At 36.3% G+C, this 288358-nt stretch overlaps 17 protein-coding genes and 2 long non-coding RNA genes across 27 annotated transcripts in view; 8 read left to right on the plus strand and 11 right to left on the minus strand.

Annotated features, from left to right (window-relative positions):
• The window catches only part of LOC118435168 (pyrroline-5-carboxylate reductase 1-like), a 2487-nt gene extending 1779 nt beyond the window's left edge, over positions 1–708 (plus strand). The window contains exon 2 of the mRNA XM_035850647.1: positions 1–708. This exon is cut by the window's left edge and continues 382 nt beyond it. Coding sequence (XP_035706540.1) covers positions 1–665 — 665 coding nt within the window. The 3' untranslated portion in view covers positions 666–708.
• A 625-nt stretch (positions 709–1333) lies between these two features.
• LOC110848206 (ropporin-1-like protein) lies at positions 1334–5120 on the plus strand. Its single transcript, XM_022095361.2, has 5 exons — positions 1334–1421; positions 1538–1772; positions 3469–3577; positions 3944–4120; positions 4742–5120. Exons 1-5 carry the CDS (start codon positions 1334–1336, stop codon positions 4982–4984), a joined length of 852 nt encoding a protein of 283 aa, XP_021951053.1. The 3' UTR covers positions 4985–5120.
• A 20347-nt stretch (positions 5121–25467) lies between these two features.
• LOC118435233 lies at positions 25468–27919 on the minus strand. Its single transcript, XM_035850920.1, has 4 exons — positions 27476–27919; positions 26793–27106; positions 26256–26506; positions 25468–25694 (listed from the first exon to the last, which is right to left on the minus strand). The coding sequence occupies exons 1-4, from the start codon at positions 27686–27688 to the stop codon at positions 25468–25470; spliced, it is 1005 nt and encodes a 334-aa protein (XP_035706813.1). The 5' UTR covers positions 27689–27919.
• On the minus strand, positions 27734–28227 carry LOC118435234 (probable serine/threonine-protein kinase fhkB). The gene is made up of 2 exons (XM_035850921.1): positions 28217–28227; positions 27734–28118 (listed from the first exon to the last, which is right to left on the minus strand). Exons 1-2 carry the CDS (start codon positions 28225–28227, stop codon positions 27734–27736), a joined length of 396 nt encoding a protein of 131 aa, XP_035706814.1.
• A 16506-nt stretch (positions 28228–44733) lies between these two features.
• LOC110848925 lies at positions 44734–45973 on the plus strand. Its single transcript, XM_022096288.2, has 2 exons — positions 44734–45102; positions 45572–45973. Exons 1-2 carry the CDS (start codon positions 44837–44839, stop codon positions 45906–45908), a joined length of 603 nt encoding a protein of 200 aa, XP_021951980.1. The 5' UTR covers positions 44734–44836; the 3' UTR covers positions 45909–45973.
• A 4092-nt stretch (positions 45974–50065) lies between these two features.
• Positions 50066–54008, minus strand: LOC118435316. Of its 2 annotated transcripts, none has more exons than XR_004834696.1 (3): positions 53914–54008; positions 53635–53794; positions 50066–50400 (listed from the first exon to the last, which is right to left on the minus strand). It is a non-coding gene; the product is annotated as an uncharacterized LOC118435316 (long non-coding RNA). The 2 variants fall into 2 exon arrangements; XR_004834697.1 differs by lacking the exon at positions 50066–50400 and adding an exon at positions 53537–53585 and having other exon boundaries at positions 53660–53794.
• Positions 54009–54792: 784 nt separating this feature from the next.
• Positions 54793–59895, minus strand: LOC110848867 (histone-lysine N-methyltransferase SUV39H2). Its single transcript, XM_022096204.2, has 10 exons — positions 59652–59895; positions 59295–59567; positions 58663–59106; positions 58232–58492; positions 57962–58157; positions 57546–57740; positions 56878–57134; positions 56628–56790; positions 55872–56162; positions 54793–55814 (listed from the first exon to the last, which is right to left on the minus strand). Exons 3-10 carry the CDS (start codon positions 59046–59048, stop codon positions 55611–55613), a joined length of 1953 nt encoding a protein of 650 aa, XP_021951896.1. The 5' UTR covers positions 59049–59106; positions 59295–59567; positions 59652–59895; the 3' UTR covers positions 54793–55610.
• A 1492-nt stretch (positions 59896–61387) lies between these two features.
• LOC110848912 (venom carboxylesterase-6) lies at positions 61388–66841 on the plus strand. Its single transcript, XM_022096264.2, has 10 exons — positions 61388–61717; positions 62417–62560; positions 62648–62786; positions 62880–62953; positions 63039–63150; positions 63584–63777; positions 64215–64401; positions 64926–65252; positions 65950–66082; positions 66501–66841. The coding sequence occupies exons 1-10, from the start codon at positions 61502–61504 to the stop codon at positions 66712–66714; spliced, it is 1740 nt and encodes a 579-aa protein (XP_021951956.1). The 5' UTR covers positions 61388–61501; the 3' UTR covers positions 66715–66841.
• Positions 66842–68461: 1620 nt separating this feature from the next.
• Positions 68462–71266, minus strand: LOC118435235 (caltractin-like). Its single transcript, XM_035850922.1, has 4 exons — positions 71146–71266; positions 69769–70033; positions 68676–68790; positions 68462–68593 (listed from the first exon to the last, which is right to left on the minus strand). The coding sequence occupies exons 1-4, from the start codon at positions 71264–71266 to the stop codon at positions 68462–68464; spliced, it is 633 nt and encodes a 210-aa protein (XP_035706815.1).
• Positions 71267–80859: 9593 nt separating this feature from the next.
• Positions 80860–83237, minus strand: LOC110848876 (nucleolin). The gene is made up of 2 exons (XM_022096214.2): positions 82728–83237; positions 80860–81295 (listed from the first exon to the last, which is right to left on the minus strand). Exons 1-2 carry the CDS (start codon positions 83142–83144, stop codon positions 80984–80986), a joined length of 729 nt encoding a protein of 242 aa, XP_021951906.1. The 5' UTR covers positions 83145–83237; the 3' UTR covers positions 80860–80983.
• A 5167-nt stretch (positions 83238–88404) lies between these two features.
• LOC118435236 (mediator of RNA polymerase II transcription subunit 15-like) lies at positions 88405–96333 on the minus strand. The gene is made up of 11 exons (XM_035850923.1): positions 96109–96333; positions 93463–96009; positions 92924–93086; positions 92512–92849; positions 91925–92219; positions 91362–91593; positions 90916–90999; positions 90737–90835; positions 90023–90333; positions 89409–89577; positions 88405–88740 (listed from the first exon to the last, which is right to left on the minus strand). The coding sequence occupies exons 1-10, from the start codon at positions 96331–96333 to the stop codon at positions 89486–89488; spliced, it is 4386 nt and encodes a 1461-aa protein (XP_035706816.1). The 3' UTR covers positions 88405–88740; positions 89409–89485.
• Positions 96334–105456: 9123 nt separating this feature from the next.
• On the plus strand, positions 105457–238652 carry LOC110848217 (probable G-protein coupled receptor CG31760). Its single transcript, XM_022095376.2, has 17 exons — positions 105457–106349; positions 129969–130606; positions 143010–143063; positions 192127–192531; positions 196755–196980; positions 200867–200916; positions 201290–201522; positions 203145–203537; positions 204884–205052; positions 206656–206773; positions 206851–206998; positions 212779–213042; positions 215226–215417; positions 237105–237254; positions 237340–237445; positions 237871–237981; positions 238091–238652. Exons 4-17 carry the CDS (start codon positions 192208–192210, stop codon positions 238238–238240), a joined length of 2634 nt encoding a protein of 877 aa, XP_021951068.1. The 5' UTR covers positions 105457–106349; positions 129969–130606; positions 143010–143063; positions 192127–192207; the 3' UTR covers positions 238241–238652.
• On the minus strand, positions 154122–155146 carry LOC110848641. The gene is made up of 2 exons (XR_002547759.2): positions 154890–155146; positions 154122–154480 (listed from the first exon to the last, which is right to left on the minus strand). It is a non-coding gene; the product is annotated as an uncharacterized LOC110848641 (long non-coding RNA).
• Positions 238653–248128: 9476 nt separating the features above from the next.
• LOC110848333 (inositol-3-phosphate synthase 1) lies at positions 248129–253888 on the minus strand. Its single transcript, XM_022095521.2, has 7 exons — positions 253590–253888; positions 252208–252313; positions 251974–252125; positions 251106–251546; positions 250367–250631; positions 249581–249850; positions 248129–249177 (listed from the first exon to the last, which is right to left on the minus strand). The coding sequence occupies exons 1-7, from the start codon at positions 253701–253703 to the stop codon at positions 248849–248851; spliced, it is 1677 nt and encodes a 558-aa protein (XP_021951213.1). The 5' UTR covers positions 253704–253888; the 3' UTR covers positions 248129–248848.
• Positions 253889–262058: 8170 nt separating this feature from the next.
• On the plus strand, positions 262059–265318 carry LOC118435354. The gene is made up of 2 exons (XM_035851336.1): positions 262059–265097; positions 265174–265318. The coding sequence occupies exon 1, from the start codon at positions 262712–262714 to the stop codon at positions 263888–263890; it is 1179 nt and encodes a 392-aa protein (XP_035707229.1). The 5' UTR covers positions 262059–262711; the 3' UTR covers positions 263891–265097; positions 265174–265318.
• A 30-nt stretch (positions 265319–265348) lies between these two features.
• On the plus strand, positions 265349–268246 carry LOC118435347. 2 transcript variants are annotated; one of them, XM_035851319.1, is made up of 7 exons: positions 265349–265481; positions 265561–265706; positions 265766–266019; positions 266113–266315; positions 266439–266598; positions 267047–267267; positions 267344–268246. In XM_035851319.1, exons 2-7 carry the CDS (start codon positions 265633–265635, stop codon positions 267656–267658), a joined length of 1227 nt encoding a protein of 408 aa, XP_035707212.1. In that variant the 5' UTR covers positions 265349–265481; positions 265561–265632; the 3' UTR covers positions 267659–268246. The 2 variants fall into 2 exon arrangements, with proteins under 2 accessions (XP_035707212.1, XP_035707211.1); XM_035851318.1 differs by lacking the exon at positions 265349–265481 and having other exon boundaries at positions 265491–265706.
• Positions 268247–272694: 4448 nt separating this feature from the next.
• On the minus strand, positions 272695–276167 carry LOC118435237. Its single transcript, XM_035850925.1, has 7 exons — positions 276129–276167; positions 275916–276063; positions 275772–275847; positions 275199–275409; positions 274395–274715; positions 274267–274334; positions 272695–272986 (listed from the first exon to the last, which is right to left on the minus strand). Exons 1-7 carry the CDS (start codon positions 276165–276167, stop codon positions 272695–272697), a joined length of 1155 nt encoding a protein of 384 aa, XP_035706818.1.
• Positions 276168–276851: 684 nt separating this feature from the next.
• Positions 276852–288358, minus strand: part of LOC110848585 — an 11970-nt gene continuing 463 nt past the window's right edge. Inside the window, exons 1-6 of one of the 6 annotated variants that reach the window (XR_002547755.2) lie at positions 288287–288358; positions 281817–283051; positions 280860–281446; positions 279794–279986; positions 277327–278785; positions 276852–276931 (exon numbers count right to left, since the gene is read on the minus strand). The exon at positions 288287–288358 is cut by the window's right edge and continues 463 nt beyond it. Coding sequence is in view for 4 of the 6 variants with exons in the window: in XM_022095830.2 (XP_021951522.2) it covers positions 278257–278785; positions 279794–279986; positions 280860–280971 (834 nt within the window). In the remaining 2 variants the exon portion in view is untranslated. Of the gene's footprint in view, positions 278786–279793; positions 279987–280859; positions 281460–281816; positions 283052–287259; positions 287430–287466; positions 287485–288286 lie in introns of those variants that run through there. The other 5 variants (XR_004834647.1, XM_022095830.2, XM_035851010.1 and 2 more) reach the window with 5 other exon arrangements.
• On the plus strand, positions 282859–287205 carry LOC110848222 (homer protein homolog 2). Of its 2 annotated transcripts, none has more exons than XM_035851009.1 (3): positions 282859–282956; positions 285006–285602; positions 285942–287205. In XM_035851009.1, exons 2-3 carry the CDS (start codon positions 285011–285013, stop codon positions 286493–286495), a joined length of 1146 nt encoding a protein of 381 aa, XP_035706902.1. In that variant the 5' UTR covers positions 282859–282956; positions 285006–285010; the 3' UTR covers positions 286496–287205. The 2 variants fall into 2 exon arrangements, with proteins under 2 accessions (XP_035706902.1, XP_021951077.2); XM_022095385.2 differs by lacking the exon at positions 282859–282956 and adding an exon at positions 283047–284531.

Genomic DNA, 288358 nt, shown 5'->3' on the forward strand with positions numbered 1-288358 from the left:
ATGAATACCACCGAAATTCGCACGAGCATCATGAGAATTCGCATGGAAATTTGCATGAACACTCTACGCATGAGTACTTCGAAAATTCGCATGAAAATTTACACAAAACCCATCGAAATTCGCATGAGCAGCATGAAAATTCACATGGAAATTTACATGACGTACACTACCGAAATTCGCACGAAAATATGGATGAACATCACCGAAATTCGCATGAACATCATGAAAACTTGCATGAAAATTTACACGAAGGCCACCGAAATTCGCATAATGAGGATCACAAAAATTCGCATGAAAATTTGCATGAACACCACCGAAATTCGCAAGAGCGCCAAGAAAATTCGCATCAATCCGGTCACAACTCCCACTCGGATGAAATCCTGCTCCCCATGAACCCATCTTCTCACCATAAATTCGAACAAGAGGTCTTTGTGGAAAATAATAATGCTAAAAAGCGATCCTCCTCCAAACCTGTCCCCCCACTTCGTGCCTCTTCCCTCCCCACAAACCCCCCGCAGCCCCAGCACCACCACCAGGCCTCCGTCCAGGAGGAAGTGTACGAACATTTCTACGGGACACATCCCAGTCCTGATTTGGAGGACGATTTTGAAGGAGTCAGGCTCGCCGAGCGGGGCTGGGACAAGGACAAAACGCACTGGGAGTAAAGGAAATTTCTGGTTTAAACAGAGTTCAAAATTACGATTAATAAATCAGTTTGTGTAATGCTATTTTCAGAAATTTTTCACAGTATCGTGATTTGCATATTTATACAAGTAAAGGGAAATATAGATAGGTGCACATGTACATACATTGTACATCGAATCGAATTTCTGGACTACATAGATTTCAAAAATACAATTATAAATCACCGTTTAATGCTAATTTTCATAGATTTTGCGCAGTATCGTCATTTGCACACACTTATAGCATCATCATTAGCATATTTATGCAAATAAAGTGCAATATAAATAGGTACGTACTTATGTACATACATCGAATTGAATTTCTGGCACACACAGAAAATTGCGATAGGATCATATTTATGCAAATTAAGGGAAATTAAATTTATGCAAATTAAGGGAAATTAAATACATGATCGTCTCTTTCTCTGCTGCACTTTCTCCTGCTCAAACTTTAATAAATAATAAATCAACATGTAATTCTCAATTTGCCTCATAATTTTCAAATTTTGCAGAGTATCATAATTTGCATGGCGTCATAATTTGCATATCATATATTTATGTAAATTAAGGGCAATCTCCTACTTAAATAGGTGCATACACACTGCATCGATCGTCCCTCTCTCTGCTGCTGCACTTTCTCCCCATAATCCATGCAAAATAATGATCCCGATATCTCCTTGGTGCTGTTGGAGCACAACACAACACAAAAACCGGAATGTGAGGATTCTCCGAAAAAAGGTAATAAATAAAATTTCGGCTAAAATAAATTTCGAAAAAACTTATTTTTGTAAAATTTCATATTTTGTATAACTACTTAAAAATGTCTTCCGTTGGGAAATTGGGTCGTCCCTCAGCCTCCACGCTGAAACCGCATTCTGCCCGAAAGAGCATGAAGGACCAGAAGAACCAGCCGGGCGGCAGTGGGGGCAGCAAAGTCCAGATCAAAACGCCCAACGAGTCCAAGACGAACTTGTGCGGAAAAGTGATCACGATCCCGCCAGAGCTTCCAGATATTTTGAAAATGTACGCGAAAGGCGCGATGAGAACGCAGCCGCCAGATTTGCTCCGGTGGAGTGGGGCTTACTTCCGGTAAGACAAAGGGTTTCGGTGTGGTTTGGTTTTAACCACTGTGCAAAATCGGTTTTAATCAGTTTTGGACATAGGATTTTGAATGTTCAAAAGTGTCCAAAATAGAAAGTTCTAATTTCTTCATATTTTTCTTAGGTGAAGGAAAAGTAACCATAAAGTGATCATGTTAAAAGATCACCATGGTTACGGCGAAGCCTAGGTATGCATTCAGCTGCAACTTTGAGAAACTCCCACTGAGATTTCTCCCCAACCGTTCGTTGTACGGAAAACATGTTGAAACAAAATAGTTAGAGAATTCGGTTTTACAGTGACATTTTTCTTATTTTTCCAAAATTCCAATTCCTTCAGGTGGAAAGTCCGATGCCTAAATTTTCAAATCTATTTCTTGGCACCAAGGAAATGTTTCCGACCGGGGGCTTGCCATTTTTACTATTCTCCTGGATAATACGCACATTTTAAGCCTTTGTTCGACTTAATCGGATGAAAACTCATGGATTTAGAGCGTTTTGAAATATTGTCATTAAGCAACCTATTTACGTGGTGTTAGGTTACTGGTTGCTAACGTATGCTAATAATGTCAGGTTTATTTTTTATTAGCATTACTATTTCAACATATGTAACATTCCTTAAAATTCTGAAAAATTAAGCATTGATCAAATTCCATGAAATACAATGTAACTAATCCACCCACTCGGGATTAAATTAGTATGCCACGCATCCACCCATAGGAAAGTTCACAACGTTTAAGAATTGATATTATGATTTTATACATTTAAGTTCACACTTCACTAAAAATAATTAAATAAATACATTTAAAAAAACAAACTTAGGTGAAGGACGCGCTTAAAATATTAAAACAAGAAGCATTACAAAATGTTACAATATCGTTTAATATTTAGTAACTTTTCTTCACCGTGGGCCCAACTAACAGAAAAAAATACTTTCAGGCATTTTGTGTAAACGAAATACGTAATTTTTATATAATAAACTTGCTAGATTTGAATTATTATCTTTCAATAAATAGTGACTTTGCACATTTGGTATAGAGAAAATTTGCCCACATTCTGACTAATTTTAATAACTATTCCTGAAACAGGTAGACTTATCGTTTTAATTGGTTAAACAAGTAGCTCTTTTAGTTGCATTTAGTGTTACGTATCGCTGTGAAAATGAAATAGGTAGTTGGGCCCACGGTGAAGTGAAAGTTACTAAATATTAAACGATATTGTAACATTTTGTAATGCTTCTTGTTTTAATATTTTAAGCGCGTCCTTCACCTAAGTTTGTTTTTTTAAATGTATTTATGATAATCCGTCGACGTCTCGCATTAATTTTGAGCATTTTGATTCATGGTTTAGAAAATGGCTTAATTTCTAAGAAAAAACATGTGGAAATAAAAGTTTTTCGAAATTTCATGGTATGACACATGCGCAAAAATAGTGAAATTTAATAGATTTAATATCTGTCTGTGTATCGATTTGCAAAAAATCTTTATTCAAGAACTTGTAACTTTTTGCTCTATTTTCCAATGTTAAACGCTTTTATTTTGGACATTCGGGTGTTCCAAATTATTTTGCACAATTTTGCACACTTTTGGACGGTGTCTATTTTAAACGTAGTTTTACATGCATGGGGAAAACGAAATACAGGTGAAAGATGCGAACTTAGTAAATTTTCTTCTGAATTCCTTTTCAAGAGCGATGGCGAATGGAGAGACGCTTCCAACGAAGGAGAAGGTGGAGTACCCCGTGCGACAAAGTAAGGATGGATTGTCGCCCGGAATTTTGAGGGTGATTGATAATCAGGTCGGCAAATAACAGGGGTGCCCAAAATACAGTATTTTTAGCTGTTTTCTTCCCAAGGTTTAGATTTCTGGGGCTGTTACATCCATAAAAAGACGAAAATCTACGTGGAGAAGGAAATATGCGTGCTAAAAATGTTTGTTTTGTGGGTAAAAACTAGTAAAAAGTTATTTTGTTCACAAAACCCGTATTTTCGTACGACTGTTGCCTTCTCCACGTAAATTCTCGTCTGTTTTTGGGTGTAACAGTCCCGGAAATCTAAACCCTTGGAACAAAGCAGCTCAAAATATCGTATTTTGGCCAATACATATTTAGTTAATTAATTAATTGTGATGCAAATCTTGACATGATTTTTGCACCTGTATGCAGCTGGGCTCCCAAAGCGGCATGCAAGCCGAGACTGCCATAGTTTTCAAACGTTGGCGTGGATTTGGCCTGAGTGTCGACTCGTTTAATGAAATTCTCGCCCGTGCTGGAATGTCTTCTGAGGCAAAAATGGTCGATTGGGACAAGTTGATTGCCGTAATGGCGTCCACAATTGGGCAGGTGGGTCACAAATAATTTGCATATTTTTTACCGAATTCCCAACACCAACATCGTCAAAATTGACACATTTTTTGATAATTTTTTGGCTATGGGAACTTACTTTAAAATTCTGGGCGACAAATTTGCCGTCAGTGAGTTGAATAATTGAATGGCGTTGAGTTTTTTGAACCAGTTTCGACGAGTTCCAATTTTTCTGAAGGTTTCTTCAACTTGAGATCTCCTCTTTCAAAAAGTGCCAAAATCTGGAGTGTATATTTTCAAAAAATTGGGAACGACCCGCTCTACAAATTTGTCGTCCAGAGAGTTTTGAAATAAATTCCCCAAAGCGGAGAAATCATTAAAAATGTGCTGATTTTGATGAGTTTTTGCTGATTTTGATGAACATCAAGACCTGCGTTAAATTTTGCATCCTCAATTTGCAATTTTATGCTACTTTTTCTCCTTCAAAAACTTCCAAAATCTGGAGTGAATATTTTTTTTTACAAATCCCTGCCGCACAAGTTTGTGTTCAGAATTTCAAAATAAATCCCCAGAGCGGAGAAATTCCTAAAAATTTGCAGATTTTAACGATGATTTACCCAGTTCTACATTAAAAATGGTGATAATTTTGTATTTATTCAGAATCTGACCGACACGATGGCCATTCTTTGCGAAATCTTGACCTCACAACCAGACGGGTCCGAACCCAGGATGAAGTATTCCGTGTGGCTGTCAATGTACAGCTTTTTGGGGACGCAGATTTTACGAGTCGTGACGACGGAGAGTTTCCAAGCCGTGGACACGTGTCTTTCCCCCATCGCGAAGGACAATGGGGGGCTCATTGGACCCAAGGACTGGACCTCGGCGGCATGTCGGCTCGAGTAACAGGAAGGCTGATGATTGATCATAATGATTCCAACTGAATTTGTGAAATTAATTAAATAGTGCTAAAAATATGTAGAACTTGCAAAATTATTGACTGACGAGCTGAATAAAAATGTGGTGGAAATGGTTTTAACAAGATTGTTATTAACGAATGTTTTTTTGGTGATAAGAGAAAAGTTTTCCCGTAATTTTAAAATATTTTGACTGTTTAAAAATGGGGTTCGAACTATGCACAGATTTTGCAATGTGACCACTTTGACCCCGATTAAATCTCCACAATGAGCTACGCATTTGTTTAATTTGGGAGGTTTAAGTGGACACTGAAATTGGAAGTTATGACTAACCGAAAGTGTCAATTCATGCTGGACACTAACGTTCCCTAGATACATACTAAATGTTGAGTAATCGTGATCTCGTACAAGTTTTTGAGCCGAATTTTGTCTAGGTTTGACTTGACTCAAATAATATCAAAACGTTACGTCAAAAATCAAGAGTCGAGAGACATCGGTATTTTAAGACACATATCCTGATCAAAATACGGTAGTCGAGATGGAAAAGTCCAAGAACAAGACGACCAGGAAGAAGGGTCAAAATGAAAGTGAGGCTAGTCTTGCTAATAATAAAGGGTACACATAAATGTCATAAAAAATTGGATTCCTCCGATATCAAACATGAATTCCGATGAATTTTAAAAGGCTCATTTTTAGGGGTCCCCAAAATGCTGACAAAAAAGAAGCCAGCCAAGCAGAATTACTATCTGTACCGGAAGAGCATAAACTTCCAAGTAATATATAATTTAAACCATATAAAAACAGTGTTTCGGATGTAAGTGGTAAGCGTAATCACTCGCAAGAAAGTGGTTTCTTGCAGCTACATAAATATTTTGACCTGGGAGAAATGCACGGTAAAAGAAACTACGCCCCGCCACTATATTTCATACGGCGCGTGGCTTGATGGCGCTTATTTTTTGCACTTTCTCCCAGTTTCTTGCACCCCGCATTTTTTGCGATGCAGCGCAAGTAATATGACAAACCCACCAGAAACGAAGCACTGTTTAAAAATGGATCAATTAGTGATGTCAATTTTTCCCCTAATCTCCAGGTAGTCCTAATTGTACGCCAATCCGTGGACCGTCCAGTACCAGTGCACAGCGACACAAGCACAAACTAACGGAAGAAGAAGAGCACGATATTGAGAAATTTTTCAGAAAAAAACCTCACAATACGGAAGAAGTGATGACGCCCAGTGAAAGCGATAATTCTGGTTCGTCTCATCTGTAGGAGAGAATACGTGGAATTTGGTGGTTGTACAAGAGAGTAATAGATGTGAAGAAGGGCGGTTAGCCTAGTGGTAAAGGTGTCCGTCCGGGAAACGGGAGACGCGGGGTTCGATTCCTCGCACCACTCTTCAAAACATATTTTTGCTCTCTTTCGCGTATTACAACTACCAAAAATCCCACACATCTTACTTATAGAAATGAATGTGTCCAAAAACGTCCAACATCAAAATGCTCAAACTTAATGGAAATTTACATATTTATACGTCAACGGATTATCAAAAGTTTCAGTAAATAAGAACTTGTACTATTTTGTCTCATTTTCAATTTTGGACACTTTTGGACATTTTTGACGTCCAAAAGTTGGGGTCCAAATCTGGTCAAAACCGGTTTTGGACGGACCATGGTTAAAACCACAGCGAAATCGTGAATTTTCTTGGAGTAAAGTTAAACGAATTTGAATTTTGGCCTTAATGATAGAAGCAGCTAAGGATTTGCCCATTAAGGAAGTACCCAACCCGAAGACGGAAACTGTCAAGAAACCGCCCAGAAAGAGTGCAGTGAAGCATAATTTCCCGAAATTCGATGACCAGGAACTTCACGACATTGAGAAATTCTTTGTTCACTCACCACGAAAATCGATTTCTAGGATAACAATTGATGAGACAGGTTTGTGTTATCTACCTTAATTGGGGACTGAATGACTTATCGTCAAAATCCATACATTTTTAAGTATTTCTCGCCTCTGGGAACTTATTTTAAAATTCTGGACCACAAATTTGTAGTCAGTGAGTTGCCTGATGGAATGATGAGTTTTTTGAACCAGTTTCGACGAGTTCCTATTTTTCTGAAGGCTTCTTAAACTTGAGATCTCTTCCCTCAAAAAGTGTCAAAATCTGGGGTGTATATTTCTGAAAGATTGCAGCTCACAAATTTGTCGTTCAGAATTTTAAAATAAATTCCCAGACCTGAGAAATGATTAAACATGTTCTGATTTTCATGAATTTGGCGATTAGTCTAAAACAGTAAACTCCAATATCAATAATTATCTAATTGCATGTGCCAAAATCACGCAACAGATTCGGAAGAAGAACACGTCGCAAGGAACAAACCTCAACAAATATCAACTTCTGCTAATAAAGCAGCCTATAAAGATAAGCTTACGGTGCAGGAAAATAATAATGCAGCTCATCCTGCACTAAAAACGGTCCCAATTCCAACCGTATTAGTGACAAAAGTTGAACGGGTTTCAAAAAAAGTAGTAAAGAAAGCAGATTCCTTATCAAGACCTGAATTAGCTGCTACAGAAATAGAGCAATTACAAATTAATAAAGCTGTACTTAAGGATGGGCAAGGTTCGGAAAAACAAGAGTCAGTCGTGGAGTCAGACTTGTCCAGCAGCACTTTGCCCACTTTCCCTTCTTCGGGTGAAAGTCGGTCCAGCGGAAAACCGGATATGACCTGGATAATCGAAAGCAGTGAGGGAGAGAGTGGTCCGTCATCGGTAACCACAGATATGCCGGAAACAGATAGCATATCTGTTTCCGGAACAGAAGAGTCGTCACTTAAGGAAATTGCCGGGTACATAATTATATATGGATAAAATTCTAACTAGACACATGTTTATCATTGGACTCGAGGACTAATCGTCAAAATCAGCACATTTTTAGTAATTTCTCACCTCTGGGAACTTATTTATAAAATTCTGGATGACAAATTTGTAGAGCAGGTCGTTGCCAATTTTTTTTAGAAATATACACTCTAGATTCTGACACTTTTTGAAGAAGGGGATCTCAAGTTTAGGAAGGCTTCAGAAAAATTGGAACTCGTCAAAGCTGGTTAAAAAAATTCAGCGCCATTCCATCAATCAACTCACCAACTACAAATTTGTGGTCCAGAAAATTAACATAAATTCCCAGAGCCGAGAAATGATATAAAATGTGCTGATTTTCCCGATTTTGGTGACGAGTCCTACATGTAAAATAAGGATTTTCATTACTCCCAGTGGAAATGAAGTCTTGAGTCTGAACCAAGAATTTTCTGGGATCAGTCGTCTCCTTTCACTCGTGACGATGTTGGGCCGTCTCCCGTTCGTCATTTATAAGGAGACCGACGCCTTCCGGTGCAAGAGAAAACCCCCGAAGGGACAATGGGACTTGTACTTGTTGACCTGCATTTTGGGCGTGGCACTCTTCATGGCCACCTTTTCCGTATTTCTTATCCTGTCCATAAAAGTAGAAGAAAATGCAGAGGATAGCTATTCTCAATACGCGTGTGTAATCTACAATTCGTTCCTTAATGGAAACCACATTTTAGATTTCTTTGATTTCCAGAAATTTTGAAAAGCTTCTCTTCCAAAAACATTGGCTCCACATAACCGTCTTTCTCCTAACCTTTATCGTGGCTTTGGTCGGAAACGTGAGCGTCATTCTGTACGGAAACCACATTTCGAAATATATCAACGACGTGGGCGAATCACTGGAGGATTTCCAGTACAAAAATGCCAGCAAAGGGGCGCGAACCATGAAATTTGTCCACTTATTCATCACCGCGCTCGACGTTGTCGTTCTGGTCGCGTTTTTCTTCACGAGCGACCTCGGATTTCAAGAGTCGGTCAAATTTGAGACGATTCTCTACCTTCGTTGGGGCTTAAAAGAAGCGTTTCTTCACACTTTTTGGATGAACATTGCGGTCTACGTGGTCCTCTTTTTCGAGATTTACGTCTATTTCGTGGCGAGAAACCATCTCCTGCTTATCATGGTGCTATGCCTCGCTATTACAAACACGGCGCATGGATGGAACTCCAAAACGACTTTTCTCTTAGGGACCAGTAAGCCTATAAACATTTCAACATTGAACACTGTTTCGGGTGGAAGTGACCACTTGCAAGAAATAATGGGGAGAAATTGGTTTCTTGCAGCTGAATATTTTGACCTGCAAGAAATGCGAGGCACAAGAAATGACGCCGATACTTCATATGGCGTGTGGCTAGATTTGCGCACATTTCTTGCACTTTCTCCCAGTTTCTTGCACCTCGCATTTCTTGCGTTGTTTACGTTGAGGTGCAAAAAATGTACCAAACCCCCCAAAAGAAACGAAACACTAATGAAAATATACATAACTTATTCTTATTTGATATGTATGCAGTTACACCACAAAATAGAGCGAAATCAATAAAGCAGTTTGATATGCCCTTATCCTACAAAACGTTGTTGGAACAGCATTTGAAGATAACAAAACTTATCGAAGGCATCTCGAGTTGTTCCACTGCCGTCCTGTTCTCCTATTTCTCTACCCGGGTATTCTTTTATCGGATTTCAACTATGCAAATAAAATTATTTTCAAGTCTTATTGCTTAATTCTTAAGGTGCTCTGCATTTGCTGTGAACTGTTTCGATCATCAACTGCTTTCCTTTTCGATCTCACTTTGAAGAAGGTTAATGGGTCGGAATACATTTCTGGAAATTCTGGTGTTCGTGTCAAAGTGAGCAAAATTTCATGTAGGACTCGATTACGCATCGTCAAAACCAGCACATTTTTAATCATTTCTCTGCTCTGGGAACTTATTTTGAAATTCTGAACAACGAATTTGTAGAGGAGGGAGTCGCTAATTTTTGGAAAATATACACTCCAGATTTTGACACTTTTTAAAGGAGGAGATCTCAAGGTTAAGAAGCCTTCAGAAAAATTGGGACTCGTCGAAACTGGCCCAAAAAACTCAACGCCATTCCATTAATCAACTCACTGACTACAAATTTGTCGTTCAGAAATTTAAAATAAGTTCCCAGAGCTGAGAAATTATTAAAAATGTGTGGATTTTGACGATTTTGAAGATGTGTCATCGAATCCTACTTTTAGATTTCGTTTGTAAATTGTGTTACTCATTTACATGAAAATTATATTCGAACAGTATGATCCCACGGAATTGGAGTCAATCGTGGAAATTGCTTATTTTCTGAGTACCACATTGATCAGTTTGTTTGTCGTGATATCCACAATTTCCGCGGTGGGCGTAACTGTAAGAGTTTTATTAAACCATTGAACACATTTTTAGCAAGGAATAAATGACAATATTTCCATCCCTCTCGAGGTCATGCACGGGTTTGAACCTGTCCGAAGATATGGGCTCTTACTCGCTGATTCGCTAAAAGGTCGCAAATTTGTAAGCTACGAAATAACAAATATTTAGGAGTAGGTAAATACAAATGATAACTCCGCTTATCATCGACTGGTTCTCCATCCCGCGTAGATAATGAGTCTTTACATGAGCTTCAACGCCAAGAAGCCGCACATTGTGAAACCTGGGTCGTGGTTCCTCGTAAATAAGAGCCTCTTCCTCAGCGTAAGTTCCGAATAACTTTCAGCTTTTGGTTTTTTTTTGCGGATTTGCAAAAATCATTTGCATTTTTTTTCGATGCAAGCAACGCAAGAAATGCGAGATGCACCATTTAGCTACGCTCTGTATGAAAAATAACGGCAGGGCGTAATTCTTTACGCCGTGCATTTCTTGCAGGGCAAAATATTTACCAGCAGGAAATGACTTTATTTCCATTATTTCTTGCAAGTGATTGCTTTCACCGGAAATACTGCGACCACATTCGATGAGTTTCTTACAAAATTATTTCACAGATTGTGGGCACTGCGCTGCTTCTATTTTCGATCATGATTCAATCGACGGTCGTCAACCTAGTGGAGACGCCAATCGTCCTGGCTTGTCCGCACGACAAGACGCAACTCTGCGTTAAAGAGTCCGTTCTAAAGTATGCATCCATATTTGTTTTTAATCAAAATAAATTTGTTATACTTCAAAATTATTCAATTTTAGCTCGAAAACGGAAGATATTCAGAAACACATCGACGACAATGCAGGAGCTACATTTGAAATCCCAAAGACTAGTCATATAATGCCGACGATGTCGGCACGACCCACGACAGAAACACCGTCTACAATGATGCCTACAATGATGCCCACTACAATCACATCCGCTACGATAAGAACTGATAACCCAACTATTACAACAACTGAAGCCCCCACTACAATCAGAACGACACAATCCACTCCGACCACAATCAGAACGACACAATCCACTCCGACTACAGTAAAAACCACACAATCCACTCCGACCACAATCAGAACTACACAATCCACTCCAACCACAATCAGAACTACACAATCCACTCCGACCACAATCAGAACTACACAATCCACCCCAACCACAATCAAAACAACCCATAAACCCACCCCCACCACAATCCCCCCAAAGCCTTGCCCCAAAGGAACGGAAACCGTCAAACCGACCGCATCGCTACAAGAGAAGACTAAACTCTGCGGAATTAACTGCCCCTTGTCGCGAGCTTATCGGATGGTCCCATTCGCCAAAAACGGCAAGGCTTCACTCTCAACTATGAAACAAGGTTGGACAGACACCAACGAAATTGTCGAGTGTTTGGCGAATCCGTACAAAAACTTTAAAACTATCACCGCTGTCTACGATTGCTTTGGAAATTGCTACAACGAGCGGGATCAGTTGGGTCGGTTTGCATTTTCTTTAAGCGGAAAGCAAAAACTGAGAAAGGTGAGTTTGGACTAGATGTCAAAATCGGGTCTGGGAACTTATTTTAAAATTCTGAACGACAAATTTGTAGTCAGTGAGTTGATTAATGGAATGACGCCGAGTTTTTTGAGCCAGTTTCGGCGAGTTCCAATTTTTCCGAGGGCTTCTTAAACTTGAGATATCCTCCTTCAAAAAGTGTCAAAATATGGAGTGTATATTTTTGAAAAATTGGGAACGACCTGCTCTACAAATTTGCCGTTCAGAATTTTAAAATATATTCCCAGAGGCAAGAATTGATTAAAAATGCGCTGATTTTTCTTACGTCTAGCACCAACTCAACGTCCCCGACTTCTCCTTCGAATTTGAATGTTTCTCCGAAAAAACCGATAGCGTGTACTTCAATCCTTTAGAAATCTGCGGAATCCCGTACGCCTACACGCACATGTTGTACGACTACTACACTTCAAACCACAACGCGCCCTTTGCAAAGGCCACGTTGATCAAGATGATCAAAGAGTTCCCGAATAATTACACTTTTCCCGTTATCAAGCCGAAATGTGACAAAAAGGACTTCTTCTCCGACCCGACGCAACATTCCCATTTGGCCGTAAAAGTCGACGTCACTCATAATCAAGTCAAGTACGCATGCCTGTTCACTTTCATTCATTTGACTGATTATGATTATGACTGAATGAAAATGAAATTCTTGTCATTCGAATGAAAATGACTGAAAGATTCCGTCATTTCTGATGAATGACTGTGAATGATAGAATTCTTCACTCATTTCATTTTTCACCCTATCCTTAATACATGGGGCGAAGGAAGAAATGAAGTCCGATGAAGTGAAATGAAGTGAATTTGAACCAAAATGACTGAAAAGCTTCAGTCAGAAATCGAAATGAGTGATTTTTGATTTGAATGAAAACTGAATTTTTGAACAGGTACTCTATTTGGCGTCTCATCCCCTACAGCTTTGTCTATGACGGGGCCGGGCTTCCAATCCCGTTTTGGTGGGAAGGTAAAATCTGGTTCAAGCCGGAGCATCATTTCCAAGACGAGCTACCGCATCAGCGACGTGACCGTCTTTTAGCGCACCCTTACTCCCACATGGACGCATTCTTTACTTCAAGAAAGTTTCCGAACGGAACCATGGACCCGTCGGCCATTTCCAGTTTCAAAATGCACGACTGCTTCGGAAACCAGCTGGATGAATACGACGACTGCGGCGGGCTTCCGTTTTGGCTTTTTGATGGCCAAATTTTGCGGAAACCGCGGAAAATTGAGGTGGGCAAGCACAAGTGTTGGGAGTCCTGGATTCCCGGGTATAAATGCGGAGTACCGGGAAATTCGACCGAATTAATTGGTCACGTGTGTGGCGCGTGGTTAACATATGTATCTATTCCTCGTTAATATGTAACAAATTTAATAAATATATGCAAATTTGTATTTATTGTAACAATTATTAAAAGATTTGAGATATTCAATGAGGTAGTTTGTCACTATAATTTCTTGGGAATTATGGTCCCATTTTTTTGCGATAGAGAAATTTAGACCTCAGCGTCCAAAATTATGGATTCGGAGACGCCACAAGTGCGAAATGATCGCGGGTCGCCGCGACGCCAAATCTAATTTCCTATTCCTACAACATTGACCGCGCCGCCGAATCCGCCGAAAAATCATGGCGCCACTGCCGCCAAATTAGCCAGCGTTGACATCTGCTTTTAAATATTTTAGTCTATCTAATAAAGTAATGTTTTTTTTACTGGTTTTTGAGTTGATATAAAAAACAATTCTATTTCTTGTCGGAAAAATGAAATTAACGTATGTAGGGCTCGATGACATCAAAATCGGCAAAATATGTTACCACATTTCTGAACCTTTTTGCATTTTCGGACACTTAACCTTTAGGATCCCATTTCAAAATTGTTGTCACGAAAAATCGTATCACTAAGTCCCTAATTAATCTTCAATTAAATGCCCTTTAAGGCCCAAATAATTGTCAGCTATCTGTCCTCACGCACCCAAGCTGCTGAATCTTTTTCGACCACACTGACCCGAATTTTATTTTCAAGAAAAAACCAACGGAATATATTTGTATTATCACATGCAATGATAATCCACAAAAACTACTTCCCATATACATATACTATTACCGTGGTGAAAAACCTATTAGTACAGCTTCGCATAGCCCGAACCAGAAATTTTTATCCCAGTGAGGCCTTATGTATTTGCCATGTCTGTCTTTCGGTCCACCGATACCATACACCCAAAACGGTTTGCCTTCAAATTTTGCAGGTGCCAAAAATAATCGAGTTCGCAAGTGAGCCAAATCTGTCGAGTGAGGTCATATAGATAGGTGGGTGGAATCGACACCAAACTTGAAAATATCGCTAGAAAGCTGAAATTCAGCACATTGAGTGCTAATGGCGTGTAATGAAAGACTCGGAGGGGAAATCTAAAAATATTTAACCAGAGGGACAATATGGGGTGGAGGAGGGAGATGACCCATACCGATTTTCAAAAATAGCCACAAACCTACATTGTCTGCAATTATACAATGTCCTTAGTCAAGGACGGACCGCTCCTAAATTTTTGTCCGAATTGACCGGACTGCGATTACCACACCCCGTGTTGGGAATGGTCGAATGTGTGCAGAATATTTGTTATTTTGTGGAGTATTTACAAATCCTTCCTTGACTACCAGCCCCTATCCCAAATTCCAGCTGAAAATAGCAACTTTTAAAACCAGTATGGGTCACCCTCTAGAGTCACTAAGGTTACACATTGACCACTTTGAACTTCATATACTTTCATGAGAACCCATTCAGTATCCCTATGCCGATTTTTATATTTTTACGACAATGTCTTAAAACCGGCATGGGTCACCCATAGGGTCCCCTCGGTAAGATTTTGCAATTTTACTTCATATTCTTTCAATAGAAGCCATTAGCAAGCTCTATACCAAATTTCAGCTTTCTATGACAATTTTGAAATTTTAGTGTATAGTACCCCATCCACTCAGACGACCCCCACCGGTCAACCACTTGACCAATTTCCCCCATCTGCGAACTCGTTTCTAACTTTGTCCAATTTGCATATACTAAAAATTTCATGTGAATCGGGTCAGTCGTTTTGGCTCTAGCCTGTTCACGGACAGACAGACAGACGGACAACCATCACGATTCCATAAGCCCTAACTCGGGCGCCATATCAAAACCTTCAATTTCATGCAACGTTCCCTGGATACGTACTAAATGCCAAGGCGTCGTCGGGATCTCATCGTCTCGGACAAGTTTGTCAGACGAATCTTGTCTGGGTTCAATTTGACTCAAATATTTCAAAACTCATACCCTGATTAATACTGTAATCGAGATGGAAAAGTCGAATAACAGCCAGAAGACCAAGGAGAAGGGTCCAAATCATGAACGTAAAGCTAGTCTTGCTAATAAAGGGTGTGCATATTTGCATAAATAAATATATTATGAAATTTCCATTCCGATACCCACCAGATATTTTTTACATGTCTCATTTTTTAGGGGTCCACAGAATCCTGATAAAAATGAAGGCACCCAAGCAAAATTACCACCGGAAGAGCATAAACTTGCAAGTAATGTCTAATTGAAACCATGTAAAAAAAGTGTTTCGAGTGCGAGTAAAGTGACCACTTGGAAGAAATAGGGGCAAGAAAGTGGTTTCTTGCAGGGAAATATTTTGACCTGCACGAAATTCAAAGCGCAAGAAATGACGCCCCGCCGCTGTAAATACTTCACACGGCGCGTGGCGAGATGGCGCCTATTTCTTGCAATTTCTTGCGGTGCAGTGCAAGAAATGTGGCACACCCGCAATAATAATCGGAACACTGTGTAAAAACCAATTATATTTTCCTGGAATTGTCATTTATGTCGGATTTTCGTAATTTCCAGGAAATCCAAGTCCTACCCCAAAATTTGAACCGGACAGTCTTGCTGCTCGTCGTCACAATCACGAAATAACGGAAGAAGAGGAGCACGATATCGAGAAATTTTTCAAAATAAAAGACCCCAGAAATACACCTCATAACACGGCAGAAGTGAAACCCAGTGAAAACGAGAACCCAGGTTGGTCTCACCTGTAATTGGAAATGAATGTCTCCCAAAGCGTCCAACTTTTGAAAATGGGGCAAAATTTTACAAGCTCTTTAGTAACGATTTTTTTTGGAAATCTACACATGCGCAGATGTAACCTCCCGTTAATTTTGGTTGGTCTGTAATAGGACGAAATTTTGAAAAAGTTTTTTCATGTTTTCTTCTAAGAAATTTAAAAATTTTCTAAACCCTGCCGTTAAGTCCTCAAAATTAATGGAAATTTACAGATTTATACGTTACCGGATTCTTTAAATGTGTACCGTTTTGTCCCATTTTCAAATTTTGGATACGTTTGGACATTTTGCGTGTCCAAATCTGGTTAAAATCGGTTTTGTTCGACCGAAAACTGGTTTAAACCTCAGTGAAACCCTGAATTTTCCTGGAATTGAGGATACAAATTTTTCTCACGATAGAACCAGTTAAGCAGAATGTATCCGTTAAGAAAGTATCCAACCCGAAGACGAAGAGTGTCAACCAACCCCCCGGAAACAGTGAAACGAAGCATAGTTTTTCGAAATTTGACGACCAGGAACTTCACGACATTGAGAAATTCTTTGTTCACTCACCACAACAATCGAGGTCTCGGGAACTGAATGCTGAGACAGGTTTCTTATCTAATTACAGGATTCAATGACTTTTCACTAGAATAAAATCATCAAAATCATCGAATTCTTTAGCATTTCTGGGAATTTATTTTAAAATTCTGAACGACAAATTTTTAGTCAGTTAGTTGATTAATAGAAAGCCGGCGAGTTTTTTCAACGACGAGTCCTAAATTTTTCTGAAGGCTTCTTAACCTTGAGATCTCCTCTCTTGAGGTCAAAATCTGGAGTGTATATTTCTGAAAAATTGGGAACAACCTGCTCAACAAATTTGGCGTCCAGAATTTTAAAATAAATTCCCAGAGGGGAGAATTGATTAAAAATTTGTGGATTTTGACAATTTTGGTATCCATCATCGAGTCCTACGTTAAACAATAAACTGTAATATTAATGCATCCATTGATGAAATCGTTTAACAGATTCGGAGGAAGAACATGTCGCAGGGAACAAACCTCAACAAACAATAACATCTTCTAAACCAGGACATAAAGATAAGCCTGCGGTCCAGGACAATAAAGGGAGCTTTAAACCAGAATCACAACGATTATCTGCAAGTGAAACAAAACAAATGAAGACAAAGAGCGTCTTCCAAGGTAAAAAAATAGAGTATTTCTCTGGGAATTTATTCAAAAATTCTGGACAATAAATTTTGTAGTCAGTGAATTGATTTTTTAAAAGCAAGTTTCGACCATTTTCAATTTTTCTGAAAGTTTCTTAAACTTAAGATCTCCTTCAACAGATTCGGAAGAAGAACATGTCACAGGGAACAAACCTCCACAAGCAACAACTTCTGCTAAACCAGCACATAAAGATAAGCCTATGATCCAGGACAATGGAGGGAAATTTAAACCAGAATCAGAACCATTACCTTCCAGTGATGAGAGACAAATGAAGACAAAGAGCGTCCTTCAAGGTAAAAAAAAATATATTTCTTCGCTCTGGAATTTTTGTTTTTTTAATTCTTGACGAAAAATTGAAATTGGTAATCAGTGAGTTGATTAATGGAATGATACTGAGTTTTTTAAGCTAGTTTCGACGAGTTCCAATTTTTCTGAAAGTTTATTAAACTTAAGATCTCTTCCTTCAACAGATTTGGAAGAAGAACATCTCGCAGGGAACAAAACTCAACAAACAATAACTTCTGCTAAACCAACGCATAAAGATAAGCCTGCGGTCCAGGACAATAAAGGGAGCTTTAAACCAGAATCACAACGATTATCTGCAAGTGAAGCAAAACAAATGAAGAGAAAGAGCGTCCTCCAAGGTCATAAAATTTTACATTGTTGACGCCACGTGCAGTATTTCGGGTGCGAGTAACCACGTGCAGCTGAATATTTTGACCTGCAAGAAATTCAAGGCGCAAAAAACTAAATCCTGATTATAATAGTTCAAACGGCGCGTGGCTAAATAGATGGCGCATATTTCTGGCACTTTCTCCCAGTTTCTTGCACCTCGCATTTCTTGCTTTGCAGTGCAAGAAACGAAAACCTGACGCCACGTTTATAGAAATTAATTCCCAAAATTGCCCATTTCCAATGCATACATATTATTTTAGGTGGACACACAGAACTGGAGGAGAAACCAGGTAAAAAGCAGAAGAATAATGCGGCTCATCCCGACTTAAAGACCGTCAATCTTTCCGTCCCAACTAATGACAGATTCTCTCTAAAAGTTGAAACGGTTCCAAAAAAATTTGTGAAGAAAGCAGATCCATTGTCAAAACCTGAATTAGGCCCGGGACCAAAAATAAGGCAATTACGAACCAAAAGTGATAAAGCTGTACTTAAGAATGGACAAGGAGAACAAGGACAAGGTTCGAAAGAACAAAAGCCTGCCGTGGAGTCAGACTTGTCCAGGAGCAGCAGCCACACTTTCACCTCATTCCATTCCTCGGGTGAAAGTGAGTCCCTCGGAAAACCGGATATGACCTGGATAATCGGCAGTGACGGGGAGAGTGATCAGTCATCCGTGGATTTAATGGAGGAGCCAGTTAAGGAAAACATGTAAAAATAGATCTAAAGTTCTAATTATCTTCAATTTATTAACTCGGTGACCTAAAATCAGACATTTTTAGTCATTTCTCCGCTCTGGGAATTTATTTTAAAATTCTGGACGACAAATTTGTAGCTAGTTGACAATTTTTTAAAAATTATACACTCCAAATTTTGACACTTTTTGAGGGAGGAGATCTCAAGTTGAAGAAGCCTTCAAAAAGATTGGAACTCGCCGAAACTGGCTCAAAAAACGCAACGTCATTCCATCAATCAACTCACTGACTGCAAATTTGTCGTCCAGAATTTTAAAATAAATTCCCAGAGCGATGAAATGACTTAAAAATGTGCTGATTTTGACGATTTTAGTGACTAGTAATTGAGCTCTACGTAATAAGAGGATTTTCATTATAGTACTTAATTTGCATGTATTTTTTCCAGTGGAAATGAACGCTTAAGCCTGAACCAAGAATTTTCTGGGATCAGTCGTCTCCTTTCACTCGTGACGATGTTGGGCCGTCTCCCGTTCGTCATTTATAAGGAGACCGACGCCTTTCGGTGCAAGAGGAAGCCATCCAAACGACAATGGGATTTGTACTTGTTAACCTGCATTTTGAGCGTCGCATTCATCATGAGCAGTTCTTCCGTGTTTAACATCGTCTCTGCAAAAGTAGAAATGAATGCGAACGATAGCTCTTCTCAATATGCGTATGTAATCTCGATACCGTTTTTTGATTGGAAAGTAACAACAGAGGTCTCCCAGCGTGTGCTCTCCGATTTTGAGGAAACTAGTCATCTCAATCGATCACAAATTTAATTAGGCTGAAATTTGCGAAAGACACGATCTCCCAATGGGCACGTTTGGCCGAGATATTTGCATCCCAAGAGGAGAAAACGCCCAGTAAATTCGGAAAGTGTAAAATTTGTCATCCTTACGGCGCGTTCGTTTCTCCTGTTCGGATGCAAATATCCTTGCCAAACGTGCCCATTGGGAGATCGTGTCGTTCGCAAATTTCATCCTAATTAAATTTGTAATCAATTGACACTAGTTTGCTCAAAATCAGGATGAAGAAGAAAATGTTTCTTTTTTATCACCAAAACTGAGTAACTTCAACGCCGGGTAACATGAATTTCACAAGATTTTCATAAGCAGGGATTCATTACAGATAAGTTGCAGTAGATTTTTGGTGACATTGAATATAGAAAAAAATGAAGAATTTTACAATATTTTTCCCTCACTTTGTCACGTTTGAGATATAGAAGTATAAAATTTGGAAAGCGATGCAAATTTCATATTGGGCCTCCTCTGACACACGAAAATATCGTCGCTTAGAATTTCGCTTCGTTTTTCGCTTACTTCCTGATAGGCGAGCTCTGGGGTAAGCCAACAGAAACTCAACTCAGAAGTGGGGTTAAGGTCGGTTAGCTGAAGTCGCAACAAAATTTTGCAATTTTCATAATTTTGGCCATGCTATCGATAAGCGAAATTCGAAGCGACGATTTTTTCGTGTGTCTGAGGAGGCCCATTAATTTAATTTGTCATCGATTGACATTAGTTTCGTCAAAATCGGGAGGAAACCTTGGGAGTCCTTCATTGTCAGTTATTCCTGATGATTATATTTCCTTAATTTTCAGAAATTTTGAAAAGCTTCTTTTCCAAAAACATTGGCTTCACATAACCGTCTTTCTTCTAACCTTTATCGTGGCGTTGGTCGGAAACGTGAGCGTGATCCTGTACGGAAACCACATTTCGAAATACATCAACGACGTTGGTGAATCACTGGAAGATTTCAAATACAAAAATGCCAGCAAAGGGACGCGAACCATGAAATTTGTCCACTTGTTTATCACCGCGCTCGACGTTGTCGTTCTGGTCGCGTTTTTCTTCACGAGTGACCTCGGATTTCAGGAATCGGTCAAATTTGAGACGATTCTCTACCTTCGTTGGGGCTTAAAAGAAGCGTTTCTCGACAATTTTTGGATGAACATTGCCGTCTACGTGGTCCCCTTTTTTGAGATTTACGTCTACTTCGTGGCAAGAAACCATCTCCTGCTTATCATGGTTTTATGTCTCGCTATTACAAACACGGCGCATGGATGGAACACGAGAACAGCGCATCTTTTGGAGTCAAGTTAGCAAATAAATATTATTATCAGAGGGTGGATATGTATTAATTTGAACTTTTTTATTTGATGACATCAGACGCTCAAACTTTATGGATGGGTTCCCTTGCTCGCATAGATGACTAAAATTTCAAAATATTTTTCCGTATATTTTTCGGAAATATAAATATTTATAAATAGTTCCGGTATTATTTGAAAAATTCGTAAATTTTGCACACATTTTTCACAAATATAGATTTGTAAAATAATTTGAACTTTCTTATTTGATAACGTCAGACTTTGTTTGTATGTTGCCTACCTGGCGTCAAAAAAATTTCGAAATATTTTCACATGCCGTTACATTTTCAGACTCAAAAATACAAATTTTTCGAAAATCCCTTTTATGGTTTGCTTCGTAAATATTTCGGAAACATTTTGACGTTTTTCTTTTAAATATATAAATTAACTACATACTTCAGCGATTTTTCGTAAATACATAGCCGCCCTCTGAACATTATTGTCAAATGTTGTTACATAGCTTAACGTATTCTCGTTTAACATGCAGTTGCACCAAAAAATGAGGAATCAGTGAAGCAGTTTGGAATGCCCTTGTCGTACAAAACGTTGCAAAAACAGCATCTCAAGATAACAAAACTTATCGAAGGAATCTCCAATTGTTCCACTCCCGTTCTTTTCTCCTATTTCGCTACCCGGGTAATTTTTTATCGGTTTTCAATTATGCAAATAAAATTATTTTCAAGTCTGATTACTTTATTTTTAAGGTGCTCTGTATTAGCTGTGAAATGTTTCGAGCGTCAACTGCTTTCCTTTTTGACCTTACTTTGAAGCACGTCAACGGCTCGGAAACTATTTCTGGAAATTCTGGCGTACATGTGAAAGTATGTATGAGCCAAATTTAACGTGGAACTCGGCGCCTACACGCCAAAATCGTCAAATTCAGCACATTTCTCTGGGAATTTGGGTTAAAATTCGTAAAATTTGTCGTCCAGAATTTTATTAAAATAAGTTCCCAGAGCGGAGAAATTACAAATGTGCTGATTTTGGCGATGTGTCGTCGAACCCTAAGTTATTGTAAAAACGCGTCAAGTTTGCAGCTCTGACGTCACTGTGCTCGTATCCTTACCATGTGAGCCAACACCGTAGGATAGGAGCACAGTGACGTCAGAGCTGCAAACTTGACGCGTTTTTACAATACATAGGTTTCCGCTCGTATAAAAATTTACATTTTTTATATCCGAATGAACAGTATGATCCCACGGAATTGGAGTCAATCGTGGAAATCTTTTATTTCCTAAGTACCACTTTGATAAGTTTGTTTGTCGTGATATCAACAATTTCCGCGGTGGGCGTGACTGTAAGGATTTTACTAAACAATTACATTTTTAGCAAGGAATAAGTAAAAATGTGATTTAAAATATCTCTTTATTTATATCTCGAGGTCATGCATGGGTTTAAACCTGTCCGAAGATATGGACTTTTACTCGCTGATTCGCTAAAAGGTCGCAAATTTGTAAGTTACGAAATAACAAATATTTACGAGTAGATATGCAAATGATGACTGTGCTTATCATCGACTAATTACAGATTATGAGTCTGTACATGAGCTTTAACACCAAGAGGCCGCACATTGTGAACCCTGGTTCGTGGTTCCTCGTAAATAAGAATCTCTTCCTCAGCGTAAGTAATGCATAAATTGTCCAGTACAAATTTTATGGGTTTATTTTGCAAAATCATATGATCATTTCTTCACAGATTGTGGGGACTGCGCTGCTCTTATTTTCGATCATGATTCAATGGAACGTCGTCAACCTAGTCGAGACCCAAATCGTCTTAGCCTGTCCGCACGACAGGACTAAACTCTGCGTCAAATCGTCAATTTTAAAGCAAGGAAAAAAATATTTATAGAAATCATCAAGTTATATAATTTCAATTTATGTAAATATATAATTTCATAAAATTTTCCAAAATTTTCCAGCTCAAAAACTAAAGACGTTAAGAAATATATCGACGAAAATGCGGGGGCCACATTTGAAATACCGCCGTCAATACGGACGACACGACCCACGTCAAAGGCTACTGGACTCACATCCGTTACGATAAGCACTGATAACCCCGGCATTATCACGACTAAAACCCCCACAACTATCAAAACCACCCCCACCACGACTACAAAACCCCCAAAGCCTTGCTCCAAAGGAACCGAAATTGTCGAACCGACCGCATCGCTACAAGAGAAGACTAAACTCTGCGGAATTAACTGCCCCTTATCGAGAGCTTTTCGGATGGTGCCATTCTCCGAAGGCGGCAAGGCGCTTATCTCAACTATGAAATTCGGTTGGACAAAGACCAACGAAATTGTCGAGTGTTTGGCGAATCCGTACGGAAATTTTGAAAAAGGTGACCCTGTCCATGATTGCTTCGGAAATTGCTACAGTGAGCGGGATGATTTAGGCCGGTTTGCATTTTCTTTAAGCGGAAAGGGAAATTTGAGCAAGGTAATAAAATAATAGATAAGACTGGATAAGGCTCGGATTTTTTAAGTATTTCTCTCTCCTCTGGGAATTTATTTTTAAATTCTGAACGACAAATTTGTAGGGAAGGGAGTTTCCAATTTAAAAAAAAACATCTATGTACTCCAGATTTTGACAGGTCTTTAAGGAGGAGATCTATGTAAAGTTTAAGAAACCTTCAGAAAAATGCGAGAATTTAACATAAAATTCGATGATTCATAGTCAAAATCAGAACATTTTTAATCATTTCTCCCCTCGGAATTTATTTTAAAATTCTGAACGACAAATTTATAGTCAGTGAGTTGATTAATGGAATGTTTTTAAGCCAGTTTCGACAAGTTCCAATTTTTCTTAAACTTAAGATCTCCTCCTTCAAACAATGTCAAAATATGGAGTGTACATTCTTAAAAAATTGGCAACTCCATGCTCTACAAATTAGTCGTCCAGAATTTTAAAATAAATTCTCAGAGCCGACAAATGATTAAAAATGTGTTAATCTTGACGATGTGTCATCGAACCCTACGTCAAGATTCTCAGATGATTTTTGCCGAAATTTACCGATTTTTCATTTTCTAGCTACAACTCAACGCCGGCGAATTCTCCTACAAATTTGAATGCTTCTCAGAAAATGTTGACAGCCCGTACTTCAACCCTTTAGAAGTCTGTGGAATCCCGTATGCCTACACGCACATGTTGTACGACTATTACAATTCAAACCACAATCCGCCCTTTGCAAAGGCCACGTTGATCAAGATGATGAAAGCGTTCCCGAATAATCACGTGTTTGACGTCAGCCAGCCGAAATGCGACAAAAAAGACGTCTCCCTCACCAACTCGACGGAACATCCCCATTTGGCCATCAAAGTCGAGGTTTCGCAAAGCCAAGCGGTTTGGCGCCTCGTGCCTTACAGCTTTGTCTACGGTGGGGTCGGGCTTCAAATACCGGTATTTAATTTAATTATATGCTCTCAAACGATAACCTCACTGAACGAAACGAGTTTTTCTCAATAAGGTTACTCAAAAATCCTACCTGTTCACATTCATTCATTTGATTGGTTATGATTATGATAGTGAATGAAAATGAAATTCCTGTCATTTGAATGAAAATGGCTGAATGATTCCGTCATTTCGGATGAATGACTGTGAATGAAAGGATTTTTCACTCTTTTCATTTTTCACCCTATTCTTAATACATGGTGCGAAATAAGAAATGAAGTTGGATGAAATGAAGTGAAATGAAATGAATTTTAAAGAAAATGATTGAATGCGAATGAAAATCTTCAGTCTGAAATCGAAATGACTGAGTTTGAATTATGAAAACTGACTTTTTGAACAGGTATGATTGTAAGCTGATCCCGTAAAATTTTACGATCGACTTAAAATTCAAAATTTGAGGGATTACAAAAAAAGCCCTAAAATTTTGAATTTTAAATCGATCCCAGAATTTTACTTTGGCATCAGCTTACCATCGAATTTTTGAGTAACCCTATTAAGAAAAATTCGTTCAGGGATGTTACACTTTGCGAGCATACGATTAAACAACGTGCTTCCAATCCAGTTTTGGTGGGGAGGTCAAATTTGGAACAAGGCTTCGCAAAGTTTCCAAGAGGAGACCCCACCTCAGCGAGGTGACCGCCATTTCGCATTCCCGTATTTCTACATGGACGCGCTCTTCACGTCGAAAAAGTTTCCGAACGGGACCATCGACAAGTCGGCCATATCCAGTTTTGGAATGCACGACTGCTTCGGAAACCAGCTGGATGAGTTCGACGACTGCGGCGCGCTTCCGTTTTGGATTTTTGATCGCGATGGGATTTTGAAGAAACCGAGAAAAACTTATTTCGGCCGGTACAGGTGTTGGGAATCTCCGATTCCTGATTATTCTTGCGGTGCACCGGAAGACAAGCCGGAATTAATTTTTAAATTGTGTGCCACGTGGTCAGAGTATTTATCTAAACCGCGTTAATATCTGTTAATATGTATAATTGTCGCCCAGAATTTAAAAATAAATTCCCAGAGGGGAGAAATCATTAAAAATGTGTGGATTTTGATAATTTAGGGGATAAGTCGTACATTAATTAAGTTTATTTCAGTTCGCATATTTCTTGCACTTTCTCCCAGTTTCGTGCATCTCGCATTTCTTGCGTTGCTTATTGCTTTCTATTGTAAGAAAAGTAGCAAATTTTACTGTAACAATGAATATAATTAAATGTCGTTTAATCATTCTCAGAATAAATATACCTATATAAATTTGCATATGTTTATTAAATTATATAGTTACATTACATATATGTACATATATTAACGACGTCTAGACACGAAAATTCTCCAAGTTTCACAAACATGCTCAATTAATTTGTCCTCCTTTGACGGGACGCCGCAAGTATACCCAGGAATCCAGGACTCCCAACACGTGTACTTGCCTTTGCCCGCAGCCACGCTAACTTTCTCCGGCTTCCGCAAAACTCGGTGATCAAAGAGCCAAAACGGAAGCCCACCGCAGTCGTCGAATTGATCCAATGGGTTACCTGCGAAAGTGTAAAGGGGACATTGAAGCACTTTATTTGTCAAATTTGGATAAGCCAGTCGTGACTTCACAATTCCAAAATAGCCCAACCCAAGACCGGTGCAATGTTTCGGGTTTCGGGTCGAAGGAAGTACAAGAAATAACGAGGAAAATGTGGTTTCTTTTGACCTGCAAGAAATGCACGGCACGAGAAACTAAATCCCGCCGGTATAAATAGTTCAAACGGCGCATGGCTAGATGGCGCACATTTCTTGCACCTCGCATTTTTTGCTGTACGAGACGGTCTATTGTAAAAATACAGGTTTCGAAACGAGTCGAAATCAGTATTTAATTTTGTAACGAGTGGAGTCGGATCCCCGTTTTCAGAAACCCGATCAGATAAATTTCTTGATTTTCAAAAATTTCCGATCCGATTCATTTCTTGGATTTTCAAAAATACCCGACCCGATCCATTTTTAGATTGAAAAAAAGCGATCCGATCCAATTGGATCGGGCCACGGATTATCAAAAAAACGGAAACCCGACTCAACTCTGGTCGAGACAGAAATTTTTGTTACCTTACCAAAACAATCATGCATTCCAAAACTGGAGATGGCCGACCTGTCGATTGTCTTGTTCTTGTGCTTTCTCGAGGTAAAGATTGGCTCCATGTAGGAGTAGGGGTATGCAAAAAGGCGGTCACTTCGCTCCTGGACTGGTTCCTGGTGGAAACCGGCAGATTCCCAAACTTCGCCTTCCCACCAAAACGGAACTGGGAGTCCGATCACCCCGCTATACACGAAACTGTAGGGGATGAGGCGCCAAATAGAGTACCTGTTCAAAATAAATTAGTCTTCATTCAAAATTCATTCATCCCGATTTCTGAATTTTCAGTAATTTGTGTTCAAATTCATTTCACTTCATCGGACTTCATTTCTTACTTCGCCCCATGTATAAAGCATAGGGTGAAAAATGAAATCCCTTCTTCACCTTCATTCATCAGAAATGACGGAATCTTAAGTCATTTTCATTCCATGATAGAAAAGGAATTTCATTTTCATTCACTATCACATTCACAGTCGAATGAATGAAGGTGAACAGGTAATGCCAAATAGCTTACTCGACTTGCTTATACGTAACGTTGACTTTGACCGCCAAATGGTCATGTTCCGTCGGGTTGGACAGGTGGAAGTCGTTCCTCCCGCATTCCGCCTTGCCGACGTCAAACTTGTGATTATTTGGGAACGCTGCGAACATTTTGCCCAGCGTTGTTATCGCAAAATTCCGGTTGTGATTTGAAATGTAGTAGTCGTACAACATGTGCGTGTACGCGTACGGGATTCCACAAACTTCTAAAGGATTGAAGTACGGGCTGTGCACGTTTTCGGAGAAGCATTCAAATTCGAAGGAGAATTCGCCGACGTTGTGTTGGTGCTAGATGAAAAATCGGTAAATTTTTAATCGTTTCTCCGCTCTGGGAATTTATTTTAAAATTCTGGACGACAAATATGTAGAGCAGGTGGTTCCCAATTTTTGAAAAATATACACTCCAGATTTTGACACTTTTCGTTCCAATTTTTCTGAAGGCATTGACTTATCTTAACGATAATACGCGTTTTATAATACGAAGGAAAAGGTTAACTTTGACTTATCTACTCCGTCAAAAAGTATCAAAATCCGGAGTGTATATTTTTCAAAAATTGGGAACGACCTGCTCTATATATTTGTCGTCCAGAATTTTAAGATAAATTCCTAGAGGAGAGAATTGATTAAATTTGTGCCGATTTTTGCGAAGAGTCATACCTTTCTTAATCTTCGTTTCCCATGTAATGAGAATGCAAACCGACCTAAAGCATCCCGCTCAATGTGACAATTTCCGAAGCAATCGTAGACCGGGGTGTCTATCGCAAAATTTCCGTACGGATTTGCCAAACATTCGACAAATTCGTTGGTGTCTGTCCAACCTCTTTTCATAGTTCCGGTTGACGCGACCCCGGTTTTGGAGAAGGGCACCATGCGATAGGGGGACCACGTGACATGGGGCAATTAATTCCGCAAAGTTTAGTCTTCTCTTGTATTGATGCGGCCGGTTTGACGACTCTCTTTCCATTGGGGCAAGGCGGCTTTGGGGTGATTGTAGTCGGAGTAGAGGATGTGGTTTTGATTGTAGTCGGAGTAGAGGGTGTGGTTCTGATTGTAGTTGGAGTAGAGGGTGTGGTTCTGATTGTAGTCGGAGTAGAGGGTGTGGTTCTGATTGTAGTCGGAGTAGAGGGTGTGGTTCTGATTGTAGTCGGAGTAGAGGATGTGGTTTTGATTGTAGTCGGTGTAGTAGGGGTGGTTTTGATTGTAGTCGGAGTGGATTGTGTGGTTCTGACTGTAGTGGGGGTTGATTGTGTCGTTTTGATTGTAGTTGGAGTGGATTGTGTAGTTCTGATTGTAGTGGGGGCTTCAGTTGTCATAATAGTTGGGTTATCAGTTCTTATCGTAACGGATGTGACTGTAGTAGGCATTTTTGTAGGGGTTATTGTGGACGGTGTTTCTGACGTTGTCGGCATTATCTGACTAGTCTTCGGGATTTCAAATGTAGCGCCTGCATTTGCGTCGATATGTTTCTGAACATCTTCCGTTTTTGTGCTAAAAAATTTGAATAATTTGAATAGTATCAAGTTTATTTTTATTTAAAAAATATGGCTGCCTACTTTAGAACGGACTCTTTAACGCAGAGTTGTGTCGTGTCGTGAGGGCAAGCTAGGACGATTGGCGTCTCCACCAGGTTGACGACGTTCCATTGAATCATAATCGAAAATAGGAGCAGCGCAGTGCCCACAATCTTAAAATTGAAGACGAAATAATTTTGAAAAAGAAACCCACCAAATTTGCATATTCAGGACTTACGCTAAGGAAGAGACTCTTATTTACGAGGAACCACGAACCAGGGTTCACAATGTGCGGCCTCTTGGCGTTAAAGCTCATGTACAGACTCATTATCTAATGCAAATGATAAGCACAGTCATCATTTGCATATCTACTCACTCATATTTCCTATTATACTACTTACAAATTTGCGACCTTTTAACGAATCAGCGAGTAAAAGTCCATATCTTCGGACAGGTTCAAACCCGTGCATGACCTCGAGAGATAAATATATTTTAGGTATTTTTCCTACTTGAAAATGTAATTTTTTAGTGCAATCCTTACAGTCTCACCCACCGCGGAAATTGTCGATATCACGACAAACACGCTTATCAAAGTGGTACTCAGAAAATAAAGGGTTTCCACGATTGACTCCAGTTCCGTGGGATCATACTGTTCAGATATAAAATGTGCATTCATGTAAATGAGTAATACAATACAAACTGAATCTTAACGTAGGACTCGACGACGCCTTGTTACCAACACTGTCAAAATATTTACATTTTTAATAATTTTTCGCCTCTTTTAAAATTAATTCCCAGGGGAGGGTGAACAATGAAATGAGTGAAAAATCCTTATTTCATTCACACTCATTCATCTGAAATGACGGAATATTTCAGTCTTTTCATTCAAATGACTGAAAGAATTTCATCTTCATTCACTATCATTCACTATTATAATCAGTCAAATGAATGAAGGTGAACAGGTATGAATTTAACATAAATTCATAGAGAAATTAAATTAGCTTATTATGGCGTTAAGGCGCCAAGTCCCACGTTAAATTTTGCTCATACATACTTTCACATGAACACCAGAATTTCCAGAAATGGTTTCCGAGCCATTGACGTGCTTCAAAGTAAGATCAAAAAAGAAAGCAGTTGACGCTCGAAACATTTCACAGCTAATACAGAGCACCTTAAAAATTATAATCAAGTACTTAAGACACATAAATAATTACTGTATAATTGAAAACCGATAAAATTACCCGGGTTAAAAAATACGAGAAAAGAACGGGAGTGGAACAATTGGAGATTCCTTCGATAAGTTTGGTTATCTTGTGATGCTGCTTCAACAACGTTTTGTAGGACAAGGGCTTATCAAACGGCTTCATTGATTTCGCTCGATTTTGAGGTGCAACTGTGCATGTCAATGGAGAATATCTAATTACAAGTTATGTACATACATTTTCATATCACTATCAATACCAAAGGGGGGCAAAATGCATTGTCAAACAAAAGCTACAGTATTTTGAGCTCGGTTCTTCTCAGGGTTTAGATTTCCGGGGCTGTTACACCCAGAAAAAGACGAAAATCTACATATAAAATGCAACAGTACAGTCGTACGAAAATACAGGTCTTGTGAAGAAATTAGGTTTTTATCGCGGTCAATATGCATTGTTTTCACGATTTTCTAAAAATGAGGTATTTTGAAAGCGATTAAAGGTCAATTTCTTTAATTTTGCAAACCATGTATTTTCGCATGATTGTTGTCTTCTTTACGTAGATTGTCGTCTTTTTGTGGGTGTAACAGCCCCGGAAACTTTTTTTTCAAACTCTTGGAAGAAAAGACTCCAAAATATTGTATTTTGACCACTTTTGGGAATGAATAATATTTGTGGGCTGACCAAATGTTCTCAAACTATGACAGGATCGAACAGATAAGCTTTATCGGCACGGACGGACAGAGCTTATCGGTCCCGTCCGATCTTATTTTAAGAAAACTAGACTGACCTGTCCCCAAAAGAACAGTCGTTCTCGAGTTCCATCCGTGCGCCGTGTTTGTGATTGAGCGGCATAAAACCATGATAAGCAGGAGATGGTTTCTCGCCACGAAGTAGACGTAAATCTCAAAAAAGAGGACCACGTAGACGGCAATGTTCATCCAAAAATTGTCAAGAAACGCTTCTTTTAAGCCCCAACGAAGATAGAGAATGGTCTCAAATTTGACCGACTCTTGAAATCCGAGGTCGCTCGTGAAGAAAAGCGCGACCAGAACGATAACGTCGAGCGTGGTGATAAATAAATGGACAAATTTCATGGTTCGAGTCCCTCTGCTGGCATTTTTGTACTGGAAATCTTCCAGAGATTCGCCAAGATCGTTAATATATTTCGAAATATGATTTCCGTACAGGATGACGCTCACGTTTCCGACCAGAGCCACGAACAGAGTTAGGAGAAAGACGGTTATGTGGAGCCAATGTTTTTGGAAGAGCAACTTTTCAAAAGTTCTGCAAATTAAATAAATATATTCTTAATCAAAGCATACCTGTTCACATTCATTCATTTCAAATGAATCATTTGAGGGATTATGGTGCTGAATGATAGTGAGTGAAAATGAATTTCCTGTGATTTGAATGAAAATGACTGAAGGATTCCGACATTTCAGATGAATAAATGAAGGATTTTTCACTCATTTGATTTTTCACTCTATACTTAATACATAAGGCGAAGTAAGAAACGAAGTCAGGTGAAGTGAAATGAAATGAATTTTAAAGAAAATGACTGAATGTGAATGAAAATCTTCAGCCAGAAATCGGGATGACTAATGTTTGAATGAAAATTGAATTTTTGAACAGGTATGCACTTTGCAATAAAATCCTATTTTGAGATCACATACGCATATTGAGAAGAGCTATCCGTCGCATTCGCGTCTACTTTTGCGGACAGAATGGCAAAGACGGAAAAGCTGCTGGTGAAAAGTGCCACGCCCAAAATGCAAGTCAACAAGTACAAATCCCATTGTCCTTTCGGCGGCTTTTTCTTGCAGCGAAAGGCGTCGGTCTCCTTGTAAATGACGAACGGGAGACGGCCCAACATCGTCACGAGTGAAAGGAGACGACTGATCCCAGAAAAGTCTTGGCTCAGGCTCAAGCCTTCGTTTCCACTGGAAAATATATAAATATTTAAATAGCAGCGACATAATTTACAAATTAATCTAGGACTTGATATTCAAAACGAAATGGCCAAAATCCACACATTTTAAATCAGTTCTCAGCTCTGGGAATTTATTTTAAAATTCTGGACGACAAATTTGTAACAAGAGTTGATTAATTGAATAACGATAAGTTTTTTTTCAGCCAGTTTCGATGAGGTCCAATTTTGCTGAAGACTTCTTAAACTAGAGAATCTCAAGTTGAGATCGCCTCATTCAAAAAGTGTCAAAATTGGAGTGTACATTAAAAAATTATCAACGACTTGCTCTAGAAATTTATCGTCTAAAATTTCAACATAGGGAGACATTGGAATTGTGAAAATCAAACAAAAATTTCACAACTATAGTTTCAGATTATGTAGAAATGTATCAGTCGTAAGTGGACAATTGCGATTTCAAAAAATATTAACACAAATTTCCAGAGGCAAGAAATGATTGAAAATGTGCTGATTTCGACGATTAATCAGCGAGTCCTACGTTAATAAATTAAGGACCATGAGAATTTTGTTGATAAATAAGTAAGTACCCTTGATTTTCCTTAACTGACTCCTCCATTAAATCCAAATCACTCTCACGGTCACTCCGGAGTATCCAAGTCATATCCGGTTTTCCGCTGGACCGACTTTCACCAGAAGAATGGAATGTGGGGAAAGTGCTGATGCTGCTGCTGGACAAGTCTGATTCCAGGACGGGCTCTAATTTTTCCGAACCTTGTCCAACCTCAAGTACCGATTTAGTTGGAAATTCACTTATTTCTGGTGCAGGGACTAATTCAGGTTTTAGCAATGAATCCGCTTTCTTTTCGACTAATTTTATTGGAACCGTTTCTACTTTTGCCACCAATTTATTTGGGACGGAAGGATTTAATTCAGGAGGAGCCGCATTATTTTTCGACTTTTTAACCGGTTTCTCCTCCAGCTCTTTGTGCCCATCTAAAAAATGTGTAGAAGTGATACATAAATTTGGGGAATAAATTTCTAAACGTGGGGGCAGGGTTTCGTTTCCTATGTTTCTTGCACGGCAAAGCAAAAAATGCGAGGTGCAAGAAACTGGGAGAAAGTGCAAGAAATATGCGCCATCTATGCATGAAGTATTTATAGCGGCGTGATTTAGTTTCTTACTCCTTGCATTTCTTGCAGGTCAAACAGCTGCACGAAACCACTTTCTTGCAATTGGTCAAAGGTAAGTAGATATTTTGATATTGAATGTGTTAAAGTTAGATTGAAAACCTGTCTCCACAATTGGTGGTTGTGATACCGATTTTCGCTGTGAATGAACAAAGAATTTCTCAATGTCGTGAAGTTCTTGGGCGTCAAATTTCGGAAAATTATGCTTCGCTTCACTCTTTCTTGGCGGTTTGTTGACAGTTTCCGTCTTCGGGTTGGATACTTTCTTAGCAGACAACTTCCTAGCTGCTGCTTCTATCATAGACGACCAAAATGCAAATTAATTTAGCTTTAATTACAGCAAAATTATGTTTTATTTCCAATTACAGGTGAAACCAACCTGGATTCTCGGCTTCACTAGTTTTCACTTCTGGCCTATTGTGAGGTTTTTTTCTGAAAAATTTCTCAATATCGTGCTCTTCTTCCTCCGTTATTTCGTGATTGTGGCGACGAGCAGAAATACTGGCACGTTTTGGAGTAGAAGCAGGATTTTCTGGCGATAAGCAAATAAATTTGATATAAATAATAGAAATATGGCAAAATGGGATAGGTTTTTGTGCATGTTTCAATTATTACTTGGAATTTTACGTTCTTCTGGTTGCAATTCAGCTTGGGTGCCTTTATTATTGCCGAGATTCTCGGGACCCCTGAAAATTTAGGTATTTACAAATTTATGGAATTCATTTTACGCTGTTCTAAACCCATCTGTGTTTTCGGAAAATTTCATAGCACAAATTTGCATACCCTTTATCAGCAAGACTAGCTTTACGTTCATTTGGACCCTTTTTCCTGCTCTTCTGGGTATTATTGGATTTTTCCATCTCGATTATTGATTAGGAGATGAGTTTTGAAATATTTAACGCAAGCCGAACCTCAGCAAAAATCGTTAAAGATAAAGTGTCAAATAATATTTCCAATCCAATCCCCAGTGCAAAAGTTTTGTAAGTTTGCACTTTTTTTGTCCCATTTCCATGAACAACCACAAGCCAAGAAATGGAATGGAATAAATCGCAATCTTTCAAATTCACAAAGACACCTGCAAACCATCTTACATGAACACCAGAATTTCCAGAAATGGTTTCCGAGCCATTAACGTGCTTCAAAGTAAGATCAAAAAAGAAAGCGGTTGACGCTCGAAACAGTTCACAGCAAATGCAGAGCACCTAAAAAATAAAGTAAAGTACTGAAAACACGCAAATCATTTTGAATAATTTGTTAAAAATAATGTCCATAACATAGCTCGTAATTGAAAACGGATTAAAGAATTACCCGGGTAGAGAAGTAGGAGAAAAGAAGTGGAGTGGCACAATTTGAGATTTCTTCGATAAGTTTCGTAATTTTGAGATGCTGTTTTAGCAACGTCTTGTACAGAAGGGTTGGGCACTTACGTGGATACGAATTCGACCTTGAATAACCCCGGAACGGTTTGTCGTAGCGGGTCAAAATTTTGAACAGAGGAGCATGTTATACTCAAATAGTTGTGTGCAAAAAACCAACTCTCTACTTTCAAAAATGCCTCCCCCACAGTCCCCAGAAGCTGAGACACCTCTAAAACCTCTTTCCAAACTTAAATACTCGTACAACAGAATTGCTAAACACTCTAAAAGTGAATGGAAAACAGTTTCGAAATCTACAATCAATAGGGTATTGAAAAATAACATGCTCCTCTGTTCAAAATTTTGACCCGCTACGACAAACCGTTCCGGGGTTATTCAAGGTCAAATTCGTATCCACGTACGTGCCAAACCCTGTAGGACAAAGGCATATCAAACTGCTTCATTGATTTTGCTCGATTTTGTGGTGCAACTGCACATCAGACGAAAATATTAAATATGCATATATATTTTCAGAACCAGCGTTTCGTTTCTAGCGGGTTTGCTACATTTTTTGCACTAAAAAACAAGCAATGCAAGAAATGGGAAGTGCAAGAAAGTGCGAGAAATATGCGCCATCTAGCCACGCGCTGTACGAAATAGCGACGGCGCGTAGTTTCTTGCGCCTCGTATTTCTTGCAGGTCAAAATATTCACCTGCAAAAAACCACTTTCCCCCCCTTATTTCTTGCAAGTGCACCCGAAACACTGTTCAATCTTGAAATGTTTATATGCTTACTGGTCCCCAAAAGAAAAGTCGTTTTGGAGTTCCATCCATGCGCCGTGTTTGTGATGGCGCGACATAAAACCATGATAAGCAAGAGATGATTTCTGGCCACGAAATAGACGTAAATCTCAAAAAAGAGGACCACGTAGACGGCAATGTTCATCCAGAAAATGTCAAGAAATGCTTCTTTTAAGCCCCAACGAAGGTAGAGAATCGTCTCAAATTTGACCGACTCTTGAAATCCGAGGTCGCTCGTGAAGAAAAACGCGACCAGAACGACAACGTCGAGCGCGGTGATGAATAAGTGAGCAAATTTCATGGTTCGAGTCCCTTTGCTGGCATTTTTGTACTGGAAATCCTCCAGTGATTCGCCCACGTCGTTGATATATTTCGAAATGTGGTTTCCGTACAGAATGACGCTCACGTTTCCGACCAAAGCCACGATAAAGGTTAGGAGAAAGACGGTTATGTGGAGCCAATGTTTTTGGAAGAGAAGCTTTTCAAAAATTCTGGAAATCAAGAAAATTTGTATGTATAATCATTACGAGTAACGTACAACGGAAGGCTCCCAACGTATTCACGTGTTCCCCTGCTCGTTTTCCCAACGTGCGATTTTGAGCAAACAGTATCAATAGGTGATAAATTTAATTAGTTTAAAATTTGCAAAGGACGCGATCTCTCAATGTGTACGTATGGTACAGGTATTTGCATCCGAAGAGGAGAAAACACCCAGTAAATTTAGAATGTGCAAAAAAGTTGTCGGCTTTACTACGCGTTTTCTCTGTTGGGATGCAAATCTCTCTGCGAAACGTGCCCATTGGGAGATCGTGTCTTTAGCAAATTGCATCCTAATTAAATTCCTGATCGATTGACACTAATTTCCTCGAAATCGGAGACCTCCGTTGCTAGTTAAAGAGATTTCGAGATTGCGTACGCATATTGAGAATTGCTATCCGTCGAATTTGCTTCCACTTTTATGGACAAGATGGCAAACACGGAAAAGGTGCTCATGAAGAGAGCCACTCCCAAAATGCAGGTCAACAAATACAAATCCCATTGTCCTTTCGGTGGCTTCTTCCTGCACCGAAAGGTGTCGGTCTCCTTGTAAATGACGAACGGGAGCCGGCCCAACATCGTCACGAGTGAAAGGAGACGACTTATCTCAGAAAATTCTTGGTTCGAGCTCAGGCTCCAGCGTTCATTTCCACTGGAAAAAATATGTAAGAGTAACGAAAATCCATATTTTACAGATTAATATGGAATATGAATAGGAATCGATAATCACCAAAATCGGGAAAATCAACATATTTTTAATCGTTTCTTGACTTTTAGGAATTTAATATTTTAAAATTCTGAATTTGTCTAGTATAACAGGCCATTACCAACTTTTTAAATGTATACACCCCAGATTTTAGCACTTTTTGAAGGAGGAGATCTCAAATTTAAGAAGCCTTCAGAAAAATTAGAACTCATCGAAAATGGTTCTAAAACTTCACCGTCACTCTGTTAATCAATTTACTGACTGCTGTCGCCCAGAATTTTAAAATAAATTCCCAGAGTCCAGAAATGATTTTAAAAATGTCCTGATTTTGGTTATGAGTCTTCGATCCCAACGTTAATAAATGGTTATAAAATAAGCATAGTAAATACCCTGCATTTTCTTTAACTGACTCCTCCATTAAATCCAAACCAGTCTCACAGTCACTTCGGAGTATCCAGGTCATATCCGGTTTTCCGCTGGACCGACTTTCACCCGAAGAATGGAATGTGGGGAAAGTGCTGTTGCTGCTGGACAAGTCTGACTCCACGACTAGCTCTTGTTCTTCCGAAACTTCTCCAACTTCAAGTACTGTTTTAGTTTCTAATTGATTTATTTTTGCTGCAGGGGCTAATTCAGGTTTTGGCAATGAATCCGCTTTCTTTACACTTTTTTCTGGAACCGTTTCAACTATTGTCACCAATTTGGTAGGACTTGGGACTGAAGGATTGGTGGTCTTTAATTTGCGGGGCGTAGTTTATTGCACCTTGCATTTTAAGCGATAAACTACGCCCTGCCGCGCATATTTCTGCGCGTTTCCGCGCATTTTCGCGCCTATTTCTAGCACTTTCTCCCAGTTTCTTGCACCTGGCATTTCTTGTGGGTCAAAATAGCTGCAAGAAACCGGTTTCTTGGCATTATTTCTTATTTCCACCCGAAACACCGTTTTTACATGGTTTCAATTATTTATTTTTTTATTTTTTTTTATTTTTTTTTTTTGCCTGAGAAACTCTAATGTTGCTTTTATTTACAGAGTCTTTTGTTAACAATGATTAATGGGTGTGTTTTATTTGCCATGGAATGAATGATTTTTGGATGGAATGGAACGAGAATGGAATGGAATGAGAATGGAATGATTTCACTCGCAAATAAAACGGATTTTTGGAATGGTGTGAAAAGTTGCCACGAGAAAACAATTTGCGTTTTATTTGACAGGGATTTTACAAAATAATTTGGTTAAATTAAATTTGTGTGTTTCGTAGTAGTTAACTAGTAGTTAACTACAATTTTTTGCAAAAAATAGTTATAGCTAAGATTTAACTACTTTGTTAAATTAGTTGAAAAATGTAGTTAAACAGTAAACTACTTTCTCCCATGGTATAGTTGACCAACTACATTTTAACACTTTTCAACTACTTTTAACTACATGTCATCTAATCTCAAATATCTTTTTAATGAAAAATTGGGTTTTTCAAAAGTTCTTAAATTCATGGTGTTCTAGTTGAAGCAGACTGCCTTAATTATTCTCAGGAAGTGATAAAACGCAAGATCAAATCCAGTAAAAATATCAACTACCTGAACGTAATTATGTTTTTTAAGGGAATTAATACAATGAATCTGTTGTGAATAATTTTTGTATTTCAATGATTTTAACAAGAGAAAGTAGGTAAAAGTTATTCTTCCATTCAACTACACCGTAAAAGGTGGTTAAATGAAAGTAATTAAAAAGTTGTTAGTGGTTAGATTTTAGAATGTAGTTAGAATAGAAATGTAGTAAAAATTAACTACATGAAGCCGAAGTACATAGTTGTAGTTGTAGTTCAACTACTTTTATGAGTAGTTAAACAACACTGAAATTAAATACTGTTTTACTGATTTTTCTAAAATCATTTTTAATTGCTCATTAGTAATTGATTTTTTAATTACTAATTAATTTTATGAGAATTAATTAATTAGTTCTCATAAAATTAATTAAATTCTACTTTTTAATAACTTTTTTTCTACCACAAATCCAGGAAAAAACTTTTGCAAGTACTGTGTATTTACAGTCTATCGTTATGATTTACAAACCATTTAAAATTGCTCGGAGGATCTTTACGCTAGATTTTGCAAAGAAATCGACATTAAAACAAAAGATGATTATCTTGAGTTATTCGGGAGAGGGAGACTTGTCGCATTTTATTCTAAGTATGCTCAATTAAGTAATTGATCAAAGTAATTGAGTATTCAATTACTATTTGGGCAAGTAATTAAGTAATTCAAATTTTAATTACTCACAGTTCTTCAAATACTTAATTACCTTGAAAAACACCGGAGTAATGGAAATCAATTACTAATTACTTTAATTTCGGTAATTAAGGGAGTAATTAAGTACAACGGCCATGTAAGATGTGCGCCAATGTTAAGTTGTTATTAGCACATCGGGCTGAATTTGCTACAGATTTAAAATATGTAAAATTTTTAATCAAGTTTGTAGATGCGCCCAAAATCTGCAGAAAAATAAATTGAAAATGTTATGTGCAGAAATTTTGCAAATATTTATGCATGTTTTTGTCCGATTTCCATGCACAACCACGAGATGCGATCAATAAATAAATATCAAATTGCAATATTTTGAAAACTTTCAAACTCACAAAGCCATCTGCAAATCGTGCAAAAAATCGCGTTCATTAATTAACACGCTAATTAATTAAAAGGACGCCACGCCAGAAAAGATGGGGATGCTCGTGAGACAATGGATCATTGAAAAGTTAGGTCTGCCCGTTCCCGAATATGAAGGTGGGTATATAGCGAATATTCAGTTTTTTGCGAATATTTATTGCGAATATTTATATTTCCGAAATTTCATCCTTAAACAGATTCCTCAAATTTCCGGCGAGGTTTATCCAACGGGTTTATCATTGCTGAAATTCTGCGAAAGTACTCCATCATCAGTGACGATCAACTGATCGCTCTCGGCCACAATTTTACGGAAGGGACCAAGCTCAAAAATATGAAGTACGTGCATCGCTGGATGCTCGGGGCGGGCATTGACTGCTGCGACCTTCCCGAACTTTTGGATGTCGCGGAGGTAAAGAGTTTATCATAAATTGACTCGTTGACTAATCGTCAAAATCAGCACAATTTTTAATAATTTCTGGCTGGGAATTTATTTTAAAATTCTGGACAAAAAATTTGTAGAGCAGGTCGTTGCCAATTTTTTATAGAAATACACACCCCAGATTTTGACACTTTTTAAAGAAGGGGATCTCAAGTTTAAGAAGTCTTCAGAAAAATTGGAACTCGACGAAACTGGCTTAAAAACCTCGACGCCATTCCATTAATCAACTCACTGACAGCAAATTTGTCGTTCAGAATTTTAAAATAAATTCCCAGAGAGGAGAAATGATTGAAGATGTGTTGATTTTGAAAATATTTCTACTATTTTTATTTAATTTTCTGCCAGGAAAAATCCGGCGCGGTCAATCGATTTTTGTACAAACTGTACTTTTCCTTGGAGGGAATAGCTCAACGGAGAGGAAGTTTGGACCCCTCGTCCAAAAATGTCCCCACTCCGGCCGATTTTCTGCCCGATTTTGACTACGGAATTGATATCGAGAGTGTGTCTGAGGTAAATTAATTATTTCGACGCCACGCTGACGATAAGTTATCATTGATAACTTTAATTATGCAGATGAGGTTACGCTTAGCCCAGGACGAAACGAATGCCCAATTGATCGGCGTCTTGGACGACGTCTTGCAAGATTTGGATGGCAGATCGCTCTCCAATTTGAATTTGAAGGGGGAAATAGGAGAAGGACAGGAGGATGTCGTCGCCCAAGGTCAAGTGTGCCCCTCCCCTCAAAAAGATCCCGACGAAATGGACGCCGCAGTGGGAAACTTGATGTACGAATGCCCTCTGGCGGTGGGGTCTGTCCCGCACAACGTTTCCGACACGAGGGACGTGGCGAATTTCTATTTCGCCAAGAATTCTAAGTTCCACGTGAAAAATGAAAAATTGAAGATAACCGTTGATGACGATGAGGAAGAAGATGGTGACGACGATGGTGGAGCAGCTTGGATGGACAGTCTGAAGAAAATCGACTTTTCCGGGATTGAAGAGACAGAACGAGTCAGATTGATGGGGTTGAAACGTAAATTTGTATATTTTATTATATTTTTCTAAAGATCTCGTTCAGTAGTAGCGTCTCCTCCTTTCCATGAAAAAATCTCCCCGACTAACTAACGTTTAGACAAGTTATAAATTAGAGAATGAAATCAGTCTCAATTTCTTTCTCGACAAAGTAGCTCGGCGTACGCTCTCCGACTTTGAGCAAATTAGTGTCAATCTGTCACAAATTTAATTAGCATGAAATTTGCAAACGATACGATCTCCCAATGGGCACGTTTGGCTGAGATATTTGCATCCCAAGAGGAGAAAACGCACAGGAAAGTCGACAAATTTTCCACTTTCCAAATTTACCGTGCTTTTTTTCCTCTTCGGATGCAAATATCTCTGCCAAACGTGCCCATTGGGAGAAAGTGTCGTTCGCAAATTTCATGCTAATTAAATTTGTAATCGATTCACACTAATGAGAGCATTCTCTGGGAGACCTCCATTATAAGAATTATAATTACGTAATTCTTTAGAAAAATTGGAGCGAGAAGCCCAAGCGGTTCGTGAAATGGGAGCATTTGACGCAAAACTGGACGAGGTTGTGGAAGCAGAAAAGTTGTCCGAACTGGAGAGAAAACAGCGCACCTTATTTTCCGATGGTCAACAATCATATCGCCCAATGTCGTCGTCAGAAAAGATGAAAATCCACCCGAGAAATGCAGAACCGGTTCGTGCAAGTCCGGTCGACATGCAGGTTTCTGTTACATATGGCTTAAAAATAAAGATGAATGAATTCAGTGGTTCGATTTTTCACGTGCAAAACTAATTTTGGTAAAAAAAACTGTCCAAAATGTCCAAAAACTTTCAAAATTGTAAAATGTAGCAAAATGTTACATGTTTTTATTAACAAATTTTTTTGCAAGTTTGGTTAGAAATCAGTAATTAATATCATAAAATTTGGAATTTTTTTTGTAACATGTGACCGGTAATGAGAAATTTGGAAATTTTCGAAATTCATAGTATTACACAGCAAAATTCTCAAAATGAATGGGAGATTACAAATACATACGTTAACGGATTATCGAAATATTAAATTACGCTAAGAACTTGTAAAATTTTGCCCCATTTTATATTTTTGACACTTTTTGACATTTTGAACGTCCAAAATTCGATGTCAAAAACTGGTTAAAACCGTTTTGGACCCCTGTTTTGCATAGTGGTTAAAATCACAAGGAAACCCTGCATAAATTTTGGCATTACAAAAAAAAATTATTTCCAGACACGTCTGAACCGCCTAAAATGTGACCGTAAAGAAGAACAAGTCGCTACCGAAGAGCGCGTCCGTTTCCGCAGGGCGCTCTGCTCCAAAATGATCAAACGGATACCCGCCCTCATTCATGAAGACTTGGTGTCCACCGCGCTCGCGAAAACGACCGCCATCTGCGGCAAGGAGATTGAACTGTCCGAATTTCTCATCAGTTCGTACCGCCCGCTGGACCTCTTCCTGGACCACGTGGTCCTTGAGGAGTCCGAGCTGCACGCGCTACGATGCAACCGAAGCGACCGTTTGGCGCAGGAGAAAGCGCGGAAAGAAAGTTTAGACCGGTTAACGAGCGGTCTGCTGGATAAGCGGAGTCAACGCGTGGAGGATGAACGGTCCGAAAAAGAGATGGCGCTACTTCTTAACATTATTAATCATCAGTTGAACATGATGATCCGTTTGGTCACGCGGATTGGGGATTACAGGTTAATTATTAATTGGTCAAGATAATTAATTAATTAATTAATTAAGATTATTTAATATGATAAGGGCAATGATAAGGTGTTTTTACGCTTCAAAATATGTATATTGTTGTGTTATAAAATAGGTCAAGATTTGCGTAATTTTTAGTATATATTTCTTAATAATATTGAGGCTGCTCTCCAGGAGTTTTTTGAAAAGATATTTACAATGCAAAATATGCGATTTTTTTTACAAATCCTTCTACATTTAATATTTGCATAGTCCAAAGTTTTGGTGGTTCAGTTCTTAAACTTATTGGTCCAAAATATCGAAATTTGGCGAATTGTAAAGTTTACACATTCAATGAAATTCAATCTTGAATATTCTGAATTTTTGTGCAGATCGGGGATTTTTTAGATTTGATAAACCTAAACTTATTTAGTAAATTTGGAAATGGAAATTTGTAGATTTTATAAATTTCGTGAATCTTATGAATAGTGATGGTAATCCGTAACCGATCCTATCCTAGGATCGTAAAAACTCGGATAGGATCGGATTTTCACACGGATCGGATAGAGGATCCGAGGATCAGACAATCCGATCCGATCCGAACCGATGAAATCCTAGGATCGCACAGGATCCTCGGATCATCCGATGTAAACTCGTTTCACATTTGGTGAGTTCATCACATGGCGTACATTATCCGAATGAGCCGAATTATCCTATTATTTAACACCAGTTATTTTTATTTCGGCCTTTAAATTATTCAATTTCGTATGATTTCAACGCCAAAATGAAAATAACTGGTGTAAAATAATAGAATAAATCGGCTCATTCGGGTAATGTACGCCATGTGATGAACTCACCAAAAACCGTTCCAATAAATAAAGAAAAGCAGCTGGTAAAGTATTTCCATAGTTAGACACAAGGTGTCTCACACATATCAAGCGAATCTTGGATCATCCGCGGATATCCTACGATCGATCCGATCCTAGGATCGGATCGCATCGGATTTCGAGTAGAACCGGGAGCCGATCCGATCCTGAAGCGAGCAAATCCGATCCGATCCGATCCTGTATTTATCCGATCCTATCCTACGGATCGGTTAATTTAGGATACGGATTACCATCCCTACTTATGAATTTTGCAGACTCTGAAAATTTCGCGAATGTTATAGATTTTTATAAATTTTATACATTTAATCTTTAATTTTTGTGAGTACTGTAAAAAGTATTAGGGATTTTGAAGATTTTCCTTTGCGAATTTCGGAATGTTGCAATTTAATGAATTTAGCAAAACAATTGCATCGCCAGTCCTATAGTTAACTGAAAAATTACTTAACTAACTGCCTAATTAATTCCCCCCAGACAAATGACCGGCGAGGACCCGTCCCCCGAGCAAATTGCCGAGTGGAAATCCTGGCTCTTACTCGGCCTCGAAACCCCACCCGAGCCCGTGAAGGAAGTCGTCTCCTCGGAAAGCGAAGAATTCGAGTTCAACCTCGCCGACATGAATTGTCGCATCGTCCTCAGCGAAAATCCCATCCCGACCGAACTCCGGCCACGCCAAAGTGTTCCAAAACCCACGCCCAGTCTGATTCCGCGCCCTTCCGAGCAAGACCCCAGATTCTCGCATGACCCGTCAAATACAAGACTCGGACAGCAAGAAACGACGACGCCACAAGAGGAAGTGAAGAAGTCGAGTTCCGTGTTGTCCATGAAAGCGGGGTCGTCACCGCAGACACGTGCTTCCAAAAAGGAACCGAGGAAAACCCCCTCGTCGCAGGAGAACAAGCAGCAAACGGCCTCCCCACAGGATAAAAAGGCTGCTTTAAGCAAGAGGAGAAAGTCGCGAGTGTTGTAAATTCTATGCAAATTTTTGCACATTTTATTCGTGAGTGCAATTTAATAACGAAAATTTTGCATAAGAATCCATAACATGCGAATTTGCATATTTATTCATCTGTAAATTAAAGAAGATGAGAAAGCTTAGAAATTTTGTAAACTTTTCGCATTTTATTCGCATATACATAATTCACGTTCAATTTTATGCAACTAGATTCTTGTACATACAATCGTTTTCTTCCATTTAATATGCAAATCAAGAATTTTTTACTGATCGGTCACACCTGCATTTTTGTCTGTGAATTTACTACCTCTTTTTCCACTTAATTAGCTCTTGTCTCACATTCGTCACGCTGTACATAAATACTTATTCAGTTGGCAGAGACGTGCCATGAATTTATTTTCTGAAGACTTCAACCACCACCAGTGGCCGCGGAAGCCGTGGGGACATCGGGGGACGTCAACATTGTAGGATGGGGGGGAAGGAGGGGTTTATATAACATGGGCAGATGATGCGGACTTCGAACAACCATGGGGGCATTATCCCTCTGTCCCCACCCACGCTTCCGCGGCCAGTGACCACCACACTGTCGATTGGATTGAATGCATGCGGTTAATAATAGCTACACAACAATTAATAAGGAGTAAAATAATAATGACTCATAAAGAGCAAAAGTCCAGTCGATTGTAAGTTTGCAGTTGCTGAGAAATGAAATCGTAGTCAGTCATCGTCATCATCCCGCAAATTCTATAGAATGCGAAATGGGTTATCGCGAAAACTAAAGAGTTATCTCATCCCTCGTAAAACAAAGAAGTGCAAATTATATAATGGCACACATCCTCTCGTCGTATTTGCATGCATACATCTACTCCTCCTGCTGCTGGACATTTTAGCAAATATTTGCCCACAGCAAACACTACCTCGTTATTTATTTTTCTTGCTAATTCATCATATTTACACCATGAGGATGCTAATCCTAAGAAAATGTGCAAAAATTATAGTGGTCATTTCTTTCAGTATTTAAGCCACCAGGGTACCATTCGAGTCGGGCAGTTGTTAAAATTCCGAGGTCAGAGCAGCACCAGCAGCAGAATTATTTGCACATTATATTATTGCAAAAATTATAAATAGTCATGCAAATTTTTGCCATTTTTCTCGTCGTGGTGGTGGTGGCGTCAAATTGTAACGCGGCCGGCGTTCTGGACAACTTTCTCCCCGCGATGTTGTACCCGGTCCAGGGAGGAACAAAGAACCCGAACGCCTGCGCGTTTAACGGACCCCAAGACACGCCCACCCTGAGGGGGCAGAATTTCCTGGAAAATTTCGGAACTCGGAGTTGCCTCACGTTCAGAAGAAGCCAACCCAAGCTTCCAGTTAATATGGGGGTCTGTTCTTGGAAGTAAGTTGAATTGCATAAATTAACGATTTTGCATTATTTATTATTCAATAATTAACATAGGACTTGATAACTCATCACCAATAACGGAAAAATTGACACATTTTTAATCATTTCTCTGCTCTGGGAACTTATTTTAAAATTCTGGACGACAAATTTGCCGTCAGTGAGTTGATTATTGGAATAGCGTTGAGTTTTTTGAGCCAGTTTCGACTAGTTCCAATTTTTCTGAAGGCTTCTTAAACTTGAGATCTCCTCCTTCAAAAAGGGTCAAAATCTGGAGTGTATATTTTCAAAAATTGGAAACTCCCTGCTCTACAAATTTGTCCGTCAGAATTTTAAAATAAATTCCCAGAGGCGAGAAATGACTAAAAATATGTGGATTTTGACAATTTTGGTATTAAATCTCATCACGTGATGAGTTACGTTAACGATTTTGCATTAATTTACATATTCAATCCTTCCTTCACAGCTCGTTACCCACGTCCAACCAACTGTTCAACTTTAACAATGGGAATGGTGGCTCAATCGTGAAGACCGTTGTTTCCGGCGTGTTTGGGGCGGACACGTGTCTCTCAGCGACCCAGTTTGGGGGTCAGTTGCAAGCCGAGCGGTGTTCCGTGACGGGGAAGGATTTCAGTCAGACGTGGCGATTCACCCGTGTCCGGCAGAACGTGTATCAGATGACGCACGTGGGGCAAAGCAAGTGTTTGCGGGTGGACAGCACGCGGGTGGGTGCGGTACCGAGTCTCGTGCGGTGCAATACCTTCGATAACTTCCAGTTGTGGAGGATTTGCACTTCAAAATAAAAAAATTGCGTGTAATATTTTGGCGAAAATAAAAACCTTGGTTGGATGGATTACCATTTCAAATATTTGCATATTTATATAATTTGAATTCAAAATTTAATACATAAAATTAAATCGGTATGAATAAAATATTTTTAAAAACCTGATAATAAGTAAATCAGTCCATATTATTAATCTAGATTAATTAATCCCTAATCTTTAATCCGCAGCTGTGTAGGTTGTGCACTTCACGATTAAAACTTAATATTTTTACGAAAATTAAAATTTGCTTGGATTACCAGTTCAAATATTTGCATATTTGAATAATTTGAATTTAAAACTCAAACCTAATTCGGTATTAATAAAATATTTTTTTTAAACTAGAAAAATTTAAATTATTCCAAATTAATCTTATTATATAATAATAATAATAATAATAATTTATTCATGACAATTCTTACAAGGCTCATGGCCCATAGAATTCCAGGTTAGATTACATCGTAAAGAATTAAATAACAAATCAATAATACTACAATGACAATTATTTCCTTGCAAAATTATCCTGGGGGTTCTCGCTTAATAACATTCTACTAAATAAGGTTTGTGTATCTTAAAATACAGATTCTTAAACATTTGCATTATAACAAGAATAAGACAACTTGATTAAAACACAGTGATAGGGTACGAAAAATTCAATTAAAAATTAAAGTCATTGTTTGCAGGATTCAAGCACTAAAATCAAATACATAACCATCAGACATAATTAAATATCAAATTTATAAACGAAGAATAAGAGCATTATTATTCACAATTCGATCTCAACTAATTAGGTCCATACGAACGAATTCAATTGATCAAATTAAATAACTCATAGTGGTGGATTACTAAAATCAAACCATTAAATACTACGGCATAATTTATAAACGTAAAAAGTAAACAGTATTCACTGCTCCATGAACGATACTATTTTCAAGTCAGTTATTTTCAAGTCTGTAGATCCTCAAAATTAAATTCATAATTCCAAATTAAATTGCAATATTATTCACAATATCTACCGATTATGCTAATTCGTATAACAATAACTGCAAAAAGCAAACCATTAAATACTACACATAGCAAATCTCCGTTTCTAGTCCTCATAAAAAAATCATAAAACTCCAATTCTGAAATTATCCATTTTCACTAGGCAAGCATCTATTTCCCTCGTCAGTGATTTCATGTTGGCATCCATAATTGAAAGTATGTAGGCTACGCCGTCATCCGAAATTGGTTGGGATAATTTTGGGCTTCGTTTAACGTCTTTGAGATGTGGTCCTTCCAAGTAATGTGTATCGGGTTGATCGTCTTTTTCGGGTTGAACGTCTTTTTCTACAGGGGGCTGTCCACACTTGGCGTTGTCCAATTTCTCTGTCTTCTCCGTAGGTTTAGTTTGGGCTGTGACTGAATGGCTGAGGTCAATATAGGGTGAAATTCTAATTTCTTCGATGACTTGATTCCCATTCACGAAAAGGTCGGCGCCTCGGAAGTAGACCTTGTTTCCAATTTTTTTTTGCTCAAGGAATTCTGGTATTTGTCGTCTCTTCTTTGCACGTTCCTCTTTACTTAGGTCCTCCACAATTGAGATTTTGGCAGGGATGGCTTTCAACTTGTGGCAGTTTCTAAACACCATACTTTTTTGCTTGGTTGATGCCAATTTCACCAGCACCGATTTACCATTGGACAACGGACGGACATCTTTAACAGTGACATCCACTTCCAAACAATTGGAAAGAAAATCTGTCGTCTCCTCCATTGCAGTTTTGGCAGAATAATATTCACATCCATGAATTATGATGTTGTATTGTCGATCACAATTTGCATTTGGTTTGGTTTCATAACGAAGAATCGTTTTTGCATTCTTCTTCACTTGCTGCTCCAATCCGATAAACTTATTTATGAATCTGTCCAGTTCACTCTTAAAGTTGAACATTTGCTTCTTTATGTGGCTCAATTCTTCTGCGTGATTAACAAAACTACTTGATAAGAACTCGAGTTTCTCTTTCGCTGATTGTGCAAATTCTTGTAGATCGAGTTGCACATTGTCAAGTAACTGAATTTTGTGGGCGTTTTTACTTATATTATTCGTTGTGGGCTTATGCACAAGTGAATATTTCTGATTTTCCCTATTTTTCGAAGTGTAATGAATTTACAGCAGAAATTCTTATGTGGGGGTAATCGCGATTAATTTAGCTTTATAATGATATAACTTGATAAGTATGGCTTGTACTTTTACGTAGTGAAAAACTCAATTTAATGAGAGCTCAGAATAAACACGTCTGCTCGCTTCAATAACTAAACGAGACCATAATTAATCTTATTAATCTTGATTAATTAATCTTTAATCCGCATCAAGCAGATTAGTTAATCTAATTAATAATTAATTAGATTAACAATAATAATAATTAAGTAATTTAATCTAATTTAATCCAGTGTATATATGTAGCTGAAAGATAATCGCGACGACTACTGTTCATGTATCTCAAACCTTAATTTTTAATGTCGAAAATTATTAATTTCCAAATTTGGCATGAAAGTACACCATGAAAATATACAATTACATTAATCACATTACATAATTCAATTAGGTACCTACGTTAATTAATGAACTATTTATTATAATGTTTTCAAATCGCACTTTTGCATAGTAAAATTAAAAAAAAAAAATTGCATATTTAATTTATTTCAAAATTTACAAATTTGTGTTAAAAACTGAGCCAACAAATCAACTAGATTTTTTTTAATAAGGAAAAGTAAGTAATTCTGAATATTTTTCTATAATAAATAAATAAACCCATTGCAAACGAATACATAGAAGCAGCGTCAGAACGATTCAAATTTCCTTTAAAATCACACCATATATGCATTTTTGGCCTGCGACCTCGTCCTCACGGTCATAACGCCAAAAATATTGAATTCACGGTTAAATTGCCTTTAAAATGACATTCCATATGAAAATTAAGTTAAATTTAATTTTACACCAGACCCCTCGCGCTGTAGGGGGTGGTTGGATTAGCCCCATTTTCTAACCCGACTGACAATGAGAACTAAAAATTAGAAGCACAATGGAGAAAACGGGATTTAATTATGTTCCAAAGATATCCTGCTTACGTACGTACGGACGGACGGACAAAACGATCACAATAAGCAGCTAATGCTACTTAAAAATTACATCTTATTTACAATAAATTGCGACGCCCAGAACGCGCTGAATTTTTCGCATCTGCGCAACTGCCGCGTTAAATGTTGTTTCTAAAGAGCTTCTCTTTCAAACTAACATGGTCAAAAAATAATCCGGATTGAACATGGTTTGCGTTCCCATTGACGTCGCCGTAATGTCGCCCCCGGCGTCCTAATTTATCTCATAAAAATATTGATAAGGTAACTATAATAACACATAAATTTCCCGAAATTTTAAGCCCTCGTCTCAGCCATTAAATTTCTCAACGTGTCACATATTGCTTTTAAAACGCTAAAAACGACCAGCCCCCACTTTTTACATACTTCTTCTTCTTGACGATTAGTTCCTCCATTTCGGAGTTCTATGAATATAAATATGAACACAATTGGTAACACTCATACGACAGAGACGTACTACCCGAAAGCCTTGGCCCGCTTCTGCACCAAGTCCGTGACCGCGCTCACCCTGAAATCGATGGCGATGGAGGCGTCGCTGAAAATGCTGTCGACATCCGTGCTGGGGTCGGGAAAAGTGCGGGATGCTCGGGGAAAGAAAAATTTCAGGAACGTGTTGGATGAAAGTCTGCCGAGAGAGTTGCAGGTCGGGTTATAATCGGTGTAAACAAATAATTTGACAAAGCTGGGCCAAAAATTTTGAGGCGAAATCAAAATAGTGCATTTTGGATCAAAATACTGTATTTTGAGCCGCGTTCTTCCAACGCTTTAGATTTCTGGGGCTGTTGCACCCATAAAAAGAGGAGAATTTGCATTAAGAATGCAACTGTCACATGGAAATACGTGTTTTTTAAGAAATTAACTTTATATCCCGGTCAAATTAGTTTTCGGGAATTTTTCGAAAACTATATATTTTTAGAGGGATAAGAAGTTGATTTTGTCTCAAAACCAGTATTTTGGTATGACTGATGTATTCTTGATATATAGATTTCCGTCTTTTTGTGGGAGTAACAGCCCAGGAAATCTAAACCCTGGGGCTCAAAATACCGTATTTTGCCTACCCGCGAAAATTGTGTACACGTTTTTACCTACATCTGTCGTATTATCTAGTTTGCCCTTGTACGCAAAGCTGTCGAAAAATTCTTTGGAGCTGACCGGATGTTAAATTTGCTCGATATCTTCGAACCGAAGCGAATCATTCTTGACGCTGTGGACATGATTGGCAGCTTTCGCTACGCGTATGGCTGCTACTTCTGTGAAAACAAGCTCTACTGGTCGAATGGAACGATTGAACGGTTAAATCTCTCCGTCTTGCAGTGCGACCGTCTCTACCAGTACATTTCTTGGAGTGACGCATTAAAAAAGTACATAAAATATACAAATTAGTGAATGATGCCAAGTGTTTAGGGTGAAAGTAACCACGTACAAGAAATAAGGGAGGAAAGTGGTTGCTCGCAGGTGAATATTTTGACCTGCAAGAAATGCACGGAGCATGAAACGATGCCCTGCTGCTATGAATACTTCAGATGGCGCCGCATATTTCTTGCAGTTTCTTGCACCTCACATTTCTCACGTTGCTTACTTTATAATGCAAGAAATGTAGTAAACCCCCAAGAAACGAAACACTGGGTGAAAGTCACTGCTGACCACGTGTTTCGTGCACGTGCAAGTGAACACGTGCAAGAAATAACGGAAAGAAAGTGGTTTTTGCAGCTATTTTGACCTGCAAGAAATGCACGGCACAAGAAACGATACTTCCCCCCGCTATCATTCATACTTCGCGTCACGTTGCTAGATGGCGCCTATTTCTTGCAGTTTCTGGCACTTGCTTGCAATTTCTTGCTTTCCAGTGCAAGAAATGCTTGTAGCAAACCCGCAGAAAACGAAGCACTACAAAATTAACGAATGCGCTAAAAACTTGCTAATTTTTCTAGCCAATGTCTCCACACCGTGATCATGTCTACGGAACGTGGCGCTTTACGGACATCCATTCTCCCCAGCATTTTTGCCCGATCACCCTCCTTGACGAGAGTGACCCTTCTGAACGGGGCGACGAATCACGTCCTCCGAATTTTGGGGAGGAGTTGCCCCTCCCTCAAAATTCTGGATGTCTCGCACTCCACCGCGGTCAGCGACGCGGGTCTTGCCGGGCTTTTGTTGGCGGGCAGACAACACTCCTTTCCGAACATGACGGTCGCTCAGGCGAGGCTGATTTCCCCCGAGGAAAAAAATCCGTGTGCCGTGACGCTTTGCAAACTCGTTTTAATTGGAACGGACGTGTCGTCGGATGCGTTTAACTTGTCGTGCGTGCTGATGCAGGGATGTTATTATGTCGCGTTTCTACCCGATTTGATGATAGTTCGACCGTATGGGGCTTGTGAAAGTGACCCAGACCACTTAAAGGTTAGTGTTGCCGATAAGTTGTAAATGAGGTGAAGACAGGTTGAGCTTAAGGTTCCATTGCATGCGGGGGTCGAATTTAAATTTTTGTGTCTCAACTTTCCCTTCTTCTATGTATTCAAATGCGATTATGAAGTATGTTAATTTCTGTAGGTTTTTTTACAAAGACGATTGTATTGCGTCTAAAAATCGATAATTTTTAGTTTAACAAAGTTAGGTTAGAATTTTGATTAAATATTTTCTCATGTAAGGGAAAAATCAAAACTATAACCTCGTAACTTTGTGAACCTCAAACAGTTTGAGGTTCATAATCATTATTCAAACTTATCGATTTTTTGGATGTAATAAAATCTTCATTTTGTTACAAACGCAGGGTGATGAACATGTTTCAAAAGATGAAATACAAATAGTCACTAACTTGTGCAAACTTGAATTTTTAAGCATTTTTCGACTCCAAGACTTTGTGATGAAATGTTAAAATTCCAAAACGAAATAGAAAAATTGTAAATTGATAATTTTTGGGTCCACGACTCATTTACAGCTTGGTCTCAAAATTTTTTAAAAAATTACAAAATTTTGCATTTATTTGAAACTTGTACTTACAGGGGACCCATGTTTCCACCCGGATAGAAAATGAGACCTCTCTCGTACCCGTGTTTGGCCAGAGGGAAGACATTCTTCGCCAGGTGGGGCGGGTCATGGGGCGATTCGCCGAGAGGAGACGGGGGACTGAAGGGACTGGGCAGGTTTTAGAGCATCACGTCCTCCCACGTTATAGCGCGGACAGGGTCGCCTTCAATTTTGTGCGGGGAGTGGACTCCTATCTTGCCGAAGCGATGCTCATGACCGAATACACGAGGAAAAATCAAATCATTATTACGCGTATGAGAAATGTTTTAAAAAAAATTGAGGGCAAAATAAGTCGTCAAAATATTTAGTATTTTGAGCTCTGTTCTTCCCAGGGATTGGATTTCCGGGGCTGTTACACCCACAAAAAAAGACAACAATCTGCGTGGAGAAGGAAATATTCATGTGAAAATACAGATTTTGCGAAGAACTTAACTTTTAATCGCGGTGTCAAAATACATTGTTGTCACAATTGTAAAAAATACGGTGTTTTGACAGCGATAAAATGCTAATTTCTGCACAAAACCTGTATTCCTGTATTTTCGTATGACTGTTACATTCTCCACGTAGATTTGCGTATTTTTGTGGGTGTAACAGTCCTGGAAATCCAAACCTGTGGAAGAACAGAGCTCGTAATTTTGACCCAGTATTTTGCCCACCTCTCGGAAAAATACATAAATTGACATAGTTTTTCACGGTATTTTTAGAGTTGATCTTGTTCTGGGACTCTTTCACCTGGTCGGTCACTGGTCTCCCGGATTTGGGCGAGTTGGGGGTATGGCTCCCAAACCTCGTCGTACTCAAGGCACGCCTCCAAGGCAGATGGGACCGGTCTGAACCACTCTTTCCGAACTTGAGGGAAACGTACATTTGGACTGTGACCGATAACACGGTGCTCTCCTTTTTGCGAAGCTCGCCTAAAATTGAGCTACTAAAGTTCAACTGTTTAGATCTCATGAGGTAAATATTTGGAAAAAGATGAAGTGTTTCGTTTCCTGTGGGGTTGTTACTTTTCTTGGACTACAAAGCAAGCAATTGAATGCATGAAACTGGAAGAAAGTGCAAGAAATATGCTTTATATATCTAGCCACGTGCCGTATGCATACCTGTTAAAAAATTGAGTTTTCATTCAAAATTCAGTCATCCCGATTTCTGACTGGCGATTTTTATATTTACATTCAGTCATTTTCATTCAAATTCATTTCATTTCACTTCATCGGACTTCATTTGTTACTTCGCCCCACAATGAAGGAGTAAAAAAACCTTTCATTCACAGTCATTCATCTGAAACGACGGGATCTTTCGGTCATTTGTATTTAATTGATAGGAAATTCATTCTCATTCACCATCACAATCACTCAAATGAATGAAAGTGAACAGGTATGAAGTATTTACAGCGACGGGCGTAGTTTATTGCACCTTGCATTTCTCACAGGTCAAAATATTACCCTGCACGAAACCACTTTCTTCCCGTTATTTCTTGCAACTGGTTACTTTCACCTGAAACATTTCATAATTTTATTTCATAATTTTCATAATAAAAATTTACTTCATTTTTTTCATGCAGAACGCACGATGGGCGGTCTGAACGCCTAGACGACACTTCTTTCGCTCGAGCCCTCATATCAAATCCGACTCTGCTCAGATCTCTGAACGAAGTTTGTATCCGCCCAGCATCAAATTTGCACATCTGTTCGGCACGTTTCATTCTGCGGAGGGCGAAGCGGTTAAGGAGGTTGGGCGACATGGAATCGTGGCGCGTTACGCCGGCAGAAATAAGGCAGCTTAACGAAGAATTGGATAAGATAAATTCAAAATGTATTCTTACCGTTTTGTCCTTTCCGCCCAAGGAGACGCATCAGTACCTCATTTGACATCTTATAAAAGAAGAATATCATCGTTAGAAATTTTGAAAAACAAGTTTTAGAAAAATTAGACTAAAAAGTAAGTCGTCGTATTTTGGTCATGTTCACAGATAGAATTTGTTATTTGGCCTTAACGTAACACATATCGTTAAAATTAGGACATTTTTGATCATTTTTCGCCTCTGGGAATTTATTTTAAAATTCTGAACCACAAATTTGTAGGGCGTAGGTAGTTCCCAATTAAAAAAAAATATACACTCCAGATTTTGACACTTTTTGAAGGAGGAGATCTCAAGGTTAAGAAGCCTTCAGAAAAATTGGAACTTGTCGAAACTGGGTTAAAAAACTCAGCGTCATTCCATTAATCAACTCACTGACGGCAAATTTGTTGTTCAGAATTTTAAAATAAGTTCCCAGCGGCGAAAAATGATTAAAAATGTGACAATTTTGGCGATGAGTCTGAAACCCAACGCCAAAAGCTGTCTTAAGGTCATCTCTCTAACTAAACATTTTAATGACTGGAAAACGGTTTTATTGACACTTCCACTCAATATCATTATCCGTTTTAACAGAACTTATCAATATTTCCATTAATAGATAAGCTTTCCAAGTGTACTGATAAAATTTGAAGACAAAATCCGTGAAAATGATCAAACTACGAAGACGCAACCTTTAACGGAGACAATGACGATCGAGAGAGATCTAATGATTACCTGCACTAGCGTAAATGTCATTAATCAATCAGAATTAAGTCTAGTCAAACGTATATTAATACTCAAAAAAAGTGATCGTGTTATAAACTGTGATGAAAAATAAAGATTTTCATATTTTTGAGAAACATGTGGCTCAAAAAGAGGGGTTTTAATTTGCAAAATTAATTTGGACATAATTAGAAAATAACAAGTGAAGTACTAGAGGTATGTACGAGTAATTAATTCATATTTGATAGTATAAATTCTAAATAAGTTGAATATTTCGTTGTATATAAATAATAATACATATCGTGTCGATTACTTTGAATTGATGGATTGAGAAGTTTTACAAGATTTTGAACACTTCTTTTCGGATAAGCGTATTTTCGTATCAACAGTTTTAACGGTATATAATTCATGTAGACTTGATAAGTTATCTCTCAAATCATCAAAATCAACACATTTCGCACCTCTGAGAACCTATTTTCAAATTCTGAATGACGTTGAGTTTTTTGAGCAAGTTTCGATAAGCTCCAATTTTTCTTAAGGCTTCTTAAATTTGAGATCTCCTCCTTCAAAAACTCAAAATTTGGAGTGTATATTTTAAAAAATAGGGAACTACCTGCTCTACAAGTTTATCGTCCAGAATTTTTTTACATAAATTCCCATGGCCGAGAAATGATTAAAAATGTGTGCTGATTTTGACGTCAAGGAGTCCTATTAAATATGTTAAACACATGCATTTTGTAAATGTATCAAATACTTTATCAAATATACGATTAATAGTTTTTATTAACCCGTATGCACCACCAGTGTCAGGTTTTAAATAGTATTATTATGCCCGAACGACGACTGGATTTAAAATCTAATATAATAAATAATTAATTACTTAACAAAATAATGATAATGAAGATAACTAATTCCTACAAGTGGACGATCGATTGTACTAAATATACTTATGTAGGCACTTAAACGTACAAAAACTGTCTGCAGTTGGCCGCACCACAGAGGCACCTTTGCGTTCTTTGTTTTCCAGATTTACTGGGAGATTGTGGGGATTTATCGCTGGATGAGGAGGTGGCCTTTTCCTCTTCGTCGTCGTCCTTTGTGGTATCTTCGTCCACTTCCTCGCGGGATGATTGATTTAAATAGTCAAAGCTTAGTTCTTCACCCTGAAATAGAAGTTAAATTTTAGGATTTGCTTGTCAAAAATATAAAAATAATCTAACCCTTTCAATTTTTCGAAGAGTAAACATTGCCAATTTGGGCATATGGATGTCCAAGCAGTCGACAAATACGGTGTAGACGCCTAAATTGGGGTCACAACTGTGGTTGATGAAATGAGATACGTTTCCCTTCCGTGAAGCGTCGACAGTGTAGACGGGTTTGTTCAGATTCACAAAGTCCAGGTCGAAAAGGTACGGTTGGATGTTGGGGTCTTCTTTTGATCGTCGTTCAGCTTCTTCGGATAAGATAAGTTCGCCGACATAGAGGCAAACGAAAGATCCCTTTTTGATTGACTGGAAAAGGGTGAAAGCGAAATTATTAGAGATGTGCAAAATTCTTTGTCAAACAAAATACAGTATTTTGAGCTCAGTTCTTTTCTTCCCAGGGTTTAGATTTCCAGGGGTGTTACACCCAGAAATTGACGAGAATCTACATACGTGGAGCAAGCAGCAGTCGTACGAAAATACAGGTTTTGTGAAGAAATTAACTTTTTGTCGCGGTCAAAATATATTATTTTCATGATTCTTTTAAATATAGTATTCTGAAAGCGATAAAAAGTTAATTTCTTCACAAAACATGTATTTAATTGTGACTGTTGCATTCTCCACTTGCAGATTTTGGTTTTTGTGGGTGTAACGCCCCTGAAAATCCAAACCATGGGAAGAACTGAGCTCAAAATACTGACAAAGTATTTTGTCATTTCCCGGAAACTAGTACAAACTCAGGAATTATTTAAATTTAGTCTTTATCTTTCCTACCTTTAAAGCCTTCACACCCCAACCACAGCCATTGTCTGTTCGAAATATACATAAGTTAACTTCATCAGTGCTCCCGTCTTGAACCACTCGATTGACACAGTCTGGGCCACAATTGCACTTTGAATTACATTCCCAAATTGGTGATCCGATTGGGAGATCAACTCTGTAAATGGCACAATTGTAAATATTTTCTAACAACAAAAAACAAAGGGATGGAAATATTTATCATTCCGACTTTTCTTTGACCTACTTTTTGAAGCGATTGTAAGCGAATCTGCCATTGGATAATTTGGCACAGCAACTCTTCTTGTTATCGTAACACGACGACCCTTCACCTGAACAGCATTCGCACCAAAGTGGAGGATCATCCGGAATTATTATCCCCTCTGCGGGAATGTAGCTCGATACATAGCTAAAATTCCCTGGTGGTCCTTCAAAATCAACGTCGTTTTCCACCTTGATCACAGGTTTGCGCTGAGTAACGTTATTAATAGTCTTCTCCCATGCCTGTAAAAAATAAAATAAAAAACGGTTGGAATTACAATTATTTAATTATTAAACCAGTAATTAATGATGCCAAAAATCGTAAAAACCAGCATATTTTAAATCATTTTTCTGCTCTGGGTGTTTATTTTAAAATTCTGGACGACAAATTTGCAGTTTCTAATTTTTTTAAATATACACTCCAGATTTTGACACTTTTTGAAGGAGATCTCAAGTTTAAGAAACCTTCAGAAAAATTGCAACTCGTCGAAACTGTCTGAAAAAACTCAGTGCCATTCCATTAATCATCTCACTGACTACAAATTCGTCCTTCAGAAATTTATAATAAATTTCCAGACCGGAGAAATTAATAAAAATGTGCTGATTTTGGCAATGAGTCATCGAGGTTAATATTTTTTTTGCAATTTTGCGCACCCCAAGCTTCTTATCCATTAATTCTCTGTGTTTCTCAGCCTCCACGTAGTAAAGTTCTTTTCTGAATTCTGCTTCATGTTTTTTGGACAGCTTGCCGTCCGCACCGTCCATCAAAAATTTGTTGACTTTGTGCTTTGACCACTTATTCCGCTTTGTGTTTGCTTTCCTGTTCTTGTTCCACCAGACATATTTTTCCTGTGGATTTATTAAATATAAATTTGGTAATTTTAATTAATTTGCAAGTTTTAGTGGAAAACTAGGAAACTTTTTGTACTGTCAAAATCTAGAATGCTATTCATTCAGTATCAAGATATGCGTAGAAAAAGATGGAAAATTGTCGTCAAATGTCGTAATTTTAATTAAACTTAATTGATCACTGAACTACTGAGGTCCTGATCCTCAAAACTTGAACTTACCAAAAGCTTTACATCGCAGAGTGGCTTCGTGGCGCTATAAAAGGAATCAAGACGTTCTTGAAGGGGTCTGGGATCGGGGGGAATTTTCCAAATTTCCGGACTTTTTGCGCTCTTTCGCCGCTTGCCATTCGGTAATTCAATATAAACTTGACTAGCAACTTGAGCCTCAACTTCCGCTTTGCGTTTAATGAAAAATCTGGCAAAACAATTACAATCAAATATCAACATTACAAATAAATGCATGTAAATTAATTATTATGGGTTATTTACCGGTAGAGCACATCAAAACAAGTAGTCACATTTTCCGCAGGTTCCCAAGTATTAAAATCTTCACTCCAATCTTTCCACTTGACGTAATACATTTCTCCGGCGCCGTGAGATTCATTAACGTAGTCCAAAATTTCCTCAATTTCGTACACGCCGTCTTCGCCCTCTTCTTCCGTCGTTCCCTCCTCTGTGGTTCCTTCCTCCGTTTCTTCGTCTTTTTCTCCTTTTCCATTTGATAGTGGACTTTCGCCAGCTTCTGGGGAACTGAAAAAAAAACGATTAAAAACTGACAATTTCTTCTAAAAAATTACTTTCACTCTATTCATTTCAAACTATTCATCTCAACTGTCAAGTTATGTTTCAATTTTTAACTTTTAAAATTATGAATTATGATTATGAATTGAAATTTTTAAAATTATAAATGAAAAACTTACGGGGACGATGGGTTCTTTTTCTTTTCTACGAAAAGGTCATCATCATGTTCCTCGTCTTCCTCGCCGTCGTCTTTGTCGTCACCTTTTTTGACCCCGTTTCCGTTGCTGCACGACTGTGACGATGAACCTTGACTATCAATTACCTCCGCGTCCACCTCCTCGTCATCTCGTCGTGGTGGTGGACAATCTTCTAAATCCACCACTTCCACGTCCCCTTCAACCGGAGGGGGTGAGGAAACCACTTTGAACAACTTTTTCTTCGACTTCGGCCCGGGTTTGTACCTCATCGTTGTCGTCGTCGTCGCCTTGCTACTTGATGGACCTTGACCTGACCGTGTGCGAGACTTGGCCTCACCACTACCGGAGGGGGGAGCTGCAGGTGACATGTCAAAGGTCACAGACGGGAAGGGAGAGTGGAGGGAGGAGACGTTTGACAGACGAAAACTGCAGAACAGAGATCAGCACCAATTTTTATTTACTATCGACCTGTGCAATTGTAGAACAATGTCGAATGTTAAAGGTCAAAGGTGAGGGGAGGGGACGTTCGAAAAACGAAAATTAAGGCGAGGAGGGGGAGGAGACGTCTGACAAACGAAAACTTCAGAACATAGATCACCACCAATTTTTATTACCTTGCAACTGCAGTGCCTGGAGAACAAGGTCAAAGGTCAAAAGTCGCCGGGGGAGGAGAGGACACGTTCGAAAAACGAAAATTTAAGAGCAGATAAGCCCCAATTTTTTTTATTTAGTGTCGTTTTATTTGCCTGACCGGAGAACAATGCAAGGCTGACTGGCTGATTTTTTGGTGGTGGTGGTGGTACGTGCTCCCGGCACTAAATCCTAAACCCGCTCTCACTTGTTGCATTGCCCTCTCAAAAAGTCAAGTCAACTGTGCAATCTAAAATCTAAAATAAACATTTTTTTAGGTTCAACTTTTATTTTTACTTTCAAAATCCGACAACAAAACAAGGACTTATTTATTTATTTACCTTTATTTAGTTGCGGTTACTAATGTATGACGATGGGGTGTCGTTTTTTTTATTTTTGTTTTTGCCGACCGACCGACCTTCCGTTATTTATGGAAATTTGACACCTTTTTTCTTCCATTTAAAAGTTAATGGCAGCTGGCCTGGCTCGTAAAATATGTAATGAATGAATCGTTAAGTTAAGTTAAATGTGATGCTGTAATTGTAATTGGAGACGGTATGTTGTGAAGGTTTGAAGTTGAAATGGACAAAGAAAGAGCGATGTATATGAGTCATATTTATGTATAGTTTTTGTATTTAACAAAGTTATTTATTGTGGCTGGAATTGGAATTTAGCTAGGAAATAAAATATGATGGATTGTAACTTTGTTAAAATGAAATGATTATAAATACAAGAGATAAGGGCACAATTTCATACATACATTCAACATTGTTTGAGTGGCATATTTTAATGGGTTCTGGACAGGAAGTCATTTAGCAGGAAAGAGAGAGAAATGTGAGACTTTATAATATGAAAATGTACATAATTTATATTTACAATTTGTGTGATAAATCTCATATGAAAATAAATATACCAAAATTCTGTATTCAATAAACAAAAATTTCGATTTTTTTTTACCTCGTCCAATTTCTTTTCGTAAATTATCAAGAAGAAGATTTTGTCACCGTGAAATCGAAGAATTTCCCTTTTCCTCAATTACAAAGGTAAAATTGATAATTTTACAATTCAAATTCGAGAATTTGTATTGTTTATGAGAAACATTCCGATCTATTTTATCAATTTCAAATATGATAAATCATTTTATTACACCAAAAGTCGGTTTAGTCATGCAAAAGTGATTTTCTCAATTTCCCGTCGCATACAAATACATACAGAAATTTTTGTTAAAAATGCATGAAAGACATGCTTACTTATTTCTCTGGTCGAGTACATTTTACATTAGCATTTTTTATATGTAAAACTTTATAGTGATGTTTACAGTGTAGTAAGAAGAAAAACGGGTTTGTAAATACATAATTCTGAATTATATAAATACACAAAACAGGGAACATTTCCAGTTTTGGATTCTTCTGTCCAGCAAAAAAGACGGAATAAATGGACAACTTTTTCAGGATGAGTATGCACAGTGGCCGCGGAAGCGTGTGGACAATGTCCCCACGGTTATTCGATGCTATCATCATATATAAACCCCTCCCTCCCCTATCCTACAATTTTAATGTCCCCAGATATCCCCACACGGCCCCTGATTATGTATGTATATGCATTTATTATGCACATGCCGGCTTATTTTATACTTGGACCACGATGATGATGACCTTGGTTAACTTTTACAAGAAGAAATTCACTTCCAGAAGAACATTATACGCTAGCAAATACATTGTATGTGTATGAATATGAATGTAACATGAAGATTGTACACACACTCTTCAGTTTATTGCTGGACTGGACTAATGACATTGATAAATCCTCAAGTTTGTAATGTACTGGATGGCTGGGTTGGATTCAGTGGCCGCGGAAGCCGGGGGGACATTAACATTGTAGGATGGGGGAATGGAGGGATTTGTATAAGATGGGCAGATGCTGGGGACATCGAACATCCGTGGGGACATTGTCCCTCTGTCCCCACCCACGCTTCCGCGGCCAGGCTGGATTATGTTATTATGCAAGTAAAAACATTTACATGTGAGACACACGCTTGCTGATAAATATGAGAAGAAGAGATCACAAAATCAGAAAGTTCGAGACTCCAGACTGGATTTAAACCACTCGGCAACAAGTCTCGTTCTCATTCAGTTCTCGAGATCACAGTTAAAAATTTAATTAAATCGAGAAGGGAGTTAACTAATTCGTCATGAAACTTTTCATATTTTTTGGACTATTGTTCTTACTTGGAAATTACTTCGAGACTGGAAGTTGTGACGATGGGGAGAGTGACGAAGAGGAAAATCTCGACACTGTGACCGTTGAGCAAGGAGGGCTGCAAGGGACGCGTTTCACGTCAAGGAGAAATAGGACGTATTATGGATTTCTGGGGGTGCCTTTTGGAAAAGTGGGGGAGAGATTTGCGGTAAGAGGGGTTTAACAAAGGGCGGATATGTATTTATGAAAATAGACGCTAATATAGACGAAATATGTTCCCAAAAAACATAAGATGAGTTTGTATTTCTGAATTTAATGCTCTGAATTTTTTGCAATCTTCTTTGTTCTTCAAACAAAATTTCGTCTCATATGTATCGTTCAAATATTTGTAAAATGATCGTATTTTTGAAAAAATATGCAAAAGATTCCCATGTTTTTCAAATAGTAGGGGAAATATTTATAAATATTTCTGAAAACCTAGAAATATGTTCCAATATGTAAAAATATTTGGAAATTTTTACCATCTTTTCAAGCTACGGAACACACCCACAAAGTTTGACAGTCGGTCGGCATCAAATTAAAAACTTTAATAGATGTACTTTTACGCTAATAAGTACAATTCCTACGTTAATTAAGAGGATTAATATAGAATATAAGGAAAAAGATGCAATATTTAGCCTTAAACTTGAAACCATGTCTAATTGAGTGTAATAAAATATCGATTTAGTTCATTTTATATAGTTTTACTCATCATTACTCGTATCGTTTGTTCATACATGTAAAACAGTATAATAAAACTTAATAACAATAATAATAGTAGAAATACATATCCGCCCTCTTTTAATTAACGATTAATTTAATTTTGAAGACAAGTTTAAATTAATTATAATTAATTAATTAATCACAGAACGCAGAAAAGGCGGATAGTTGGGATGGCGTAAAAGCGGTCAAAACCCTGCCACCCCCATGCTTCCAGTACTTCAGCTTCACCCATCAAATGGTCGGGGTGGAAGATTGTCTTCAACTCAATGTCTACTCGCCAAAGCCGAAGGTTAATTAAGTCGTCAATTAGTTAAGATTTATTTGCATATTAATTAAAATAATAATAATTAGTTAATTATTTATGTATGGATGACAGAGAGGAGAGCAAATGCCCGTTATGTTCTTCATTTCACCGGGGGGATTTCAAATGGGGGGAGCGTCACATTTTGAAGCGGAATACATCATGGATCAAGACGTGGTATTTGTTTCGATTAATTTTCGTATGGGGGCGTTAGGTAAGTTGGTTAATTGGCGTACTTATAATTAATTAATCAATTAATTAATGATTGATGTTGATGTAATTTAAAAATATTTTTTGATTGTTTTAGGTTTCTTAAATTCTGGGGACGGAACGGTGACCGGAAATATGGGGCTGAGGGATCAAGTCTTGGCGTTGGAATGGGTAGGAATTTTGACATTTTTAAGCAAATTAATGCAAATTAATACAAATTAGAGACTAAAAATAACACTGTCTGGTTCAACTACAGGTCAAGAAAAATATCAAAAACTTTGGAGGTGACTCGACCAAAGTGACAATTTGGGGGTTAAGTGCAGGTGGAGCTGCGGTCGATTATTTGACAATTTCTCCAATGGCGAAAGGTAATAATAATCTAATTACACTAATTACTTAAAGATTATCTTCGTGTGTATGTAACGGACAATGGAGGTCTCCCAACGTATGCGCTCCTATTTTGAGCAAATTAGTTTCAATCGATCATGAATTTAATTAGGATGGAAGTTGCGAAAGACGTGATCTCCAAATGGGGACGTTTGGCGCAGATATTTGCATCCGAAGAGGAGAAAACGCGCCATAAAGTTGACAAATTTTACATTTTCCAAATTTACTGGGCATTTTCTCCTCTTCGGATGCAAATATCTCTGTCAAACGTGTCCATTGGGAGGTCGTGTCTTTCGCAAATTTCACTCTAATTAAATTTGTGATCGATTAAGATTAATTTACTCAAAATCGGAGAGCATACGCTGGGAGACCTCCATTTTTAGTTCTAAAAAATTTTTTCCCTTAAAATTGAAGGTCTCTTCCATCGAGCCATCGCCATGAGTGGGTCGTCCCTCAATCCCTGGGCTTTCCAGCCACATGCGACCGAAATTGCGGAACAATTGGCAACCAATGCGGGATGCGGTGACCACCCAAATTGGCCAGAGAAGGTTAAGTGCCTCCGACAAAAGGTGCCAAGTGAGGTTGTGAACGCGCAGCTTAAACTGATGGTAAAAAAATACATATTAACGAATGTAGGACTTGTCGCCAAAATCGTCACATTTCTCGGCTATGGGAACTTATTTTAAAATTCTGGACGACAAATTTGTGGAACTGTAGTCGTTCCCAATTTTTAAAAAATATACACTCCAGATTTTGACACTTTTTGAAGGAGATCTCAAGTTTAAGAAGCCTTCAGAAAAATTGGAACTCGTCGAAACTGGCTGAAAAAACTCAACGCCATTCCATCGATCAACTCACTGACTACAAATTTGTCGTCCAGAATTATAAAATAAATTCCCAGAGAGAGAAATGACTAAAAATGTGCAGATTTTCGTTTAACTATTTTGGGGAAGAGTCACTGAGTCTCACAATTTGTTGGTCACAAAATTTTTGTGACAAAACGGATCAATCTAGGATAAAATAATTAAATATTTAATTTCTTCAGAAACATGGTTTCGACTTCGAATTCCTCCCAATGAAATTTGTCCCCTCCGTTGAATCCGACAAGGTGCAAGGGCCTCGATTCCTTTCCGATACTCCGTACAATCTCCTCTCCAAGGGTGAAATTGTCAGTAAGGTGCCATACATGACGGGTCACGTGGAAAATGAGGGGGCATTCTTCGTCGCCACAAGTAATTTTTTGAAATATGTATTTAAAATATACTGAATAATTACCAGATGGGGGATATATATTTATTTTCAACTTTTTCATTTGATCCCGACCAACGGTCAAACTTTGTGGGGTGTGTTCCATAACTCGTATAGATTACAAAAATTCTAAAATATTTTTAAATATTGGAACATATTTGTAGGTTTCAGAAATATAAATATTTCCGTTATTATTTGAAAAATACGGAAATCTTGTCCATATTTTTAAAAAATACGTACATATATTTTGTAAATATTTCAACGATATGAGACGAATTTTTTTGCTTAAGGAAATTGAACCACAAAAAATCCAAAATTTCTGAAAATGCTTATTTCAAGAGCTTTTTGTACATACATATGTCGTAAATATTTTTGACGTTTTTCAATAATATTTTGACATTTTTTTTTGCCAATATTAAATACATATTTCCACGATTTTTCATGAATTCATATCCGCCCTCTGACAATTAATTAAATAACTAACACTAACAAAATTTCGTCTATTTAGTCGTGAACAGCGAGAAACTCATGAAAGAATTGGACACCAAGTGGATCTCGATGACGCCGCCGCTCTTCTTTTTCGACGACTTGGTGACGCCCACCCTGCAAGGAGGCGTTTCGAAGGCGATCCGCGACTTTTACTTGGGGGGACGACCCTTCGATCAAGCAACGCGGAAAGGATTCACGGACATCTATTCGGACAGACTTTTCAACAACGGGATCGCCAAAGGGATCCAGCTAAGGGCCGATCATCAACCGGTCTACTCGTACTTGGTGGATTATCAAGGACAACATTCCCTTATCCAGTTTGACTTTGGGGTGAAGGACAGAGATGGTGAGTGAGAAAGACAAGAATTGCAAGTTTTTTGGCAAGGTTTTTTTTGCACTTGAGAGGTTTAATTGGGGAGTTGTTTCAGTATAAATAAGGGACTATTTAAAATCCCGGAATTTTACAAATCTTGTCAAAATTGGAAATATATTTTGTTGGGGAAATTTGTAGGTTGTGCTTAGAATGTGACTACTTTTGACTTCTATTGTTCTGATCTTAACTGGAAATTGCTTGAAATGTGACCAGGTTGACTGAAATGTGACCACTTTTGACTCCTATTGTACTGATTAGATCTTTGAAAAAAACTCCGAAACAATGTCACTAATTTTTTAATAAATAAGATTCAACTTACTGATATTCTTGCATGCAATTTTTCTTACTTTGCCTTCGTGCATATCATGTACAAGACCTGTAAATAATTTTTACCCATATTATTATCTTAACCACGTATCACATTTTTTGCGTTGAAACGAGACAATATTTTTTACGTTATTTGTAAAACTGGAAGTTTTGTAAAATTCTGAAATTTATATGTAAATTTAATTAATTATGCATAATTATGCATAATTAATTGACGCCCATGACACGTTTGTAGCTTACAAAGTTAGTCATTTCCTCTTCCCACGTGCAAAAATCTTGTTTCTTTAATTAGCAACAATTCTTAGCTAATTTTATAATTGACTATTTAATTTTAATTTGGCAGGTGTTGGACACGCCGACGATCTGATGTACCTCTTCAACAAGACTTTCGCCGGTCCTGACATCCTCTTGGGGACGAAGGATGGGGAATTCTCGGAGAAATTGTTGTCCCTTTTTGTCTCATTTGCAAAAGATGGGTAAGTCGAAGAATACACTTTTGTCTTATTTAATATCTGACTCAATAATGTCTCATCACTAAAATCGTCAAAATCTGCACATTTTAAAGCATTTCTCCGCTCTGGGAATTTATTTTAAAATTCTGGACGACAAATTTGTAGTCGGTGAGTTGATTAATGGAATGGCGTTGAGTTTTTTGAGCCAGTTTCGACGGGTTCCAATTTTTCTGAAGGCTTCTTAAACTTGAGATATCCTCCTTCAAAAAGTGTCAAAATCTGGAGTGTATATTTCTAAAAAAATTGGGAACGACCTGCTCTACGAATTTTAAAATAAATTCCCACAGGCGAGAAATGATTAAAAATGTGCAGATTTTGGTGATGAGGAATCGAGCCCCACGTTTGACGACAAATTAACAAATCTCTGTAATTTATCTACCAGGAAACCCACCTCCCTCTGGGGCAACCAACAAGAGTGGCCCACCCAAGAACACAACAAACCAGGAAAATTGAGTCCGGTCAAATTGTACAAACTGGATTTGGAACAGACCGAACTTTTGAGCGATCCTTGGGCACCGAGACGCAAATTTTGGGATACGCTGCCAATCAAGGAGCACGAAAAAGTGGGGATGGACGACCCCAAGGAAGAATTATAGATGACTGATTATCGACATTTACATACACGCATGTTTACCATCAGAATTATTAAATAATTAAATAAATTGTTATGTTTTTGTTTGAATCTGACAAATAAATACTAATTGGTACACAAATTACACTTAATTATCGTGATTAAACAAGTAATTTATTAAGATAAGTCTCACTTTTTGGGGCAGAAGGGGTCAAAAGGTCAAAACCGTTAACAGAGAAGGCACTGGAATGGTTCACTTTGAAAGTTAATTCCTATTTTGGGGGCAGAAAGGGTCAAAAGGTCAAAATCGAGAGAATTAGGACTGGCTACTGACTGCTCGAAAGCGTGAAAATTAAGGGAGAGGTCAATAACCTCTTAAAGTCGTCTCTCTACTCTCGCAGTCGTCATCTGGTGCGTATTTTAGACAGTCGTGTCATCTGTTCAGATAACCCAACGACAAGATAACCCAAAGTTCGGAAATTTTACCCCCTTCCCCCAAAATATTATGGAAATTTTGAAATGAAAAAAAATTAGACCCATTCTCATTCAATCCATATCTTACTTAGTATTTCCTGAATTCTACATCTTTTTTCATTTATAAACAAAGTCGTGTTGGTTATCTAACGTCCAGGGATGGGCAATCCCAACACTTTCGATGGATTACGGATTACAGATTAATTAATTTAAAAATTATCATGGGATTACGGGATTGGGATTACTTCGTCCTTGAAATAATGTGGATTACTTGTTGGATTACTGGGATAAATTAATGACGTGGATTACGGATTACGGATTATTATCTGGATTCCAAAAATATGTTAATGGGTCAAAAGAAGCGAAATCCCGTTATGGAAAAATGTTGTCCGCCGGTCTGTATCCACGATAACTTTAGAACTGTTTCGAATTTCAACATGCGGCTTTCGCCAACGGGTTTCTAATTTTTGAGGTACGGATGAGCTCGAAAATCGGAATTGTAGGTCATAAGGTCACGGCGCCACAGTGATGACGCCACGGGTCAAACGTGTGCAATTTTTTTTGTTTTGGCCGTTTTAGACGTAGTTTCGGGCGACGATTACAAAAATCTTAATAGTTTTGACGTGACATGACCGAGTGACCGTGTCGATGACGCAAAAGTCGAAAATGTCGAATTTTTGTCTTGATAGGTTTAGACGTAGTTTTGGGCGAGGATTTCAAAAATAAAATCTAGACATAGTTTTGACATGCCATGACAGCGTGACCGTCTCACTCCACCCCTTTGCTACATTTTATTTGCAACGGTTTATTTTGGATAGCGTCACACTAATATTTCATGATGATTAGTTCAAAAAACGAGAGCTTTAAATGATTCATCCGACAGTCGGTTTCTTAGGGCAGACAAAAATATGTTGTAGTAAATAAACCCCTCTTAATTGTCCCAAAATTCTCTAAACTTTGTACCTCTGCTTAAGAATCCAGAAAGTAGTTTAAGCACTCACGTTCAGCAAGTGACTCAGACTCTGGAGAAGTTGCAAGATGGAGCTGTAATGCCGTTTACAGGAGCAAAGTAATCCAACAAAGTAATCCATAATCTGATTACATTTTCCAATCTCGTAAACTTGGGATTACGGATTACACATGATTTCCAGACCTAGTTAGGATTACGGACTATGGATTACTTTAAAATGTGAATTTTTCGTGGATTACTGGATTACGGATTACATTCAATGTAATCTGATTACTTAATCTGATTAAAGTAATCCTGGGATTGCCCATCCCTGCTAACGTCTTAACAATTAAAAGAATCCTGCCCTTATCTGCTGAACCGTGCTCATCCATCGTATAAACATGACGTCATTGTTAACATTGATGAACGTTTTGGACAGTGGGGTTTCCGAGTGTAGAACTTCTTGTTGTTGGTAAAGAATCTGTGGAATGGAAAAAGAAGGTACAGAGTTTTCATTTTTTCATAATTCAATTTAAATAATTTTTTTCGGAAATTTTAAAAACCTGGACAAACTCTTCGAAATCGATGCTCCCCGTGCCATCCTCATCGCCCGAACATAACTGTGGTATCCTGTCATTCATGGAAGTCTTGTCGCCCAAATTGTCCAAGCCTACGCTCCTGTAAAAGAGTAAGAAAAAGACAAAAATTTAATGTTTTTTGAAGAAAATTGACTCATCTGATTTCATATTTTGTTCACATCAACTCATCCTTAACATAGCATTGGCATCGATAAGCTTGATTTTGAAACTTATTATTTAAGATTCAACGTTTATACAAATATTAATATTTAATAAGTTTGAAAATGTAAATGATGCATTCCAGAAATAAAAAACGATGAATAAATATATTTCTGAAAGTGTAAAAAGGTGGTTGGCATTTGGATAATCTAGGGTAAAAACAAAATTTGAAAAATTATTACTCAAAAGTGGAGCAAGGACAGGCTGTTAACATTTTTTGAAGTCGTAGAAATCTAAAAAAAATGGTCATATAGTACAAATACGAAAAACTTAAATAGTGAGTTTTCCTTAAAGTTTCCTAAAATTATGGTCCTATTTCATCTCCTTTTTTTACTAGAAAGTAGAAAATTAATTTTATGAAAAACTTGAAAATAGTGAATTTTCCAATCCCTAAAATTTGTCTCCCATCTTCTCTCTTTTTTTTTACTTAATTTTACGAAAAATTAAGATTCCACGTTTATACAAATATTAATATTTAATAAGTTTGAAAATGTAAATGATTCAGTCCAGAAATAAAAAATGTGGAATAAATATATTTCGTGAAGTCTCAAAAGATGGGTCGCAATCAAATAGTCTAGGGTAAGAAATATCTAAAAAATTATTATTCGAAAGTGGAGCAAGGACAGGCCGTTAACATTTTAGAAGTCGTAAAAGTCTAAAAAAAAGCATGGTAAAATAGTAAAAAAAGTATGGCTGGGTCATGAAAAACTTAAATAATGAACTTTCCTGAAAGTTTCCTAAAATTTCGGTCCTACTGCCTCTCCTGTTTCTAGCAATTAATGAATTTGACAAAAAACTTAAAAATAACGAATTTTTCTACGAAAGTTCCCTACAATTTCTTAAAAATTTACATATTTACATTTCCGCAATTTCGATCAGCCCATCCCCATCGACTTCGAAGGCTTGGAAGAGATCGTGAATCTGGAATATTTTGCGGTCATCCCAACCCGCATATTTCATCTTGAGGTGGTCCAAATTGCAGTTGGTATACTTCATGGATGCCTCCATGCGATCCATCCGCCGCTGGATGAGCGGCCACATGATGCGACGCGTATTCAAGTCGAGAAAGATCATGGAGTGAAGGGCTTTATTCCATTTGTCGTGCACTCCGTCGCGCAGTGATCCTATCGACAAAAAATATAAATCGATCGATAACAAGTTATCTGCAAAATACTTTTGTCAAAATTCAGTATTTTGAGATCCGTTCTTCCCAGGGTTTGGATTTCCGGGGTTGTTACACCCACAAAAAGACGAAAATCTACGGAGAGAAGGTAACAGTCATATGAAAATACGGGTTTTGTAAAGAAATTAACTTTTTATCGGGGTCAACATAGGTTTTGGTTTTTAAAAAAATTGTGAAAATAACGTATTTTGACTCCAATAAAAAGTTAATTTATTTACAAAACCTGTATTTTCCTGCAACTGTTGCCTTCTCTCCGTAGCTTCTCGTCTTTTTCGAATTCTTTTCGGAATTAATCATAACTATACAGAACTCGCTCGACTTTTATAGCGAGTTCTGTATAGATAAACTGAAAATGCCCATTATCAATGTAACAAAATGTTGCTGATGCTGAAAATGGTGATCAATTTTGTATAGAAAAGTTATGTATACTGGAGAAAGTATTGAGTGAATGAAACCTTGTAAATCGCTTCCTGATCCTACCCAATTTTCAATTTCTACTCTTCAGTTTACAAAGTTTATGCACGAGTAAATTACTAAATTGCATATGTACAGCTTCTCCCACGACGAAATGACAATAATCATGACGAGATTGGGTGGTGCAGGTATGAGAAAAATATCTACTGCGTAAATATCTACAGTGTTTTGAGCTCCGTTCATACCAGGGTTTGATTTCCGGGGCTGGTACACCCACAAAATGACGAAAATCTATGTGGAGAAGGAAAAAGTCGTACGAAAATACATGTTTTGTGAAGAAATTAACTTTTAATCGCTGTAAAATTACATTTTTTTCAGCATTTTTAAAAAATAAAGCATTAAAGTTAATTTCTTCAAAAAACTACGATTTTAGTGTGACTGTTGCCTGCTTCACATAGATTTTCGTCTTTTTGTGGGTGTAACACCCCTGGAAATCCAAACCCTGGAAAGAACGGAGCTCAAAATACGATACATTTTGACAAAGTATTTTGTACACGCCTAGAAATAAATAATCGATAACGCGTGTGTTATCCGTCGTGCCTGATTGATGGGCTAATTAGGGATAAAAGAAACACTTACCTGAAATGGAGTAATCTTCCGCTCTCACATAAGAAATTGGCACGGCTTCCATCGGTGTACCGGAAGTGTTGGAAAAAATGACGTGTCGTATACACGACAAGACGGAGAGGACGGAACCCATCGTTTTTTCCTTCAATCTGGAATAATTTCGTGATGAGACAGCTTTTTGAAGTCATTCTTTTCATGGAGAAATTGTCATGGGGAGCGTACTATAAAAGGTGCTGTTTTGGGTGTTCGAAAATTTAAGGTGATGGATTCCAGTGTTCAGGGTGGAGGAAACCACGTGCAACAAATACGGGGGAGAAAGTGGTTTCTTGCAGGTACTTGAACCTGCAAGAAATGCAAGGCACAAGAAACCATACCTGTTCAAAAATTCAGTTTTCATTCAAAAGTCAATCAACCCTATTTCTGACTGAAGATTTTCATTCACATTCAGTCATTTTCGTTAAAATTCATTTCATTTCACTTCATCCGACTTCATTTCTTACTTCATCCTATTATTAAGCACAGGGAGAAAAATTAAAAGACTGAAAAATCCTTCATTCACAGTCATTCATCTAAAATAACCGAAACTTTCAGTCATTTTCATTCAAATTATAGGAAATTCATTTTTACTCACTATCATAATCAGTCAAATGAATGAGAGTGAACAGGTATGCAAGAAACTATACGTCCCGTCACCATAAATTCCTTAGACGGCGCGTGGCTGGATGACGCATATTTCTTGCACTTTCTCCCAGTTTTTTGCACCTCACATTTCTTGCATGACCTGCTTTGCCCTGCAAGAAATGTGACAAACCCGCAAAAACCGAAACACTGGGATTGACCATGAATTTTTTGCCGTGTTGAATTTATTTTTGCTGACACCGACTTTCTTTCTTTCTCCTGCTGATAATCATAAAATGAAGCCATCCTCCTCAAAATTTGGGTGTCGTCTTCTTCCTCTTCTTCTTGTCTGTTCGTGATTAATGACATCGACTGAAGGGAAACCCAGCCAAGTGTGTGTACTGTGTGCATGGATGGATGGATAGATGAAAATTGTAACAAGTTTGTACATATACGTCGTATGAAGGCATCTTGTTAAATATCTCTCATCAGCAGAGGGCGGATATGTATTTATTTCAAAATTTTAAAATTTGAAGGCGACCGCTGGTCAAATTTTTAAAATTTGATGGCGACCGATGGTCAAATTTTTAAAATTTGATGGCGACCGATGGTCAAATTTTTAAAATTTGATGGCGACCGATGGTCAAATTTTGTGGGTTGTTTGTCCCCTAACTAGCATAAATAACAAAAATTGCCAAATATTCTTATATTCTGTTTCGTATTTCTAGTTTTTCAGAAGCATAAATGTTTCCGTTCAATTATTTGAAACATAAGCAAGTATTTTGCATATCCCTAAAATAAAATAAAATGCGTATACACATATATTTTCTAAATATTTCAACGATGTGAGACGAAATTTTTGTGCTTAAAGAAATTCGATCGAAAAAAATCCAGAATATTCTAAAACACAAATTTTGCAGTTTTTTTTATTTTTATGTATTTTCGTACATATTTCATAACTATGTATTCTGTTTTTTTTGCCTATATTAAATACATATTTCAACAATTTTTCGTAAATATATATATCCGCCCTCTGCTCATCATCGTACACGGGCTGCTCGTGGGACGTCTCTGTTCTCATAAAAATTGAATAGCTGATAGATTGCCTCCTGCTGATCACATATTTTTTCTCGCCGTCTCGCACAAATTACCCTCGGATCTATGGATTAATGATTAATCTCTCTCCAATCCAAGCCACGAAATTCGATCAGGAGGCATCCTGCAGAAAAAGCAGGGGCCGCGGAAGCGTGGGTGGGGACAGAGGGACAATGTCCCCAAGGTGGTTCGATGTCCCCGACATCTTCCCATCTTATATAAACCTCGCCTTCCCTCCTCTATCCTACAATGGCAATGTCCCCAGATGTCCCCTCAGCTTCTGCGGCCACTGATTACACGTGTATAACATAGTACTTTTATGCAGTGGCCGCGGAAGCGCGGGAATGTCCCCACGGTTATTCGATGTCCACATCATCTGCCCATATAAATATATGAACACCGCCCTCTCATGTCCTAAATATGACTGTCCCCAGATACCCCAACAGCTTCCGCGGCCACTGATTACGCGAGTATAACATACTTTTATTCAGTGGCCGCGGAAGCGTTGGTGAGTACAGAGGGACAATGTCCCCACAGTTGTTCGATGTCCGCATCATCTGCCCATCTTATTCAAACCCCTCCCTCCCCCCATCCTACAATGTTAACGTCCCCCAATATCCCCCCTGACAACATCCGCGGCCACTGCCGGAGAAAGTGCTGAGGATAACGGAAAACTGGTACCCACATCGCTCGCTCCTCGTCCTTAATTCGCTAACCTTGAACTTTGGTCAAACTTTTTTTTTGTTCCCGAGGATAAAAATTAATTTAATAGAAAAACTGGAATGGAATGATATTAGATTAGTCGACCCAGTGGAGCTTGTGGTGCAACGTGCTTTTGAGAATGGAGCAAACCAACGCTGCAAGATTTATGGATCCAATATCGCTTTTAACGGAACGCTGTGTGTGTTCAATTGCAGCTGTGACACGGTAAAATATACGACTCTATTCTCGATATTCGACCAGTGGCCGCGGAAGCCGTGGGGACATCTGGGGACGTTAACTTTGTAGGATGGGGGGAGGGAGGGGTTTATATAAGATGGGGAGATGATGCCGACATCGAACAACCGTGGGGACATTGTCCCTCTGTCCACACCAACGCTTCCGCGGCCAGTCCTTGAGCTTGCTTTTTATGGAGTTGGGAAAAGTCTAACTTTTAGTTTGCCAGCTTTTTCATAGAGTTTCGTCTAATTAAACGGGTTCGGGAGTCGGGAGAACGTGAAATGAAAAATATATTTTTTAAGGGAAGAATTAATTAAGTATGCATTGGACTTTGGGAAAGTGTATGTATTTTTGAACGTACGAATTTCCTCTATTTTTTGGAGTTGTTAGTTTAGTTGGAAATTCTACCTTTGAAGTTTTTGAAGGTTTTCGTGCAATTTTGTCCAATTCCAAAATATTCGCGGAAAAATATTGTTTTTTTTGACGAAATAAGTATGCAGTTTTTGAATTGAAATTCAAAAAAGCTTATATATTTTGTATTTAAATATATGGAAAATGTGCGAATTTATTGAAAGCCTTTACTTTTTATGGATCGAGTTCTTGGTTTAGTAACTTTTAATTTTTTGAGGGTATAGCTTTTTCATACAATTTTGTCTAATTAAATATATTCGCGAGGAAATGTAAACTATGTATACCTATATTTTTGTATCAAATAAGTTCCCTTTGTATGAATTGGATTTGGGAAAGTGTATAAAAGTACAAGTGCGAATTTTCTCTATTTTCGACGAGTCCCTCCTTACTTTTTATGTAGTTTTGAAAATTCTAACTTTTCGTTATCGGGCCTTTTCATAGAATTGTGTCCAATTAAACGTATTCGGGAGGACGTGAAATGAAAAATATGTATGTTTTTTTTACAGGAAATATGTAAGTTCCCATTGTTAAATTGGATTCGTTAAAATGTGTTTATTGAAAGAATTGCTTTTATGGAGCTCGTGGTTTTTCGGGGAAATCCTAACTTTTAGTTTCATACAATTTTGTCCAATTATTAAACGTATTCGAGAGGACACGAAAAATATATTTTTTCTACAGGAAATAAGTTCCCATTGTTGAATTGGATTTGGGAAAGTGTGTGTATCTTGCACAGGGAAAGTCGACGTACGAATTTTATTTGGAGCAAGAAGAAGTTAGTGCCAGGCCGAGCATGACTTTGCCAGCGTGTGGTTTTTAAATGGATCCGATTTTCTGCTCCAGTTCCGATAAATAGGTCTCCAACGAGGAAGCGAAAGTGAAAGTGAAAGTCAACCCGGCAACCGACAACAACCAAAGCAAACGCCACATTTATGCGACTTCCTCCTCCTCGATGTTCTCGATGAGATGAGGGGACACACTTGTGTGCACAATGATAAGTAAGCCTCTCTTCGTCTGTGTACATACACACACGTGCATAAGTTGATTCTATGCATTTATGTATGTAGTGTGTATATACAGGACAAAGAATAGGACAGGACAAACTGAAAAGTGAAACCATACATATAAAAAAGTAGAGTATAATTTTGACGGTTGCTTTCAAATTTCGGACCAACAAAAGGCAGGCACGTTGACGACACGTGGGCCACATATTAGTCGGTGTCAAAAGTGGTAGCAGGAGCAAATTCGACAGTAAAATAGGCACGAATAAGACATCTCTTGGTCGATGTACATACGTATGTACATACATACGTCGATTTTAAATAGATGTGTGTATATACGGGACAAACTGAAAACTGAAGCCATATAAAAAATAAAGTACATAATTTTGACGGTTGCTTTCAAATTTAGAACAAAAAGAGGAAAGTTTACGCGACACGTGGAACTGTACAGGCGGATAATAACCATGCCATATACATATTTTTCCCAGGTTTGATAAGTTTTAGTCGGTGTCAAAAGTGGTAGCAGGAGCAATTTCGACAGCTAGATAAATAGGCACGAATAAGGCATCTCTTCTTGGTCGATGTATATGTGCATGTGCATACGTTGATTTTAAATATGTGTGTATGTATACGGGATAAACTGAAACCTTCTAAAAAGTTATAATTTTGACGCTTGCTTTCAAATTTCCGACCAACAAAACCCACCACGTTGACGACATGTGGAAATCTACAGGCGGATAATGACAATGCCTCACAAGCCATATATTTTGTCCACTTTTGTTTGGTCTCAAACAAAAGTGGAGGAAGGAGGAACAAATTCGACAGCAAAAGATATACATTTCTTGGTCGATGTTGATACATATACGTCGATTCTATGCATGTATATGTACATATGTACCTATGTGTTTAAATAGGGGAAAAAGAGACACTTAAAACTGAAACCTTCTAAAAGTAATAATTTTGTATGTTAATTACTTCTAAATTTAGAACTAACAACAAATAGGCACGTTTACAGCATGTGGACATCTCTGCATATATGTATGTACATACGTATGTACGTAGGTGTTTTATTATTAATTTTCAAAAGGTATGTTCCGCACTGTTTCTGACCAAAATTTTGATGAAATAACAAACTTCAAATACATTTAGGAGGCTATGATTTTTTTCAACTCTGTGGGTTAACATAAACACTAGCAATAAATCGGCAAACTTTACCTCGACGGAAAAAATGCTAGATTTGCAAATTAAATATCGTAGTGTGATTTAATTTTTAATGCTGGATGGGCAATACGTGTCGCAGATTTATGGTTGAATGCTTAAAATGTACAATGAAAACTGCCCAACACAAAACACAAATTCAATTGGGTCAATAATTTTTAATGATGGCGAAACGAGGTCTCGGGCAAAAAGTCGCAAGGACGCTCAAAATCCGCTTCTTCCACAGAAAGGCTCCGGAAACTAGAAGAACCAATAATGAGAGATCCGCGATTGAAACTGTCCTATATAGCAGATGAGATGGGTGTTCCAAAACCAGCAATTTGTTCCATGTTAACTGAAGACTTAGGTATGAAAATGGTTTCCGTCCGTTGGGTACCAAAATTGCTTTCGGCATCTCAAAAACAAGACCTTTGCAATGCAAATTTTAACCTATTAAATGAAAACTGGAACCTGCTCAATATTTTATTAGCTGCATATGGTACTTGGGTTTACTATTATGACCCGGTGACCAAATAATAATTCCCTCAATGGAAGCACGAGGGGTTGCCACCGCCCGTGAATTGAAAAGTGCAAAAATCTGACAAAAAAATTGATGATGACCATTTTCAAGGATACCAAAGGTCCCCTCCTTATAAAATTTATTGCTGGAAATACTGCAATAAATGGGGCCGTGTATGCAGGAACCCCGAAGGAGCTGCGTCCTCCGGTTGAAAAGAAACGTGGGGTCAAAATAAAGAGTTGGCCTTTTTTTAGACGACAACGCGCCACCTAATACCTGGCTTTTTGCGAGGGTTAGTGCAGACGAAAATCGCTTTACCTGCACAAACCACGCCCCGTGCAGTCCAGACTTGTCCCTTAGTGATTATTATTCGTTTCGAAACTTAAAGAAAAACATCAGGGGAAAACGGTTTTCGGATGATAATGAAATCAAGTCGTAAATTTTGGCATATTTTCGAGGTAAATTTTAATGAGTTATTGCTAGTGTTAATGTTAACCTACAGAACAGAAAAAAATCACAGCATCCTAAAAGTATTTGAAGTTTGTTATTTCATCAAAAGTTTGGTCAGAAACAGTGCGGAACATACCTTTTGAAAATTAATAATAAAACACCCACGTATATCGTCAGTTCTAATCTCTATGTAGGTATGAATACACGGGAAAAAGGGACAAACTCGAAGCTGAAACCATATAAAAAAGTAGCGTACATAATTTTGACTCTAAATTTCAGACCACCAAAAACCAGGCAGGTTTACGACATGCCGGACGGATAATGACCATTGTATCGCAAACCACATGCTTTTCGACTTTTGTTCCGTGTCAAAGAACAAATTCGACAGCAAAATAGACACGAATAAGGACTCTCTCTTGGTCGATGTACAAATATACATCGATTCTAAACATGTATATGCATATGCGTGTATAATACGAGAAAAAGGGACAAACTGAAAACTGAAACCCTGTAAAAAGTAGAGTACATAATTTTGACGGTTGCTTTCAAATTTCTGATCAACAAACAGGAACGTTTACGCGACACGTGGAATAACTCACCGGGCGGGTAATGACAAATTTTTCCACTTTTGTTTGGTGTCAAAACTGATATCAGGAGCAAATTCGACAGCAAAATAAGCACATATAAATAAGGCCTCTCTTGATCAATGTGCATAATAATATGCACATACTGTGTGTATATACGGAAAATAGGATAAAATGGACAAGCTGAAAACGGAAACCGTCTAAAAAGCAGATTTATTTATAATTTTGACTCCAAACTTCGGACCCACAAAAAACCACCAAGGCGGATAATGACCGTCCCAACCCACATGTTTTTTCTACTTTTGTCCCCTGTCAAAAGTGGTGGGAGGAGCAAATTCGACAGCAAAATAGGTACACGGGAAGAAGGATTGGTTTCATTTCGGAATAAATTATTGGAATTCAAAGGAAAAAAAATGGATTTCTGCGAGGACGAGGAGAAGAGAAATATGGTGAAAGCAAAGCGGGGATGCATGTAAATAGCATACAAAATCCGGGTTCTTCCTTATTTTTCGGTTCGGTATTTTGCTCTGTATGGCGGATTTCTCTTTGTGTGCATGCCTGGTCGGCGGCTCACTCACAATCATAAAAGCAAATAATAAAAAGATTCTGTATCATTATTTGACTTTCTACTCAATGAAATGTTATATAGCGGTGGTGGGTTTGGGAGGTTTGGGAGGCAGAATTTCAAATATTTTGAAGATTCATATACATATCTACATACATATGAAAACCGAATTCGGATTTAGCCAGGATGGATGCCAGGATGGAATTTCATGGACGGTTTAATTAATTTAATCCCATGTCACGGGATTGGACTGGACTGAAATCATGTTTTATTATTCGGGTTGGTTTGTTGTCGGGTTTTCGGGAATTTCGTGCATTTTTTTGTGGAAAGTCACTGCACTAAAAAAAAAGAAATGACAAACAAAATTTGTTCATTTCATGCAAATTTTATTTTCTTGACTTTCACCAAAAACTGTTTCGTAAATTTTCAAGCACTTTTCTCTAAAAGCTCTCTACATATACTAAAATCGAAAGTGGCAAAAAATGTTGATAGGTGTTCACGTCAAAAAATATTAATTTTTTAAAAGTTTTGTTTAATATTATAATGTAGATTTTAAAAAAATATTCAATTTTGTTGACTTTCACTGAAAATTTCTACTAAAATCAGAAGCAGCAAGAAATGTGCATGTTCGTGTACAAAATTTATTTAAAAAAAATGTGTTCATTATTATCATAAAAAATAAATAAAATTTGATAGTTTTGTTGATTTCCTCCGAAAATTATTTCGTAAATATTAGAATTATTATTCCAGTTTGTTCTGGAAACTATTTACTAAAACCAGAAACACCAAGAGATGTGTAAGGGTTCACGTATATATATTGGTCATCATAATTTTGTTGACTTTTATCATCAAAAATTGTTTAGTAAATATTCGGACATTTTTTTCTGAAAGCTTTTAAAAAAAATAAAATCAGCATTAATAACAAAATGTTAAAGTTCATGTGAAAAAAAAATCCTAATTTTGTGTTGACTTTCACTTCACCCAGAATAATTGAATCTCATAATTTTCTCGGTGGCCAAAATGGATTAGATGCATTAGTTGTTGGTTGTCGGGTTGAAAAGCACTTACTCCTGCACAGACACGTTCACCGCGTAATTGAATGATTAAAGAGGTCAAATTAGTGTCAAAATAATTACGGGAAAAGTTACATGATTGACCTTTTCAAAAGTCCATTAGCAAAGAGAGCACTCCGTCCGTGTGATGACTCGTGATGTGTTTTTTTTTCAGGAAGCAGAAAAAAAACTTTGGGTACAAGCAAAGCCTAAAAATTTGCGAATCTCGTACTAATCTAGTTAGAGAATTTTTGTTAGTAATTTTGCAAATATTTGAATATTGGCAAATCTCTTTAACCAATTTAAAGTGCGATAGTTAGAGAATTTTTGTTAGTAATTTTGCAAATATTTGAATATTGGCAAATCTCTTTAACCAATTTAAAGTGCGATTTCAACGTAAGACTCGATGATTCATCTCCAAAATCATCAAAATCACCACATTTTTAATCATTGCTAGTCTCTGGGAATTTATTTTAGAATTCTGCAAGACAAATTTGTAGAGCTGGAATCGTTGCCATTTTTTAAAAGAAATATACACTCCAGATTTTGACCCTTTTTGAAAAAAGTTTAAGAAGCCTTCAGAAAAATTGGAACTCGTCGAAACTAGCTCAAAAAACTCAACGCTATTCCATCAATCAACTCACTGACTGTAAAGTCGTTATCCAGAATTTTAAAATAAGTTCCCAGAAGCAAGAATTAATTAAAAATGTTTAGAGTTTGACTCCTTGGGTGATGAGTTAGCGGATCCTATGGTATAAGTGATCCCAAAATCTGTAATTTTTATGGTTAAATAAAATTATTACCACATTTTTTTATGGCGTCGTACTCCACCAAGCTTACGGACAGAACGAAATGACCGCAGTAGATTGCGAGATAAGCTCGAAAGACGATTCGATCAGGATTGCGAATGGATTTATGGATATTCGGGTAAGATATTTAATTCAGGACTTGTTGGCTCATGACCAAAATACTAAAAATCGACGCATTTTTAATCATTTCGGACAAAATTCAGACACAAATTTAGAAGAGGACTGTGTCCCTGACTCGGGCTATATCAAGTCTGCACTGTAGGTTTTTAAGCCAGTTTCGATGAGTTCCAATTTTTCTGAAGGCTTCTTAACCTTAAGATCTCTTCCTCAATATGTGTCAAAATTTGGAGCGTATATTTTTAAAAAATTGAGAACGACCTTCCCAGCAAATTTGTCGTCCAGAATTTTAAAATAAGTTCCTACGGATGGGAAAGAAATCGTTAAAAATTTGATGATTTTGGGGATGAGTCATTGAGTCTTCGGTTAACTATGTTTTGAGGTAATTAAATTACATTTATTTTTTGTCCTTCGTAAAAAATGTATGTAAATGACACAATGCATTTCCCTGATTATTTTGGCATTATCTTTATAAATTAAAATTCCGGTATAGTTTTATGGTCGAGATCCGTACGACTTGACCCAAACTGGGCGATAATTCTGGTCTTCAGATCGCGGGGAATATCGCATCTTGGGAGAAAACCGGGTCAGAGGTAGTCGTGGTCCTTCCTCCGAGTCGTTATCGTCATCGTCCTCTAAATCACTGCGGGAATTCACTTTGGCATTAAGAACGCCGTACCAGGTCGCCTTTCCAACGGCTGGACCCCAGCCGACCGAGTGTACAGCAGTCGGCTTTTGTTTGTAGGTTTTGCGGTGGTGGGGGTGATGGTCATCGTCGCCGTGGCCGTGACCGTGGCCATGATCCCCCTGAAAAGTTAACAGCGTGCTAAATAAGTATTATTTCAATTCGCAGAAAAATTGCAAATTGAAGATACAAAATTGAACGCAGGACTCAATGACGAATCGCCAAAAGTGTCAAAATCAACACATTCGTAATCGTTTCTCGGCTCTGGAAATTTATTTTAAAATTCTGGACGACGAATTTGTACAACAGGAAGTAGTGTTTCTCACGGGTCGGGTTCTTGCAAATCCGAAACCCGAACCCGAACCCGGTACCACTGGTCCGAAACCCGAGGCCAACCCGAACCCGAAGAACCCGTACCCGTTTGCAGGGACCCGAACCCGAACTGGCGGTATAAATCCGAAACCCGAACCCGAAAACCCGAAAACCCGAAAATATTTTTAATTTTAAGGCATGGGCTGAATTTGTACTTTAAAATTATTTAAAAGCTTAAAAATCAACAATATTTATAATATTTCAAAAACTGCCCAGAGTGGCTTTCCGAGACCTTTAGAAATTTGAAAATCAGTCCAAAATTGGATAATTGTTTCCAGTTTGACGTTTCCAATTTTATTACTTATGTAATGTAATTAGGTATGATTCAGGTAATTGCATAGCAAAATTAGGATAAAAATTCGATATCGATAGTTCGCACCATAACACTAATTGAATCAGGCTCTTGTAAATCGTTTACCTTTTTGGAAACCATTGAAATTAAACGAATTTAAGACAACTAGAAATTGGAATTACTTACTTCAGTATTGCAACCGCTGAAGCACATGTAGTTCAACAATTTTTCTAATATCTTTTTGTGATATCGATCCAAAAAAGTTTGATTCGGGTTTCGGGTTCTTAATCCGTACCCGAACCCGACCCGAACCCGAAATTCTGACATGACAATTTTCGGACCCGAACCCGAACCCGAAAGTTTCGGGTTCTTAAATTTCGTATCCGAAGCAGAACCCGAACCCGAACCCGAAACCCGAAGTAAGGACCCGAACCCGTGAGAAACACTAAGGAAGTTTCCTATTTTTAAGAAATATACACTCCAGATTTTGCCACTTTTTGAAGGAGGAGATCTCAAGGTTCAGAAGCCTTCAGAAAAATCGGAACTCGTCGAACCTGGCTTCAAAAACTCGTACAAATTTGTCTTCCAGAATTTCAAAATAAATTCCCAGAGCGTAGAAATGATTAAAAATTTCTTGATGTTCATTTGATGCACTGAATTTTTAAAGCCAGTGTCGATGAAATCCAGTTTTCTTAAGTTGAGATCTCCTTCAAAATGTGTCAAAATCTGGAGTGTATATTTTTTAAAAATTGGGAACGATCTGCTCTACAAAGTTGTCGTCCAGAATTTTAAAATAAATTCCCAGAACGGAGAAATCGAAAAACGTGTTGATTTTGACGACTTTGTTGATGCAAATTAGGCAATTATTTTAAATATTATGAATTAATTACCGCATCGTCCTGCACTTCATCATCTTCATCGTCCTGTTCCTCATCACTATTATTCTCATCATCTTGCACCGCATTTTTCTGCCCTTCGACCGGCACGGCTTGCGGCCACCACGGCCATCTCGCCACGACGCCTTCCGCCTGCCCGAATCCCGGCCACTTGTAGAAGTACCAGGGGTCCTCCAAATACGGTTGGTACGGGACCAGCGGTGGCTGCTTCGCCGCGGCCGCGGCTGCGTCTTCTGCCTCCTTCTTTTTCTTGGCGGCGGCGGCGGCGACTTGCTCGTCGTTGTCGACGTCTTCGTTGGACTCGTCGTCTTCCTCCTCCTCAGAGGAATTTTCCGCCCCGTAAACGTGCTCGAGGAGGAGGAGGAGCGCGATGAAGAAGGCGACGAGGGATGGCAGGGCGAGAATCTTCATGGTTTATGAAGAATTTTTAAAAGTAAGAGAAACCAGTTTGTTCTCGGACGGACGAGACGTGAGAAGGAACTGAGGGTGGGTTTTGGCAGGAGTGAATAAGATGAAATGAAGGAATAATAAACAGGTGTGTGTGAAGGTGGAGGTTGGAGTGCTTGACCTGTGATGTGATCTGGTCGGACGGTGTATGTATGTAGAGGCAGAGATATGAAGCAAATCCGGATTTTTTAGTAAGCAGAGGGTGGATATGTATTTACCACTAATCGCTAAATATGTGATTAATATTTACAGAAAACGCTAAAATATTTATGAAAAACATACAAATCAGAGTTCTCGCAAAAATTTTATTTTTGAATTTAATGCTGTGGATTTTTTTGTGGTAAAATTTCTTGGAAAAAAATGGTCTCATATCGTTGAAATATTTACAAAATATGTATATTTTTGAAAAAAATATGTATATTTTTGAAAAAAATATGTAAATGCTTTACGTATTTTCCAAATGATAGCGGAAATATAAATATTTCTGAAAACCTCGAAAAAGTTTGCAACATGTAAAAATATTTTTAAATTTTGTGATCTATACGAGTTTTCTAAGACTGTTACACACAAAGTTTGACCGTCGGTCATCATCAAATAAAAAAGCTGAAAATAAATACATATCCACCCTCTGCTGATCACTGAATTGTCTTTATGCTTATGTACAAAGCTATTATTTTTATAAATTTGAATATAAATACGTATCTAATATGCAAATTTTTATCGTTTATTCGGCTTGTGTCTGACGTAACAGATGGCATTTCGGAAAGGATTTGTATTTGTGCATTTCGTTTCGTTCTTCTCGGAGAGTACGCAATTTCGACCTGAATTTACTTTCGGTCGGAGAGGAGGAAGAAGAAAAGCTCGTTATTATGCTAATGGAAAACAGAAGGGTTTCCAGAACGGGAAAATACACAGGGCAAAAGAGCTCATATTAATGCCTAATGCGAATTTAACTACCTGTGCAAAAAGTCATTACTTTCGCAGAAACGAGGCACGGAAAAGCCTGGCTTTAATCGAGATCACATTTCAATTCGATTTTCATTTCATTTCGTTTCACGGCGTGGTTGAAAAATGTGTGGAATTAGGAAGAAGTAAAATGCGAAATGTGTGGAATTTAAGTACTATCAGCAATATTAGTAAGATGCGAAATGTGTGTTTGTCGTGTGAATTACGTGAAAATAGGTTCGTAACTAACGGGTTTGCAAGACTTCAGTCAGTGAGTATGTATATGCAAATTACTATGTATGAACATTGCAAAACCGGTTCCGTTTCATATCTATACATCTGTAACAAAGGCTGTATTATGCCAAATCACAATCTGAGGTTTAAGTAAGCGCGTGTAAGTATGTGCATGCATATTATGTAAATTTTTGCAAGTTTTTGAAGGAGCCACCAAACACTCTAGTAGAAGTGGTGGGCGTAGGTGTGTAAGTAAGCATTTGGGTATGGATTTGGAGAAAATTATTGCAGAATGGATTCGCAAAAATTATATTGGGGATTGAAAATGATACCGGAGTGAAATCCACTTATTTGGACATGCGGGTATTGATTTTGATCTCCAAATTGGGTAAAAAATTCGTATTTTTAAAAATAATTTCTTAGAAAATGGTTTCTTATCTGAAGTAGAATTAATTTTGCATCATCTCCTTTGAAGAGTAATCCAGAATTGTATGAGTATGCGGAATCCCAGATTTGCAGAATTTTATGCAAAACAATTTTTTTGCAATGTCGCAATCATAATAATGCAACAATTTTCTGCACTCTGGGTTCCTCCTCCTTTGATTGAAGAGAATTCCAGAATTTTATGAATTCCATAAATTCCAGAAAATTGTATATAGAATAATTTTTTGCAATGTCGCCATTTTCTGCACTCCTATTTCCTCCAGATCGATTCATCAGAATGACGACAATCTGCATATCTCACTTACTTGCATACCTCCCGACCGACACGCGTAATCACATCACCTCGACAAAATCGAATCCATCCAATCTAACCATTGAATTGAATCTATTCTGATAAAACGTCTCCTTAAATTGCATTCTGTCAGATTTCTCCTCCTCCCAATTTTCATCTCAACACGAACGAAGCAGGCGTCTTGAATGAGATGAAATGTTGCTTACTTACTTAAATGAAGTTGAATGGAGCAGAGTGAAAGTAAACCAAACCACGAAACCAACCACCACCACTTTCACCAACCTGCCCGTCTCATCAGGAACATAAATAGAGATACAGTACATACTTGAGGAGAAGATTTCAAGTACTAAACAGAACAGAGACGTGATTATGCATATGATGCACAAATAAGCAGTGTTTCGGGTGCAAGTAAGTAACAAACTTGGAAGAAATAAGGGGGAGAAAGTGGTTTCTTGCAGGGGAATATTTTGACTGGGGAGAAATTCAAGGTGCAAGAAATTATGTCCCGCTATAAATACTTCATAAGGCGCGTGGCTAGATGGCGCTTATTTCTTGCACTTTCTCCCAGTTTCTTGCACCTCGCATTTCTTGCGTGGCTTAGTTTGAGTGCAAGAAAAGTGACAAGCCAGTAAGAAATGAGACACTGGGTGAAAGTAGTCACTGCCGACCACGTGTTTCGTGCGTGTGCAGGTGAGCACGTGCAAGAAATAGTGGGAGGAAAGTGGCTTTTGGCAGCAATTCTGACGTGCAAGAAATGCAAGGCGCCAGAAACTACAGTCTCTATACTTCATACGGGGCGTGGCTAGATGACACATATTTCTCCCACTTTCTCCCAGTTTCTTGCACCTCCCATTTCTTATTGATTTCCAGTGCAAGAAATGAACCAAACCAAACCACCCGCAAGTCGCGAAACACTGTATGCACACAGATAACGAAATATGGAGAGAGATAGAGAGCGAGAGAGATAGATTAAGTAGTCTTGGTCGTGGTTTAGTTGGGGTTTTGGTGGGCACGGGTTTGATGAGACAGGTACGTAGTCAAAGTGAAAGTTGAAGGCCAACCTCCAACTTTTCCCTGCTCACTCGCTCACTCACTTATTCATTTGCCAGGATCAGTATTAGCACTTTATTATGGACGAGGACGAAGAGAGATGGGCAAGCTGCGTTACTTGCATGCATGTTTTTCTCGGTGCGGTTGGACTTCTTCAGTGGCCGCGGAAGTGTGTGGGGGGGGACAGAGGGACAATGTCCCCAAGGTTATTCGCTGTCCCCATCATCTGTCCACGTGTATTAACCCTTTCCTCCCCTATCCTACAATCATACCTGTTCACCTTCATTCATTTTTCTGATTATGATTGTGAATGAAAATGAATTTCTTATCATTTGAATGAAAATGACTGAAGGATTCCGTCATTTCAGATGAATGACTGTGAATGAAAGGATTTCTCACTCATTTCATTTTTCACCCTATGCTTAATACATGGGGCGAAGTAAGAAATGAAGTCCGATGAAGTGAAGTGAAATGAAATGAATTTGAAAGAAAATGAGTGAATGTGAATGAAAATCTTCAGTCAGAAATGGAGATGATTGACTTTTGAATGAAAACTGAATTTTTGAACAGGTCAATGTTAATGTCCCCACAGCTTCCGCGGCCACTGATCATACATATGTCCCTCTCACGGGAGAGATTTCTCCATCCATCGTGCCGTGGTGAAAGTGAAACTAATTTGTTGCATATGTATGGACAATTGGGGGGCAAAGGGCAAACTGTTGGTTGGGCACAGTCATTGGGGAAATTAAGCCTTTTGTTGTCTCCTGGTTTGCTTTAGTTTGATTACATTAAGAGAGGAAAAGAAAGGCTTTTCAGTGGAGATGAGATGCGGATGTGGGGCATGCACGAGTGACCGTAGAGTTTCTTGGGGCGGAATTAAATCTACATTTGTGGAGAGGATTGAATTCAAATTGTAGTGTTTCGGGTGCAAGTAAGAAACCACGTGCAAGAAATAAGGGAAAGAAAGTGGTTTCTTGCAGGTAAATATTTTTACCTGCAAGAAATGCAAGGCGCAAGAAACTAAATCCCGCCGCTGTAAATACTTCATACGGCGCGTGGCTAGATGGCGCTTATTTCTTGCACTTTCTCCCGGTTTCTTGCACCTCGCGGTTCTTGAATTGCTTGTTTTGCAGTGCAAGAAATGTAGCAAATTCGCAAAAAGACGAAACTCTGGTGGTATTAATAAGTAGTTTATTAGAGCGAAATTATTTAAATCTACATTTTCGGAGAGGATTGAATTCAAGGATCGTTACCGAGTCGGTAATAAGTAAACAGTTTTGGTATGACGTTGAATCTTTCGGTGGATATTCTGTTCTTTGCAGAGTGTAGAGATGTTTTTGTTCCATCTTTATCACTAAACTATTCATACCAATTCAGTAAGCTTTTTGAGCTTTAAATTGTTACCTAGTCGGTGGTAGATAAACCAGTTTTGGTATGATGTTACTTCTCTACATTGGTTTCTGTCCCATCTCTATCACTCAAATAATCCATAAATTATTCATCATTCTTCAAGATTTTTGAGTTGAGGAGGATGAATTCGCATGAAAAAGTAATATGGAGAAGAAGCCAAACGAAGAGTATTCAGTATGGACACGTGTCGTGCTTAATTTTCATGCAAAAAAGCTAAAAGTTTCTTGAATTTGGCATTTGGCATAAAACGTATGAAAAAGTAAAGCGGATACGCATGAAGTCTCCTCGAAGAGAAAGATGGCCACGTGTCGTGCTTAATTTTCATGGAAGAAAAATGTATGCAAATATTTTTGCAAATGAGTTGAAACGTGATATTTAACATATTTATTTATATATGAATCTTACTTATTCATTTATATTTGCCACGAATGGACACGTGTCATGCATTATTTTCATGGAAAAAAATGGTAAAAGTTTCTTGAATTTGGCATAAAATGTCCACATGACAAAGTAAAGCGGACACGCATGAAGACTCCTAGAAGAGAAAGATGGCCACGTGTCGTGCTTAATTTTCATGGAAGAAAAATATATGCAAATATTTATGCAAATGAGTTGAAACGTGATCTTTGACCTATTTATATATACGTATTTACATATTTACTTACCCATTCATTTATATTTTCATGCAAAAAGGTAAAAGTTTCCTGAACTTGGTATAAAATGTCCATATGAAAAAGTAAAGCGGGCACGCATGAAGACTCCTCGAAGAGAAAGTTGGCCACGTGTCGTGCTTAATTTTCATGAAGAAAATATACGCAAATATTTATGCAAATGAGTTGAAACGTGATCTTTGCCATATTTATATATGTATATTTACTTATTCATTCATTTATACTTGACACGAATACATACATAATGTTTGTACCCTCACATAAAAGACATTTACTAGAGATACGACTCGGAGAAAACTAGTTATTTAATTTGTTTGTTGCTTTTTCCGAGCAAATATTATCGAGTGTTTTTGCGAGCGAGAGATTTCTAAGTAATTTCACTTTGACCCATTTGTTCCAAAGCCTATTGTTTTTTCCTTCGCCTCTTTAAAAAAAGTTGAAACTTGTAGAGTTTAGAGATGGATGAGAGGATGGGATGAGTTCTGGGTTGCTTGCTTACTGCGTTGTTTGTGTGCTGGAGAAAGTTTCAGAGTAAACAGAAATTTTGAGAGAAGTAAGGTTCAGGGGTGGGCAAAATACTGGTTCAAAATACAGCATTTTGAGCTCTGATGTTTACAGGGTTTGGATTTCTGGGGCTGTTGCCTGTTACATCCACAAAAAGACGAAAATCCACGTGGAGAAGGGGACGGTCGTACGAAAATACGGGTTTTGTGGAGAAATTAACTTTTCATCAAGGTCAAAATACGTTATTTTTTAAAAATCGTGAAATCAATGGATTTTTTTATACCAACAAAAAGTCAATTTATTTTTTTAAAAAACCTGTAATTTCGTAAGACTGTTGCAAATACGAAAATCTACGTAGAAAATGCAACAGTCTTTCAAAATTGCAGGTTTTTTTACGAAGAAATTGACTTATGGTCGGTACCAAAAAATGATTTGTTTTCATGATTTTCTAAAAATAATGTATTTTGACATAGGTAAAAAGTTAATTTCTCCACAAAACCTGTATTTTTGCTGCCTTCTCCACGTAGATTCTCGTCATTTTATGGGTGTAACAGCCCCGGAAACCCAAACCCTGAGAAGAACCGAGCTCAAAATACGATACATGTATTTTGCCCACCTCTGGTACATAAGTTTGTGAGCATTTTGTAGGTAAATATACTTATAAAGAGACGTACGTACGTAGATACATAAGAGGATTTGAGGATTACTTGGGACGCGACTTGTGATCTCGCTGTAAATAAATATTTTTACTACTTCTACTCTTCAACATAGCTGTACGACGGCTGCAGAACGACGGGGGCTGCAGGCTCGTTAAATTGAGACGAGGAACCGATTTCTTCCTCTTCGCCTGAAAGAAAAACGGAGAAAAGAAAAAAGATTGGAATTTAATTGATGATTGATTCGTAATTGAAGAAGTGAATAGAATCTCGGTGTTTCGGGGTTTGCTAGATTTCATGAACTGGAAGGCGAGAAACGCAAGAAATGCGAGGTGCAAGAAACTGGGAGAAAGTGTAAGAAATTTGCACTGTCAACTCCATGAAATATAACGGTGGGATGTAGTTTTTCTTGCACCGTGCATTTCTTGCAGGTCAAAATATGTAGGGACAAAAAACCACTTTCTTCCCGTTATTTCTTGCAAGTGGTTTACTTAATTGCAACCGAAAAACTCGTAAAAACGATCAAAATTCGAGAAAAACGAGGTCAAATTTACTAAAAGAAACTATTTCATTGTGGGAATTTTTCCAAGTGATTTCTTATTTGCACCCGAAACACTGGAATTTATTTTATTTTACCTTCTCCATCGGCATCAGGACCAGGTTTGTCGTTGATGGAGACCTTTTTACTGGAGGATTTTTTCTTGGCGAGCGGTACATCTTCTTCTTCGCCTTCATCCTCTTCAGCGCCCTCGTCTTCCTCTTCGTCGTCGTTGGGCAATCCGTACTCTTGAACTTGTTGGAGAAGTGTCATTTCCATGACGGATTCGTTCTCGTCCTCTTCGTTGATCTGTTCCAGGACGGAGTTGTACTCCTCGGTGGCGGAGGGAGGAGCAGGTGGCGGGTTTTGTTGGGTGGGGAGGGAGGTCCTCTGTGCCTTGGCGGAATTTCTGGGGAGAAGGGTTTTTAAATATGAGATAATTTGAATATAAATCGTCCGTTAAAATCAGCACATTTTTCACCTCTGGGAATTTATTTTTAAAAAATTCTGGACGACAATTTGTAGAGAAGGGAGTTGCCAATTTTTTAAAAATATGCACTCAAGATTTTTCCACTTTTTGTCGGAGGAGATCTCAAGTTTAAGAAGCCTTCAGAAAAATTGGAACTCGTCGAAACTGGCTCAAAAACTCACCGCCACTCTATTTATCAACTCACTGACAACTGAGTACAAATTAGTCGTCCAGAATTTTAAAATTAGTTCCCAGAGGGGAGAAATGGTTAAAAATGTGCAACTTTTTCCGATTTTTTTATGAGTCATCAAGTCCTTCGTTAATTACTAAATTAATTAATTACCGAGACGATCGCGCAGCTTTGACAAGTGCGGCGTTCGTAATTCCTGTATGACTTCCGCCTTGATACCGGTTTACGGAAGGTGGTGGTGCGTCCGATTGTCTGATTTTGAGTAAAGAATAATTTTTTAACATTAAAAAAATGAATGAGGGGATAAATAAATACAGCTTTATTTTGCTAACGTGTTCCATGTCCCGTCCGCATTGAGGACACCCACGGAGCGCATTTGTCTCTCCATGAGGAGCATGTCGCGACAGTCGTGGTCGCTGTGATGGACAGGAAATGTCATTAATTACACCTAACAATGAAGGTCTCCCAGCGTATATGCTCTCCGATTTTGAGCAAGTTAGTGTCAATCGATGACAAATTGATTAGGATGAAATTTGCGAAAGATACGATCTCCCAATGGACACGTTTGGCAAAGATATTTGCATCCGAAGAGGAGAATATGCTCTTTAAAGGCGACAAATTTTACACTTTGCGAATTTACTGCGTGTTTTCTCCTCTTCGGATGCAAATATCTCTGCCAAACGTGCCCATTGGGAGATCGCGTCTTTAGCAAATTTCACACTTATTAAATTTTTGATCGGTTGACATTAATTTGCTCAAAATAGGAAATTTATCTCACAATTTCTTCTTCATTCTCATCCTATGGAGGTCAAAAGCTCTTCGAGATGCGGTCGTGTGTCCGGCCAGAATGGGTCCAATTGTCGGAAGCGTGGGTCCGTTTGTAACGCCGGAAATGTTGCAATGTTTGTCGCACGAAATGCAGTTGAAATCTTTGAGCAATTTCTTCCTCGTTCCGGCCGGATCGGGTTCTTCGAGTTGTCTTTGAAGGCGACGAATCTTCTCGTCCAAGGCTGAAAAGAGGAATTTCAAATTTTGAAATTTAAACTTTCCAAATTATTTCAAAATTCTGGACGACGAATTTGTAGAGCAGGTCGTTCCCAATTTTTTAGAAATATCCACTCCAAATTTTGACACTTTTTGAAGGAGGAGATCTCAAGTTAAGCTTTCAGAAAAATTTGAACTCGTCGAAACTGGCTCAAAAAACTCGACGCCATTTCATTTATCAACTCACTGACTACAAATTTGTCGTCCAGAAATTTAAAATAAATTCCCAGAGCGGAGAAATGATTCAAAATGTGCTGATTTTGACGATTCGTCATGTTAAAATATGATCCGCTCCACCTTTAATATTCGATTTGAAGAAGGCCTTCACCGGAACGAGCTCGGATCGGTTCAATTTGTCCCGAACGTCGTGCACCAATTCGTCCGTGACTTGTTTCCAGTGTTCATTATTGTTCATTCCGGCCATCGCGAGGTCTCTGAGAGCGGTTTGGAGCTCCTCAATCGCCGTTCCAAACTCGTCGTAGGAAACTTTGGTGTTAATTTGACCCTTATCTGCTTTATCGTTTAGAGCGTCGATAAGCACTTGTTTTGTGACCATGCCGATCTCCACGGTGCGAAGTTGGTCCTGGATTCGCTGAAATTGAGAGAGAGGAAAAAAATTATGGCTTTTTTTCTGGGCTATTTTTTTGCGGGTGGTTTGCTACATTTGTTGAACTGCGAATCGAGAAATGCAAGAAATGCAATGTGCAAAAAACTGCAAGAAAGTGCGAAAAATGTGCGCCATGAAGCCACGCGTGGTATGAAGAATAATTGCGGGGCGTAGTTTCTCGCGCCATGCATTTCTTGCAGGTCAAAATATTTAACTGCACGATACCACTTTCTTGCAAGTGGTTACTTCCACCCGAAACACGGGATATTAAATTTACCGATAGCTTGTCTTGATGCTCCGTCGTCTGGGTCATCATATTGATCAAATTATTATAGAGATTTTGAATCTCTCCCTTTTCCACGGACGCTAAACCACTCGCGACGGAGACGGAGGTCGCCACCGCGGCCGCGTTGAGCGGATGAGTCGCCGTCACTCCGGCAGCAGGGCCGGGTTTAAGGACACCTGGTTGTTTCCCAGCCGCGGCGATGGGGGCGGGCTGGTTAAGAATATTTCGGGACGCGGTCTGACCAAGGTTGGCATTTTTTCCGGGCAGCATCATCGGTCTGTCCCAGCGCGCGGTGGCGATAGCGTCCAAATTTTCGGGGGGGATTTTGTCTAGAAAATTAATTTAAGATGTAAAGGAGGTGGAGGAAATTTGAAACATTTTTTTTAATATGCAAGAAGCGTACGAAGACGCTCGATCGTATCCATCGGAATTTTTTTGAGGATCGCGTCCTGCCTCAGGATCTTAATGGCGAGCGTTTCCTCGTTGTTTTTGATGATTTTAATCGCTTCCCAAATAGTGTTGAGACGTTCGAGGAAGTCCTGCTCGTCAAACTCGACGCCGTGAAGCTGTCCAAAAAGGAAAATTAGTTAGAATGGAGGTCTCCCAGCGTATGCTCTCCGATTTTGAGCAAATTAGTGTGAATCGATCGCAAATTTAATTAGGATGAAATTTGCGAAAGATACGATCTCCCAATGGGGACGTTTGGCAGAGATGTTTGCATCCGATCAGGAGAAAAACGCGTCCTAAAGTCGACAAACTTTACAGTTTCCAAATTTACTGCACGTTTTCTCCTCTTGGGATGCAAATCTCTCTGCCAAACGTGCCCATTTGGAGATGGCGTCTTTCACAAAATTTCATCCTAATTAAATTTGAGATCCATTATTTTAGTGAATCGAACTTAAAAATTCCTGCATAAACTATGCAAAAATGTCCCCCACTCACTCGCACGTTATTCCTAATCGCGTCCAAATCCAGCAAAATCAGAGAACGCATATCTCTCTGGAGCAGAATCTCTTCCGCATCGTGTCCATGCGGGGGCGGATAATTTGGGGGAAATCGCCCCATGAAGCTGGGTCTAGCATCATCTCCCTGATTCTGCTGTTGCTGCATGACCAGCCGCCCTGGTCCCGTCGGCGTTTTGGGGGAGTGACCCTGCACCGTTCGGGACTGGTCGGGCTGCTGGGTTCCCCCCGGTTGGTGGTGGGGCCCTGTCGGTCGTCCGGGCGAATGGCCATGGGTGGGGCGTTGCTGCGTGGGTGAGATGAGGGGACCAGATTTTGAGGGGACGGAGTGGACAGGTGGTCCTTGTGGGGGAGGAAGTTGACTGGTTTGAGGGTGCGGGGGACGAGCCGAAGAGTGCGCAGATGGAGGACCGGATGGTTGTTGGAGGGGGATAAAACCTTGACTTTGTGGGGGTGGGTAAGCTGCTTGACCTTGTTGACCTTGTTGTTGGGGTTGAGGAGGATAACCTTGTTGCTGGGGTTGAGGAGGAGGATAACCTTCACCCTGTTGAGGTGGATAACCTTGCTGTTGTTGTTGTGGAAGCAATTTTTGCCCTGCTGGCTTCGGCTTGGGAGGTCTTTGGCTTGGCTGTGGGGGAGGGTAACCTGGCTGGGCTTGACCTTGTTGCTGTGGAGGATAACCTGGCTGGGCTTGACCTTGTTGACCTTGTTGCTGTGGAGGATAACCTGGCTGGGCTTGACCTTGTTGACCTTGTTGCTGTGGAGGATAACCTGGCTGGGCTTGACCTTGTTGTTGTTGTGGAGGAGGATAACTTTGTTGCTGCTGCTGTGGAGGATAACTTGGTTGTTGCTGCTGCTGTGGAGGATAACCTTGACCTTGTTGTTGTGGTGGATAACCTTGACCTTGTTGTTGTGGAGGGTAACCTTGACCTTGTTGTTGAGGAGGGTAACCTTGACCTTGTTGTTGTGGAGGGTAACCTTGACCTTGTTGTTGAGGATAACCTTGGGTGCCTTGTTGTTGCACTTGTGGCTGTGGGGATGTTCCCTTATCTTGTCGCTGGACGATTTGTGTCTTAGGGCGGGGAATGGGGACACCATTTTCGTCAAGGGCAGGTTGAGGATCTTCGATGGAATTGTCATCCTCCGAAGGCGGGTGAGGTTCTTCCCCGGGTGTTTGCGTTTTCTGAGTTCTTTTCGCGGGAGGAGCGGCATCTGTTTGTGTCTGGCCTGGGGCAAAGTTGGGATGTGCTTGGGTTTCTTGGTCTTGAGTGGGGACGCCATAAGTAGAGGACTGGTCTTGTGGAAAAGTGCCCGGTTGACCAGGTTGACCTTGCATTTGGCCGGGTTGACCTTGCATTTGACCTGGTTGACCTTGCACTTGGCCTGGTTGACCTTGCACTTGGCCTGGTTGACCTTGCACTTGGCCTGGTTGACCTTGCACTTGGCCTGGTTGACCTTGCATTTGGCCGGGCTGACCTTGCATTACTTGACCGGGTTGACCTTGCATTACTTGACCTGGCTGTCCTTGACTTGGTCCCTGAATTTGCCCTGGTTGACCCTGCATTTGTCCCCCTGGTTGACCTTGCATTTGCCCTTGTGTTTGTCCTGGTGGACCTTGTAGTTGTCCAGGTTGTCCTTGTACTTGTCCTGGTTGACCTTGTATTTGGCCCTGTCCTTGCCCTCCTTGACCTTGCATTTGGCCCTGTCCTTGCCCTTGCATTTGGCCCTGTCCTTGCCCTCCTTGACCTTGCATTTGTCCTGGCTGACCTTGCACTTGTCCTGGTTGTCCTTGAACTTGTCCCGGTTGTCCTTGCATTTGCCCCTGTCCTTGACCCGGTTGACCTTGTATCATTTGACCTGGCTGTCCTTGCATTTGGCCTTGCTGCCCTTGGACTTGTCCCTGTGTTTGCCCAGGCTGACCTTGTGTTTGTCCTGGTTGTCCTTGCATTTGTCCTGGTGGACCTTGTAGTTGTCCAGGTTGTCCTTGTCCTGGTTGACCTGGAATCCGTTGTCCTAGCTGCCCTTGACCCGGTTGACCCTGTATCATTTGACCTTGTCCTGGCTGGCCTTGAACAAATTGTCCTTGACCTGGCTGTCCTTGAACAAATTGTCCTTGACCCGGCTGTCCTTGAACAAATTGCCCTTGTCCCGGCTGTCCTTGAACAAATTGCCCTTGTCCCGGCTGTCCTTGAACAAATTGCCCTTGTCCCGGCTGTCCTTGAACAAACTGTCCTTGTCCCGGTGGTCCTTGACCCGGTTGACCTTGAACGAATTGTCCCTGACCCGGCTGCCCTTGAATGATTTGTCCTTGTCCCGGCTGTCCTTGACCCGGCTGCCCTTGAACAAACTGTCCTTGTCCTTGTTGACCCTGTTGAAATAATGGAGTTTGTGCCTGTCCACGTGCCGAATTTGGAGCAGACGCCGACGTTCTGTGGGGTCGCATGACATCAATGTGTCCATTCGTAAACTGCATGACTCCCAGAAACGGAGCAACTTTCGAATGCCGGTCCAAATAATGTTGGAATTTCTGCAATTTCAAAAATTATGAGTAACATCACAAATAATTATGCAAAATTTCTGTAATTTCCGAAAATTATTGGCAATAATATAATTATGCAAATTTCACCTCAATCTGTTCCTGTTCATCGTCCCCCAAGGCGACTGGTAAGTTGTCGATGCCCAACTTGTCGCAGATGGAATGGAGCAAAATTCGCAAAATTTTGAAATTGACCGTTCCAATTTCCGGCGTCGCGAGGGCCAAGTCCACCAAATCTCCGATCGTCAAGGGTCCACCTTCTTCCCCTTCGCCCCCCACCTCCGGGGCAGCGGGTTCTTTCACGTCCGTCGCCATAATTATGGGTGAAAATATGCAAATCAAAAATCAGTCACGTTATCGTCGGGTGAAATGTGAGGAAAAACTTTGTCAGGATTATTTTAGTAGTTTTTTCGTAATTTTTTGTAAGAATGGGACGAAATTGTGGTTTTCTTTTTCGAAAATTTTTTTTTGGGGGAAATTGAATAAGTGAAACATTGGAAAATGTTGAATCGTCATGGTGTCAAAAGTTTTGACGACAAATCGATCCGTCGCAATTAAAAGGACGTGCAGTTTTTGGGATTATGTACCCGTCATGGTTGTCGGTCTGTCTGTCTGTCTATGGATTACGCTCATAAAATTTGTCCAATCAATGCAAAATTTTTTGGACACACGTAAAATATGCAAAATTAGGAATCTAATTCGAAAATTAAAGTCAAAATGTGCCCAAAAGTAATAAAAACTTGTAATGGTGGTACTCACGTCAATTATTAAGAACAATTTGACTCGGGCTAAATAAGCTGTACTACAGGTTTTTATCGTGGAAAAAAGGTGCAATTTTTGACCAACAAAGAAGTCATATTTCGAATTTCGAATTCGAAACCAAATTTTTTTTGCTGCATTATTTACAGATTGTTTTTATAAAATATGACATTTTTCCTCCACGCTCGCTTATTTTTCTGATTTTTGTCCCGATTTCTCGCTCAAAATTCAGTTCTCGTACATAATTTTGTTGATCGGTTTGCAAAATTTGTATGATTCTATTATTAAATGCGTAATTTTCTTGAAAAATGGGAATAATTGGCTTGACTAAATGGAAAAAATGCAGATTTTGCCTGAAAAGAAAATAATATTTAGGATTAGTTTGTATGTAACTTGCAAATTGTGATTGCATGTCATTTGCATCTCCTGATCCGGATCTCCGTCTGTGTATGACAACGCTGTAATTGATTCATGCATGTGTAGGCGTTCTTTGATGATGATGACATTACATTTCTTTCTCTGCGCAATTTTTTTTGCAATCTTTCGTGTTGTTGCACAAAATTCGCGAAAAAATTTCGCAAAGAAAACGAAACATATATTTACATACTTTTTGTCACTTTGTGATCATTTATGCTCTGCATGGATAAGTTTTTGCAATATTTCATATTTCTGCACAAATTGTTGTATTTCGCAAAGAATTGATATTTCGTTCTCTCCAATTTTTTGTAATCTTTCATATTTCTGCAAACTCCAAATTGTTATATTTCGCAAGAAATTTCGCAAAGAAAAAACGGACCACGTATTTATTTTTCTGTCACTTTGTCATCATGATGATGATGACATGATAAAGTCGGATTAAACTTAATCCAATCCTGACACGACACCCAGATTTACGCCAAGGTCAGAGAAAGCCTTGTTAGTTATAGGCGAACAAGGTCACCCGCCACGGATGACTGACGACCCCTCGTCGTTATTTCAATCATTTCTCATCTCTCACACCAAACACACACACGTCATGATGATCATTGCTGTACGAACCCGAATTGCAGAGAAATCCGGCACCTTCATCTCAACGAGGGAGAAAACCCGGGTAGTAGAGGAGCAGTGTTTCGGGTGAAAGTAACCACGTGTAAGAAATAACGGGAAGAATGTGTTTTTTATGCGGGTAAATATTTTGACCTGGGAAAAATGCAAGGCCCAGTCGCTATATTTCTTGCCATACCTGTTCAAAAATTAAGTTTTCATTCAAAAGTCAATCATCCCGATTTCTGAGTGAAGATTTTCATTCACATTCATTCACTCATTTTCTTTCAAACTCATTTCATTTCACTTCATCCGACTTCATTTCTTACTTCGCCCCATGTATTAAGCATAGGGTGAGAAATGAAATGAGTGAAGAATCTTTTCATTCATCTGAAATGACAGAATCCTTCAGTCCTTCATTTTCATTTAAATGAGAGGAAATTCATTCTCATTTACTATCATATTCAGTAAAATGAATGGAAGTGAACAGGTATGCTGCATGTGTTTCTTGCACTTCGTCCCAGTTTCGTGCACCTAGAATTTCTTGCGTTGCTTGCTTTGCGCTGCAAGAAATGTGACAAACTCGCGAGAAACGAAACATTGCATATTATTCGCGACTTATTAAGAAAATTTTGTGCTCGCTTATAGAATCCTTGATGCGGAAAATCTACATCTTAGGTTTTTTTATCTCTCTAAACATGCTAAATTTACAAAATTGACATCAAATCTATACAAAAATGGTGATACTATGATACTTAATTTTGAAAAGTTAGTATATTTAGAGAGCTAAAAAAACCTAAGATGTAGATTTGCTGGATATCAACATGATAAGCACAAACAAAAATTTTGATTTTTTGACATACGTAATATGTCAAAAAATTCATTTTGGTCCATAATCCACATAAAATCTTTTAACATTTACATCTCAAAATATCGTATTTTTCCACTGTTGACATCTAATCTAAACAGAAAATGTTATTCAAATAAAATCCGCACTTTAGAAATTTACTTCTTATTGAGTGAGAAATAACACATAAATATTTCGAAATTTCGAAAAATTCAAAACTTGGAAACCCTGTCGTGTAGTAGCAGAGGTATTTTTTAGCACCGATATGTAAGACGAGAGGCCCCTCTTTGCCTCCTTATTTCCTTTTTGACTTGTCCTTCCTGCAATCGGGGAGCAAAGAGACGTGACCTGGAACTGAATGAGATCTTTCTTTCCCCCTTACACAAAAGGATCACAAAAGAATGATCACTCTCCCAGCCAGCCAGCCATGGAAATAAGCTTCGTGTCATGTATGTGTCCAGTGGCCGCGGAAGCTGTGGGGACATTAACCTTGTGGATATAAGGGAGCGAGGGGTTTATATAACCTTACCTGTTCGAAAGAAACTGTTTTCATTCAAAGTTCAGTCATCCCGATTTGTAACTGAAGATTTTTATTCACATTCAGTCATTTTTGTTCAAATTTATTTCATTTTATTTCACTTCATCCGACTTCATTTCTTACTTCGCCATAGGGTGAACAATGAAATGAGTGAGAAATCCTTTCATTCACAGTCATTCATCTGAACTGACGGAATCCTTCATTCATTTTCATTCAAATGACAGGAAATTCATTTTCATTCAAATTATAGGGAATTCATTTTCATTCAAATTATAGGAAATTCATTTTCATTCTCCATCATAATCAGTCACATGAATGAGAGTGAACAGGTATGTATATAACATATATATATATGCTAGGTACATCGAACAACCGTGGGGAAATTGTCCCTCTGCCCCCACCCACGCTTCCGCGGCCACTGGTCTTCTCATCCGATCGCGATCTCTCTCCTTTCTGAGAGAAAAATTGAACCAATTTCTCCTTCTTCCCGATGTTTATAAAGTCCTGTCCACGTCCAGCAAGTTAACTTATTGTCATTTTAGGTGGACTGGAAATGTCATAATTTATCAAAGATTGGTGGGCATTGAACGAACCTGTTGTATTTTTCTGGCCGGCAGATTAATGGGGAAATCAGGGGTGCCGTAAAACTGGCTGGGGTTTGGTCCCACGAGTCCAATAATAAGAGAGTCCACGTCCAGTTCATGGGGTCAGTTCATTCATACAATCAGATAGACGATGAAAATCAGTGGCTGCGGAAGGTGTGGGGATATTGGGGGATGTTAACATTGTAGGATAGGGCAAACCTGTTCAAAAATTTAGTTTCCATTCAAAAGTCAGTCATCCCGATTTCAGACTGAAGATTTCAATTCACATTCAGTCATTTTCGTTCAAATTCATTTCATTTCATTTCACTTCATCTGACTTCATTTCTTACTTCGCCCCATGTATTAAGCATAGGGTGAAAAATGAAATGAGTGGAATTTTTTAATTCATAATCATTCATCTGAAATGAAGGAATCCTTCAGTCATTTTCATTCAAATCTCATGAAATTCATTTCCATTCACTATCATAAATCACTCAAATGAATGAATATGAACAGGTATGGGATAGGGGAGAACGGGGGTTTATGTAACATGAGGAAGCGATGGGGGCATCGAATTACCGTGCGGACATTGTCCCTCTGTCCCCACCCAAGCTTCCGCGGCCACTGATACGAATACAATAAAATCAGGTCTTTTGTACAAAAGTTGGTAGTAATTTCCGGGCCTTTATGGTGCACATATGTCGGTCAGTCAGTTCTCATCTTTATTAAAGGAGGAAGATGTCCAAATTGTGGATCTCGTGAGGTCAGAAATTGTAAAGAATAATAAAATCGATACGGTACGACGAGAGACGAGTTTCGTTCTTTGTTTTATTCGTGAAATGAAATGGAAACTTTGTGCGTTTTTTTATGTATTGCTTCGCGATTTTGTGTAATGAGGGTTTTTTCTGCCGTATTTTATTTTCTAATCCTAAGTCTCAGGACCGAGATGTGGGTACGTATCTAGATGATGGCAGTGTTTCGGGTGAAAGTAAATGTACCACGTGCAAGAAATAACTGCATGAAAGTGGTTTCTTGCAGGTAAACATTTTGACCTGTGAGAAATGCAAGACGCGAAAAATTACGCCCGCCGCTATAAATATTATTTTTCACAGTTTCTTGCACCTCCCATTTCTTGCTTTGCAATGTAAGAAACGTAGCAAAACTGCAAGAAATGACGTGTAAAAAATAAAATAATACCAAAATTGCTGATATTTTGACCTGCAAGGCGCAAAAAAAAGTACGTCTCGCTGCTATAATTCGTACACCACGTGAGACGTGACCACGTGGCGCATACATATTTCTTGCAGTTTCTTGCACCTCCCATTTCTTGCGTTGCTTCCTTCTCCCTGCAAGAAATGTAGCAAACCCGCAATAAACGAAACACTGCTTCCCGTATTTTCCAACTCCGAGACCGAGGATGTAACTTATTTTTTGTTCTCATCAATCTCATTCGATTCATTTTATCCACATTGTTGGCTGGAGGTGCATGCAATGTACGTAACGTATATCTTGTTCCATGGTACGTATGTATCTCTCTAGGCTGAGCAAATACATGATCATGATTCCTCGGCTCACACAGATTTACCCGATTTAACGCTGGATTTGATTTTGATTCCGCCCCATTTTACAACCGAAGAGAGGATTCGCACAGAAAGAGAAGACTCTACCGAATGGGAAATGAGATAAAAAAGATGAAAAAAGTTTGGATTTTATTTTCTCTTTAACACTAACATATTTTTTTACTTTTATTAGAAATCGTAACACTTTCAGTTGAAAGACTCGATCGAATTATGTGGAACTGTGCAAAATTCGGATTCTCGGAGAAATCGGGGGAATAAAATTGATCGCGAGAGAACGCAAAGTATAAGTAAACTTTGGCCAGGTAGGTGGAGATATGCAGTGGCCGCGGAAGCCGTGGGGACATTGGGGGGCATTAACATTGTGGGATGGGGGGAGGCAGGGGTTTATGATGATGGGGACATCGAACAACCGTGGGGACATTGCCCCTCTGTCCACACCCATGCTTCCGCGGCCACTGAATAAAACTATGCTATACTTGTGCAAGTAACCAGTGGCTGCGGAAGCTGTAGGGACATCGGGGGATGTTAACATTGCAGGATAGGGGAGGGACGGGTTTATATAACATGGGGAGATGATGGGGACATCGAACAACCGTGGGGACATTGCCCCTCTGTCCCCACCCACCCTTCCGCGGCCACTGTTTGAAGGTGTGTACGTTACTTGGACAAATCGGAGAATAGGAGAGATTTTTTTGTGTGAAAAGTCAACAGAAATTTTACATTTGAAAGGAATCCCGTAAGTGGAAGTAGTTTACTTAAGTGGGCGAAGGGAGAAGAAAAAGAGTGAGCAAATTTAATCGGAGGAATGAAATCTGGTGAAAGTAAGGAGCTAATAATATTGGAAAAAAGGTGGGTATGTAACAGTACTCGTTTCTTGGTGGTTTTGCACGGCAAAGTACAAAACGGGAGAAATGCGAGGCGCAAGAAACTGGGAGAAATATGCGCCATCTATCCATGTGCCGTAACAATGAAAACATTCAGAAATTTATTTTTTTGCTAAATTTGTAACAAAGAGTTGAATATCTATACTGCATATTTATCTTATGTAAAGTTTTGCTTGAAACCTAATTCTGAAATTATTGGGTAAACTTTCACTTTTTTCTGAGTTTGAGTATTTCACAAAACAAATTCTCATATTTATGAAGAACTTACTTTTATTTTGGAAAAATTAAATTTGTAAAAATGGCAATTAATACAATACCAACTTAATTACTCTGAATGAAGTCGTATCACACCATTAATCTATAAACATAAATTATATCGTTAATATTTATTAAAATGTAAATGACGCGAAAATATCGCTAAACTTCTGATTCAGAAATCTAACTCCTGCATTTTTTGCAGGTCAAAATATCTACGAAATCACTTGCCTGCCTTTATTTTTTGCAAGCGGTTATTTGCACCCAGTGTTTCGTTTGTTGCTGATTTGCTACATTTCTTATCCTGTAATGCAAGAAATGTAAGAAATATGCGCCGTTCGAAGTATATCGGCTTCATTTCTTGCACCTTACATTTCTCCCAGGTCAAAATATTCACCTGCAAGAAACCACTTTCTCCCCCTTATTTCTTGCACGTGGTTACTTTACTTTCACCCGAAACCCTTTTTTACATATCCTGCAACGCAAAATTTTCTCTAAATGCATCGACCATCTCGTCGCCCCACTTTGTTCCAAAAACTAAAAAAAAGGTGGACATGGATGGAAAATATAATATATAAAACGATATGATACGATACGATCTCGTAGGTGGAGTGGAGTGGACTTCCTTCTGCACATAAATCATGAATGTGTGTCTCGTCTGTAAGAGCATCATTTTAAGATGGGACAAAAATTTATAAATCTTGCCACGTTACTTAAATGCATCGCAGAGAAAGATTTGCAGAGGGAAAGAGAAAGCCGTTTTGCCCGGAGAAAGTTAATGGAAAGTGGTAAAAGCTGCCAGTGCCAGAAGCTGCAGCTTGCTTGCTAGCGGACCAGTGGCCGCGGAAGGTGTGGGGACATTGGGGGACGTTGACATTGTAGGATGGGGGGAGAGAGGGGTTTATATAAGATGGGGAGATGATGGGGACATCGAACAATCGTGGAGATATTGTCCCAATACCTGTTCACCTTCATTCATTTGAGTGATTATGATGGTGAGTGATAATGAATGAAAATGAATTTCCTCTGATTTGAATGAAAATGACTGAAGATCCCATCATTTCAGACGAATGAATGTGAATGAAAGGATTCTTCACTCCTTCATTTTTCACCCTATGCTTAAGGCATGGGGCGAAGTAAGAAATGAAGTCCGATGAAGTGAAATGAATCAATGACTCAATATGAATGAAAATCTACACTCAGAAAGCGGGATGACTGACTTTTGAATGAAAACTGAATTTTTGACCAGGTATGATTCTCCCTCTGTCCCCACCCACGCTTCCGCGGCCACCGTTCCGGACGTATGTAGACTCTGGTTCGAGAAAGTAGATCCGGGGAAAAGGTGGGGAAGAATAAAGCTGTATGAAAAAGTAGGTAATATGTAAGTCGTCCTTCCTCCGCAGGGTATCTGAAGAGAGAAAGTAACAGTTTTGCAGGCAGGGAAAGTGCGACTTTCTCTCCGACTGGCTGGCTGGCTGCCGGGTTCAGGGCCACTCACGCCAAGGTGTCGCATAAGATACGTGCAGTACGTACTTATTTTGACGACGACGACGACCTACATACTTTGTGAATATGGGTACCAATTCGCTCCAAGGGGTTTTTGCGGATGGCATATTACGTGTCAAAGTAGGGTCCTGAGAGTGGTAATTTTTCTGGTTTGAGATCTTCTATGTGTCGCTAATTATGTAGAGATTAGAATCACAGTTAATTTTTCTTGTAGGCTAGAAAACACACTGAATTTTTGTGCGGAAGTTGATGATTTTATGTATTTTTCCCTATGGGACTGTGGGGATTGCACTCTTTTGTAGGGGTAGGATTTATCCTTAGATAAGCCCAAATATGTATGTAAGTGAATGGCATTTGTACGTAACTTATTGTAGTAGTGCCGACGGCCTACATACTTTTTGAATATGTAACAATTCGCCCCTAAGCAGTTTTGTGGGTTACATATTTATTACGTGTCAAAGTATAGCCCCCGAGGGGGGGGGGTAATTTTTCCCTTTTTGATTCCTTCTCGGTGTCGCTAATTATGTCGAGATCAGAATCACGGTTAATTTTTTTCCTTCGTGAGAAAACTTTGTAGCAAAAAAAACAGAAGCCATACTTTGTACGGAAGTTGGTGATACCAATTTTTTCCATTGCGCCTGTAGGGAAAGCATTCTTTTTTTCACCCGTGTGGGATTTTTTGTTGAACGACATACATCACTTATTATAATAGCGACAACAATACACACTTTCTTAATATGTAAGGTATTTTTGTGGATATTATTACGTGTCAAAGGTCAAACTAGCCACCTGAAAGAGAGCGGTAATTTTTCCGTCGCCGCTAATTAAGTATGTCGAGATTAGAATCACAGTTAATTTTCTTTCGTGTGAAAAACTTGGAGGAATGAAAAAAACAGAGACCATACTTTGTGCGGAAGTTGGTGATACCATTTTTTCCACTGCGACTGTGGGGAAAGCATTCTTCTTTTTTTGTACGTATAGGATTTAAATCCACCCGAGTAAGTAGATAGATACGTGAATAACACACATATGTACTCTATTGTAGTAGTGACGACGCTACACATACGTAATTTGTCAATATATATCAATTCGCCCCAAGGTATTTTTATGAATTATTACGTGTCAAAGGTCAAACTACATATGTACATACTAGTACATAGCCCCTGAAGGAGAGTAATTTTTCCATTTCTTCTCACTCGCTAATTATATCGAGATTAGAATCACGGTTAATTTTCCTTCGTGAGAAAAACTCTGGAAAAACACGGAGACCATGCTTTTGTACGGAAGTTGGTATTTTTCCCACTGCGACTGTACTATGGGGAAAGCATTCTTCTTCCTTTTTTTTATAGGATTTAGATCCACCCGAGCAAGCAAGTAAAATGCTTCTGCTCGTGGGAGGAAGGGAGTCCAGTCCAGTCGCGGTGCTTGGTGTTGGTTTGGTTCAGTCTCAGAGCGGATTTCGGTTTGCTTGTTGCTTTCTCTCTCTCGAAGCCTGCTTTCTCCTCATTCATTCCTCACTGAGAATTCGTAACATTCGTTCGTTTGTGCCGTGCAGGAGGAGTGAAGGCACGCAAAGTGGAAGCAAAAGCAAAGCTGAGTTTTCCCTTTTCTGTGAAACAAATTCCTGTCTAATAATCATCCCACGAAGCCACGAAATCCATTCCACTGCAGTGTGTGCTTTCGTTTCTTCACCTTTTACGTACTGCAACCACACATATTTTTTGGGGGGAAATGCAGTGAAATAGTGGAAAGGAAAAAAATATAAGATATTTTTTTTTTAAATGGGGAGTTGTTGTTACTGTATAACATAGTTTTTGCCCGTTTTAGGCAAGGATTTTGTGTGGAATATTATTTCTGGACCTGGTTTGAAGAAGTGTATATTTCTTCGGGGGTATTTGTTTCGGTGAAAGTTGAAAAAAAATATAAGAGAACTTTTTTAGATGGACAAAATGAGAGGTTGTTGTGTTGTATAACGTAGTTTTTGATAAGGATTTTGAGTGTAGAATTATTTCTGGACCTGTTTTGAACAAGTGAAATATTTCCGGGGCATTTGTGTCGGTGAAACTTTTAAAAAAAATATGACACAATTTTTTTAACGTAGGAGCAGGACAAAATTGTTGTGCTGTATGACATAGTTTTAGGCAAGGATTTTGTGTCTAGAATACGTATATTTACATGTTTATCTCTGGTACTGTTTACGAATAAGTGCGCATAATTCTTGCGGGGTATTTATTTCGGTGAGAGAAACTAGATTTAATTACGGACGGAGTGATTATCGACATTCGTAATTGAGCCGGCGGCGGAGAAAGTTGAGGGGACAGCACATCACAGGAACCGACTTCATACTACACTCAGGTACGTAAATAAGCAAGTAAAGCACCAAATATCATATCATCAGTTTATGTATATGTATGTAATTTAGTTGAGTAGTGCATATTCAAAGGCAGTGGCCGCGGAAGCGTGGGTGGGGACAGAGGGACAATGTCCCCACGGTTATTCGATGTCCGCATCATCTCCCCATGTTATACAAACCCCTACCTCCCCCCATCCTACAATGTTAATGTCCCCCGATGTCCCCACGGCTTCCCCGCGGCTACTGTTCAAAGGAAGGAAAGAAGCAGGTCGTACATATTATTTTGTGTGTGGTTAGGTTTTGCTGCAGGTTAAATTGAATAGCAAACTTTCTCTGGGTTGGCGTTATTTTATTCATGATCATTAAGCCTGTTTACCGAGATCGAAGTTAGTCAGTCAGTGAGTGAGTCGAGTCAAATGGAAAAGTTTTTTCGGAGAAGTTTGATCATTTTAGAAGCGAGGAAAAAAATAAGGTGGGCGGTTATTTTGTGTGAATACATTTAGGTGAATAAGGTGGTAACAAAATTGTCACCGAGGGGTGATATCAAGGTCTGAATACAAAAATGTATTAAAAGTCTATTGGAATGTACTAAAATCTACCAGATGTACATACTAATCCTAATTGCATAAAAATGTACAAAAATCTTATAAAATTTGAAACCAAATTCCCCAAAAATATACAAAACCTAATATACCATCATATACAGAAATGAAGTAAAAGTCTACAAAAAACACCAAAGTCTACCAAATCTACCAAAATCTACAAAAAATTTATAAAAATCTACAAAAATCTTCAAAAATCTCCCAAATCTACCAAATCTATACTAAAAGTCTAGTCTAATTCTAGTCTATAACGTATAAAAAAATCTACAAAATCTACATGAATCTTCTAAAATCTACCAAATCTACCACTTGGTAAATATCTGTTCAAAAAATATGAAATTTCTTCCGAATTTTGGCACCTTCGCCACCTTCATAATCCAGACGATTTTGTTCAAGTTATTTACAATGCCTCCTTTCCCATTTTATGTTTATTCTTTTGTTTGTTTGTTCCTTCGTAAATAAATTTAGAATGCGTCAAAATATGTAAGTCTGCTGGTTGTTGTTTTGTTGTTGGGGAGGAAGGAAGTAAATGGAGTGGAACGTGGGTTGGTTGGTTTGGTTGGTCGGATGGCGTGTGAAGGCGATGACGAGTTCATGAATTAAATATCCGTTGGTTGAGCTACCGCCTGTTGACAGGTGTTGGAGGGGCTTGTCCTTTTCGTGTCCCGTTCTCCAGTGGCCGCGGAAGCCGTAAGTGGGGACATGGGGGGACATTAGCATTGGAAGATGGAGGGAGGAAGGGGTTTATGTAAGATGGGGAGATGATGGGGACATCGAATAACCGTGGGGACATTGTCCCTGTTGTCACCCACGCTTCCGCGGCCACTGCATAAAAGTAGTATGTTATACTTGTGCAAGTAATCAGTGGCCGCGGAAGCTGTGGGGACATCGGGGGACATTAACATTGTAGGATAGGGGAGCGAGGGGTTTACATAACATGGGGGAGATGATGCGGACATCGAACAACCATGGCGACATTGTCCCCCTGTCCACACCCTCAAGCTTCCGCGGCCACTGTTTGCGAGTCCACTTATTACCTAATAAAATGAGGGAATGACTACTACCTTTTAAGCAGAGGAGACATTATTGTCCGCATATCCGGACAGAGGCAGAGGTACAATTACTGGCAGACATAAGGATCCGTGTCCCACTGGGCAAACTGGGACGAGGAGGAGGAATCATGGGGAGATATTTTATGTGCATGTATGTACTAAAATATTGCGACCGTAAATAATATGCGGAGAGAAAATTGTCACCGAGTTTACATAGCAAGCTGGGCTATTTTTAGAATTTATTATGCAAATTTATCCGTGGGGAGAAATTGGTACCGGAGTGGGCAAATTTTTTTTTGCGAAAATTTTCTGATGTGACGAATTTTAATATGTGAGACAATCTGCATAATCATGAACAGTCTTTTAGTTGTATTTCCGGTTAACGAAATTTTACGATTTTTTTATACTTTTTTTAGCAAGCCCAAATTAGGATTATTTAAAACTAAAATTAACGCCGTAGCTCTGTCCGTTCGAAACTTATTTAAGATTAAAGTTTAATTGAAATGGTGTAAAAGTAAGATTTGCGAAGTTTAGTAGGGTATAAAATTGCCTAGATTTACAATTTTTGGGAAACAATTCATCGTAATTCGGCCAGTTTTCATCCGATTTGCATGAAATTTTGGTACACGTTTTTCCACCTTTTTTTAGCAATTTCGCAACACGGCGCCCATCGTGATCGTGTTTTCGCCATGCTTCATCGCTCATAATTTCGCAATTTTGCGTCTGATTTGCGGCGAAATTTCGACACAAGCTTTTCCTCAGTGTTATTGCAAAAAAATCAGTCAGGCATACCGTTTCACTAACCGGAAATAAACGACTATATGTACGAATCCGCAACGTCAGTCGTGGTGACATATGCTTCTCCTCGTCACTCCAAAAGTTTAGGGTTCAAAATTTAGAATGCGAAATTCGCAGATTCGCGAAAATCCTCCTTGGAATTGGGGCACCTTACAAAGTTATAGCGCTCATAAAAAACTGAAATGAAATGTGTTACACCGAAAACGAGTGTGACACGGGTTCCTTGCACTCTTTTGCCTGCATGGCCCGAGGACGTGGAAAATTTGTAATTTCTTCTCTACAAAGGAGAAAGTTTCTGAGATGAAATGGAAACTTTGGGTAAAAAGAAGAAAGTGCCGTGGCTCTTTGAAAAATTAGAAACGGAAGTGAAAGGTAGTTCGGGGCTCTGGTAGGGGAAATGATGCCGCTTGTCTCTCTTCAGTGGCCGTGGAAGGTGTGGGGGCATGGGGGGACGCTAATATTGTAGGATAGGGGTGGGAGGAGTTTATATAAGATGGGGGCATCGAACAACGGCAGGGAAATTGTCCCTCTGTCCCCACCCATTCATACCTGTTCACATTCATTCATTTGACTGATTCTGATGGTGAATGATAGTGCATGAAAATGAATTTCCTATTATTTGAGTGAAAATGAGTGAAAGATTCCTTCATTTCAGATGAATACTGTGAATAAAAGGATTTTTCACTCATGTCATTTTTCACCCTATGCTTAATACATGGGGTGAAGTAAAAAATGAAGTCAGATGAAGTGAAATGAATTTGAAAGAAAATGCCTGAGTGTGAATGAAAATCTTTAGTCAGAAATCGGGATGACTGACTTTTGAATGAAAACTAAATTTTTGAACAGGTATTGTAACATGGGGAGATAATGGGGACATCAAATAACCGTGGGGACATTGTCCCTCTGTCCTTACCCAAGCTTCCGCGGCCACTGTCTCCCTTTTCGCTGTGGAGGAAGGAATTCCGTATTAATAGAAATCCTTCAGTTTTACTTTCTCCTTTTTGCAATTTTTTTTCTGCAATAGTGAAACTTTGGGGAATGATGATTTTTTTATTTTGAAGAAAATTCGACTGGACAGGGATAGATTTTTTGGAGAGAAAGAGAAGAAGCGTTCGTATAAAAATTTAAGTCTGGTTCAAAGTACATGGGCACATTTTTAATAAATTATTACGACTTAAAGTTGATTTGTAGCCCGAGCGAGGCGAGACAGTTTTTTTGCGCATTTTTGTTTCGAGAGCAAGTATAAGTCAGGCAGGATGGCCAATATTTCGCAAAAATGACATTTTCATTGTGCATATGTAAGCTGGCCATAGATTCGCCAGGTGACAAATTTGCAAAAATTTGCAAAAATGTCTGGAAATTTAGTTTGTTCGATCGGTCGTGTTGTGTGTGATCTTCACGGTAATTTTTAATTATTTTCCAGATTTTCAAAAAAGGGGTCATAATTCTTGTTCTATGTAACAAATATATGGACGGACAGACATACATATCGATCTCATTAGGTCTCCACCAAAAAAAGAGAAACTGGTGGCAAAAATTTTGGAAATTTACAAAATTTCATCAAAACCCAGTAGTTGTCACGATTCTGCTCTATCTTAACAAACGGACGGACAGACAGACATTTGGGTTCCATAAGGCCTCGCTCCCCCCAAAAAGAAACCAACGAGATCAAAAGTGGTACTAAAAACCAGGTAGACTTGGAGTAACCACCTCGATCGAGTCTCATTGCTTCGGAGGAGTAAAAAAAGCAGGAGGTAGTTCAAGTTAGATAACGCAATTAGTGCCACCCTTTGATTTTAAGACTCCATTTTAATTGATTTAAGGAAAAAGTAAAGTGAACCCATTCACCTCATTAATAATTTCCCCAATTGCGTCACAGCCTCCTTTCTCAACGAAAAATTCCACAATTTTTTTTCTCCGACTGAGAGAACTAAGTAATTGGATAGAAATTTTAAAATTTCGATCTAATTCGATTTCGAAATAAAAAGTATTTTTTTTATTGAATCAGAAAATTTTGTAAAAAAGTACATATGAAAAATGTGTGCAACTTTTTTCAGATTGAGAAAACTATGTAATATTGTCGAATTTTGAAAATACGTCAGAAATTCTGTCACGAAATAACGTCAAAAATTATGAAGAATGTGTGCAATTTTTTTCAAATTAATTGGAGAAGATTTTGATTTATAGAATTTTTTTTTATTATTAGTCATTTTAAGGATAGATTTTGTAAAAAGTATAAAAGTATTGTATCAAATTGTCTTCCAAAATTAAGAAGCAATTGGATTAAATTTTGCACATCAGAAAATATCTATTTTTATAAGAGGTTAATAGTTTAAAGTAGATAGATTTTGTAATAAGTATGGAAAATGTGTCTGTTAGACGCCAGATTTTGATTTTTCGAAAGTTTTGTTGCGTTAGTTTAGAGGTATATTTTTAAACTCCGACAGAAAATAATATTTTTTTCCCAAAAATTTTGAAAACTAATTAGATCGAATTTTTAAAATAAGTATTTTTTAAATTGAAGCAGTGCAAAGTAGATTCTGTAAAAAGTACCAAAAATTAAAATTTTCTCAAAGTGAGATAAGTATTTATTTTGGAGAGATTTCGATTTTTCGAGTTTTTTAATTTCGAAAAAAAAATTGATGAATAGTGTATTTTATAAAAAGTGTAAAAAATGTTGTATCAAAATTAATAAAAATACTATGTAACTGGATCGAATTTTGAAAATATGTTAATGTTTTTATTTATTGAATCAGTTCAAAGTAGATTTTGCAAAAAAGTATGAAAACCAAGTTATGAAAATTGACAAGATTGCAAACTATGGAAAGTAAATAATTCGCTTATGCAATTTTGCTCATCTCATGAGATTGCGGTTTTATGAGGCAAACCAAATCGTCGTGGATGTGCACTGTTAAGGACCGAAAAGCCGATTACATAACATGCATCGGTGCGCATGCAGTTTAGTGAAAGTCGGCCAAACTCACGGATCCTTGACGTAACAGAATGTTTGAAAAAGTAATAAAAATTTTTGACCAAACTTTTCCAAATATAAAAGTTTCCAAAAACTAATCGAATCGAATGGGAAAAATTCTCTGCATATTTTTGTACTCTTAAAAAACGGGTATTAAATCATTACTGACCGGAGTATATAATATGACTATCGGTACGACACTGGTAATAACGGGCATTACCCTTTTAGTGATATCGTGGTAATGAAAAATTTACCACTTTTTGGAAACAAATTACTACCAGTCCGGTAATAAGTTCTTACCAAAACAATACCAGTACGAAGTATGTATGTGACTCGACCAGATTTTTATAAGTGTATTGATATCGTGTAGTAATAGCTCGGTATTAAATTCTACCATATCGGTAGCCAATTTTTACGGACCGGTATAATGTTAATACCAAGCGGTAGCAGCTTTAATACAGGCATGACTATATCAAGCTAGTAGAAAACTGGTATTAAATCATTACCGACTGAAGCACATGTCTATCTGACCTTACCGAATCGGGTAATAACGGACATTACCCCTTTTAGTAATGTTGTTGTAATCAAAAATTTATCACTTTTTAAAAAACAAACTACTACCACTCCGGTGGAAAGTTATTACCAAATCAATACTAATACCGAGTATATATATGAATATACCAGATTTTTAACAGTACAGGATTTGTTATTAACCTGAAAAGGAGGAAAACAAGCCCAGATTTTAATTAAAATTCGGCTTAATGGGAATCCTCGTGGAAAAGAACAGACAGCTCATTTTCACCCTGAAAAGAACATTACGATTACGATTACATTCGCCAAGAGGACACAAAAACACGCGTCACTCCGTCAGTTGTTGCTGCTCCTGCTCTTTTCCTTTGTACACACGTAAATAAGTAGGAAAACAAAGAAACGTGAGCATCAGTGGCCGCGGAAGCGTGCATGGGGACAGTATCCCCCCAGAAATTCAGTAAAAATAGTATCTTGCCCATATTTCGTACAATAACGAGGACGCAAACCGTATTCAACCCAGATTATTTTTTGACCATGTTAGTTTGAAAGAGCAACTCTTCAGAAACAACATTTATGTAGCTCGAAATTTGCGCAGATGCGAAAAATTCAGCAAGTTCTGGCAGCCGCAAGTTCGCGAAAACGTTCAGTTTTCCAACGGAATGGGTGCCTTGCAGTTGCGCATTCTCGCGAACTTGCGGCGCCCAAAACTTGCTGAATTTTTCGCATCCGTACTAAACATTGTTTCTAAAGAGTTGCTCTTTCAAACTAACATGAAAAAAATAATCCGAGTTGAACGTGGCTTGCATCCCCATATGGTTAGTAATACGGGGAAAATATGATTTTGCTGCAGCAAAATTTCAGCAAATTCATGACTTGCCGAAATTTTGGGTGCCCCTTGTAAGTCGCTCTATTCTGCAATCCAAATGTCCCCCTCAACTTCCGCAGCCACTGAACCTGACTAAGAACATGATCATCCTGCCGAAGCAGGTTTGCTTTCAATTCGTTAATGATTGTGAATGAGATAGAATTGATTTCTCGTCGTCGTCGCTGGGAAATTCCGTGTCGTCGTCGTCGCTGGGAATTAATGATGATGATGTCGTATCGATTTCTCCCCTTCATTCCAATACTTCCAAAATACCTTCCCACAAACGATGGGATCACTTCTTCTCCTGATACTTCACCAAACTACAAATCTGGCTTCGTCTTCTTACGTAAAGCAAATCAAACCAAGTCAGACAAAGGATTTTAAGCTTTGTGGAGTGGAGAGATGTATGTAATGTAATCGTTACGTGGCTTGGTGTGGAATGAATTGGGGTGACCTTTAAAAACTAAAGAGGACACAAATTCAGGTGGAATCGCTGTCATAATTTTGCAGGAAATTGGAGGATTTTCTTGAAAAGAAAAAAGAAATCGTGTAATAATTTGAGGAGGAAACTGTGACCCAGAGGCGATAAAGTGTAGGAAATGATACCATTTTTGTGATACATTTCCACATTTTGCTACATTTCTTGTATTGGAAACCAAGAAACTGGGAGAAAGTGCAAGAAATATGCGCCATCTATCTGTGCTAGCACCACGTTATACGCCAGTCATTTATGGGGACTCCGATATTTAGAAGTGTTAGAGGATGTGCAACAACATTTTTACAAGAAGCTGTTGGGTATAAGTAGATGCGTTCCTAGATATGTTGTTCGTTTAGAGTGCGGAGTTCCCCATATGAAGATGCACATAATCAAGCAATGCCTGCACTATATGATGAGGATTTGTAATATGGAAGAGCATCGCTATACTAAGAGATGCTTTATTGCTTTACATAAGGAGGTGAGGAGCGGAGAGTATGATCCACTGAACTGGGTTGGACAAGTAAATAAGCTACTGGAAGAAATGGGTTATGGAAACTTTATGCACTCTTTAGATGCATCTCTGATCCCAGCAATGCTGGAGCGAGTCATTGATATTTCGCGTCAAGAGGACATAAGTAAAGTGAACTGTTCCACAAGATACAGCCACTACAAAGAACTCATTAACTTGACACCAGGTCCAGCCCCTAATCTTGAGTTCAATCTACCTTTTAAAAAATTGACTCTAATAGCACAAGCGAGACTAAATTTAACATCCTTCTACCATGAGAAATATGTTCATAAACTAAAAAATCTGATGAAATCTGAAATATATGTAACTGCAAGGAAGAGGAATCTATCTTTCATGTGCTGTGGAGCTGTAGGGTTTACGGTGGTAGTAGAATGTGGATACGAGAACTAGAAGGGAAAAAGGATAAAACAATGGGTCTACTCTGCAATAAAATTGGCCATGCTGACTCTATTTACAAATATTTAAATGAGGTCTTAAGAATGCGGATATTGATGCTGGAGAAAGATAATCTGACCATTAACCGAACTAACACAACTAATGCAAATATTAAATAGGTATAATAAATTGTATTCCAATTAAAATTTTATGATGAGATGATGTATTTACGGACTCGATTTACTACTCCAACACCTGTAATAACTTGTAATTCTATGAGCCTTGTACGAATTTCAGAATAAATATTATTATTATATATATTATATATTATTATTATTATATGCGCCATCTAGCCACGCGCAGGATGAAGTATTTATAGCCGCGGGATTTAGTTTCTTGCTCCGTGCATTTCTTGCAGGTAAAAATATTTACCTGGAAGAAACCACTTTCTTCCCCTTATTTCTTGCAAAATTACAGCCATCCGAATCTTTGGGGCGAATCCTTTAACGGAACGTTTTGTTGCGTTTCATTTCATAATATTTTTTTTGAAATTCAATAAGCAATAGATTTTCTGGAAACGAAATAGGGAAATCGTATAATTTTGACGGGAAAATGGCCCCAGTGAAGTTTTTCCGATGAGAATATTGACTTTCAAATTGAGAAAAGCCTCTCGAATTCCTCCGTGACACAGGTGAGAATGGTGAATTTTATATATAACGTGTCCCACTTAAGTATGCATGCAGGCCGAGAAGAAATGCTCGATGCTACTTAAGTACATAAAGTACACGTGCGATCAATATTCTTTACATTTTGAGGCAGGTGAGGTGAAGTGAGCCAGGTGTATGTACGTACATGTCGATTTACATTATTTGGCGAAACCACATCTTGGGTGTTGTTTTCCATGCAAATAATTGTGCTGTACATGGGTCGCTCGCTTGCTGGTATAATTACGTAATTGAGAAGGAGGACGGACGACGTGTTGAACGGTTTTGCGGAGAAATTATAGAAAATAAGTGCTATTTCATACCTTTTTGGGCATACTATTTATCTGCTAACAAAATTTCTTGCTGAGTAGAAAACTTGGGTTTAGCGGAAATTGGCAGTATCTAGCGCGTAAAACAACACGTACAAGAAATTACTGAAAGAAATTGTTTTTTGAAGGCATAATTTTTTGCATGGGGCAAGAAATGCAAGAAATAAGCAGCGCCATCTAACAGATAATTCTTATAATTAAGTGTAGAACATAGGGTGAGCCGCTAGGTGGCGCCTATTTCTTGTATTTTTCGCATTTTAAGTTTTTTGAGCAGTAACATGGCGCCAATTTCTTCCAGTATTCGCATCCTGCAATTTTAAGTCGCAAGGTGGCGCCTGCGTCTTACACTATTTGCATTTCTTAAGCCGCAAGGTGGCGCCTGCTTCTTGCATTTTTTGCATTTTGTATTTCTTAAGTCGTAAGGTGGCGCCTATTTCTTGCAGTTTTCTATAGTGCAGTGCAAAAAATGCCTAAAACGCTTAAGAAATCATACACTGCCGCTTTCAGGTCAAAATTACGACCTGAAAGGAGAAAATAGCCCACTACTTTTGAAACTTTTCCTTTTGCAACAAAATTTCCGAAAGTTTATTTAACCTCTTGAATCAATAGAGATTTTGAGTAATGACGGGGAAGAAATAATGAAGTGAAGTCTGAAAGATCCATAAGTACGTGCACTTTAGCCCCACTTTGGGAAAGTGGGCAAAGCGGAAGGAAATCGCAATTAAGGATTGTCTACTACCGGCTTTTATACACTGTTTTTTACCCGATGCCTGGCTACGGGCTCATTTATTATTCGGTAAGAAAGCGAAGAAAGCTGGACAGATTGGTTGCGTTTAAAAAAAATCTGGAAATACAGGTTCCTGAACGCTTTTAGCAAGTTTCTTATAAAAGAAATTTTGTGTTATTCAAGGTATTTTGGAAATTTAAAAAAATCTGGAAATATAGCAGGTTATGACGGATAAATTCCTGAAGATTTTCAGGAAATTTGTTGTAAAAGAAATTTTGCGTTATTCAAGTTATTAAGGAGATTTTTAGCTATTTATTTTGTAAGAATCGTCAAAATAGCGTCAAAATTTTTACAAATTTCGGTTCAGCTAAGGTGATAATCTGAAGGAAAAACATCTGAAATCACAACCAATAAATTCAAGTTATTTAAGATATTTCAGCAACTTGTTTGGCAAAAATTGGTAAAATATCGTCAATTTTTTTTTACAAAATTTTGAATTTGGTAAAACTGAGAATTTGAGGGGAAAAAAATCTGAAAACACGACCTATCGCGTGCAGAAAGTTTCTAGAAAATGTCTCGCAAAGAAATTTCAGATTATTTTATCTATTTTTTTGTAAACAGCTAAAATTATGTAAGAGTTTCAGAATTTGGGCACACAGAATTGAAAATCCAATTCAATCCAGCCCCACAAATTTTGTGCCATTATTTAAGAGAATTTTGTCATTAACCGTGCCAAATTTTGCGACAATAATTGCGATCCAGCTCTTCAAAATTAAGACTCACAACACTTCCTCTAAATTAAATAAATAACAATTCAAATAATTGAACATATACACAAAAAAAGACAATCATTGTTCCCAATTTCATCGATTTTTATCTCCAATCGAAGAAAAAGACACTTGTTTGTGTGTCCAAGCAAGCGTAAATAACTGACTGGTCACCAAGCACGGTTGGATCAACTAACTTTGTTGACTTTGTTTTGTTTCCATCCACTTTTGGGACAAATAAAGACCAGACCACGGACGAAACTGGATAAATTTCTGATTTCGTTCTGGGATAAATAAAGACCACGGAACTGGATAAATTCTGTCCCGAGATGACCATGAGACGACGGACCACATTGGAAAAGTAATTATAATTTCGATGTAAAGTATGTACGTAGAACCTTTTCCGTTTAATTGCTGCATGAAATGGGGACTCTCTCGAACTTGAATTTGCTCCTTTTTAGCCATAAAAGAAAAACAAAACGGTTTTGAGGAGGGTGAAAGCATTTCAGTTTCAGACGAGATGACGGCAGTGGCCGCGGAAGGGTGGGTGGGGACAGAGGGGCCACGGGTATTATTATCTGCCCATGTTATATAAATCCCTCCCTCCCCTATCCTATAATGTTAATGTCTCCAGATGTCCCCACGGCTTCCGCGGCCAATGTATGTACATGTTCCGTAGTGATAATAATGCCAGAAGAACAGTGGCCGCGGAAGCGTGTGGACAATGTCCCCACGGTTGTTCGAAGTCCCCATCATCTCCCCATCTTATATAAATCCCTCCCTCCTCCCATCCTACAATGTTAATGTCGCCCGATGTCCCCACCATTTCCGCGGCCACTGGAGCCTACGAGACTATTTACTACCCTTCGCCTCTACCCAAGTTTGAGTCCTTGTTCTCTAATCTGTGTCGTAAAATGATACTGAAACTGGTTTATGGCAACCCATGCTGGTAAATACCCACCCAAGGTTTATCGATTCCCACGTTTTTGTTGGTTAATATGCAGAACAGAAACGATGTATTAGCGCGAGGGCTACTGTTTTATTCTATTTCTGCATAAATACTCGGTTAGTGTTTCGAGTTGAAGGAAGTAACCACTTTCAAGAAACAAGGGGGAGAAAGTGGTTTTTTGCAGGGGAGTATTTTGACCTGCAAGGCGCGAGAAACTATGCCCGCCGCTATAAATACTTCATACTGCGCGTGGCCAGATGGTGCGAATTTCACGCACTTTCTCCCAGTTTCGTGCACCTCGCATTTCTTGCGTTGCTTAATTTCCAGTGTAAAAAAATGTAGCGAACCCGCAAGAAACGAAACTCCCGGTGAAAGTAGGCCACGTGGTGACCACGTGTTTCGGTTGCAAGTTACCACGTGCAGGAAATAACGGGGAGAAAGTGTTTTTTTTGCAACTATTTTGACCTGCAAGAAATGCACGGCGCGAGAAACTACGTCCCGCCGATGTACTTCATACGGCGGGTGGCTTGATGGCGCTTATTTCTTGCACTTTCTCCCAGTTTCTTGCACCTCGCATTTTTTTGCAGTGCAAGAAATGTAGCAAACAAAGCCGTAAGAAAAGAAACCCTGTCCATATTTCACCAGTTGATACGAAACGAGTTAAGTAAAGTTGTCGTCTTGGGTTATGCATAGTAATTCAGATACGAAGGCTACTTATCATCGTTTTGTGGTTTGTTTGTCCCCAGAGTTTGGAGAAACTTGTTGAAATGGGTGGAACATGGTTTCCTGTCGGAGGGAGAAAATCGGGGTGAAATATGTACTCTGTTTTGAATCGGACGGACTTCTGCGGATGACAGCACGCGATGTATGTGTTTCTTGAGTTTGTTGGTTCCTTGGAGGAGGAAATAGTAGAGTTGTGCGATGGGCAGGACGGAATAATACGAACGGAAAAATTTTGGGTGGTAAAATAAATTTCAGAATTTTTGGGTGTGATGGTAAATTCCAGGACTTTGGGTACTATAATAAATCACGGTATTTTCGGCATTAATATAAAATCAGGGATTTTAGTCATGAATCGCGGCATTTTCAGTAGTAACATCAATCATGGGATTTTGGGCGTGACAGAAAATTCCGGCATTTTGGACATGACAGAAAATTCCGGCATTTTGAGCATGACAGAAAATTCCGGCATTTTGGGCATGACAGAAAATTCCGGCATTTTGGACATGACAGAAAATTCCGGCATTTTGAGCATGACAGAAAATTCCGGCATTTTGGGCGTGACAGTAAATCCCGGCATTTTGGACCTGAACATAAATCCAGGCATTTTGGGCATGGCATAAATTCCATGAAAATTTATCGTTTCAACATTCCCCTTATCACGAATAATATAAATTTAAATTCTGCACAAATCGGGCATGCCCTAAATATCCCTACATAACTACAACTCTACTTCTGACCAAAACCTAATAATGACAACAAACTAAACAAAGAAGCAGAAATGGATTGGCTGCTTCAGTTTTGAACTCTATGATAAATTGGCAGAACTGCAAACTTGGGCAGAGAATGGGAACAAATTTCCATTTTCTTCTTCGTATTATGACAGGTAGTCGTATTCCCAGGCTGGGCGGAATTTTGGCAAAGAGTTGAACTTGTCTGTTCAACTGTGGAAGATAAGTTCAAGAGAGAAGTTTCAAGACGAGGCAGGTCTGAAATGAAATGAAATCTACGAGTCCAATTAGTTCGAAATGACGGGAAAGTGGGGCACATTGCGAAAAGAGACGCAGAAAAGGATGGTTTCCACAGGATGATTATCATAAATCGACTCAAGTATTACGTCGAAACCAAATTTTCATCAGAAGATTTTCTAAATTTTGGAAATGTATAGGAATCAGTCAATCGCCACCCTTCCAGGGATTGTTTTTTGCGGGTTTGCTAATTTTTTTGCACTGGAAAGCAAGCCACGCGAAACATGGTAGGTGCAAGAAACGGGGTGAAAGTGCAAGAAATAAGCGCCACCCAACCACGCGGCGTTTGAAGTATTTATAGCGGCGGGATTTAGTTTCTTTCACCGTAAAATTTGCTTTACAAATTTTATGAAAAATTTTCAAATTTTATTGTAAGTTAAGGTCAATCTCCCAAATTCTATCCTCGAAAATGTCCCGTAGAATCGTCTAGCCTCAGTATTTATAATCCAAAAAATACGCATGCAAGTAGAATGATTTGTTTGAGTGAGAGTGATGATAAACGATAAAATATGAAGACATCGTAATACATTTGTACTGCATAACATACGCATCTCCACTTTGGAGAAAGTGAGCGAGCGAGAGAGATGAAAGCAGCCTCGGGAGAGAGAGAGAAAGAGGAAGTCTTCCCTTCCACGCTTGCTTTGTGTCATCAGCATCCCATTGAGACTCGAGAAGGGGAGATGTATGTACAGTGGCCGCGGAGGCCGTGGGGACATCGGGGGACGTTAACATTGTAGGATAGGGGAGGGAGGTGTTTGCATAAGATGGGCAGATGATGCGGACATCGAACAACCGTGGGAACATTGCCCCTCTGTCCCCACCCACGCTTCCGCGGCCACTGCGCACATATGTACACCCGCCGCAAACTGCAGAGATCATACGTATGAAGAACACTGCACATTTTGTGAAAGAATAGAGTGCAGTGCAGCTCGTAATGTAACCATTTTTCTCGATTCACATCACTAAGATGATGATGGATGGATTTGTGGATGGATGGATGGATAGATGGATGGATGAATGCCAGAATTGCGGATTTGAAGCCTGTCTGCATCACAATTTTTGATCAAAAACTGATTCAGCAACTTTCTCCTTTCGGGATTCTGAAAGGTTCTTTTTTTCTGAAATTTGTGGATTATTTTTATCTAGGAGAATTTATGCGTGTTTGATGATGTGTGGGCTGGTCTGGTAGAGAGAGTAAATATTTTGGGCAGTGGCCGCGGAAGCGTGGGTGGGGACAGAGGGACAATGTCCCCAGGGTTGTTCGATGTCCGCATCATCTGCCCATGTTGTACAAACCCCTCCCTCCCCCTATCCTACAATGTTAACGTCCCCACATGTCCCCACAGCATCCGCGGCCACTGATTACACGAGTATAACATACTACTTTTATGCAGTGGCCGCGGAATCGTGTGTGGACAGAGGGACAATGTCCCCACGGTTGTTCGGTGTCCCCATCATCTGCCCATCTACTTCCATAAAGCGTTAGTGTTAAGTTCTGCCTGGGTCCCTGTGGCTCTCAATGCAAGTTGCCCCGTAGAGGAGACAAAGAAGGAAGCGGAGCAATGGTTGCATGCATGAATTTTCTGCATGAGTCTCACTTCGCCTGCACGTGACTTTCACGTATGCTTGCCATCAATCTCAAATTAAATGTCTTTGTATATTTGCAGTGTGCAAGTAAATTGAGTGAGTGAGCAGTATACATACATACATCACTCATCAATAGTGGTTATCCTGATAAGTGATCTTGATAAACACTATTAATTAAAATTATTTTAGTTTGAGAAACTCCACCCACAGCGAGTGGCATATCAATTCGAATGTATTTTTGATGCCGAATCCAACGCTACAATGTCAATAGTTTTGACATCCGACGCCCGCGTGACCTTGCCGTGACCGTGGGGGCCAAATATGGCTTATTCGTGATGTCGCATATCAATTCGAATGTATTTTTGACGCTGAATCCGAATCCGTCAATAGCTTAGCGTTAACTGTAGAAGTTAACGGGGTTTATGGAACTTAACGGGAGCGTGAAGCGTGGGAATTTAAGTAATTAGCTATTCAACTACTCCCACAGGGGGAAATCAAATTGTACCGTGACCAGAGTAATTGAAATGCAGTATAACTTGGACAAACCCTCACTCTGATGTATGTATGTAGTATGACAAAGTCTCCACTGGGAATTATTTAAAGTATAGTATGACGGATTTTTCGCTTTGGGCACACCCCCCACTGGAACTCTAGAACCCGGCCTTGGCCGGGCTATAAGCTAGTCTTATATAAACCCCTCCCTCCCCTATCCCACAACGTTAACGTCCCCACATGTCCCCACAGCTTCCGCGGCCACTGTTCTGGGGGAGGGGAAAGTATGTACATAAAGTCGTCCCGTGGGGGAGTGTTGCATCTGTGGCGACAAGTTATGTAGGAATGATCGATGTTTCACCGCCACGTCACGGCCACCTGTCTCCGACCGACAGTATTTCTCTTTTAGTGGAGTAGGGTAACATGCAGTGAATTTGTGTAATTTGTCGAAATTATGGTATGGTGCCAGATTGGGGAGAGAGTAGGGAACTTTAAAATAGAAATTTAGATTTCTGACAATTCGAAATAAATATTGTTTTTGATACTCCAAACGGAAGTCTGTCAGCGTATGAACTCCGATTTTGAGCAAACTAGTGTCAATCGGTCACAAATTTAATTAGGATGAAATTTGCGAAAGACACAACCTCCCAATGGGCACGTTTGGCAGAGATATTTGCATCCCAAGAGGAGAAAACGCGCAGCAAAGTTAGGAAAGTGTAAAATTAGTCGACTTTGGTGTGCATTTTCTCCTCGGATGCAAATATCTCTGCCAAACGTGCCCATTGGGAGATCGTCTCTTTCGCAAATTTTATCCTAATTAAATTTATTATGGATTGACACTAGTTTGCTCAAAATCGGAGAGCATACGCTGGGAGACCTACATTTTTAAAAGAGAAGATTGGACAAATGTGCAAAATGTATGAATTTGTATTTATCTCTGTAAATTCACTACTAATTTTAAGGTGTTATGATATTTGTACATATTTATTTAGAAAACATTGATACTTTCTCAAATCTGAAAAATATTGAAAGTTTTAAAATTTTAAATCTTAAAACTCTCGAGAACAAATTAAAACTTCCATAATGACACGCACTAAGCCGGAATTTATCTAACCGTGCATTACAAATTCGGAAATCAACAAAATTTTCTTACCGTCATTACAGTCTTACATTCAGATAAATTTCTTTAATTTCTTTAAAAAATTTCTGAATAAATTTCTGAATAAATTTCTGAATAAATTTCTGAATAAATTTCTGAATAAATTTCTTTTTTAAGGTAGCATTTATACGGTGGGAGACCTCTAATGCCAGATGGGAATAATGGGGAAAACTGAGAATGTGGAGAAAGCTGTCGAGCTAAAAAGTTGGATTTTTCTCATTCTTTTTTAAAAATTGGATTCATTTCAAATTGCACGATTTTTTTAAGTATTTTTTGAATAAAAATAAAATGCATTTTTCGCTGAAGTGTCTTATTTTTTTATGGGGACGTGAAATAGGAGGGATTTCAGCTATCGTTAAGTTTAATTTATTGTCAGACGTGAATTTTGATACGGACTGAATTAACCAGAATTGGGCCGACTTTCCCCAAGTGTGCTCGTTAATTTGGCTCGTTCTCGTCTAGTGGGGATGCCTCATGCAGTGGCCGCGGATGCCGTGGGGACATCGGGGGACGTTAAAATTGTAGGATAGGGGGAGGCAGGGTTTTATATAACATGGGCAGATGATGCGGACATCGAACAACCGTGGGGACATTGTCCCTCTGTCCCCACGCTTCCGCGGGGTTTGGCTGCATGTACATGCAAATGACAAAACTCACCCAAATTTTGCCAGATATTGGCGAATCTTCTCTTTTTGCAGAAAGTAATGAACCCAGCGAGGGGGAAAACAGGCAACCTTGAAATTCGTCGTGGAAGGAAATAAAGTTACACTTTTCCTTGAACTGGTGTTTACAGGGGTGGGTTAAATACTTTGTCAAAATGCAGTATTTTGAGGTCCGTTCTTTCCAGGGTTTACATTTCCGGGGGTGTTACGCCCACAAAAGGACGAAAATCTGCATCCAGAAGGAGGAAATCATTCCAAAATACATGCTTTATGAAGAATTTGACTTTTAATATCTGTCAAAATACCACTGTTTTCTCCATTTTTTAAAAATATAAAAAAAAATCTTCTAAAAAAAAGTTTTTTGGGTGTAAAATTACATAATTAATTAACGTCCCAAGTTTGTTAAGCTCAGCTATCTGAAGCGTTAGGATTTTCGGGGGTGTTACACCCACAAAAAGATGAAAATCTAAAGGTGCGTTTATGCTTCACGTCATCGTCACGTCCTCCTCCAAATCCGATTTTTTGATTGGTTAAAATTTTTAATTGTCGTAGTGATAATTTAGTTCAGCCAATCAAAAAATCGGATTTGAAGGAGGACGTGACGATGACGTGAAGCATAAACACCACTTAACAATGCGATGGTGTGAAGTGTAACCCTCCGATTTGGCTGAAATTTTAAAATTAGGTGGTCCAAGCCAATACAACTAACGTTTCTTCAGGCAGTTTGTGCGATGGTGAGAGTTACTCAAAATATTTGAGGTCAAAGTTCAAAAAACGGCCGACTTTTTTCAGGCGGAGTGAGAAAACTCCACTTCCATTCTCTTCCCTCGCTTTGATTTTCACTCCGAAAAATAATTCATTTCAACAATTTTAAATTTAATTTTTTATAGAAAAATATTAATTATTCATTGTACATGTGACCATATGATTATTTTCATAAAAGTCCACAAAACAATACGATAAACTGCACCAGCTGAATTTGATGAATGTGGGATTGCCACAATTCAGGTCGCAAATAATATTTTTTTCTCTAAAACAAACTTCGCTTACATTTTTAAACTCGGGCTTTTCGTCATCACCCCATGATCCGCTTGAGTACCAACAATATCGAATCACAGGAGCATTTAAAATATTAATATATAATTGGATATTAGAATAACCAACGCTTTCGAAATGGAAAGCAAGTTAAGTTTTTCCATGTTTATTTGCCGTTGGCGAATTTATAAATTAACTTTTATGTAAATTTGTACTAGAAATAAGTAAAAATCTCACTTATTTAATTATAAATTAAATTAAGTATGTATAATGCGTATTAATTGCTCTTTAAGCTATAATTAATAATGTTTATTTTTTATTATTTTGCATCAAAGCTTGTGCTTGAGCATGAAGGCGTATGCATGAGCGAGACGCCTGAATAAAATCAAAGCGAGGGGAAGAGAATGGAAGTGGAGTTTTCTCACTCCGCCTGAAAAAAGTCGGCCGTTTTTTGAACTTTGACCTCAAATATTTTGAGTAACTCTCACCATCGCACAAACTGCCTGAAGAAACGTTAGTTGTATTGGCTTGGACCACCTAATTTTAAAATTTCAGCCAAATCGGAGGGTTACACTTCACACCATCGCATTGTAAGTGGAGAAGGCAACATTCCGTCGAAAATACAAGTTTTTTAAAGAAATTAACTTTTTCTCGCTGACAAAATACTTTATTTTCACGATTTTTTAAAAATAAAGTACTTTTACTACGATTAAAAGTTATAATTTCTTCAGAAAACCTGTATTTTCGTACGACTTTTGCCTTCTCCACGTGGATTTTCGTCTTTTTATGGGTGTAATATCCTTGGAAATACAAACCCTGGGAAAAACCGAGCACAAAATGCTGTATTTTTACCCAGTATTCTGCCCATCCCTGTTTGGTTTGGTGTAACGTTTGGTTGGTGACAGTGACAGAAGGAGGGAGAGATTAAGCCAAGCCGCAGGACTGACAGGGACACATTTATCCGCACCAGTATTGTCTTCCATGCATTATTTCGCGTTATATTACACGTATTATGGCGTTAAGCCAGGCTAAATTGTGGTGGCAAATAAATTTTGATGTGCATGGAAAGTTGAACTTGACAAAATTTTCGGAAACTAAAAGTTGAACGGAACATGATGCTGAGTAGTTTTAAACGAGAAATGAGAAAATTTTATGGGGTTAAATTCTAGGAAAGTTGGGGACCAGATTTCTGATGTTTTTATGTTGGCAATTGACATAGTTGGTTGAATTTCTGACTTTTTTCTTGGAAAATCCCGGAAAATTCCCACGTTCCACGGAAAAGGACAAAATTTCCTCAAAAAAATAATCAAAAATTTCAGAAACTTATTTTTCCAGGGCATTTATTTTCATTTTTGCATGTATGATAAAGATATCAGAAGTAAAATAAAAAGAAGTAAATGTAAACCGAATTTTAACATAAATAATGAAATTGGCTGATTATTCATTATAACAACTATTACTAATTTTATAAAATTATGATTTCTTAAATTTTTTAATTGCAAACGAAATATAAAATTGATTAACACGTGTTCAACAGTACACAGTGTTCATCTAACACAATTTATGTTATAATAGATTACGCTAAAAATATGGAACGGCGCTAAACCGTGACAATTTTTTTTGCAAAAGTTCGTAGTGCAAACGATATCCGAGATTCAGTAGCAAATTCCCACATTTTTTTTTATTTTATGAAAATTCTCTAACCTTATTTCAAATAAATAAGTAAATTTAAACTAAATTTTAATAAAAATTTTCTAACTTTATTGTTCCAAATATAAAAGAAAACAAATTTGAACCGAATTTTAAAATAAATTATGCAATCGATTATTAAGAAAATATTTTAATAAATTTTATTTATTAGAAAATAAACCGTAGTAACGTTAGAAGTAGCTCACCCTGTAATAATGATTTGGTTATACTTGCCCCAAAGGTGCAGAAAAACGCAACAAAATAGATACATAATTTTTTTGCAATTATGCACCAATGGTGCAGAAAAATCCAACAAAGTAGATCAATAATGTTTATCAATATTGCACCAATGGTGCAGAAAAATTAAACAATATAGCTCAATAATTATTATGCATCGAGGAAAGTCCAAAAATTGTGCATCACTGGTGCAGAATTACCTACCAACGATCAACGCTAATTTTGAAAAATTTATGTCAAAATTGTCTAATAAAATCCACCGAGTAGTATGCATTATTGGTGCGTTATGCATCAAAGCCCCCAATTCTTTCGCATCATTTGGTGTTTCCGATTGTCAGATACCAACGGTGCTATTAATTTATGAAAAAATGGAGCAGGGAGTTATTAATATGCATCAATTAATGCAAAAAACTCGTCAACAGACAGACGGACGGACGGACAGACGGACGGACGGACGGACAGACGGACGGACGGACGGACAGACGGACGGACGGACGGACACGAGGAATTCAATAGCTCTCGTGCTACGCAGGGCGAACCGATAATAAACCGTAGTAACGTTAGATATAGCTCACCCTGTGATAATGATTTGGTTTTAACTTGTCCCAAAGGTGCAGAAAAATGCAACAAAATAGATACATAATATTTATGCAATTATGCACCAATGGTGCTGAAAAATCCAACAAAGTAAATCAATAATGTTTATCAATATTGCACCAATGGTGCAGAAAAATCCAACAAAGTAGATCAATAATGTTTATCAATATTGCACCAATGGTACAGCGCTATTAAACAAAATAGATCAATTATTATTATGCATCGAGGAAAGTCCAAAAATTGTGCATCACTGGTGCAGAATTACCTACCAACGTTCAACGATAATTTCGAAAAATTTAGGTCAAAATTGTCTAATAAAATCCGCCGAGTAGTATGCATTATTGGTGCGTTATGCATCAAAGCCCCCAATTCTTTCGCATCATTTGGTGTTTCCGATTGTCAGATACCAACGGTGCTATTAATTTATGAAAAAATGGACCAGGGACATTTTAATTAGCATCAATTGATGCAAAAAGGTCGTTAACATACAGACGGACGGACGGACAAGAGGAATTCAATAGCTCCTGTGCTACGCAGGGTGAGCTAATAAAAGCTTTTTCCTCCCGACATTCTGCACCATTGGTGCGTAGGGCATCCCTTCTCCAATTATTTACTATAAAATTTGTATATTTTAGCGTCAATGGTGGAGAATAATGGAATAAATAGAACTGAAATCTGACATGATTTTGGGGGGAAATAGATGGCCCAATTGTTACGCATCATTAATTTTTGGGGGAAATAGATGGCACAATTGATACGCATCATTTTTAATAACCAATTGCTCGGTACTAACGGTGTTACTTATTCCAAAATTATAGTCCTATCTCGATCTATTTGCTGAATTAACTTGCACCATTTGCGTACGGATTGTTTGCTACATATGGTGCTCCTCAGACCGGTAATAATGGAGCAGGGACTTATTAATTCGCATCAATTGATGCAAAAAACTCGTCAACAGACAGACGGACGGACGGACAGACGGACGGACAAGAGGAATTCAATAGCTCTCATGCTACGCAGGGTGAGCTATAAAAATAGTACTCATCATCGCTTCTCAGCGCTTCATCTAACAAAATTTATTCGGTTATGGATTATGCAAAAAATATGAAACGGCGCTAAACCGTGAGAACTTTATTGCTTCATTTTGTGCGAGAGATTTTCGAAGTTCAGTAGTAAATTTCGGGTAACTTTAATATATTAAAATTTTATATACTTTTACTGCAAATAATGCATCTTGACAATTATTAAAAAGAAATTACAGGAAGAAAAACAATATAAAATGCTAACTTCTCAATTTTACATACATAAATCAAGGCTAACAATGGAGCCTTTTTCAAGCTACACCGGGATTGTGTAAGTGTGACGAGTTATATCAAAAAATCGAGTCAAAAAGTAGGAGTCACATGGCACTTATCATTCCGTTGAATGGTCCCTTTAACGAAAAATATTGAGGGTCAAAGTACCCACGAGTGCCTTGGTTTTCGCCTCGTGGAGATAAAATTTACTTAAAAATTGAACCTTATCGCCAATATTTGTCTTCAAAGGGGACATTCAAAGGAATGATAGGTGCCACGTGATTCCTAATTTTTGGCTTGATTTTTTGATATAACTCGCTACAAAATTTTGGTGTAGCTTGAAAAAAAGGTTACATTATAACTCCAAAATTCAGTAATGTTCAACATTTTTTATAAGAATTTAATTCTAAACAGCATTATATTATGACACGTGTACATTTTCTATGTAGCATGGTTTTGTGGATAGCTTATGCGTGTCTTATCATATGTCTATTTCGAAGAGTAGATATGAAATTGAGACGAAATCGATCCACTTTTGATCCTTTTGTGTGTAGTTTTTTGATCCGTCGTCGCTTTAAAGAGGTGAAAAAAAATAATCGGATCATATGAAAATAAGGGGGAGACACGAGTTATAAAAGGAAGGTTGTAAGTCCATAAAATCTTTGTGGTTCATTTTCACACGATGGAAATACATATTTAAAAAGAAACTGGACATTGTTAAAAAATATTGCAAATTTTACTCTTTTTTACGAGAATTTTAAGGAGCAAATATGAAATTTAGACGAAATTCATCCACTTTTGATCCTTTGGTGTATGGTTTTTTAACAGTTGTCATTTTAAAGAGGTGAAAACCATAATCGGATCATAGATATGAAAATAAGGGGGAGACACGAGTGATAAAAGGAAGGGTGTTAATCCATAAAATCTTTGTAGTTCATTTTCATAGGAGATAAATATTTGAAAGGAAACTGGACATTGGTAAAAAATATTGCAAATTTTACTGTTTTTTTTATGAGAATTTCAAAGAGTAAATATGAAATCTATCCACTTTGATCCTTTTTTATGTTGTGTTTTGATCCATCGTCGCTTTAAAGAGGTTAAATAATCGGATCATAAATATCTATATAAAAAAAAGTGGAAAACACGATTTATAAAAGAAATTTTGGAAATTCATAAGGCATTTCTAATTCATTTTCATAAAAGAACTGGACATTGATTTTGATTGTGATCCATCGTCGTTTTAAAGAGATGAAAAAAGTAATAGGATCATATGAAAAAAGGGAACGATAATATCGTTATATTATACTTATATTATACTTATATTATAAGTTATGCAAGGAATTTTACAAATTCATAAACTATTTCGGATTCATTTTCATGAAAAAGTAAACATTGTTAAGAATATTTTTGCAAATTTTAATGTATTTTAAATTTTTTTTTCAGAACTCAAATTTATGCTGCAGAAGTGTCCACCTCATCTTCACCAGTGGATCAACTGAAATATCTAGTATCGAAAATATATCGAAATAAAAAATCAGAAACCAAAAAACTTTACGGGAAAATTTCTTGTGATAATTGTGTTGGATTTTGTGATTAGTGGATTAACTGAAATAGTTTTTTTTAATCGTGAAAAAACTGGAAACTAAAAAACTTTACGGGACATAATTTTCCACCAAAAATTTCTTGAGGTAAATACTGTTGAATTTTGTGATTAGTGGATCACCTGAAATATTTTTTAAAAATTCACCCAAAAAAACTGGAAACTTTACGAAACATTTTCACCCAAAATTTTCCACGAACTAGTTATGTGATAAATAGTGTTGGATTTTGTGAAGTGAAAGCTCCTGCCAAAAGTACAGAAATTTACGTATTTACCGAATAATTAATCCTAAATACTTGTCGCATTGTCACTTTAATTATGCGAGTGACAGGTCTAATTTAATTTAATAATTGAGTCAACATCCTGCCTACGCAGTTAGTCGAAAATACATGAAAATACTCCGTAGCAAAAGTATACACGTGTCGTGAAAGCAGCAGAATATCTATGTAACCAGCTCCCAAAGCTTCTGCCCCACTTTGAGGTAAGGCAAATGCTTAAACATTGTCAATTAGTGATGTGTCTATTCTAATTTTGGGTCTAATGTGTCACAGAAGACTAAATTACTTTCACCTTTGCCATAATTTGGAGGCTAAATAGACTTATTTAGTGTAATGATGAGTGTGTTTACGGGGAAAATTTAGATTTCGGGTGGAAATAGAGTGAAGTTTTATGCTAAAGGATTTTTCAATTTCTTAAAATTTCTTAATTTCACCTGGAAAATTCAGATTTCAAATCGAATCAATTTGACGCAATGGATTTTTGAATTTCTTAAAATGTTAGAATTTCAACTGGAAAATTCAGATGTATGTAAATAGATTTCATTTTATGCTTTTAACGAAAAAAATGATGAACTTTCTTCAAATTCCTGAATTTTGATGATGCCCGAGAATTTATAATTTTGTAACTGTTAGAACTTTAATTGCTTTTATAGAAATACGTATACTTGCTTAACTTTTAGAGTTAAAAAATTCGAAAAAATTAAAAAATGAGGATTTTTTTTGTTCATGACTCAAAATCCACCAGATTTTTAAATTTTCTCGAATTTCCATCTTCTATGACGAGAATTTAATTCTTTTCCAACCGCAACTTTGAATTAAAAAAAAGTTGGAATCGTTTCATTTCGAATTTTAGTGTGAATTATAAAATTCGAAAAAGTGTATTTATGACCAATGAAGGTTGGTTTAAAAAAACATGAAAATTATTGCAACCCGCGTGAAAAACAATGAATTTCTTGCCTTATTTTCATACCTGTTCAAATACTCGATACATATGTACATACACAAGAAAACCAGTAAATAGCGTGCCTAGTGTTGTAAGATTGAAGAATTTATTACCCTGACAGACTGGACTCGTCGCCTCAGAAATGTGTAGTTTGAATTTGAATCGCGTGTTGTGTTGATGACACGTCGCTATGAATTAAATATTTCCTTTCTCCACCGGCCTGTTGACAGATGTAGGTCCAGTTTTTTCCCATATTTTACTACCTGTGCAATCAAGAATATACAAATTTATATGGAGGCGACTTTCCAATTCGAGGCTTTGGAAAATTAGTACATTTCTTCATTATGAGAAGTAAGGTCAGATTGGAAAGTTATGAGGAAATTTGTACCTGGAAATTCGTGGGGTGGGGAAATTAGTACTATTTATTAGCCCGAGTCAGGGCTTATGTACTCGGCATGGTTGTCTGTCCGCCCGTCTGTCTATCCATTACGCTCGTAAAATTTATCAAATCCACTTGAAATTTTGGAGCTACGTAGAACACGCAAAATTAGGAATTAAGTTGGGGGATGTGTGAAAAAAGGTGTATTTAGCCCGACCAAGGGCTTATCTACCCGTCATGGCTGTCCGTCTGTCTGTTAACCGATTATCGCTCGTAAAACTTATCGAATCAATTTGAAATTTTGGAGTTACATAGAACATGCAAACTTAGGAATTGAGTTTTTCGAGCAGCAAATCTGTCGAAACTAGAAAAGTTGCAATGGTATGGCGATTGGTGGTACTCACCTCAAATATCAATAACAACCTGACTCGGGCTAAATAAGGTTGCACTCTGAGTTTTATTACGTATGGGAAGGTCAAGGGTTACAAAATTATTCGAAATTTGAACCTGGAAATTCACAGCGTGGTAAAATTAGTACTAAATATTCTTCATTATGTCAGACAAGGTCAGGTGGGAAAGTTATTCGAAATTTATACCTCGAAAAATTAATACTATTCATCATTATGGAAGGTCAGGTTTGGAAAGTTATTCAAAATTTTGGAAATTCATAACGTTGGAAAATTAGTACTAAATATTCTTCATTATGAGAAGGTCAGGAGGGAAAGTTGTTGGGAATTTTGTAGGTACATATGTACCTGAATTGCAATTCTACGGTTTTTCTGAGCTGCATGTAACGAGCGACGATACGTCTTCTTGAGGGCAATTTAGTGGGAAAAGTTCATTAAATTTTAATCCGATCCGGGGTTCGTTCGTTTGCTGGGAATCTTCCACTTTGCATGGCACATCCAGATACGGAATGAATATTTGATGACGAACCTCATCTCGCCGCCATGGATTGGCTGGACAGACCGACCTATGACATAATTTAGGTACGAAAGTTAACGAATATTTATCAAGTTGTACGTATGTAAAACAGGGCGATACAATTTTTAGGGGAAAAGGCTAAAAATATACGGTTTCATTGAAAAGAAATACATAATTAGAAAGTGTCCGGGGGCATTTTGGGACAATTGACGGTTTTCTGTGTAGCTTTGCGAAGAATTTTTGCAGACTGGGGTCGTTGTAGATGTAATTTTAGATTAAAAACATATTCGTTGAAATGCTAAACTGAAAACTAAATACGTGCAATTTTTTGGCAAAGAATTTGCAAATTTTTAGCAGAGAAAGAAGAGAGGTTCTTATTGAGGCATTTTTCGCCAGCATATTTTCCGTACAGTTTTTGAATATGAAAGAAATATAAAACGTCCTGTAGCATTTTATGAAAATTGAAGATTTTTAGGTTTTATTTTTTTGTGAGTTTTTTTTGTAATTTTTGGCGTGGACGAAGATATGTAGTTCTACATTGAAATGTTGAACTGCGAAGTTACATTTTGCTGGCATGTTTTCCACACAATTTGAACTTTGGTCTAGAGAAATGTTTCCGATGCAAGTAAAATAACCATCTGCAAGAAATAACGGGAAGAAAGTGGTTTCTTGCAGAGGAATATTTTCACCTGCAAGAAATGCAGGTTTATCATGCGTGATTATCGTTTGGAAGCCAAGAACACACTGATGAAGAACACATCTTAGTGTATTTTTGCTCTTTAAACATACTATTCTTACACAATTGGCGTCAAACATATGCAAAAATGTCACAATTTACTTCCTAAATCGAATGAGAAATTTATTTAGAAAAATCAACTTTTTGTATGTGTGATTTTCACTTTTTCTCACCGTTTGGCCATGGTAGGTGAAAATCTTGGAATATTTTTTTCTCTAAATATTCCATATTTACATAATTGGCATCAAATCTATACAAAAATGTGACTATTTATGTCTAATTGAGTGAGAGTATTGTGGGTGGGAGTAATCACGTGCAAGAAATTAGGGGGAGAAAGTGGTTTCTTGCAGAGGAATATTTTGACCTGGGAGAAATTCGAGGCGCAAGAAACAACGCCCGGCGCTGTAAATACCGCGCGTGGCTAGATGTCGCATATTTCGTGCATTTTCTCCCATTTTCTTGCCTTTCTTGCTTTCCAGTGAAGGAAATGTAGCAAACCCGTAAGAAATGAAACACTATTGGTCAAGAGAACTTTACACAACTTGGGTGTGCTGTGCAGACCACATGTCGTGAAACGTGGTGAAATCGTAAATCATAAAAGTGAAACAAATGAAAACGAAACTAGAAAACGCGACGTGATGTGATACTAAAATCGAATTTGAAAGGAAATGACTGAATGTGAATGAAAGTCTTTAATCTGAAATCGGGATGACTGACTTTGAATGAAAACTGAATTTTTGAACAGGTATGTAGGACATAGAAAAACCCTAGGAATATTACCCTACTGTTCCCACCTATGCTTCCGCGGCCACTGGTTGAAATTCTTACCACGTCCCACGCAGAACTTTTAGTTGGAAACGTGTCAAAGTCGGTTTATTTGAAAAATTTGAAAAACAATTTCATCATCATCAAGTTGTGAAAGTGTGAAAGTGAAAGTGGTTTGTGTTTTTGAGCCGAGAAAATCCCCTCGTAATGGAAATTCTTCTTCTTTACTTTTTCCATCTTGATAGATAGTTTTCCTTCTCCTCTTGTTGACAAAATAGAATATGTAAAGTTTTCGGAGATTTGGGGAAATTGAGTGGCAATGTAGAGCGAATTGTTCTAAGTTTGGAAACGAATTGAGAAGTGCGTCGAAATTTTGGGAGGTTTGATTTGATTGCTAATAAAAAAATTTGAGACAGAGATGGGAAAAATAATTACTTTATACCAAATATATTATTTTGAGCTACGTTCTTCCAAGGGTTTAAATTTTCGGGCTGTTGGGCACACAATAAAACGGAAATCTACGCAGAGAAGGCAACAGTTTTTCGAAAATACAGGTTTTTTGAAGAAATTAACTCAAAAATATGTACATTATTTTCACGGTTTTTTATTAATAAAGCATTTTGATAGCGATACAAAGTTAATTTCTTCACAAAATCTATATCCTCGTATGACTCCGTCTTTTTTCGGTATAAAACAGCCCTGGGAGGGAAGAACTCAGCTTAAAATACTTTATATTTTGACGAAAAAAATAAAGAAAGAGATAAACTTTTAGTCTTTGTTAAATGCTTTACTTTTAAAAAATTGTGTAAAAAATTTATCATGTTAAAACCATCTTGGCATATTTATATAGGTAAACATTTAAGGGGACACGTTTTGAAGAAAAACTTTTATATTTTTGTCTGGTCGAAACTCCTTTGGTATGCAAGAGTTTTATAACCTAATCTGACCAACTGCTTTTCGTACAAAATAAAATAATTATTTCCGGCTTTTAAACTAATCGTATTGACAAAATTTTTAAACAAATTTTTGCGGGAGGATGAATTTATTGAACGTGCTTAAAAGTTTTCAAGAAAGCAAGTTTGACACCAAAAAAAAGTTTTGGTGAATTTTAATTGTCCAAAATATAGAAGATTCCTCATTCGCTGTGTCTCTGAGTGTCAAACACATTTTGAATTAAACTGATTAAGAGGAAATAAATTTTTACTTTAAAAAACAACAGGGGTGGGCAAAATACATTGTAAAAATACCTTATTTTGAGCTATGTTCATTTCCAGGGCTTTTATACTCGCAAAAAGACGAGAAGCTATGTCGAGAAGGCAACAGCGATACGAAAATAAAGGGTTTATGAAGAAATAAAGTTTTTCCCATGTCAAAATATATAATTTTTAGAAATCGTGAAAACAATGTATTTTGATGAAAGGTTAATTTCTTCACAAAACCTGTATTTCCAACAGACTGTTGCTTTCTCCTGGTAGATTATCGTCTTTTTGTGGGTGTAACAGTCCCGGAAATCCAAACCCTGGGAAGAACGGACCTCAAAATAATATAACTATTTTAACAAAGTAGCTATTTTGCCCACCTCTGGAATTTTTAATTAGCAATCAAACCACCCAAAATTTCGATGCGTTCATAATAAATATTTTAACGAAGTAGCCATCTTTCCCACCTCTGGTATTTGTAATTAGAAATAAAACCTCCCAAAATTTCGATACGTTCATAATTTTTCTTACAAAATTAAGCAGAACATAAGTATTTATCCACCTCTGAAAATAAATTGCCAAGCAAATACATATTTTTTCCTTTGGTAAATACTTTCCATTCAGTTGAAAAGCCTTGTGAATGTAGAATGGAAACTTAAAAACTGTTCAAACAGGGAGAAGAGGTAAACATGAAATTTGAAACGGGCCTAGTTTCATTTTATCTACGATTGTTGATGTTTGTGCTCCCATTGTGTAACAACAGGCTTGGCGTCCTCTTTATAAATCAGCGAGATAAAAGGGACCCAAGTGGTGAAAGCAGCACACTTAAAGGAGAAAGTACGACTGCGAGTGAAAGATTAACAGTGCCAACTTTATCAAACAGACTTCTTTGAAAAGTACATAAGTGGAGAGCAAAAAGGAAGACTGGAGAACGGCAATTATATAAATGTTCGGTTGAAAATTTCATGAAAGTTAACATTTCTTCCGTTTTTTTTGAAATTTGAAAAACTTGGAAGTATTTTTTTTACAGAATTTAAGGAATTATTTCGAGTAATCAGACATGTTTATTTGAAAAGTGGAGGGTAAAGACGGAATGACGAAATTAGATATGTAGCCATCTGAAAATTTTGTGGACGTGAACTTCTTCCGAGTTTTTCTTCGAATTGTGAAAAATTTTGAAGTATTTTTTTCTGAATTTAAGGAATTATTTCAAGTGATCAAACAGGTTTATTTAATAATGTGAAAAAGATTAAAATTACAATTACAATTTTAGGTAAAAAATAATAATTCTGATCTGACTCTATCTATCTATCTGAATTTTAGTTACAAAGGGATTAACAAAAAATAGATGTATTTCGCAAGTGTGAGAAAATCACAGGAACGAAAATTTGTAAGGAGCATTTGTTCATATTTTTTTAATTTTGAAAATCATAAAAAACAGACGAATTTTGAAAGTGTGGAACCGAAAATGCATGAATTTTCCAAATGCACATAAATTTCTGTGCATATCTTTTGTTCTGTAAGCGAATTATTTCGACATAACTCTGTCGAACTTTGGTTACAAAGAGGTTTAAAATGAGGAAAGAAAGCTATAGTTCTTTTTTGTGTAGGGCGGAACAGCGTGTGCTTTTGTCTGTGCTGCTTGAGGGGAGAAAGTAGATCTGGTTGCGTCATAATAACGATTGTCTGTCAGTTTAACTTTATTGCTCCACTTTCTCAACAAGGCGGAATTTCTGCGAAACAAAGGGTTTCCTTTTACAAGGAATTTGTAACCGTCGTCGTCAGTGGCCGCGGAAGCGTGGGTGGGGACACATGGACAATGTCCCTATCATCCGATCATGTTATATAAACGTGTCCCTGTCCTATCCTACAATGTTAGCGTCCCCAGATGTCCACACAGCTTCCGCGGCTACTCATTACTTGCACAAGTACAACATACTAGTTTCGTTCAGTGGCCGCGGATCCTTGAGGGTGGGGACAGAGGGACAATGTCCCCACGGTTGTTCGATGTCTGCATCATCTATCCATCTTATATAAACTCCTCCCTCCCCTATCCTACAATGTTAACGTCTCCACATGTCCCGACGGCTTCCGCGGCCACTGATTACTTGCACATTCTACTTTTATGCGATGGCCGCGGAAGCGTGGGTTGGGACAGTGGGACAATGTCCCCACGGTTGTTGGGTGTCCCCATGTTGTATAACCCCTCCTCCCTTACCCTACAATGTTAATGTCCCCACGTGTCCCCACAGCTTCCGCGGCCTCTGATTACACAAGTATAACATGTTTTAATGCAGTGGCCGCGGAAGCGTGGGTGCGGACAGAGGGACAATGTCCCCAAGGTTGTTCGATGTCCCCATCATCTCCCCATCTTATACAAACCCCTCCCTCCCCTTATCCTACAATGGCAATGTCCCCCGATATCCCCACAGCTTCCGCGGCCACTGGTCGTCGTGGTGTCGAGGACAGGAATTCAATTTCTGTGTTGTCGTTTGCATTCCTTGTTCGACGCGTGGCTTGGCGTGGTGTTGCACATGAGTCCCTTGCACGGTGAAATAATAGCCTGTATTAAATTTAATCGAGGTTTATTTTTCATTTTACTCACAATTTGGATACTTTACGGTTAAAATATGTTAACAAAACCGGATGTGAGGTTTTACCACAACGTTGGTAAAGATTTATCACCAAATAATTTCTAGGAAATAAGAAATTTCTACCAATCAATTTCTAACAGGAAAAGTTTAAATTTGGGTTCTGTAAAAGTTTTTCTTAAAATAAGTCTACAACAAAATTGTCACCGCGTGTGAGGGTTTATTACCGATAAAGATTTATCACCAAATAATTTCCACGAGAGTCGAAATTGTTTCCACGTTCTTAATCAATTTCTAACCAGAAAGTATTTTTGAGTTCCGCACAAATTTTTTGGTTACCATTCGGTGACAAATCGTTACCTGCGTTACAAAGCCAGAAATGATCGCTGGTAAAGACTTACTTACTACCAAATAATTTCCAGCAGAATCAACAAAAAATTTGTTATCATGTTTTAGATCAATTTGTAACCCGAACTCCGCAGAAATTTTAGGTGACAAATCTTTACTGACGTGGTGCAATGGCTACACGTGGTAATAATTTTGTTACCAACTAACATATTTATTGTGAGCGTATATGTATTTACGCTTATTTTTCACCCTCGTTTTTGAACACCTTATCATTCCATCGTTTATATAAGTAAAAATATGTGAAAATGGAGAGGTTTTCAATTTGTTATTCCCACATGACCAAGATAAGCGATATACATACATATGTGTACGATGGGCATAAAAGATAAGTTAGAAATAGCTTGTCTGCATGGTGGGCTATTTCTCTGAAAAGAAAGTTATTATCTGGCAAGATGGCCAACTCTGATAAAACGGAGAATGGACTTGTAAATTGGGCTCTTGCATCATCACCATCAATGTAAACGAATGAATACCATATTTTTTTATGTAAAAGTTTAGCGTATCCTGTTCAAATTCGATTTTTAAGTTGAAAAACTACAGAACTATTCGCAAAAATTAAGAACACATCATTTTTTAACAAATCATAAATTTTATACCGGTTTTGATGCACGACTTGTCATTTTTGTCATTTTATTAACCTCTAGCGTACTACTAAATAATTTTGTAATAAACTTTTCCTTCAGTACGGTGTTGATTTCATAATTGCACGTAATGGCAACCAATTAAAATTTCAAGTTTCAAATTTCAACAGTTTGTCCGCATGCATGGTGGGCTAGCTATTTCTCTGAAAAGAAAGTTATTATCGGGCAAGATGGCCAAGTCTGATAAATAAAACGGAGAAAGGACTTGTAAAGTGGGCTCTTGCATCATCACCATCAATGTAAACGAATGAGCACCATATTTTTTATGGAAAAGTTTAGCATATCATGTTCAGTTTCTTTTTTATTGGGATATATTGATTCTAGAAAAAATATTGTAAATACCGTATATAAAAAAACTATATTACGAAGGCAGATAATATGTCTATGTGTTTTGGTTTACACATACATATTCAAATTTAAACAAGACACTAAAGTTAGCTTAAATTTTCTGAATTTATTAAAAAAACATGTACATTCAAAATACGAAACCTGCATAAAATTTATGATGGACTTATAATAATTGGGGGAAAAATATGAGTTGTTAATTATTGACAATGGTAAATTTACTGCAAATTTTCAACAAATATCGAAGTCAAATCATAAAATGAAAAATTTATACTTTGCAAAAAAATATATTGTTAATCTTGGCGTAATCAAAGTATAAATGAAATTGGGTAAGTTTTTCTAAATTTTTTCATCCAAAAGTTGAGTGTATCAATTTTTTTCAAAATTAGGAAACTATTTTAACCATTTTAAGAACACATACAAAAGAAAACTGCAAAACAGAAGCGAAATATCTATATTCTATGCAATTCAGAATTAATTTTTTGAATAATCATGTTTGGCTTTAAACTGTAACTAAACTTTATAAATTTAATCAATTCACGTCATCGATAATAAACATGAAACCTGCATAAAATTCATAATGTGTAAAAAAAAAAATATATTATCAAATTTCGCTAAAAAATACCGCTTTTTCAATGCAATAGTCTTCATTTTTTGTAAAACGCAAGGATATGAACACATTTCAAAATCATCATTTGAATACATGGCAGAAGGGAAAGTTGAGACAAAAAAAATTGAAATTCAAAACCCGTATGTAATAGACCCTTAAGTTTAAATATTTTTAGGTAAGTTTTTTTTAAATTTTTATAAATGAAGAAATTATAAGTTGAGCGTATCAATTTTTTTTAGAATTGTCCAAAAAACGAATCAATCAGATTCGCATCTATAATTTCTTTTGCAATTTTGCATTACCTTGGGAAAAATCATATTTGGCTTTAAACTGTAACAAGGGTAAATTTTTCAAAGATTCTGTCGGAAAATCAAAATTTCTGGATGTAAGTAAGTATCGTTTTGAGCAGAAGAAAACATCGATCTTAAATTATTTCGGATTCGAAATATTCTATATTTTTGAACAATTAACATCAAACCTGGACAAAAATGTTGCTCGAATAAAATTCATTCACACTTTTTAACCAATGAAATTTACTTTTTATTAAGTGAGAAATTATACTTATTTCGAAAAATCCAAATTTTTTGGTGCGATTTTCATTTTTTTGGGTGAAGTTTTCATTTTTAGCGGAAAACTCAATTAATACTGATCTTAGATAACTTAGCTCTCTACACATGCTAAATTTACACAATTGACATCAAACCTATACAAAAATGTTACTTGAAAACATAAAATCCACACTTTTTAAATCCAATGAAATTTGCTGTTTATTGAATGAGAAATGACACTTATTTCGAAAAATGCAATTTTTTTGGATTTTCATTTTCTAAACTGAGGATGGAAATCTTGGTGTATTTAGCTCTCTAAATACGCTAAATTTACACAATTGACATCAAACCAATACAAAAATGTTACTCAATTAAATTCATCTTAACTTTTGAATCCAATGAAATTTACTTTTTCTTCAGTTAAAAATGATATTACCTATTTCGAAAAATCCAAAATTATTTTCATGTGTGATTTTCCTTTTTGTGGTTTTCATTTTTTGTACGGTAAGGATACATCTTAAAGTTATTAAACTATCTAAATATGCTAAATTTACTTAATTGACATCAAATTTGGACAAAAATGTTACTCGAATAAATTCAATTTTTGGGCGTGATTTTCATTTCATTTTTTTACACTGAAAATGTGACTATTAGAATTATTTAGCTCTCTAAACATGTTAAATTTACACAATTGACATCTAACCTATACAAAAATGTTACTCGAATAAATTCATCCAGTCACACTTCTAAATCCCACATTTCACTCGTCCCACTCCATTTTTTGACATTTTTTTCCTCTCCCTTGCCCAATTTGCATATTGGAAATCGGATGGATAGATCGTGATGGATTTATGACTTCAGGGGGGCATACCTGTTCAAAAATTTAGTTTTTATTCAAAAGTCAGTCATTGTCTTTCAATTTTATTTCATTTCACTTCATCGGACTTCATTTCTTACTTCGCCCCATGTATTCAGCATAGGGTGAAAAATCAAATGAGTGAGAAATCCTTTCATTCACAGTCATTCATCTAAAATGACGGAATCCTTCAATCATTTTCATTCAAATCACAGGAAATTCATTTTCATTCACTATGACTCACCATCATAATCACTCACATGAATGAAAGTGAACAGGTATGCAGGGGACAATCTTGCCAACTTTTGGGGTCAATCCGACTACTCCCCCCTCGGTCAGCGGTCAGTGGTCACACATTTTTGGGGGGAACTTACTGGTTTCACCCTTTTGCCACATTTCGTTTCCTATGATTTATTTGTTTGTCAGGCTATTTTTTTCGCTTTGAAATTGTGCAGTCACAGGTGGAAAATGTGTCAATTTAATTTTGTAAAGCGACCCACTTTCACACTTTGTGTGTGCAGTTGAATGAATAAGCAAAGAGGTGATTTTTACTGATGTGGAGTATTTCTGCTTATTCAAAAGTTGACAGGTTTTTTTAAGTGGGCGCTAGCTAAAGTTTGAGTACGTGGAATATGTCCTTTCTGATGTCGGGATGAATATTTACTGCGTAGTTTGGTGAAACCTTGGCATGATTTTGAACAACGTTTCGTCCCATTTCTTGCACTGCAAAGGAAGAAACGCAAGAAATTCGAGGTGCAAAAAACTGTGAGCAAGTGCAAGAAACGTGAGCCATCTAGCTCAATAAAAAAAGTAAATTTCATGGGATATAAAAACTGTGAATGAATTTATTCGAGTAATGTTTTTTGTCCAGATTTGATGTCAATTATGTAAATTTAGCATATTTAGAGAGCCAACTAGTTTTAAAGATGTATTTTTCCCGTGCAAAAATGAAAATCACACTAAAAGAAAAATGGAAATCATCACCCACAGAAAAATGGATGAAATATTTACAGCGTAGTTTCTTGCACCGTGCATTTCTCCCAGGTCAAAATATTTACCTGCAAGAAACCACTTTCTTCCCGTTATTTCTTGCAAGTGGTTACTTCGTTCCATTCGAAATACTGATTTTGTGAAAGATTTCAATATGACAAATTATTCTGGGAAATGATTTTGATCATTAATTAATTTACTTATTTATTACTGACACTGGTATAAAGTTTAACGAGAGAGTAAATTTGGAGATTTTTTGCAGACATATTTTTTATCAGGAAAACTACAATGGTGACCAATCTCATGTATACATCTATTTTAAGTGTAACACAAGGTTTTGAAACAATAATAAAAATTAGAACTGGCTAAAAAATTGGACATGTTTCCGAGAATAATTGTATGTACATATGCATATCTAGAATTTTTTAGACTAAAATTTTTTAAACTAGGTCATTTTTAGTGATTTTTAGTAGAGGTGGACTGGAGTACATATTTGTGCTTATTCAAAAGTTTACAGTTTTTTTAAATGTGTGCTAAAGTTTGAATGAATACGTGGAAAGTCTACTTGTGCTGTCAGTTTGGTAGAAACTTGACATCATTTTTTGCAAGATTTCAATGCGATAAATGATTCTGGGAAATATTTTGATCATAAATTTATTTATTTATTACAGGTGAAGTTTTTGAGACTCAAGCTGGACTCAATTCATTTTCTTACTACTTAAATGGTACGAAATATAAATTTTGCATCTAATTATTGCATTTTCACTATTACATCGCATAATAATATTTAAAGTTCGTCATAATTTGTGATCATTGAGATCATTGATCTGGAGATTTTTTTTGTAGAAATTATTTTTTTTGGAAAATGTAATTCCAAAAAATAAAACTGGCTGACATATCTGCTTTAATGGCAGGATAGAAGGCGTAGAAATCAAAAAATTAGAACTGACTCATAAATTTGACATGTACGTTTCCGATAAATATTTCGCATTAAGAATTTTTTTAATGAGAAAAATTCTTTTTCAAGAAATATTTTTCCTTGGGGGAAAATACGTACAATGTCAAACTACTAAACTATTTTACAAATCTGTTCTAAGCGTAGGTTATATGGCACGAAAAGAAAAATTGAATTGTCTGATAAACTGGAAATGTATGTTTCCGAAAATATTGCGTGTTTAGATTTTTTTTAATAAACGAGATTTTTTTGTAGAAATATTTTTCCTTAGGAAAATATATTCAATGATAATTAATTACATGTACACATCTGTTTTAAGCGTATGATATTTCGTAGAAGTAAAAAAATGTAAAACTGGCCGACAAATTGGACATTTATATATTTCCGAAAAATATTGTATATTTGGAATTTTTAAAACAGAAGTTTTCTTTCGGAAAAATATTTTTTGTGGAAAATCTTACATTGCACTCGATGGGAACGAACCTGTGTGAACTGTATAAATTAACGTCAAATGAATAAATTAAAATCGGCTTAGAAATCAAACCTGATCAATAAAATTTGTACGTTTAGCCAAATTTCTAAATTTCTAAAATCAAAATTTCACATCACAATACACAATCCTTACAGGACCGAAATGACGTTTCAAATGTCGTGAGTATTTAATTTTACCAAAAATCCAAAATTTCAAGAATCCAAAATTTCAAAAATTACACTAAAATACAATCCTTAATAGGACCGAAATCACAGTTACATAACATAAAGAAGCCCCACTCGAGCTAACTCTGAAAATAAATTAATTTATGTAGGAATAGGATCTTATCGTTGATAAGATCCAAATCAAGTTTGATGTGAAAGGTCTCTCATTTTCATTCCTGAATTAAAAAAGTTGGGACGAAGAAAAACATGCCCAAAAAACATGTTTTTACTTACAGATTCCGAATTTAGTAACACAATGGAACAATGTTACGTAAAGTGAGTGAAAGAAAGCCATATAAAAGTAAAAAAGTTGGCTGGTTGAATATCTGTATTGCCAGCCCATTTATGCGAAAATACATAATAACGAGACTCGGGAATTGCGCTATTTTGGACAAAATTTCTGAAAAAAGTTTTCTCAATCAGGACACTTTTTTTCCTGAGAAGCCGCATCTTGAACAAACTAATTGCAGATTCTCTAGGGTGAAATATTTGTAAAAGTGGGGAGAAAAAGTTGACTCTCGAGCACTTGAAATAATACGGTGACAAAATTACTACCGAGTTGGTAACAATTTGTTTCATAAAAGTCTCCTGCTATCTGCACATCTCAGATTTTCTATCAATTCTGGCCCATAATTTCTGGGCTTAATTTCGTAAATACTAAATGGTAATAAATTTGAATTTCGTACAGAATTAGGTCATTTTTGTTACTGCATTATTCAGAGTCAGCATAATTTGTGATCACTTCAATGTTTCCTTTTGAGAAATATTTCTCCGAATTTTCATCACATTACGAATCTAGGTTTCGGGTGAAAGTAAGTAACCACTTGCAAGAAATAAGGGGAAGAAAGTGGTTTTTTGCAGGTAAATATTTTGACCTGCAAGAAATGCAAGGCACAAGAAACTAAATCCCGCCGGTATAAATACTTCATACGGCGCGTGGCTAGATGGCGCATATTTCTTGCACTTTCTCCCAGTTTCTTGCACCTCGCACTTCTTGCATTTCCTCCTTTTTCAGTACAAGAAATATAGAAAATCCACAAGAAACGAAACAGTAAAATCAAATTTATACTAAAAAAATCCCACAAAATTTTACAAATGTCTTAAAATAGCCATATTTTATTTTATCCTCATCTAATCAGACTATCAGTCTACTCGCTTTCTATAATTTTCATTGAAATTATTTACATTGATTTATATCCATTGACAAAATTTGGACGAATTCCGCCTGTTTACACGGCACTCCATCAACTCGTGCTTCAAGTGCTGGAGGCTTGTTTGAAACTAGTTTCCCTTCTGTTTGCTTTCCATTTCAATTTACTTTGTGTAAACAATAGGACGACGTATACGTAACATGTCGTCGTCGGCGGAGTAAAAGGGATACTCAGAGTCCTGTAATAAGTATAAGTATGCAAATTGTTTGAGAGCTAGTTTTGGGTACACAATTTTGAGTCGAATTTTCAGCGATGGGCAAAATACTTTACAGGGTAAAAGAAAATTCATGTTATTTTTTGCAAGTGATTACTTTGACCTAAAACACTGGATAAGTTTTGAACTTCTGAATCAATAAATTTTCATAAGATTTTGAGTGTTACGTTTCTTGCGGGTTTGCTACATTTTTTGCAAAAAACTGCAAAAAAACTGCAAGAAAAACTGCAAGACAATACAAGAAAGTGCAAAAAACTGAAAAAAACTGCAAAAGTACAAGAGAGAAAATACAAGAAACTGGGAGAAAGTACATGAAATAAGCTCTGAATGCAGCTACACATTTTGTCAAAATACAGTATTTTTGAGCTCCGTTTTTCAAAATACTTTCTTTTCACGATTTTTCTAAAATTAAAGTATTTCGACCACGATAAAAAATTAATTTCTTCACAAACCCCGTATTTTCGTACGACTGTTGCCTTCTTCACGTAGATTTTCGTCTTGTTGTGGGTGTAAAAGCCCTTGGGAAATCCAATCCCTGGGAAAAACCTAGCTCAAAATATTGTATTTCCACGAAATACTTTGCCCACACCTGCACCAGTCAATCTCGTCCTGATTATTGTCATTTCGTCGTGGGAGAAGCTATACGTATGCAATTTAGTAATTTACTCGTACATAACTTTGCAAACTGACTTTGTGAAAGTAGGAATTGAAAATTGGGTAGAATCAGGAAGCAATTTACAAGGTTTCATTCACTCACTTTCTCTAGATTACATAACTTTTCGATACAAAAGTGATCACTATTCAGCACAAGCGGCAGCATTTTGTTACATAATCGGTATTTTGAGCTTACCTACACAGAACTCGCTATAAAAGTCGAGTTGTGCAAAAGCTACCCGTAAATAATTTATTAATCTGAGCACCCCTGCAAAACTTTGTACCTTGGTCTTATTCAAGAGTCAGTGTTTCAGGTAGAGGAAACCACATGTTAGAAATAACGGGGAGAAAGTGGTTTCTTGCAGGTAGATTCCGGCGCGTGGCTTGATGCGTACCTGTTCACCTTCATTCATTTGACTGATTATGATAGTGAATGTTATTGAATGAAAATGAATGAAGGGTTCCGCCATTTCAGATGAATGATTGTGAATAAAAGGATTGTCAGCTTCTTTCGTTTTTCACCCCATGTTTAATACATGGGGCAAAGTAACAAACGAAGTCCGATGAAGTGAAATGATTGAAAGAAAATGACTGAATATGAATGAACATCTTCAGTCTGAAATCGGGATGACTGAATTTGAATGAAAACTGAATTTTTGTACAGGTTTGGCTTGATGGCGCTTATTTCCCGCACTTTCTCCCAGTTTCTTGCACCTCGCATTTCTCCCGTTTCTTGCTTTGCAGTGCAAGAAATGTAGTAAACCTGCAAGAAACGAAACACTTTTTCAAAATTTAACGCGACGACAACGACGATCCAACCTTGAAATATCAGAATTTGGAATCATTCCAACTTAAATTTATAAACTTAAATTGTATTGTTTATTGTATTAAATTGTATTGTTTTTAAACTTAAATTGTATTTATTTAGCGAAATTATGTTCCCAAGCTCGACACCAGAATGGTGTCGAGCAAGAATTCAAGAATTTCTTGAATTATCGAAGTAAAAGTTATACCAATTAATTAACTAGATAAAATAGTAGACTTATAGAATTACAAACGGGATCAATTTACCAAATTTTATCTCGTTTTCCCCCGAATTTTGATAATTTTTATTAGTTTTTCGGGTGAAAAATTTGCAATGCAAATAACCACGTGCAAGAAATAGATTTCATGCAGTTAAATACGCTTCATCCATGTACATAAGTTTGACCCATGACAAAATCTAGCTCCGCAAGAAACCCCTGTTTTTAACATTGCTCAGTATTTAGCCATGGCTCAAATTCCAATGGATGAAGGGTAGTTTGACGCAATAAATGCACGGTGCAAAAAACTACTTCCCGCCGATATATTTCATACAGCGCGTAGCTAGATGGCTCTCATTTCTTTCACTTTCTCACCGTTTCTTGCACCTCGAATTTCGCGCATTTCTTGCTTTCCACTCCAAAGGATGTAGTAAATCTGCAAAAAACGAAACACTTCTACGAGTTCATTCATTCCCAGTTTATGCAACAAGGTGTAGAAAAAAATGTACATAATTTGCCCGAAAAATCTAACCGTGCAATAATTTCGCGTGGGTGGTGCATGCATGGGCGTCTTTTTTATCGAAAATGAATGGTTTCTTTGGGAGAAAGTACAAGAAAACACGGCGACAAATCTAATGAGGAGAGAAAGCAGATGAAAAGGAATAGATTGGACTTGTACAATTTGCAAAAGTGGGGCGTGTGTAAGAAAAAATAAGTATAAATTATTTTCATTGGAAGCTTACTCACTCGCCTTCCTCGTAAAGAATTTGGCAAAAAGAGTTGCGAATTTTAGTAATGAGGAGAAGATAGGGTTCTATTTGGCATAAATAATTCGGGTGTTGTTTCCTCAACCCCCACAAAATTCTGGGTAGCTGAGGAGAGGTCAGATTTGGTGGAATTGGATCAGTCGCCGCGGAAGCTGTGGGGACATTGGGGGACCTTAACATTGCAGGATAGGGGAGGGCGGGGTTTGCATAAGATGGGCAGAAAATGAGGACATCGGGGACATATTCTGCCTCTGTCCCCACACTCCCGCGAAGATTGGCTCAAACATGGGTCCAAATACAAGTGCTGAAACCAGTGGCCGCGGAAGCTGTGGGGACATCGGGGGACAACATTGCCATTGTAGGATAGGGGAGGCCCGGGTTTATATAACATGGACAGATGATGCGGACATCGAAAAACCCTGGGGACATTGTCCCCCTGTCCCCACCCACCCTTCCGCGGGCACTGTCACTAGAGGGACATGTTTACTTAGAGAGGAGAATTTTAATAGGAGGAGAAAGTGCAAACTTCGGTTGAGAGGAATGACGTACATGTATTTACATAAGACTATATACGTAAATACGTGCCTACGACTATGTATTTATGTACTTAAGACATCCCACATATCCACGTGTGCACTGCATTTTTATAGATTTTTTATTACATAATTAAGCAAATGCGCACGTGAATAGATTTTCAAATCGGTTATGCCCGTACATAACGGGCATAACCCGTACCCGAACATATCAATTATTAAACCCGTAGAAATGGGTTTAATAATTGATTACAATTGACGCATTGCTTGGCACCGGGATTTTGTTAAAACCAGAAATTTATCTATTACCGTAAACCTGAAGACACTGTAAAAAAACTGAAGGATACCCGAGACCTAATTAACCTTTAAACTAATCCGAAGACGAATAAGTATTTATTTTTCATAGGCGTACAAGTTATAAATTGCTAAAAATGGAATGCATCCGTATTAAAATGTAAACATTTGAGACAATTCATGCTGGATTTGTTCAGGCTCTATCCATCCCGACTGACATAGTGACATATGACGATTGTACATAATTTACATCATGTAAATTACATCATGCCTGTTCACTTTCATTCATGTGACTGATTATGATAGTGACTGAAAATGAATTTCTTGTGATTTGAATGAAAATGAATGAAGGATTTCGTCATTTCAGATGAATGACTGTGAATGAAAGGATTTCTCACTCATTTCATTTTTCACCCTATGCTTGATACATGGGATGAAGTACGAAATGAAGTCAGATGAAGTGAAGTGAAATGAAATGAATTTGAAAGAAAATGAGTGAATGTGAATGAAAATCTTCAGTCAGAAAGAGTGATGACTGACTTTTGAATGAAAAAAGTTTTTTTGAACAGGTATGAATCACATATCATTAACATAATCATTTTCACATGATTACAAACCTGCCTTACAGGGTTGGCCAAGATACTTTGTTTCAAAGATACAAGATACAAGATACAAAATATTTGAACGAAACCTTAAGATACAAAATACTAAATACAAATAATTAGAGTTACACAAGATACAAGATACAAGATAGATTTTATCTACTGTGATCCCAGATACAAGATAAAAGATATTTATTTGAAATAATTTTTTCAAGATACAAGATAAATTATTCGGAGCTTGCAAAAAAACATGAAATAACGAAGCACCACTTGACTTTTTTGTATTGTAGCCGAGTAACTTGTTAATAATGATAGAACAGACTCATAACTTGCATTGTCATTTATAATGCAAGTCCTCACCCTCTGTTTACAATTTATAAACAGATATGAGGATTTCATCATTGGTGACCCATACTGATTTTTTTTAATTATTCAATGGAGCTGAAATTATTATTACCAGTATATTCAGTTGAAATTTGGAATAATTGCTCTAATGGTGGTACAAATTAAGAATATAATGCAAATTACAAAATTTGCCAACGTGCGAGGGTTTATTTACTGTGGATAAATAAATATAACGACGTTATTATACAACAGAACCTTGCATCCGGCTCGGCAAAGCTGTACACTGAGGTTTTTAAATCTTCATAATTCCAAGTTTTAATACTACTAAATATGCAAGTTTCCCGGTTTTTCACTAAAAATTTATCTTGTATCTTGACTAGTATTTCAAATAAAATTTGATTGAAATAAATTCTCCAGATACAAGATACAAGATACAAAATACTGTTTGAGAAACGTTCAGATACAAGATAAAAGATAAGATAAACTCCGTTACACAAGATACAAGATATATCTTGTATCTTGTATCTGATATCTTGTATCTTGTTAAATTATCTTGGCCAACCTTGCTGCCTTATGGGAAAACAAATATAACCAATTAACCTTTACTATTTAAAGAAATATCCGAGTTTTCCAAATTCTTTATGCGACGTTAATGTTCGCACAATTTTTTTATCCGTGATATTTTTATGTAGTGTTTCTTCGTTTCTTGAGGGTTTGCTACACTTTTTTGCACTGCAAAGCAAGCCACGCATGAAATTCGAGGTGCAAGAAATGTACACCATCCAGCCACTTCCCCTATGAAGTATTTATAGCAGCGGGAAGTAGTTTCTTGCAGGTCCACATATTTAGCTTTAAAAAAAACATTTTTTACCTTTATTTCTTGCAAATAAATGGTTACTTGTGTACCCGAAACACTGAAAATTGGTGCATTCACGTCATTCCATGGCTCATCAGATTTTCAAAAAAGAGAAAGTTTCACGTTTCATTGAACCTCGCAAATTTCACGAGGCGAGCTAAGCTGAGCTGAAAATGTGCCAGATTGACATTTCCTTGTTTCGCAGTGGCCGCGGAAGCTGTGGGGACATCTGGGGCCACTAACATTGTAGGATAGGGGGGGGGGGATAGATTTATATAAGACGGACAGATGATGCGGACATTGAACAACCGTGGGGACATTGCCCCTCTGTCCCCACCCACGCTTCCGCGGCCACTGCATAAAAGTATGTTATACTCGTGTCATCAGTGGCCGCGGAAGCCGTGGGGACATCAGGGGGATTTAACATTATAGGATAAGTGGAGAGAGGGGTTTATATAACATGGGGACATAGAACAACCGTGGGGACATTGTCCGTCTGTCTCCACCCTCGTCCTTCCGCGGCCACTGATTTTTGCTGGACTGAACGGGGAGAAGGATTATCTACCCAGTGATAATAATTAATGATGACGTTGCTGTTTTCTGCTTAGATTTTCCTTTGACAAGATATTCTCCCGATTCGGCAAATCTTCTTTTTTTACACGGACAGGAAGTGAATTTTGACCAGTGGGATGATTTTGTGAAGTCATTTTCTACCCCGTGACACATCCCTGTCAACATTTCGCGTCAGCTTTGTGCAAATCCTTGTGAAATGTGACATATGTATGTGATTCTCGGGTTTTCGTCGTAACGTGAAATGGCAGGGAGTAGGTTATTTCGGGAGAAAAGAGGATTTCAAATGTTTCCAATCTGATCCCAGCTCAAGGTTCGAGATTTGTCCGGCACTCTAATTTTAATTAAATTTGATTTTACAAACAACATAAAATTTTGGAGAGAAAGTATTTTTTGGGCAGGTTTTAAATAAACAATGGAATTTACTAATTAAGTAAATTGCATTAATTTCATTTAACAGACGAAACATGACATACAATTCTGAAAGTTTTACCATATTTTCAAAAAACAGTGTGAAATTTCAATTTACAAAATTTAATTGAATTAAATTTAAAAGACCAAACACGGCACGGCATGATATTCTGGATTGAAAATATTTTTATGCGAATTTCGAAAACAGCGGAATTTCAATAATAATTAAATTTAATACGATGGAGAATTCTGAAGTGAAAGTATTTTTTTACATAATTAAAAAATAACCAATGAAATTTACCAATGAAATTTACATTTAACAGGCCAAATACAATATAAAATTCTGAAAAACATTTACCCAAATTTCGAGAAGCAGAGGAATTTAGCAATTAAATTGTACTAATTAGGTTTAACAGACCATACAGGACATGAAATTCTGAAGCGAATGCATTTTTTTTACCAAAATTTCTAAAATCGCTGAATTTCCCAATCAAATTATATCAACTTTCTTTCTTTAACAGACAAAACACGATATGAAATTCGGCAGAATTTTTACCCAAATTTTAAAAAATAGTGGAATTTACTAAATTTAATTGAATTAATGACGTACACATATCTTGAGAAAAATGAGATTAAAATTTTCGAAAATCAAAACGAGAAGAAATATAATTTCAGTCTCTTTAACCCTCCTTCATTCATTTGTGCGAAAAGTGGCAATTTTCTTGTCCCCGAGAAAATGCAAATTAAAAGCCATCCATTGTCCTTAACATTCCACATTATTGTGCAAACTGTGAAAGAAGTTCGTGGATGAGGGACGAAACGGGAAGATTTTTCTCATCCTGTTTAATTTTGCAGGGAGCAATCCTGACAGTGAAAGTGGCACTCTAAATGCAAATGACAAGTGAGAAGGAGGCTGCAGTTTCGTACTTTTGTGTGTACAGATCCATCCACATAGTCAACTCAACGCCTGGGTTATTTGGAATCCTTTAATCCATAATGGGCAAGGAGGGTTTCGGGTGGGAGTATTAAACACGTGCAAGAAATAAGGGGGAGAAAGTGGTTTCTTGCAGGTAAATATTTTGACCTGGGAGAAATGTAAGGCGTGAGAAATTAAATTCCGGGCGCTATAAATACTTCATACGGCGCGTGGCTATTTAGATGGCGCACTTTCTCCCAGTTTCTTGCACTTCCTTGTAGTTTTTTTGCAATTTATTGCAGTTTCTTGCACTTTCGTGCAGCTTCTTGCACCTTTCATTTTTTGCGAATCTACCTTTGCAGATCAAGAAATGTAGTAAACCTGCAAGAAACTTACTATTGCTTGCAAGAAGCTGTTTTTTTGCAAGTATTTTGACCTGCAAGAAATGAAAGGCACAAGAAACTACGCCACGCCGCTATAAATAGTTCATACGACGCGTGACTAGATGGCGCTTATTTCATGGAGTTTCTCCCAGTTTCTTGCACCTCGCATTCTTGCATTACTTGATTTGCAGTGCCAGAAATGTGACAAACCCGCAAGAAACGAAACACTTTATGGGGATGGAGTACGTATACGTAATGGTCGTTGAAAAGCGGCGAAAGAAAATTTATTTTCCACGGGAAGACAAACTTTGGTTCAAGTGCATCTCGAAAAAGTGGAAAAATTTGCAATATTATTACGAAGAAGAAGAGTAAAAGAAATGTGAGTTATGTAGGTAACCAATTATTTTATGCACTGGTTTTTGCAAATTTTGCGAATTTTGAGTTTGTTCATCTCAAACGGTGCATTCTGCTTGCGTGGTTAAATTGAAGACTTGGGGAAGGCATGCAAATTTTTTGCAATATTATTACTGAGAAGATGACAAGAAATATTAGTGTGGCCAATTTTGCAGGATTTTGCAAGTGCGAATTTTGATTTCGCTGCTTCTTTCTTGGCTTCATTTCTGGGTCCGATTGATGACTTGGAGACAACGGATGATGCAAGTCTCGGTGGAGAAAGTGGAAAAATTTGCAATATTATTACAAATAAGTAAACGAAATGTTGGGTAACCAATTATTTTATGTACTGGTTTTTGCGAATTTCGATTTTGTTCCTCGAATTGCGAATTCTGATGTTGTTCCTTTCCTGTAGTACATTCTGCTTGTAGGGTTAAATTGAAGAGTAGGGGAAAGCATGCAAATTTCCAATATCATTCCTGATGAGAAGATGACAGTTGTAACCAATTTTGCACGATTTTGCAAGTGCGAATTTTGATTTTGCTCTTCCTCTGGAGCTGCCTTCATTTTAGGATTTCCTTCACGGCACGGCTAGGTCCAATCGAGGACTTCGTATTAGATCGTTCTACATTATACAAGTCTGGCGAAGAATAAGTGGAAAAATTTGCAATATTATTACCAAAACGTAAGAGAAATGTTGGGCAAACAATTTACAATAAGCACTGTTTTTTTTGCGAATTGCGAATTTTTAGCCAACCATTTGACCGATTAAGCTCATCTTCGTACTCAATTCCTAATTTTACATGATTTAAGCATGTGCAAAATTTCAAGAGAGTTATCACAAGACAGATAACCACAACGACAACACGGATGCATAAGCCCGGATGTATCGTGGTAAAAAATATGTCTCCAAACAAACGTGCTTGTGTTATGCTATACTTTGTTTAACCTAAAATAAATATTATTTTCAAAAACAATTTAATTTATTTTCAAAAACAATGCCACAACTAGTGATCCCTTGAAACAAAGTTTTTCGTTTTAAGAGTACCTACATAACTACCAATAGGGCAAATTCATGTACTGCAGTCTCCTATTTATAACCTTGTTGGGAACCTTCTTGCACCCGCTTGCAGAGCACGTGACATCTCTCTTGTGCAAATTATTGTGGAATTTGACCACTTCCGGCTTCCCACCATCGGACACAGGGTTCCCCGAAATGTTTGCGAAAAGAAGGAAAAATGCACAGGAGAGAATAACGAGTCGAAAGCCAAACATTTTGAATCCACTTAAGTCTTGAGAAGACGTATTGAAAATTATTTTCTGAAAATGAAAAAAAAACTAACAATGCGATGGTGTGAAGTGTAACCCTCCGATTTGGTTGAAATTTTGAAATTACGTGGTCCAAGTCAATTCAACCAACGTTTCTTGAGGCAGTTTGTGCGACGGTCAGGCTTTGCCAAAATATTTGAGGGCAAAGTTGAAAAACGGTCGATTATTACCAGGCGAAGGAAGCAAAATCAACTTCCATTCCCTTCCTGTCCTAAAAATCGCATGTTTTTTAACTTTGACCTCAAATATTCTGACCATCGCACAAACTGCCTCAAGAAACGTTTGTTGTATTGACATGGACTACATAATTTCAAAATTTCAACCAAATCGGAGAGTTACACTTCACACCATCGCATTGTAAGATGAAACCTAAAAAATCACATAGATAAAACATACTTACAATAAAAAATGTTTTCCAATTGTTTTCCGGCGATTTTGAGCTCACTGATGAAACTTGATAATGATGAAATAACGCGAGTCGCATCCGTATTTATAACGCGACGAACACAAATTATATAATCTGTTTTTTTGCTCTAAATTTGCATACTTAATTTGGACATTTTTTGCTCAATCCACGTCTAAAGTAACTATTACTAATGATGACCAACGCGATAATTTGTTTTGTAAAGTAGTAAATAAAATCTGAAGTAACCTACTGGAATCACCTATTAGTATTACATTTAAAGAATTTATCACCATCTGACCAATCCCTGCCTCGGGCCATAAAGTTGTATAATTAATTTTCTTCATCTACATTAATTGCTATTAGGGTTGTCAGCGTGGTAAGAGGTTTGATTCAAACCCGATGATTTAGCTGGTCGGTAATGGGGACTACAATGCCGTGTCGGCATTTCAGATTAATCTGGCATACTTAATTTTTCCATCTACGTATAAAACAATGCTTTAAGATTCAATTATCAGATACACTCTAATTTAGAAAATAAATATAAGGTGATAATTATGAAGCGAATCTGCCAGTCGGATACAAAATTCGCACATTTTGGCTTGTAAACTGGCTAAGCGCCCCCTAATTTTATTCCAAATTCTTTATGTACACAGAATTACGGAAATTTTAAGCCATCAAACTCGAAAATCGCTAGAACGCGAAAAAAACGCTATTTCATTGTATATAACAAGTCTACGGAGTAAAAAGTGGAAAAATTTGCAATATTATTAACAAGCAAAAGAAACCAATTATTTTGGTTTTTGCGAATTTCAATTTTTTCCTTTCCTGCGTTGAATTCCACTTGCGGGGTCAAAGAGAGCGTATTATATTATCCACTAAACATACATCCAAATTTTCGATATTATTACTGAGAGCACATGACAGTAAATATTGTTGGTGCCCGATTTTGCAAGTGCAAATCTTGATTTCGCTTTTCCTCTCCTACTGCCTTCATTTTAGGATTCTGCTTCACTTCTGGGTCCAATTGAAGACTTGGAATTGGATATTAGACAAAGTCTGGGGAAGGAAGAGATCGATAAATTCCAGTGGAGAAAGTCGTCCTGGAGAAAGTTCGAGGAGAGAGAGAGAGACAGAAAATCCGTCTGAATTCATTATCTGCTCAAATTCTAGTAGAGTCGCCAGCCAAAATTTAGTATAAACAGAGAGGAGAGAAGAGGTGGGTGGGTGGGTGGATGGCGGGGACAGGGCTGGACTTGTAAGTGCTTATCTGCACAGGGCCAGGCTTATCTATCAAATTCCGGGCTATATTTAGTCCCTTAGAAGTATTGATGGATGGAACCCGACCAAAGTAAATATGTATGTATTTGGTTTGCTGACCGAATTGTTATTCCGATTTGATCGAGAATAATGCATACATAAGTCGTGTGATTATTTGGAATTTGGGATTCAGTCACGGTTTAGCATATTCGACTCTTTTTTATCGCAACACTGTTGGAAATCTGGAATATTCTACGGATTTCTCTGTGTTAAAGTTGCTACCACTTGCTTGGTATTAAAATTACCTATACAGGTTCGTAGAAATTTCCTGCCGAACAGGTATTATTTATCAATCAATATGATTTTGGAAGACCAATATGTATAAGAATACCACGTGGTATTATTTTAATACTGGATTTCTTAGAGTCTACATGTTTATTTACCGTGAGGTTTTACACACCTGCACAGTTTGAAACACTTTCTCTGTCTGAGAAATCTCTGAAACGAAGTAATCCTCGGTGCTGTTAAGGACAGTGTTTCGGACGAGAGTAAATTACCAGTTGCAAGAAATAATTGGGAGAAAGTGGTTTCTTGCGGGTTAATATTTTGAAGTGCAAGAAATGCAAGGTGGGAGAAACTGCGCCTCGCCGCTATAAATACTTCATACGGCGCGTGGTCAGATGGCGCATATTTCTTGCACTTTCTCCCAGTTTCCTGCACCTCGCACTTCTTGCGTTTCTTGTTTTGAAGTGCAAGAAATAGCGGGAAGAAAGTGGTTTCTTGCAGGTAAATATTTTGACCTGGGAGAAATGCACGGCGCAAGAAATGACGCCCCGACGCTGTAAATGCTTCATACGGCACGTGGCTAGATGGCGCACATTTCTCCCAGTTTCTTTCGCCTCGCATTTCGCCCGTTTGCTAGCTTTCCAGCGCAACTAGAAATGTTACAAACCTGCAAGAAGCGAAACACTTTTGCAGAATTTAGGGACGACGATCAATGTTCAGCTAACCTTAAATTATGCGAATTTTCAGAATTGGGAATCATTCCAACTTGAATCATATTATATTTATTTAGTGAAATTATTTTCCCAGAATTTAGTCATAGCTCGACACCATCCTTAACTAAGGTAAGTAAAATTTATGCCAATTAATTAATTAGATTGCAGTAAAAGACCAGTGGATTTACAAAGAGGTAAAGTCAAAGTACGAAAAAATATCCCCATGTTTCCAGTCCAGTCCAGTCCAGTGTTGACTTTATTTTCCATCTATTTAACTAGCAATTTGCATTTATAACACACAACCTTTCCGAATTCGACTTCAAAATCTTACAAAAAATTGATAAGTTTTCTACTAAATTTTCTAAACAATAATTAAATAAAATATAAAAATAAATTGAAATCTTTAATTGCCTCTATAAAATTTAATTTAGGATTAGTTAATTTTAAAAACATCTACAAATTTTGTTAAAAATCTACAAAAGCGGACAAAAATCTTTAACAATAAACATTATATAAAATCTTTAAAAAATTATACAAAATAAAAAAAATGTTCTGCAAAATATTAAAAAATCTACCAAATTCTTAAAAAATTTACAAAAATCAAAAACAAATTTTTTTTACCTTTGCCATTCTTATTCTTATCCCAAGAAGAAAGTGAGAATAGTGTTGGCAAGTTGCAGTTTGATAACGGCGTGAGTATAAGCTGACGAATTTATTTCATGGATTAAATATCCATCGCTGCCTGTTGACTTGAAAGGTGTTGTCTGGTCCTGGTTCCAGCCAGTGGCCGCGGAAGCGTATGGACAGAGGGACAATCTCCCAAAGGTTGTTCGATGTCCCCACCATCTGCCCATGTTATATAAACCCCTCCCTCCTTCCTTCCTACAATGTTAACGTCCCCAAATACCCCCACGGCTTCCGCGGCCACTGGTTTCGGCACTTGTATCTCGACCAATGTTTCAGCCAGTGGCCGCGGAAGCGTGGGTGGGGACAGAGGGACAATTTCCCCACGGTTATTCGATGTCCCCATGTTGTTATGTATATATGATTATACATAAATAAGTGGTACACAGTGAGAAGAGACAGAGGAGAGTATTTATTAGTGGAGAGTTAAAGATGGAGTGATGTACAGATTCATAACTAATTACATATACATATCTACGTAGGCATACATATACCTAACACTACCCTCTCACGAAAAATTTTTTCTCCTGAAAAATAGTCTTAAAGAGTGTGTAGGTTTGCAAACTAAAAATTTCAGTAGTCACAATTTGAAGTAGAAATTTAGATGGTTTGGGACATACATAGGAAAAATTCATGGAAAAATGAAATATGAAATGACTCCGGAAAACAAACATGAACAAAGATTTTGCATGAATAACATTGAACAATTTAATACACATATCGAATGACGCAGTAATTTTGCAGGGCTGGAACTTGAGACGATGGTATGGCTCGCAATCGGTGGTGGAATTGTGTCATCTCAGGCGTAGTGGTGGTGGTTGACTCAAATAAAACTTGCAGATTGTGACAAAACGATAAACAAAGAAAAATACATTTTTGTGATCGTGGTATGTGGTCCATCGGGACATCGGAGATACATAAATACGCAGACTTGTGAGGGTTTTATCTGGGTGACCCATAACCGGACAACTCGAAGACGCAGGGTTTTCTGTGGGTGACCCATAACCGTGACGCGTTAAAAAAGGGGAACTATGTACAATGTGGATTTCCATACTTGAACACGCAAATAATATGTAGACGTTGCTCATTACAAACATTAATCTCAAGGCGTTATATTTCATTCTGAGCCTGGGAAAGTAGTGACAACGCAGATCGAGCACAAAAGTTCAGCAGAATTTTGAGACAAAGTGAATCAGATTACATTTTTTCAACAACATTTGATAAAAAATTGGGACACTTTTCCAGACGAAATGAATGAAAATGACTGTTTTTTTCATATAATATGCAGAAATTTTGACAAATTTTGAACGAATTTTGCTGACAATTTTTCAGAATTTAAACGGATAACGAAAATTTTATTTAAACGAATATTTTTACGATTTTTTAACAATTTTGAAGGACAATTTTGCATATATTTTTTTGACGTGTTTAAAACAAATAACGCAATTTTAAATTTTGCATATTTGCTCGAATTATGAAATGTAAATTTTGGACTGGAGATTTGGAAATTTTAAGAATGGGGGAAGATTTTCAGGGTGGTTTAGAACCAATTTACAGACCTGATAGTATCCGGGAGGATAATCCAATTTACAGACCAGATGACGAAAATTCACAAAAAAAGTTTCACAGGAAAATCACACAGTTTACACAAGGTTTTGAGAAGAGAGATTTGGGAAGTTTCCCTATCGGAAGCAAAATGACAATGCTCTAAGGGGCGTTGGTCAAGCTGCTTAGTCGTCGGAAGAATTTTGATAATTTTAAAATCCATTTTGAGTGGGAGGAGCGAAAGAAAGTACTCGACGGTCCACCAATGTTATGTATATATGATTATACATAAATAAGTGGTACACAGTGAGAAGAGACAGAGGAGAGTATTTATTAGTGGAGAGTTAAAGATGGAGTGATGTACAGATTCATAACTAATTACATATACATATCTACGTAGGCATACATATACCTAACAATGTCATACAAACCCGTCCCTCCCTCCATACAATGTTAACGTCCCCACATGTCCCCACGCTTCCGCGGCCACTGGTTTCAGCACTTGTAATTCGAACGATAAAGTACAGAATTGAAGGAAAAGGTCTGTTCTGTCTGACATTTGGAGAGTCGATTTAATTATGATTGTGTAAAATGCCCTGTTTTGCAAGATACTCGGAGGAGGAGGAGGAGGAGAGAGAAGATAAAATTTAAATAAATGTTCACCCCGGAGAAAGAGAGAGAGAGGGAAAGGTTTGTTATTCTGCAATTTCTGGGAGAAAGTTGATCAAATTTTAATCTGAGGTGGGTTAGGTTAAGTTGCTGGAAATCTGCAGGGTTTCGTTTCTGGAGGATTTGCAATATTTCTGCCACTGCAAAGCAAGCTACGGAAGAAATGTGAGGTGCAAGAAAGTGGGAGAAAGTGGGAGAAATATGCGCCATCTAGCCACTCGCCGTGTGAACTATTTATAGCGGCAGGGCGTACTTTCTCGCGCCGTGCATTTCTTGCAGGTCAAAATATTTACCTGCAAGAAACATCTTTCTTCCCCCTATTTCTGGCAATCCGTTAATTCCACCCGAAACACTGATGTTATGAAAGATTTCAAAAGGACGAATGTTCTGGAAAATATTTTGATTATGAACTTTATTTATTATTTACTGACGCTGATATAAAGTTTGAGAAGAAAATGAGCCTTGCATTTCTTGTAGGTCAAAATAGCTGCAAGAAATCGCTTGGTTTTGGTTTAGGGTTGCCGATCCTATCCTATCCTATCCGATCGGATGATCCGAGATTATCCGACACTTGTTATAACATGTATCCTATCCGAGCCTCGGATAGGCTACATGTTATAACAAGTGTCGGATATCCGTGATCCTATCCTATCCGATAGGATAATGTCGGATAAAAACGGCAACCCTATTTTGGTTGTTGGTACATTTCTTGCACTTTAAAGCAAGCAATGAAAAAAATCGAGGTGCAAGAAACTGGGAGAAACTGCAAGAAACATGCACCATCTGGCCACGCGTCGTATGAAGTATTTATCGCGGCGAGGCATAGTTTTTTGCGCCTCTCATTTCTCCCAGGTCAAAATATTTACCTCAAGAAACCATTTTCTAACACTTATTTCTTGCAAGTGGACCATTTACTTGCTACCGAAACACTGGAAATTCAGCAACATATTTCCACCACCCACATCTTTAAAGGGAATGACGAGCACGTCTTTCCCATTTTGTACTGTTCTCGTTCATACGATGAATATTTTACAAGACAGCAAGCATCAGCATCGGTCGGTGGGTGTAATCGTGACGAGTATTGTAAAAGTAGCCCATAAATTAGATCGTTTCCTGCAATGGGATACGAAACGAAATGAAGAAAAGTATTTACATGGAGAAAAAATGAAAACGATTTTTTAGACTGAATTTCGAAAATATATTTTTTTTTTAATTTTACAAAACTAAAATATGTAAATAATATTTTGCAAACAGCAGCATCGGTTGGTCGGTGGGTGCAATACGAGCATGGTAAAGGTAACCCATAAATTACCTTAAATGGGATACGAGCCGGAATCAAGAAATTATTTAAATTCGTGGGGAAAAAATGAGATAAAATTTCGAAAAACTGAAAATTTTATATTTTTTTCCCAAAACTTTAGTATTTAAATATTCTTAATAATTATGTCATTCCGTTATGAAAATGAGACTATGATTAAAAATCTTTCCCAATTTGCTAAGTGGGTGTGTCACAATCTAATTTACCATTGTTATCAAATTGATTCATCCAATATTTTTGAAGCGACGTTAAAATCATTCAAGCACAAAAATCAAATTGATTCATCCAATATTTTTGAAGCGACGTTAAAATCATTCAAGCACAAAAATCAAATTGATTCATCCAATATTTTTGAAGCGACGTTAAAATCATTCAAGCACAAAAATCAAATTGATTCATCCAATATTTTTTGAAGCGACGTTAAAATCATTCAAGCACAAAAATGATTTGACAAATAACGTCAGAATTTTGAAAAATTTCAAATTACGAAACTTTTAAGAGTTAACCCAAGGGAAGAAAGAAATTGATGCGATGACATTGATACGTATTTTTTAATTTTCAAAATTACAAAATACTTGAAAAAATTGGAATTTGATTGGTAAAATTGAAATTTTGTAAGATTAGGGTTTCTAATCTTACAATTTCCACGTGATCATGAACCCACTGGTCAAAAGTGCTTTCTGCTTAAATTACCTCCACTCGTAATAATTGCTTCATTTATCCCAATTTTTTTGAAGAAGTGTTAAAATTATGCGAAAAAATATGAGACAAATAAAATAACGTAAAAAAATTTGAAAAATTTCAAATTCTGAAACTTCGAGTTTTGAAGAGGTACAATACAAGGAAAAAAACAGGATACGATATTATACTTATTTTGTTTTTATAATGTACCAAATTATAATAAAATCCTAGCCGGAAAAAAATTGAAATTTCATTTTTAAATTGAAATTTGCATGCTTTACGTTAAAAATGCCAAAGGTTGTGTGTTTAAAAAATAGAAAATGTAGACAGTCTGGCCGGAAAATAAGTGGTGTGCATTGCAATAGGTTCACGGGAAAGGTAAACATTTGGAGAAAGTTTGAGGGAGAAAGTTTGGTGAAAACAAGTTGGATTATTCATACATAGACTTCCCTTGCCTCGCGTTCTGGTGGTTGCGGTTGCATAATAATAACAATAATAATAATCATACGTATGTCGTTTTACTAAACTTTCTGGGGGAATGTTTACTCGTACATAAAACCGTTCAGATTGATAAGGGGCTAAGATAAGGAATGGGATATGAGAGATAAGTGTAAGAATGTCATTTATCGTGATACATACATATTCTATTTACGTATTTACGTTACGTCGCAATACTTTCGAAGGGGTGTTTTTATCCGGAGAAAGTGACACACTAAATAATTTTGAGGACAAATTTACGCTCAAAATAGTAACGATTTTTATAGTGCATACTCTGGTAGAAATCTGGTATAGTCAGAAAGGCATTGATTTCTCGGTATTAAAGTTGCTACCACTTCTTCCCTAGCTGCACAGACCGAGAAATACACGTGCTCGATTGGGGTAAAGTCATGGCAATCTGGGGTTCGTGTCAAATTCGTGTAAAATATTTTGGATACTCGTGTTTTTCTCTGTTGCAGAACACCAAAATCCACTGTGTTACAAAACACGTGTATTTTCCAAGGCAAAACTCGTGTTTCATATCCGTGTATTTTTGGTAACCAAGTCAGGGAAATACTCGTGTTAAAAACGTGTTAAAATGGTGTTTAGTTATTATAAATTTTAAAGTTTATATTCATATTAATCTAATGTGTCAAATCATAGCGCTGGGACAATTTCCGATGGTGGATCAGACTTTATTAATCATGAGGAGTCGGATGACATATAATTTTTAACCATTAATCATTGTTCTCTGTTTGTTATGATTAATTGAAATAATTAAAATGAAATAAAGGCATGTCATGAACGGGAAAAATTGTGGCAATTCTCGGTGTTTATTTAGGGTAAAACACGTGTTTATTTCATGTATAAACACGAAAATTAAACGAGTTTATACCCTAATTATAAACGAGAATAACACGAGTTTTACACGTATTAGTTCTGTCCTAGACACGTGTTATACACGAATTTTACACGAGTCTGACACCGCAAAACGGCGACAATAACCCCCAATATTCACCATCTTTTACACCAAATCTTCACGTGTTAACCACGAGATTTCGTGTCCGCGGACTGGTGTTTTTCCCGTGTATTTCCCGAGTTTGTGCTACCAGGGTTGGTATTAAAATTATACCGGTCCTTACAAATTTGATACAGACATGTTAAAATTGTAATACCGAGCTATATATTACTGCACGATATAACTTTTGAATACAACTTTGGTAGAAGATTATTTATATTAATTTGTAGTATTTTAATACAGGATTTCTAAGAGTGTAGTACGTTTTACAGAATAAGCAAGTATTAATTTTAGCATAAATATGAGAATTTGATTTATGAAATTCGCCAGTTATTACTCAGAAATTCAGAAAAAGTGAAAGTTTACCAATAATTTTTGAATTATATTTCAACCAGAAGTTAAAATATAAAATGCCTGATTTCCACGTCATTTATATGATAGTAAATATTACGAATATGTTGAGGTACGAATCTAGATTAAATTTTCATCACGGATAATTAATTACCAAGAAGATTAGAGTAATTAATAAAATCCGTAATATAATGGCTATATTTTATTATTTTATTACATTTTTTATGAAAATAATTTCAAAACAGAGAGAGTTTTATGGAATAATTTCAGCAAAAATATGAGAATTAGGTTTTTGATATTTGTCAGTTACTTAAAAAAATGAAAGTTTAATAATGATTTCCAAATTAGATTTCAATCAGGATAACGTATAAATATTAAAAATTTCGAGATTTCCACGTGGTTTACATTTTAGCAAATTTATCTCATCAATAATTAAATTAATTAGCGAGAAGATTAATCCGATACCATAAACATAAGTATTATATTTTGTAAATTTTTATTTTATTTTTGAAATTTTGTATGAAACTTATTTCAAAGCAGAGAAAATTTAATTGACTTCGGCAGTTACTCAAATTCAAAAGAGAAATTGAAAGTTTACAAAGTTTACAATTACCGAATCAGAAGTTTAAATAATAATGTGATATTTCCACGTCGTTTACATTTTTGGAAATATTTCGCATATAATAATTGTACTTTTAGATTACGAGTACGTCTTATTAAATTGGGCATTGAATTGAAATCTACTTGATAAATACGAAGATGAATTAAATCAATTTCGAATTGTTTTTATTAGGGAATAAATAGTTACAGACGAAATGTAACATTAGGGTGAAACCAGTAATTCCCCCAAAAAATATGTGACCACGCCTTCTAACCTCGAAGAGGGGAGGAATTGTCCGATTTACCCCAAAAGTTTATAGGATCCTCCCCCTGTGGTCGTGTGTATGATGCCGCAAACCGATCTCGGTTATCTCCATCCGTTCTCCCGTTATCCCGCTGACAGATAGACAGACAGACAGACAAAGTCTTCTCACAAAGTAACTCAAGCTTCTTAATAAATCGTGAACGGTTTTCAATGAAAATTTCAGTCTCACAATTTTTCTAGTGGGGAGATCGTAGTGGTCAAAGTGTCCTGCTAATAGACAGACAGACGGACTAAATCATCACTTAAAGTAGCTGAACCAATTTAATAAATCATGCCCTATTTTCGGTGAAAATTTTCCCCTCACATTTTTTCGAGTGGGAAGAACATACTGGTGAAAGTGATGGTGGCGAAAGGATGAATTTATGTACGCCATGGACAAGAACGAGAGCTCTTGACTCCACGAGGGAGAAAGTTATTAAGGAAGATGGCCAAAAATGATAAAAAAGTCTGGGGGAAAGTTTGCAAAAGTGTCGTCGTCGTCTGCTCCTTCAGTTTTTTTCCACTCTGTCTCAGAAAAATCTGGAAGTTTGGTTTGACTTTTGGATTAATTTTAGTTGGTTGTGGACAGAATCGTGCCGATGCATGGATACTTTTTTTATGAATTTATCTACGTACGAGGTGCATGGAATAAGTGTGTTGTTGACCTAAAAAAATACTTATCAGACGACAAGACTTAGATAAGGCAAACCGGAAACGGAAGTCGTTTCTCTCCATATTAACAGAACTGCATAACAGGACCGACATATGTAACAAGATGGGAAAAAAGGAGTGGAAAAGGGGTCAATTTAAGTGAAGGAGAATTTTTATTTAATAGAAAACAGCGAATAATGGAAGAAAATGAGAATAAAATACAATTATCCGTAATTTACAAAGGCTTCAAAAAAGCAATATCAAGTGTTACATAAGGCAATAGTTGTTGTTGAATAAGTTTTGTGTTCCGCGTCTCTGTAGGGTTTTTGTTAATGTGTTTCTGGTGTTATGTATGGCACAAATTGGCTTTTTATTAATTTGTGTTATGGATGTTATAACATCCAGGGAATGGTTTAGGTAGGATGGAGAAGCCACTTAAGGACTAAAGTACCTCACATTATTAGACCCTTTTGTGAGTAGATGTATCCAGATATGTACTCGTAGACGATTTTCATGACCGAATTTAATTTAAAATTTTATAACAAATTTCTCCGAGTTGATTTAGGTACTTATATAATAAGAATATTTTTTTAAATCTTCATTTCTCCCATAATTCTCAGGTGAATTTCATGTTGTTGATTAATGTACAAATTTAGACAAAATCTGTTGATTTCTAAAAGAAAACTGGAAAATGAAAACGCAACGTTTAATTTCTTTCCTTCACAAAAAACACGTTTTAGAATGGCATTTCTTCACAAAAACGAGATTTAAAATGGTATTTTTTCACTAAAACACTATGTAAAATGATATCTCTTCACTAAAATGCATGATATGTAAGGAACCCCTTGTACATGTAGAGAATCGTTATAATTATGGATTCGTGTTCTCATTACATAATTTTGGATGATTGATTTTAAATGATAAATTTCTCATTATTTATTCTGTACAGAAAATCAAAGTGAACAAAATTGGTTCATTAAAACACAGTATAAAATGGAATTTCTTCCGTAAAACAGTGTAAAATGGCATTTCTTCGCTGAAAAACGATTTAAATTGACATTTCTTTACTAAAATACATGGAATCCCTTGTGCATGCAGAGAATCGTTATAATTATGGATTCGTGTTCTCATTACTATGATTTTGGATGATTGATTTTAAATGATAAATTTCTCATTATTTATTATGTATAGAAAGCCAAAGTGAACAAAATTGGGGGAATGTATTTACAAGAGAATCGTTACAAGTGTAGCATTCTTATTACTATCACAATGGTTTTGCATGATTGATTTTAAATGATAAACTTTCTCATTATTTATTTGTTGAAAATGAACAAAATTGGGAAGGAAAGAAAGTTGAAACAAAAATTCCACTTCACTCACGCCTGACTGCATCCGTATTTGAAGTCAAATAAATACAGGTTTTCTTACAAAATTTCCACATTAATTTCGGGAAACTTATGTACAAGTCAAGTTATTATTTATTCGAAAACTTTGGCTTGGGAGGACATAGAATTTCTAAAAATAGACCAACTCCATCCAGGCAACATGTTCAATTAATGTGTTTGTCCCATTCGCAAATGAATGATTCATTTGCGAAGAAGGAGAACAAGTCGACGACAGATTACGCATTGCGCAAGTGGCGAAGGGGAAATTAAGATCGTATCAGAATATATATACAGAGTTTCGTCGTATTTAGAACAAAATGCATACTATCCTCGTATTTAGGCGTGTCACCTCATTTGCATAAATCTCAATAGCCCATTTTCGGCGATACGAGCTTTCCACGTTGAGTAAACTCTACGACTCTCACGAATGCGTTAAAATATGCAAATGGGGTGACAGAGCCGAGTACGAGGACTATAAATGCATTTTGTCATTACCTTTTATTGCGTAAACAACACACTCTTTTAAATGGGGTTACGATTATAACCAAAAAGTAAACGTATGTGACTCTACCGCCGTGGTTATGAATTTGTCACCAACTAGGTATAAATGGTGACAATTTAATACCAAGTCGGCGAAACTTTATAATTAGTCGGAGACAATTGTAACCACTCGATGACAAATTTATAACCACGGCGGTAGAGTCACATACGTTTACTTTTTGGTTATAACCGTAACCTCATTTCTAAAGTGGAAGTATTAACCACTTGGAGGAAATAACAGGATGAAATTGGTTTTTTGCACGTAGCTATTTTCACCTGCAAGAAATGCACGGCGCAAGAAACTACCCTCCGCGGCTATACTTCATACGCCGCTTGACTAGATGGCGCATATTTTTCGTACTTTCTCCCAGTTTCATGCAATTCATTTCAATTTCCTGCTTTGAAAAAAATTTGAAATGTAAAAACGAAACATTGACTTAATTAGGGCCGGATTTAAACAGAGATGAAATTCTCTAGTTAAGTATGTAAGTATTTAGTCAATTTTGGTAAAACTAGAAATCGAATAAAAATTTGTTCAAAAATTTCAATGAATAAATTGCTCAAGAATATGAGTCATGTTTGTTAATTCGATTTGACCATTTTCACGTCGTTTACTATGTTCGAGTAAATATCGGTACCGTATAAATTGCGAAGATCCCAGGTAGCGATAAAATTGTGAGTTGTTAAAGTTTATAATATTTGATAATATTACTACAATGATTTCAAATTAGAGAATTTTTACAAAACAAGTAATTTCGGCATAAATATGAGAATTTGTTATACGGAATGCATACTTAAATTCAGAAAATAGTGGAGTTTATCCAATAATTTCCGAGCTTGATTCCCGAGTCAGAACTTTAGCGAGATTATCACGTCATTCACATTTTAATCAATTTTACGGATATAAATTAATGTAAACAGATCAGTGGTTTATGCAAAGTAAGTAATCAATGAAATATAGTAAATATAAGTTTCTTTCGTATTTTAAAAATTTTCATATTTTTACGTTTTTATCAACGTAATAAATTATGAAAGTGTTGTCCTATTAAATATGTCTTGTAAATATAAATACTAAATGATGATTTCAAATTATAGAAATTTTTTAATAAGCAATTTCGGCATAAATATGATAATCTTTTATGCGAAATGCATAATTGAATTCCGAAAAAAAAGTGAAAGTTTACCAAATAATTTCCTAATTAAGTTTCCGAACTTTAGCGATATTTTGACGTCATTTATGCTTTAATAAATAGTTCTAATACTTTTTTTACATATGTAGATTGACATGTTGCACCTTTGGGATATTTATTTAGAGTAATTAATGCGATCTAATAAGCATAATTTGTAAAGTTTATTATTCAAATCACCAGAAATTCTCATTCGCTATCATCATCAGTCACATGAATCACAGTAAAGTGAACAGGTATGCATCGAACAACGGTGGGGACATTGTTCCTCCGTCCCCACCCACGCTTCCGCGGCCACTGATGAATAAATAATACATGTAAGAAATCTCTATGAAAGTTCAAAGAATTGAAAATACAAACATTTCGATTAAATGGACGAATGTTGTCCCGTAATATTTGCATAATTTTCTGTTCTACATTTCCAGAAATTAATTAAAATTTTGCGTGGGCGTATCAAAGTAAATATTTAAGAGGATTTCGAAGCGTGCTTAATTTCTGGGCTGAATTAAGACTTTGGAAACTTTGGGACGATTAAAGTCTTCTCTTTGTATCGATTATTTATAACTTGAGTGAAATTTGGTACACTTAAATATTGCGGTTTATTAGTTTAGAGACTCATTTTCACCCGGTTTGACGTAGTCAGAACCAAATTAAGCTGGGCAGATTGATTCTGCAAATTTCACTTTAAAGCCACGTCCACAAATCTGCGAACTGTGCAATAAATTTTGCAGTGTGGCCCACAAAAATTCGCAAATTTTTCGCTCATGAAATAACCCATACTGAAAATAAGCTTTAGAACCAAGAACGAACGTGTTCAAAGGCCAAACTGAAATGTCAGACTTATGCAAATATTGCGGTTTAGATGATTGCTTAAGGACTAATGTTCACCCTGTTGAAGCAAATTAAGGAAACCGAATAGATTCAGAAACTTCATTGGGCCACAATTCTTGAAATGCTTCAAGTGTGCAATAAATTTCGCAATGTTGATATACCCAATATGCAATTTTTCTATAAAGAAATACTGAAAAAAATCTTGGAAACCACGAACGAAACGTGTTGAAAGAGTGAAAGTGAAATATCAGACTTATGTAAATATTGCGGTTTGCAGGATTGCTTAAGGACTAATTTTCACGCAGTTGAAGCAAAATTAAGGTTGTCGAATAGGTTCATAAACTTCGTTTTAAAGCCACGTTCATAAATATGTGCAGTAAATTTCGCAATATTTGCGATAGACCGACCAACCAAATTCGCAAGTTTTCTCCCAAAAAGTAATTCACACTTTAAAAAAAATCTGGGTAGGCACTAATTAAATAAATTAACGTGTTCAAAAGGTAAAAGTGAAATATCAGCCTTATGCAAATATTGCGGTTTGAAGGATTGTTTAGGGACTAATTTTCACCCAGTTGAAGCAAATTAAGCTTGTGGAGTAACTTTATTTAATAGCCAAGACCACCTCTTATTGCAAATTTACTAGCCTATAAATTTCGCAATTTAGCAGGCCAGAGACCTGCTAAATTGGCAAATTTTACTTACAATACTAAAATGATTTCAAACTACAGAAGTTTTTATAGAATAAGTTATTTCTATATAAATATGCGAATTTGACTTATGAAATACTTAAATTCAGATAAAGTGAAAGTTTACATAATAATTTCCTAGTTAAATTTCCGAATCAGAAGTTTCGCGATTTTTACGTCATTTAAATTTTAACTTCGTAAATATAGTTGTCATATTTTATAAATTTTTATTAACTATTTTCTCATGTTTTTATCAACGTAAATATATAAATACGTATGTAATACTAGCGCATAAATCATTAAGGTTTCGCCTTACTTTATGTTTCAAATATTTATTCATGCTAAAATTATTTCAAATTTTTACAAAATACATAGTGCCATTTCAAAAATAAAAGCAAGTTCTGCATAAATATGAGAATTTGATTTATAAAGAAACGTTTTTTCCTCCAATTGAAAAAAGTGAAATTTTATCGAATAATATCCGGGTTAAATTTCCGAATCAGAACTTTAGAAATATTTCCACGTCATTTACATTTTAACAAATATTTCCGATATTATTCGGATATTACTTAGATTCCGATGGTCGATCCGATTATATCCGATATCCGATTTCCGATTTCCGATATTACTTAAATTATTGACTGGACGTTGCGTCATTTGGAGTATTCAATATAATAAATATAATTTTTGTATAACTTATCAATTTTTATTTTTAGAATTTAAATAAAACTTTGTACAAAATAAAAGAACTTTCTTTATAAATTTGAGAATTTGTTTTGGGAATACTCAAATTCAGAAAAAAGTGAAAGTTTACCCAATAATTTCCGAATTAGATTTCCGAATCAAAAGTGATATTTTCACGCAATTTACTTACGTTTTAATAAAAAAAGCTAAAGTATTTCATATACACAGACCGGAAGTGTTGTCATTTAGAGTATTTAAACAATACGACATAATACATATAATTTTGGTATTTTATCTTCTTTTTTTACATTTTTATCACCGTAAATTTGTAAACTAATAGCCTACAAATTATGCCAGTGCAGTGTCGTCTTACTCTGTGTTGTAAATATGTAAAATGATTTCAAATTAGAAACATTTTTTAACAGAATAAGTAATTTTGGCATAAGTGTGAGTATTTGATTTCCGAAAGTTTTTAGTTAGTCAAATTTTTTAAAGAAGTAGTTTACCCTGTAATTTCCGAATTAGGTTTCAATCAAAACTTTAAATAAGATAAAATTTGCAATATTTCGACGTCATTTACAATACATTTTAGTAAATATTACCGCATATTTTGTGTACATAGATTATTTGTTAACCCACACCATAGCTCGCAATATATTGGTCCATGGTCCATCGATGGACCACCTGAAAAATGGTCCATGGTCCATCGATGGACCAATTTTTTTGTGGGCCATGGTCCATCATGGACCAATTTTTTGTGGTCCATGGTCCATTGCGAGCTATGACCCACACATATGTATTTTTTGGTTTTGGTATTTCAAATTTTATAATGTCATCATAAACTTCGTGAAATTCTGGGGTTACCAATTTCCACCCAGTTGAACCAAATTAAGCTTTCCGATGAATTCAAGAACTTCATTTTAAAGCCAGGAACAACCCTTAGTTGCAAATTTGTCAAGCACGAAATTTCGCAATAAGAGAAATCAACCTAATTCGCAATATTACTTACTCTTGTCTTGAAGACCATAAATAAGGGTATTTGGATCTTTGTTGATGCAAATTAAGCTTACGGAATAAACTCGATATTACCACCTTTGTTTGCAAATTTACCAGGCAACAAATTTTGCAATACGAGACCCACCAAATTCGCAATTTTACTTATTCTCAAAGAAGTAAAAGTAATCGATATTGAAAAAAACAAATTCGGAAACCACGAACTAACATGTTCAAAGGGTAAAAGTACTTATACCCGAGTAGTGGATTAGATTGGATTGGGGGACGATTATGTATGTATCACATTCGAGTGGAGAAAGCAACAAAGGGGAAAAAGAAAGGAGAAAGTCATCCGTGTGTAATGCCGGCTTTAAAAGAATTCATCCCTTTGTGTCATCAGCCCCCATTGTGTGCAGGAAGTGGGAGAGATTCATGGCAAAAATGGGAAAGCCACAGTGATCAAAATAGGGCTTCGTTTCGGGCGGATTTTGCTGGATTTCGTGCAGTGAAAAGCGAGAAATACAAGAAGCTACGAGAAAGTGCAGGAAATATGCGCCACAAAGCCCATACCTGTTCAAAAATGTAGTTTTCATTCAAAAGTCACTCATCACGATTTCTGACTGAAGATTTTCCTGCACATTCAGTCATTTTCTTTCAAATTCATTTCACTTCATCTGACTTCATTTCCTACTTCACCCTATGTATTAAGGATATATTGAAAAATGAAGCAGTGAAAAATCCTTTCATTCAAAGTCATTCATCCGAAATGACGGAATCCTTCACTCATTTTCATTCAAATGACAGGAATTTCATTTTCATTCACGAACATTCGCTAACATAATCAGCAAAATGAATGAAAGTGAACAGGTATGATCTAGCCACGCGCTGTATGAGGTATAGCGGCAGGATTTAGTTTCGTACACCTTGCATTTCTTACAGGTCAAAATATTCCCCTGCAAAAAAAAACACTTTCCTCCCCTTATTTCTTGCACGTGGTTACTTCTACTTTCACCCGAAACCCTGGATCAAGCAGAGCACCATGGATTACAACGGTAGTTCGCTTGACATCCTTCCTGAGTGAGGCTTATAACAGAAATAATCCAAATATTTGACGAGAACGAGTAATCCATCGAAATTTGCCAACTGTGAAATTATTTGCACTGCATATAATTTGTCACCCACTGGATTTGGGAAGGATGCATGTTTCGGATGGAAAGGGATGTGATGTGTGACAAGTGAAAGTCGGGTTGTCTTGCTTTGTCAGCAAGAGTCGAATTTAGGGAGAGAATTTGCGTTGAAATGGAGTCACATGTGAAATTTTCGCTTGCTGAGAATGAAAATCTTCCACCATTTTGAGCAAATTAGTGTCAATCGATCGCAAATTAAATTAGGATGAAATCTGCGAAAGACACGACCTCCCAATGGGCACGTTTGGCAGAGATCTTTGCATCCGAAGAGGAGAAAATACTCATAATATAAGCACAAACCATGTTCAGCCCAGATTATTTTTTGACCATGTTAGTTTGGAAGAGCAAGTCTCTAGAAACAACATTTGGTTCACCACTTTCGCAGATGCGCAAAATTCAGCAAGTTATGGGCGCCACAAGTTTGCAAAAACGCATGATTTTTGGTGCAAGGTCCAGCGCGAGCTCACCCTCGCCCACTTTTTGCGAACTTGTAGCGCCCATAACTTGCTGAATTTTGCGCATCTGCGAAAGTGGTGAACCAAATGTTGTTTCTAGAGGCTTGCCCTTCCAAACTAACATGGTCAAAAAATAATCTGGGCTGAACATGGTTTGCGCCTCCATTTTGAGTAAATTTGGAAGGTGTAAACTTTGTCGACTTTACGGCACGTTTTCTCCTCTTTACATATTGCCGAAAAACCTGGTCATTCATGGCACAAAGACAAATTTTCTGAAAATATTTTCCGTTCTTACATATTGCGAAAATCCTAATTTCATTGCACTTGATGTCAAACTTTTCCCAAAAATTTGGGAAAAGTAAAAAGGAGAAAAGGTTTGCAAAAAATGCAAGTTTTTTAAAATAAATTCAAAGAATTTTGATGTCATATTTAAGTAATTCAGGAGACGTTCATATCAATCTACATAAACTTTTATATTGCGAATATTAGCACAAAATTGTAAGTGAGGTTCAAATTGAGCTAAAATGCAATAATTTAAATTGGACATTCAGTATTTACATTTGATCAGAATTTTTTGATGTTTTAACTGAAAAAAGGAAAATTCAATAAAAAAATGTTCGAAATAGGTTTACGACCAAATTACATAAGCATGAAAACGTATTTTGAAATCATTTCTCCTAATTTGCTTCCGAACCTATCGGGAATCTATTTACATAATTTATAATTTGTTAATATTTGTACAAAAATGTAAATGACGTGTAAATTGAGCTAAAAGGTAGCAATTTAAGTCTAAACTTCAAAATTTACATTCATTCCGTTAGGATTTTTTCGATGTATTCATCGATATGCAAATACTACAAGTCAAGAAAAATGCTGGAAATGTTCCTCATTAATTTATGACAAAATTACGTAAGAAAATTTCCAAATAGGAATTTTTCTGTGCATTTTGAATTTCTTTATAAATATTATAAATACAAAAAGAAATTACTCTTAATGAAATTTAATCTCCATGAATTTACATGAACTTTATATTGTTGCTCTTACCACACAAATGTGAACGACATATAATAAATTGGGTTAATTTAAATGAGAAATTAAATATTTAAATTCCCTCAGAAGTTTTTGATGTTTTTAATTGAGAATAATATTTTTTTTAATTTAAGAAAAAAACGTTGAAAATGTTCCTCTTTGATTTATTACTAAATTACGTAAGAATAAAAAATTGTTATGTATTTTAAAATCATTTTAAAATTATAAATATGATACTTATTTTCTTAATTTTCTCTTGAATACTGATGATCGACCTGGATAATTTTTATTTTGCTAATATTAATGGAAAAATGTAAACGCCATGTAACTTGAGCTTAAACATAGCAAATTAAATCTAAAATTAAAAATTTACATTCCGTTAGAATTTTTTGATATCTTCATCGACAAGAAAAAAATAAACGTCAAGAAAAATGTTGGAGATGTTCCTCTTTGATTTATGACTAAATTTCGTAGGAAATAAGAATTTCCTAAGAAGGAAATTGACCGAATAAAAATTTCCTTATTATTTAAAAATATTGTGATTATAAAAATTAATCATAATTTTATTGTTATTGAATGGAACGTGGTCAGCAGTTACCTAAATAACTTTTATGCTGTTAAAATTGCTACGAAAATGAAAACGGCGTGTAAATTGAGCTAAAAATTTATAGTTATTTGGCAAACTTTCACTCGACCGATTTTTCAGAATTTGATGGACCAACGAATTTCATAGTTTATCCAGAAAAAAATTATTTACTTACTCTATAAAAACGTGTCTACTTTAAAATAAAAACATAAAAATTCAAATTGACCACTTACGAATTTATGATCAATGTGTTAATTTTATACGTCAGGAATGTTTATGGGCGCGATATCTATGAAAATTACGCATCGTATCGATAATATTTACTAAAATGTAAATGATGTGGAAATCTCACATCATATTAATATTTAAAGTTCTGACTAAAATCTAACTTAAATGATTTTAAATAACGTGAAAACATAGCTAAAGTTCCGATTCAGAAATCTATCTCGGAAATTATTGGGTAAACTTCCACTTTTGGAATCTGAATTTGAGAAAGTTATGAATTTCACAAATCAAAGTCTCATATTATTTATCCCGAAATTACTTTTATCCTGTAATAATTTCTAAATTTTGAAATCATTTTAGTATTTACAAATATTATCCGTTTACAATTTCTTCTTTAAATAAAAGTCGAAAACAGGACAAGACAAAACCTTCATAATAAATTAAATAAGCTACTAATATTCATTCGAATGTAGTCAATGATATGGAAATGGACGAATTTAATTAATCAAGGATTTAACGCTTGCGTGACTTCCATTTCAGAAATTATTAAGCAAATTTCCATTCTAAATACAGTTTATCCAAATTTGACTAACTCCCCAATTTCACAAAGTTTACAGGGAAATTTCTTACGTACTGCGTTTCTTTAATTTGAAACAATCCTAAAAAATACAAAAATAATAAAAAATCAAACAATATAATAAATAATTTTTAAAATATTCTAATTATATTTCTTGAACTCTACACGACGGTACGTCAAGAAAATCATCTACGTACATAAATAATATTGCTAACATTCCTTAAATTGTAAGCGATATTCAAATCTCGCATTATCAATTTCTAAAGTTCTGATTGAAATCTAATTCAGAAATTGTTGGACAAACTTTCACTTTTTCTGAATTTGAGAAACTGACGCATTTCACAAATCAAATTCTCATATTTATCAGAGATTAGTTCTAGGTATGCTGTACAAATTTCTCTGTTAATGTTTTCTTAAACGTTTTTTCCAAATTTTTACTGAATTTCACAAAGTTTATAGCGCAATTAAGTATTTACTCAATAAAAATGGTTATATATTGCTTTACACATACTTTTAATTGATAAAAACGAAAAATAATTAAAAATGGAATCTCTGTAGATGATCTAGATATGCAAATTACATCAATAATATTTACAAAAAATTTTAATAACGTGGAAATATTTCATTATCATTTAAATTTCAAAATTTCTGATTGAAATGTAGTTCCGAAATTATTACGTGAACTTTTCGCGTTTTTTGGAGTAACTAACGAGTTTAACAAATCAAATCCTCATATCTATGCCGGAATTACCAATTCTGTAAAAATGTCTCTAGTTTGAAATCATTTATAACTATTAGCAATTAACAATTTTGTTTTTAACCTAAGGTCGAAAACAGTGCAAGACAAAACCTTCATAATTTATAAGCTACTAATATTTACTCGAATATAGTTGGGAAAATGCACGAATCGAATTAATCAAGGATTTAACACTTACGCGACTTCCATTTCAGAAATTATTGAGCAAATTTCCATTTTAATAATTAATCAAATAAATAGATCCACTATAGCAGGAGTCAATCTATTATATGAATTTCATGGTTAATATTATCTGAAAATGTAAATGACGTGGAAATATTGCATTTTTCATATTTAAAGTTCTTATTGATATCTACGAAATTTCGAAATTATTGTGCAAGCTTTCACTTTTTTTTAATAACTGACGAATTTCACAAAACAAATTCCCATAATTATGCCGAAATTGGTGGTAAATTATTTTGTAAAAATTTCTCTAATTTGAAATCATTGCAAGTATTTGTAAATATTAACAAGTAAGCATTTTTGTCGAGTGAGACCTTCAAAATACGGAAGCTATAAATATTTAGTCGAAAATATTAAATGGCGTGGAACAGGACAAATCGAATTTATCAAAGATTTATTTAACACTTACTTGAGTTCTATTTCGGAAATTATTGAGTGACGTTTCATTCTATATAATTTTTCCAAAATTTGGCTGACTCCCGAATTTCACAAAGTTCATGGGGAAATTTCTTACGTACTTGATTTAAATTTCTTTACTTTCAATCAATTCTATAAAACGATAAAAATTTTAAAAAATTGTAAGATATTCAAATTATATTTCTTTAACTTATTTGACTAACAAGGGACACTCACGACCTGTCGTTTGAGTCCAGGGTACCCACTATGTTTTTTAGAATCTACTAGGACCCCAGATGAAGGATTCATTCATATTTCCGTGTAAAACTCATATTTGGCGCCAAGGCGTGGCGCCAAACTTAAAAATTTGCATTTTCGACCAATTTCAAACCCCCATAACTTTTGCAGTTTATGTCGGATTTTCAAAATTTTATGCTTAAAATGATCACAAAAGTCGACATTTTTGAGAAAAAAATAAAAATAAAAAATTTCTAATTTTTGAGATATTTTTAGCATTTTTTCGACGAACCTCCATTTGTAAGAAAATTACGAAATTTTGCGAAAAGTTAAAAACTATAATTTTGGGAAAAATTGCATGGAATACGAAAGTTGAACTCCTTGTCATGATTTTTGCCAAAAATTTTTAAAATCCGTCCAGGATTTCAAAAGTTATGGCGGCTTCAAAAATAAAAACATTCAAATTCAGCGAATTTGGCGCCACGGCACGACGCCAAATATGAGTTTTACACGGAAATATGAATGAATCCTTCATCTTGGGTCCCAGTAGATTCTAAAAAACATAGTGGGTACCCTGGACTCAAACGACAGGTCGTGAGTGTCCCTTGTAAGATCTGGCCACAAATCTACGTACATAAATAATATCGACATTATTTCCCAAAGTAGAAACGACTGGGAAATCTCGCATTATCAATAATCTAAAGTTCTGATTGAAATCTAATTCTGAAATTATTGCACAAACTTACACTTTTTTCTGAATTTGAGCAACTGGTGAATTTCACAACTCAAATTTTAATATTTATACGGAAATTTCTTGTTATGTAAAAGTTTCTCAAATTTAAAGAAGCAAGGGTCGCAACCTTCAAAATACGGAAGCTATAAATATTTAGTCGAAAATATTAAATGGCGTGGAACAGGACCAATCGAATTAATCAAAGATTTAACACTTACTTGAATTCTATTTCGGAAATTATTGAGTGACGTTTCATTCTATATAATTTTTCCAAATTTGGCTGACTCCCGAAATTCAAAAAGCTCATGGGGAAATTTCTTACGTACTGGATTTAAATTTCTTTACTTTCAATCAATTCTATAAAAACGATAAAAATAAAAATTTATAAAATATTCAAATTATAGTTATTTAACTCATTTGACTTAAACTTCCATAAAGATCGGCCACAAATCTACGTTCGAGAATAATATCGCCATTATTTCCTAAAATATAAACGACGTTGAACATCAATAATCTAAAGTTCTGAATCAGAACTTCTGATTGAAATCTAATTCTCAAATTATTGCACAAACTTACACTTTTTGCTGAATTTGAGCAACTTGCGAATATCACTAATCAAATTTTAATATTTATGCGGAAATTTCTTATTGTGTAAAATTTCTATAATTCGACAGCATTTCAGTATTACAGGTATTTATATGTAAACATTAAAAAGTAAACATTTTTGTAGCTATATAAGCAAGGATGATACCTTCAAAGCACAGAAATTTCTAATTATTTAGTCGAAAATATTATATGGCGTGGAACTGGACAATACCAATTGATAAAGTATTTAGCACTTACTTAAATTCTATTTCAGAAATTATTGAGCAAATTGTCATTCTATATAATTTTTCCAAATTTGACTCACTACCGAATTTCATAAAGTTTAACGGGAAATTTCTTAAGTACTGCATACAATTTTCTTCGACTTTGAATCTGTATTCATGAGAATATAGTCAATAATATTTATTAAAATGTAAATGACGTGAAAATATCGCTAAAATTCTGGTTCAGAAATATAAATTCCTGTCATTTGAATGAAAAAATAATAATCTGGACTTTTGAATGAAAACTAAATTTTTAAACAGGTGTGATTGAAATCTAATTCGGAATTTTTTAAGTAAACTCATTTTTTTTAAAATTTGAGTAACTGATGAATTACACAAATCACATTTTCATATTTCTGCCGAAATTTCTTATTCTACAAAAAAATTGAAATTCATAAACTAAAAATTATACTTACATATTCAAGGACGATGATCTATGTAAATGAAATATATCAGTACCATTTATTAAAACTTAAAACTTAAAGTATCGCTAACTAAAGTTCTGATACGGAAACCTGTAGATTTCCGAGTTAACTCGGAAATTATTTGATAAACTCTCACTTTTTTCTGAATCTAACTATTTCAAAAATCAAATCATCTTGTTTATCAGAGTTGAGTCGGTTGAACACTCAATAAATAAAATAGACAAAGTATAAAGTTCATATTCTGTATCCTCTAAATTTTGACTCCTAAGCAAATGATCTTTAGAAGTAAATAATATAAATACTATTTATTGAAAGTGGAAATGGCGTGGAAATATTATAAATATTCAAGTAATATTGAAATGTAATTAGTGATTTATAAATCGTGTAAATCAAGCTAGGTCAGAAATTTATTGACTTTTTGCATCTCATAAATTCCGTTTTATGAAATAATTTGAAAATCCGTCTTCCGTCATAGAGTGGATGCGTCGAATATTGTGTCGCATTTCTTTGGTAGACTAAATTTCTCAGAATTTATGGGGAAATTATATACTCTAAAATGTCTCTAGTTTGAAATGATAAAATCTATGAACAATATATAAAGAATAAAATGTATATTTTGTATTCTGTACATTGAGTCTAATGGATGCAAAATCTTTAAACATCATAATAATATCAATAATATTTACTAAAAGTGTAAAAAAAATTCGCATTAAAATTTGAAGTCTTTATTAAAATGTAATTAGTGATTTATAATTAATTCGTGTAAATAAAGTTATTGAATTATGAAATTTCTTGAGTTTTTACACTTCATAAATTTATTTTTACGAAATAGTTTGAAAATTCTTGGTGTCTCTCGTTAAAAGTGGGTTGCCCACTATGTCGAATATTATGTCGCATTTCTGTGGTTGCCCGAATTTCACTAAATTTATGGCGAAATTAAGCACTTACTCGATAAAAATGTATCTACTTTGAAACGATTAAATCTATTAAAAAATGTATAAAATGTGAAAAATTCATATTTTGTATTCTGTATTGAGGGTTTTCACGACCTTCTTAACTGTGGATTCGTAAAATAAAATTCGTAAATTTACGTCATTTACGACGGGTTGACGTGAAAGACCCTTCGTAAAAAATATTTTGTAAAAATTATTTCTAATTTTTCCTTCCCTAATATCATCGGTAACTATGGTGTTCGAAATATCATGATTTTTATGCTTACTAAATTTTTTTACGAACGAAAAAGATGTCTCAACCTTGCGTATATTTACGAAGCTTCGTAAGCATGGAATTTTCGTAGATGTCGTAAATTTACGCTATTTACGACAGTTACGACAGTTACGAAGGTGACGTGAAAACCCTCATTGTACCTCGGATGGATAATCTATATAAATGAACAGAATCAATAATATTTACTAAACGTGCAAATGGCGTGAAAATATCGCATCATTAACATTTAAAGTCTGGGTTGAAACCCAATTAGTAATTTATAATTAAATCGTGCAAATCAACTTATTGAATTATGAAATTTCTTTAGTTCTTTCACCTCATCAATTCATTTTTATGAAATAGTTTGAAAATTCGAGCTGTCAAATATTATGTCGCGATGCTGCGGTTGTCCGAATTTCACAAAATTTCTGGCGAAATTATAAGCACTTACTCTATAAAAATGTATCTACTTTGAAACGATAAAATCTATAAAAAAATATATAAAATGTAAAATTTATATTTCGTATTCTGTTAATTTTCGTATGCAAGTGGATGATCTATATACATAAATCTTATGAATAATATGGACTAAAGATGTAAATGGCGTGGAAATATCTCATTATTAATATTAAAACTCAAGATTCAAATGTAATTAGTGATTTTTAATTACTTCGTTTAAATCAAGTACAGAATTATGAAATTTCGTGATTTTTTTTGCATCTCATTAATTCAATTCAGGTTTATCCAAATAATTTGAAAATTCAAATTACATGAAAAAGTGGTTGTGATCACGGATTTCAAAATGCATCTAATATCTGTGGTTGACGAAATTTCAAAAAAATTCTAACAAAAATAAGCACTGTGTCGCTACAACCAGGCATCTGTATATAAATTAATTGTGTTACTAATATTTACTAAAAATGTAAATGGCGTGAAAATATTAGTAATATTTAAAGCAGGAATTAAAATATTATATTTCAAATATAATTAGTGATATTTATAATTCGTGTAAATCAAAGTAATTAATTATGAAATTTCTTGAATTTTTCGCATCTCCTAAATCTAGGTTTATGCAAATAACTTGAAAATTCAAATTCAGCCGGTCTTTCCTTAAAAAAAACTGGTTTTGACCACGACGTCAAATTGTGTCGCATTTCTTTGAATTTCACAAAAAAAATTACGAAATTGTGTACATATTACATACTTCATGAAAAAATGTTTCTACTTCGAAGTGATCAAAACATTTTAAAAATTGATAAAATGTAAACATTTGCATTGTAAACTTTTGTTTACCCAAATAAAAAGGATCTACATAATTAAGTTGAATTATTAATATTTACTAAAAATGCAAATGGCGTGAAAATATAGCATTATTAGTATTTAAAGTCCTCATGATTTATATAATTAATTCGTGTAAGTCAAGTTATTGAATTATGAAATTTCTTGAATTTTTACCTCATAAATTCAGTTTTTAAAAATAATTTGAAAATTCAAATTCAGCCGGCCCTCCAAGAAAAAGTTGTTGTGACAGGTGAGTTGTGCCGATGCCGAATTGTGTCGAATTTCTGTAAAATGTATCTACTTTAAAATTATAAAAACCGAATATAAACATAACTAAAGTATAAAATTTATATTTTGTTTCCTATTAATTGGAAAATGTAAGTGGATGATCTATGTGAATGTATTTTATCTAAAATACTCACAAAAATGTAAATGGCGTGAAAATATCGCATTATTATTTAAAGTCCTGGTTGAAATGTAATTAGTGATTTATAATCAATTCGTGTAAGTAAATCAAAGTACTGAATTATGAAATTTCTTGAGTTTTTTTGCCTCCCATAAACCCAGTTTTTTTAAAATAATTTGAAAATTTATACAGTCTTCCGTCAAAGCCCACGATGTCGAATATTGTGCCGCATTTCTGTGGTAGGCGGAATTTCAAAAAATTTATGGCAGAATTAAAATTTCAAAAATGTCACTACTTTAAAACGATAAAATATATTTTAAAAATCGATAGTGTAATTTTTTTGTAATTGATTCTACTTATTCGTACAGGTATAAATTTTACATTCTGTTAATTGTCCTCGGTCAGAGAATGATCTATATAAGTAACTTAAATTATTAATATTTATTAAAAATGTAAAATGGCGTGAAAATATCGCATTATTAATATCTAAATCATATTAAAATGTAGTTTGTGATTTATAATTTGTGGAAATCTAGTTATTGAATTGAATTAGGAAATTTCTTGAGTTTTTGCATAAAATAATAATTTGAAAATTCAAATTCCATGAAAAAGTGTGTGTCGAATTGTGTCATATTTTTGTGGTCAACTAAATTTCACAAAATTGATGGCGAAATTCAGTACTCTAAACTGGATCTACTTTAAAACGATAAAATCTATTTAAAAAAATCTATAAAATGCAAAATTTATAATTTGAATTCTGTAAATTGTTGTATGCAAGTGGATGATCTATAAACACAAATTTAATGCATAATATTGACTAAAAATGTAAATGGTGTGGAAATATCTCATTATTAATATTTAAACTCAAGATTGCAATGTAATTAGTGATTTTTAATTACTTCGTTTAAATGAACTGAATTTGATAATTCAGTTACTGAATTATGAAATTTCGTGAGTTTTTTACATCTCATAAATTCAGGTTTATCCAAATAATTTGAAAATTCAAATTACATGAAAAATTGGTTGTGATCACGGATTTCAAAATGCATCTAATATCTGTGGTTGGCGAAATTTCAAAAAATTTCAAAAAATTTTAAGCACTGTGAGGCCACATCCAGGCATCTGTATATAAATGATTTGTGTTACTAATATTTACTAAAAATGTAAATGGCGTGAAGAAAATATTAGTAATATTTAAAGCAGGGATTGAAATGTAATTAGTTATTTACAGATATTGATAAGTTGTGTAAATCAAATTACTTAATTGTGAAATTTCACGACCTTTTTGCATCTCATAAATTGAGGTTTATGAAATAATTATAAAATTTAAACTGAGTCGTCATTCATGAAAAATTAAACTGGTTGTGACCACGACGTCGAATTGTGTCGCATTTGTTTGAATTTAAGAAAAAAAATTACGAAATCGTGTACATATTACATACTTCATGAAAAAATATTTCTACTTCCAAGTGATCAAAACATTTTAAAAATTGATAAAATGTGAACATTTACATTGTAAACTTTGTTGACCCAAATAAAGAGAATCTACAGACCTGATTTATACCATTAATATTTACTTAAAATGTAAACGGCGTGATAATATAGCATTTTTAATATTTAAAGTCCTGGGTGAAATGTAATTGGTGAATTTTAATTAATTCGGCTAAGTCAAGTTATTGAATTATGAAATTTCTTGAGTTTTTTCATAAATTCAGTTGTATAAAATAATTTGAAAATTCAAATTCCATGAAAAAGTGTGGCATCGTGGGTGTGCCCATGATGTCGAATATTGTGTCGCATTTCTGTGATACACGGAATTTCACAGAATTATGGCGAAATATTATACACTTCATAAAAATGTTTCTACTTCAAAGTGATAAGATAAAAAATTTGAAAAAATATAAAATTCTAAAATTCATGCATATCTTGTAAATTTCCCGGCGCAAATGAAGAATCTGTATTAACAATTAATTAGTGATGGTAATCCGTAACCGATCCTATCCTAGGATCGTAAAAACTCGGATAGGATCGGATTTTCACACGGATCGGATAGAGGATCCGAGGATCAGACAATCCGATCCGATCCTAACCGATGAAATCCTAGGATCGCACAGGATCCTCGGATCATCCGATGTAAACTCGTTTCACATTTGGTGAGTTCGTCACATGGCGTACATTACCCGAACGAGCCGAATTATGTTATTATTCTACACCAGTTATTTTTATTTTGGCGTTGAAATCATACTAAATTGAATAATTTGAACGCCAAAATAAAAATAACTGGTGTAAAATAATAGGATAATTCGGCTCATTCGGGTAATGTACGCCATGTGATGAACTCACCAAAAACCGTTCCAATAAATAAAGAAAAGCAGCTGGTAAAGTATTTCCATAGTTAGACACAAGGTGTCTCACACATATCATCCGCGGATATCCTACGATCGATCCGATCCTAGGATCGGATCGCATCGGATTTCGAGTAGAACCGGGAGCCGATCCGATCCTAAAGCGAGCAAATCCGATCCGATCCGATCCTGTATTTATCCGATCCTATCCTACGGATCGGTTAATTTAGGATACGGATTACCATCCCTACAATTAATATCAAAAATATTTACTAAAAATGCAAATGGCGTGGAAATTGCATTAATAATATTTAAAGTCTTAATTGAAATGTAATTAGTGATTTATAATTAATTAGTGTAAATCAATGTACTGAATTGCAAATATTAGTTTTTACATTTCATAAATCCTGTTTTATAAAATAATTTGAAAATTTAAATTCCCTTAAAATACCATGAAAATTCCATTCGTCTTTCATGGGCACGACCACGATGTCGAATTGTGTCGCATTTTTCTGTGGTTGACTAAAATTCATAGAATTTATGACGAAATTATATTTAAAAAAAACATAAAAATCGTCATAAAAATGACTATTCGAAGTGATAAAAACAAAACGAATTGACAAATCGCACCAATATTTCGAGTCCTGGTTGAAATATAATTAGCGATTAATAATTAATATTAATTTGTATGTATAAATCAATTGATTTATACATATAATTCAGTAACTTAAGTTACTGAATTATGAAATTTCCTGATTTTATTTGCATCTCATAAACCCAGCGTTATACGATAATTTGAAAATTCAAATTCAGTCGTCTTACATCATAAAGTTGTGACCACAACATCAAATTGTGTCGCATTTTGCTGTGGTTGACCAAATTTCACAGAATTTATGGCGAAAAATTAAGTACAAATTCTATAAAAATGTACGTACTTTGAAATTAAAAATACATAATAAACAAATAGATAAAGTAGATATAATAAAACTTATATTTTGTATTCTGTTAATTATCATATTCAAATGGATGATCTATTTAAATGTTTTTAGTATCAAAAATATTCATCAAAAATGTGAATGGCATGAACATATCGCATTATTATTTAAAATTTTGATTGAAATGCAATTAGTGATTTATAATTAATTCGTGTGAATTAAGTTACTGAATTATGAAATTTCTTGAATTTTTATGCATTATATAAATTTAAATTCAGGTTGATCAAAATAATTTGAAAATTTAAATTGAGTCGTCTTCCATGAAAAAGTGGGTATGAGTGAATTTTACAAAATTTATGGCGAAATTAAGTACTTATTACTTCATAAAAATGTCTCTTCCTTGAAGTGATAAAAACATTAAAAAATCGACAAAACGTAGAATTTACACTGTAAACTTCATTGACTCAAATGGCCGACCTGCATACATGAATTTTATCAATATATTCATTAAACATGTAAATGGCGGAAAAATATGGCATTACTATTTAAAGTCATGATGTAATTTAATTAATAGAGAGTTATAGTTAATTTAAAATATAAAATATGTCACTAGATTATGAATTTTCTTGAATTTTTTGCATGTCATAAATCCAGTTTTATAAAATTATTTGAAAAGTCAAATTCAGCCGTTTTTCATGAAAAACTGGTGACCACGATGTCAAATTGTGTCGCTTAACAAAATTTATGACAAAATTTAGTATATATAAATTATAAAAATCTTCATGAAAATGTCTCTACTTCGAAGTGATAAAAACATAACAAATTGCTAAATCGCATTAATATTTACAGTTTTGATTCAAATGTAATTAGTGATTTATAATTAATTCGTGTAAAGCAAGTCACTGAATTATGAAATTTCATAATTTTTTTGACATATCATAAATTCAGTTTTATAAAATAATTTGAAAATTCAAATTCAGTCGGGCATTCCATGAAAAAGTTGCGACCACGATGTCGAATTGTGTCGCATTTTGCTGTGGTTGTGCAACCAAGCAAAAGCTCAAATTTCATTAAAACCTGGAACGACACGAAATTAAAAGTTGTCTCCTTCCGAGAAAAACTTGTTAACTGAAGAGTCCACGAACCAACTTATCCCATGAACACGTAATTTGATTGCACTTTTTAAGTCAAACTTTCCTCAAACATCTGGCAACAGAGAAAATTGCAAAGTTTTTCGAAAATATTTCCCATTCTGTTCTATGAAAATCTTAATATGATTGCACTTTTAAGTCAAACTTTCCCCAAAAAATCTGGCCACGGAGAAAAATGCAGCAGGTTTTCTGAAAATTTGTCGTATTTTTATGTGTAAATCCTTATTTTATTGCGTTTTTGTTAAACTTTCCCCATAAAAATCTGGCAATTTTTGTAAAAATGCAAATTTTCCGAAAATAACTCTCATTCCTTAACGAAAATCTTAATTTGATTGTAATTTGGTCAAACTTTCCCTAAAACTCTGGCCAAACACAGGTAAAAATGCAGGTTTCGTGTAAACATCTTTTTGCCAAAACCCGATTTGGATATCAACTTTCCCAAAAAATCTGCCAAAAATTCAAGTTTTCTGAAAATATTTTCCCTTCTTTTTGCAAAAACCTATAATTTGACTTTTATGCCAAATTTTTTCCAAAATTGTGGCCAACACAAAAATTAAAGTTTTCCGAAAATATTTCTCATTCTTTTTTCTAAAATCTCAATTTGGTTCTACTTTAGGTCCACCTTTCCTAAAAAATCTCGCAATTTTCGTGACAATGCAAGTCTTCCCAAAATATATTTCGCAAAAATCCATACTTTCACAGTTTCATTTACTTGGCTGCATTTTCGCTGCGGGACGACTCCCGTCATGACAGCGTCACTTTCCGCGTCAGTCATTAATTTGGCTGGGTGCCCGTCTTGTGACAAGTGGCACTCTAAATGCAAATGACAAGGGGGCGAGCGACGTGGCCGTGGCGGAAGTAGATTAGACGACTCTTCAGAGATATCATTAATGGAATCTCTTAATGTAATGGGATGCAGGAGGTTCGTCTCCTCCGGGTGAAAGTGACAATAGAGATGCAAACCAGGTTCAACCCAGATTATTTTTTGGCGATGTTAATTTGAAAGAACAACTCTTTCGAAATACGATTTAGTTTAGAATCTGTGCAGATGCGAAAAATTTAGCAAGTTTTGGGCGCCGCATAAGTTCGCGAAATAGGAACGCAAGCCATGTTCAATCCAGATTAGTTTTTGACGATGTTAGCCTCAAAGTGTGCGATTCTTTAGAAACAATAGTTAGTGTTAAATTTGCGCAGATGCGAAAAATTCTGCGAGTTTTGGGCGCCGCAAGTTTGCGAGAACGCTGAGTTTTCCAGCGGAATCTGTGCTTGCGACGGCAGTTGCGCAATTTCGCGAACTTACAGCGCCAAAAACTTGCTGAATTTTTCGCATCTGCGCAAATATCGAAGTAAACGTTGTTTCTAAAGAGTTGCTCTTTCAAACTAACTCAATCAAAAATTAATCTGGGTTGAACATGGTTTGCGTCCCCATTGTGAGTGAGGTGGAGTTGACTTTATTATTATTACACGGGACAAGAAGTCGGGTTTGAAAAACGAGACGAGAAATTAAAGTTGTAAATAGGAAAGTAAAATTGTGTGGCCATGGCCATGAGGTTTGAGGGGAGACTGGAGAAGAGATTAAAGCAGGCGAGACGGGATAGGGTGGTTTTATATAAATGGTAAAAACCAGTAGGGTTCTCCGAGTTTTTACCACTGAACCAAAGTCCTTAGGAAATGGGAAACAAACTGAGGATAGAATTTTGAATGGAGTCACACACATTTTAATATTTCGAAACCCTTATAAATTATTTCCAAAATGTGTTCAAACTCATATTGCTAGTAAAATATTTTGATCCTGAACATCTCAGATTTCGAAATTGGGAACAAAATGGCGTACTTGTTCATATTTTATTTTAATATCCGGTCTGTAACCCGACCATAACTTGATCCAATATTCAACATTTGGAACAAAATGGTCATATATTTTTTAAATTTTTGTAATATGTACATTCTGCCAAACATGAGAAGAAACGATATTTTGAACAAAATTGTCACATTTTTGTCCGAGTTTGTAAAAACCATCTTGCCAAAAAACCTGCTTAAACCCGAAACCCTGTCTGTTCCCAGCCAAGTAATATCATTGCGGTTTAAACCATTTTGTCAAAGCCAAGGCAGAAAGAGAAATTTGGGAGTGAAAGTTGCGTTTCTGTTGTGGTGATGGGGGAGCGACTTTGTACGTGTCGAATTTAGCGAGACAAAGTGCACCTCTCTCTCTCTCTCCAGATCTCCATGCGACAGTTTTACTAGGCAATTAAAATACACGGTGGCATAATAAATGAGACAGGAACAAAGTTGCGGCTTTTTTTACGGCATATATTTCGGAGCGAAAATGTTTCGCACTTTGATGTCAGGGGCCGCGGAAGGGTGGGTGGGGACAGAGGGGCAGTTGTTCGTTGTTCCCATCATCCCCATGTTATATAAACCCCGCCCTTCGCTATCCTACAATGTTAATGTCCCCCGATGTCCCCATGGCTTCCGCGGCCACTGATTATACGAGTATAACATACTTTAATTCAGTGGCCGCGGAAGTGTGGGTGGGGACAGAGGGATAATGTCCCCACAGTTGTTCGATGTCCGCATCATCCGCCCATATTAAATAAACCCCTCCCTCCCCCTATCCTGCAATGATAACGTCCCCCGATGTCCCCACAGCTTCCGCGGCCACTGGTCAGGAAGTCGGATTGAGATTTTGGTGAGAGGAGAAGTGAGAGTGAAAAGTTAAGGGGTGTGAGAAGAGGGAGAGATCAATAAGTTTCTGTTGGAGAAAGTTAGTTGGTTGGATGGTTGTCTTCTTGTCGGACCCAGTAGTGCACGTCCGAATTCATTATCTCCTCCGCTTACGGCAAGTGGGCGACATAGATCGGCAGGGACGATGGACAAAAAAAGACAATTCACACTAAAAATTATTGTGAACAAAATAAAATAAAAATGTATTTTGTATAATTCTCGCAAAAAAATTATGCTGCTCGATCCACGCTAAAAAATTCGCACTAAAATTTCTTATTGACATGTGCATGCTAAAAAATTTTACGAACAAATGCACGCAAAAAATTCAAAAACACAATTCACGCCAAAAATTCTCGTCGACAATTTTATTGCAAGCAACAAATTATTATGCAAAAATGCACGCAAAAGATTCTTAAAGACAATTTACACAAAAAATTTGTTATGGACGATTCTCGCAAAAAATTGCGATGGGCGATAAAAATTCTTCCACATTCGAACACAATTCGCCCTAAAAATTGTTATGGACTAACGCACGCAAAAATTTCTCATGGACAATTCTCGCAAAAAAAATAATTTTCGCAAAAAATTCTGACACCCGGGAAAAATTTCTTATGAAGGATCCACCTCAAAAAAGGTCTTCCCGAATATGCACTGCACTCTGGCATGCCGACGCCTGCCAGCTTTCTCTCTCCAGCCGACCATCCAACCAAGTGTGTAACCGGGCGAGTCAAGAAGGAAGCTGAGATGAAGACAAAATACTCGAGTGCATTGGGAATTGTGTTTGCATGGCGGGTGAATAGTTACTGACTTATCGGCTATTTGGTAACCCGGAGGCGACCCACTGGTTAGCCTGGCTGGCTACTTATCATGCCTGTCTCAATCAACAACACGGATAATGCAATGAAGGGAAGGATCCCATTTTTTTACGGAAAGCTAACCAGTCATGAATTTTGGGGAAGAGAAAAAATATTAAATATTATGGACAAGCAGTGTTTCGGATGAAAGAAAGTAACCACTTGCAAGAAATAACCGGGATAAAGTGGTTTCTTGCAGGTAAATATTTTCAGCTGCAAGAAATGCACGGCGCGAGAAACTAAATCCCGCTGGTATAAATACTTCAGACGCGCGTGGCTAGATGGCGCACATTTCTTGCACTTTCTCCCAGTTTCTTTCACCTCGAGTTTCTTACTCTGCTTGCTTTGCAGTGCAAGAAATGGATCAAACCCAAAAGAAACAATGTCTAATAAAATTTGGTCAACTTTAACGTCGATTAACAAGAGTAACGAATAATTAAGTTTAATTTAAAAATTAGACCATAAAAAAGAGTTGGGCAATTCTTATTAAATCTTTAGAAACGTAAGGCACGAGAAACTAAATCCCGCCGCTATAAATACTTCATACGGCGCGTGGCTAGATGGCGCATATTTCTTGCACCAGTTTCTTGCACCTCGCATTTCTCGCCTTTCTCACGTTGCACTGCAACAAATCTAGCAAACCACCAGCAAGAAAAGAAACACTGTAAACATAAAGAAGGATGATCGCGATGATGATGATCGATATTGGAAAGAAGGCGTCTCACACCATAAATCATCACGAGATACGTACATTGATACCCTTCACAATTTGGTCGGCCAAACAGAACCCCAGAGGAAAAGGAGGGCTTTGTGTATGTCTGAGAATAATTTATAATTTGAGAAATATCTGTTATCCGGCATGGAAAATATGTATGCTAATCTCCCGAACTATTAACGTGAGGGTTTTATTACCACGTGGTAACAGCCATAGTAAAATACCGGACTTCATAAAAATACAGAGTGCATAAAATTTGAGGACATTTTATTTGAATGATTTGGACGCCGTTAATCTACAAATATTAAAATGATACGCAGTTAATTTTATGGCAGATTGACGCCTCCAGAGAAATAGACTTAAAAGTATGCCAAGTTATATAATTGGATGGGTTTTTGTCAACCGATTTTTAGACGCAAATAGAAAAAAATAAAAAAAATTTACAAGGAGCATAAAATTTGAAAATACAAGGCGAATAAAATTTGAAAATACAGGATTTCATTTTCTACGTCAAAATTAATTTGAAAATACGAAAATGATATTTATATTATTTTGGCATAGATAAATCAAGGCTTTCGGGGTAATAAGCTCAAAAGTACATGTGGAAAGTTTAATAAAATAATTTATTTTCACAAGATTTGTGCACGAAGTTAGAAAAACACTACGAATCAAAAAATACAAGGCTAAAAAATTGAAAATGCAATGCGAACAACAAAATTCGAAAATACAAGCCTGAAAAAAAATTGAAATCGCAATGCAAACAAGATACGAAAATACATTTTACTTGGATAACTTGGACGTCATTAATTTACAAATAACAAAAATGATATTACTTGTAGTTTCGTTCTAGATGTACGAGATGTACTGAGTGAAAATTTTTGACTTAAAAGCATAGTACAAAGTTATCAAAATAATTTATTGTCACAACATTTTTGAACGAAGCTAGAAAAATTTAAAAATAATAAAATTCGAAAATATATTTTAATTTATTTGAGCAACTTTTCCTCCCAAAATGTCCAAAATACTAAATTTACATATTTCGATTATTTATTTCCAGATGAAAGGAAAGAAGGGACGAAAGAATAAATAAATACATTAATTTAAAAAAAAACCGTAAAAAATTACTCAAATTTCCAAAATGGGACGTGTTCGCCGCATCAATGCAAAAAATCTCGTCTTTTTCATCCTGCTGGTCACCCCCTCCGTCGTCACGGGGTCGCACATCATGACGAGCGACTCGAGAGAAGAGCCCGAGTTCCAAATGGTCTACAATGGGATTGAAGGTCACGACAAGGAGAAGGTCAAGGTCGTCAAGGATGCCGTGGCTGCCGAGGGGGGGACACCACTTCCCCCGGGGGATCCGATACATCCGCCCCCACCACCACATGAACCACATCATCAACCCCACCCACCCGCCACCTCGTCCGCCCAACATGACGTGGACCATCTCGTTTTGGATGAGGTTAGTGGGTATTTGCATACGTTTTGTTTCGTACAGCGAAAATATTTAGCTTGTAAACTTTGAAGACACATATCTTCCCCGTGGTTTTAATCATACAGTCATCCCAAATCCGGGTTTTACCGGGTTTAGACACCGAATTTTGGAATGCCCAATACTGTAAAATGTTTCAAAATATTGCAAGTTCCTTGCTAACGACTTTTTTGCAAATCTATAATCTCCGCTCCCACAGCATTTTGCTGTGTAATACGGCACGAGTTTAGAAAATTTCGTAATTTCTCATAGGAAAGAATGCGAAACGAAGTTTTCCAGACTTTGTGGTAAATATCACAGACCAACCCAAATTAAAGGGAGATTCGATATCTATGCGTAAATAGTTTTGAAAAACAGTCTGTAACAAAGAAGTTGCAACATTTTGCTCAAATTTCCAATGTTGGATGCTTTCGGACTTTTCGGACACGTCCAAAATTAATTTGGACATCTTGGACGTCTAAATTATTTTGCACAGTTTTACAATTTTACGGTTAACAATTTTGAGATTTAAAAAATTCTTATAATTTGGATTGGACATTTTTGTAGGATAGTTTTAGACGCTTCTAGACCGTGTCCAGTTTAGGTGACCGTGTTTAGTTTTTGACTGGACCAAAATGAAACATTGTTATTGACGAGAAAGTACGAATTGTGTAAGAATAAGAGCAACAGAATTTATTGGATTATGATGACGACTTGACGTACATACACAGAGGAGGAAGCCGAGATGCCGTTGTATCCTCTAATCTACTCTAGCTTGTTACACAGATAGATAGAAAATTGGGCCAGTTTTGTGGCCTGGCCGTGGTAGAAGAGAGTAGAAGGAAAGAGAAACATTGATTTTCCAATCATCCCAAAAGAGAAACAGAGAGAAGAAGAAGAAATAAGTAAGTAAATAAATCGTTGCAAACGAAATGTATCAAAGGGGTGAAGCGACACGGTCATGTCACGTCAAAACTATGTCGATTTTTGAAATCCCCGCCCAAAACTACGTCTAAAATGATCCATACAAAAAACTCGACACGTGGCGTAGCACGTCGAAATTCGAATCCGTTTTAAAGTTATCGTGGATACGGACAGACAAAACATTTCCATAAAGAGGTTGTCACCCCTTAATAACCAGGCAGCCAGACAGACGACTTTCTCCCCGACGTCTTCCCAACGTGCACCAGGTTTCCTTAATTTGTAAATGCAAATGAAATTAAGAAGTTAACTTATGTACCCGACCGACCAACGAGACGCAGACTTTCCGATGGGAAAACTCGGTTAATTTGATTATTTAACTTAATTACGTCAAGAAGAGTGAAGAGGTGAAAGCAGTCAGAGTTAAGTTAGGCGAAATATTTGCATCGAATTTATCTACTCGCCATGTTCGGAGGAGGAAGTTTGTTTACGCGGAAATTTTGCGAACAAGATTGGATTGCGATGGGTAGAGTAAATTTACACGTGGAAATTTTGCGAACAAGATTGGATTGCGATGGGTAGAGTAAATTTACACGTGGAAATTTTGCGAACAAGATTGGATTGCGATGGGTAGAGTAAATTTACACGTGGAAATTTTGCGAACAAGATTGGATTGCGATGGGTAGAGTAAATTTACACGTGGAAATTTTGCGAACAAGATTGGATTGCGATGGGTAGAGTAAATTTACACGCGGAAATTTTGCGAACAAGATTGGATTGCGATGGGTAGAGTAAATTTACACGTGGAAATTTTGCGAACAAGATTGGATTGCGATGGGTAGAGTAAATTTACACGTGGAAATTTTGCGAACAAGATTGGATTGCGATGGGTAGAGTAAATTTACACGCGGAAATTTTGCGAACAAGATTGGATTGCGATGGGTAGAGTAAATTTACACGTGGAAATTTTGCGAACAAGATTGGATTGCGATGGGTAGAGTAAATTTACACGTGGAAATTTTGCGAACAAGATTGGATTGCGATGGGTAGAGTAAATTTACACGCGGAAGTTTTGCGAACAAGATTGGATTGCGATGGGTAGAGTAAATTTACACGTGGAAATTTTGCGAACAAGATTGGATTGCGATGGGTAGAGTAAATTTACACGTGGAAATTTTGCGAACAAGATTGGATTGCGATGGGTAGAGTAAATTTACACGCGGAAGTTTTGCGAACAAGATTGGATTGCGATGGGTAGAGTAAATTTACACGTGGAAATTTTGCGAACAAGATTGGATTGCGATGGGTAGAGTAAATTTACACGCGGAAGTTTTGCGAACAAGATTGGATTGCGATGGGTAGAGTAAATTTACACGTGGAAATTTTGCGAAATATTTATTTGCATCGAATTTATTGCAATGTTAGGAGTAAAGTTACCCGGAAATTTTGCGAAGTATTTGTATCGAATTTGTTCCAATGAACGTAGGACTCGATGGATCATCGCTAAAATCGGAAAGATCAACACATTTTTAATCATTCTTCTGCTCTGGGAACTTATTTTAAAATTCTGGACGGCAAATTTGTAGTCAGTAAGTTGATTGACGGAATGGCGTCGAGTTTTTTGAGCCAGTTTCGACGAGGTCCAATTTTTCCGAAGGCTTCTTAACCTTGAAATATCCTCCTTCAAAAAGTATCAAAATTCGTAGTGTATATTTTTAAAAATTGGGAACGACTTCTGCTCTACAAATTTTTCGTCCAGAATTTTAAAATAAATTCCCAGAGGCGAGAAGTGATTCAAAATGTGACCATTTTGGCGATGAGTCATCCAGTCCTACGTTAAACTTCCTAATTAAAGCAGCCTTACATAAAACCTACTTATAAATTAGGCAATTAGTCATTTAATAAATGTTCTTTCGACTTTAAAATATTTCAAAAATCATACAAAAATTCGGTCAGCTAATTTTTGGACTGATTTTTAACCTAAATTTCAAATTTTGACGAATATTTGTTACCTTTCAAGAAGATTTTGGATATAGTTTGTGGAGGCTTCAATTCTATGCATTCTTGAGTAAAATGAGGTGTAGAATTATCATTTACCAGTCATCAATTTTACTTAAAAAATTATACATCGATTTTTTTGCGGCTTTACAAAATTTCAAAATAATTTCAAAACTAAGGTAGTTGAATTAAGTAAACTTGAATATTGATCATTTTATTCTTCCAATTTACGATTTGCGTCCTTACATACGTGAATTTTGCAAAGTTACACAAGAGTGCAAAAAATGGGGAGAGAAATTTTGCGAATATGAGCTGGCAAAGGAGCGCATCAATCTTAATCCTGGGCTGAAAAAGTGTTAAAGTTTGTGTATTTAAGTACCTGACCAGGTTTCCATTTCCGTTTGACACTGACCGATCCGACATCCAAGTGACACACGTGTCATTAATTAATCTCCCCACTTTTCCGGACACGAATGAAACCAATTTCGATAAATAATATAAAACTGCCAAGCACCAAACATGACTTGACAATAATACGGGTGGATTGATATTGTGACACAAAAAGTCCAGGGTTTCACTTTTCAGGGTTTCATTTTTTGTGGGTTTAATATCTTTCGGGTTTTATTTTGTGCGGCTTTCATTTCTTTCGGGTTTAATTTTTTGCGACTTTAATTTCTTTCGGGTTGGCTGAATACAGTTTTTGCAAAAAATGTTGTTAAAGAATATACAACTGAGAAGCTTTAACGTCACAAGAAAGAAATCAAAGTTTAATGTAATTAAAATCAAGTATATTACAGGTGCAATATACTTGAAGTTCATACAGAAGTATGTACAGATTACTTCCTGCATCTTACATTTTCTTGTAGGTCAAAATATTCACCTGCAAGGAACCACTTTCTCCCCTTTATTTCCTGAAATTTCTTCCTGTTATTTCCTGCAGCATTTCTTGTACCTGGAACGCAGGAAATGCAAGAAAGTGCAAGAAATGAGCGTCATCTTGTGCCTCGTATTTCGTAAATTAATACCTGCAAAACAACTACATACTTCTTGCACCCGAAACCCTGGGCCATCTTTATCGCAAATAAACCGTATTTCTCTCCATAAAGAAAGCTAAACAATAAAAAAAACACATGAGAAATGGACACACTTATTTGTCCGCTGGTGAGAATCGGCAGGTGACAAACATCATCCCCACTCGGTGACAAATGAAGAGAAAGTCACTTTGTTCTCGAGTCACTCAATTTATTTCGGAAGCAAAGAAATGAAAATGACTTTCTTTTTTTCCGTTTGAACAGCACCTCGTCCGCGAGTTGGACGAGAAGACGGAGAAACTGCGGAAAATTGACGAGCTGTCGAAAACGGGTGTGACGATGGAGGGCTGTCTCGGGCCAGAGGAGTTCGTTTCCTTGCGAGATGTCATCCTCTCCACGGAATTCGCCAACGTTCTTGCCGAAAAGACGGATATGATCATGTCGTTTTTGTACAAGTTGAAGAAATATGTCAGGAATAAGAAGGATATTGGTAAGTTGATAAGTAAATGGGTATGTTGAATGAGGGGAAATTGAGACGGACAATGGATGGAGGTCTCTCAGCGTAGATATTTGGACCAAATTAGTGTCAATTAATCGCAAATTTAATTAGGATGAAATTTGCGAAAGACACTATCTCCCAATGGACACGTTTGGCCGAGATATTTGCATCCGAAGAGGAGAAAAGTAAATTTGGAAAGTGTAAAATTTGTCGTCTCTAGGGCACGTTTTCTCTTCTTCGGATACAAATATCTCTGCCAAACGTGCCCATTGGGAGATAGTGCCATTTGCAAATTTCATACTAATTAAATTTGTGATCCATTGAAACTAGTATGGTCTAAACATGTGTAAGAGAGTTTAGATGACTTCAAAAAATTCGAAAACTCGAATCATCCAAAAATTCCTACTTACTTTTTACCCTTGTCAAAAGTGTAAGTAAATATTTAAGTTGTTTGGAAAATCTGGGAATTTTGCACAAATTTGCTTGAAATATGAACTTCTGGATGCCAGGACGCCGATTCTTCACAACGAGATATAAATGGACCTCGACCAAGCGCTTACTGGATTGGCATCAGGGTCAAATGATCATATTTCGAGCAAAAGTATATAGAAATTCCTTCCAAACAACGCATTTTCATTTTTAACAAGGTTACAAATTGTGTACTTTGTAATTTCTTGTTTTCGCCAATTCCGAGTTTATACGCATTTTGCAAAGTCGATTAAATTGAACTGACAAATGGAATGACATCAAATTAATTACTGCACGATCAAAAGCAGTTTGCATATTTGACAGGGTAAATTTTACAAATTGACGTGATTGAAAAGTGCTTGGAAATTAATTTCTAATTTGAGATCAATCATAAAAATAACGCGTAGCACATATTGATAAATACTTGCAGATTTGCGTCATTATCATCTACCCGTGGGCGAAAAGGAAAATACATTATTTTTTGCAATGTGTACATAATTCGCAAAAAAAATCAGAAACAAGTGATTCTTCAATCTTCACATCACAATCACAGCAGGCACACATTTTTGTGACACATTTCTCTCTTGTGAGAGAAAGAAAAAAAAAACATTGTGTTGTGTGGATTTTGATTTTGCATGTTCACTAAAAAGATTAAAAGTAGGTGCTTTCTTTTATTTACTTTTTTTGCTCATAATAAATTTCGTTGATTAGGGTACAATAGGTTACGGGGTCTGCCACCCCTTACTCAATCTCTGCTTTGTAATGGAATAAAAATTGTAATGTTTATATCTTCCATGGGATCATGGCCCGAGGGAAGATTAGTATCAATAAATCAATCAATCAATCAATCAATCATAATAAATTTCACCTTCGTTGTCGTCGTCATGTTTTTTGACAGTGTTTCGTTTCTTGCGGGTTTGCTACATTTCTTGCAATGCCATGAAAGAAATGCAGGAAATTTAGGTATAAGAAAGTGCGAGAAATATGCGTCATCAGACCGCGGCCCGTATGAACTACAGCGGCGGGAAGTGGTTTCTTGCGCCGTGCATTTCTTGCAGGTCAAAATTTGCAGCGGCATGAAACCACTTTCTTTCAAGTGTTCGTTTTGCTACATTTCTTGCACTGCAAAATAACCAATGCAAGAAATGCGAGGTGCAAGAAACGGGGAGAAAGTGCAAGAAATAAGCGCCACCTAGCCACGCGCCGTATGAAGTATTTATAGCGGCGGGATTAGTTTCTTGCGCGCTGCATTTCTCCCAGGTCAAAATATTCCCCTGCAAGAAACCACTTTCTCCCCCTCATTTTTTGCAAGCAGTGTTTCAGTTCTTGTGGGTTTGCTGCATACATTTCTTGCACTGAAAAGCAAGCCAGACAAGAAATGCAAGGTGCAAGAAACCGCATAAAATAAGCGCCATCTAGCCACGCACCGTATGAAGAATAACGGCGTGGCGTAGGTTCTTGTGCCTTGCCTTTTGTTGCAGACATTCTGAAAGACAAACTAAATAGAAAAACAAATTACACTCTATTTAATTGACAACGGATCTAATTAATTAATATTCTATTTAATCCAGCTGAACATATAATATTGCATAAAATTTGCATCAAAATTGTATAAATTGCTTAAAACACTTTGAATGGATGATATCTTTAAACCAACTTCCGAACCATTTTTTACATGCACATCCATTTTTGACGTCAAACTGATCCATTTCCGAACATCGATACATATTTATTTAGAAACTTGGGAGAAATTAGAAATTTCAAAGTTAAAAACAATTAATCGTAAAACTGGACCAGATCCAGATGTCTTATAAAAACTGCATTCTATTTAATCGATAACCGATCTATTTAATTAATATTGTATTTAATCCAGCAAAAAATAAAAATTGCATAAAAATTGCAGTAAGCTTTTAAATCAGCGTGGAGCTAAAATTCCAACAAAATTCAGGAACCTTTGTACCAATTTTATCACCCTTTTTTACATACACATCCATTATTGACGTCGAACTGATACTTTGCAAAATCGAGAAATATTTAGGAGCAAATTAGAAATTTAAAAAAATCATATTTGAATTTATGAAGAGTTAAAATTTAAAAATCAACCTTTCAACAACACAACTCCATTTTTGTGGATGCATTTACATACCTGTCACCTGTTCAAAAAAAAGTTAGTCATCCCGATTTTTGACGGAAGATTTTAATTCACCAGTCATTCATCATTTAAATTCATTTCGTTTCACTTGATCGGACTTTATTTCTTATTCCGCCCCATGTATTAAGCATAGCGTGAAAATGAAATGAATGAGAAATCTTTCATTCACAGTCATTCATCTGAAATGATGGAATCCTTCAGTCATTTCCATTCAAATGACAGGAAATTCATTTTCATTCATTATTATAATCAGTCAAATGAATGAAAGCGAACAGGTATGGTTAAAGGTCGGAATTGCTACAGGCAACCATTTTCTTGCAGCTATTTCATGCAAGTGGTTACTCCCACCCGAAACACTGCCTGATTTACCGAAAGCTTTTCCATCCACAATCAAACGCAATCAACATCAAAGGAAAAAAAGAGAAAGACACAAAACCCGAGCCGACTTTTAAGATTGCTTTTCATTCATTTTCATTGTTCTACATTCTACCAACTAAATATTGTTGGGAGCGATTGACACCTGTCCGCAACCAGCGTTCTTTGCTCTCCTCACCTACATACGTAAATACATAAGAGTAGTAAATACTGCGTCGTTGGCAAAAACTTTTTGCAAAAAAAAATCGCACGTCCGCAAAAAAAAGTTTGGGAGAAAAACAAAGTTGTAGTTTGGATATGAAAGCGAGAAATTTTGGGAAATATAGCGCCACAAAATGAGGATAAATAAATAAGCACGTATCAAATGTTGCAAATTTTTGCTAAATTTGAATGCATTTTGATCGATATATAATTCTTGCAAAATAGTGATATTATTTGTAATAAAAAACACTTTATTTAATATTTTATATACCTGAGAATATTAACGAAATTCCACAATTTCTTAAAAACACGTGTACGACAGCAGAGTCATACATGTTTTCTTGTAATGATGATTTTTGTGATATCTGCATCAGAAGAGGAGAAAACGCACATGAAATTTGGAAAGTGAACAATTTGTCGACTTTACTGCGCGTTTTCTCCTCTTCGGATGCAAATATCTCTGCCAAACGTGCCCATAGGGAGACCGTGTCTTTCGCAAATTTCATGCGAATTAAAATTGTCATCGATTGAGACTAGTTTGCTCAAAATCGGATAGCATAATCGGGGAGGGAGATTTCCATTGTTAGTTAATTGTTAATTAATAATTATTGGAAATCGGTTATTCTGATTAACATAATTTGCATAATTACTATATCTCCTATTCGTTTTTTGATCACATAGAACGAGACGAGCTAGAAGTGTACCGCTACGCCCTGGAGACCTTACAAGTGGTAAAAACTCATGTTTTTTAGTAAAAAAAAATGGTAATGTTCGTTAAAAAAATAGAGACAAAATTCCTTAAATATTTCAAGATTTAATTTTTTTATTGTGCCGTATAATCAAACTCTGTCAGATAACCTCTCAGATTTTTTTGTCTTCATTTTTTGAACGAACAATATTTAGTATGACCATAATTAAAAAGTGGTAATGTTCGTTAAAAAAATAGAGCCAAAAGTCCTTAAATTTTTACAACTTAAATTTATTTATTGTGCAATTTTGTGCCGAACTCTGCCAGATAACCTCTCAGATTTTTTTGTCTCTATTTTTTTTGAACGAGCTGTATGTAGCTGTGACCATAAAATTGATAAATATAAATTTTGTTAGGCATACCCCCTTAAAGACCTTCGCCTCCTGATTTACCACACTTCCTCGCTGGATCAGTTCATCTACACTTTGGAAGGCCCGATGACCACGTCGGATCCCAACAGGTTTTACAACTTGACAAAAACCCGGGAGAAATTGAGCGAACTGGTAAAAAAGCCGTGGTTCTTTGACCCCAACATGCCCTTTGACCACGCCCGATGGATGAACCATGATCATAACAATTCTCAATTGAGGTAAACATATTTAAATTTTGGAAATTTTTTTCCGAAAACTTATTCTAGGACTGGATAACTCATCTGCAAAATAGTCAAAATCAGCACATTTTTAATAATTTCTCCGGTCTGGGAATTTATTTTAAAATTCCGCACCTCACTTCTCTAATCGAATCTGAATTGATGTTGTAGCATACTTTATTCCTAATATTTCTCTAATTGACGTTAAAACCCTGTCAAAATTGTAACAAATTGTTCGACTGTTTTTTAAAACATTTAAACCTATTTTCTCTTATCCAGATTTTGATAAGCACATAAGAATCCTAATGAAATACGTAACAGCAAAAATGGAAATTTTCGCATTTTCATATTTCGAAAAACTTATGTGAAAAACTTGACCACACTCGAAATATACTTTATTTACAGTATTTCATAAATCGACTATTATTTCACAAATTCTCCCCTCTGAGAACTTATTTTAAAATTTTGGACGACAAATTTGTATTTTTTTGAAGGCTTCTTAAACTTGAGATCTCCTCCGGCAAAAAGTGTCAAAATCTGGAGTGTATTTTTTTTCAATTGAGAACAACCTGCTCTACAAATTTGTCGGACAGCATTTTAAAATAAATTCCCAGAGCGGAAAATGATTAATATTATTAATTTAATAATATGCTGATTTTGACCATTTTGGCGATGAGTCATCGAGTCATATGTTAAGTAAATTGTGTCACTATAAGATTAGAAGTTAACGATACGTGTGCAGTATATGTATTATGTACAATTAGTTAATTTTTGTTGATAAATAAATTTCGCAATAATTAATTTATGTTAGAGGAACAAGTCGAACTTGAATTTTTTTTAAATTATACAATACTTTTCATGAAGTTTAGATATTGCAGGTGGGAATGCGAATGAAACAAGAATCTTGTAGGGTTATGTACATAAATACAAATTTTGTCCTCCTAGGCCTTGATGATTCACCACCAAAATCGTCAAAATCAGCACATGTTTAATAATTTCTCCGGTTTTGGGAATTTATTCAAAATTCTGGACCACAAATTTGTAATCAGTGAGTTGATTAATGGAACGACTGAGTTTTTTGAACCAGTTTCGATGAGTTCCAATTTTTCTGAAGGCTTCTTAAACTTGAGATCTCTTCCTTTAAAAAGGGTCAAAATCTGGAGTGCATATTTTTTTTTAATTGGCAACTCCCTGCTCTACAAATTTGCCGTTCAGAATTTTAAAATAAATTCCTAGAGCGGAGAAATCACTACAAATGTGTTGATTTTGACGATTTTACATAGGTACATACACTTGTAAAAATCTGGTAGAGTCCACACTGGTATTGATTTGGTAGCAACTTCCCACCGGATTGGTAGTAGTTTACAGATTTCTGTTTTTCATTACCATAATATTAATAACGATAATACCCGTTATTACCAGTTCAGGTAGAGTCATACATACATATGCACTCTGGTCGAAATGATTTAATCCCAGTTTTCTAAGAGTGTTTTGAACATAATAAAAAAAATATAAAATATTGATCCAATTCACGCAGTCCTTTGTAACTTTATAAAATCCGTAAACTTACAAACTTTCACAAATATTTCTAAAAGTGTACGTTCTGAATTTCCAATTTATAGGTCGACCTACCACAAAAATCGGATAATGGACACCGGCATGATGGGCGGATCATTCTGGTCGTGGCCGTACTTTAATTGTTCATCGACAAAAAATCGGAAAATCATGACCGAGTCGGAACTCGAGATTCACACGTTGAATTATGTCCCCCACGTGCCCCCAGAAGGCGGAGGTGGACATCGGGTCCGACTGCGGAACGGGCATCATGGAAATCCGCACTTCGTATCGGGCAAGAACAAGCGGGCAGCCGGAGGTGGTCATGGCGTCGTCCATGGGCACACGAGCCACATTTTCCAGCAGTTGCACAAACAACACCTCCAGCCCAAACTGGACCTCGAGAACGCTTGGTTGGTCACGTACACGGCCTGGTTTCCCATCCACGTGACGAAAGACAAGTAAGTTTGGGGGTGGATGTTTAGAGCGTGGGTGCGATTTCTGGATTTTATGGAATTTTCTTCGTTTTTTTTGTCCGGAAAATTTTCTGGTCCGAGTTTTAGGCCTTTTAAGATGGCCTTATAGATTTGTCAAGATGTCTGTCTGTCCGTCCGTCTGTCCGTCCGTCTGTAGGCACGATAACTCTCTTTAAACAAAAGCTATCGACTTGAAATTTTGCATGCTTCATCTTCGGGTAAAAAGTAAGGATGAGTTCGGAGATGAGCATGATCGGTCAAGTGGTTGGCCGGTGGGGGTCATTTCCACCCAAATGTGTTGCCATTAACTACCAAGATGGTATTAATGCTATCTTAAAAGGCCCCGCAAAGTTGCTTGGAGTAGGTTTTTTCCCTAAAAAAGTCTTGCAAATTCTCTTCCACTTGTTTTTTTTCCTAAACAAGCCCTCAAAATTTGTTTTCCTATTTTTTCCTTGTGAAAGTCCTGCAAATATTTCCAAAAATGTTTTCCCTAAAAAGTCTTCAAGATTTTCTTCTCTCAGTTTTTTTCTCTAAAAAAGACAAGTAAGTTTGGGGTTGGAGGAAAGCGTGGGTGTGATTAGTTTTTTTTAATGGAATTTTTGGTCCAACTTTTTTGCGTAAGAAAGGCCCTGCAAATTTTTTGATCTCCGTTTTTTCTTTAAAGAAAACTCCGAATTTTTTTCTCCTAGTTTCTCCTCAAAAAAGTCCTGAAAATTTTTCTCGTAACAAAAGACCTCAATATTTTCCTCTCCTTTTTTCATAAAAACGTCCTCGAAATTTCTTTCTCCCAATTTTTCTTTTAACAACACAAGTTTTAAAAAAATGAGTCCTGAGAATTTTGTAAGTTGATCCTTGTTCTACGTTCACAAGAAAATTAAGTGAAATTAATTCTCATTTTTTGTAATTTTATAATGATGTCAACATATAGAAAAATTTTTATGCTTACGTAATTTAGTCTTAAATCAAAGAAGAAAATTTTCAGGGTTGTTCCAAAGTTTCATTTTCTTTTGTTATCAATTAAAACGTTAATAAATTCTTATGTTATGTAAATATTAACTTCAAATTTAAATTAGTGCTCTTTACACGTCGTTTATATTTTTTTCGAATATTAACAATGAAAAAATTACGTAGGTCGATTCTTCGAGAGTTCAAAACAAAATTAAGAGAAATTAATTCTCATATTTATAACATTATATATTAAATCCTATTTATACATTTTCTGGAATGAATCTACTGTTCCGACCCCACAGAAATCGCACCCATGATGATAAAATTAACCTTTGATGTGGGAAAAATTACAAATCTGTACATTTTTTTTCCTTGTCTTATAGAATCGTGGAGGAATACGGGGAACTAAGTTTCGACTTGGATTTGTCGAAAATCGAGGTGAACCAGTGCGGTTTTGAGGACGAGGGGCGACGAGCCTGGGACATTAAGGAGAATCCCTTGTACTATTTTCGCGACACGCATAAATGTGACCGACTCAGGGGGACGAGCACGGTGAGAAACATGCAAATGCATACATGCAAATTTTGTGGTTACAAAAATTATCTCCCTGAAAATAAATGGTGATAATAATAATTGTGGACAAAATTAAAATTTTCTTCCTACCAAATTTCTCCTTGTAGAGTGATAACAGGATAACAGGGAGCGCATATGTATTTACGAATAAACAAGGCCCCAAAAAATGGGAAATCTTAGTGAGTCAGCGCAATCACAGTTAATAAATAAAATTAGATTGAATAATTTTTTCATCACCGCTCTCGGTATCATTTTTCCTGGAAGCATTAATTAATCATTTAGAATAATTGCTCCCACCCTCAAAGGATCTGGAGATTTCATCAGAATAGGAATTAATAGGATATCCAAATTTATATATCGAAATTGTAGACTTTCAACTCTTTCTAAATTTAAAATTGCCAGTTCACAATTATATGTCATATCGATTAATTTAGCCAACTTCTCGTTCAATAGTAAAAACGCCATCTTGTAATCTCAATGAATTTAATGAATGCAAGAGTTCATGCGTATGCAAAACTAAATTTACAGTGGACCCAGTAAAAATTATCCCGAGAGCGGTGATGCAAAAGTTATTCAATCTAATTTTATTTATTAATGTGATTGCGCTGACTCACTAAGATTTCCCATTTTTGGGGGCCTTGTTTATTTAAAACTTGTAATTGGTTGTCAAAGACATTATTTTTACTGCACAACCGCCGTTATTATCGGCACCCTGAATATTTGTATTAAATTTTTGATTTTCAAACTTGAATAACACCGTTATTTCTCAACCGATTTAGGTCATTTTGCGCTTAAAATGTCCGGAATGACTTTGACTAAAATATTTGCAATAAGCGAGCATGCTGAGATACACCACTTATGAATCATAAAAATAGATGTTTTCAGGGGAACATTTTTGCACATTTTGGCACATAACTTGGGTAAAAACAAAAAATTCGCCAAGTCGACTAGCACATCCTTTCTAAATTACCTAACAATGATCTGTGCAAAATTTCATCAAAATCGGTTGAGAAATGGCCGAGAAATCGACTTATGTCACTTTTTTTGGGTGGGGTAAATGCATACTTAGCAAATTTTTTTCGTTGTCAGGTATTTGCCTCACTAAGAAAAATCGCCGAAATATGTATTTATACGATATTTATTATAAAAAGCGCAAAATATATTTGCGAAAAACCATAAATATAAATTTCCACAAAATTTGTATTTGCTAATATGGAACTCTTGTGATCAAATTTCCTTCTTCTTCAATTCTTTGAGCAAACAAATTTTGTCTCGTACCGTTAAAATATTTAGAAAATGTATGTATTTTCGAAAAAAATATATAAAAGATTTACGTATTTTTCAAACAATAGCTGCAATATTAACATGAAAACCTAGAAATATGTCGAAATATTTTTAAAATTTTGCGATCTACACGAGTTAGGGAACATACTCACAAAGTTTGACCGTCGGTCGTAATCAAATGAAAAAGTTGAAAATAAATACATAGATATCTTAAACTGGTAACACTTATTTTTCAACGGCTGACAATTTCGTAACTATATTTTTGGATAATTATTTCAAAAATGTCTATCTTTTCCAGTGTCACTTCATTCCTGGTCATCCGTGGCGTTTGGGGAGCTATGAGTGTCGCTGTGCAAAGAATAAATACGCTTATCAGAGAGAGCTGAATAACACGGTTTCCGGAGCTATTGCTGAAGGTGCGGATTTTGTTATTTTCAGGAATTTTTTATTTTTTGAGAAACTGAAATAATTTGAATATTTTTTTAAAAAATAGCTGCTTGGAGCACGATGCGAGAAAATAAGACGAACGGCAACAACTCTGTGATGTATCAAGATATCGTTTCCTGTAAAAACTGCCCCGACGGGTGTGAAGACTGTTTGGATGGAATCTCTTGTTGGGCACCCATCGGATGGGCATTACGGTAAGACAAAAAATTAAATTAAATGTTCTTATCATATTTTTTCTGCAGCTCCTATAAATATTTGCACGAAACGAAATTATGAAAAACGTGCAATTTTAATATAACGAAAATATTTTTAAGTAAATTTAAAAAGAAATTAAACTGTTCAAGAGAAATTTTGAATTATGATTTATTTTTAAAGAATGAGATATTTCAACAACGTAAAAAATATTGGTGTTTTGGTAGTTTTTTATGCAAAATTCATGTTACAGATTTTATGGCGCTTGTCGTTTGTCGTCCTATTTTTTCTGCAGGTTTTTTTTGCACGAAACGTTATGAAAGACACGGGGAATTTTAGTTATTTCTTAGGAAAGTTTAAAAGAACTTAACGTGCTTAAAGAAATTTTGGAGTATCATTAATTTTTAAGGAACAAGATATTTCAACGACATAAAAAATATTTGTGAACTTTTTTTATACCAAATATACGTTAGATGTTAGGTCGTCTTCATGGTATTTTTTCTGAATTTTTTTTTTGCACGAAACGACATTATTATAACGGGAAATTTTAGTCATTAACCTAAATATTTGTAAGCGTAGTTAAAAAGAAATTAAAGTGTTTAAAGAGAAATTTTGAATTATGATCTATTTTAAAAGAATGAGATATTTCAACGACGTAAAAAATATTTGTGTAATTTTTGTATACAAAATTTACGTTACAGATTTTATGGTGTTATAATATGGTGTTTTATGTCCTCCTTCGGGAGGACATATACTAATATGGTGTTTTATGGTGAAATTCATTGTTTCTTATTTTTGGAGCAAACTGGAAATGAGTCGTTATTGAGTCGTTAATGAGTAGACCCAAAAATTATCAACTTACAATTTTTTATTTCGTTGGAATTTCTGTCATCTTACCCTAAATTTATCTGGGAATCTAAAAATGCTTAAACTTTCAAATTTCCACAAGTTTGTGAAAAATTATAGTAAATTTAAAGCCAACTCATTTACAACTCACTGGCAGTCCTAATGTACTTTACAGATCAACTATTCACTGTCCCCATTTACTTATTTTGGCAATTTTAATAGTGAATGACACGACTCATTGCACTCAAGACGATGAGAGTGACATGGCCACAATGGAAATATTTTCACGGGTAGTTTCATTACGATAAATTGTTGGGTATAACGTTTGTTTTTAAAAAAAATGAGATAACGAGAACAACGTAAAAAAATATTTTTATAATTTTTTTAACCAAAATGTACATTACAGATCTCGCGCACCTAAATGACGTTATGAAAAATAAGATATTCTGACGACATAAAAAATATTGCTATAATTTTTTTAAACCAAATGTGCCTTAGAGATGAATCTATGTGACATAATTTGCAGTCCCGACTGGTATTTAGTGTTTATTTGTGGAAATAATAGCACAGTAATGAAAACAAAGCAATGAAAGTGACAAGATTATAGAGGAAATATTTTTCAATGAAAAAAGTTGATGTGGAAAATTCGATCTGAAAAAATATATAAAATTAAAGAGATATATGAACGTCGTAAAATATATTTTTGGAAATTTTTAAATAAAATACATATTACAGATGATTTTAGGAAAACGTGAGAAATTTAGGAAAATTTTACTAGATGATAAGTTGGGTTTACAAAAACTTAAAATTGAGAGATTGGGAAATGAAAAATTGTTTTGATTAATTTACTAAAATTCAGATGATATGTACTAGATATAAAAAGGCAAATTTCAATAATAATTTTACACGAGGAAGGATTTACATAATAATAAAAATATGGGGTACATCTACATCGTTTCTTTACAATTTATATTTTAGAAAAACGCAGTATTTGTGAATTTTATTTTACGAGTAAAATTCAACCTTGTGCAAATTTAAAAATTAAAAATTGTAAGCTGATAACAAATTTATTTTTTCGCAGTTTAACGACGCCATGGAAGATTTTGGGGAGGTTAGATTAATTGATCTGATTAGATCCTTCGACTAATTATGGTTTTTAACTATCGATATTTTAATATGCTACAAAATTAAATTAAATTAACACCTGAAATTATTTAAAAGTTGCGTAAAATAATTTTTAAAATGGTACCACGGAAAGCCGGTGAGATATCAAATTTTATAAATCAACTTAAAATTTCTAAAATATTCCGTTCCAGCGTTAAACTTCGTACCCTATAAAAATTTTAGTTGGTAAAAAATTACAAAATTATGATTTATCCCTGCAAATAAACTTGAAAGTCGAGTGTAGAATTTCCCCATGTTTTCTGTGATTTTTTTATTTACCAAAATTATAATGTCATAAAATTGCCAGATAATCATCCAAATTGGATCTAAAGGTATCTAAGTAAATACAAATCTCCAAATTATTCTGTAACGGTATCAAAATCTGCTAACCTAGAAAATTTTAATTTGTAATAAAATAACAAAGTTTTAAAGAATGCAAAAAACGGAGGTATCTTAACGTCATAGGAAGTAATTTCAGAATTTAATTTAATACAATGTGTCCTGCAGGTCCAATTTTTTTGAGTGGGTGTTCGCGTTTCAGTTTTTGTTTTGCGGGTTTTGAAGTTTATTACATTTCTTGCACTGCAAAATAAGAAACGCAGGAAATAGGATGTGCAAGAAACTGGGAGAAATTGCAAGAAATATGCGCTAAATATACTCCTAATTTTTGGCTTGATTTTTCGATATAACTCATTAAGCAATCCCGGTGTAGCTTGAAAAAAGGTTCTATTGTAAATATTCTTATCATGTTTTTTTTCAGTAGAAATATTTACACGAAACGACGTTATGAATAAGAGACAATTTTAGTAATTAATGGAAACAATTTTAAGGAAAGTTTGATCACAAGAAATTTTGGATTTATAAAATTTATTTTTAAACCTTGTGGTATTTTAAGGCCAAAAAACTATTGCTATAATTTTTTTAAGGAAGGAAATGTACGTTACAGATTTTTAATACAGCATCACTGGTGTCCTTCATCGTATTTTTCTGCAGTTTTTTTTTGCAAAATTATATTATGAAAAAAGGACAATTTTAGTAATTAGTGACGCACCTTTTTTTAAATGTATTGATAAAAACAAGAGGATGCAAATGATGTGATTTTAACGGAAATATTTTCGAGGATAGTTTTATTACAAAAAATTATGAGTTATAAAATTTGTTTTTGAAAAATGAGGCATGTTAACGACGTAAACATTGTGTAATTTTTTATATACAACATGTAAATACGTGAAAGAGTGACCTCATCATCTTTTTTTCTGCAGTTTTTTTTGCACAAAATGACATTATGAATAAGAGACAATTTTAGTAATTAGTGACACTACCGGTTGTTTAAATATTGATAAAAACAATACGATGAAACTGACACGCTCATAATGGAAAAGATAATTTGATTACAAGAAAAGTTGAATTTATAGAATTTGTTCTTCAAGAATGAGATATTTTAACGACGTAAAAAATATGTGCGTAATCTTTTATTAAAAAAGTGTACCATACTGTATGGTCCATACAGATCCATATAGATGAGAATTGGGTATCGTCCTTACTTGCATATTTTTTTGCAATTTTAACACTGAATGACTCTACTGGTTGCACACAAGGCAATGACAGTATGATAATGGAAATATTTTCAAAAAAAAAAAATTCCTTACTAGAAATTTAGTATTATAAAATTTATTTTCAAAAAATGAGACAAAAATGAGATATTTCAACCATATACCTGTTCACTTTCATTCATGTGATGGATTATGATGAAGAATGATGGTGAATGAAAATGAATTTCCTGTGATTTGAATGAAAATGACTGAAAGATTCCTTCATTCAGATGAATAAATGAAGGATTTGTCACTCCTTTAATTCATTTTTCACCCTATGCTTAATACATTGGGCGAAGTAGGAAATGAAGTAAGATGAAGTGAAATGAAATGCGTTTGAAAGAAAATGACTGAATGTGAATGAAAATCATCAGTCAAAAATTGGGATGACGAACTTTGAATGAAAACTAAATTTTTTGAACAGGTATTATTTCAACTACGTAAAAAAATAGTTTTATATTTTTTAAAACGAAGATGTAAGCTACGGATGAATTAATGTGATAGATCGACATAATGTGGTGTCCCTTATCCACTGGTATTTTGTTGGAAATTTTAGTAGTGACCCGACTGTTTGCACATTGATGAAAACTAGGCAATAAAGGTGACAAATCATACCGGAAACAATTTCAAGGATAGTTTTGTTACGAGAAAAGTTGGATTTATGGAATTTTTATTTAAAAAGAGATATTTTAGCGACGTAAAAAATATTGGTATAATTTTTTAAACGAAATGTGCTTTACAGATCAATCTATGTGATACAATTTACTGTCCCGACTGGTGTTTGGTATCTATTTTGTGATTTTTTAAGTGCATGACCGACTGTTAAATAGCACATGGATGAAAATAAGGCGATGAAATATTTTTCAGAATGAAGAAAAGTTGGATTTAAAAGATATAAAACTGGGATGTCTTAACGTCGTGAAATACATTTTCGGAATTCTTCAAGTGAAATGCATAATTCAGATAATTTGAATAATGAATAATTTAATGACAATCCTTAAAATTAAGCAAGTTAACCAGCTGATTAATATGTGACCGTTAAAATTTCAGAATGATTCCCCTAGGTTTATTTACAAATAATTTCGAAATATGCGTACTTGTCAAGTTGAAAGTTTAAGATTTGGACACTTACAATGCGATGGTGTGAAGTGTAAGTCTCAAATTTGGTTGAAATTGGAATTACAAATTATGAAGTTCATTGAAATTGGAATTACAAATTATGAAGTTCAAGTTAATACAATCAAGGTTTCTTGAGCCAGTTTATGCCAGTTTAGCTTCACTTGCACCCGAGACACTGCAAAACGGAAATATTTGCAAGGATAGTTTCACGACAAGAAAAGTTTATAAAAATTCATTTTTAAACTGTGATAAAAATGTCATATTTTAACGTCATAGGAAAGAATTACATACTTTAATTTAATAAAATGTATGTTGTACATGGTATGACCGTTGCACCTCAAGATTGCTATGATTCTGCCTACCAAGTTCTGCAAGTTCGAGTGACATAGAAAAATGGATTTTGTTAAAATTTGAACAATTCATAGAGTTGATTTTTGTGAATGCCAATAATTTGGTTCTACTCCACCCCTTTCCTGAGGGGGAGGGGTCGAAAGTCACAAAATCGCAAATAAGGATTTACAAGCAGATTTCGCAAGCGGATTTCTTGATGATGTGTAAAGATATCGAGATGCTGATAAGCACCAACCCTTTTCTCTACAACCCGATTCGTTTTTTGAAATTCGAAAAAAAAATCAACAATTTCATAAAATTGTAAAAAGTTTAAATTTTTATGGGGATTTTTTAGTTTTTTTTTAAATTAAAAAAACTCGCGATTTCTTGCAGCAAATTCGCAAGGAACGAAACACTAGGTGAAAGTAGTCACTGCTTCGGGTAAAAACGTAACCTCTTGCAAGAAATAACTGCAAGAAAGTGGTTTCTTTAAGCTATTTCGACCTGCAAGAAATGCACAAAAAATGACTTCCCGCCGCTATAGCTCATACGACGCGTGGCTAGATGGCGCATATTTCTTGCAGTTTCGTGCACATCACATTTCTTGCATTTCTTACTTATCCAGCAAGAAATGTGCAAGAAATGTAGCAAACCCACAAAAAAACGAAACCATCCCTTCAAAATTAAACAATTAACACTAAACGATATGCCATTTTTGCCCTAAATTTCAGAATGGTGCTGCTCTGCGTGTCCGTGATATGTTGCATCGGAACCGTGGCGCTGGTCTTTGTGACGTATAAATTCCGAAAAGCCCCCGTTTTGAAGTCCTCGTCCCCCCTGTTCCACTGCATCACGCTGTTCGGCTGTGTGCTCATGTACTCGGAAATGATTGCCCTCTTTCCCGTCCTGTCTGAAGCGACCTGCATCGGCGTCAAGTGGACGCGTCACCTCGGCTTTTGCGTCACTTATACCGCTCTCTACATGAAGTTGTGCAGGTAATGGAAAAATATTTGCATGAAATTTCGGAAATATCAGCATATTTTTACTTATTTCTCGAAATATTTGCACCGAATTTATTGCTGTGTTCAGATGAACTTTGTTTAAATTAGTGTTTCTCACGGGTTCGGGTCCTTACTTCGGGTTTCGGGTTCGGGTTCGGGTTCTGCTTCGGATACGAAATTTAAGAACCCGAAACTTTCGGGTTCGGGTTCGGGTCCGAAAATTGTCATGTCAGAATTTCGGGTTCGGGTCGGGTTCGGGTACGGATTAAGAACCCGAAACCCGAATCAAACTTTTTTGGATCGATATCACAAAAAGATATTAGAAAAATTGTTGAACTACATGTGCTTCAGCGGTTGCAATACTGAAGTAAGTAATTCCAATTTCTAGTTGTCTTAAGTTCGTTTAATTTCAATGGTTTCCAAAAAGGTAAACGATTTACAAGAGCCCGATTCAATTAGTGTTATGGTGCGAACTATAAAAGAAATCGAATTTTTATCCTAATTTTGCTATGCAATTACCTGAATCATACCTAATTACATAAGTAATAATATTGGAAACGTCAAACTGGAAACAATTATCCAATTTTGGACTGATTTTCAAATTTCTAAAGGTCTCGGAAAGCCACTCTGGGGCAGTTTTTGAAATATTATAAATATTGTTGATTTTTAAGCTTTTAAATAATTTTAAAGTACAAATTCAGCCCATGCCTTAAAATTAAAAATATTTTCGGGTTTTCGGGTTCGGGTTTCGGATTTGAACCGCCAGTTCGGGTTCGGGTTCGGGTCCCTGCAAACGGGTACGGGTTCTTCGGGTTCGGGTTGGCCTCGGGTTTCGGATCAGTGGTACCGGGTTCGGGTTCGGGTTTCGGATTTGCAAGAACCCGACCCGTGAGAAACACTAGTTTAAATTTTGCGAAATGTAAAATTGGATCGCGATGTTGGGAGTAAGTTTATGCGGAAAATTTGCGAAATATTTGCATCAAATTTATTCCAATGTCTATCTGAGACGCATCGTTAATACACGCATTAAAATACACACATTTTTAATCATTTCTCGCCTCTGGGAATTTATTTTAAAATTCTGGACGACAAATTTGTAAAAGCAGGAAGCTCCCAATGTTTTTAAAAATATACACTCCAGATTTTGACACTTTTTGAAGGAGGAGATCTCAAGTTTAAGAAACCTTCAGAAAAATTGGAACTCGTCGAAACTGGCTCAAAAAACTCAGCGCCATTCCATCAATCAACTCATTGACTACAAATTTGTCGTCCAGAATACTTCTCTTCTAACGATTTGGATGACGGATTGTAGATCTACGTACAATTTCGAAAAAGTTTTTCCTAACTATTACCTATTTTGACTTTGAAATATTACAAGAAAAGTTTTCAAAAAAAAATCAGAAACATCACAACTCATCGAATGAAACTAGCTTAAAAAAACTCAACGCTATTCCATTAGTCAACTCTCTGACTGCAAATTTATCGCTTCCCAGGGGGAGAAATGATCTATATTATAAGCTGGAAATGTTTGTCTGCAACGGAAGTGTAATTAATTTTCCGAAACGGAAGTGAAAGTAAAGAACCAAACGTTTCAAATGACGCTAAAAAAATTAAGTACAAAAATTGAATGTCAGAAGTTATGATACTCTTTGCTGTGTGGTCTTATGGTTATCGGGGGTGCTGATTATCCGGGTTAGGTTAGGTAAGCCCCCGCTATCCCAATTCCAAATCAACTCTCTCCCGGCGGGAGACGGGCTTATACTCTAGCTAAAAATGTGCTGATTTTGACGATTTTGTTAATGAGTCACCCAGTCTTAGATATGTTAAATAGTCATACAAATTTATTTTCTTGGAGCTCTGGGAATTTATTTTAAAATTCTGGACGACAAATTTGTAGTCGGTGAGGCGATTGATGGAATGGCGTGAGTTTTTTGAGTCAGTTTCGACGAGTTCCAATTTTTCTGAAGGATTCTTAAACTTGAGATCTCCTCTTTCAAAATGTGTCGAATTGTGGAGTGCATTTTTCTTTAAATAAATTGGCAACTACCTGCTCTACAAATTTGTCTTCCAGAATTTTTAAATAAATTCCCAGTGCTGAGAAATGACTAAAAATGTCCTGATTTTGGTGATGATTCCTACGTTAAGAAATTTTATGATTTTTTAATACTATTTTTCAGAGTATTTTTGACCTTTCGGGTGAAATCTGCGCACAAGATAAAGCTGACGGAGAAGCATCTTCTTCACTGGATGAGTCCCATCATGGTCGTGATGCTGCTGTATCTTTCGGCCTGGACGATCAGCGCGCCTCCCAGCATCGTCCCCATGCATACCTCGGATGACCTCAAGTTCTTCCAGTGCGTCTTCAATTGGTAAGTTGGACATATTTTTTTTATAGATAATTTAGCATTTTTAGGATGGCAGAAAAATGGCAGAAATTGCGTTTATTTTGGCAAATTTACAATTTTCAGTACGGTATAATCGAGTGCAAAGCTACAAAGTCGAAATAAATTATGTGGAAAAATTAACTAACTAGTTAACTTGTTGTTCAGATATCTTTCAAATTGTTTTGCTCTGTAATATTTTGACTTTGAAAAGCCGAAATAAATTTTGTGAAAAGAAAAATAAATTAATTGACATTGTCTTTAGATTCATTAATTTTACGGCTGTATTAGAGAATCTAAAAAAAAACAAGCTAAAATCTTTTCTTAATCTCCTAAAATTCGAAATACAAATTTTGTAAACAATCTGATCAAAAACCGAATAGTAGATTGAATTGCCTCAATTTCAAAATTTCATGAAAAGTTTATTCTGATGTGTAGAACTTAGTTTTCTAAAAAAAACTTCGAAGTCGAAATAAATAAATTTTGAAATTAATTAGCCAACTGATATTATATTTAGATATGCAGAGTTACCTGTAGAGATCTTCTGTGTAAGAAAATTGCAATGCAACCTAAACCAAAATCTTTTAGAAAATATTTATCAGTTCAAAATCGATATACAAATTTTATGAAAAACGTGATTAGAAAGCGATCATTAGATTCAACCAATAATTACTTCGCCGTTGGGAGGATTTTGGGTGGGAGGCGATTGGCCTGGGAGGCGATTGAGTGGGAGGAGATTGGTTGGGAGGCCATTGGTAAGGGAGGCTAATTTCCTCAGGAGGCTATTGGTCGGAGGCCATTACTTGGAGGCTATTGGTGGGAGGCGATTTTCCGCAATTCATTTCCTCGACTTCAAAATTTCGTGAAAAGTTTATATAAACGTCTGAACCCTAGTTTTCTAAGAGTCAAAATAAATTTTGTTAAATTATTTAATTAATTTGCATTATAGTTGAATGTTTAGATTTTTTATAGATATTTTGTATATATTTTTGTTTATATTTTGATTTTTGTATATATTTTGTATTTATATATATCTCAGAAAATTCTGTTAAAATCTAGGCCAAAATCTTCTACCAAATATTTTTCAATCACTTCAAAGTCGAAATAGAAATTATGTGAAAAACATGATTAAGGCAAAATGACTAGATTAAGCAGTTGATAAGCTGTAATTAAAATTTTCTTGAAAATGAAAAACTTATATATGTGTCAAACCTACTTTTTTACCTTCGAATTTTGGAAAAGTATAAATTGGCATGGTTGTTTGATAAATGTTCTTATCTTCTATCTCAGAAAATTTCGATAAAATTTAACCCGAAATACAAATTTTGTGAAAAAACATGATCAAAAGATTTAATCAATAGCTTCCTCAAATTCAAAATGTTGTGAAAAGTAAGTTTGTTTAAATGCTAGTTTTTTTCTAAACCTTTTCTAAAAACTTTAAAGTCGAAATAAATTTTGTGAAGAAATTAATTAATTAAAATTATTGCTAAATGTATTTTCTTATATCTCCCAAAATTTCAATAGAAAACCAAACCAAAATCGTTTAGAAAATATTAATCAGTTAAAAATTGAAATTTTGGGGAAAACCTCATTAAAATGGCTGATTTTGTCGAGTTCAAAATTTCGTGAAAAGTATATGCAAATGTGTCAAACCTAGTTTTCTAAACCGAGTGAATAATGAAATTTCCAATTTAGCAAATAAATAAATTAAATCCGTTGTTAAATATATGTTCTTCAAAAATTTCACTAAAATCTTCGAAATTGAAATAGAAATTATGTGTTTGAGTAAAAAAATCACTAGATCTAAGGATATGCATCGGCATTTGATCGCCAAATTTCGCTAAAACGAAGTTTTTGTAAAAGTTCTCAATTTTTTGAATTTTGATGTAAAGCTTCGAAGTCGAAATAAATTTACTGAAGAAATTAATTAACGAGATTACTGTTAGATATGCTATTATCCTGGGTCTAATCTGGCTGAAAATTTGAAAATTTCGCCAAAATTTTTTTAAGAAATTTGGACTGAATATGTATCAAATATTTTTAAACCCAAATTTTGAAAACAGACAAGTTTTGAAATTGTAATGCGACAGTTAAATCGAGTGCAAAGCTGTAAAGTCGAAAATAAATTATACAAAAAAAATTAAGTCATTAGATTGTTACTCAGATACTTCATCTGCAGATTTACAACCAGATTCCACTACTTTGATCCAAAAGAAAACCTTCATGATGACCTTACACCTTGTTTTCTAAAAGGTTCGAAGTCGAAAAAGTTCTTTGAAATTAATTAATTGATGTTTATTATATTTAGATATGCATTTTTTGCTAGGTAGAAATATTCTAATTCAGAAAATTTTGTTAAACCCTAGACCAAAATTTTTTATAAACTATTTTTTTAATCATTTCAAAGTCGAAATAGAAATTTTGTGAAAAATCTGATTAACAAGGGATCATTAGACTCAATCTAAAACATTGTCTAATTCAAAATTTCTTTAGTAAAATTTAAATAAATGTGTCAAACCTACTTTTTTAAAATTCGAATTTTGGGAAAATATAAATTGGAATGGTTTTTTGATAAATATTATCTTCACCCTCAGAAAATTTAAATAAAATTTAAGCCGAAATACACATTTTGTGAAAAATATTATTGAAAAAGGATCATTAGATTTACTTCTTCTTCGACTTCAAAATTTTGTGAAATTTAGTTTATACCACAACAGTTTTTTTCTAAACCTTTTTCTAAAAACTTCAAAGTCGAAATAAATTTTGTTTAGAAATAAATTAATTGTTATTGTTGTTAGATGTTTTTATCGTCTGCCTGCGAAAATTTAAACAAAAATGTAATTCAAAAATCTGTTGAAAATTTTTCTTTACTTCAATACAAGTTTTGTAAAACAACACTAGAGAAAAACAATAGATGACCTTGTCCAGTTTAAAATTTCGTGAAAAGTTTATGGAAATTTGTCAAACACAGTTTTCTAAACCGACTGAATTCCAAGACTTATCGAATTTTTGGAAGAAATGAGTAGGAATGGTTGTTAAATAGATGTTCTTATTTTCCGTCTCAAAAAATTTAAATTAAATCTGAACCAATTTTTTTGCAAAAATTGTAATCACTTTAAAGTCGAAATAATTTTTTTTAGAAAATCTGATTAAAAAGGAGAAGTAGATTATAACGACGTTTGTATCAACTTCAAAATTTCGTGAAAATTTGTGCAATAGTGTCAAATCTAGTTTTTTAAACCGTGTGAATTCTAAAATTTATCGAATTTTGGGAAGAAATAACTTGGAACGGTTGTTAAATGAATGTTATTGTGGATCCTCCTTGGCTTCCAACCGTGCACGACGTGTCTCTCTCTCGCTCTGCAACTGGATTCTCTCTCTTCCATCTGGGTCGCGGGTGTGCCAGGGCAAGTCAAGTGTGTCCCAGGCTTTTCGCCATGTGAGCCTCGTCCACTCACACCCCCCACCTGCGTGCCTGGTGACACCCCCTGCCACACCCGTCCCAGCAACGACAAGCTGAGCCATCAGGCGAAGATGGATTCGCCGGACCCAGTGCACGGGAGGATCTACGCCATGGAGGACTCCCCCAGGTAGGTCATTGTTTGGTATGTCGGGGTGGTGACTGTGGGGGGTGGTTGGTGGAAGAGTGAGGACGGGGTCGTGCATGGCGGTGGGCAGCGTAGTCGGGCCTACGGGGGTCCCATGACCCGGTTGTGCTGTGAGGGGTGAAGGGGCAAGTGGGTAGTGTCGCTCGGCCCTGGTCACACTGTGTGACCGTGAAGGGGACACGTAGCCCGTGCCCGAGAGGGTGCTAAGGTAGTTCGTGGTCCGTGGACGCCCCGCCCAACAACCTTCACTCATCATGCTTCCGCCGTCACGACGCCGTCCTCATTTGGATATCACCACTATCTCATGGAATCTACCTATGATCTCTATCATTCATTGTCCTATCTGGTGTCCAGGTAGTCAGAGCCGAATGGACCTCTGGGCCACATTCCCAGAGGTGATGGAGGTTTTCCTAACTCTCCACCATAGTTAGGTTTTTCCTCCATTCCTCTGACTACCTACCTATTTGGTTATCTACATTTGCACATATGTACAACTCTGTAATTTGTAATGATGAGGGCCTCGGCCATATCAGATGAGAAATAAATAAATCTATCTATCTAAAAAAAAAATAAATAAATGTTATTATCTTCTCTGTCAGAAACTTTTACTAAAATCTAAAAACCAAACTATTTTCAAAAATATTAATCACTTCATATTCAAAATACAAATTGTTTTGAATAACCTGGTTAAAAAGTTATCATTAGACTTAATCTTCGTCATCGTGTAGTCGCCAAATATCGTGAAAAACAAGTTTACTTTTGTGAAAGTTAATTTTCTTCAGCCTTTTTAATTCTGCTGTAAGTAGTGGTCTCAACGGTCCGGTTCGGTCCGGTTCTCGCACCGAACCGAACTTTTTTAACTGAACCGGAACCGAACCGATCCGAACTGGCGGTTCCGGCCCTACCAGTAGTGTTATGATAAGATGGAATAGCTGCCTTAAAAAACAATACTACTTGACATATTTTTGCTGAAATAGTGTTTGTCTTTGTACAAGTTTATAAACAAATTCGCAAACTGAGTTAAAAAGTTTATTTCGCCAGGTTCCGTCCGGTTCTGGAACCGAACATGTAATAAAAGTTCGGTTCGGTTCTCCATACAGAAAAAACCGGCCGGTTCCGGTTCGGTTCTGTCAGAACCGAGAACCGTTGAGACCGCTAGCTGTAAGGCTTCAAGGTCGAAATACATTTTGTGAATAAATAAATGAATTGATATTGATGATAGATCAAAATATCGATTAGATATTCACGCATCCTTATGATCAGGCTGAAAATTTGAATATTTTTCAAAACAAAAAATTGAGTTCTACACTACATTTTTTAGAGAAATTTGAACCGAATATGGATGCAATATTTTAAAATCCAAATTTTGAAAACGGATGAGTTTTTAAATTGAAATGCGACGTTAAATCGAGTGCATAGCTGTAAAGTCGAAAATAAATTATATAAGAAAATTAATTCGTTAGCTTGTTATTCAGATCCTTTGTGTGCCCCAATTCATGTTTGAAAATTTGTTAAAAATATGAAAAATAGCTAATTCTCAAAAATTTCAATTTAAGTTTATAAAGCCAATCCAAAATTACGAATCGTTTCAAAATCTGAAGAAACAAAATGAAATAACGATTTTATAAATAATGCTAAATTTTTGTAGTGATATTCCAAAGTCGATAAAAATATTTATGGAAACATATTTACGCAGATTTACGCAGATTTCATTACTTTGGTCAAAAAGAAAAATGTTCATCATGACTTAACAAATTTCAAAATTCTACATTATTTTGCAAAATTCAACTAATTGCAAATCTGGTCAACCAAATACTTATCCTTAATTATCGAAATTATTTCCAGAAATGTTTGACCGAATTTAGTTTTTGTAAAAGAAATAGTGCAAAACTGCATTGTCGAAAATAAATCATGCAGAAAAATTAATTCGTTACATTGTTATTAAGATTATTGACTTGTGGGATTTTAAGATTCGACAACTTGTTTGAGAATTAGTTGAAAACGTGAAAAATAGCAAAATTTTCTAATACAAATTATGAAATTTGGCTTTTTTTGAGTTTGAGTATAAAATCCAATCCAAAAGTACGAATTATTTCAAAATCTCAAGAAACAAAGTGCAATCAAGATTTTATAAATTATGCTATATTTTTTCATTTTTTTCATATTCTAAAGTTGAAAAAATATATATGTTGCTATATTTTTTCATTGTTTTGCATATTCTAAAGTTGAAAAAATATATATGTATGAAAAATATTTACACAGATTTATAATCAGATTAAAATTTCAAACCATCAACGTGGCCTTCAAAATGACACGTTATCATTGTGTGCTGGGAATTTTTAGAATATTTATGGTAATCTTCGAATATTTATGGGAATTTTTGAATGTTTCCGAGAAATTTCTGAACATTTTTCTGAATTTTCGAATATTTCTGGGAATTCTCGAACATTTCTGGAAACATTTAAAAAATTCTGGGAATTTTCGAATGTTTCCGAGAAATTTTCGAACATTTCTCAGAATTTTCGAATATTTCTGGGAATTTCCAAATGTTCCGAGAACATTTGAAAAATTTCTCTAAAATTAAGTTTCGATCCCGCAAGTATTATATTACGTGTAGACGACGTACTCAAGCATAATCTACAATACATTTACCTTAATTAATTAATCTATGGAATTGTTCTTTATGACGTCAAAATTTCTCATTTTTCTTGCTAATTGCCTATTTTTGATAATTCAAGCTTGAAATGAATTTTGTGTGAAAAACAAATTCCTAACATTAAGTTGGATGAGATTTATCCTCTCGGAATTACTAATCCTGCAACAGAGAAAAGTAGATAGGCCTCCTAAAGGAGACCTAGAAGGTTAAACTCCATAAGGCTCCATAAGCCACGTTGACAGCCAATAACAGGCAAGGACGAGGTTTTCGGACTTTTTCACTAGTGATGGTAATCCGTAACCGATCCTATCCTAGGATCGTAAAAACTCGGATAGGATCGGATTTTCACACGGATCGGATAGAGGATCCGAGGATCAGACAATCCGATCCGATCCTAACCGATGAAATCCTAGGATCGCACAGGATCCTCGGATCATCCGATGTAAACTCGTTTCACATTTGGTGAGTTCATCACATGGCGTACATTACCCGAACGAGCCGAATTATTTTATTATTTAACACCAGTTATTTTTATTTTGGCGTTGAAATCATACGAAATTGAATAATTTAAACGCCGAAATAAAAATAACTGGTGTAAAATAATAGGATAATTCGGCTCATTCGGGTAATGTACGCCATGTGATGAACTCACCAAAAACCGTTCCAATAAATAAAGAAAAGCAGCTGGTAAAGTATTTCCATAGTTAGACACAAGGTGTCTCACACATATCATCCGCGGATATCCTACGATCGATCCGATCCTAGGATCGGATCGCATCGGATTTCGAGTAGAACCGGGAGCCGATCCGATCCTAAAGCGAGCAAATCCGATCCGATTCGATCCTGCATTTATCCGATCCTATCCTACGGATCGGTTAATTTAGGATACGGATTACCATCCCTATTTTTCAGCATAACCTCTCAGTTTTTTCAGCTTCTTAAACAATCAAAAATATTCAAAAAACATTCAAAAATATATATTTGTTTCGATTTTGGCGTACAAATTATACAATTTACTATATTTTTAATAAACTCTGACTCCGAAAATTAAAAAAAAGATCCAATTAAAAATATTAAATTTAAAAAAGTTTCTGATTGGCTGGCGATGAGTGGGAGGGGTTGAAAACCTCGTCCCCCTTGATTATTGGTCAATTTGGCTCTCAATGTGGCTTATGCATTCTTATTACTCTTCATCTTCTATATGAATGTATGTTCAATGATCCTGCAACAAATTTAAAAATTAATTGGCAAATTATTAGCAGGTTATGATTGTTGTAAGTAGTATGTGAGCACTTCATGTATTTGTTGATGATTTATGAGTTGTTATGAATATGTTGCATTTATGTAGTGTCATAGAGTATATTTTCAAATGGGCCGGTGATGGCTCGATCGGGAATGTTCGTTGGCGTGTATTTTTTACTTGTACTTGAGAGTCTGAGAAGAGTAGTCACGTTTAAGTGAGCTCTTAGTTTTTGAGAATAAAGATTTGTTAAATTTCCTAATAGTGTAGATATTTATTACACTTAAGTAGGATAATTAGTGAGTTCTCTTAGTAAAAGAGACATTTAGGACATGAGCAGTACGATCTTGGCGATTACGACGCCCACTCAAAACCGCGAGTACACCTTTGCCGGGTAGGGAAGGACCGCACTCGTAACATTTGGCGCCCCCGGGTGGGGTGTGTCGTGACCGTAAGTACCGTGGTGCCGTGTGGACAAGTCCTGCCCAAGGAGGAGAGTGCTCTGGCCGCCTACTGTGGGAGGAGTCCTTTCTGTGTGGATCACCTGAACCATCCGTTTTGCCTCTTTGGGGGCCCGACCCTGAGCATTCGGGGGTAGAGCAGGTGAAGTCGATCCATTTTTAATTCTTGTTTTGGTTGTTGGAGTTCTATCCAAGGAGGAGTGAGCCGTGTCGCCGTCTTGAGTGGAGGAACTGCCATATCCCAACCTTTTGTGGATTAATTGAATTGCGCCTTTGGCGGCCCAATCCCGAGCATTCGGGAGTCACTGAGGTCGAGATTGTTTCTAGGAATTCAGTTTGTGAAGTCAAACTAATTTTTGTTTTGTTTGTTTGGGTTTGTTGTTCCCCGAGGTCCAGCCATGGAGTCATTGGATAAGCTGAGGCGGAAGAGGAGCTTAGTGCGCGCCAGCATAACCAGGACTGTCAATGAGCTGGAGGGAGAATTAACAAAAACAGACCAGGATTTTGATCTCCTTCAGGCGAAGTCGAAAAGGTTGGAAGCGCTTGTGGAGGAGGTGACGTCGTGGGATTTGAAGATACTCGACGTCATGTTTGATCAAGATGCGGAAGAAGATGATTGCCTCAAGGAATCTATGGGCATTGACAGCTACAAGGACAAGGTTCAGTTAGTGCAGTGTAAAGTGGCCCGAAAGACAGTTCTAGAGGATCCTTTGCGTCCGCCGAGTGAAAATGGTAGTGGTGGTAATGCATCTCGAAAAGCCTACAAACTACCGAAGTTGGAGTTAAAGAAGTTCAATGGAGAGCTGACGGAGTGGTTAGGATTTTGGTCGCAGTTTGACAAGATCGACCAGGATGAGAACCTACATGCAAGTGATAAGTTTCAGTATCTTCTTCAGTCCATGGTGGTGGGAACAAGAGCAAGAGAGTTAGTCGAGAGTTATCCTTTAACCTCGGACAATTATCCAAAAGTGGTGAAGGCCTTGAAGCAAAGATTTGGTCGACCCAAGATGCTCAAGCAGGTCTATGTACGTGAGCTGTTGAAAATGGTCATTATCAATGCCAAGGCGAATGAGAAGATTAAACTCTCAACGATGTACGACAAATTGGAGTCGCATTTGAGAGCGTTGGAGTCTTTGGGCGTCACCGTGGATCAGTCGAGCGAGTTTTTGTATCCTATGGTGGAATCGAGTCTTCCTGGGGAAATTCTCACGGCGTGGCAACGGTGTCCCAACTATAATAAGGACGGATCTAAAGAAGAACCTCCTCAGTCTGAGATGGATTATCTCATGAGCTTCCTCGAGCGAGAGGTGGAAAGCGAAGAACAGTGGCACTTAGCTAAGACTGGATTTTCTGATGAGGCGCATAAGCCAGAAAAGTTTAGCGGTGCGAACAAGGCTGCACCAAAGTTCCGTCGAAAGGAGGACATACCAACAGTAGCAGGTCTTCATATCGGGGACAAAAGTAGTGCGTGTGTTTTTTGTGATCGCGGTCATCCGAGTCAGTCTTGTTTCAAAGCTAATGTCATCCCATTACAAGAGAAGAGCAAGATGATCAGGGATAAAGGAGCATGTTTTTTGTGTCTGAAACCAGGACATCGAGCCAGAGGGTGCCCAGCCCAGGTGAAGTGCAATGCCTGTGCGGGACCTCACTACAAGGTCATGTGCCCGGGACAACAGTCGTCATCAACAGAGATGGTGAGAGAATTCAGACCCAATCGAAATCAAGATCGTGACATCGGTCCTCAAATGGCTTCCATTAATTTTAATGTTGCAATGAGAAAGAACACGATTTTGTTAAAAGTGTTAACGGTGAGAATTGGACGTAGTGCTGTGTTGAGAGTATTGATAGATGACGGCAGTCAGGTCAGTTTCGTCAGAAGCTCTGCAGCAAGATCAGCATTATGTAAAGTTGTTGGAGAAAGGAGCTTGCGTACGTCGGCGTTTGGAAGTATGGCTGGAGATCCCAAAGTTCACCCAGTGTTTGAGATGAACGTTGAAAGTATGGATCGACGAGTGAGGAGATTGATGTATTTACCTGCTGTCGACCATATCAACAGTGACGTGCCTAGAATTCCAGACGGCCCATGGATCCAGCAGCTCAAGATGAAGAATATTTGGCTCAGTGATTTCTGTTCTGACAGTGGGGACATTGACATCCTTATTGGAGCTGATCTCATGAATCAATTTGAAACGGGGAGAAAAGTGCGACTCTCAAATGGACTGGATGCAATTGAGTATGTGTTTGGTTGGACTCTACGAGGTCCAGTGCCACATGAGCCGTCGGCAGCGTTGGCAGTGACTTCCATGGCGGTAACCGACGCAAGTTTGTCCCAACTTTGGAGCTTGGAATTGCTCGGGATTCAAGATCCAGCTACCCACAAGTCCAAAGAAGAAAAGGAAGAGGATGCGAAGAAGCATTTCCTTCAGAACGTGAAGAGAGATGAAACCGGACGCTATTCCGTAGATTTGCCGTGGGTGGGAGGAACGCAGAAGATTCCAGACAATAAGTTGGTCGCGGAGAAAAGACTGCTATCCACCACCACCAAATTAAGGCGAGACGGAATGTATGAAGATTATGACAAGATATTTCAAGGCTGGCTGGATGAGGGCATTATAGAAAAAGTGAGTGGAGGAGAAAGTGAAACCTGCCATTATTTGCCTCATCGAGCAGTTTACAAACCAGAGAGTGTGACCACTCCCGTCCGACCAGTTTTTGACGCTTCGTGCAAGACAGGAAGGAATCCATCCCTCAATGACTGCCTGGAGAAGGGACCTAACCTTATTGAGATGCTGCCAACAATAATGCTAAGATTCAGAATGGGCAAAGTTGGAGTAGTTTCAGACATTCGGAAGGCCTTCCAAATGATTGAGGTGGGCGAGAAGGACCGGGATTTTCTACGATTTCTGTGGTGGGATAAAAGTGGTCAGAATATAGGGGAATTCCGACATCGGCGAGTGGTATTTGGGGTTAATTGTAGTCCCTTCTTGTTGGGAGCAGTGATTGAGAATCATCTGGATCATGTCAAGGAAGAGGACAGGAAGTTGGCCAAGAAACTCCTCAAGTCTTTGTATGTGGATAACTGCGTGACTGCCGTTGAAGACAATCATGAGTTTGAAGATTTTAAGGAGAGGGCCACCAGTATTATGATGAACGCTGGGATGGAGTTACGGCAATGGGAAAGGAGCGCTGGGGAGGAGTCCGGAGTCGGCCCGGCCAGTGGGTGCGGATTGGACTATGTCAGCGGCTCAAATTCCATTACCTCCGTTCTTGGCATGAGATGGAGCAAGGTCGAAGATTCGTTGTCCTGTGTGGTGGACCCTGAAGTGCCCGATGTTTGGACGAAGAGGAGCTTATTGTCCTTCGTCCAGAAGATTTTCGACCCAATGGGATACCTCTGTCCTGCATTAATTATTCCTAAGATATTGTTGCAGCGAGCATGTTTGTTGGAGTTGAAGTGGGATGAGGAGCTAACTCAAAATGAAGTAAAGCCACTAATGGGATGGATTGAGGGGCTGTCGAACCTGGAGAAAATCTGGATTCCGAGAAATGTGGGTGGAGATAGAGGTGAAAGTGACTCTCTCCAGTTGCACATGTTCTGTGATGCCAGTCAGCAGGCCTACGCCGCCGTTGTTTTCCTCCGAGTGGAAGTGAACGGAAGAGTGGATGTCCACCTACTACAAGCTAAGAGCAGAGTGGCCCCACTCCAGAAGACGAAGATCATCAAGAAAGAAATAAAGGTGGTCAAAGTCATCTCAATTCCCAGATTAGAGCTGCTGGGATGCATTATCGGAGCTCGTCTAACCAAGAGTGTGATGAAGGCGATGGAATTGGACATTCCAACCTTCTACTGGAGCGACTCCTCGACCGCCCTAGCATGGATTCGTAGGAATGATGAATGGGGGACATTTGTCGGAAACCGTGTGAGAGAAATTTGTCAATTGAGTAGGACCGAAGAGTGGAGACATGTACCTGGACTGAAGAATCCGGCTGATTTGCCTTCGCGTGGATGTACCCCACAAGAGCTTTTGGCGTCGAGGTGGTGGACTGGACCAGAATGGTTGAGGTCACCTATGGAGCAGTGGCCATCAGAAAAGCCATCAGAAATTGAAGAGGAAATCGAGGCGGAGAGGAAAAAGGGATGCGTGATGTCAATTCAGTGTTCATCAGTGATACCCCTTAATTTGCCTTTCGCCACATTCAAGAGGAACGTGCAATTTGTAGCGGGTGTGAGACGACTCGTACAAATCCTGCGACTCAAGAAGTCCAACAACGGGCCCCTCACGGTCATGGAGATGGAGGAGGCTGAAATGAAAATTTGGAGAATTGTCCAACAAGAGTGTTTTGGGAAATCGGGAAATTCCGTGAACGGGCTCAGTGTTGTTCAAGATAAGGATCGACTCCTACGCCTCAAGACGAAAGTTGTTAATCGAGAGGATAGTGATGACTTCCGTTTGCCTCTTCTTCTGCCGAAGAAGCACCCAATTATGGAGCAGCTCATTATGCAGGAGCACTTGGACAATGCTCACGGGGGTGTACAATACCTTATGTCGAAGTTGAGGGAGCGGTATTGGATTGTCCAGACGAGAAGAACAATCCAGCGTGTACTTAAGGGGTGCCGGAGATGTCAGCGGTACAAGTCGAAGGCCCCCATTGTGGATGTTGCACCCTTACCGGCTGACCGAATTAAGGCTGCTAAAGTTTTTGAAGTTACTGGTGTGGATTTGGCTGGCCCACTGTTTTTGAAGGATGGATCGAAGACGTGGATTGTCCTTTTCACATGTGGAGTATTCCGAGCGGTCCACCTGGAGTTGGTCAAGTCACTCAACACTGACTCATTCTTACTGGCACTGATCCGATTCGTAAGCAGAAGAGGACGGCCTGCCATTATCTTCAGTGATAATGGGACGAATTTCGTGGGAGCTGAAAACCTGTTCCGAGATCTGGATTGGAAGAGAATTCAGCATGAGACGATGCTCCAGCGAATCCAGTGGAAATTTAATCCACCCACAGCAGCATGGTGGGGAGGATTTTGGGAGAGGTTGATACAGACGGTGAAGGGATTATTGTTGAGAATGTTGGGACACAGGAAGCTCAACTACTATCAACTTATGACCAGCCTATGTCAAGTTGAAGCTGTAGTCAACGCTCGTCCTTTGACGTATGTGACCGAAGATGGGGATGATCTTGTGCCACTCACCCCAGCCATGTTTTTGCAAGATCTGAGTGAGACCAGATGTCCAGAAGAAGCAGCACTCGGAGCTGACGGGCTGCGAAAGAAGTACAGGGAGATGACACAGTTGAAGGATGAATTGAGAGACCGGTTCCGTAGTGAGTACCTGGGTCTGCTCATTCAGAAGAAGAACCCGAAGAAGATTCGAGTGGAGTTAAAAGTTGGCGACGTCGTCTTAGTTGGGAGCGAAGGTCGTAAGCGGCTGGATTGGCCACTGGCGAGGATAGTTGAGCTGATTCAGGGAAAGGATGGACACACGAGAGTGGCCAAAGTGAAGACTGCAATCGGATTCCTCCTCCGTCCTATTCAGCGTCTGTTTCCAATGGAGATGTCAGTTGGACCTGAGATGGTCGAAGTTTCGGATGAAGTGAAGAAAAGGGCTCGAGTAGCTATGAAGACAATGGAGTCGCCGGTGGATCAAGACGTTGTGCTTCGTTCGGGACGCCGAGTCAGGAAGTGAAATTGCAGAAGTTTAGTATTATTTTAAGTCATGAATTTTCTGAATGTTTCTTTTGTTGATGTCTCCCCACAAAAGAAAGTGGGAGAATGTTGTAAGTAGTATGTGAGCACTTCATGTATTTGTTGATGATTTATGAGTTGTTATGAATATGTTGCATTTATGTAGTGTCATAGAGTATATTTTCAAATGGGCCGGTGATGGCTCGATCGGGAATGTTCGTTGGCGTGTATTTTTTACTTGTACTTGAGAGTCTGAGAAGAGTAGTCACGTTTAAGTGAGCTCTTAGTTTTTGAGAATAAAGATTTGTTAAATTTCCTAATAGTGTAGATATTTATTACACTTAAGTAGGATAATTAGTGAGTTCTCTTAGTAAAAGAGACATTTAGGACATGAGCAGTACGATCTTGGCGATTACGACGCCCACTCAAAACCGCGAGTACACCTTTGCCGGGTAGGGAAGGACCGCACTCGTAACAATGATGCTTCAGCTTATCGTTTTTTGCTTCAAGAACTTGTTTCAAGAAATACTTTAAGCTAACAAATCACGTAATTTCCCGAGTTCCTCGAAATGTACTGGTTCCTAAAAAATAGTTTTTTGAAAAGTTTATATAAATGCCTCAAACCTAGTATTGTAAACCGAACGGATTCTAAAAGTTCGAATTTTGAAGAATTAAACTGGAATCATTGTTAAATAGATGTGCTTATCTTGAGTCTCAGAAAGTTTCTCTAAAATCTAAACCAAAAATTTTTTCGCGAATATTTATAACTTCAAACTCGAAATACCAATTTTGTTAAAACTTGGTTAAAAAAGCATCATTGATTTAATCTTCGTTATCGTTTAGTAGTAAAATTTCGGGAAAAAATAAGTGTATACTTAAGTAAAACTTGATTTTTCTCTACCTTTTGAATTTTGCTGTAAGGTTTCAAAGTCGAAATAAATTTTGCGAATAAATTAATTAACCGACCTTGTTGTTAGATATCATGTAGATATGCCCATCTCCACATGTGCTTATAATCTGACTGAAAATTAGAATATTTCGCAAATTGAAGAGTCGATTTCAAAATCTCGTTAAAAATTTATACAAATGTGTCAAACCTAGTTTTTTAAACCGAGTGAATTTTAAAATTTCGAATTTTCGGAAAAGATAAGTTGGAAATGTTGTTAACTTATCCGCAGTCTCAAAAAATTCCAAAAACCAAAATTTTTTGCAAAATTTTAATCACTTAAAAGTCGAAATACGATTTTTCTAGAAATCTGATTAAGAAGAGATTAGTAGATTTTATTGGTGTTTTCATTTTCATGGAGTTCAAAATTTTTCGAAAAGTTGATACACAAATGTATCAAACCTAGTTTTTTAAATCTAAACCGAGTGAATTCTAAAACTTATCAAAATATGGAAGAAATAATTTGGAATCTGTATTAAATGGATGTTCTTATCTTTTCTCTCAGAAATTTTACTAAAATCTAAAACTTTTCAGAAATATTAATCACTTCAAGTTCGAAATTCCAAACTTGGTTAATAGTCATCATTAGATTTAATCTTTGTCATCGTTTAGTAGTCAAATTTCGTGAAGAAGTAAATCTTACTTATATATGTAAAAGTTAATTTTTCTCGAGCTTTTAAATTTTGGCTTCAAAGTCGAAATAAATTTTGCGAAGAAATGAATTAATTGACAGTGTTGTTAGATAGGCTGCTTTCCACGTGTACTTATCATTTGGCTGAAAATTTGAATATTTTTGAAAAACAACTTGAGTTCAAATTCTTCAGATAAATTTAAACCGAATATGTATGAGATATTTCTAAATCCAAAGATTATTAAGGGATAAGCAATTTTCCTGGGCCCTGCAGCACCCATTTTTTTGTTGCCACGAGCCGATTTGTAACCATTTAATTTTAATTCAGCAAATGTGAACCTGACAGCCCGAGCCGAGTTAGTCATATTTCTCCTAATTTCAAAATCTCTTTTCAAATGTCTTTTCATATGGTATTTACCAGTAATACTAATTGTAAAAAACTACAGTGCAGACCTCATTTAGTCCTACACTCTAAATAAAGTTGAGTAAAATGTGCGATGACACAACTGATTGTGCAAAATTTACTCAAGAAAGGTAAAATTTACTCAAAGTTGTGCAAAATTTCTACAACGTTGGATAAATTTTAACTCTCATTTGGCAAATTTTACACAACAGTTGTGTCATCGCAAATTTTACTCAACCTTGAGTAAATTTTAATCAAATTTATTTAGCGTGTAATGTTCAGTCTGTAGTCTCAATTCCTTGGAAATTTTTCTGAGAGGTTATTTGGTTTTTGGAAAATAACGTAAATTATCTGCCAGGAAACCTTTAAGATTTTTTCAGACTATTAATATCGGCTGAACAGTTGACAGTAGTTGGGGACAGAGCCCGCTTTTAAATTATTGAAATCTGCCCCCTTTCCTACCAGCACCCGTGGGGCTCGCTTCCTTAAGATCTTGAACATCCAAAGTTGTATTTCGTACGCAGACAGACGTAATTTAAAAACCTACAGTGCAGACTACATTACTACATATAGCCTGAGTCAGAGTTCTAAATTTTTCTCCGAATTGACCGACATAATATTAACAAACTCAGTGTTGTGGATAGTTAAATGTATGTTAGATTTTCTATTACTTGGCGTCAAATCCCTTAACATCTTGAACTTCCAAAGCTGTGTGCTATCCAGAAGTAGTTTTTATCCCCAATACCAAATTTCAGATGGAAATAACAACTTTTAAAAACAGTATGGGTCACCCTCCAGGGTCACTCTGGTTTCACTTGCTCACATTTGCTCACTTTTAACTTCACATTCTTTCGTGATAAGATATTAAGTATCACCGTGCTGGATTTCATGTTTTTAAAGCAATTTCTCAAAATCGGTATGGGTCGCTCCATGGGGTCCCCATAGGGTCCCTCAAATTGAAAATTTTTCCAACTTGAAGTCATTTTTATCTTTTAGGAACCATTAGCAACCTCTGTACCAAATTTCAGCTTTATACGACAACTTTGAAATTTTGGTGCATAATACCCCACCCACTCGGATGACCCCCACCGGTCAACCAGTTAACCGATTTGCTCATCTTCGAACTTGAACTCACTATCTGCCCCCATACTACATGTGTACCAAATTTCAAGTCGATAGGAAAAGGTTACGAGAGTTATCATAAACCTGACATACAGACAGAAGGACGGACACGACGGTTCCAAAAGTCCTGGCTCGGGCTAATTTTATCGTCACGATAATAAAATAAAATTCAAATATGTTAATATAGTTACCATAAATTGGGATTTTTGGGCTTGAGTACTGCAGATTTTGTTAAAACCTACCCACTTCGGATGTGATTTTCACATCGATGCCAACATGGAGGATTTCTGAGACATATATAAAAATGAAGAAGAAGACTTGTACGATTTTTTAAAAGAGATTTCACAAATCCTCCATGCTGGCAACATGGTCAAAATTAAGGCCACAGCAACACCTTTGTCCCTTAACAATCTTTTGAAAAGAGATAAGTTTAGAAATTTCAATGCGGCAGTTTAATCGAGTGCAGAGCTGCAAAGTCGAAAATAAATTATCCAGTTAAATTAAATTATTCATGACTGAATATTCATGCCTGAATATTATTCATATTCAAGGCTGACCTGCCGAATTATGAGTTACGAAACTGAAAGTTTGAAAATTAATAAATTATTAATTTTCAAATTTTAATTATTAAAAACATGAAAAATCTCACATTTTCAAAAACAAGTTATGAAATTTTATAGTTTATGAAATCCAATCCAAACCTATGAATCATTTCAAAATCTGATGAAACAAAGCGTACTTAGGATTTTATAAATGATGCTCAATTTTCCTTGTAATATTCCAAAGTCGAAAAAATATTTATGAAAAAAATATTTACACAAATTTATAATCAGATGTCATCACTTTGATTCGAAAAAACCTTCACGATGACCTATGAAATAAATAAAATACTAATCTATCTAGCATAATTTTTTATAGCCATGTTTGAGCGAATTTTCATAAAAAACATTAACGTAGAACTACAAAATCGAAATAAATTATTTAGAAGAATTAGTTAGGTAGCTAATTGTTCAGATGGTATTTCTAATATTTCTTCCTGCAGTATTTCTTAACTTACAACGCCACCTTTTTTAAGCTAAACCAAAATCTTTCGCAAATATTCCTGAATTCAAAAGTGAAATTCAAATTTTGTGAGAAACATGATCAACAAGTGGTTTCGTTGAAGTCAAAATTTGGTGAAAAGTGATTTTACATAAAATTTAGTTGTTTTTTTTAGACATTTTGTAAGGTTTCAAAGGTGAAATAAATTTTGTGAGGAATTAATTAGTTGATAGTGCTATTAGATGTAATTTTAATCACAGGTAATCCGGCTTAAAATTTCGATATTTCGAAACGATTTTTTTATGCTTAGCATTTTTGGACTGAAATTGTATCAAATATTTTTAATTACAAATCTTGAAAACGGAGGAGTTTTGAAATTACAACAGTGTAAAACTGCAAGGCTGAAAATAAATTAAGCTTTTCAAAAACAAACTTTGAAGTTTATACTAAAAAATGTACCAATAGTTTCAAAATCTGACGAAACAAAGTCTAACCAGGATTTCATAAATTATTTAAATTTTTATTTTGATGTTCCCATGTCAAAAAAGTATTAATGCAAAAAAATTTTGCATAGATTTAGAATCAAACTTCGTAATGAAAGCGTTCACCGTGACGTTAAAAATTTCACCTTATCATTGTACATGCCTACATTGATATATACCTGTTCACTTTCGTTCATTTCTCTGATTATGATAGTGAATGAAAATGAAACCACTGTAATTTCAATGAAAATGATTGAAGGATTCCGTCATTTCAGATGAATGACAGTGAATGAAGGATTTTTCACTCATTTCATTTTTCATCCTACGCTTAATACATGCGGCGAAGTAAGAAATGAAGTCCGATGAAGTGAAATGCAATGAATTTGAACCAAAATGACTGAATGTGAATGAAAATGTTCAGTCAGAAATCGGGATGACTGACTTTTGAATGGATACTAAATTTTTGAACAGGTATGCATTGATAAGGCCGAAAATTGCAACGTTTTGCAAAATTCAAGTAATTTAAAAAAAACAAGACTAAAGTACGAGTCTAAAATAATTTGAAATTTAACTCCACCAATTTTTCCTCGGGTTTTGACGAGTTTTGGTAAAAAAAATAATGCCAAGCTGCAAAGCTGAAAGTAAATTATGCAGGAAAACTAATGAAGTAAATTGTTGTACAGATTTTTCGGAACGAATCTTGTAATAAGATCGATGCGGTTTTTTTGTAAAATAAAACATAAAATTTATAAAATACTAATAAGTTAATTCGAGAAAGAAAACTATTATCATAAAAATGTGAAACGGTGTCAATTTTCAAAAACAAAATTTGACAATTATATTCAAACATCCAACCCGAAATGACCAATCAACCTTTAAAAATCTGACGAAACAAAGTTGAAATTAGAATTTTTGTAAATAATGCTTAATCTTTTGTATTGCAATATTTTCTTACGTTTTGCAAATAGTTACAAAACTAGCCTGAAAGTATTAGCAGCAAAAAAACATACAAGCCTCAAATAATTTTAGGAATGATTTCCACCGATTTTTGACTTAATCTAGACGAATTTTGTTTTTAAAAAATGCTCGAAGTCGAAATAAAGTTATGCAGGAAAATTAATTATTATCCAGATAGTCATTTTGCATACCGGAACGATTCTGGTTTGAAATTACTTTTATTAAAAACATGATAAGTTATTGATAAGCGAGCAATATTTAAAAATAAAATTTCAAATTTATATCTAGGTTTAAAAAAATTCAAAATCCGAAATTATTATATCAATCGTTTATCAAATCAAAATCTGATCAAACAAAGTATAATCATGAAATTGCAAAACTTATTTTGCAATATTCCAAAGGCGAAAAAATATTTATGAAAAAACTATTCAAGCCGATTTAGAATCAGATTCTGCCCAAAATCTTTAAACCTTCAATAAACGCAAAAATTTTACCGTACGGTGAAATTTTTGCGAAAAGGCAAAATTTCGCAAAATACTTGCAAAACTAAAAAAATATTTAAACCGCTAAAAAAATACTGGTCTAGAATAATTATAGAAATTATTTCCAGTCATGTTTTTGGACAAATTTTGTAAATAAAAAATAGTGTAAAACTACGAAGTCGAAATAAATTATGCAGAAAAATTAATTGGTTAGTTTGCTGTTCAGATCCTTCTTTCGCGGTAATGGTTTGAAAATTAGTTTTATTAAAAACAGGAAAAGCGGCATGTTTTCAAACAAAAATATGAAATTTATCCAGGTTTAATAATCCAACCCAAAATTAGCAATCATTTCTTATTTTATTTTTGCAATATTCCAAAGTCGAAAAAATATTTAGGGAAAAAATAATCACCAAGATTTGTATGGAGATTAAATGCATAAGTCTTGGCTCAAAACCTTCATCGTGACCTTAAAAATTTCAAAATTGTTTCGTTGTATTAATATATAAGGTAGAAAAGGCAAGATTTTGCAAAATTGCAAAATGTTTGCAAAAATGGCCAAACAATATTACCTATGTAAACATTTTAGAAAATACTAGTCTAGAATAATTTTGGAAATTATTTCCAGCCATGTTTAGACGAGTTTTTGTTTAAAAAAACATGAAAAGTGTAAAGCTACAAGGTTTGGAAATTAGTTTTATTTCAAAAATTAAAAGCAGCGAAATTTTCAAAAACAAAATATTAACTTTTGTATCTAGGTTTAATAAAGTCTCATCTGAAATTACCTACATTTTCAAAATTTGAGGGAATAAATTGTAATTGGGATTTCATAAATCATGCATAATTTTATTGAAATATTTAAAAGTCGAAATAATATTGTTGACAAAAGAAATATTTACGCAGTTTTACAATTAGATTGTTCTACTGTATTGGGTCCCAAAAAACCTTCATGGGGACATTAAAAATTTCAGTTTATCATTTTATATGTCTATATTAATAAGGCAGAATAAGCAATATTTTGTAATTTTGTTAAATAATTGCAAACCTGACCATAAAAACACTTGTCTAAAATAATTATACAAATTATTTGCAGAAATGTCTGACCCAATTTATGAGACGTGTTTTGGTAAAAAAAAATTGCCAAAAACTGCAAATATTTCCACAAATTATTTATCTACTAAAAATTACGGATTATTACACAGCAAAATCACCTTTCTATTCTATTCACGCCGTCCTCGATAACTTTACAAAACCCAAAAATTTTGTAAAATAATTGTACAAACTTTGACAAATTAAAAAGATGTCCTTGATCTGAGGATGAGTAAAGTTGTAAAAATTTGTGAGCTGATTTTCCTTGTAACTATATTTCTAAAATTTTGTAAGTTTACGGATTTTACAAAGTTATCAAGGGCTGTGTGAATTGCCTCAATATTTACCTGCACATTTAACTTGCAAGTAAACTAATTTATCTTGTAAATATTTCTAAAACTTGGCAAAAAAACCTTTGCAAAGTTACGAATTTACCAAGGATTGTGTTAATTGCAAAGTTTACGGATTTTACAAAGTTATGAAGGACTGCGCGAATTACCTCAATACGTATTTAAACCTTCACATTAACTTGCAAATAAACTATTTTTTTCTTATAAATATTTCTAAAACTTTGCAAATTTACGAAATTACGAAGGCCTGCGTTAATCTATATTATAAGCTGGAAATGTTTGTGTGCAACGGAAGTGAAAGTAAATTTCCGAAACGGAAGTGAAAGCGTAGAAAGTGAAGTTTCGAACGGCGCGAAAATTCAAATAAATTAAATTTAAAAAATTAAATGCTTGATGGTGGTTATCTGGGAGTGGTTATCCAATTTCCGTTGCGGACAGTTATTCAAGGTGTGAAGCTTATCACCCGGCGGGAGACGGGTTTACACGCTAGTTTCTAATAACCAATTTTCTGTGGTTTTCAGGTGGGATCACTCGCTGGCCATTGGGGAAGTGATCTTCCTCTTGTACGGGGTTTGGATATGTTGGAGAATTCGAGAAAATCCAGATGCACAATTCATCTCTTATTCGATCTACAACATTGCGCTGACAAATGTGGTGATGGTAACGTTCCAGTAAGTTTTCTGTTTAAAAAAAAATATTTCGAATTTTGGGAAATATATATGTAGCTAAAAATACGGAATTGTTCCCTTGTTCCAGTTTGTTTATAGTACCGCAAGCCGGTCCGGATGCGAAATATCTGTTGGCTTTTATCCGGACCCAGCTCAGCACCACCGTCACGATCGCGTTGGTCTTTGGCAGCAAGGTGCGTGGACAGTGGGAATTCGACATAATTACATAATTTTAATATATATTTAAATTATATTTCCACTTTTTTACATCAAATATTTGCAAAAATTCCTAAGTAAATTCCCATTGATATGCTCCTCTTGCTTACAATTAGAGTTTGAATCTTCCATTTTTTTGTCGCATCATTCATAAAGATATGATTTTACTAAACAAAATTTATTTGAATTTTCACTTTGTTTTTACGATTTTTAATCAAATTTTAAAATAAATTTTCGCTTTTGATACGATTTTTAACTACAATTTTGATTTGTGTGTCCAATTTTTTGTTAACTTTAAATTATTGAAAAAATACATAAAATTTTATGTATTTTTTCAATATTTTATGTTTTTATGTTAGCATAAAATTTTATGCTAAAACCTGCACCTTTTTTTGTATCACAGCTCCTGGCAGTTTTACGAGGGGATCCCAAAGCCATGAAAGACATTCCAACCTCGGCCAACGGCTTCGGTCATGAAACGCTCGATCTCGCAGAGGAAAATCAGCAACTAAAGGTCTCTCACATTAAAACCTGCAAAATAATATATATTTTTTTTCTTTATGCAAATTAATTCAGGCATAAATTTCCTAAATCTTTTACTTAACCTGATGTTTTTTTTGCAGGAGGAATTAACAAAAATGGCGACGCAAATGGAACGACTCAAATCTTACGCCATGTGCAAAAATAACCCGCATCTGAAACCCCACGCCAGCTCGAATATCACTGCGGGGGAGGCGGATTTCAACAAGTCGGACCCCTTCACCTCGCTCTGACCATTGATCAAGCCTGAGAGTAAGGAGACTTGGCTGTGAAGTGGATGTCCCTCAATTATTTAAAAAGTTACCATTTTTTTTAGAAACTTCACAGAGCCAAAGTTCAGTATTACTTACAAAATACAAAAAAAAATGTTCAAAATTTAAAAAATAAAAAAATAAAAAAATGTGATTAAAAATTTAAAAATTGTAAATAAAAGGAGAACGATATTTCGAAATTGTAATCGCAAAATGAAAAATAAAAACTTAACTAGAAAAAGGATTGTTTCTGGAAGCGATTGCAAATTTTGAACCAGAACTTTAATTACAGAAGATGTAAATGTTACGTAATAACTGAATATTATTATGTATGTGGTTTTTTGAAAATTTTCAAAAATGTGATTGAAATAAATAATAAAAGATAATTGTTAAATGTGTACAAAATAATTTTGTTTGCAAATTTATTCGCACATATTTAATGTCATGCGTGGTTTTTTGAAAATTTTCAAAAATGCGATTGAAATGAATAATAAAAGATAATTGTTAAATGTACAAAATAATTTTATTTGCAAATTTATTGTCATCAGGGTATTCCGACCCAGGGTTTTATTGGGTTGGGTTTTTTGGGTTTTAATGGGATTTAATGGGTTGTTAACGAATAAAACCCATTGAGTTTTACCATGTTAAATGGGTTTTATTTGGGTTTTAATGGGTTTTAACTGTTTTTCAGCTTAAAACTATATTCTAAAAGCTGAAAACAGCTGTCATACGTTAGACGAAGTTGTTTGATGGCAGCTAAGCAGTTTATTTGATTAATACTGTAAGTTTTGAAAACCAGAAATAAATAAGTGAGTGCCATTACAGGTTTAAGTGACAAAAAAATAATAATTTCGGAACGAGGTATGTTTAACTGAGGATGAGCATACATAATTTAATTACGTTTAATTTACATTTTCCTGTCATAATTAATACTTTTTTCCCGAATACTTCCTCTCATCTCATCCTCAGCGAATAAATTAAACAAAATACTATAAATTAATAAATAAACAAAATGCTGGTCAGGCTCTTAAGGTGGAAACAAATTTTGTGGGGACTCGATTAGTTGAAAGGGCTGTTAGATGTAATTTTCATCAGAACTTAAAATTTCGATATGTCGAAACAATTTTTTTATGCTTGGGAATTTTCGGAGAAATTTCGACTGAAATTGTATTAACCACTTCGCCCCTATAACGACTATGTGGCGTATTTGACCTTTACGCCGAGTACGACCATGTGGCGTAAGTTCCCTTGGCACCGGAATACGACGATGTGTCGTATTGACCCTTGACAACGGATACGACTATGTGGCGTATTTTCCGTTCACACCGGCCTACGACTATGTGTCGTATGCGGAAAAAATTAGGTCATTGCCTCTCCAAGCAAAGCAAAGCAGGAGTTATGAGTCAACAACCCGCCCTTTAGGCGGGAAGATAAATTGTCTCTTAGGAAATAACATTGGAAAGGGATGCAAAATAAATTTATAGCCAAGTGGCTATATCTAGCCAACACGCCGAGTTGTGAAAACTGTTTTTTGCAAGGAAATTTCGACACCGATTTATTTCAACAACGCTTTACGATAAGATTAGAGAAATTGTTTTGCTCGCATGTAGCACAAACGGGCGTTTTGGGCGAGAAAACTAAAAGTTGGTTGAATTCCATCATTGCATGGATTTAATTATAGGCCACAAATAATCTTGCCAGTAGGGTAAACTACGTCAAAATTAATGATTACGTATCGGGTGCCGCTGAAATATCTTTTGGGCGGGAAAATTAAAAATTAAGAGATTGCAGGAATTAGTAGAATTTAATTTTCCCGCTTTAAATTGATTTCTATTCACCAGATGCGCCATAGTCTATTTTCGAGCAATTTCCTCTCACGGGATAATTATTCATTGCCATTGCTGTCTATTTAAAGTCATTGTAAGGATTTTTGGTTTTCCCGCCCAAAATCGGCTCCTAAGGCGCTTTAGGCGCTATAATCAATATTTGCGAGTTTACGTACTATTATGCAAGTATTACTCCATGCTTGTCTAACTTTTCATGCAATTACAATCATTTTTAAAATTCGGCGTGTTGGCTATTTTCGGCTATAAACATTGGTGGTTCGCCACAACTCAAAAATGCAAATTATAACTCAAAATCCTTTCTTGAAAGGTTATTCACATCAATTTTCATAAAAAAGTGTCCAGAATAATTCCGGTGGGAACACCATTTTTTAATTCATGGCCCAGGAATTAACGTCATGCAGTAGATAAAAATTTCGGGCTCAAGGGAGGTAAAAATTCGCGGTTACTAGGGGTGAAAGGTATGAAAAAACTCGTCTCCTAGGGTTGAAGTGGTTAAATATTTTTTAATAAAAATCTTGAAAACGGATGAGTTTTGAAATTGCAATGCGAGAGTCAAATCTCAAACCCTTGTTTTCTAAATACTTCGAGGTAGAAAAAAATGTTCTCTAAAATTTGAAGGTAGATCAGAATTGCAGTTGTTTCTGGTGTTACAAATTGCAATTTGCAACAAATTTAGCAAGGACGCATGTATTTGAATTCATAAAAATATTAGTCGAAGTAGAATTTGCGTGAAAATCATAATTGTCAAAATTATGCAAAGTTTTTATCGTAGCCTCGACCAGTTTCAAAATTTATGCAAATGTGTCAAACCTACTTTTCTAAGCCGAGTGAATTCTAAAACTGATCGAATTTTGGGAATACTTAAATAAGTAGGAACGCGTCGTACTAATTCATAAAAGACCTAAGTGCAGGCGATGCTAAATTCAGAAAAGACCTAAGTAAGGGCGGGTATTTAATTCAGAAACGACCAAAGTGCAGTCGATGCTCAATTCAGAAAAGACCTAAGTGCACAGAAAAAAGTAAAAAAAGACCTATATGCAAGTATGTATTTACATATGGCTAAATCTTGCCAAAATGATTTTTCATATATATCGCGCGATTTAGCCATAAGTAAATACATACTTGCACATAGATCTTTTTTTACTTTTTTTCTGTGCACTTAGGTCTTTTCTGAATTGAGAATCGACTGCACTTCGGTCGTTTCTGAATTAAACACCGACTGCACTTAGGTCTTTTCTGAATTTAGCATCGCCTGCACTTAGGTCTTTTATGAATTAGTACGACGAACGGTTGTTAAATAGATGTTCTTATTTTCAGTCACAAAAAATTTAAGTAAATCTGAACCAATTTGTTTACAAAAATTTTAATCACTTCAAAGTAGAAATACAAATTTTTCTAAAATCTGATTAAAAAATGAGAAGTAGATTGAATAGTCCTTTTTGTCGATTTCAAAATTTTGTGAAAATTTTATGCAAATGTGTCAAACCTAGTTTTCTAAAGCGACTGAATTCTAAAACTTATCGAATTTTGGCAAGAAATAAATTGGAATCGTTGTTAAAAAGATGTTATTCTCTTCTCTGTCAGAAACTTTTACTAAAATCTAATCAAAAATATTTTCGAAAATATTAATCATTTCATATTCAAATTTAGTCAAAAACCTGGTTAAAAAGTCATCATTAGATTTAATCTTCGTCATCGTGTAGTCGCCAAATTTCGTGAGAAACAAGTTTCCTTATGTAAAACTTGATTTTTCTCAACCTCAAGAATTCTGATATCGAAGGCTCCAAAGTCGAAATAAATTTTATAAAAAAATTAATTAATCGGCATGATTTGAGATCACGAGGTTATCGAGTAGATATTCAGGCATCCTTATAATCGGGTTAAAAATTTGAATATTTTTCAAAAAATGATCGAAATTTTTCAGAAAAATTTGAACCGAATATGTATGAAATATTTTTAAACCCAAATTTTAGAAACGGATGAGTTTTGAAATTGCAATGCGACAGTTAAATCGAGTAAAATTATAAAGTCGAAAAGAATTCATGCAAGAAAATTAATTAGCAAACTTGTTATTCAGATAATTTGTCGAATCATTTCAAAATCTGAAGAGATGTAATCACGATTTTATAAATAATGCTCAATTTTTGTAGCAATATTCCAAAGTCGAAAAAATATTTATGAAAAACATATTTACGCAGATATAAAACTAGATTTCATTATTTCGGTTCAAAATAAAATTTTCATGATAACCTTCAAAATTTCAGAATTCTACATTTTGCAAAATTCCATTATTTGCAAATTATTTCCAGAAATGTTTGACCTAATTTAGTTTTTGTAAAATAAATAGTGTAAAGCTGCATGATCGAAAATAAATCATGCAGAAAAATTAATTCGTTAGATTTTTATTCAGATTCTTCAAAACATGAAAAATAGCAAAATTTTCAAATGCAAATTATGAAATTTGGGTTTGTTTGAGTTTGAGTATAAAATCCAATCCAAAAGTTTGAATCATTTCAAAATCGGACTGAAACAATGTTGTAATCAAGATAATGCTAAATTTGTTGCAAGTCCAAAGTCGAAAACATCTTTATTTTTGAAAAATATTTACATATATAGATTTATAATTAGGTAGATTAAAATTGCAGACTATCAGGGTGACCTTCACAATGTCACGTTATCATTGTGTCGTGGGAATTTTTCGAATATTACCGATAAACTCTTGAATATTTCGGGAAATTGTCGAATATTTCTGTGAATTTTTGTATATTGCTGGGAATTTTCAAATATTTTCTTTATTTGTAGAAACTTACCTTCTGTCTCAGACACTGCATCACCAACTCCTTAAACCAGCTATTTCGAAAAATTTTAAAGGGACCAACTCCTTAAACCAGCTATCTCGAAAAATTTTAAAGGGACCAACTCCTTAAACCAGCTATCTCGAAAAATTTTAAAGGGACCAACTCCTTAAACCAGCTATCTCGAAAAATTTTAAACGGACCAACTCCTTAAACCAGCTATCTCGAAAAATTTTAAAGGGACCAACTCCTTAAACCAGCTATCTCGAAAAATTTTAAACGGACCAACTCCTTAAACCAGCTATTTTGAAAAATTTTAAACGGACCAACTCCTTAAACCAGCTATCTCGAAAAATTTTAAAGGGACCAACTCCTTAAACCAGCTATTTTGAAAAATTTTAAACGGACCAACTCATTAAACCAGCTATCTCGAAAAATTTTAAAGGGACCAACTCCTTAAACCAGCTATCTCGAAAAATTTTAAAGGGACCAACTCCTTAAACCAGCTATTTCGAAAAATTTTAAACGGACCAACTCCTTAAACTAGTGCATACGAATCAGGTCCAATTTTAAGACCAGTTTTCTAAATTTTGCTTCGCAAATTGCTAAAAAATTCTCTATTTGGAAATGTCCAATCATTTTAAAATCTGACAAAGCAAAGTGTAATCAGAGTTTTGATAATAATATGCTCAATTTTTATTAAAGTAGTACAGAGTAGTAAAATATTTATAAAAAATACTTACACAGATTTATAATCAAATTCCTTGACCTTGGTCTCAAAAAGTTGATCATTTACATCGATATTTGATGAGAAGAAAATTAGTGTAAAGCTATGTACACAATTGAAATGATTTATGTAAGGATTAATTTGCAAGGAATTAGAAAATCTAGTTGGCAATTACAAAAAAGTTTTTTATAAAATTATTTTATTAAATCATTAAGAAAAACACTGTATTATCGTAGGGATTATCTTTTCAAAATCTGACGAAACAAAGTGTAATCTGGAATTTATAAATAATTCTCAATTTTTATAGCAATATTTAAAAAAATTCGAAAAATATTTACCTATATTCAATTCCTCTGGTCTCAAAAACTTAAAATCATCATCGTGTCCTTCCTTAATAATTTCATAATATCATTGTATGAATCTTTATTAATTAAACTGAAGGTTCAACATTTTGTAAAATTCAACTATTTGCAAAACTGGCCGACAAATATTAGTCTAAAATAATTTTAGAAATTATTTCCAGCCATGTTTTACCCGGATTTAGACGAGTTTCGGTTAAAGAAAATAGTGTAAAGCTACAAAATCGAAATAAAAAATGTAAAAAACTTAATTAGTTAGGTTGTTATTCAGATTCTTGATTTGCTGCATTATAAGTATCCGCAACCGGTTTTAAAATTAGTTACTGCTGGTGAAGCTTGTAAGATGGAAATTTTGGAAACCACATGGTAGCATTAATTTTGCGACGTCACGGGCAAAAAAAATGTTTTTAAATGTTGTCAAATTAAAGACTATCTAATATAGGTAAGGAAAATTGTTTTTATCGTCCGGACAGTAAAGACAATTTGATAGCAAAAAACAGATTGGAGGGCACCTGATCCGAATTTTAATCCGAATGTTGGGATTCATTTGCCGAATTGGATTAAAATATTTCTTGATTTATAATGCGACGGTAAAAATGGATGCGTATAAAAAAAGGGGTTGTAAACTTCATTAAAAGATTTTACCAACTGAAAAATCCTTAAATTAAAGCCTTCAAAACAAAAACTCAATTATTATTAGAACATATATGCATATATTTATGCAATTTTGTTTCTTGGTAGGACATAACATTCGAATCTGGATAAATATTAGGATGGATTTTCGAACCTTTTTAATTTACAATTTCATCGAAATATATTCTTCGATTTGGAAATGTATCAGTTCCACATCAAAAATGGATGTGTATGTAAAACAGGTTTAAAGGTTGGTTAAAAGATCTCATGAAGTGACTCGATCACGATTTAATTTATGGATCCTAATTTTATGCTATTTTGATTTTCTTCTGGATAAATAAAATAGAATGCAAATTGTATTTTTGTGAAAACGCCGGATCTGGTGGTCCAGTTTTATGTTATCGATTTTCTACACTTTCTAATTTCTAATTTGATCCACGTTGCTAAATATTTCTCCATTTGGAAATGTATGTATCAGTTCCACGTTAAGAATGAACTTGTATGTAAAAAAGGGTGACTTACGATAACGAGCATGAGTGTATGATAATTTTGGAGTTTCAACCTTTCTTCTAAATGCATACTTCATTATAATGCTGGGTTAGTGGTTTTAAAATGTCGCCGTTATCTGGGCAAAAGGTTTGATGGAATTTTATTATTAGAATCATAATCCATTTCCATACAGGTATTTGACTCGGTCAATCCATTCATTCCGGAATCATTCATTTCATTCCATTCCAAATTCCGAAGTCTGTTATCACCTTTAAACAAGCTTAGTTTCCATAAAATTAGAAATTAAATTAAATAATTCAAATTAGATTTGTACATTACTTGATAACAAGGCATAATGAAATCAAGATATTTTATTATCGTGTTCCTGCTCAGTGTTCTGAGTATGGGTAAAGCTGAGAGAAGGAAGGACAGAACATTGATCGAGTTAAATAAACTAATGAATGATCCGGATATCATGAAACGCCCAAGTAAGTTAAGAACAATTCAGTATTCATTTTAACCTGGTAGAACCATCATTAAAATTTTGACTTATCCATCGCGAGGGTACAAAATAAGGGTGATAATCTGTTTTCTCGTGTTTTTGCTTGTTATGGGAAATTGTGACGAAAGTAAAGAGGAGGAAAACATTTTAAAAACAATTAAGAAATTGACTGCGAAAATGTACGATAGTAGTTTGGAGACAATTGGTGGTATCTTAAAATTCTGGAACTAGGTATATAACATAAATACAACCACTTTGGATCCTGGACCGAGGAGGTTGATCGAAAAGCGATTGATGTTTTAATTGAAAAGAGCATTTCCAAATGTAAGTCGGAAATAAATTTATTTATTTAGCATGCATTAACCTCTTATGGACACACATTCGTGTAATAATTTGATCTCCCTTGAGGACAAAGTAAACATATTTGTGCAGTATTTTATTTTCCGCTCAGATCAAATGTAAAAATTTACAAATGTAAAAATCTGTGTACTGTATAAATTACGATTACGCCGACACCAAAATTTCTCAAAAATATTTATTCGGTATTTTGTGGAAAACTCAATGGTAGAAGATGGATTCGTTTTCATATCTTTTCTTCTCAAATTTTGGAATTTTCGCAGCACCGAGCAAGGTTAAAAAGTCTTCAGACTAATAAATCTATTTTTTTAAATCTTGTATCTATTGTTATTCCTCGATTCCCAAACATATTTCTTAAATTGCATGTATAAAAATCTAGTTAACTAATTGTATTATAATTCATCACGAAAATTATTGTAATTTAGTATTTTCTTCGTCTGAGACGGCCTTACTTCTAAAAAACATTGAAACTCAAAACGAGAATTTTCGCAAAGAGATGCGACAGGAAATGGACCGTCTGCAAACCCAGATTACCGGCATAATTTCTGTAATGAACAGAAACGCAGGTAACTAAACTTGTAAATAAACGTAGCCAAGATTTAAAAATGGATTTATCAATAACTACTTGCTAATAATTAATTATCAATAATTACTTAATTTTGCAGCCGTACTTAATTCGTTCTTGGAATCAAAAAGATGTTAAGATGGAAAAAAAGACGGAAGAAAATAATCATGCGACACAATATTTTTATAAATACATTTTGTAGCTTGATGAAGATTTTGTAGATATTTGGTTATTTAGATCATGTTTTGAGATTCCATTATTAAATATGTTATTAAATTTATCTAGAATTAATTATCGTTATGATGATCAGTAAAATATATATATCTTGTAGTATGTATATTATATATTAGCTTTCTGAAATTATTTACTTTCTGAAATTATTATAATCAAATTTACAAATACGATCCATTTTCTAAACTTTTTCAATTCGTAATTGACTCACGTTACTAAATATTTCTAGATTTGGAAATGTCTCAGTTCGGCGTCAAAAATAAATGTTTATGTGAAAAGTGTGTAAAAATTGGTTTACAGATGCTCCAAATTTCTTGCCCAATCATCAGTTAAAATCTGAGCGATATTTTTATGCAATTTTGATTTTCTGCTGGACAAATAACACAAAATGCAATTCTATTTCTGGAAGGAAGCCGGGTCCGGATCCTTGGGAATGTATCAGTTTTTATGAAAAATGTGGGTGCATGTAAAAAATAAAGTTATAAAGTTGTTAAAAAGATATCTGTTTAACCAACGTTAGAAGTTCAATGCACTTTTTATGAAATTTGTGTAATTTTTATACAATTTTTATGCAATTTTGATTTTGCTAAATCAAATACAATGCAATTTTATTTCTGAGACGAAGCAGCATCCGTATCTGGTTTAATTTAGGACGCATAATTTCTAATGTGATCCACATTGCTAAATATTTCTCGATTTGGAAATGTATTACATCAAAAATGGATCTGTGAAATGAAACAACAGGTTTAATGATTAGTTTAAAGATCTCTTAGCTTGATCATGACTTAAAATTTGAATGCTAATTCTTATGCGATTTTGATTTTCTGCTGGATAAATAAAATAGAATGCAATTTTTTTAAAGTTACAAAGTTGTTTGTTACATATATCTGCTTAACCAACGTTAGAAGATCAATTGTTACGCAATTTTTATGAAATTTTGATTTTCTGCTGGGTACATAAAATAGAATGCAAATTTTTTGTTTCTGAGGAGGATACAGAATCCGCCTCTGGTTCAATTTTAGAATCCATTTATGGAATTTGATTGACGTTGCTAAATATTTCTCGATTCGGAAATGTATCAGTTCGACGTCAAGAATAAATGCAATGTGAGAAATGATTTTAAAGTTGGGTTATAGATACCTGGATCACAATTGCAATTGAATGAGCTAATTTTTACGCAGTTTTTATGCAATTTTTTATAGCAATTTGTATGAATTTTTTTAGCAATTTGTATGAAATTTTTTTTGAAATTCTTATGCAATTTTATAGTTCTGATTGTCCGTAATTATTTTTTATTTATTTTTGTTATGTGCTTCACAAAATTTGGAGTGAATTTCTGATTTAAAAAATTCATAGACGACAAAATTTTAATTTTTAAAAACATCATACTTTTATTTATTTGCAAGTTTATTCGCACATTAAATATTATTACAAGAGGTTGACAAATTGTGTTCGAGTCTATTTTTTTAGGTACAGAGAGTTGCATTACGTTTTTCAGTTCTGTGGCTGCATAAAATTTAGAGTAAAATTCTCACTTAAAAATTTCATAATAAAAAAACACTTTATTTCAACAGTTGTGTAAATATGTATAAACAAAGAAAAAAAATGGTGCATAATTTTATACGGCAATCTAAATATTTCATACGTTAACAATGGCCTTTTTGATTTTGAAAAAATTAGCTGCGTCAAATAAACAGGAAGTAAAAATTATTCAAGTGAATATTAATCCCTAGAAATTTATGACTCTATATATTGCTTATTTTTGAAAGTTCCCCGAATTTTGAAATATACCCTAAACATTTTTAAAAAATTAGCTGTATCTAAACAGGAAGTCGACATAATTCATAATGGGAATGTTACCCCCTAGAAATCTACGACTCTAAATACTTATTTTTAAAATTCCTTCGAATTTCGAAATATATATTTCCATTCTAAATTTCAAAAAAATCTAAACAGGAACTATATGGATACATAATTCATGGGAATATAGAAATTTATGACTTTTCTTTAACTAAATATTTCTGATTTTTTTTAAAAGTTCCCGAAATTTTGAAATATATATTTCTACATTTTTTTTCTAAATTTCTACGCCGCATAAAGTTCCTTCTTGGCTGGGACGCCGTTATTCGTGGCGAACACGTGGCCAGCAATCTTCTTATTGAGAGCGTTGTTTGTGGAAATGATTTCAGACTTGTTGGTAACGACGGAGGTCTGGTTTTTCATGACCTCCTTTTGCAGCGCGCCCTTCACGAGGAACAAGTTGTTCGAGGGGGGAAGCGAAAGCGCGGCGCGCATCAGGTTCTCGAGACCGGCGCGTTGCCGGAAGAGCGAGTTGGTCATCGTGCTGAGAGGCGCTTTGAGCCAGTAGCCTAAAAGCTGACCCATCTCCATTTCGACGTGGTGGGAAATTCCGGCTGAGGGGGAAAAATAAGGGGGGAAATTAGTTATGATTTTTTTTGTACAAGGGAAATTTCAGGAGGGATGCTCTCGGATTTTGAGGAAATTTGTGCGAATTGATCAGAAATTTAATTAGGGTGAAATTTGCATAAGACAATCTCCCAATGGGCATGTTTGGCCGAGATATTTGCATCCGAAGAGGAGAAAACGTGAAGAAAATTTGCAAAGGGTAAAATTTTTCAACTTTATGGCGAATTTTTTCCTCTGCGGATGCAAATATCTCTGCCAAACGTGAAATCGCGTCTTTCGCAAATTCCATCCTAATTAAATTTGCGATATATTGGCACCAATTCCTCAAAATCAGAGAGCATCCGCTGGGACACGTCCCTTATTACTTTTGCATATTTCGATTTTTTGTACCTGAATCTCGCACAGAGATTTGCATGCGTTGAAAGAGTTCCATGAAAACGACCAAGTCGAGCATGATGGGGGCGGCGAGGAGGGAATCCTCACACGTGTTGTGGATCACGAGGGTGTTGAGACCACCCATCGCGATGGCGGAGGTGTACTCGTCCATGGCTCGTTTGCTGTCACCGACGTAGGGAACGTACTTGATGACGACGAGGTGGTCGGGTTTCGGTCCGCCGAGACCGGATTGGAATAACTCTTTGTTGGAGAGGACCATGTCATCTTGGAGGAAAAAGAAGAGGAAAATTAGCAAATAGTTTCGAGTACAAACTTACAAATTGCAAGAAATGGTGTTTTTTTGCGGGTATTTTGACCTGCAAAAAATGCACGGGAGAAACTAAAAATTGCGCATATTCCTTGCACGCTCGAATATCGCTCGAATTTCTCCTGTTTTGCTGTGCAAAAAATGCATGTAATTGCATGAAAATTTTACATGAAATTATACGGATGGAGAAATTATTGCAAAAAATCATGCCAATTTTCATGCAGATGTACTTATGTACACGTTTTAAACTTGATCTAACTTTTGCATGTCGTGTACATATTTTTGCATCTCTTTTTGCACTTTTTGACGAATTTTTGCAAAATTGGCATGAAATTTTTTGCAGTTTCAGAAGGAGCGTGGCTAGAAGTATTTCTTGCTCTTTCTTGCAGTTTTTTGCACCTCACATTTTTTGCAAAAAAAAATTGCAAACCACCAGAAAGAAACGAAAGATTGATAAGAGGTCATCTACTCACCGATAACGCCCCGCTTGGAAATCTCCTTTGAGCGGAATGTCTGTGGGGCGGAGAGGTTCTTTCCATCGTTATTTCCCAAATGGTTGTACGACACGACGGACTCCGGTTTGAGCCCGGCGCCCACGAGGAAATCCATCAGAACGGATTTCAACTTGGTTTGACCCGTTTTTAAGTCGTCGCCAGCAATGAAGACCTTTTTCTCCGCGGCGAGTTCCAGCACGCCGGGGACCAGGGCGTTCTGCGGGGAACCGTTGATGAAGGCGCACTGAAAGAAGATAAATTATGAAAAATTTTGCATTCGGGAACTTTTAAAAATCAGAAATATTTAGTTAGCTAGAGAAAAGCCATAAATTACTAGGAGTTACAAAATTTCCATTCATCGTGTTTAGATACAGGGGAAGAAAAATTATGAGAAATTTTGAATTCGGAAACTTGTAAAAATCAGAAATATTTAGTTAGGTAGCTAGAGAAAAGTCATAAATTGTTAGGGGTTAAAATTCCCACACTTCCTACCGACTACAAATAAGTCGTCCAGAATTTTAAAATAAATTCCCAGAGGAGAAAAATTATTAAAAATGAGCTGATTTTAGCGATGAATTTTGAAGTCGATTTATGAAATACTGGAAATAAAATAGTCTAAATATTGACTCAGGTACTTTTGAAATAAATTCCCAGAGGGCAAAAATTATTAAAAACTGTGCTAATTTTGAAAATTTTGAAATCTAAAATATTTCCTTACATTTTCCAAAATGCCCGCTACTGCGTACAACGTGGACGGCGAGATTTCATGTGCTCCCGCTTTAATTGCCATTTCCAAATTGGCCCACGTGTCATTAAGTCCCTTGGCGAGTTCGGCGAACCGTTCCGTGTTCCCGACCCACATGATGATGACCTTTTCCAGGCTTTTCTTCGCCTTAAAGTCGCGAATGTCACGACGAAGTTGTTCCAATTGTTCCCATTTTGTCCCCGGAATGACATTGTCGACGCGATCGGCTTGATTGGCGGCGACAAAGTCTTGGAAAAAGACGGCCTTTCGCGGAACGAGGGAGGCCATCATGGGGCGAAGTTGTTCTTGAAGGGACCACTCGAACACGCCGGCGCGTTTCATACCGTCCGCCAAGTTCATGGAGGAAATGTCCCAGCCGTCGATTTCCATGGAGGTGGGGTCCAAAAGGGGGAGCTGTGCATTAGTAAAAAGAATGCAAATTAGTTGGGTGTAAAGTGTGCAAAATTTGGGAGAAAACTGTAACCATTATTTGGCAAAATAGTGTGCAAAATTTGTCAGAAATTTAAATTGTTATTTGTCAAAATAGTGTGCAAAATTGTGCAGAAATTGTAATTCTCTTTTAATTAAGTAAGTGTAGAGAATTTGGCAGAAATTGAAACTCTTATTTATAAAAGAATTGTGCAATATTTGGCAGAAATTGTTATTCTATTTCTCAAAAACGTGTGCACAATTGTACAATTACTGAAATGGTAGTTTGTAAAAGAAAATTGTGCAAAATTGTGCAGAAACTGTAATTCTTATTGGTCAAAAAATTGTGTAATTAGATAATTCTTATTTCTCCAAAAAGTGTGTAAAATCCAGAAATTTCAATTCTTCTTACCAAGTGCCTCACGGGGACGAAGACTTCCTCCCCAGCGGCATTAAGACCGAGGGGAAAGGTCCCGATTTGCGAGACCGAGCCGAGGAAGTCGGCCGTATGGTGGCCACGCTTCGACTCCCAGGATAACTTGTTCTTATTGGCGAGACACATTCCTGTGGGGTTCAAATTAGTTAAGCTATTAGAATTTTGGTACAAAATTCAGCCCGAAAAATTATAAAATTTTCTGCATCTCACCGGTGAAAGTGGTCCCATTATTGCCACCCCAGCCGACAAACATGAGCCCAGTTTTGGGAACTTTGGCTCCAGTTTTGACCTTCATTTCCACATTGTAAGGGGTCACCTATGGGAACAAAAAGAATGCATATTTTTTATTAACTTCATTCAATATAAAAATTATCACGTGTTTGCAGACATGAGTCATCTCATCTCATATGCATATTTATGTATTAAATTAATCTGTTGAGTGAGGATGTGTATGAGAAATCAGTAAATATGTAGCTGCAGCCAAGTTCGTGTTATCTCACTTTTATTAGAACTGAACGAGTAAGTCGTGTATTGACAATTTGATTACAACCAAAAAACCCATGTCTGAACTTTGTCTAGTTATCTCTGACTCACAGAGTGACGGTCATGTGCATTTAAATCCTTACTCCTTTCGTCTGACGTGGGTTAACACATTGTATTTAATAAAAAAAAGTTGAATGTCATGGTTGAATGGATCAGCCAGAATTATGTAATTGCGGATTTATTTAACCACGAATTATACGCACAAATTATGTACATACATATGAATTTGTACCTAACGACACGACCACGACTCGTTAATAAATTTTTTAAGTGGATGTGAATGAACAGACAGGTGTCGAATGATGAATTGTGTGCAGATAGATCAGCGTAAAAAACTGGATAATCCAGCACGTCGAATGATGAATTGTGTGCATAATTTGATAATCCGACAGGCAATATAATATAACTAATCTTCCAATTACATATGTAAATAAGTCTACGTGCACAATAAAATATCACGCCATGCATGAAAAAGTATTCGGGGTGGCGTGATGTTATGTAACTTGTAAAAATTCTGTGTGAGAAGATGGTCTCAAGTTACGTATGAGTTTGCATTGGTGTCAAATTGCTAAATTTTTGTACTGCATTTTTCTACCTCATTTGCATTTTGGAAAGATTATTACCGTACATGGTATGAAATTCTGTGTCGTATTTTTTGCGAGATGAGAACCTGGAGAAGAAAAACGACGGGTTTTCCGGGTGCGGTTCGGGCTGGTTCGATACCCACGTAAGCTCCCACCCGGGCAAAACCTGCCACCACGCTCTTTACGTAAGCAAACTACAAGTTACAAGTATCGATTTGAATTTGGACGTGTGTGACTGACATTAGTAGGAAAAAGAAATTTCGAAATTTCGAAAATGAGAAAAATAACTCGTAAAAACAATCATGCCCTATTTTTAAGTTAGTACTCAATCTGTTTCAAGTGTGGATCTGTGTGCAACTTGAAATTATGAAATTTCCCAAAATTCCAAATATGACGGCAAACTTGAACAAATTCCAAAGTAAAAAAAAATGGTCAAAATTATGCCTTAAAATTTTGAAAACTCACGGTAAACGAGCCGTCCGGCCCTTCCTGGACTTGGGAGGACTCATAGGAGTACTCCGACCGGATGATGTCTTCTCCATAAGTGACCTTGGAACTGTTAACTTTGATGAGAACCATTTTGTTGCTGTTTAGATTTTTTCAAAAAGTGTCGTTAAAAAAAATGGAATATTATTGTTCGAAAATGTTTGTGTTTTTGCAAAAAAAATTGCGAGAATGTTTGAGTTGCTTGTTTAAAGGAGGAGGAAGTTGAATGTAGTAGTAGCTCGGATTCGGTTAGAATGAGACTGTTGAGTTTGGCATGGTGAGCTGTCTCCTTTTTATACCAAAAGCCAATCCAATCCAATCCACCTCAACGAGACGGGAATAATGTGTGTGTGTAATGGTATTAAGAGGCTGTTATTAAGAGCTGCGTCAGTAACAGCGAGTTTATTACTGGGCAGACGTATAATCACAATAGTGATAATTTTCCATTGCTTTTTTTTGCTCATTTAATAACGGAAGGTTATGCTAATAACAGGATTGGTTAAAGGGCATTATTTACGAAAAACAATAATTCCTCGTTATTTTATTTTGTTGTTTATTTAGTGTTTATTGGTCAAACAGGGCAAGATGTGTATGATTTTGTTAGTCTGGTTAGTCTGGATGATTCGGAGATGACATGAATGGAGCCGTACATGTTTTTAAATGATTTCTTTACTCATCCGCATTTTTATTTATTACTAATCGTTAAATTGACACCGTGTGCATACAATATAATAAAATACATGAAATATGTGACTAAATTGACATTGTGTGCATACACAAAATGCATCAAATATGTCACCTTAGGCATGATAAATAGATCTGGCATTTTATTAAAGTCTCGTGGTGCGACAAGCTTCGTGAGAAGATGTAAAAACTTTCAGGAATTTATTTCTTATCAATCATTTCTCCATTTTTTGGTCAAATCCCCTCGAAACAAATTTCAATTTTGATGAAAACATGTTTTTACAAAAGAGAAGAAGATCCAGCGTTATTTTCCTATGCAAGATTGTCTCTCTGTATACATAAAGTTTGACAAAACAAAGCGGAATGAACTGCATCATATCATTTATACGGTACGATGGACACCATATATCGCGTCCTCTCTTCTCACCAATAGCAAATTATTGTCAACAACCAGCAAGGCTTATTTTTTGTGGGGAGAAGAACCAGTGAACTTGTTTTGATGCTGAATGAAACGAGACACGCGTTCTTGCCGTGATTCTTGCAATGGAAATTGCCTGCAACTCTTTTCCACAACACAATTTTTTTATGCACACATTTTCATGCAGAGATTTCTACTCTTTGAGAAAAACAATATTGAATTTGTACTACATAATAAAATGTGTGTAGGTACCTAATTGTTTGGGTTTAGGACAGAAGTGAATGGACGATAGACTAAATAAGTTGCTAATTTTGGGAGGAATGACATTTTTATTGGGAAGCCTTAATCCAGGGATTAAGTGAGTTTTGTAATGTATTTATGTATTTATATTTTGCATGCAATTTGCTCATGCTTTTTTAATTAGCGTCAGACAGGTATGTTTTTTTGCATATGATTTTTCAGGTATGATTTTGCATGGCATTTTTATTGGCAGGCTTAATCCCTCCATTAACACGGATTAAGTGAGATTAACTATTTAATTTTGCATGCAATTTGCACATGCTCGTTTAATTAGTGTACAAACACTTTCTGGTCAGACAGGTATGTTTTTTAATGGGTGGTCGGTCATATGCTTGTCGAAATGATTTTTCATTGTTTACTGGTCTGCTAGCTGGCAACTATTGTTTTGCAATTATTGATAATAATCGTAATGGAAACTTTTTGGAATATTTTTTTCGCTCGCTTGACCTGCCTGGCAAGGCGAACTGGTATCGGTTAAAATACAGTGATGGTGGTGGTCTGGTGGTGGCGATGTTGATTATCTTATTGCTTGCTGTTTATTAAATACGATGGGATTGTTGTTTGTAACAGTTTTTGGGCGAATATTTTTCTGTTATTAGGGACAAAAGTCCAATAATCAGTTCGGAACAACATGATTCACACAATCAAGTGGAGTGAGAAGAAGACGTGAAATATGGTGAAATCATCACCTATAATAAATACATTGATAACATGATATTGAAGTAGAGTGTGTACATAATTCAGGTACTTTTGCATCCAGACGGAGATCAATATTCTCGAACTTTGTGACAAATATTTTCATCAATTTGACCGACACGATTTTAAATATTTGATTTTACGACAATGTATGTAGGTCAAATAAAGAATAGTTTTTGAGTAAAAGTAAGCAAACATGGAATTTTTTTGGGGTTGGGTGGCGGCATTTTTTCGTGACAATTTTTCTGGATAATGGGACAATTATTATTCTTATTATTGGGATTGGGACAGTGTTTATTAAGCACTTTGTTCAGGTTGAAGGAACGAGTGACGCATTTAGCGTGATAATAATTACTATTGTAATTTACGAGTTGAATTTTTTTACGAGAGGAATCGTACCAGTATTTTTTTCATTTCGAAATAAAAAAGCGATTAATATTTCGGAGCGTTTGTTTTTAAAAGGCAAAGAGGAACAAAAAATGTGTAGTGAGTTACTGTGCCAAGGTCAAAATTGAAATACCGTCATCGAGAATTCGAGACACAAATAAACATGTTGACGCAAAAAAAAATGTTTCGAAGGAATGAATAATGCGGTTAGTAGTGTTTTATAGTGTTTTTAAATTGTTGTAAATTTTTTATGGGAATAGCTGAGACGACATCAAAATAACTAAAAATCAAGGTCTCCCAGCGTGTGCGAATCTTCGGTTTTGAACAAATCAGTGTCAAGTGATTGCGAATTTAATTAGGATGAAATTTGCGAAAGACGCAATCTCCCAATGGGCACGTTTGGCAGAGATATTTGCATCCGAAGAGGAGAAAACGCGCAGTAAAGTTGAAAAGTGCAAAATTTATCAACTTTAATCCACTTTTTTTCCTCTTCGGATGCAAATATCTCTGCCAAACGTGCCCATTGGGAGATCAGGTTGTTTGCTAATTTCATATCTTTGTCACAGATTGAGACTAATTTACTCAAAATGGGAGAACATACGCTGGGAAACCTCCATTCTTAGTTTTATGAATACAACTTATTTGCAGTTTTGAATGGGAAATAAGCAAGTATTGTTTTCTGGTAGGTTCGGATTGTGCATGAGAAAAGAGTTCGGTTTTTAGGTTGCCCTTGAATTGGCAATTTTGAATGGAATATAAGTATTGTTCTGGTAGGTTGAGATTGTGCAGAAAAATCAGGCGCCGCGGAAGGATGGGGACAGAGGGGCAATGTCCCCACGGTTGTTCGATGTCGGCATCATCTTCCCATCTTATATAAACCCGTCCCTTCCCCTATCCTGCAATGTTAATGTCCCCCGATGTCCCCACAGCTTCCGCGGCCACTGTGCATGCATGAGAAATTGTGCATGCTTCGGTTTTTAGGGTGGCCTTGAATTTCTCGTGATACGGCGGACGGACGGAGGAGGAGGAAATCAATAATGTAATGATCAGAGATTTCCCGAAATTCGGGGAAAGTTCTGTTCCTCCTCTGCCTCCTTTTGTCTCATTCTCGGAGAGAGAATTATGTAGACGAGGATGGATTGGATTGGATGTGAGTGGAAATGGGGTGAAAAATGTTGATGGGAAAAGTTCGCTGTGTAGAAAATTGCGAATAGAGGGTGTTCCGTAAGTAATGCAACTTTGGTAAAATGCATATATGCAAGGGTATCAATTTGCCCCAAATTCGAAATTGGGTGAATATTGTAGTCCACACATTTATCTAGTAGAATCTGAAAACCAGAAGTCGATATCTCTATCCGTTCCAAAATGAGGTCAAATACCACCAAGCAACTCGCAACCATCGTCTGCCACTACCTCGAAAAAGTGGTTACGCGCTCCAAGAAATTGAGCTGTGTTCACTTTAAAAAATAAGAAATTCCAAAAGTGACGATTTGTTGTGTTATACTAAGGTATGAGCTGCAAAAAACGACTAATCGCAAAAAATATCTGGTCGGTACATTCGTGTGGCAGCCCCGAAAGTAATAAACTTCGTGTAGATAGAAATTTGTTATGTCGGAGCGAAATTCGCTGAAGTACTTGAAGTTCTCACCGAACACCATACATTATTTGAAAGCTTAGAAGTTGGACATCAAATCCTAGAAGGTTCTAGAAGCTTATAAATATAGTCAAGAGTAAAATAAAAGTAGCAAGCAGGAGGGCAGAAAAAATCCTTGACCTGAAGTAATTAAAATTAACCAAAATTGATCGTCATGTACAAGACGATTTACTGCTCAGATTATCAAAATGCTTTTATTTGCACATAGTACAACTCTCCCACCTTCAAGAAAACCATTTATGCAAAACTGGAAATTAAATATAAGCCAAAGTATCACGCTCCGCCTTAAAACGGATCAAATGCAATTAACATGGGAGAGGTGGGACGTTCCCAAATTTGCCAAATACAAGACCTATTGAAAAATTTTAGTTCCTATCCTAGAAAAAATATTGTAATCGAAAAACTTCAGTCAAAAATTTGAACTTATTTCAACACATGTGGTCAAAAATCTCAAAAAAGGTGACCAAAAACAGTGGCGAAGCACTAATTGTGAGCGCCCAACAAAAACGTCTCCAAATTTGGCGGAAGGGGTGTACGGACCATTGGAAGCAAAACTTAATTAGCTTTAACCTTTGTCCCTTTCTGACCAAAATTTCGCTTTAAAAAATTCATTCGTTGAGTTTATATGTGCATTTGACCAAAGTTGCATTACTTCCGGAACACCCTCTATTTTATAGTTGAGCTATTTTTACAATATTGGCGGAGCAAGTTTGGAGGCACGATTTTGAGGAAACTTTTGTTGCATTTTGACATCGATTGAGATTATTGTGGAGAAAATAGGATTTTAAATGGGTATCAGATCGATGTGATGGGATGGGAGGCTGGATTGAAATTCTGAAATTCTGAAATTCGGAAATTCGGAAATTCGGAAATTCCTATAATTTTGAAAATACACGGGACAACATTGACGTTGACGCAAGTTTGAAAACAATTTTGATGAAAATAGCATATATTACAACTCTAAACTTCTCGTGGTTTTGACACCATTTGAGATTATTTTGAGAAAAATGGGAATTGAGTGGTTGCCAGATGTGACCGAGCGAACACATGAATGAAATGATGAATTCGGAAATTCTGAAATTCTGAAATTCTGAAAATGTTTTAATTCTGAAATTTCTATAATTCTAAAATTCCTATAATTTTGAAAATACGTACTACAACATTGGCGCAAGTTTGGAGACAATTTTGACGAAAATTGTATTGCAAACTAGAAACTTTGCGTGATTTTGACAGCGTTTGAGATTTTTGTAGAGAAAAATGTGATTTTGAATGTTATCAGATTGGTCCGTTCCTTGTAAGTATTTATGAATTCGGAAATTTTGAAAGTCCTCCATTTCTGAAAATACCAAATACAACATTGGCCCAAGTTTGGAAGCATATTTTTTTTAAGGAATTGTATTGCATAATAATTTTTGGTGAATTTGACACCATTTGAGATTATTTTGAGAGGAAAACTGGTAATTGAGTAGTTAGTTGCCAGATGTACTTACTAATAAGAGTTCTCAAATTTTGGAATTCTGAAATTCTGAAATTCCTACAATTCTGAAAATACATGAGACAACATTGGCGCAAGTTTGGAGACAGTTTTGAGGAAAAATGTATCACAAACTCGAAAGTTTGCGTGATTTTGACACCGTTTGAGATTATTTTGAGAAAAGAAATGGGTGATTTAATGGTTGCCAGATGGGTGTAGCATATTAGTATAGGCGCATGAATTAGGAAATTTTGAAATTCTAAAATCCTATAATTCGGAAATTCTGAAAATTCTGAAATTCTGAAATTTTGAAATTCCCATAATATTAAAATACGTAATACAACTTTGGCGGCGCAAGTTTGGGGACAATTTTGACGAAAAATGTATTGCGAACTCTACGAGATTTTACGAGATTTTGGAAAAGATTTTGACACTGTTTCAGATTATTGAGAAGAAACTGGTTATCACTGAGTGGTTATCAGATTGATAAGTGTTGCGTTTTATGAATTCGGTAGTTTTGAAATTCTGAAGTTCTGAAATTAGTATAATTCTTCAAATAGTTAACACAACATTAGTGCAAGTTTGGAGACAATTTTTACAAAAAAAATCTATTGCAAACTCGAAACTTTCCTTGATTTTGACACCGTTTGAGATTATTTTGAAAAGAGAACTGGCAGTTTAGTGGTTGTCAGATAGGTCCGGTGTAACCTCTTGTGAATTCTGAAAATCTGTAGCACAACATTGACCCAAGTTTGGAGATAATTTGGGAGAAAATTGGATTGCATTACAGCTCGAAAATTGACGTGGTTTTGACACCATTTGAGATTATTGTGGAGAAAATGAGATTTTAAACGATTATCAGATGTATATTGGGATCTGTAGAAATTATGAAATTATGAAGTTATGAAATTATGAAATTATGAAATTTCTATAATTCTGAAGATAGTCAATTCAGAGACAATTTTAAGGAATTGTATTGCATGCCAAATTTTGCCTGATTTTGACACCATTCGCAATTATTGACGAGAAAAACCTGGTTACGGGTGATTGCCAGATATCCGGATAGCTGCTTATGGGTTCGGAAATTTTGGATTTTTTTTATATAATTTTGAATTTTAAAATTCTTATAATTTTGAAAGTTCAAGTTTATTACAACATTGTCGCAAATTTGGAGAAAAAAATGACGAAAATTGTGTTGCATGACTGCTCGAAACATTTTCTTGATTTTGACACCGTTTGAGATTATTTTGAAAAGAAAACTGGTTAATTGCTTGATGTGTTTGGGGTAATAGTGTATGAATTCGGAAATTTATGAAAATGTATACAATTTTCAAAATACGCAATACAAAATTGGCCCAAGTTTGGAAACAATATTGAGGAGATTGTACATATTTCAGGACAATTGACAACCTAAATATACGAATTTGTGTAATTTTGACACCATTTGAGATTATTGAGAAGATAAATGATTAGGGTTGAAAGATTGCAAGATCAAAATGTCACGGAAATTCTGAAATTCCTGTAATTCTAAAAGTACATTATACTGCTTTTTAGCACATTGGCACAATTTTAAAGACACTTTTGAGGAATTATCTATACTGTCTCATTTGCCCGGACTCTGAAATCGAGGATAGAGTTTTACAAGGGAACTGGCCAAGGTGTACAGCTGCTCCTCCCATAATGAATGGATCCAGAATTACATTACCCGAACAGCCGAATTACTTTATTATTTCACACCACTTATTTTTATTTTGGCGTTCAAATTATTCAACTTACGAGGGAACCTCTTATAGTGCCCGGAGCTCCCAGCATAACCACCATGTACATTCGACGTAGATTTTAATACTAGTCCGATGATGTGACAAAATTTCCGTGTCAAAATGACATTTCCTCAACTGGTGACGACTTTAGTGACGCGCCGAACGGTCACTTTCGCCCATGCTTTCAAAAGAGGAACGCTTTTCACCACTCGCTCCTCACTCATCTCACTTAAATCTCAACCCATTTACTCATTGAGTAAATGGGTTGAGATTTAAATCCAATTTAAATGTTTTGACAATATGATCCTTGTTTACTATTTGAAGCCTTTTAATATAATTTTTTACCTTGAAATAGTCGTTGAGTTTAAAAATTATAGAATGTCTATAATTGTATCAATTTGTGAGTATGTTCTTAAAATCGCCAAGGACAGGTATTCGGGAGATTCGAACGCTTCATCAATTCTAGTTAACAATGTTGAAATTGTTGACCGGGTTTTGCGTTTTGTGGAAAATTTAGTTGATAGTTCAAATACGGACTTTGAATCTTCTATTACTTTAGAATTTGATTATGATTGTGATATTGACACTTATGTCGAGGCATACGATTTAATTAGTGATAGTGATACAATAAATGAATTTCATGAGGATTCTGAAGATGAGCAAGACGTCGAGGAAGCTTCTGCAAGTCTGTCGCAACGAACCTCACAGGAATGGGAGGAAGAAGATGTCGACGGTGTAAATTTTACCTGCACTCATAAAAATTGCCACATCTTTTCATGAAGTAAAAAGAAACTTTATGCGGTTTAAAGTAAACGTCACTTGATTCTAAGTAAAATTGCCAACTTGATTTGAAGTCATGACAAAGGTTACCAAATTTGAAGTAAAACCACTATTTTCTAAACCACAAAGTAAGCTATTACATCATTTAGAGTGAGCAAATCCCATTTGGGGTATTCCTGGCCAAGTCAGCCGCGCTCAAATTGATTTTTCCCTCTCTCTCACAAGAACTCCCAGTTCAGCAGTGGCAGTGCTGGTTAGTTAAATTGATAATTAATTAATTGCAAAGTTAACTTCTAAGCCAATAATGGAGGAAACGAGGAGATTATTGCAACAATGTGGATTGGAATGCTACTGGGATGCTTTTAAGGGTAAGAATTTACATTATTATTTGTTTGATGAATTTGAATAATTTGTACACAAATTTAATTTCTAATTGAGCTTAAATTTTATTTGATTTATTTTAAACAGACAACGATATTACGGACGAGACTCTGTTAATAATTTCCAAAGAAGAATTATCGTCGCTTGTTCCTGTAGTTGGACATTTAGCTCGGCTTTGGAATGCTGTGCAGAATTTGAGAAATGGGCTGGTATATCTTTGTTTTAAGTGCAATACTAATTTTAAGACTTTAGTAGAGTTGTCAGAACATTTAAAAAATTATCATAAGTTAACAGGGTCCAGTGTTTATAAATGTCCTCACTGTAGTGGTTTGTACCAGAGAAAGTCATACTTGAATCACTTTCGTAATATTTACAAAATTCACAGAAATTTATTGGAAAATATCTCCTCAATTACAAATAGTAGCAACAAATTTTGTTGAAAATGACAATGCGGCAGGGGAAAGATTGTCAACTTCACCAAATCTTGAGGAGAAAATAGAAGTAGTGAATGTGGATGAACAGATTTTAAAATTGTTTGCTAGTTTACTAAAATCAGGAAAAGTTCCCATGAGTACAAGCAATCAAATCATGAAAACTTTTAAAGAAATTATTACGAATGTCGTATTAAATTGTAAGAGTTTTGCAACTAAAATCATTCAGAGCAGCATGGAAAAAGATTGCAAATTGAGGAAACTTAATCAATTAGATTCCTACTTGAAAGTATTTGATAATCTAAATAGCAAACACAAGTTAGATAAATATTTCTTAGAAAATGGAATGATGATTGGTCCAAAGGAAATCGTTCTGGACACTGACTTAGAATTTTTTCGTTCTAAAGACGGGACACGGAGGCAACGGTATAGACCGATTACCATGCAATATGTTTCGCTAAGGAGTTCAGTTACTCAACTTTTAGACAAACCAGGGTTTTATTCAACCTTGCAAAACAGAAAGAGATACAATGGCGAAAGGTATTCAGATTTTAGAAACGGTCAGTATTGTGATGGTTTAGGCTCAAATTTACGGGATGTGATCTTTATTTCAATTTACTTTGACGACGCGGAAGTTGCGAATCCTTTTGGTTCCAAAAAAGGCAAACATAAGCTGGCAAATTTTTATTTTACAATTCTAGACATGCCAACGCAAATGTTATCTTCTTTAGAAAATACCATTTTATTGGCATGTTTAAAAAGTGAGGATATGAAACTTTGCACATCTAATTCAGTAATGCAAATAATTGTGGATGAGTTTATAGAGCTATGGACAAAAGGCATTCAAATCACCCACAATGGCGAGGAAATTGAGTTAAAAGTAGCTCTGGCTCAAATTTGTGGCGACAATTTAGGGTTGCACTCTATTTTAGGGTTTTCTGAGGGTTTCACGGCGAATTTTCCATGTCGTAAATGTAAACTGCATAGGACTGAGTGTCAGGTGGCAACTGGAGAAGATTCCATCAGAATTCGGAATATTCAAAATTATAATATTGATGTTAACATGAATAACTTCAGTCTCACAGGAATTAATTTTGCAACAGTTTTAAATCAACTGCCCTATTTTCATGCAACGAATAATTTTGTATTTGACATAATGCACGACATTTTGGAGGGAGTAGGTCCGGATTTATTATTATGCACGTTGAATAGTTTAATCTCTCGAAAAATAATCAAATTAGAAAAATTAAACTACCGAATTGAATCATTTAATTATGGTAGGTACTATTCGAAAAGCCGGCCCTCAGAAATCTAAGTTAATTATTTGAAAGGGGAGACACTAACTGGGCAGAATGCATCTCAGAGCTTGTGTCTTTTATTGTTCTTACCGTTAATTATTGGAGATTTGATTCCTTATTTAGATAAGGTTTGGGAATTTTATCTTTCATTCATCGAAATTTTAAATATATTATTGTCGCATGAAATATCTGAAGGTGGGAGAGAGTATTTAAATTCTTTAATTTCCGAATTCCTTTCCCAATATCAAATAGTTTTTGGTCGTAAATTAAAACCCAAGCACCATCATTTAACACATTATGCCTCCGCAATTCAAGCTATAGGGCCTTTGGGAAATTTTTGGGCCATGACTTTCGAGGCAAGGCACAAATTTTTTAAAACAGCTGCTCATGTAATTTGCAATTTTAAGAATATCCCAAGTCATTAGCTTACAGGTTTCAGTTAGCAAGATGTTTCAATTTAATTGAGAGCGATAATTATTGTCCAAATCGGTTCGAATTTCTTAAAAGTGAAAGTGCAAATGTTGAGGACCTGGAGCATTGTGAATTTATACGGGAAAAGTTAGGTATTATACAAAACGCAGTAATTGATGTGACGACAAAAGTTAAATTTAATGGAGCAGAGTTTAGGCAGGGTTGTTTTTTATTAATTGAGCAATGTTCACAATTCCCTGTATTTGGTTGTGTTGAAATTATAATATTGGAAAACGAGGACTGTAATTTTTTAGTTGAAATCTTTGAGTCGGAGTTTGTTCAACATTACTCATGTTTTAAATTAATCCAAACAAAAACAAGACAAATTGTAAATTTAAACGATATAAATTATTATCAACCAGTTTACTCCTCAAAATCGTTTGCAAATAACGACCCAAAGAATTATATTGTATTCCCATTAAAATCTGTCTAACATATTTTCTATTTTCCGGATTATGTAATCATTTTTATATTTACAAGAATTATGTTTCATTGTACCATATTCTATAAATAATTAAGCAGAGAGAAGAAAGATCAGATTCCGAATTCAGTTTTTCGATGTTGTCGGAGCGTGAAATGAAAGATCGTGGACTAAATATTAATCCATCTCTGCTGAAAAATCAGAAACAAGTAACACCATGCCGCAACCCAGTTAGTACTCTAAGGAATTCAGCATTGTTGAAAGAAATTGGCAGTCCACCAGCACCAGTTGCAGAATCGCAACTAACACCGCGTAGCCCAGCGACACTTGAGGTGAAATAAATTGTATTTTATTTTTGCTTCGAATTAAATTGATTTAATTAATTGCTTAATTCTGATTAATTTTAAGACCATTCCCAAAAATCACAACCCTACGGGCGAAGATATTTCGCTTGCTACTCAATCTGAGAACTATGTTATGATCGATCCACCCTCTGAAACATTAGGACGAACCCTCGCTCTTCAACAGGCGGACGGAACCTTCAATCGTCTATCTATTGCAAGTTCACATTAACAAGTTACAACTTTTAAATTTGGTGTTTATTAAAAACAAAATATTATTCTGTATTAATATTGTACATTTAGGTCGAAGAGCAACTCTCTACCACCCCAGAGGATTCTGTGCCGCGCCCTCAAACCAAACCGATTTATGGATTTGTAAGTTAGTCGAATTTTATGAATAAGATTATAATTTATCTGCCTGTGCATTGGCTAAAATTATATGTATTTGCTACAGAACTTGGAATCCGTCCTAAAATCCGACAATATTGTTTCTTCGATTATTGAAAGAAAAATTTCATGCGGAGCGATGATTCTTAAAGCAGACCGTCAAGCAGTCGCGAACGTGCTGGTGGAAGCCCTCATCGAAAATTTAGGAACATGGTATGGAAAGATTGTTTTCGTGCCAAAATTGTTCGTAACAATGAATTTGTTAATTACAGCCCAAGTAAACTAGCGATGGAACAACTTGCTAAAAACCTTGTTAATACTTATCCTTCATTTGGGGATCCTATGAAAGGGGGAAAAGGATGGAGGATGTGGTTTAATCATTCAATCCATGCCAGCGCCGCTTCCGGTTTCTTGGAAGAGCGTCTTAAAAATCAACGCAAGCGACTAGCAAAGAAGAAAGTTATCAACAGCTTTGATGATGAATCTGCTCAATATGTTGTGAATTGGGACTCTGATAATGATGAAGGTATGGCAACCCGTTTGATGAATTTACATTAACTTGGTTTCAATTACATATGAAATGTATGTGTATGAAATGAAATGTTTCGCGTTATGTTAGACGATCCTGAACCGGATGAAAAGGTGCTCGAATACCTTAAGCATAATTCTGGGGAGGATACAAAGTCAATCATGAAAAATACCGTGTTCCAGCGGCGAACAATTATCCGTCGCTTGTCTTGGGTAGAAAATATTTTGGAACGGAAGGAAGGATCTAATAAAAGCCCTGGATTGATGCCACGACTTTTTGACACAGAAGGAAATGTAAGTATATAAAGGCCCTACTTTATTTATATTATATCGTAATGATAAAAGGTGTATTTGTTTATTTACATTGTTATGATCAAAAATTTCTAATAATTTATTTATTTATTTAATAATTCATAGATAGTGCAGGATTTCAATATTCGTCACCCCAATTTGGCATTGATCGTGTATGAAAGATGGCCCAAAGCCTCAAAGTTATTGTTCCAGTATGCAGTTGAAAGTGATATAAATTTTGCAAAGATACTTGGCGTGTCTAAACCACGATATGATTTAACAGATGGTAAGAATGTCGCCTCATTAAACATAATATTGTCGTATCAGGAATTCATGAATTGCCTTAACGTTGACTTAGGTGACTGTGACGTCACAGGTCTAAAAATCTGCACATTTTTACTCATTTCTTGGCTCTGGGAATGTATTTTTAAATTCGATCTGGTCAGTTTGTAGACCAGATCAGTACCAATTTATGAAAAATATGCACTCTAGATTGTGAAAAGTTTTGTAGAAAGAGACCCCAAAAGAGTGAATGCCTTCAAAACTTTTCAAAATCTAGAGTGCATATTTTTAATAAATTGGTACTGATCTGGTCTACAAAATGACCAGATCGAATTTAAAAATACATCCCCAGAGCCAAGAAATGAGTAAAAATGTGCAGATTTTTAGACCTGTGACGTCACAGTCAACTAAGTCAACGTTAATAATGTTATTTCACATTGTAAATTTTTCAGATGATATTTTAATTCTTGCCTACTGTCTCCTGCCTTATATTCTTCCATTCTATTCAAGAAAATTAAGAACGGAAGATGACCATTCTGATTCGAGTGATAATGATCCGCAGCCCAAGAAGCGTAAGAAATCTATAGCGAGAACAAAAAAGGCTCGAAACAAACCACTAACAATGAAGGCGTCGCAGTTGGATTGCTCGGAGAGTCTTATTCTGTTCCGGCCTGTAAGTGTACTGGTTTTGCTTATCCATATATGAAATTTCTGCATATTTATTTATTTACTGATGGTGTTATTTTTAGAAAAACACTAGTGTCGCAAGCATCTTAGCAGAAAGCAAGCAGCCGGCACCTCATATTGTGGGTTTTGGAACAATTTATGACGTCAAGATAGAAGAGTTCTTCGTAATTATCAACAAGACGGTGGTGCCATGCGGACCAAGCTTCATGGTGGCTCTGGATACTTGTCTAAAAAGTACAACCGTTCTTTATATACCCCCACCGATCGAATCTTATAATCACTGGATGTTCATGCAGCATGGAATTGCTGGAAAGCCGGCCGATAACCCTCTTCCTCTTGTTCAAGCACTCATTGGACAAATTATGCCACGAATTTAATAATTCTTTATTTAAATGAATTAATTATAATTTGAATATTTCAGTAATTTCGGTTGTAACTTAATGTTGTGCTGTAACTAGTTAGTAAATTAATTATAAATTAATGTTTTCATAGTTGATCACTTATACTAAAGGTGTTTTCATTTTTATATGTGATGTTGTATGTGAAAAATATATTATTAAAATACTAAATACTGCGAGTACGCTTGAGTAACTTTTTTTGGGGTCATCAAAGCAAGAAAGTAAAATCATAATCCACTCGATTCGGGGTTACGGTCGTTACCCTATTGGGCGCTCAGTTACCCTGTAGGAATATTGTTACAGGGTAAAACGGTTTACTTTGTGGTCGAGAGAGAGCGATTCGCTATAAGTGGGGTAGTGGCACTTTGGAAGTTATATCGAGTTATATTTTACGTCATATAAAGTATGAATTTCTAAGAGTGTGGTGAATATTCTTAACTTCTACAATCGTGCCAAAAAAAAATAAATTAGAAAAGACAAGGCGTAGGTATAGTAAAGTTCGTGATTATAAATCCATCCATCGTATCCGAAATTATGTCGAAAAAATGGGTTGAGATTTAAGTGAGATGAGTGAGGAGCGAGTGGTGAAAAGCCTTCCTCTTTTGAAAGCATGGGCGAAAGTGACCGTTCGGCGCGTCACTAAAGTCGTCACCACTTGACGAAATGTCATTTTGACACGGAAATTTTGTCACATCATCGGACTAGTATTAAAATCTACGTCGAATGTACATGGTGGTTATGCTGGGAGCTCCGGGCACTATAAGAGGTTCCCTCGTAAGTTGAATAATTTGAACGCCAAAATAAAAATAAGTGGTGTGAAATAATAAAATAATTCGGCTGTTCGGGTAATGTAATCCCGGATTCGTCCATTATGGGAGGAGCAGCTGTACACCTTGGCCAGTTCTATTGTAAAACTCTATCCTCGATTTCAGAGTCCGGGCAAATGAGACAGTATTGCATCTCATAACTCGAAAAATGACAAATAATTTGCATGATTTTGACACCATTTGAGATTATTGGGAAGTGATTGTTGAGAATTTGTCATAAGGGTCTTGTGAATTCGGAAATTTTGAAATTCTGAAATTCCATTAATTCTGAAAATATATAGCACAAGTTTGGAAACAAATATTAAGGAGAGTATTGTTTCATGACAAATTGAAAATTTGTGATTTGGACGCTATATGAGATTATTGTGGAAAAATAGGATTTTAACTGTGAGTGTGATGCTGGGCTGGGTTGAAATTCTGAAATTTTGAAATTCTGAAAATTTTGAAAATACATGAGGCAACATTGGCACAAGTTTGGAAGCAATTTTGACGAAAATTGTATTGCAAACTCGAAACCTCTGACACGGTTTGAGATTATTGCGAAGAAACTGAGTGCTTATCAGATGAATAAGAATGTTAGGTCTTCAAAATTCGGAAATTTTGATACTCTGAAATTCCAATAATTCTGAAAATACATAATACAACATTTGCAGACCGTTTTTTAAAAATTATATTGCATGCCACGACATATTAAAATGCGATAAATATTTGAGTGATTTTGACACCATTAAAGATTGTTTTGAGAAGAAAACTGGTAATTGAGTGGTCGTCATAGTGTTACCGGTGAGGTGAGGATAACTCACCTCAACTCACATGAGTTGTGAGGTGAGGACGAAGTGAGTTGAGGATAACTCACCTCACTTGTAAGTGAGTTAGCTCAGATTGTGGTGAGGTGAGGTGAGGTGAGTTGTGAGGCAACTCACGAGTTGAAGCGTGTGTAGGGAGCATACGGGTTAGGGTGGGTTGAGATCACCCAAACTCACCTCACCTCACCTCACTTAATGTGAGGATGAGGTGAGGTGAGGTGAGTTGTTCACAAGCCCAACTCACCTCACTTAAATATGAGGTGAGGTGAGTTGTTCAGAAAACTCACCTCACCTCAACTCACCTCACCGGCAACACTAGGTCGTCAGATGAGTCCACTGTCGCATAGAGTTCAATTCGGAAATTTTAAAACTCCAATAATTCTGAAAGTACATACTAAAAAAACATTGGTGCAAATTTTGAAAATAATGACGAAAATTGTATTGCTTGATGATTCGAAATTTAAATGATTTTGACAGCGTTAAGATTATTTTTAGAAGAAAACTGATGATTAACCGATTGTCGGATGAATACTCTGTTACGGATTATGAATTTAGAGATTTTGACACTAAAATCCTATAATTCTGAAAATTCTTTCATTCTGAAATTTCTGAAATTTTGAAATTCATATAATTTAAAAAATACGTAATACAACTTGGGCAGCGCAAGTTTGGAGACAATTTTTACCAAAAATTATCTCAAACTCGAAACTCTCCTTGATTTTGACACCGTTTGAGATTATTCTGAAAAGCGAACTGGCAGTTTAGTGTTGTCAGATAGGTCCGGTGTAACCCCTTGTGAATTCGGAAATTTTTAAATTACAATATTTCTGAAAATGTGAAGCACAATATTGACCCAAGTTTGGAGACAATTTGGGAGAAAACTGGATTGCATGAGAGCTCGAAAATTGACGTGATTTTGACACCATTTGAGATTATTGAGGAGAAAATGAGATTCTGAGTGATTATCAGATGGATTGGTTGAAGCTTCTTCTGGAAATTCTGAAATTCTGAAATTCTGAAATTCTAAAATTCTGAAATTCCTATCATTCTGAAATTCCTATAATTCTGAAGAAAGCAAATTCAGAGACAATTTTGAGGAATTGTATTGCATGCCAAATTTTGCCTGATTTTGACACCATTCGCAATTATTGAGGAGAAAAACCTGGTTACGGGTGATTGCCAGATATCTTCTGTTTACTGGCCTATGAGTTCGGAAATTTTGAATTTTTTACATAATTTTGAAAATAGGCAACACAAAATTGGCCAAGTTTGGAAACAATATTGACGAAATTGTACATATTTCATGCCAATATAAAACGTAAATTTGAAAAAAATTTGCGCGATTTTGACACCATTTGAGATTATTGAGAAGATAAATGATTATGATTAATAGATTGCCAGATCTGCATTTCAACCAATTCGGAAATTTTTAAATTCCGAAAATACATGATACTACTTTTTATTTACAAAATTTTAAAGAAACTTTTGAGGAATTATATTGCATCTCACAACTCGAAACGTGACAAATAATTTGCATGATTTTGACACCAATTGAGATTATGTTAAGAAGAAAACTGGATATTTTGAGTAGTTGTCAAATGTATTTACCGGTTAAGTAACAACAGTTCTGAAATTTTGAAATTCAGAAATTCAAAAAATTCTGAAAATACGTATTGTCATAAGACGTATTTTTAAGGAATTTTATTGCATGACAACTCGGAAAGCACATAAATAATTTGTATGATTTTTCCACCACTTGAAATAATTTTGAGAAGAAAACATTATTTTAGTGGTTTTCAGATACTTGAACGTTATGTATGGATATTTGAATTATTATACATCCGATAGGTTTTATGATTTCTGAAATTTCGAAATTCTCAAATAATTCTGAAAATACACACATAACTTCGCATCTCTCGTCCCAACTTTCCCCCGTTAAGAAATGTCGACTCATCTCGTGTTGGTGAAAGCGGATGAAACGCCTGCAAAAAAGCTTCACCACGTGGGACTTGCACACGTCGTCTTAATCATCTTCCTCTTGACGGTGGCCATCTCTCAAATCATTGAACTTGCCGATAAGGTAGATTTATTAACGTACTTATTAAACACTACCACCACGTCGATATCTTCACTTAATTAACCTGGACTCGTTGTCAAAAATCGTCAAAATCCACACCTTTTAAATCATTTCTCCGCTCTGGGAATTTATTTTAAAATTCTGGACGACAAATTTGCCGTCAGTGAGTTGATTAATGGAATGGCGTCGAGTTTTTTGAGCCAGTTTTGATGAGTTCCAATATTTCTGAAGGCTTCTTAAACTTGAGATCTCCTCAGCCAAAAAGGGTCAAAATTTGAAGTGTATATTTCTAAAAACATTGGGAACGACCTGCTCTACAATGTTGATACCTCGCCTTATCGTTTCTCAGCACATCGTAATTACTTCTGTGTGAATTTATTTCAAATTTCTTGACGAAAATTTGTGTCTCAGGTCTCTGTCAATTTCTTAAAGATATACACTCCAGATTTTGACACTTTTTGAAGGAGGAGATCTCAAGTTTAAGAAGCCTTCAGAAAAATTGGACCTCATCGAAACTGGCTCAAAAACTCAGCGTCATTCGATCAATCAACTCACTGACTAGAAATTTTTTGCCCAGAATTTTAAAATATGTTCCCAGAGCGGAGAAATGACTAAAAATGTGTGGATTTTTATGATGAGTCTTCAATTCCTACGTTAATATTGTAGGTTTCAAAAGTCCTTCTACGCTGCCTCGGGTTACCCCATGACCTTTGTTACATTATCCTAACCACGGGGGGAATTTACTTGTTGAGCTGCGCCATACCGTCGGAACGAGGTCATCCCGCCATGCCGACAACAATTCTGGTCGAGAGACACGTAGAATTATTTGACGACGAGGTAAATGTGAATACGGCGAGCGAATATACGCCACAGAATGATAGTTTTGAAAATGGAGGATTTCTGAAAATGAATATTTCCGAGGATGAATTACTTTTTAATTAAAAAAGAACGCTTGAAAACGAAACTTGTTGATATTTCCGGTTGTAAATAATGAAATGTATTTTTTTCTAAAAACGGGAATTTAATACGAATCCCGTCATATTCTGCTCGAGAGACATGCAAGTTCAGAATTATTTGAATAAATAGTTATGTAAATAAATTCAGAAACTTATGTATATAATTCTGAAAATCAATTATTTTTAATTGAAAAAACTTGAGATTTCCGGCTGTAATAAAATGTACTAATTCTGAAGATGAAATATTTCTGAAGATGAATAATATATTTTTTATTTGAAAAAATCCATACTAAAAAACTTTCTAAAAGATTTCTGATTGCAAAATAATATGCAAAAATCGGTCCTAAATTTACATGGACGCCCTCTTGAAGGAGCGTCTCTTAAACTTGACGTTCGTTTCTGTGATAAGATGCGACTTATCGAGGGGCCTGCAGCGGGAGGGGTAGTCGCCATACATGTAAATTTCTTGGCACACGACGCACACGAATTCCCGGTAGGAAAGACAGCAGAGAACGCCGAGGAGTGGGAAGAGGACCGCAAAAGCGATCCCGATCGGGGTCCAATGCACCTCCAACGTGTCCTTCAACAAGTTTCGACATCGCCGACAGTGAATCGGGACGACGGGGATCATTTGGTAGTAGCTGGAAATGGAAGCAAAATTTGTGTGAAGGGTGAGTTTGAAGGAAATTTGGAAATTTTGATTGGAACTATTGGAACAAAATTGAGATTGTGAGAGTTTTGGAAATTTTGGGTGGAGATTTTGGCTAGAATTGTAATGAGGAACAAAATTGTGAAGAATTTGGGAGTTTTGGAAATTTTATGTTTGGAAATTTAGCTGGAATTGTGTGAAAAAAGTTGTAACACGATTTTGGGAGGTTTTGGGTGGAAAGCTTGGTATCTATTGAGACGATCGTATTGGGCTAAATTTCGATGAATTATAAAACGATGAAGCCCATGAACGATTTTTCTGATTTTTTTATATGATATCAAACAACTATCAAACTACCATTCCTGAAAATTTCAGGAATGGTACATGCCCACAAGTGGAGAAAGAAATATTCCCCTGGGCTATGTTTAACACGTAGTTAGATAGGCCAAAAACAAAAGCGCAGATAAAAATATGAAGACCACGAACGATTTTGCAAATATTTGCATATGTTGATGGTCATACTATTGGTGATTTTTCATCAAAAAATTGAAGATGGTACATTTCTAGGTTTCGAGAAATTAATTCAAATGTATCAAAAAACATGGAATGAAATGGAAACCATGCAAAATTACCACAGGTATTAATAAAATGGTAACCATGTTGCGCGTTGCTACAATTTTGCATAACATTTCCAATGTTTATAAACCACAGCCCGACAAGAAAAAAAAACATTAGTTACATTCATGGGTTGGAAGTGACTCAAATAGGACCCTTGGAGTTATAGTAGACATGCTGAATAATTGTTTGATAGTATAATTTGCCAACGCGCCAAGTTTGAAGTAAATCGGGGTTCATTTGACAAAGTTGAAAATGAACAGACATACGAACAGACAGACTGGCAAAACGGTTCCCCAAGCCTTAAATCGGGGTAAGAATCATTGAGCGCCATTTACTAATCAAAAACCACTGACAACCAACCGAATTTTGATTAGATATATTAGCCCAAAAAATCGCCTTAATTTCTTATCAAAATAATTCAAAACTCATCGAAATTTAGCCCAAAACGATCACCATAACAGATACCCTTCTTTGCTGGAATATATTCTGATACAAAATTGTGACAGGGTTTTGGAAATTTTTAGTGGAGGAATTATGTTGTAAACAAAGTTGTAACAAGATTTTAGGAATTTCTGAAATTTTGAGTGGAAATTTATCTCGAATTATAACGCGAAAAAATTATGAGAAGGATTTTTGGAAATTTTTTCTACCTACCGTGGCGTCACTTTGAACACGTAGCCAAGATGTGTATTTTGAAACATGTGCAAAAGACGTTTCCCAATCTGCAAAAAATATCAATTTTACCCCAAAATTTTTGTCAAATTAGTTAAATTTATCGTCACCTTTCGAAATCTGCGCATCACGACGTTACCCCGACCGTCTTTAATCCTCTGTTTCTTCTCTTTCTCTTTTTCCATACGTTTCTGAATTTTGTCCAGTTTCTCCTGAATTTCTGGAGTAATCGGGTATTTCATTCGGGTCATTTCGTCGAGCTTATCGTAAAATTTGGAGTGGTCGGTCAAATGGTCCCAGACGTAGGAGAGGTCGTGGTGGTACATCAGCTCGCCCGTGTACAACTGCGAAATTCGGCGTTTTCTCTTCTCCTTGTACTTTTTGAGGAGGTCTTGCTCTGTGTCTTGAGCGGCGAAATGGCTGGGTCCGACCTGATTAAAAGGGGACATATTTGCATACATATTTGTGAAATCAGTGGCGGCGGAAGCTTGAGGACAGAGGTCAACACCGCTGAACACCCATATTTTATTCGACCCCGGACCTTTTTTCCCATAATTCCGGTTAAATTTCCTCTTAAAATTTCCAAAATTTCCAAAACCTTTCCCATAATTTTGTTCTAGATTAAAATTCTAGTTGAATCGCCAACCAAAATTTCAAAAATTTCAAAAATCCTGTCACAATTTTGTTTTAGAGCACCATTTTAACTAAATTTTCACCCTAAATTTCCAAAACTCTTAAAATCCCTGTTTGTTAAATTTGTAATCAAAATTTCCAAAACTCTCAAAACCCTTTTTTGTTCCACATTGCTAAATTTCAGATCGAAATTGCCTTCCAAAATTTCCAAAATCTCCCTAATAGACCGGCGTTAACCTCTGATTTAGTCAGCATTTTTATGCGTAAAAATGTGAGGATACCGAATGTCCCAGAAAATTCTGATGCAAGGAGCGACTATCCGACCCCGTCCCGGCAGTCTTGGCGGACCCCACGCTCGCCCTCATTTTCGTCATGGACGACTTTGACGACGACGGCGACGAACTGTTGGAGTCATCTTCTTCCAAAGAGTAGAACGCTCCCGTGGCGTCGAATTGGTAGAGTTGCGTGCGAGACCGTGCTTTCCCGGCGTCACTGAAAATTAAATAATTTTTTTTTCAAAATTTCCAAGAAAATGGATACCTGTTCAAAAATTTAGTTTTCATTCAAAAGTCAGTCATCCCAATTTCTGAGTGAAGATTTTCATTCATATTCAGTAATTTTTGTTCAAGTTCATTTCATTTCACTTCATCGGACTTCATTTCCTACTTTGCCTCATGTGTTAAGCATTTGGTGAAAAATCCTATCATTCACGCTAATTCATTCAGAATCCTTCGGTCAAATTCACTCAAACAGGAAATTCATTTTCATTCACCATCATTCATCATGATAATCAGTCGAATGAAAGAAAGTGAACAGGTATGAGAAAATGGGATAGATTTCTGGCATTTATTTACATGGGATGAACTGCAGGATGTTTTTTCTCCGTTAATTCTGCAAGTTTTTCTTGCTGGCGATGCTTCACTTTTTCACCTGAAGAAATATAATGGGAGGATTGTTATTTTTTGGGCGGGATTTTTTGAAATTTGAAATATTATTACGGCGCGATTTTCTCCGCTCTTTCTTCATCTTTTCGAGTTCCTGTGTTTCAAGGACTTGTTCGCGATATTTTTGCAGCTCGGTGTTCTGCAGTTCTGTATCGCTCGGTTCCGTGACGAAGGCCAAGAGGCGAGAAAATGCGCCTGGCGTCTAAAGTAAAATACATGGGGCTAAATTTTGCATGTGCAAATTAAATGTGCGAATTTATTTTGTACTTCTTTCTCCTCTTCAGGTTTAGACGCTTTTTGGGCCATATTGATAGATAGGATGGAGAAAAGTGAAATATGTTGTGAAAGGTCAGAGGTCAAATTTCTTGGATGAGATTGAGCAGGTCAAGATGACTTATGTAGTCAATATTTTTGCCGTTGAGTGTCGAAGATTCATAAAATTTGCCAACTTTCCATGAAAAATAGTGGTCACAAAATAGTCATGAAATTCAGATGGAAATGATATGAAGGTCAAAGGTCAGTTTAAGATTGAGCAGGTCAAGATGACTTTAATATTCAATATTTTTGCCTTTGTTTACCGTAAGTTCCTTGGAAATTAGTGGTTCATGGAACTTGCCAAAGGCCAAATTTCTATGAAAAATATTTAGTGGTCATAAAATAGGCATGAAATCCAGATGGAAAAGCTAAATATGTTATGAAGGTCAAAGGTCAACTTAAGATTGAGCAGGACAAGATGACTTTATGTCCTCAATATTTTTGCCTTTGTGGTAGGTTCCTTCGAAGTTATTCTCCTCATGAAAACTTATCGAAAGCCAGCTGTGTATTTCCCATGAAAAATAGTGGTCAATAAAACCATCATGAAATCCACCCAGATGTCACATTCTTTGGTGGTTTTATTTGTCATAAAGTGTTTTATGTATGGACATACGAATGACGAGGGGTCAACGACGCCCCAAATAAAATTAAATGCACACATCATAAATCCATCCGTCCAGAGTGATCCCAAAGCATTTTATATGTCTTTATTATTTCTTTTCGGTTCTCTCTTTTTATGATTCCTGGACAATGGACTACTTACTCACTTTTTTATATATACGTATCTTTAATCAGTGGCCGCGGAAGCGTGTGTGGGACAGAGGGACAATGTCCCCACGGTTGTTCGATGTCCCCATCATCTGCCCATCTTATATAAACCCATCCCTCCATTATCCTACAAATGACAATGTACCCCGATGTCCCCACGGCTTCCGCAGCCACTGATTACTTACACAAGTATAACTTGCTTTAATGCAGTGGCCGCGGAAGCGTGGGTTTGGACAGAGGGACAATGTCCCTACGATTATCTGATGTCCGCATCATCTCCCCATCTTATATAAACCCGTCCAATGTTAACGTCCCCACATGTCCCCACAGCTTCCGCGGCCACTGTCTTTAATGTTCCACAGCACCACTGTCTCCCACCCACTCGTAAATTAAATGTCTGTACTTCTTTAGGTAGATGGGTTCATCTTCTCCCATTGCGTAACATATTTTCGTGCAGTTGGCCTGAAACACGTGGCGAATAAATGTGACATTTATCTAATTTGGAACAATTGATTATGTCAGAAATTCCGGGTTGACAGAGTCAAATAAATGTCATCATAAGACATACGCTCCATCCTGGTTCACCCGGGTAACTTGGTCCGGGTTGTTGGAACACCTCCAAAAAAGAAAGGTGTCCGATTCCGTCTGACTTTTTCTCAGGAATTTTTCGCAGTAAGGGAAACTAGCAAGTCGTACTTATTCGAATATGTATGTCTGTACACGTAAAAGGTAGGACGTAGGATTGAGCAGAAATTAGAATACATAAATTTCCGAAAAAATGCACAATATTTTAAAATACTTTGCTGCTTATCATACATAGTCATGGGTTCATAGGTAGTTATTATGTATGCGTATGTAGCTTAAGTTTAACGAGGATGATAAGTAGTACTTACTTATCTGTAAGACTGTAAATATGGATAACTAAGCGTCTAAACATCATCATCACGGGTTCATAGTTAATACACATACATAACTTAACACATAGTTGCATGAATAATTGCTTATCTGTAAATATTGATAACTTATTAGTGTCTCTTCATCCCTAAACTTAACAGGTTCACGAAGACGATAAGTATGTAGTTGCTTATCTGTAAGTATTGATAACTTATGTACTAGCGTCTAAATATTTAACCATTTCAGTAATTAATTAAATAATTTACTTAATTAAACGTATTACATACGGCGGTTCATGGTTCACTTACAGAATAGGTTGTTCTTGAAGTTGTTGCTTATCATGGATAACTTTTCCTCTTAAATACTTAATTACTGTATTAATTAACTTCTTAAATTAATTACTTGTATTGCATTACAGCTACAGATCAAACAATAATTTACTACTTAACGTCGCACCACTGATAAGAAGGAGGACACTGACGCCAAAACTAAGTCGCAATCTTGGCGACGACCCCGATCTCGCCCTCACCTTCGTGTTACACTTATCTTCAAAACACTTGGTCGCATTTGCTGTCCCCTGATCGATAAAAAATTCATGCGAATGGACCCGCTTAATTTGATAACCATCATTAAAGCTGAGTTTTGATAAGTCCTCCTCCATCTCGAGGTCTTGAGAAGGTTGGCCGTACGACGATGACGAGGATGACGACGACGATGGCGTTGACGCCGACGCCGAGCGATTCTTATTTTTACTTCCCGAGGACGACAAGAGGTTGACATGGACGCGGATGGTGGGGTCATTTTCTTGCAATTTTCTTCTCGAGGCGCACCCCCGAACGTAGCCCGTGGTCGTCAGAGAAGTTTCGGATTCAAGTTTTTTACCGTTTTTGGACCCGTCGATGATGGAGATTATCTCGATCGGGGAGACGATACAGACCGAGTCGGATCTAGGGGGAGGAGATTGATTTGTATTAATTTTCGAAAAAAATTTCAGTTTTTGATAATTTTTTTCTGGAACTTGCTGGTAATTTCCCCTACATTTTTTTTTTAATTTTGAAAATTGTGATGAAAATAAGATTGTCGTATTTTCTCATAAATATACATAAATATCTGTCATTTCTGGGATTTTCATAAATTCATGATAAAAATTCTAATTAAAACGTCTGGCCTTATTGGTTGGTCTGGAGCAAAATTTTAATATATATTTTTTTAATATTTAGTATTTTTTGAAAAAAAAAATATGTACAATTATTGACGATACAGACCGAGTCGGACCTGTGGGGAAAGAAGGAGAAGATTGGTTTTTGAAAAAATTTAGAGCAAAATTTGCAAAATGTTTTTTGCAGTTTTTGAAAAATATATATCCCACTATTTTATAATGTAACGGTCCTGGTAAATTGGTAATTGAAATTAAAATTGAAAAAGTAAAACTAAATTATGCAAAGAAAATGACATGATTTCTTGCAAATGTAAAGTTGTAATTTTTCAAGTTTAAAAATATGTAATTAGGCAGTTAGCAATCAATTCTACGAGTTTAAAATTTCCGTAACTTTCCATGTCTATTGATTTGGGTGTAAATTTCTGAAGACGACGTGAAAAATGTTTGGAAGAAGGTCAAACGTGATTTCAAACAAATGGAAATTTTGATCCAAATCATGAAATAGGAAAATTTTAGAAACGCAGATTGGCCAATATATCCTTGAAAAAAATATGAAAATTTTACGCAGTAAGAACCAATGACCTAAATGATCCAAATTTTGTCAATATTTTGTTATTTCTTCTAACGGCGTCAACACCTCACAAAAATACTCTTCAACAAACATTCCCAATTAAGAAATTAAAAATTGTGATAATAAATTCCTCGAAAATAGAATTTCCATATTTTTTCATGCATATAAATCTGTCATTTCTGAGATTTTCATACATAAATAATAACAATTCTCAAATTTTAAAACCTTTGGCATTCTCGGCTGATTTCTTCCCATTTTGTGGAATTTGCCGGGTCCTCCCCCTCCGGACAGGGGTCCAAGGGATTGAAATGGATGATGTGACCCTTCGGCACGAACACGGAGAGCATCGTTCTCTTTACAGATTCGCACACCGCAAGCGAATTGCAGTACAGGGAAAGGCACTCGTAGCATTGCAGACCTGCAGACAGTGCAAAAAATTATGCAAATAGACAACTAAACTATAAAACAGTATTTCGTTGCTTGCGGGTTTGTTGCATTTCTTGGGCTGTAAATCAAGCAATGCAGAAAATGCGAGGTGCAAGAAACTGGGAGAAATATGCGCCATCTAGCCACGCGCTGTATTAAGTATTAATAGCGGCGGGGCGTAGTTTATTGCACCTTGCATTTCTTGCACGCAGGTCAAAATAGCTGCAAAAAACACTTTGTTGATGTAATTTCGTGCAAGTTATAAGTTTTGTAAAATTTTTTTGCAATGCAAATCAAGAAACGCAAGAAATTCGAGGTGCAAGAAACTGCAAAAAGGTGCACGAAATATAAGCGCCACCTAGCCACGCGCCGTATGAACTATTTACAGCGGCGGGAACTTGTTTTTTGCACTGTATTTCTTGCAGGTCAAAATAAACCACTGCAAGAAATCACTTTCCATGGAACAAGATATAGATATAGTCACTTTCTTTCCCTTATTTCTTGCAAATCATTACTTACACCCGAAACCCTCTCCGTAAAAATGTATGCCAAAAAAATATATCTCCCGAAAAAGTATGTCGCGTGCCAGTCCGCAATTTGCGAAGAAGAAGCCAGCAACGACATAATGAATTTTGACGTTTTGTTTGTTTGCGGAGGACTAATTGGATTGTAATTAGTTTTCCCAAAAGAAGACATGCCATGACATGGATCGACATACTTTTTCATGTAATACATAACATAGGACAAGTCGGTCGTTGGGACAAGGAATTGAATAATCACCCCTCCCGCAGGCAGCACAGCACGGAAACGTGCGTTTGCCGAGTAAATAAACATTTATCTTGTTAAATGGACTAGATTGACGTACCGTTCACCCCGATTGGCACGGACAACATGGTCACCACCGCTATTCCCACCAGGAACAAAGTTAACTTCTGGGAGGAGGATGATCTCCACGTTAATGACGACGGTTTCCGCATCCTGTTCAGCCACACCCAAGAAGAGAAACACTTTTCGAAAATTTATGGAAATTTATCTCCCCAAAAATTATCTATTTCCGTTCAGTTCACTTAAAATATAAATTGCCTGTAGTCCCAAATTATGATTTTATCTGTTTTATGTAAATTTGACACGTGTTTATTTTTAGTTTTACTGAAACGTTAGACACACTTTAAAGTTTTATCTATGTAATTATTTCCACTTTTCGGGGGAACACGTAAAATACTGAGGTGGAATTATGTATGATTTTTTATGTACGTAAATTTGACACTTTTTAAAAAAAAATTTATGGAAATTTTATTCACACTTTTTTGTTCAGAAATTATGGTAAAGTTTTCTATCTTAAAGTCCTTGAGTAGAACAGTGATTACTTTTTTGCGAGAGCAAAAACAAAATTGAGGAATTTGAGAAGAAAGAAACTCAGTTTCTGACAAGTTTCACTTTCTTTCTACTGAACTAAGGAGGGGAGCTTGCGAGGTTGATAATAACAGATCCTGATGCCCTTTGGATATGTGATAGGGTCCCATGAGTGTACTAAAACCCTGAAGTGGTTTGACTCCATGGCCACATTTGCGCCCGCCACACCCACTCAAAAATGCAACTATCTGGGAGTGTAATGATGAAAGAAATTTCAAAATCCGAGTAAAATTGGATTTTTGGCGTGGATTTGAGTGAGTGAAAACTGGGGTGAAAGCGTTTTTTGGACATTTTTGAGTGGGTGTGGCGGGCGCAAATGTGGCCATGGAGTCAAACCACTTCAGGGTTTTAGTACACTCATGGGACCCTATCACATATCCAAAGGGCATCAGGATCTGTTATTATCAACCTCGCAAGCTCCCCTCCTAAGTTTGTGTTCTTTTGTCCCAAAAGTTTCCGTGTTCTTGTTCTTGGTCTTGTTCTTCCAAGAAACCTACTTACGAGGATTATTAACAAAAACAACACAACTGTTGATCACTTTGGTTGTGTGAAAATTGGCTCTTTGAGTAATTTTCCTGCTTAGTTTTAAGCTGCTTGAAGATGAATGAGATTCTGTTTTAGGTGATCTGCGAAGGTCCATATACTTTCTCCTCTTCTGGCTAAAATTGCACTAAATTTGCTACGAACGAGGAGGAAGCACAACCACTCCAATCATCATTACCAAGAAGAAACTCTTGAGTTCTGAGTCAACAAGGGAAACCAAAACCAGACCACAATTCCTTCAAATCGAAATCGGTACAGATTTCGCTCCTATTTGTGTCGAAATAGAAGATCCTGCCAGAGAGAGAGCTATGTATTTCCCTTTTATTTGTTCATTCCGGAAACAAATATGAATTTCCAGAAAAACACTTTTTTATTAAATAAATATCAGCACGCCCTGGTTTTCACTTGTGTCAATATTTTGTTCGATATTCAGAAATCCTTCAACTTAGTTCAAGTACTTGAGTAAAATAAGAAAAAAACTGAGAATTTCACTCCACGAACGAAAACTAGTTTAAAACTGGACTGCTTCTTTTCTGTCAATATTTTCGATATTCAGAAATCCAATGTTTTCAATATTCAGAAATCCTGCTGGAGTAACAAAAAACTGGGAATTTCACTCCACACACGACACGAGAAGAGAAAGCCTACTTTAAAACTGGAGAAGAGAAAGTAGACGAGACGGAGAAAGTGGAGCACGTTTGACGGCGACGGTGGTGTGCAGCCGACTGCATAAAATATCTTATGTACGTACGTAGAGTCGATTCGATGGAGTAGTTGAATAGTAGTTGAGTTGATGGGATTTATATAAATGACGATGTAGAGAGAAAGCAGGGAGAGTATTGATTTCTTCCAGTTTGCTTTCACTCTCACACTTTCACTCTCACCACCACCACCAAATCCAGCCAGGACGCAACGCAACTCGCCTCACGTTGTAGACCGACTGACTGATAAAGTCAAGTTGGAGGCACACGAAGTACGAACCGTGGGGGATTTGGTCGGGGGAAAGGTAATTATTTCTCGCTTTCTTTCTTTCTTTCTCGGGGCGATGAGATGGTGATGATGCCTCAAGTTCAAAGGATTTCTTGGTTGAGTTGACGAGGTCTGAAATACAAGGTATATACATACACTGTCAGAAATATGGTGAATTCATTAATTTCTCGGTATTTTATTAAAGGTACTACCGCTTGGTATTAAAATTATCCATTTGAGAAAAAAGGTACATTCATTGTTAAAAATCATTCAGGTATTAATTTCTCGGTATTAAAGATCTACCTCTTTGGTATTAAAATTATCCATACTCGTCCATTAAAATTTATTACCGATAAGATAAAACTAAAATACCAAGCTATTACTACATGACACGCGGTATTACTTATCAATGCATGAATTGAATACCGCTTGGTATTAAAAATTTTTGCTACCAATAAGGTAAAACTTTAGTACGGAGCTATTACTACACAGTGTTACTTATCAATACCACGTTGGTAGAGTCATATTCATACATGAATACCGCTTTGGTATTATTTTAATAACTGTATTTCTAAGAGTGTAGATAAGTTTTTGGTGGTTTGGTTGGGACATGGGAGAGGAAAGATACGAAATAATTAAATTGTGCATCCATTAGTATTTGCTGGCAGGCAGACAATTAATTAATTGATTGTTAGGAGGTGGGTGGATGGGTTGATTAAGTTAGTGGTTCGGAAACCTGGCTGGGATGTTTCTATTTATTTATTCAGTGGCACGTACGCACAATTTCCATATTCTGAACGCAGGCAAAAGTTTCCTGAAATTGGGAAATGATGGGCTTCCCTATGATACATATACATACATAATACATGCGCTTGTCGACATTTGCATATTCTGAATGCAGGCAAAATTATATATGTATTTATTGAACGAGAAACGGGGAAATGATGAGATTCGGTATGAAGTTGTGGGACAAGTTTGTCGAACTTGATCGAATAATGGTCTATTCATCACAGAAGAGGAGAACGTAATAATGGAATAAAAGGGGAGAAAAAGAGAGAGACCGAAGTTTGAGGCAGAATTGACTTTCTTTTTTTAACAATGACTATATACATTTTTACCACTCAAAAACTTATATTTTCGAATTTTTTTGGAGGATTTTGACACCGAAAAATGATTTATTTTATATTTGGGCATTTTAATAAATAATTAGGTCCCCAATTCCCATCGATAATTTTAACAGTTTCAAATTTCAAAGTTTAAAAGTTTTTCATCAAAGTGAAAATCTTGATAAATATTTTTTTTCCAAGAATAAGTCAAAAAAATATCCACTAAATATATTCACAACATTTAATAAACTATCTACCTGACTGACGCAAAGTAAGATTGCATAATTGGATTTGCATACTACGGAAATTTTCATATTTGCAAATATGAGAATATTTGCAAACTGAGGAAAAAATTATGACCAATATTTTATAAATTTTTTCATCAATTTTCTAATTAAATGCGGAAAAAAATACGCCCAAACCAACACGGTTGAACTCACGTAAATAAAAGTGACCGGAAGTAACCACGGAAGATTTTACACCAGCGTCTCAAAATCCATGGAAAAGTAACCCCTCACTAAATAATTGTTTGTTTACTTGTTATTATTCCAAATAAATTTCCCATCATTTTACCCTCGCTTATTTTATCATTACTGCCGAGCATGTAATTATTTAATGTGGGACTGGACGACTTATCGACAAAATCGTCAAAATCTCCACACATTTCTAGTCATTTCTCCTCTCTGGGAACTTATCTTAAAATTCTGCCCGACAAATTTGCAGAGCTGTAGTCGTTCCCAACTTTTTTCAAAAATATACCCTCCAAATTTTTCCACTTCTTTCCGGAGGAGATATCAAGCTTAAGAAACCTTCCGAAAAATTGGACCTCGTCTAAAAACTCCCTCAAAAAACTCGACGCCATTCCATCAATCAACTCACCCACTACAAATTTGTCGTCCAGAATTTTAAAATAAGTTCCCAGAGGGGAGAAATGTGAAGATTTTGACGATTTTATCGATAAGTCCAACCTTATCTTGTAGAAGAAATGGAGACCCAAATCCAGCCGATCTACCTCTCACACGCCCAACTCTTCACCTACTCGTCACAGTCGTCACCGTCACCACCGTCCAAACAATGGCTCCCCGTCCACCCCCTCGCCGTCCCGACGTCCATCATGTTCGACGCGACGCGCGGTCTGTATCGCCTCATTTCGGTCGACCCCACCTGCAAAAACGTCATCGTCAACTCCACCATCGTCAAAGAACTCGACTTCCACAAGACCTCGCAGCGCTTCGGGCACTGGACCGATCTCGCGACCGGGGTCGTTTTCGGCATCGGGTTCAAATCCGAACAGCAACTCGAGGACTTTGCGGATTGCGTGAGAAAGGCGAAAGTCGCGGTGAGTGGGGGTAGTGGGGGACTAAATAAAGCGACGACGCTACAACCACCGCGAAATAATATGGACCCCGACTTCCGCGAATTGTTTGGACGCCTAGGACTGAAGACGGAGCCGATCGAGGTCATTTTACCGCCGAGGAAGGCCCACGATAACGTGGGGATGATGTTGCGGATTGCCCCACCACCGCTCCCGCCACCGCTACCGCCACCGTTACAGATGGACGATGATTCGAGTCACGGTCAGTTTGGCGAAAGTGAAATTGGCGAAAATCTATTTTTGCCAATGTGCTAAAAAATATCGGGAAATGGCCAAATTAATGTCACATTTGGCGAAAAGTCTGAAAAATTGCATTTGGCGAAACATAAATTTTGCGCTTATTCATGCAAATTACTTAAAATTAGAATACAGAGATCGTCTTGAAGCACTATTTTCCAACTTTTTTTGCCAAATGTGACCTTATTTCGAGAAAAGATACATTTTTAACTACGGAAAGAAATGTATTTTTTTCGCCAAATGGGATTATTTCATCGCGAAATTTTTTCGCCAAACTGACCGTTTTCCACCTTTCCCGCTGTAGAAATAGCTCGCCTTTCCGAGGAAAACATGTCCCTCACGAAATCTCTGGCGGACACGGTGACGAAATATCACGCTTGGGAGATTCAACTGGATTCCCTCCGGTGTCAGAATGCCTCCCTGGCCAAAGCGCTGGCGCAGCTGGGCGGGAAAATTGAAGAGAAGAAGCGAATCAACTTTGACCTTCAGGGAGAATGTGACCTCTTGAGGAATGTTTATTTGACCCAAAATAATAATAATTTGGACCACAAACACGCCGCGCTGCTGGGGGAGAAGGCTCGTCTTGAGAAAATTGTGAGGTCAGGCGAGGTCAATCAAGGTCAAGGTGATCCGATGACCTTTGATTATACCAAGAAACAGCTGGAAGATCATTATAAAGTTTTGCTGGACAAGGCCAACCGCGAATTGAGCGCCGCGCTGGAGGAAAATATGGCGGGAAAGGACAGGGTGCAAGAAGTGGACGCGCTTTTTTGTAAGGCTATCCATGAATTGACGGGGATTCATAGGATGATCGGGGGCGCGTTTGGGGGGTCGGCGAGAGGGACCGCGGCCGAGTAAGGGGGGGAATTTTGAATATTTTGTACTATTTATGACTATGAGTGAGATAAATGTGAATAAAATGCGGGAAATTATGAAATGGTATGAAATTTGTGAGACGCTAGGATTACTTAATTATTTGTGTGATTACCTGCTAATTATTTTCGTTATCAATTAATTCAATGCATCATTAGTTTAAAATTTACAAGTATTTTGTACTATTTATGAGTGAGATGATTGTGAATAAAATTCAGGAAATTATGAAAAGGTATGAAATTTGGGAGAGGGCGGGATTAATTAATGTTAATCTTTAATTGTTTGCGTGGTTAACTAATTATTTACGGGATTAATTATTAATTTAATGCATCATTATCTAGTTAGAAATTTGCAAGAGGTCGGGATTACTTAAGTTTGGGAGTACTTAATTATTTGCATGATTGCTTAATTGTACAAAATTTGCGAAAAGTTGGGGTTAGTTAAATTTGTGCTTACTTAATTGTTGGTATGATTAATTAATTATGTACGTACGGTATTAATTAATAAAATGTGTCATTAGTTAGATTAAGACGACGAAAATTGGATGTTTTAGAAAAAGGCAATTCAAAATTATGAATACAGAAAGTGGGTAGACTTTGATAGATGTGAATTCTATCAGTCTGCTCACTTTCCGTTTTATTTTAATATTTGCTAAATACATACTACATACTACTGTATATTGCGAAATATGTCTGAAAATATTTCCCAAAATATTTCCGAAAAGCATGTAAAATTCGAAATTTACAAACCTTTGGCGTCTTAAAAAGCGTGGAAAAATTCGTTATTTTGTACTCCTCGTGTAAGACACGTATTATTAGACTTGACTAAACTTGCTAATATTCTGCACTTTTAAATACTACACAAGAAAATGGCACATGTCTGGTCTGTATTACTTTAATATTTGCAATATTGCAAAATATGTCTAAAAATTATGTAAAAGTTCGTAACTCACAAACCTTTGGGGTCTCGTAAAGAGTGGAAAATTCCAGATTTTTACTGATACTCTTCATGTGCGTTCTTCTTCAACTAAACTAAACTTGTAACAAATACATACATACATTTTTACGAAACAAGATAAACGATGTCTGGTTGCGTGCGCGTAGTGTCAAATCAAAGCCATAATTTTTTACGACATGGTCATAAATAAGTATCATTTAATTTTACAGTGTTTCTTTCTTTGATAAGGGGTCCTTTACTAACTGTTTGCCTAGCGTGTGTAGTGTACCAGTGGCCGCGGAAGCCGTGGGGACATGTGGGGACGTTGACATTGCAGGATGGGGGGAGGGCGGGGTTTATCTAAGATGGGCAGATGGTGGGGACATTTTCCCTCTGTCCACACCAACGCTTCCGCGGCCACTGAAGCTATGTACATACACACACGTAGAAATTAATATCAATAAAATAATTGGATAATGGATGGTTTAACACGTGTACGTATGAAGATATATACGTTCATATAAGAAAAATGCCAAATGACAAGGTCACAATGACTACGACGGCGTCTTATTAAACAAGCAATGCAACCTCTTGATCTTCTTTGCACGTAGGCAAACGCAAACGCAAAACCAATTCATTCAGCTTCCTGCATGAATCGACAATTAGTTGATGCCGATGCATTTGTTAGGTTTGGATTTGTTAGATAGGCAGGGTCGTTGTTACATATATTAAAATTAAAACGACTTCCTGACTGAATCACTTGCTGGAATTATTTACCTGCTGTCATTAATATGCATCCCGTGATAATAATACATATTTAACAAAGCGGAAAATAGTTACCTTTTTTCTTCTTTGTCCTTCTTCCTCTCCAAGTTTTCAATTTTGCACGCTTTTGTCGAAATAATTTGCGTT

This window comes from Folsomia candida, unplaced genomic scaffold (genome assembly GCF_002217175.1).
Source record: "Folsomia candida strain VU population unplaced genomic scaffold, ASM221717v1 Fcan01_Sc004, whole genome shotgun sequence".
In the NCBI taxonomy this organism is placed as follows: Eukaryota; Metazoa; Arthropoda; class Collembola; order Entomobryomorpha; family Isotomidae; genus Folsomia; species Folsomia candida.

Coding starts and splice junctions, on each gene's coding strand:
- LOC110848206 (XM_022095361.2), top strand. CDS start 1,334: ATGCAAAATAATGATCCCGATATCTCCTTGGTGCTGTTGGAGCACAAC. Junction 3,578..3,943: donor TGAGGGTGATTGATAATCAG/GTCGGCAAATAA, acceptor ACCTGTATGCAG/CTGGGCTCCCAAAGCGGCAT. Junction 4,121..4,741: donor TGGCGTCCACAATTGGGCAG/GTGGGTCACAAA, acceptor GTATTTATTCAG/AATCTGACCGACACGATGGC.
- LOC118435233 (XM_035850920.1), bottom strand. CDS start 27,688: ATGGTGCCCTTCTCCAAAACCGGGGTCGCGTCAACCGGAACTATGAAA. Junction 26,507..26,792: donor GTTACGTATAAGCAAGTCGA/GTAAGCTATTTG, acceptor TATTTTGAACAG/GTACTCTATTTGGCGCCTCA. Junction 25,695..26,255: donor TGGAATGCATGATTGTTTTG/GTAAGGTAACAA, acceptor ACACTTTCGCAG/GTAACCCATTGGATCAATTC.
- LOC110848925 (XM_022096288.2), top strand. CDS start 44,837: ATGCAAATTTTTGCCATTTTTCTCGTCGTGGTGGTGGTGGCGTCAAAT. Junction 45,103..45,571: donor ATGGGGGTCTGTTCTTGGAA/GTAAGTTGAATT, acceptor CTTCCTTCACAG/CTCGTTACCCACGTCCAACC.
- LOC110848867 (XM_022096204.2), bottom strand. CDS start 59,048: ATGTCACCTGCAGCTCCCCCCTCCGGTAGTGGTGAGGCCAAGTCTCGC. Junction 56,163..56,627: donor GGGGTGTGAAGGCTTTAAAG/GTAGGAAAGATA, acceptor ACCCTTTTCCAG/TCAATCAAAAAGGGATCTTT. Junction 55,815..55,871: donor CTCTTCGAAAAATTGAAAGG/GTTAGATTATTT, acceptor CTTCTATTTCAG/GGTGAAGAACTAAGCTTTGA.
- LOC110848912 (XM_022096264.2), top strand. CDS start 61,502: ATGAAACTTTTCATATTTTTTGGACTATTGTTCTTACTTGGAAATTAC. Junction 62,954..63,038: donor AAGTCTTGGCGTTGGAATGG/GTAGGAATTTTG, acceptor GTTCAACTACAG/GTCAAGAAAAATATCAAAAA. Junction 65,253..65,949: donor TGGGGTGAAGGACAGAGATG/GTGAGTGAGAAA, acceptor TTAATTTGGCAG/GTGTTGGACACGCCGACGAT.
- LOC118435235 (XM_035850922.1), bottom strand. CDS start 71,266: ATGGGTTCCGTCCTCTCCGTCTTGTCGTGTATACGACACGTCATTTTT. Junction 70,034..71,145: donor GGAAGATTACTCCATTTCAG/GTAAGTGTTTCT, acceptor TTTTGTCGATAG/GATCACTGCGCGACGGAGTG. Junction 68,791..69,768: donor CTGATCGAAATTGCGGAAAT/GTAAATATGTAA, acceptor ACTCTTTTACAG/GAGCGTAGGCTTGGACAATT.
- LOC110848876 (XM_022096214.2), bottom strand. CDS start 83,144: ATGAAGATTCTCGCCCTGCCATCCCTCGTCGCCTTCTTCATCGCGCTC. Junction 81,296..82,727: donor ATGAAGTGCAGGACGATGCG/GTAATTAATTCA, acceptor TTAACTTTTCAG/GGGGATCATGGCCACGGTCA.
- LOC118435236 (XM_035850923.1), bottom strand. CDS start 96,333: ATGGCGACGGACGTGAAAGAACCCGCTGCCCCGGAGGTGGGGGGCGAA. Junction 93,087..93,462: donor CGATTAGGAATAACGTGCGA/GTGAGTGGGGGA, acceptor CTTTTTGGACAG/CTTCACGGCGTCGAGTTTGA. Junction 92,850..92,923: donor GGATACGATCGAGCGTCTTC/GTACGCTTCTTG, acceptor TTAATTTTCTAG/ACAAAATCCCCCCCGAAAAT.
- LOC110848217 (XM_022095376.2), top strand. CDS start 192,208: ATGGGACGTGTTCGCCGCATCAATGCAAAAAATCTCGTCTTTTTCATC. Junction 237,255..237,339: donor GTGGTGATGGTAACGTTCCA/GTAAGTTTTCTG, acceptor CCCTTGTTCCAG/TTTGTTTATAGTACCGCAAG. Junction 237,446..237,870: donor CGTTGGTCTTTGGCAGCAAG/GTGCGTGGACAG, acceptor TTTGTATCACAG/CTCCTGGCAGTTTTACGAGG.
- LOC110848333 (XM_022095521.2), bottom strand. CDS start 253,703: ATGGTTCTCATCAAAGTTAACAGTTCCAAGGTCACTTATGGAGAAGAC. Junction 252,314..253,589: donor GGCCGGACGGCTCGTTTACC/GTGAGTTTTCAA, acceptor TTGTTCCCATAG/GTGACCCCTTACAATGTGGA. Junction 250,632..251,105: donor TAGCGGGCATTTTGGAAAAT/GTAAGGAAATAT, acceptor ATCTTCTTTCAG/TGCGCCTTCATCAACGGTTC.
- LOC118435354 (XM_035851336.1), top strand. CDS start 262,712: ATGAGTACAAGCAATCAAATCATGAAAACTTTTAAAGAAATTATTACG.
- LOC118435347 (XM_035851318.1), top strand. CDS start 265,546: ATGTATTTGCTACAGAACTTGGAATCCGTCCTAAAATCCGACAATATT. Junction 266,316..266,438: donor TTTTTGACACAGAAGGAAAT/GTAAGTATATAA, acceptor AATAATTCATAG/ATAGTGCAGGATTTCAATAT. Junction 266,599..267,046: donor ACGATATGATTTAACAGATG/GTAAGAATGTCG, acceptor TAAATTTTTCAG/ATGATATTTTAATTCTTGCC.
- LOC118435237 (XM_035850925.1), bottom strand. CDS start 276,167: ATGGCCCAAAAAGCGTCTAAACCTGAAGAGGAGAAAGAA. Junction 275,848..275,915: donor AGAGCGGAGAAAATCGCGCC/GTAATAATATTT, acceptor ATATTTCTTCAG/GTGAAAAAGTGAAGCATCGC. Junction 275,410..275,771: donor CATCCTGCAGTTCATCCCAT/GTAAATAAATGC, acceptor TTTAATTTTCAG/TGACGCCGGGAAAGCACGGT.
- LOC110848222 (XM_035851009.1), top strand. CDS start 285,011: ATGGAGACCCAAATCCAGCCGATCTACCTCTCACACGCCCAACTCTTC. Junction 285,603..285,941: donor GGACGATGATTCGAGTCACG/GTCAGTTTGGCG, acceptor TTCCCGCTGTAG/AAATAGCTCGCCTTTCCGAG.